Source organism: Opisthocomus hoazin, chromosome 2 (genome assembly GCF_030867145.1).
Source record: "Opisthocomus hoazin isolate bOpiHoa1 chromosome 2, bOpiHoa1.hap1, whole genome shotgun sequence".
NCBI lineage: Eukaryota > Metazoa > Chordata > Aves > Opisthocomiformes > Opisthocomidae > Opisthocomus > Opisthocomus hoazin.
Window position 1 is genome coordinate 46,913,035 of NC_134415.1, and position 255,731 is coordinate 47,168,765.

The following is a 255,731-nucleotide window of genomic DNA, read 5'->3' on the forward strand; positions in this document are numbered from 1 at the left end:
TCCAGTAAGGACCACTGCTCTCGCTGCCTTGTTGTGGAAACTTCTGAGGTCCCATTCCCCGTGGTGGGAGTATTTCTCCTCTTGTCCAGGCAGCCCAGACATCTGTAGAGCCTCGAGCCCTGCGAGTTCCTAACACAGCACCTGGATGTTGACAAAACAAGGCTTGCAAAATATACCTCAGGTGCAGGGAGAGGGCAAGACACTGTCACCCACAGAGAGGGTCCAGTCCCCAGACATCATGCTAGTGACTTAATCCCTGCCTTGGGCTCGGCGTGAACCCTTGGGGGTGAACCCCTGCCCTTGGCTTTCCCTCTGGACAACGTGGAGGACAGCCAAGTCCATCTGAAAGCTCCAGGGCTTGTAGGCTTTGGGGTTTTGCAGTTGTAGCGGCTTGTCACAAGGTGGCAGGGATGTGACGCTTCCTGGCGGGCTCCTGTTCAGCCCGGCACAGGCACCCTCTTCAAAGCCTCACTGCTTTCCTTCTGCTTATCTAGAAATATATTGGGTTATCAGTAATCGTCTGTCACTTTCTTTGAAAGGGTCCTTGGGATAGCTCAAAGGGAGGGTAATCAGTTATTTCAAAGCTTAAATATTTTACCTATTCGTACCAAAAAAAGAAAAGAAACTTTTGCATTCTGCTGCCTGAAAGCCATGGTGTTGTGGGAAGAGAGCAAGGGGCTGGCCTGGGTCAGTCTGTGCTGAGGCTCAGATCTGGCTACTGCTGCTTTCATGGCAAACCCAAAAGCTGTGATGACTAAATAGCAGGTGGCCCGTCTGTCCTGAATCACAGGGATGATTTCTCCCTAAATGACTGAAGATGGGAAATAACTCTTGTAACTTGAAAAGAAATATAGATATATACATACACATGCATTTGTGTGTGTATGTATACACTTCCTTTAATGCAAAAGAATGTCTCGGGAATATTGTGTTAGCTCTGGCTTCCTAGAGTGGATGCTTGTCTTTGGGCTTCTGCATGAAAATGTCTGTGCATGTGGGACCAATTCCCTTCTTTTCACGTTTCCCATGGTTATCTTTTACCCTTTCACATGCTGGGAGTTTTTGTGATTTTACTGCTATGTTCTCTCAAGGGCATTGCAGGTTGTCATGGCAGGGAGCGAAACCTTTGTCGCTGCTCTTCAAACATTTTCGTACAAATTCTAGCTGCAATGGTAAAATTAAATTTCTGTTAATAAGCTATTAATAACCATCAGGTAATTATTTAGTTTATCTCCAGAATTCAAGCTGGTTGCTGTCTCCTTATGGTTTCTTGCCTGGCAGTCATTAGAGACATGAGATTTTCAGGGTTTTCTTAATCTGAGGTACATGCAGTGAGAGATTACTCAGCTGTCACTCTGCAGAAAACATCCCTATCGTGCAGCAGGCGATAACACCAACAAATTGCTGACATCCAAATTCAGCTTTGCACAAATAGCTGTGCAAGATGCCCACTGTTCCCTGGGTAGTAACCAGACCACAGCAAAACAGAGGCATTGACGCAGTAGAAAGGAACGAGCAGAAAACGCACCCAAGTAGAGCAGGTAACATTATAAAATAATTATCTCTGAGCTGCTGTTCACTGGAAAATATTTCACTTTTTGAGCACAATGCAGTGTCCCAAGAAGAGTTTTCTGTGGGTCAGATGAATGTGCTTCCTGCTTCATACTGAGATTTTGAGATTTGTTTTCTCTTTGAGCTGAGGTTTAAATTTCAATTTATAGGAACAGCTATCTAAAGCACAGACCCGCAGAACCAAATGCGTTTGAGCTCCTACGTTCTTATTACGCACCTTGAGCTAAATCACGTATGCATATATTCCCTTACAAGATTGCAGTTTATTTAAGTACACTGAGGAAACCAGCTTTGAAGTTCAAGGCAGGCTCTTAGTTGGGAGGGAGGGAGGGAGGAAGGAGAATACTTTCTTAACATGTTCAATTCAACTGTGGAACTCATTGCTGCAGGATGGCATTAAGACTGAAAATCTAATAAGGTATAGAGAAATGGAGAAGCTTACAGATGAGTAGCGCATCCAGTGCAACAGTGCACAAATAGTTGTTTTTAGTTTGTTAGCTTTGGTTTAAACTCAAAGCTTATGGAATTTGGGAAGGAGATGGTGAAGGTCTTTCTATCTTTTGATATTAAAGCTAGGTGAGCTTCAATGTGAAATGGTTTCAGAACAGCAAGTCAGAGTGTTTCATTTCGAGAACATAAGGTCTCTCTCATTTAATTGTTGTGTGCTTTTTTCCTAACCAAGGAATTTGATGTGAGCTTGTGCATTGGTTCAACTGAAGTAAATCAACATTCACCAGTGAATACAATATCAGACTGAAAAGTTCTGTTTGTCTTCAGTACAGCTTTATCATATTTAAGGGAAAAATACAAAATAGCAAGGGCTGTTGGATCGCCTGAAGCTTTTACAATTGGGAGTGAAGTTAAACTGTCACAGGGATGTGTGTTCACTGTGCCTTAGGAAAATGTCTTTCATCATCCTCTGAAGTTGGCTACCTTCAGAAACAAGGAATTGGATGTAAAATACCCTTGCGTCCATTCCTGACTGCCAGTTCCCATGTCCCCTAAGGCTGTGCTGTAGCACTCCTTGAGGGCTAACAAGGCACCTCCTGGGTCGCTCTATCTTGTCTCTTCTCTCAGGAGCTTTTGGTCACAGCTCTCAAGCATTCTCAGGTTCAGTTTAGGTGTTTAACATCAAAATGAACTTCCCTGAGAGAATCCACCCCAGCCCTGAATCTGCTGCCAGGGAACAGCCTCCAGATCTCAGACAGGGCTTGTGAAGGTGATTTAAGTTCCTGGCAAATGTACATTTGGGCAGAATGGTCCACCACACCTCCTGGAAGAACATAAAAGAAACTGTCAGGAAAAAGCAAAGATCTGCTAACATTTCTATCTTCTGTGATATTTTGTTTTGTTTTTTAGTTTTGAGCATGATGAACTTCTTAAACTGACAGCAGATTTCTCACCAGCCTGGTCAGACTGAGGTAATCCTGGAAGAAAAACTGTCCTTTTACCAAATTCCAACTATTCGCAGCCAGGCGTGAAGTCCGAGAACTGAACTTTATGTCAGAGCCTGTGTGATCTATTAGTCAGAATAATTGATTTATTCCTTTGAAACACTGTGCTAAGCTATCACCAACTGCATTTTTCTCCAGTTCCTGGGAACCCTGCTTCTCTGGCTGTTCATGGCCATAGAAACTGGAAAACAGACTCTGTGGGAGAAAATGCGTCAAAGAATCCCCTCTGCCAGTAAAGGGAAAAAAATAAATATGTATATGATACAGAAAAGTGAGGAGCTATTTACCGTCAGGCCAAAATCTAGTTTTGAAGGAGAGATTTTCCACTAGAGGACAGAGATAGTCTAGAACAAGAGTAACAACAAAGTGATTTGCCTTAATGCTTTCTGCCATAAACTTTTTTTTTTCCCACTTATCTCCCACCCACAATTTTGCATGTCAGGTTTTTGCAGGTACAAGTGCAGCCGAGAATCCCACTGGGAAGTGCAGTGCGCTGGACAGACAGATGGCTGCACTGCATGTGTTTATTTCCACATAACATCTTGTCAGTTTAACAAAGACAGCACTGTAAAAGCAAAGAGAAAAATACGTCATATCCAGCCACCGCATGTATATATCACATTGAGGAGGAGTTCATTGCTCTTTTCCTTTGACAGTATAGGTTTAGCCCATAGCTCTATTTTCACACTCCTAAAGCTATGTTAAAATCATTAAGGGGTCAGCCACAAGTCTGCACTACTAAGACAGTTCATCTTTAAATAAAGGCTGTCAGCTCTTCTCCTTTACATAAGGATGGAAAAAGCGTCTCTAACAGCAGACCCTTATTTCTTTATGCATAATACAAAAATGGGCACCAAAAAACGGGTTCAGAAAACAAAAATGCACTTTTTGTCAGAGATCTTGTTACCAAGTTCCAGCCTACAGCTATTTGCATCTGAGAAATAAAGCTGTAACTATACAGTTTGTAATGAAACAAAGTGACAAACCTTCAGTTTCAGACACTTTTGTTCACCATATACCAAACGCCTTAATATGTCTAGTCCATTCAGAGAAAGCATTGCCTAAGCCATTTTCTTTCATATATTAAAAGAGAAAAATGGGAGTTTGCAGGGCCCAGCTCAGCAGACCCCAGGCTTTAAGCAGCTATAATTCAGCATTTCAGCAGATCAGAGCAGCACTGTGTTAAAACCCATCTGGATGGGGCTGGCGTTTGGGCTTCAGAATTCGGGGACAGACACAGAGAGAGGGGTGGATGGAGGGCTGTTGGGCAGCCTGATCAGGGCAGGTCTGCTGCTGTCACAGACCCTGGTTTAGAGTCATGGCTGACATACAATTGCCAATACTTTCTGTCCCTTTAAGGGTGCATACATTAAGGGTGGGCTGTATTGATCCCTGTTGAAATCTCCACATCACTTATGATCACCCTGGGCTAGCAGTTTGCTTTTCTTCTACCAGGCCCCCTCAATGCTTTTGTATTTGCCCTGGGTGCCTTCAGAAGATATGCATGCTCTATTCAGCCAAACAAGCTTCTGAAAGAGCTGTGGAGAACACAGGAATGTTACGAGTACAGGGAGAGCCACATGCAGCCAGTGCAGGAGGTGGCATAGCTATGGCAGACCCACTAGGCAGTGTTTTACAGCAAGCCATCATCTCCATCATCTTTGAGAGGTCCTGGAGGACAGGAGAGGTGCCCGAGGACTGGAGAAAGGCCAATGTCACTCCAATCTTCAAAAAGGGCAAGAAGGAGGACCCAGGGAACTACAGGCCGGTCAGCCTCACCTCCATCCCGGGAAAGGTGATGGAGCAGCTTATCCTGGAGGCCATCATGAAGCAAGTGGAAGAAAAGAAGGTTATCAGGAGTAGTCAGCATGGATTCACCAAGGGGAAATCATGCCTGACCAATCTGATAGCTTTCTACGATGACATGACTGGCTGGGTAGACGAAGGGAGAGCCGTGGATGTTATCTACCTTGACTTCAGCAAGGCTTTCGACACAGTCTCCCATGATATCCTCCTAGGGAAGCTGAGGAAGTGTGGGCTGGATGAGTGGTCGGTGAAGTGGATAGAGAACTGGCTGAATGGCAGAACTCAGAGGGTTGTCATCAGCGGCGCTGAGTCTAGTTGGAGGCTGGTAACAAGTGGTGTCCCTCAGGGGTCAGTACTGGGCCCAGTCTTGTTTAACTTCTTCATCAACGACCTGGATGAAGAGTTAGAATGTACCCTCAGCAAGTTTGCTGATGACACCAAACTGGGAGGTGTGGTAGATACACCAGAAGGCTGTGCTGCCATTCAGCGTGACCTGGATAGGCTGTAAAGCTGGGCAGAGAGGAACCTGATGAGGTTCAACAAGGGCAAGTGCAGGGTCCTGCACCTGGGGAGGAACAACCTCATGCACCAGTAGAGGCTTGGGGTGGACCTGCTGGAGAGCAGCTCTGTGGAGAGGGACCTGGGTGTCCTGGTGGACGACAGGTTAACCATGAGCCAGCAGTGTGCCCTGGCTGCCAAGAAAGCCAATGGGATCCTGGGGTGCATCAAGAAGAGTATGGCCAGCAGGACAAGGGAGGTTCTCCTTCCCCTCTACACTGCCCTGGTGAGGCCTCATCTGGAGTACTGTGTCCAGTTCTGGGCTCCCCAGTTCAAGAAGGATGAAGAGCTACTGGAGAGAGTCCAGCGGAGGGCTACAAGGATGGTGAGGGGACTGGAGCATCTCCACTACGAGGAGAGGTTGAGGGAACTGGGCTTGTTCAGCCTGAAGAAGAGAAGGCTGCGAGGGGACCTTATAAATGCCTACAAATATCTGAAGGGTGGGTGTCAGGAGGATGGGGCCAAGCTCTTTTCAGTGGTGCCCAGTGACAGGACAAGGGGCAATGGGCACAAACTGAGGCACAGGAAGTTCCGTCTGAACATGAGGAGGAACTTCTTCCCTCTGAGGGTGACGGAGCACTGGAACAGGCTGCCCAGGGAGGTTGTGGAGTCTCCTTCTCTGGAGATATTCAAGACCCGCCTGGACAAGATCCTGTGCAGCCTACTGTAGGTGACCCTGCTTCGGCAGGGGGGTTGGACTAGATGACCCACAGAGGTCCCTTCCAACCCCTTCTATTCTGTGATTCTGTGAAGCCTTTGGCCTTCAAGCAGCTGCTGTGCCCCATGGGGTGGTTCAGCAGCCGATTCACAAACATCTTGGGCCTCTGTGTGAGGAGCATGGTGGGAATTGGGCCAGTAATTTGAGTGATGCTTGGCTGTCCTTGCTAGTCAGGCAGGACCTCAGGCTTTTCAAAGGGGGTTACAGGAGCAGCAGCAGCTGCCTGGCTTCGTTAGGCTCCCGTCATTTGTAGCAAGGGGTGAGCCCAGCCAGGTCCAGGTTGCAGGACAAGCAGAGCAGGGATTTTGCCTCAGCATTTCTGGGTTGACTCTGTCATTGCAGGTGAGCACCTTTTCTCCTTTCCTGCTTAGTTCTTCACAGCCTTTATGGGAGAAATGTCACCTCTTTTTCACAGGTGGGGAAACCAAGGCATGGAGATTAACCTAATAGCTAAATCACCTAAGGACCTGATATCACAATGTCAGACCCACAAGCCAAGACAGGCCTTCAGCAGCATGACAAGCTCAGAGGCGTGTAAAGCCAGTGGCACAAACCTGTACTTAGCATCTCTTGTATGTGGTAAGCGTTTTGTCTGCAATGTTCTGCTTTTGTTGAATTAGTCTTCTTTTAATTTTAATTAGAAAGTCTGGTGGGCAAAGCTCTGCAGCAGCTTTGGTCACAGCTGGCTGGGGCACCTGGCTTGGTGGGCTTGTAGCTGGCTGGGGCACCTGGCTTGGTGGGCTTGTAGTTGGCTGAGGTCAGTGCCCACAGCGTGGAGCTGCAGCGTACCTACAAGAAGCTGCTGCTGAGATTTTGCTGAGAGGTGTTTTTTGGGGGCTCTTCTCTTTTCCAGACTGTATTTCAGCCGGTAAATGAAAGGTAAAATTTGTTATTTTAGTGCTTTGGGTGTTCTGTGTGATCGCTAGCCTTCAGATGAGAAAATCTGATTTCATATGTTTATTAAAAAAACTCAAAAACTAATGTAATACCACCCCCTATGTTAATGCGTGTAGGGCAGTTAGCAAAGGCTGCTCCGCTGCTTTTATCAGTGGGTTTACTGGTGAGTTGGGCAGTGATGCAAGTCAGGTGCTGGCTGTGCTCAGCACCACAGATAGCACAGCTCTGGTTGTTTGACAGCTCAAGCATGCAGAATTTGCATTGACCGACACCTGCACAGCTTCATCGTTGTCTATGTCTGTAAAGTTTGTCATGTGTCTTGTCCCAAACACCTCACTGCTATCACAGCTCAGCGTTTGCCATATGTCGCGGTCCAGTGCCTGAAGGTATGTGTTCCTTACGCTATGTTGAAACAAAGCTGGGCTTGACTCCGGGCTGGACACTGTGTTCAGATACTTGTGTGTCTCTCCCAGTGAGGGGCTTGGGTAGCTCTCTCCAAGTCACACAGACGAATTTAGGGTGCTTTTTTTCTGGGGAACATTCTGACACTTCACGTTTAGTGACGTGACAGCTATAGTGAAAGTATTTATTGACTATCTTTACACAGTAAAAAATTATTCACCCAAGGAACCCTAAATTACACTGAACCTATTATGTCATTTCATATCTGAGCAATATTCTTGTTGCTAACAGGACACTGGACCTAACCCAGTAAAAAAGGCTGCCAAGTGCTGCAGAGGTACCAGGGCAGCAGTAAAACAGCTATGGGCCTCCATGTCCTTCTCCTTCCCTGCAGCCACAATGTTTTTTTGCAAACTACTTCCTTCAAAAGAAATACATATTTCATGTAAGGAAAATTACTTCAGCCTCAGGTCAGCAAACTATTTATTTCATAAGTTGAAGTATACACAAAATCCAGTGAAGTTACATTCTTTTGTCCTTAATTTTGAAGCTACAGAATCAATGCAACACTTTGCAGAAGGACTTCAGGCTTTGCTCACCTTGTTTTAACACCAGGAGAAGTGCAGAGGTCAAGCAGCTTGCCCCAAAACCCTCTCACCACTCACAACATCCCTGTGGGTCTGAGACTGCCTCCCCTCTGTTCAGGTGCCCTTCATAGACTATCTTGTAGACTTTTTGAAAACTGTCTTGCAGTTAAAGGACACAAGGCTATGCCATGTCTTTCAACATAGGATTTGTGTTCAACATCAGTCTGCAAGAAGTGTTTGCAGCAGCATTTGAGACAATAGTTTGGACCCCAATGTGATTTGAGGTCTGTAACAATTTAGAAGCTCAGGTCTGTGCCTGCACAGCAGGTTTCATGGGAAAACTTTTATAAGTATCTTTGTTTCCCTTTAAAAAACTTCCTTAGGAAGAAGCTACTGCTAATTTTAGTAGGTGAATGGTGCTACATGGTGCATGGCCAAGACAATTTTAGTTTTTTGAATGGTACATCTTTCATTTTCCAAACTACGGTACTGAGTGGCAGAAAATCAATAAAACTAGTTCTTCAGGAAATGCTGATGTATGAAATCTGTTTGCAAAAGCAACTCTGTGCAGTCATTTGCTTTTTTAATGTTCATTTAAAAAAAAATAAAAAAATCAGACATGTATTTCCCAAGCAGATCTAAGCAAAGGAGAGTCATCTCCAGGTGTAGGCTACAGTTCACCAGCCTTCTGAGTACATCAGAGCTCCTGCATACCTCTGTCTCCATAATTATGTATGCTTTTGATATGGAAGTTGAAACCAAGCAGTGTCACTGAGTTCAGCTTGGAGATTTGGGATTTGTTTGAACTGCTCACACCAAGTTTAGCTCTGGAGCTTGCAAATCTTTGTGGATCTGGAACAAATGCAGGGTGGGGGATTAACAGGTAAACTCTGTGCGTATACCCTTGTGGTCAGCAGCTTGTCTGTGTATAATCTATGCAGATAGATCAAAAGCAAAATATTTTTAACAACAACTCTCGGGAGAATAAACGAGAGAAGAAATAGTGGAGCCATCATTCCAGTCCACGTGAATCTCGGTGTGGTTGCTGTACATGAAAAGATGTACGGTTTTCTTTGCACTGTGTAGTACATTCAGGAGAGTCACTCTGTTTCCTCATACCTTGGCACAGGGAAAGACGTCACATCGCTGTTTTGCTGTAAGAGGTACAGCTCTCTTCAGGAGATGGAATACTCACGATTTAATTTTTTCAAGAGCTTATTAAAAGTGACTGTGATTTACAGACATGGTTTCAATCTCGTGATGGACAAATACACTCTGAACGCACTTTGCCCTGTGACTCTCCATCCTCCAGCTGTCCCCAATCCAAGCTGCTTCACAGTCAGAGCAAAATCTGGCCAGGCTTATCTGGTAGCATGTGGAAAGACGTTTTGAAAGGAACAGGTTGGAGGGAGGTCAGAAGAAGCAGTCCTACCTGGCTAAGATGCTTTCTAATGCATCAGGGTATTTGGATGCTGTCATCAACATTGGTGGCAAAGTGAGCAAATGAGCATACAGAAAACAAGGACAAAGGTATTAATACTCATGTCAGAGTTCATTGCACAAATGAATCTGTCACTGGAATAAGGGTCTGGAAATGTTGTCCGAACCAAAGGAAATGTACACTTTGATGGGTTTTGGAGGGTATTTTTCCTTCAGAAAGCAGCATGGTGTAAGTGAGTTACTGACATGCCAGTAATTCAAAGGAGGGTTTTGCATCCTTGCTGTGAGGCTGAATGACAACATAATACAGTTATTGAGAGAAAAAAGGAAGCCTCAGTCCTGGGTGTTTTACACTTTATATTCTGTAACAACAAGCAACACAAAAAAAGACTGATACATCAGGCAACCTTGGATTTGTACTGCGGTTCTCAAAGTGGAATGAAAGTGAGTGAGTGAAAGACTTCTAGCTGCAAATTGGCTTGCTGGGTTTTGCCAGCCAAACTTTTGGAAATTTATTTATTCCAGAAGAGATTAAAATCAACTTCACATTTATTGCTTTTCAATTTTATGAAAAATAACCACTTGTAAATCGCTGGAAGAGTAGACTTTGAACCTCCTTACTCTTTTTTTTTTTCCCCCCCTACCTGTCTCAACCACCTTTTTCTAGGTAAGCAGAGGTGCAGCAGAATACTAAGTGGGGGGAGAAACCCACAAGCAGTTAAATAGTGTTTTTCACAAATTCAAAAAGCCTTTGAAAAGAATACTTTTTTTCCTAAACATTTCAACCGACTTTAATCAAGAAAAAATGAGGTGTGAATGCTTGAATATGAAAGCCAGACTCACAAGTAGCACAAGGATAAACTGCACCTAAAGGCATTGGGCCACACAGTCACCCAAGTGGTACAGCAGAGATGCATCGCAGTTTGCTCCAACCACTATGAAGGTGAAGTTCAGTCCATTGCTCATGATCTTAGTGACAACAGAGAATGTGCTGTTGGAGGAGGTGCAAGAAGAATTCACACACTTTGCCTAGGCACTTTGGAATAGCTCAGTAGCCCTGGTGTGAATTTATAATCCATCACTTGATTTTCAAAACACAATATGCAAAGAAAAGGGAGGGATGTGATGTGAACCTATTTACAGAGGTTCAAGTATGTTGGGTTATATTCTGCCATATACATGTGAGAACACAAAAATTAACAACAGTGTGGGTGCAGCTCTGCTTTCCTGCACTGCTTCTCCTTCTGCCACACAGAAATAACACAAAGAAGTGACAATGACTTTCCAGGGGAAAAAAAAATACAATTTTCTTCAACAATTGAAATTCATGCAAGTTTTGCCAAAATTTGACATCTTAAATATCAGTATCTCAGCTTTTGCTGTGATTGTCTCATTAATGGAGCGAGTTACCCTCCTTTTTTTTAATTTCTTTAAAATTAATTTCAAAAAAATCAAACACCAACCAAACCAGCAACTTTGAAAAAGCATCAACATTTATAAAATGGCAGCCAGCCCTACACCTATATGATTTCTCCTGACATATGGGTTAGGACGTTCAGATTTTCCCAGAGAACGTGTTGTCTCACGGTATTTCTTGCCTAACCAGTGAGAGTGATGGAAGCAGTGTGAGGATAAGCTGTTCAGATAAGTGTTTGCCAGCCATCTAGTTTTGTGGTTACTTGGAGCAATCTCTTACGTATTCTTTTTTGTGAATTATATTTGTCCCCATAAAGAGAGCTTGGTTAAGGCAAATAACTTTTTGTTGCACCATCAGCCATATTCACTCATGCCTGGAACAGATGTCAGCTGTCTTTGAACATGAGAGGCTCTAATTTCTTATCAGCTTTACTGAGATGATCTTTTTCTTTTATAGTTTTATCAGAGCTGAGTAATGACTGTGTGCTAACAGAAGTCCTAACCCAAATGATGACAGCATATAGGACTCCAAGCCACAAATATTTGTAGAAAATAATCCCAAATTACTAACTTCTGGAACCACGAATATGCATGTTCAGACACACTAATCTCATAGCTATGTGTAATAACACCAGCCAGCAGCAAATCACCTCCCAGAACTGAGCAGCCATGCAACCAAACTGAACATGGGAATCACAGGTTCAGATGTCTCTGATTACTAGAGACATAGACCTGGACTTTTGCCTTGGAAATCTGCTTCTCTCTCTGACCTCCAGTGCCTGGCTGGTGACCCAAGAGAAGACCAGAAAGATGAAATCCAATGGTCAGTGTTTGTCCCCCTTGCTCTGAAACAGTGCCCTGAGCGATTCATGGGCACATACAGCTCTTCCTGGTATCCTTTGCTATATTACTGCCAAGGATTACCTGGAATTTGTTTTTTCTCTTCTCAGCTCACAACAGTAATTTCGGGTCAATGGAAACACCTAAACTTTTGGATGGATTCCTGCATGTTTCTTTGCTTGGGGAAACAACAAAACCAAAGTAGCATTTCATGTTAACAAAATGAAATTTTCCATTTCCATTGAAGTTAAAAGTACTTTTATTTAAAAATGTGCTTCTGTTTTAATTTAGCTCCCCTCCTTCCAAAACAAAATATTTAGTTTGAACTCCAATTAAAAAAAAACCAAACAACTGCAGAAGCTTTTTAACACATTGCTTAGAGGTGAGCTGAAGGATTGGGCATCCCAGACTGTGGTTTTGGAGGGGAGTCGCTACTTGGGACTATTTGCTGCTGCAAAACTTCTCACTTTAAAGACTCTCTGAGGAGTGCTGATAGCATCAGCCAGCTGGGAGTCCTGGGCAATGTTATGTTAGTTCAGCATTTTGTTGGATTCCAGATGTTGCCAAGCCCTAGGAGGACATAATGGTGCAGAACGTATGAAATTCAGATTTAAACATGCTATATACTGAAAATGAACCAAGCAACTGCTGTTTCATTCCACCCCAGTAAGCAGTAAACGTCACACCATCACAAAAATAATAATTACCTGGTTGTGGCTGTCATGTGCACAGTAGTATTATCAAGAGATAGAAATGAGTCAAGAAGTATTTGGCAACTTCAAGCATGACTGACAGTGTTTAGCAAAATTCCCAGCATATTTATGTGGAATTCACCATGTAATACCAGTGAGGGCTACTTGTATGAGATACATGGTGGAGCTGCAGCATACAGATGTTAACATTTTAATTACAGTGACTCAAGGAAACATTATTCTTCTGACTTAGGGATGGATTGTTATTCTTATAAAACAGTATTTGCTGGGAAGGAAAATGGGAGTAGTACCTCCTCGTTTGAGAATCAGATCAGGAGAAACTGGACAGCAGGTTTGTGCTATGCTTTTCACACAGTCTTGAGCAATGGGCTTTGCAGCTTGGTCAAGGGAGAGCGTGGCATGGAGGTGAGGGAAAGTGTCGACTTGGTCTAAGGGCTGAGTCCTGAGCACTGCCCAAAGTGGTTAACTTTGGCCATCTCACCTCTGCGATCCTCAGAGCAGCGAGTGCCAGGCCTACCCATCTCCTGTCCTGAGAGCTGCAGAAATACCCCCAGAGCATCCAAACTGCGGGCAGGTGTGGTAGTGGGGTGCTAAGCTGACTGCTGTGTGCTCACACGTGTCGACTCTTGCTTCAAGGTCAGCCTCAGGAGATTTTTCCAGGTCTGTTGTCTCCAAAGCCAGTATCTGAGCTTGGGGCATCCCTCAAAACTGTCACATAGTGACTGTGACTGTAAAATTACGCACTTGTTTAAGTCTTGGGCTGCAGCTCCCTGGCTGAAGGGCTTGGCCTGTGCGGGGACACAGCTTAGCTGGTCTGCTGTGACTGTATTCTCCTTTTGTTTCTGAACACTACTTCAAACCCTAAGGGTGAATGCCATTATGTGAACTTGCAGCTTGCAGAATATTTTCTGTATGACTCCTTTCAAGAGTATTGACAAAATCTGGTACTCTTCAATGTAAACCACCATACGTGAATGGCATTGAGGTGTCTGAAGCAAGCAGGGCTGGTCTTTAACCTTTTTGTTTTTTCACAATTCTTATTTTATCCTGGCAATACAATGCCCATAATTACCAGCAATGTCATGGTTTTTGTGTATAACTAGAAGCTGTTAATTAGGCAGAAGAACAATAACGGAAAGCATAGCAGGGAAGCAAAAGGATCAGAATTCATGTTTTGTTGTATTTATGTACCTCTCAGTAAACAGGTAGAGAAAAAGAAAGAAGACTATCTGAAAAGGGTTTTCTTTCCAGTGGCTGTATTTGGATCTACTCAATAGACAAATTTATTTGTACCCTTATGAATGCTACAATAACAACTGCCCTTTTTTAAGCATGCTAATCATGCTAAAAAATGTTAATCTTGCTAAGTATTATAATGCCTAAAGGAAAAGAAGAATAAGGTGTCCTACTGTTAGGTACTGTATGGACCCTGCCCAGATGTGTAAGGCAGACAGTAAGTGTAGAAAATGGGTATGATAACATTCCTGCTGTTACGATGTAGTGGGAAAACTTCTGCTGCAGGATTGTAGCAGCTTTATTAGGACATTTTGGAGCAGGATGGGGGAAAAAAGTCAAACTGGAATAATTATTTTTACTTTTTTACACAAAAAGCCTTTTGGAGTGGACTGATACCAGTCAGAAATTCACATCAAAGCCTTTAGCCATTTTAAAGGGAGAAAAAAAATCTCTTGGAAAAATTGAAAAAGCCCATTCAGGCATTTTTAAGGCAGAACACTTACAACTTTTCATGTTGAAGCAGTATTTTCTTTAGACATGGGCCTAGATTGATTTTTGTTTAAGAGCTACAGTGAAGCCACTTATTTTTGGGTCAAAGAAGACATTTTGTTCAAACAACCTTTTCTACTGTTGTTTTGCTAAACCCCTCAGTCTTCCTTTGCCCCCACTTGCCCCGCTTCTTGCACTCATTTGGAGATGATTTAAAAATTTTTGTTTCAGGTTATTTGCTTCATTCAGGAAACTTAAGATAATTTACATAGTTTTGTTTCATGCAGGAGACCTAGTTCAGTCTCTGGATGAATGTCTGTTGAATTCTGAATTTCATATATCCCAATCCATTGTTTCAGCCATACCATGAAGACCCTACTGAGCCTAGAAGAGGCACATGCACCAGTACTTTCTGCCTTGATCTTGGTGGTGGGAGCTCCCAACTCCCCATGCCTGCACAGTTGTTTCAACCCTTTGTGTGTGCATGAATGAGTAAAATGTACCTTGGTTCAGATATAGGAGGAATGTTTCATTTTACCTCTAGTTTAGTATAATCTTTAGTTACAAACTGAAAAATGTCTCATGAGATTGATGATTCAGAATGAAAATAAAACCGCTGGCTTCAAATCACATGAGAGTAGTGTTAGAGAAAGATTTCTACCCATAACACAGTAATGGATGACACAGACTCTTCAAAGACAGTAACAGAATCAAATCCATTTTCTCTACTGTTTTTGCAGTGGATATTCAGAGACTCACTAATGAAGCATAACTGATGTGATCAAATATATGAAAAATTGCTCAATTGACAGGAATAAGGGCTTTGGAAATTGAGTTAATACTACTTGATTGCATTTAGGGGTGTTTTGAAAACCAACTTCTGTTTATAAAATGTTCTGCATTTTTAAGATGAAAGCATGGGATATTCTCAGTGAAAGAATATTGAGAAGATTGTCCCTTGGCAATCTGTCATCATAAGTATCTCAGCTGATGAGCTGGTGGTCCTTATCACCAAGACAAAGTCTGTCTTGTGATGGCAGGAGTAGGTACAAGTAGGAGTACATCCTGCCCCAGGCTAGCTGATAAGCTCCGTTCTTTCTTCTCCTATGTGGTTCACACAGCAGTTATGGCAGGTTTGGCTGGACCCTGTTTCAGTTGATCTCTGCAGCAGAGCAGGGGTAGGGTGGGTCTTGCCTTCCACAATGGCAAGTGGTAGGTACTTACTTTGCTTTGCATAGGAATGTTGGACCAATGTTCAAAACAGGGCCAAAGAAAGATAAGAAGATGGTTTCTCCCCATCAGGGATTTCTCCTGCAACAGAAGTAGTTTGGCTTCTCCCTGGAGATCCTGGCTGACCAGACATGTGTACCCTGAAATGCCCCTTTGCCCACGTGCACTACTAAGCCTTTTGTCTTTTGCTCACCCTTCCCCAGCAGTCTGCTTGCCGGTCACACTTTAAACAACCGCATCAGCAATAGCACACAGGCAACTTCACCAAATACCAGAACTAATCTGGTGTCCCAACCTTGGCTGAACCTCTTTACACACACAGTAGTGAACAGGTAGTAATCAGAACAGAGTTTGCATTGATGCAGACATATATATAACCACTCATGTAACAGCTCACTTTTCCCTGACACATTTGCATGGTGCTTTGCTTACATAGGCAAATCAAGCACCAAGTGAGGGATTAGGAAGATGTACAGTGGTATCTTCAGATTCAGCAGTAATTTCTATCATATTTTTCAGTTTGGTTTTCGTTTGCATGTTTTCCTTTTCAGAAAAAAAATTCATTACAATTGCTCTCAAGGAAGGTGAATTATATTCCTTAATGTGGCCAGTGGCTCCCTCTATACTTCTGTGGCTGATTTGTCAGATGGTGTGGCCACACCTGGCTGCCTGAGTTTGGATGTTTTTGTTGTTGTTTGCAGTGTGGGAACAAGTGTTCGTTCTTTGACATCTTTATTACTGTTTCTCTTACATAATCCTTGGAAAGAAGCTGTGGCAAATACTCTTCCCTCCGCTTCATTTCCTACACGTGGAACTGATTTGGGGGAACACAGTGTTTTGCTAGGACTTGATATCCTGCACTGCCTCATGTTCCTGGAAGAAGGACTCTCCTTCCTGCATGTGACTGCCTTTGTTCTGGGGTGGGCTTGTTGGCGTAACCAATGCTGCTTGCGGTGCGGGTATACTCAGGCTCTGTGCCACTGATCGATTTTCCCCTGAAATGTCTCTGGTTCATCTTTTCTCTTTTAAATTGAGCTCATACACGATATATAGAAATCTGCACTGTTGGTTCTATAAAATTTGTTACAGCATCGCTTAGAGGTTCCTGCCAGGTTTTGGACTCCACCAGTCTATGAGGACTTACAACTCTTATCAAGAGCAGCTGAGGGAACCGGGGTTGTTTAGCCTGGAGAAAAGGAGGCTCAGGGGAGATCTTATCACTCTCTACAACTACCTGAAAGGAGGTTGTAGTGAGGCAGGTTTTGGTCTCTTCTCCCAAGAAACACGTGATAGGTTGAGAGAAAACTGCCTCAAGTTGCATGAGGGGCGGTTTATATTGGATATTGGGAAATATTTCTTCAATGACTGTGTTATCAAGCACTGGAACAGGCTGCCCAGGGAAGTGGTGGAGTCACCATCCCTGGAGTTATTTGAAAGACATGTAGATGTGGCATTTAGGGACATGGCTTAGTGTGGACTTGGCAGTGTTAAGTTTATGGATGGACTCCATGATCTTACAGGTCTTTTCCAACGATTCTGTACTCTAAGCCAAAACTGGTGCCAGGCAGCTTCTAGGCAGCCCAAGCCCAAGAATAAAATCCTCAAAGTTTTGAAGGTCAATCCCTAAAGTCACTCAGCAAATGTTGGCATGTCAGCCAGCCGAAGAGGTACAAGACAAGCTCTTTTTTTCCTTTTTTTTTTTTTTTTTTACTTCTTCAGTTCTCAGAGATAATAATGGACATAGTGACTGACGCAGTCTATAACAGCAAGTAAATGTCCCATCAGAAAAGTATGAGCTGCACAGGGAATGGTGTGAGCAGTGGCAAGAAGGACGCACTGTTTTGGAGGTGATAGGATACCGTTTTGCTTCCCCTGACCATTTTAAAGGTGCTCTGCCTAGCTTTGCATCATAGCATAGTTACAGAAAGGAGCTGCCTTCCCCACACTTTGCTGGAAAAAAAGAGGGCAAAGCAGCCATGACCAGCAGCTCAAGTTTTGGTGCTATTCAGACAAAGCCTGTCAGTCCGACCTGCCTGCTCTGGAGTGGTTTGGGGAGTCAGCCAGGTCGAGCCCCTGTTCTCAAATTTATTCTCTATTGTAAATGTGCTCTGGCAGGACACCAAATGCCTTGTCTTCTTGTAAGGACAGAATCCCTTGAAGAGCCAGTCTCCGGGCCCAGCTAGGATTATGCTAACTTCTCCAGGCAAATGGAGCTAGCTGCAATTCTCAGCACAGTAGCTTTGCCCTTCTAAGTCTCTAGAGGTAGTGTGAGCAAGTTCAGGGGAGCAAATTAGCCAAAGGAAGTCTTGTTCTATCTGTCTTCATTAAGGATTAATAAAATCTGTCATTGACTCTCCCCTGCAGTTATCAGTCAGTCAATGGTATATAGTGTTTCAGTCAATCATCTTCCCTTCAGGGTCGCTGAAGGACTGTCCCAGTCACACCGAAGGCAGTGGGAGCCAGTTCATCGACGTCAGTTGGGCTCTGTTTGGTGCTGTCCTGTATGCAAAATGCCATGTGATTTACAGAGGCAGAAGCATTACCCAGCAGTCAGTTCCCCCATGTGCTAAGATCAATCGAAAGGTTTTCATGCATCTGTCCATCTGCACACCAAGGGGCAACAACGGCACCTCTGTCTATATATATAGACCTTGTACTTGGTTTGTTCTGCCTGTGCTTGCAAGATTGTTCTCCTCCCTTAGGGAAATAAGGCTAGGTAGGGATTAAATGAAATGTGAACATATGCCCACAAGAGCCAGAGGAAAGCTTCTGTCATGTCAGTTCTGGCACCAGACATTAAATGCAGACTTGAAGCTCAGGGTGGAGAGGGCAGATGGAGGGAAAAACAAAAGCAAAATGTCCACCTGCCTGGAGACTTCCAAGTCTTTAGAATGAGAGTATTCAGTCTGCAGCTCCAGATCCAAAGGTGGAAGCATGTGGCCTTTTCCATGGTAGGTTTCTTTGTGTTATAGACCTCAGCTCTGAGGCACAAACGTGCATGCGCAGAAAGAGCTGGAGGACTGTGATAGCACTATTCTGCCTGGGCAGATGCATATTAACAATTAAAAATATACTGGACATTTCTTGTTGGGCAACTCAGCCAATATATAGCCAAGTAATTAAATACAGAAAATAAAGCCCATATTTTTGGTGCTATGTGAAAACAGTTTTGTACATGATACATTTTATGCAAATGAATTTTTGCAGATCCTTTTACCGGTTAGATAAAGACATCGTGCGAGTTCTGGAAACAAGGAGATATTGGCATGTGAGTTTGCCACATATAGAACATTTGCAAGACAATAACTGGAACAAAATTTCTGGGTTTGCTTTCAAGAAACAATGAAAGCCTGAAGAAACGGAATCTTTTTAGTTTCCCACTCTATCTATGCTGTGAAATGCAGCCTGGTCTTAAGGCAAGAGCAGAAGCAGACAGGGGCTGAAGCTCATGTTTTAGCAGAGATTTTCAAACGCATACTCATTTCTTAGCCACGGGAGTGAGCAGATGAATCACCCACGCCTCTGGCTGCCTGTCCTTGCTTCCTGCAGCCTCCCTTTGAACTGCATCTTGGGTAGCCCGAGTGCTATCTATGATCAGCCTGCATGGGATTCTGCAGGATCAGCGTTCCTGGCAGATGACGGTACCGTAAGTGCCTTAACAGACCTTCTTTTATTTACACAGAAGGGAGGTTTCATCCAGCAACCCGATGTAATTTGCTTCAAAACTGAAGCTAAAACCTCTTCCACTACTCTGTTTGTTTAATTCTCCATATTACTTAATATTCTATTAAAAGTCTCTCTTCCTAAATGCTAACTGAAGCAAGCCAGAAGGGCATAAAACTCTTAATGTAATTAGAAATAAAAATAATTCCACAAGCCAATTTCTTCATTAATATGGAAAGAAGTGCAAATTGCATGGAAGCATCTTTGCTTGCAGGTACAAAGCTGGTGCAGCACCATTAATGATAATGGACTGTTATGACCAGAGACGGGGACTCTTCTTGCTCAAACAGGACCCACTTCACGAGAGGGACATTCAGCTTCTGGCAGCAGTTTTGTACTGTTGTTTATTGTTCTTTTTTATTTCATTTTTTTTGTTAGGGACTAGTGACATTCGTAAGGTGCAACTTTGTTTATTATTTTTTAACCAAATCTAGAACAGTGAAGTACCACTAATAACTTCCCTTGATGTTACTCCATCCTTCCCACCACATTATTGCTTTGCTTTGTACCGGCAGTGTCTTCACGAGATAATTCCTTTCCTCTCTCCTCCCCATGAAGAAGCAATTCCTTCTTGTCAACTCTGCAAGCAGCAGTTTTCAGCTATGGCAGCATTGGGTAGCTAAGCAACAAACAGCATTCCCAAACAAGAAATCAAGGTGTATGGGAGAAAAAAGCCCTGTTGTGCACATTATAATGCAATCCAGCGAAAATTGCTGCATCACGGTTACTTTTGCTTCGTGCTAAAAAGGAATCAGGCTGCCACATCTTGAAAACAACCCGTTCTCTGAGGTGTAAGGGCTTTTGCTATTTCGTTTTGTGTGGGCCATCAGGACAATTTTGGCCCTGTCTTGGTCCAGACTTCCAGAGGAGTCATCTGGGCATGCAGGTCTGAAAGCATTGCTCTCATTCCCATCTCCTGCAGGTAGCCGAGGAGAAAATTAGGACGTGAGTGAAAATCACACCCAGTGGCTCAGCCCCACCTCAGCAAAGCCAGGGAAGGGAGAGCAAGGCTGTGAGAGCACTGCACCTAGAGCCAGGATAGTGCTACAGCACTTTGCCTGGAAATACTGCGGGGCTATTTCTCCCAAATACTAAAATCTTCTATATCAGAAAAAAATTACTAGTGTACATACAGTCATGGGTCTCGCTGGGTGGTTTTTTTGGTTGCTCTTGTTTTTTGACCTATGCACTCAAAACATGCTCTTCACACTACTTAGTTAAAGCCATATGACAATGCCACTCTATGCAGCTGGGTCTTAAACATCCCCTTCCACTTGTTTCTTCATCCCGCTCCCATTTTCTTTTCCCTCTCCCACATAAACTGCCTTGAGTGAATGGACTGACGCACAATTTCCTTTTAATGGGCAAGTGACTTCTGGCTGGTGCCCGAGTTATGACCTAATGTGTATTTCATTATACAAGTCATAATAACCTTTCCATATATTCTACATTTTGTTTTTAATGCACTTCTTAATGAGAAAACAAAGTTCATAATGTTAACAGATGAACAGGTGTAAAAGCATCTAATGGGCAGAATCCCTTGCATAACTGGCTGGATTGATAGCTCTGCAAGGCTACTATTATACACAAATAATAAATCTATAATGAGCCGTTTCTGATTCTCAAATCAGGCTTGTTTGACTTATTCTAGAGAAGATATTCAGAATATCATTAGTATGAACTTGAGGCAAGACTGTGTAAGAAGATAATCAATGCTGAGTAGTTTTCTGAGGTGTTCTATTTAGAAATTTGCTAGAATTATATTATTGACTACAATCAATAATACAAGCAGGATGACCAATACATTTAAAAAGGATGCTCTGGATCAACAAATAAACTTTGTAGTCAGCCAGGGACTACTCGTACAGTTGTGAACCTGAGTCTGAGAACAAAAATTTTTGCTAAGAAATATGCTTGGGATGGAGTTTGGTCAATAGAGAATATTAAATACCAATCCTCACCCATAAACTGAATCAACACAAAACACCATTTAAAAAATTGCATCTAATGCAAATGTGCAGGGAATAGCAAGCATGTGACAACCACTAGCCCATTGAATGCAGCACAATTTTGTTGCGGAGTGCTTCTCCCTTTGGCAGCTTTGTGGGGAGAGGAGAAACAATCCAGAAAATGTAAAGCAGGAGAGCAAGGGTCGGTCTGGATGTCCATCCTACTCTGGCATGAAGATCCTAATGAATTTAGAGGCAGCAAATTTCCATTCCTTCAATTGCTAGAATCATCTCCACAGTCTCTCAGTGGGGACATCCATCCCAACACAACTGTTGCCTTCTTGAACCAATGGAGGAGATGTGCCCTCTGGGCACAATGAGGTGATAAAAAAGGTGGCAGAAAGCTTTTATTGACAGGAATACACATGCTCGTATCTTCTAAGATACTGATGATGATGATGATGATCCATGGCTGCATTCAAAAGCCACTAGGGTCATAGCAAAGGCAGGCTGGCCTTCAGGGATGGAGGTGATCTGCACAGCTGCATTGTCTATTGGATCTTTAAATTAACAATAATAATAATAATAATAATAATAGTAGTAGTAGTAGTAGTAGTAGAGAAATGCCTGGCAACCTTACTGTGAGACCCCTGAGCTGCCCTTCCTTCCCCAAGATAAGAGGTGCTGTGTTTGAAAGAATTCAAAGCATTTTGTTGCTGTAAGTTACAGGTAGAGGGGACTTCCACTCCTGTTTTGGGTTTAGACTCTGCCTGGCACCAGCCCATTCATCAGTGGAGCTGTGCTGAATTATGACAGTTTGTCCTTTGGCCCCTATGTAAGAAACTCTTCAGAAGCAGCTATTTTCACATTTTCTATCTTTACTTAAAGCTTTTTCCTTGCTCTGAGAACCTGCCATTCCTGACTTTCCCTGGTCTTCACCAGAGAAACAAGCTCATCCCTCACTGGCCAAGATGCTAAGTAGTTTCTTACAGCAATACTGTGGAAATCATAAATCCTCTTTGTCATCAGATCATTGGGAAGGCTAACAAGCTCCAACCTGCAGGTCTAAATTTAAAGAATTATGTATTTCTTGTTCAGAGAAGTGCCTGGACCTTCATGAGGGCTGCACTGGCAGATGGGCAGGTCTGGCATGACCAGCCATTGTGCCTTAGCGTGACCAAGGTGGAAAACAGGGAGACTTTCTGATGAGGGCAAAAGCAAAACTCTGTCTATCAAGAAACTTCAGCTGCTTGTGCTTGGAAAATCACTCTGCTGTTTCTAAACTTTTCCCCCAAACAAGCAGTTGGTTTCAACAACGGCTGCTTTGGAAATGGGCTTCCCTTGGGGGGATGTGGGAACACCGGGCTGCAAAGGACTGACCTCATTTCCAGCACACAGTGCTTCTCAGCCTGGCAGAGCTCTCTGGAGCTTTCTGTAATATATACAGCCATTTCCCTGACTTTTCTCAAAATAATAATAACAGCATAACTTGCCTCTAATAGCACCTGACACAGCTGCATATGCTGCTCGCCCCCAGGACTGCCCTGGCTCTCAAGAGCTGCTGTGGACAGGGTGACATATGGAGGAATGGTGCCAAGAACAGGGTTTTTTTTTCTCTCCAATCTCGTCTTGTTGATCATTTTGCTGTCTTCAGAGGAGTGTGTGCAAGGAGGAGGGGAGGGGGGATTGATGAGGCTGATCTGGCTGGGAGAGCCACCGCTTCTTCTTTCACCATGGTAACAAGGAGGAATTTGTATGCAATGGGGATGGGAAGGTGGGAAAGCTTGTAGTATTTTACCAAGAGGGGTTGGAGATTTTTTCTAATGGAAACTCTTTGGTCGAGGGGAGCAGAGGAGAAAATTGCCTTTTTGGTAGATCCCTGCAATTCCTTGCTTGGCAGAAGCAGGATTGTGTTCCCCTCAGCAGATGCAGTGTCCTGTCAGTGCTAAAATAATAACTCAGAGAAAGTAGGTGTCCCTGTGAGCCGGGGAAAATCCTCTCTCTCCTCTTAATTTGCTGTCTCCAGGTCTTCTGAAGGAGTGCACACCTGCATAGAACCAGAGTGGTCAGACCCTATTTACTGCCTAGCGGGGTTTTCACCTAGTTTCCAGTCTATTCATTCTTCTCATTTTATTATCTTTCACTATCCACTTCTCATTTTTCTTCATTACTCTGAGATCTATCCTCCAACAAGGCACCACACACCACTGGGGAAAAGTTGGCCATCTGGAAAGGCTGCCAGGGCTGCATGCCTGTGGCAGCAGCTGGGGTAGGAGGCTGCATGGTGGCCCAGCACCCTCTGTCCCAGGCACCTTCATTCTGAAGGAGAGAGGGAGGTTGCTCCCAGCACCCCTGGACTGGGATAACTGGGAGCCCTGGGCTTGGAGAGCTGCAGGTGGGGCCAGGGCTGAGGCAGCAGCCAAGTTTGCAGCCAGTCACTACTTCTTTGGTTTTGCTTTTGGTGCTAAGAAATGGAGTGATCTTGGGGACGGAGAGTTAAAAGCGACATAAGGAATGCTCTGTGATGATCACCCCACTGGACTCTCGCAGAAACAAATCACGCCAGAACCACCCCATAGTTGTCCTTCAAACTGGTGGCATCATCTGCGACCCTCACTGCCAAGGCTGGAGCGCTGCTCCCACTGGGTTCATGCCAGACGAGTAATCCCAGGTGAGTTTGTTGTGCAATAAATCACAGTTGCTTTTTCAAAGAATATTTTTTCCCTCACCTTTTCCTCCATTTTGCTTCCCTGAATTGCATCCTGCACTGCTCCCCTGCACTGGCAAAGAGTATCCAGGTGCAAAGATTTACTAGCCCAAACACCTTCCACCATTAAAAATGCTTCATTGACTGGGACAGGACTCTGTGCTCTGGGGGGAACACTGCCAAGCAGTTAGATACACTTTTATAAAAAAATCAGAGCTAAAACATGAAGCAGTTTAGGGTTTTACCACTCAGCTGTATCTCCACTTTACTCTATTTGTGCTTTGGAGCTGGATATAAATTGACTCTTTCTCTGGTCTGCAGCCATTCTTTTGTGTTGGCAGCAGCTCTAATTATGCACCAATTAACCTTAATTAAACCAATTCCTGTGTAACTGCACATGCAGACAATGCACTGAACAAATGGCCTGACAAATATTGTCACTTAAAAGGCATAAAAACATGTCAAATCCTTAATTGGAAAGTCAGATTGTAAATTGCTGTGGATTTGTAGGTCTTTGTTCTTAAAACTATCAAAGAGGAGCAATGGCCAAACACCCCGAACGCTCCGAAAACCTTGGCTGAATTAATTATCTCAAGCTGCTGAGCCTAAAATATGTTATTTGTGTAGGGAAAGGGGGTGATGGAGCATCCTTAATTGTAGCAGCTGGCACATTTGACTTGAGGGCATCAGGATGGCGACCAAGTAGAGAGCCACCAAGTTCCTCTTCTGCAGCCTGGGTGACTTTAGGCAAATTGCTGGATTATTTGGCGATCCCTGCTGACCTCTGCCTGGCTGCTTGTCCAGAAAATGCTCCCTAAAGCTGGGACTGTCCCTTGTGTCATGAAATGGAGCTGCAGTTTTGTTGGAAATGGAATGCAGTTTGCACCCTGTAAGTAGTAATGCAGCCAACAGATGGTGCTCCTACATACACTTACTCCAGGTTTCTTCTGAAAATGCCATGTAAGCTTTCTTCATTTTATGATGTAATTTTTTTTTTGAGAGCGAGCTGCTGCAAACAACACAGGTTTTACCTTAATTTCCCTGAGCAGAACCAGCCCCTGGGACTGCTGGTGTGTGGACAGAGTCCTTGCCAAAGGGGTTACATATCTCCAGTTTGGCCCTTTTTCAAAGTTTGATATAGAGGAAATAAATTAGACTGAGAGAAAGTCCAGGCTCTGCATTACTTCTTTATATTCCAGTGAAAATAAAAAAAGGAAATATTGCAAGACCCTGAGATTGGTTTGCAGCAGAGCAGCAAGGAAAAAAAAAAGTCATAACTAGTGCTGAATTCAGAATTTTGTCTTCCCTGCTGTTTGTAAAATGTGTTTAGTTGACAAAAAAACCAAAACCCTTCAAATCCTTTAATATATATTGACTTTCTGGTGGTTCAGTTTTATGCTGCTGAACATTTTCCTTTCTGTAGTTAATCAAACAGGCTGTAGGCATAGCACTTTGTGGTAAAATATTCTGCCTTGTGAATACTGCAATTAAAAGCAAAGATAATTAAACATGTAAATCATGCTCACATAAATTAGTTACTAACACGTTCGGTTGGCCACTGGCGCTGATTGCGGTGGGAAGGGGGATTCGCATGACCATGTTCCTGTGCAGAGAGCCTGTCCGAGGAACCGCTTGGGAAAGGAAGACACACGGCCGTGAACACATGTCAGGCAGTGGGATGATGGTGGTGTCTTGCAGTCGGACACAGCCCCGTTGATGGGGAGCTGAGGGTGGGATGGATACCCTGAGGTGCCCGGCAGAAGTGAGGGGGCACTTGAGAGTATTCAATGAAATTTTGCAGAGCGTTTCACAGCAGGCATGAAAGCAAGCTGCCTTGCAGCTAACCCTTTGCAGTCAAGACAAAACAACTGTGAGGTGGTGCGTCTGGGAGCAGAGATAGGGGCAAATGGCCTGGTGTGAAGAACAGAGAAAGAGGAACGAAAGACCTTTTGCAAACAAGGCAACAACAGAAAATGTGTTTTGGCAGCTGGGCAGGTGTGTGAAAGCCCAGGCAAAATATAGATGGGGGTAAAAATTCCTGCCAGCCTTGGAGACAGTGCTATTCCCAGATTTGCAGGCAGAACTAAGATGTTCCCTTCAGGACCCTCTTTTTTTTTTTTCTTCCAAACCACTTGTCAGCCTGCATTGGGTGCTGACAAATCCCTGCCATCTGCAGGAGGGCATGGAGGAGGTCTCATGAGCTCCTCTGCAGGTGGCTCTCCCTCTCCCCCACATTCAAGTGCACTCTGCACAGACACGGCAAGGTCTTGAAAAGCACCCGCAGGCATCGAACTCGCTTTTCATTAAAGAGAAAAGTATGGGCACTTCGATGGCACTCAGCAAGGCCAAATGGATCGGGGCAGATGGCTGAGCAGGCCCTGGGCATGAGGGCCAGAGGAAGCTGCTTTTGAAGAGCAAAGCAGAGAAGCTGCCAGGCTGAGTGGGAAGCCACAGACAGCTGGCTACAAAGTGCTGAGCGCTGAGCTATTCCTGATTTAATTTTTTTTTTAAAGTAAATACAAAATAAAAATTGTATGCACCTCTTGCAAGAGCTCAGGCTGTGAAATTAAACTGTACATTTTATCATTCCCGTCTGTTTGAAAGCAAGAGCCTGCAGGTAACTTCTGAAAGCAGGGTTCACTTTTCCAAATGTGCCAAACTGACCTTTGCTGGATCAGGCTGAGGAATCCCTTGCTCACCAGGACCTGAGCCCAGGCCAAGTTCTGCTCAAAAGCAGCCAGCACCACGTCCTGTTCTCCCTGGAAAGCACCTTTGTTGACTAGGGCAGCGACTTATCCTCCTGCTTGGAGCTGGACCAGTGGGCAACCACAAACAGGAGCAGCCACAAGATGAAGGAGGAGGAGGCTTGTAATCAAATGGTTGGGCTGTTCCCCTGGCTGGCTTCAGTCTGTGCTGCCCGGACACTTCATCTTTTGTTTTACACCCCAGTGGCAAGGGATGAAAACTAATGGTTCCTACCAGGACATCAGTATGAGCACTGGGGACAAACTGTGCACTGCTGCTGTGAGTCTAAAAATGAATTTTGTCTCTTGTGTGCCATCAGTGATGCATTTTTCTATGGCAGACTCCTGAGTACTAGTGGACTGTCTGGTAGCAGTGGAAGGAGTAGCAGTGTAATTTCTAGTAGCTCTGGGCAAATTCACTTACACTAAAACTAAATAGCCACAGGAGCTAGTTCATAATTTTTTGCCAGCTCAAGCTTGGAAGGCACAAGGAAGAGGCTCCACAGAAGCTTGTTTTAACCACAGACTCCGACAGGTGAGCATCCAGCTCTGCAGTGACAAGATCTGTGCCTCTGTGCGGGATTCAAATGGAGTCAACTTAATTGCAAATCAAGTTGTCAGGCAAGTCCCACAGTATCTCTTTCCCTCCCACAGCACAGTCTCAGCACTGTGATTACCTCAGGAGGCTCTGCCATTTGCATCTCCTGCTGCAGTCATTAAAGGAGTCACAAACATGCCAGCCCGAACGTGTCACCCTCACCCTGCACCTCTTGATGTTCCAAAAGAAATTCCTGGTGCCTTCAGCAGAAGTCTATGGATGAGAAGAGAAGAGGAGCCTGGGGAAGACACTGGCTCTGGCTATGGGTTGTTTAGTGTTGTGTCAAAGGCCAGGGATCTGCAGTCCACAATTACAAGCAGGAGGAAAAACATAAGGAGCAAAAGCCGCCCCCAAATGTACCCGCTGTTCACAGGCAGGTGGGAGTGATGGTCCCCTGGCTATGCCGAGACCTGAAATTCTGCTGCTATGGAACAGATATTTTGGGTCACCTTGAGGAAGATACTTAATCTCCCTGTGTTTCAATTCCCCAAGCAAAAGACAGAAATAGCAGCACTGCCTTCTTTCCAGGAGAGTAAGTGCATTAAAGATTGCGAGGTGATGGGTGCCCTGGAAGTGCCTCGATGGAAGAGATTCATTTGAATACATTTGTTGTGCATTACTCAGCCCCAAGTTTCAATCTTCTCCTCTCCATCACTGTAATCTAAATTTCCTTGAGCTCTCTCACTAGAGCTCAGTCCCAGTTTAATCCCTGCCTCGTTTGAGTGATTTCTCCAATTTCTCCTTTAGCAAATGGCGAGGCTTATGTTAGCCCTCATCTCTCCTTGAAGTCTATCACAGGAGAGCTGCTAACCCACCCTTTGCAGGGAGCACCAGCAGTTTATTTGGGAGCTTGCGCAACTTCTCTGAATAATTTCTCCTCTGTTTTTCCAGTCTAGTGACTTGCGTTTCACAGTCTTTTCCAGTCCTGCTGAACCATCTCATGCTTGGGGGGGTTGGAATTCCACTTTCCATCAAACTAGCAGCAACCTGCCCTTCCTCTTGCCTCCCGTGGAATGTTTTGTCCAGGCAGAGGTGCATGGGGTACCCCTTGCTCAGGCTGATAGAAGTGCTGTATTTTGCAGAGATACAGGTAGCAATCTCGGCGAGCAGCAGGACCGAACCCCCAGGCCTCACGTTGCACACCGTGTTGCACGTGATAGCCAAAGCTGTTCTGCTTTCCACGCCACTGGGCCTTCAGCAGGGACGAGTGCTCAGGATGCTTCTGGGGGCAGCAAGTCTACATGTTGTTTCTGGGGGTTTGTTACTACTGCTAGGGCTAGGGCAGAGGTTTTGCATTGCAGCCACCTTTGCAAAAGATAATTTTATTTTTTTTTAATACACCTTGTGTGTTGTTCTTGCAACACTGCAAAAGTCATTTTCCTCCACGGCAGGTGCTACATTTGGACTTTTTTTGGTTTGTTAGCTTCCAGCTTTCTTGACTGTTTTTCCAGCAGGATTATTTGTTACTCTATTAGCAAAAAAGTCCTGGCTCACATAGGCAGAAATGTGCAGGAGGCATGTAATTCCCAATTTGTTAGCTTGGTTCGCATGATGTTATCAATAATTGACTGTAATGCTTAGTGGCATTAGCAGTACCTTCCTATCACAACAACAGTATTTACTGCCAGGAACACTATTTGTGCACCAGTTGTGTTACACCACAAAAAATTATATTACTTACATTCAATTTGTATCATTACATATAACGCAGCTGTGCCTGCTGCATAGTATCATACTTTATTAATGCCTGAGGCAGAACAGCATCACATAAATACCCTTCTTGGCACTTTTCGTTTGAGATGGCATTCTACTAATTATTAAAATGTAGATCAAAAATGACACATCCTAGCTATTAAAAATATACAAAGAAAAATCTCCCCTGTATTAATAGAGAAAGAACACCAATTAAAATTCATTGCTCTGAAAATGATTGCTCTACAAATTTAGGGAGATGCTGTCAAATTTGGTGAACTCCAGAAATGACAAATCTTATTTTCCTGCATTTCTCTGCAAATTTCCCACAATTCTGCATGTCCTTGTCATGATAAAATGCTTTAATGAGTTTTAGAAAGCAGTGAAAATTCAGTTATTTGTATGCAATCCTGTAAGAGGACAGCAGTGTCCTGGCTTTGAGGGGCCAGTACCTCTGCTCCGTTGTTAGCGTGAATCTGACATGGTCTGTGAATAACGTTGCAGGAAGGGGACAGTTGGTGTCAGAGTAACATTGTCAATGGTCCACCCAGGAGGATCCTGGGTTCCACAGAAATCCCCCAGAAGCCTTTTGCATCCTGCAGTTCGTGGGAGGCTCCTGCCTCTGGGAACAACTGGCACATGGCTACAGTTGAAAGTCCATTTAGGGCTCCTCTAGCTATGTAGGGCTCCTCAAAATGGCTATTTAGGAAAGGACCTATGTAGCCTATCTCCATATGTGAGAAGAGGAGCAGACAGATAGTAACAAATAGTACTGATGTGCTGTGCTGATGACACAAAACTGGAAGGACTGGTGGATACACCAGAAGGCTGTGCTGCCATTCAGCGTGACCCGGACAGGCTGGAGAGTTGGGCAGAGAGGAACCTGATGAGGTTCAACAAAGCCAAATGCAGGGTCCTGCACCTGGGAAGGAATCACCCAATGCACCAGTACAGGCTCGGGGCTGACCTGCTGGAGTGCAGCTCTGTGGAGAGGGACCTGGGTGTCCTGGTGGACGACAGGTTGACCATGAGCCAGTAGTGTGCCCTTGTTGCCAAGACGGCCAGTGGGATCCTGGGGTGCATCAAGAAGAGTGTGGCCAGCAGGTCGAGGGAGGTTCTCCTTCCCCTCTACACTGCCCTAGTGAGGCCCCATCTGGAGTACTGTGTCCAGTTCTGGGCTCCCCACTTCAAGAAAGATGAGGAGCTACTGGAGAGTGTCCAGCGGAGGGCTACGAGGATGGTGAGGGGACTGGAGCAGCTCTCCTATGAGGAAAGGCTGAGGGAGCTGGGCTTGTTCAGCCTGAAGAAGAGAAGGCTGAGAGGGGACCTTAGAAATGCTTATAAATATCTTAAGGGTGGGTATCAGGAGGATGGGGCCAGGCTCTTTTCAGTGGTGCCCAGCGACAGGACACGAGGCAACAGGCACAAACTACAGCATAGGAAGTTCTGTCTGAACATGAGGAAGAACTTCTTCCCTCTGAGGGTGACGGAGCCCTGGAACAGGCTGCCCAGGGAGGTTGTGGAGTCTCCTTCTCTGGAGATATTCAAGACCCGCCTGGACGCAGTCCTGTGCAGCCTGCTGTAGGAGTCCCTGCTTTGGCAGGGGGGTTGGACCAGATGACCCATAGAGGTCCCTTCCAACCCTGAACATTCTGTGATTCTGTGTGATTCTGTAAATAGGGTTATGAGATATTTCACCATGTGAGCATTAAGTTTCTTTCACTTTTGAAAGTCTTCTGCATGGGATCTACTCTAGCAACAGAGCACAGTCCTTGCAACTTCATCTATACTACCAAGACACTCTAGAGAAACCTGCCAAAATCTCCTAAAAAAACCAACAACAAAAAGAAAACACACCTTGACACACACAGCCAAATCTTGTTTGAGGAGGTCTGGTTATTCTGAAAGCTGTTAGTTATAGATCAAATGGGGTTTGATCCCAAGAACACTGGGTAAATTGTGCGTAATTTCAGTAGAAGTTGTTTGTGACCTTCTTTGCCTATTACAGAGAGATTAAGGCTCTGGGATCTGGGTACCGGTTGTAAAGAACGGATGGTGAAGGCCAAGGTGAAAAGCCATGGGTGAGCTCCTGGCAGACGCAGAGACATGCTGTGTCTCGAGCACACTGCTCATAGGGCCACAGTATGTGATTGTTTTCTTATTCAAGGAACAGAAGAGCTTGCAAAAACTGCTATAATATTGTGAGATTTCTCTATCCACATGAAAATAAATCTATGAGGTGCCAAAGTTGAGTGAACTTTTTTTGGAAGCATTTAAGGGCACATTACATCACCTGTGCCATGATGTGGGGAGGAAGAGGTTTCAAAGAGGCTATCTTTAAAATAAGGTATCAGGAGCTCAGGTCAACTGTCACTCCATCTCATGGTGATGAACTCCTCTTTGTGTCAGCAAGGGAACATGGGTAGCAAAGTCTAACCCATGCCAAGGGTTGAGGGCTAAGTCCATTTAGTCTTGTGAGACAGCTGTATCTGTAAGGTTTAGGGCAATTCAGGGGGAGTTAGAGTAATTAAATCAAAGAACTTTTGAGCATTTCCAGGAAACAGGAGCATTTTCAGCTTTCAGTATAAGACAAGGTGAAGAGGGCAGAATGCAGATGGAAAAAATTGCATAGATAATATTAAAGAACATATGAATTCTCTGTTTTGTAAGACAGATACCAAGTGCATAGAGACATCTCTAACTTAGACAGGACATGGTTTAAAAATAATAGAGATTTTAACGTATTCCTTGAAGAACTCTCTGAAACTAATGGCAGTTGAAAATCAGAGGAAGTAGCTATTTTATCTGGCAAGCTTCCATGTAAGATTTTCTGCTGATGCTGGCTCAGACAGATGGAGATTTGGAGGGGGAAGAATGAAGTTCCATAGGGTGTTATTGGATGAGCCTTGAAAGGTTTCTGCACACTTCTGTCACAAGGTTTATGAACCTTGGGCTTGTTAACTTCAATGCAGTTTTGTTCAGTGTTTTAACCCTGCTTTATTTCCTGTGATCCAGATGACACATTTACACATCCTTAGAACATTTAGTGGGATGCTTTTCAAACAACGTGTGACTCTGCAAAAAGGAAGGGCAGAAACTTGCTGGTTTTACCTTAATATATAAAAGATTTTGAATACTACTATACACAGTGCTTTTCTCTTGAAGTGTCTTCTTTGGTTAGATCATGCAAATTTAGTGCTGGCTGTTGTGTCTGTAAGACGAAAAGTATGAACAACTCATGAATATTTCATCATTTGTTTTTGCACTGGTCAGAAATGGTAATTTGAGCTGCAGACTGTAGAAATTTAGCAAAAAAAGAGTCGGACACTCAAAAGAAAAAGATAGAAAAAACCACTTATGACAGGATTTCTCCTTGCCAGTGCTGGTGTGTTAGCAAGTCGCCTAAAGGATATGAAACTGGGATAATCTATTGAGGGCACATACTTGGGCTGTGCTACTGAAGCAATTCTTGACCTACAATGCATGTAACACTATAGTAATTTTTTTATTCACCTTTTTTTTTCCCCCCTCAGAGAACAACTGAAAGCACCATGTCACCCAAGATCACAGGCAAAGCATAATACAGAAGAGAGCCTTGGACAGGGTCTTCATTCACCTCCACACACCAATATCCCCCTCAGGACATAAGCACTGCCCTGGAAAGACTGTGAAGGGGAAAGTGTCCGCAAATGTGCTATAGCTAAAGGTGTATCAGCCTTGATTCTCCTCTTCTAAAGTCTTCTAAAGACTTCCTTTACCTTTTGCTGTAATGTCTGTAGCCAGCTACCTTGCTCTCTTTTACCCAACTGGCCACACTATGAGAGCCCCCAGGGGCTAGAAGTTGAAAGCAATGTTGTTCTTTGTAACCCGTATGCATTAATGGCGTACACCTTTCCTGAATATTAAGGGATCTGGGTTTGAGCCACATTTTTTTGGGAGTGGGAAATGCCATTGCCCCATGTTCTGGCCTAACACTAGCATTTGGTAGATTGCTTTTTTCCTGTACTGACAAGTTCAGTGTTTCTTCTCTTTTTCTTTCTTTTCTTTTGGTTTTTTTTTTTTTTTTTAGGAATACTGATGGAAGTCCTGTCCCACTCTTCACTCAACTTTGAAGCTTACAGAAATGTTTTAAGTTTCAAACAAAAGGAATGGTTACAGTTTTTAAAATGACAATTTCTCCAAATTTCCAACTGGCTTCCTTTCCATGGTGCATTCCTCTAGCAAGATGAGGGGGACAGATTCCGCCATAAGCAGATGAAGCCTTTTTTCAGTTGCTCAGATACCGAATCTCCATCTCTTCAGCATCCAGAGCAGGCTATCTGCAGTAGACTGAAAGTTGTCTCATCAGACTTGTGTTTCACTGTTGCCACCTGACACGTTATGACAAGCTTTTAACTTCTGAGCAGTGGTGGATGGAAACGTGTCACTGCTTTGGGAACAGCACAGCACAGGCTGCCAAATATAGTTCATGCTGCAGTGGTGTCAGCCCCTCCAAGGCAGACACCCATCTCATCCATGGCACTCAATGAGCAAAGAAGCCAGGACTCTTCAGGTGGGCTAAAGAAACCTGAGGCAAATAGTTTTCTACATGAAGTTCAACAAGTGAGGTGTTGGGCACTAAGGAGGGAAGATGGAAGGCATTTTCCAAGAAATATGTGTTTATGGGTTTGCAATACTAAGACCATGCATGCAAGGATCCTAAAAGCGGACGTTGGAACTGGAAACTTCCCATGGGGTTCAGTTGGTTAATAGGGGCCTGTACGTGCTCTCCTAGTTCATCTGTGCTTATTGCTCCTGGTGGTGGAGGGGAAATAAAACATCAGTCTAAAAAGTTCCCAGAGATGAGAGTCTGTACTTCAGAGGGCTCAGCTGGCAAGTGCTGCAGAGCAGGAACTGGTGCTGTTTTCATGATCTCTTCATGACTTGTTCTATGTTTTCTCCATTGCTCTTTATCCATGTGGACACACCTGAGTGACACAGCCAAGAAGGCTTTTCATGACAAATTGTCCCTTCTTTTCCAGCTGACCAGTGTATTGCTGTGGTTTTGTCTCTGCTATGGTGCTGCAATGGCTCTGTCATGTCTTCAGGAGATGGTCAGCTCTGAAAGCGCTGGTTCCTGACATAGCCAAGCACCCCTTGGGTGCTGAGCCCGTCCCACTCACTGTATTTGCCATTGCTTCACTGAAAGAAGTAATCATAGCAGGTAAGCAGTCCCTTAACCAGCTTTGAGAGTTCAGGATGCACTTGAGAGATGTCTTCAGTGTTGATAGCAGTTATGCAAGTGTTTAGATACTCAGGTTCTAGAGGCATTGAGCAGCTGAAGTTCTCACCAATTTTCTCTGGAGTAAAAGCACTCAGTGCTTCTGAAAATCTGGAATAATTAGCCTGTTTGACATTTTAGACAGCCTTTGCCTTGACCGGAGAGCACAGCTACACCAGTACATACAGCAGGAGAGCGCTGCCTGCTAGCCCTGAGGGCGAGCAGCGTGACCCAGCCTTTGTCTCTACAGCTGGGGCTTCTTCAGCCTTCAGCCAGGGTGGGGCCTTACCCACATCTGACCATAGTCCGAAAGTAAGTTGGCACAAGCCAAATCCATGCTAAGGGAGTGTGTTCAGCACAAAACCAGCATTGGACAGTCCCAGACAATGCTCAGGCTCTGGGTATGTTCAGCACAGACATGGTCTCAGAGATAAGGACAGGCCATGGGCAATCTGTATGCTGCAAATCCCTCTATCCATATGCAGCATGAGAAGGGCAGGTTGGTCATAGCCAAGTTTCAATGACAAACCACAGTAAAAGTTTCACTGCCTTGTTGCTTTCTGAATTTATGGGAAAGAAGAAATTGATCTCCCAGCTGTAGGAGTAAGGACTTGGCATGGGAGCTCCTCCTGGGGCAACTCAGAGAGCTACTACAATGGCACCAGCCCAGAGCACCCAGGGTTGATCCCAGCTTGCCAATTGTGGACTACTTCATGGGCACAGTGGGGGGATGAAATGCTCAAGAAATAGCAAGTGACTTAGCTACATCTCTTTGGCGCAGACTTGCTCCTTGCTGCTCCTTCCTTCAGGCCCTTAGGAGGAAGGGACAACTGATCTTGCTGGATGGCTCACATGCACGTGCATCAGGAGCAATGGCTGGTGTTACACAGGAGAAGAAGTCACGTAGATAAAAAAGGAAAAATTAATCCCTCGTCTCTCAGGGCTCCCAAAGCCAGCCTGCAGTAAGGGCTGCATCATTGCAACACTGCTGGCTTTCGTATAGCCAAATGCCAGCATCCGAGTTATCTTCATTTTCAACTGTGTGATCGGCTTTTCTGTGATTGTATTGTTTTGATTGAATATTCCTTGGGTCTGGTTCAATTTTCTACCAACATCTGTCCCAAGCCGGGCCTTGGAGTCTTCTAATGAGGTCAAGAAGCTACTGCAAAATTTATAGCAAATGGGAAAAAAGAAACATTGGTGACATGTTGCTTACAATTTTCAAGAGCAAGAGTCATCCTCCCTGACAGGCTGTGCTTTTCTATCTGTAATCTGTCCTACAAAGCGGATGTGAGATAATTCACTGGCAGATCCCTCCCCTGTACTAACAAAAGGGGGTTTAATTTACCAGTGTGCTAGCTTGGCACTGCAGAGCAACAGAATGATGACTGCCCTCACACTTAATGTACTTCCAAACCCTAATTGTAGACTTTAAAAAGAGGAGCTGAGGATTCATTGTCCTTTGTATGAAGAAGAAGAAGAAAAATGGTACATATGTCTTGAAGTTTCTCTCATTTAATAGCCACAAATATTTTGTTCGGATGTGCTAACCCCATCAAAAAACCTCCTGTGTAGTTTTCCTGAGCCAACCTCTTGTTTTTGTAAGAGAAAAGAAAAGGAAAATTATCATCTCTGTAGATAGCAAAGCAGAGCCACAAAGCGGGCAAGACACCGGCTATGCAGAGCTGGAAAAAGATCACATCACTAATGATTAGAGTAGTAATTTGATCACAAGTCCTTTAACTTTGAGGGCAGATTAGCTAATGATGCAATTAGCAATGAAAATACCCATATTGCCACTTGCAACGTGCTGGGCTAACCTGTCAGTTATTTTGTTATACATCTGTCTCCCCACAGAAGGAATCAACACAGTTTAGAAAATCCTTTTTGTCCACCCCTGTCCTTTGAAGTTAAAAAAGAAAAGTCATTGACTCTTTCCCGAGCCCCAGCATCCAGGGCAGGGCAGGATGGACTTTGTTCTCATCAGCATGGTAGTGTTTAATGCATACATTAGAAAAATAGACATTTTTTTAGCCTTATTTCCTGAAGAAAACAATTGGCTTTTTATATAAGGTTGTCCTGCCTTTCTGCTTGTCAGATCCTCCTTAAAAACTTCTGCATCCCTTGGCCAGTGCTGACCACACTTGCTGGGAAGCTTGAGCTCTGGGAAGTAATTACATTCATGTGACTTTTGTGTAGTTTAGCTACAAAGAGAGGAGAGGCAGAAGACAGCGCCTCCTGGAAGGAGACATAAGCAAGACTTTGCAAAAAGCCTTTTTGAAATCTGGAAAAGTTGGGAGGGACTGGGGGAAAAAAAAAATCAAACTTCAAAAACAGAAGACCCCAGAGTAGTGTCCATGGCTGGTTGTTGCCCTTGCATTTGGCTGAGAAGGGCCCACCAGCAACTCCTGAGGATGGACTGGTCTACTGGTGGGACATATCCATCTACCTTTCCAACCATACTAAATTTAAGAACCCATCAACGTCAGAAATGAGTAAAACTAAGGAAAAGACAAAAAAAAGTAAACCTTTAGTGTGATTCTGATAGCTCCAGTTTCAGAGTTAGAAAAGGAGGGGGTTTTTGTAGGTGTACAAACCTTCTCCAAAACTTCTGAGGCCAGATGGTTCCACCTCTCAGTCTCGGTCTGTCTCCTGCAGGACAGACAACAGAAGCAAGGAGTGATTTTATTCTTCATGTTTTGTATTTAAGCATAATGGGAGGTGGTACAAAGTGAGACCGGGAGGGTGCAGGCGCTTTGGTTTTGACTGAAGCTCTCTGAAGGCTGCTAAAAACCCCATAATTGGGGTTTCTAATTTGGCCAGGGAAACAAATGCCTGTGTGCTAATCTTATTAGAGTGAGGCTTAAGCGTTGGTATCTGTCAGCATGAACCTGTTCCCCCAGGCCTTGGTAGTGCTGACTTCTTAGCCAAAGTTTCCTGCTGTGTATAAGGTATTGTATCATTAAGCCTATGAGCAGAGCAAGGCTGTATCAGCTTTTCCCATGGTGCTGCCTAGACTGGCTCTGCGCTGCAGATGACATGATGGCAAACGCAGCACCAGCTCACTGAGCACACCGTCTCATTGCTGCCAGCCCAGGTATTAGTACAAGGAGGAGAGAGCTGCACCATGTCTTCACCACAACCCTGCCTTGGGACTGGCAGCCAAAATGGACCCGTACCATGCATGCCATCACCTGCACATCCTCACAGACAGGACATGAGGAAACTGCTATCTCCTGCCTAAACTTTTACCTGGCAGCAGGTGCACCGGCAGCCACTTTGGGAAGACTACATCTGATGTCTGTCAGCTGCACTTTATCTTCTGGGAATTTAAATACACTGGATTTGGGTTGATCTTGAGCAGATCACAGTAAAGGGAAAGGCAGAAGCCCGTGTTTCAGGCCAGATGGATCCAGGCAAAGCTGATTTTGAGAGCAGACATGTCTAACAACATTTTGTATTCAACTACTAGAACTGGTTGTCAACAGATTTCAAATATCTTTCTAAGTCCCAGTAGCCTGATTGAAAGTAGAATGTCTTTATCAGACTGGTTATGGCTCTTCTGAAATGTGAGTCTCACTAGCTGCATCCAAATCTTGTACTTTGAGTACACTCCTAATTAAAGCAGACTGGGCCTTTGGGGAAGCAGAGACTGCAAAGCATTTCCTAAAGCACTTTCTACCTCAATTTCATTTTGAGAAAATATACCTGAAGGATGAGGTAGCAACTAGGATTGAGACAAATCTGAGTTTGGTGGGTCAATTATACTTTCACAGCATGCTTCTGAGGGACAATGAGAAATGCAAGAAGCCCAAATGATATGCCCAAGGTAGCCTTAAGGGTTTGACACAAAGGTTTCACCCTTCAGAAACATAAGGCATGAACTTAGAGCTGCTGTTAAGTTGCTGACATATTCTTTTTGCTGACATACTCTTTATTTTAGAAATGCCTTAGAGTGGTTTTCTTCAACAATTTTGGAATGTGAGCTGAAAAAAAGCTGTTCAGACTAAACCTGACGTATAAACTGCCCATCTTCACAGTGTAACAAATACCAGTTCAAACACAAATTAAATCATCTCTCATCAGACAGGCCCTACAATGTCATGCCATAGACCTTCTGCTGCCACCTGCACAAGAAACCATCAGGCAAGAAACAAGGACATGAAAAACAGGTTTCTGCAGCAGTAAAGCAGAGCCAGTTTGATGGCTGACACAGGATGTCGCAAGCACGAAGTCTGAGGAGGGAAGCGTATGGTACATCTGAGTCACCTTCCTCCCAGCACCATCAGCCTTAGTTTAAACATAAAATAGTCATTTGTAGTTTCTAAGGATAAAATTCTTTGTCTGTGGAGATCTGGACATATCTCGTGTAAATGATATCAGCTGGGCTTGTGCTGCTGCTGGGTAAAGCACAGTCCTCACCTGCCTCCAGGTGGGGACTTTGGCTTGCCCAGGTGATGCTGCTGATGAATGTGGGGAGAGGGAATATAAAGAGGGGATAAAAATGCTTTCCTAGTAGCTGAGCTGGATAATATGGGTCATCTCATGTTTTCCTTACTGCCAAGAAAACTGCAGATAAGCTTCTTGATTTTCTTTTCCCCATCATATCCAGCCACCCTTCACAATGTTTCATGGTTTCTGAATGTAGCCCTAGAACTATGGGTCCAGCCTTGTCTCTGGGAGGATGGTGAAGTTCAAAGTGATGGCCTGTCCTAGCGAAGGCTGTGGGAGAACTCAGGCTCCACAGCCCACCAGCAGCATGGTCCTAGAGGAGCATCGCTTGCTGCCCCAGAGGGGAATTTCCCAAAGGATCCTCAGGCTCAGAAATCAAGAGTTGGTTGCTTATTTCATTGCCAGCTTCTTATGTGACTTTTTCTACCTCATTGTCACCTTGGGACATGACAGATTTGGAGAAGTGTGATGTGCTGGAGGAAAGGCTGTGGTATGCAGTAAATGGCTGGCTCAGTGCTTGCTTTCCCCTCTCTTCACCCTAAGCACACTTGACTTGGTCACTGTGACTTAAAATAAACGTGCAGTGCCAGTTCCAACCCTGAGCACCTCCTCCTGTGTAACAGCAGTCTCAAGAAACTGGCTCTACAATTACATTGGGCAAAAGCACGCCAGGAGGGTGGTTGCAGAGAGGAGGGTAAGGATGCAGATGGGCCATCGAGCACTCCTGTGTCTCTGTGCCACTATACCTGAGAAATGAGGGGGGCTTATACGGATTAGCTGCCCTGAGCAGTGATAAATTCTAGATCATCCTGAATGCAGAAGGCACTCCAGCAAGGGAAGCTGGAAGCCCTCTTGAATGGTCATTAGGATAAAACCTTAATTTGTTTGACTGTTTAAATGTGGAGAATTCACATTGTCAACATAAAATAACATGTTCATTAAGATTTTGGCTGAATTGAGTGACTAAAGTGCAAAGCAGGTGGTGTAACAAGGTGGAGGATCTCATGCATCTTTGCACCTGCTGTGGATTTGGCCCACTGCAGTAATAATGGAGAAGAGGAAATGTAGTTTACTACCCCCCTGGCTTCTGAATTCTTTAGCAGATGTACAGCAAACAGCTGCAAAGCATGTTTCTACCTGCCAGCAGCAAATTTGTGAAGTTAGTGTTTTATGAATGCCAAATTACCTTGAACTGGGAGAATCTGCGGCAGATACAGAGCAGCATAGAGCAGAAAGAAAAGACCATGAAGCTTGGGAGTGAACAAACAAGTCTAATAACTTTTGAAGGCAGCCTGAATCATTCTCCAGCTCGCTTCTTAAATCTTGGCTTTCCTGGTACTGCCTGTGCCGCTAGTGGCAGTGTAATAGGATGTACGCGGTGGGAAGGCTTGGCTTTATCCATCTGATCGAAAATAAAAAATTAATCTTAACCAGGGGCAAGCAAAAGTTAATTGGAACAAGACAGTTTGAGTGTGCTATTCTGCTTGCAGACTATAATTCACATCAAGGGCTATCTCCCGTGGTCACTTTAAGGCATATGCTGTGCTAAGCAGATTGGGTTATAGTACTTGCTCTGCAAGGGAAAGAGCTTGACAAAGGATTTTCATCATGAAATGAATTTTTCATCTCTGCTGAACATATCTGGTGGCAAGAGAAATATAATCATCTGAGGTATCCACTGTCCCTCTACTGCTGGCAATGTGACTCATACCTCTTGCATGTTATGTCTTCTCCATGCTTTTTCTATCAGGATGAAGAAAAATGTATGTAATGTTTTATTTTGGACATTATAGTTTCTCTTTAGGTTTGCAATGGCTATTCCTAGAACATGTCTTGTTGACTTCTCATTTAGATAGAAATGAGATAGAAATCTCATTAGAGATAGAAAGCTAAAAATATCACTGATACATCTGTGTTGCCTTGGGATCCCTAGTGCTTCTTGTATGGATGGAAGCATAGGCAGGTGGGGCATATTTCTACCACAGTACCTTGGAATTGCTCTTGCCACTCAAGCTTGCAGGGAATGGGGGAGCTTTGCAGTGCTTAACTAACTATAAAGCCTAGTGTTCCCCAAAATAGCACCTCTCTCTCTTTGGGCAGACTTGGGATGCCATAAAGTTGGCAGTGCCAACTCTAGCTCTCAGAAGTAGGTAACAGCAGAGTCTATAAATGACCTTTCCCTGCTGGGTCAGGAAGGTGAGCTACCATCTGATTGAAAAGCAGGGAATGGTCCAGAAACAAAAGGCTGCCAGCCTGCCAACATCCCTCCTTGGCCAGCTGTTTTCCAGAAATCAGTTGCTGGTATCTCTCATGTATGTGCTTTGGCTGATAACAAGGGTATATCTTTCCTTATGTTTTCTTTCTGGTGTCTTTTCAGACCCTTCTACTCCCTCTTCTGATTTCACTGTTTGTAGGTGAATTTCTAGCCCAGGGGTGATGGGGAAGCAGATTCGGACCCCCCCAGGATGGTACCTAATGATGCAGCCTCGCTCTAGCCAGGTCAAGCATACAAGTACCACAACTTCCTTCCGTCACCCAACCCTAAAATAACAGCCAGTATTCACCAGACCTAGAAAAAGCTTGTCTTGTATCAGCTCCCACTAGACGCCTAACTGAATTGACCTTTTTGGCAGTGTTATGCTCTGGGGATGCACTTCGGTCCAATTTCTTGAGCTCTGTTCCTCTCAGGCAGGCTGTTTGGTCTGGCAAATATTAAGCTAATCCTAAAAACCCTTGCCTCTTAACAAGCAAAGTATGTGGCATGTAGATGGAAATTTAATGAGGAGGCTGAGGAGCAAAGCTGACAAAGCAGTGGCCTTTCCTCTGTGGTGAGCCAGACTGAGTCCATCCTGAGGTGCTGAGATTAATGAATGTTGGGTCCAGCCAAAAGCAAATGGGCATTATTTATATCATAGGGCTGTTTTATTGGGATGCAAATTTCATAGCGCTGAACTCTTTGCTCAAGAGAAGACTTAAGCTGAATCAGCACAAAGAATTATTGAATTATCCACAATCCCCAATGCAAGCACGCTCCAGGGTCAGGGCTGGAGCAATCTATCTGAGTGTGGGGTCAGCCATCTGATATGATTTAGAAAAGAATTCATTTAAGAGGAGTACAGGTTTTCTGTATTTATTTCTGTTTGCAACATGAAGTAATCTGCATGCATTTTAGTCAAAAGAAAGACACAGCTATACTAATAAAGAAGCTGTTATTGCCAGGAATTCTGAGCCATCCATGCCCTGAACGCTAATGTCTTCCCATTGTAAGACCTCTTTGTCATTGTTTATAAAGTGTTAAAGTTTAGCCCTTTGGCCTGTTCTGTGTTTTAAAAAATGTATTTTCGTCTGCTAAACCTGATCTAGTTGAAGATGTCCCTGCTTACTGCAGGAGGGCTGGACGAGATGACCTTTAAAGGTCCCTTCCAACCCAAGCTATTCTATGATTCTAAATTATCTAACCAAAAATTATATAACCTAGTAAGTAAAAGATCTCGGTAAAGTTCATTCAATGCTCATGTTTATTGCAAAGTACTTCTGAGCTTGACACTGCGAAATGAGAATGGGGAATATCTCTGGTGCTTTCCCCCTGCAAGAGGAAGCAATGTGACTGGGAAACAACAGTTGGGTGGAGAGGGGCATTACACAACAAAAAATAATTAAAAAAAAATTATAAAATAATTTTAAAAAATCTCAGCCTGGGCCATGAATAGGGGTTGAAGGAGTAACACTGAAAACAAGAGGCAGCCTTGAGGTTAGAGGCAAGGAGACAAGCTGTGGTGGCAAAAATGGAATTGTGAAGAGGAAAAGCGATGTAGGAGCTGGTCTTCATGCACTGAGTTAGTATGGGAAACTAGTAAAGGGACAAAACTACCAGAGTGGCCAGGACATAAAGGTATGTGACAGATGGACTCAGCTATTATAAGTACAATCTGGTCTCAACTACAACTGCTCCATCAACAGTCTGGTCTTGGCCCCTGTTGTTCCCGCCTTCCTGTAGCCATTCAATGGTAGCTGGGATTAACTTTTAAAAAAATAAAAAATAATTGAAGCTATGAAGCTGAATTTGATGCATATCAAATGTTGGCCTTTCAAGCATACTAATATTTAAAAAAAATAAATAATGTAGAGACTGCTTGTCTGGCATTGACTCCCTTCCCTGGGACCTCCATACAAGAAAGGAGGTGACCTCTTGTTAAGGTCCTGTCTTTTTAGGGTCAGACGTTGTTAGGAGTTTGATTAGCTTTTATTTACTGCAGACTGCTCAGACCCTATTGGGAGATGGCAAGAGATCAGACAAGAGGATCAGAACAGTCCCCTTTAGCCTATTCATCTTCCTGTATGAGTAGAGATTAATTATCTTCTCCATAAGTCCTTCTTGGCTTTAGACTGGGTTTTAAAAAAACATAAATCCCCCAAACATCAAAGTTAATGAAATTACTAATGCATTTAAGAAATAAAATTGCTCGACATATAGGGTCAAGTGAGTCAGTAGTCCATGTCCTGGCAGATGGGGAAGGAGGGCATGGGGAGGCGATGCTGTGGCACACTCTCGTCTGGGCAATGCCCAGCCACAAAAATTGCTTCAGTATTTCTAAAAGGTACCAAAGTGTGTCATGTACATGGCTTCATGTTCTCAATGCCTAATTAAGCACAAGGTCCACGGTTTTGTGGAGATGATCTACGGGTCCATGTCTAAGATGTACAGCATGTCCATTTGCTTTAACAGGTTTTAGTTCCATAAATTAAGTCACTTTAGTTTTATACGTGGTAAAGGAAGTCACTTAGGTGCAGCAGGTCATTTCCAGAAACAGCGAATTCTGTGGCAGGAGTCAGGGGAGGTTTTCGGGTCTCACAAAGATTAATCTGCTCTTTTAAAGTGCTAATCCTTCCATCTAAGCTGACGTGAGAATCCTAACCACCTTTCTATTACACCCCATTACCCAGATACATAAATCTGGTCAGGAGAAATCGGCTTCCAGCAGCTAGAAGTGATTCATTTTTGATGCAAGCAGAGTCCATGCAGGTTTGACATGAGGTTTCAGCAAGGTAACATGAATTAAAGGGCACATCTTAAGCTGATGAGACATTTGGATGTCAGGATTCTTAATGTTACAGTGTAAATAATCTCTTACCACTCCATTAAATGAGAGGCTTTCAGGGCATGCAGCTACTTTAATGACTGCCTCCTAATCCTGCCTTTCACTGTGTGCTAATTCAAGGTCTCCTGGTGCTTTTTGCAGAACACCAGTATTTGCAATTTAGGACTGCACAGGAAAAGGGATGCTTTGAAATACGAAATGAGAGGCCAGCATGTACAATGAATCCTTGCTGCCATTGCTCAGTGATGCTTATTTACCCCCCTTGAAGATAACGCTGCTGTGGAGGGGGAAGAGGAAAAAATCATTTCCCGGCTTTAACCAGAAGGGAAGAGGAAAGTGTGTTGCTAACAGCTAGAAATGTCACTGTTACAGACACAAAGCTAATTCCAGAAGACTTGGGTTTTGGAAAGATGTTGACCTGCTCCTTTAAAAGCCTAATTTTGGACACTATCAGCACTCCCAGTAAGGTTTTTTCTGTGAAGAAATTAAATAATTATGTAAAAACTAGTTAAACCCAGCAAATATTTGCACTGCTGTAATTCCTTGGGAAGTGCCATGACTGAAAGCAGTGCAACACTGGAAGAAATCTGATAAATGGTATTCATTTAAAATTGCAATTAAAGAAAAAAAAAAATCTCTTCATCTGATGCTTGGAATGGTTTCACACAGATGGTCAAAACTGTCAGCGTATCTTGAGGGTTTTCTTTACCATACAGTGACAATTGCTGGCCCATTTCTGCTGAAGGAAGATGAGATAACTTTATCCCCTCATCATGCTAAGCTGTGGCACCACTTTTCACCTTTCAACAAATCCAGCTTTTGCTGATGAACGGTATTAGGGCTGCAAAGGTGACCTCCCTGGTGACAGCGGTGCCGGGTGGGATGCTTCTGGGCACTGGGCTTTGCAGGTTCATGTAAGAAACTGCTTGCTCCTGAGCCCGATGCATTACAGTTACTGGCTGAGAGGTTTTATCTGGATGTTTGTTAGTTAGTTTCTGCGCTTCATGTATTTTAATTACTCAGATCATAAAGCAAAGCTTTTATGATGTCTTAATAGGAAAGCTAAAAGCACTCTTAATGTGGAGGTAGTAGCAATTTACCAGTTCAGTTGCTGCGGTCCATCTCGGGGCTTGCATTAACGTGCCTGTGAGGTGTTTTGTTTGTTACTGCTGCGATGGTCTCACTGGCAGAGAGACCTTGTCCTTTGCTGGGGCATTTAAAGGTAGCAGAGGGAAAAGAGCTTAGAGTCTTTTTAGGATGAAGGTGCTCTTTCATGGATGCCAAATGAAAGGGAATCTCCTGGCTACGTCTGCAAAACCCCAGATTGCCAAGGATGAAAATGGATGATGATGAATGAATGATGACTATGCAAAACCCGTCTGTGTGCTCTGGACAACAAGGAGTATCCTGGTTGTACATGAAAAATGCTAGCTGATCAAGTACAGAAATTAAGCTTATTCAGGCAGTTGTCTTTCAAGTGCATCAGTCTGTGAGAGAAAGCTGTACCAAAGCTGACCACTCCCATTCAGTTATGCAATTTTGGGGGCAATTATAATCAGTGTTTCCATTAAAACATCAGCTCAGCCCAGCTTGCTGGAGCCTGCAATTCCTGATGGATATACAGCCTCCTCTTCAGCTATTCACTGGTTCCACCACTCTGACCAGGTCTTGCTTATTCCTCTTTAGTCATTCTGGGGAGACACAAAATCTACCTTTGTCTGTAGTGCAACACAGTGAGGATGGGTAGAGACTGCATTTGTGGCTTTTTACAGCATAAGATGCAGAAACATCCTCTCATGAATTCCATAAACAGCAAATAGTTGGAGGCTGGAAGAGTATTTAGAAGAAGCATAGCTGTATGTTTGCTATGGATCAGACCAGAGGCACAGAAGTTGTGTGCAATGCAGTCTTACGTTTCTATCCTGTGATTACAGTATATTTAGTCAAAACTGCAAAAAAATATCGCAGGGATAAACCACTGCTGACCAATTTCTCTGCCTTAGTGATGCTCATCTGGAGTGAACAGAAAGTCCAGAATCAATAAAAAGCTTTATTTAGAAAGCTGAGGCCAGAGGAGGAAGACCAAATGCTCTGCAAAAAGCAGAAAGGTTTAGAGAGCGCTATTACGAAATGCAGAAAATTACACACAACATTTAGAAACGTAAATGGGGTGCTATGTCAGCGTTTTAATCATCCATCCTATTTTCAGCACTGTGTTTGGGTTAAAAATGCCATCAACAGGTTGTCCTGGACAAATAAGGCTGGGTCAGGGGCATGTTTTCCGCTCAGTGAGTGAGTTAAATGTAGAAACATGTTTTTCAGCTTTTGAGGAGAGCTTTTCCGGAGGAGGAGGAGTTGGAGCTCCAACCCCACTCGCAGGTAGCACCTGTTGTGCACATCATTCCCTCTGCTTCTTTCTCTTTTTCTTCCAAAGGATTTTTGAGCTTTTCTGTGCCACGTACTCAGATGTGAGGTCTCCTTTCATTAGAGGCCGAGGCAGGGCCGTGCCGCAGCCTCCAGCTCTTGTGACAGACTGGATAACTCATGGCAGCGTACAGGAGGCAAAGGTCAGGCAAGGCCTGTGGGCTTCTAAAACCAGTGGTGAAGCACTTCTCCCCTCACCTTTGAAAGCACCCTCAGTGCTTCACTTTGATAAAAGAAGGCAAAAATGTTTTCCCGTAACAGGGTGCTGTACGTTGTAGTCAGAAAAAAACATGTAGTCTGGGAGAGGAGCTAGGCGTGAGGTACTGCAGGGTGAGGTACTTCAGGGTTTAATTGTGCTCTGTGATGTCACAGTACTAACGAACCGTTCAGCAGTCCCTGTGGAGGGCGAGCAGCACACCTCATTGCTGACTCAGGGAGAGCATCAGCAACGTCACCTCTTGAAAACCGCTTATTTCTTTCATCTTCCTTAAAGCTTGAGTATATCAGCTCTGCTTACGTGCAACACAGCTGATGCATGGGAATGCACTGAATAGAAAAACACAGCTTGCAGCTCACTGTGGAGGACTGTCCTTTTGTAGCCCTCACTAGGGCTCCATCCCTGGTTTATGCTCTGTTAAGGCCTAGTCTGGCACCCTTTGAATAGCAGAAGGTTTTATGTGAGCATTTATTGACTGGAGTGTAAATCCTTGCCAACTGCCATAGACATTTCTGAGATAAACAAAATGGAAGTAGTGGATTTTGTTTAAATCTCCCATGTGACTTAAGCTGTCAGTCAAATTGGGATCTGCTTTAATTGATTTAAAATAGCCGTGAAAAGTTTCAGGAAATGAGAGTGTAAGAAATGAAAAGCAGTTTGTTTTGAATACCCTGAACCCTGAGTTTCGAAATGAATGTCTTCCAGTTCTTGATAAGCAGCTGCTCAGTGCAATAAAACCACTGGGAGTCTGGACACACGCAGCTAGTCACTTCCTCAACATCATTCTCGCTGTACGTGACAGAAGAGCCTGGTACAGCCTCTCCCATTTCACAGAGGCACAAGTAGAGGTGCAGAGCTGGGAGGGTCCCCCAGCAGGGTGGCAGAGTCAGGGGCAGCGTTTGCCTTGTTATCCACGGTGCTGCTAAGCACAACATGATTCCCACAGGTGCACATAGTGCCAAAAAATGGAAAGGAAATATCTGAAAAAAAGTGTAGGGTTTTTTTTAAGCTAATCCATGTCAGGTTACGCTGCTCATCCTTTTTAAATACCATAGGATCTGACACCATATGAAGGCTGGCAAATTGTCCATGGACTTGATTGCTATTTTCTAGTCATCCTTACCTTCTCTCTGCTTTGTGTCACTCCAGATAAGACCCTCTAAGGGTTGTGGTATGTCCAAAGTGCATTTCAGGTGCTGTCAGTATTGGACAGTTGTGGAAAACAGTAGCTGAGTACGGAACTGCGGAGCGGTGCCAGTGAGCTCCAGCCTCTTGTCATTTCTGCTGCAGATTCCATGTAATATAGAAAAGCCTCGAATAGTTCCGAAGGAGGCAAGTTTGGCAGAAAATAGATAAGAATGAGTATACATAAAAAAATGAACATAAAATCCTTAATTTGAATAGATACAAGCTGGGCCAAGAGTGAGGCTGTGGACTCTCCAACAAAGTAATTTAGACTGTGTGGTGTTTGATGTTCCCAGCTTTTGCCATCTCATCCATGACATCTATTTGGCCTGCACCATTTTGGCTGCTGTTTTGCCTTGGATAAATACAAAAGAAAACTTTTAATGCATATGCATAGCCATTGTAGTCTAAGGATACAGGGTGCATGCGAAGGCTGAGCACCTGGGGAAATGCTTCCAGCCCCCTCCATGTGCCTGAGCAGCAACTGGGTAGCTCCGGGCTATTGTGTCTTGTTTGGTTTTTGTTGCAGCCTTGACAGCATATCCAGTAAGGAAATGATTGTATTATTTTATATTTTTTCCACTCTATTAATTATAATATCATTACAATTAAAGGAAATGTCAAAGAATCTTATAAATTCAAATCAAGCTTTTCTACTTTATTGTTGCAACTTAGTATTTTATACATTGAGCCCAAATTAGTTTGAGTATTAGAACTATTAGAACTTTGAGTATTAGAACCCAAATATCTCTCGTATACATTTCTACTACAATAATAATTTTTAAAAATCTAAGTCATTGTCTATAATTAACAGACCTTGTGTTTTGACCACGTTTTTTTGAGTCCTGATTTATAAGCTGTATAAGAGTTCAGTATATAGATGTCCTCCCTGTGCAAGTTCTGGCTGACTGCTCTCCTCCAACGGAGTCAGCACATTTTGTAGGTGCAACCACAGTTTGTTGGATGGTGGTTGTTTTTGGTTACAGACCTGGAGAACAGCAGGAACATGAACAAACATCAATACTCTCTTATCAAGAGCCTTTCAGACCAACCTTCTTGTCCAGCTCCTGAGGGTGAGTTGCATTGGCAGCTTAAGAGGTCTGGGACATCTAGCTGGGACAAGGAACCTCATATTTAGGCAGCAAAGGTTAGGCTGAGGGTGGTGGCTTGTTAGTTGTGAGACCTGTTTGCCACAGATGTAGTATAACTCTTAGAAAAGTATCTTCTTGTAACTAATTATAATTACAATGGAACAAGCTTGAAGTTCAACAAAACCAAGTGCAAGGTCCTGCATGTGGGTTGGGGCAATCCCAAACACAAGTACAGGCTGGGCAGAGAGTGGCTCAAGAACAGCCCTGAGGAGAAGGACTTGGGGGTACTGGTGGATGAGAAGCTCAACATGAGCCAACAATGTGCGCTTGCAGCCCAGAAGGCCAACCGTATCCTGGGCTGCATCAAGAGAAGTGTGGCCAGCAGGTCGATGCAGATGATTCTGCCACTCTACTCCGCTCTTGTGAGGCCCCACCTGGAGTACTGCATCCAGCTCTGGAGCCCCCAACATAAGAAGGACATGGATGTGTTGGAGTGGGTCCAGAGGAGGGCCACAAAGATAAGCAGAGGGCTGGAGTACCTCTCCTATGAGGACAGGCTGAGGGAGTTGGGGCTGTTCAGCCTGGAGAAGAGAAGGCTGCGGGGAGACCTTATAGCAGCCTTCCAGTACCTGAAGGGGGCCTACAGGAAGGCTGGAGATGGCCTTTTCACAAGTGTGTGTAGTGATAGGACAAGTGGGAACAGCTTTAAACTAAAAGAGGGCAGATTTAGATTAGATATTAGGAAGAAATTCTTCACCATGAGGGTGGTGAAACACTGGAACAAGTTGCCCAGAGAAGCTGTGGCTGCCTCCTCCCTGGAAGTATTCAAGGCCAGGTTGGATGGAGCTCTGAGCAACATGGTCTAGTGGAAGATGTCCCTGCTCCTGGCAGGGGGATTGGAACCAGATGATCTTTAAGGTCCCTTCCAACCTTTATCATTCTATGAGTCTGAGCTTGTCTGCTTTTTAAATTAGCTGGAGTTTCCAGGAGTTGCTTTGTGGGCACACACCTCCTTCTAGCTAGCAGTAAACCATGTGGCATTGAAATCTCAGTTACGAATCCTCCGGAACTTGGAGAAGAGTTTTGATTTGTCTTAGCTGAAGTACTCCAGTGTGAGGCTTTCTCTGTCTTCAGGATCCCTAGTTTCTCCTGCTATAGGAATATGTCCTTAAGCAAGTCACCTCAGAGAGGGTGAGGTGGGCTGAAGGACAGAGCAAAGCAAAAAGACAAGGTTGAGTCAGAGTCAGGGTCAGGAGCTAAAAGTCCATTTTCCTGTCAATGCTTTCCTGGCAGTGTAGCAAGTCCCAGAGCACCAGGACTACTTGTATGGAGCAGTGCTGAGACATCATGTGTCTGCTCATGGGCTGCTTTAATATCTGTATTCTTTCTTTCAGAGAGCATGTTCTAAATATTCAGCACACAAATTCTTGCAATGAAAGACAACCACAACAAAAAATATCGCAACAGCTGTTCCTTTGTTTTTCATACAACCAAAAAAGAAAACCAAACTGTAAAGCAGTGCTCCAAGGTCACGTTATTCATTTGCAGGGGAAAATGAAGAGGCATGAAGCCTTTTAGTAAGCTTGAGAATTTACTGTTGTGTATTTTGGGATGTGAGCTTTCATGCCCTGAGAGAAGGGTCTCGCTGAAGGACATGTAGCTGCACTATTGCTGCTTGAATTTCTCCTCCACAGGAGTCCAGGAACCTCAGCCTGACCTAACCAAACTGCAGAGCATCTGGCCTGCAGGAGGCCCCAGGAAAGGAGGGAATCCTCTCTGGAAACAGCAGTGAGGCTTGTCTTCATTTAACTCCTTTCAAAATCTGTCACAGACCATTCTTCATACAAAGCAATTGTGTGTCTGTATCCTATCTGTGCCAACAAGGAAATTCAGCCTCCAGATAACGGGAGCAATGCTCATCTAGACATGTCTTTGATCAAACAGATGAGAGGTCCAGAAATGTTTCCCAGGTGTTTTAAAAACTTCTCAGCCTTTCAGTACCAACTCTGAGAGCTATCGCAGGGAGAAACTGCTTCAAGCAGTAGATTACCAAGGTGACAACATGCACAGCTGTGGATTTATTCAACTCATCAGAAGACACTTCCTTGCAGCAAAGTGGGGAAACAGAAATCTGCTGCTTAAGAGGTGATGTGCAACCCTCCAATGTCATTTTGCCTTCCTACCAGTGGGGAGGTGCCCCAAGAGGTTCATTGCCCTTGGATAGCTCAGTTTGCTCTACCTGCACCTGCTTCCAGGAAGGAAAGATTTGAGTCTGCTGCTGCTTCTGCAGTGAACAAATGATGCTCTCCCTAGCTGATAATTTCCCTACTGCAGCTTATTATGTGGCTTGTGGCTTTGATTTTTCATGAAATTAGGGTATCAGGCTGCTTCTGAATCATTTTTATGCCGTGTATTTGCTGCCATCTTTTCTGGCTCATCAAGAAGTCATCCCTCCTAACATTCATCAGTTAACAGGGTAAAAATCTCTCTGTCCCCTTGGTCTTCTGTAGTTAACACAGTCAGACAAAAGCACTACTTGGTTTGGAGAAATCAGAAATTCCCTTTGACTGAGTAGCTGAGAATTTCAGTGGTTTATTGAGATCACAAAGTCAAGGTCACCTCTGGGGGGGTGTACTGGGTTTGTGTTGCAAGGCTTTGGTAGCGGAGGGGTGAGGAGTGGTGCTCCAGGGGTGGCTTCTGTGAGAAGCTGCTAGAAGCTTCCCCTATGTCCAATATAGCAAATGCCAGCCAGCTCCAACACAGACCCACCACTGGCCAGGGCCAAACAAATCACCGATGGTGGTAGCGCCTCTGTGATAACATATTTAAGAAGGGGAAAAAAACCCTGTGTAAATGCAATTGCAGCAGGATAGAGGAGTGAGAATACGTGAGAGAAACAACTCTGGAGACACCAAGGCCAGTGAAGAAGGAGAAGGAGGAGGTGCTCCAGGCGCCAGAGCAGAGATTTTCTGCTGCGGCCTGTGATGAAGACCAGGGTCAGCCAGGCTGTCCTCCTGCAGCCCATGGAGGTCCACGGTGGAGCAGATATCTACCTGCAGCCCATGGAGGACCCCACACCAGAGCAGGTGGATGCCTGAAGAAGGCTGTGACCCTGTGGGGAGCCTGCACTGGAGCAGGCTCCTGGCTGAACCTGTGGACCCATGGATAGAGGACCCCATGCTGGAGTAGGTTTGCTGGCAGGACTTGTGACCCCATAGTGGATCCACACTGGAGCAGCCCGTTCCTGAAGGACTGCACCCGGTGGAAGAAACCCATGCTGAGGCAGTTTGTGAAGAACTTCTGCCAGTGAGAGGGACTCACGGTTGAAGCAGTTCATGGAGAACTGTCTCCCATGTGAGAGAGCCCACGCTGGAGCAGGGGAGGCATATGAGGAGGAAGGAGCAGCAGAGACAACGTGTGATGAACTGAGCACAGCCCCTACTCCCCATCCCCCTGTGCCACTTGGGGCAGAGAGGAGATAAAGAACATGGGCATGAAGTTAAGCCCAGGAAGAAGGAAGGTGTGGGGGGAAGATTTTTGAAGATTTTGAGTTTTTTCTCATTATCCTACTTCATTTTGATTGGTGATAAACTAAATTGAGTCTGTTTTGCCCTGATGGTAATTGGCAAGTGATCTCTCCCTGTCCTTATCTTGACCCACAAGCCTTTTGTCATATTTTTTCTCCCCTGCCCAGTTGAGGAGGGGGAGTAATAGAGTGGCTTTTGTGGACATCTGGCATCCAGCCAGGTTAAACCGCGACAGGGTATAGGTATCTTTGAAGCTGCAATGAGCCAGTCTGCAAACCTCAATGTTTAAGAGACATGCTATGCAGTCCTTTAATACTTTTGGGTTTGAGGTGTTGCCCATCCAAGAAATGTTAAAGGCAAGTGATGAGTTGTTGTGGTTCAGTGCAGCAGAACCATGAGACACTGGTTCTCCTGCTTTTGTCCATGTGTTACTTGAGGATTTGCCATGTCAGAGGAAACCACGTAAAGCCACAGCTCACCTACATGTTCAGTGTTAGAATAGCTGAAACCATCTTCAGTACTACTCAAATCTGGGCTCTTGCCATTTCCAAAGTAATCCAGGCTTTTCTGGAACCTTTCTGGCACAGAGCAGAGCATACTTTGTTTTTCTCTTCTAGCTCCTGGATACCAGTACACATCATTTGAAAGCTTATGAAAATATATGATTGCAAATACAGCTTGTCATGTCAGCTTTGAGGGAACTCCTTAAAGCCTCCTAGTTCTCAAAAGCTTTCTGGGTAAACTAAATTAGTACTAGATGGGAAGGTGATCATCTTCTAATAAATGTAGCTGGATGGCTGTGAATTTGCAAGTTCTCCGTTGAGTTCTCCACTCAACTTTTCACTCCTATGGACTGGGATACATAAAAGACTTGTTTCTGCAGGGGACCTGAGTGCAAAGTTGTGGAAGGAAAGTTAAACTGCATTGATTAGTTAGGTTTCTGGATAGGTGGTTGGAACTGCTATTGCACCTGACATATTGCTATGAGTCAAATACTAGAGGGGCTTGGTGGGGAGAGTGAGAAATGCAGGTGCACAGGCTGGATCTTATTTTTCAGTCATTCTCCTATAACTGCACATCTGAGGAGACGTTTTGGTCTCTCTTGTTCTGCTCATGAGGTGGAACATCCTCTTCCCAAATCCCAATGTAAGTGTGCTATAAACCGAAATGAGGAGGAGAGAACTATTTGTGCTAATTTAGAGTTGTCTTATTTAGGGCTTCTGGACGAAAGAACAGCTTCTCACCTGTTTTCTGGGTGCAGATATTGCAGGAACAAACCGCATGCAGTAAGTGCAAGACGGCTGAAATTCAATCTGTGCACAGACCAACTGTGAAATGCCTCTGCAGTGAGTTTGACAATTCTCAGAAGCAAACCAACTTGTTTATCAGAGGCTATAGGTGAATCTTCACACAGACTTCTATTAATAATGTATTCCAAAATGTTTTTCATTGGCTTGCATATAATGTCTATATATATAGACATTATATATATGTAAAATACATATATTATCTACATGTCCAGCACATATGAATTTGTAAGAATTTCTGGGTAAGGATTATCCTTCTGAACCTGTGGGGTCCTTATGTGTGAGCATCACTCCTTCTGTTGACAAAATGGTGATGTTTTGGGCTGTGGAGATGCGATTTGTATGGAGATGGGGGCTCACTTCTGAATCCCCTTGGGCATACGGACTCTGGCTGGAGAGGGCCTAATTGCCTGAAAGATCGGGCGGGTTTACATTTGGAGCAGTGCCTCAGGAACTGATGGGGATCAGCAGAGCTTTACAGGAAAATCTGCCCCGTGCCCATTTGCATTTATCTGTGTTTAGCAAAAGCTATCAAGTTGATGATAATTTAAATTCTCACTTAGGCATCTGTAGGTATAATTGCATAAAGCACTGTGCATTAAATTGATTCCAAATCCATATTTGGATATAGAATCTTCTGAAAGACTACATATGTTAGCCTATTTCCAAAATACATCGGCTACTGGAGATCCAAAGCTATAATGTACCCCCTTTTTTTTGCTTGAAAACATAATGATCCAAGCTTTCACTGGGTTAGTAATACCCTGGTACAAGTTCAGTTCTCACAGATGTCTCATCAATGTCACTGGGAAGCAGATCCCTTAATATTTTTATGAACTATTTTGCTCATGGTTCCCAAGCCCATGGATTGCACAAGTTGATCATGCTGGATAAAAAAAAGTTCACAAATTCAAGAGAAGCTACTTAAATCTCAATTTTAACATGCTGTAATTAATCACTACTGCTGTGTAACGCCTGGAACTGGGCAGGAGCCTGAAGGAAAGCAGGTCAGCCAAAGCCACCCTGAAACCTGCATGGAAAGCAAAGACAGAGGGCAAGTCTCACCAGTGTATACTTTATTCTTATGGTGCCAGTTGTTTGTTTGTTTGTTTAATTTTATTATGCAAAGTGCAATCTTACAAGTGCTCCTTTAATGAGAAACAATTCCTGTCACTTGGAGCTCCCAAGGAGGACCCAGTGTGAGTGTGTCCCTTCATGGCACCAGCAGCTCTCCTATCACCTTGCCAAGGGGGTGAGGAACCCTGTCCTACAGCACGGTTGCATTGCAGGAGGACACAATCTGCACCTGCTGGGCCAATTTGCAAGAGGGAGATGGTAGCTGTCATTGCAGACTTCACAAGTTTATTCTTGAAAAATTAATACCCAGTTTTGGGTCTCACCACGACTTCAGTGGCATTCTGCAAATTTTGTTTTCCATTTGAAACCTTTTTTTCCCCAGGTTTTGTTGTGCTGAGCACAGGGCATGTACTTCTGGTGTTTCTGCAGACCCCCTCACCTGGGGCAGGAGACTGTGCTGCCAGCATCTCCTGCTGGGCTTCCTTCCTGGCTCCTCCACTAACTGATTTTTGAGACTTATCTGGCTTCACTGGCCGAAGGTCCTTCTGCTGAGACACCTGCTCCTTCAATTTTTTCCAGGTCCCATCAGGTTTCACTGCCTCATGTATTTTTAAATTGCTCCTTCGACATTTGAAGCTGTTCCCCTGCAAGGCTGCCACCTAAATCCCAGCTCATCAGAAAGCGCCAGGGGGGGTGATTTTTGCAAAGGGTGAAGCCATTCTGGGTTTGTGGGTGAAGTATCAGGTGTCAATGGCTTTTAGTGAATAGTGTGTTCAGAGACATGTTCTGCTGGTTCTGCCGATCACTTTTGCAGGGGAGGAGTGAATTGGGATATGATAAATCACTAAATCTTCACTTCCAGCTGCTGCTTGGGATGTAAACATTGTGCATAAATCCCCCTAAAAGGTATTAGCTTTGTCCCTCTGTATTTCTTCTCTCCCACCACATCACTGCTACTCTAGAGTATGATCTCTGTCTTAGTAGCTCAGTCTTTTTTATTTGGATATTTATGCTCACTTTTCCCTTACCTTTGGGGGTTCTTTTAAAATTTTTATATTGACTTCTTTCTTTTGTGTTTAATTCTTGCTTTAAAAATAACAAAAGGCAGATGGCCTTGTGCAGCTCAGCCCTGTGTGGTACAGGGAAGGCCGTGGCTTGTGTTGCACAAGGCCTGCTCCAAGGCTGAAAGAAGTATCCAGTCTCCACAGATGGCTTTTGGCTGCCCTTTCAAATTGATGTGTTTTGGTACTGTGAGGATCTGGAAAAAGAGCCAGTCCCTTGTCCCAGGTTGGATCTCTTGTTCTTCTTAAAAATTGCTCTTTCTACCTTTCAGAGTACAGTTTTAGATTTATCCTCATCTCCTCCTGTCTCAGTTCTTCTGCTGTTTCCTTATTCAACCCCTCTTTCTCCCCCCTTCTCCCCAGCCTTTCCCTGCTAACATCGCCCAGTTGGCATGAGGGCTGATAGCTGCAGGCAACGTGATTCAGGTGCTGTTCACTGAGATGTGACTCTGACATTAATGCGTTAAAACCAGCCACATCTTTTTCCCTTGTTTGGTAACGATGATGCAGAGCATCACGTGGGTGAAACACATGGCAGGGACAGGATTTTATCTGCTCTCGTGGTTTGATGTTTAATACATGAGGCAGAACCCCAAGCACTTGATCATGATGTCAGAGTAAGCCACAATGGAGCATGTTGATAGCAACACAGCAGCTACATGACAACCAGAATCAATCAGATATGTGGAAGAGCTTAATACCTCTTAGCAGTGATGCTGCAACTGAGCTGAGCCCCAGCCTGGACCTAACTTAATCCTTAATCCCTGATCTGTGTGAAACATTTATGTATGCTTTCCGGAGGCAGGGGTGGTGGGTGAGGCTGTTCTCGATGAGCACAGGATGGCAGCTGTGAGCTAAAACTTGCTGACCTGCCTCCCCAGTAAGCGACAGGTTGATGAGGCATTTAAAACAAAAACTATTACAACATCTTTGTTAGCCTTACTTCAATAAATCAGAAGAGAGGTTTGCCTAAACTGGCTGTTGGTGACTTGGCTTTTTTAATAAAAATGTTTTCACTTTATAAATAAATATGCTACGAAGCAGGCTCCAAAGGAAAGACAAATGACATTAATATTTGACTTTCTGTTGCTAAATTCACAGGTGGAAGGTCTTTATACTGCCTTGTTTAACATCACTTTTACCTGATACAGATCATTAATGAACCATTTGGTAATCCTTTAACAGCCATCTGAATTAGGAGTGTATTTGATCAAATGACACCCCCAAAAGCACGAATGAGAGAAAGGAGTTAAACTGTAGGCAGGAAGGGGAAGGCAGGAACCAAGCAGCAAACAATTGGCACCTGGGCTCCATTGAAGACTAAAAGTGGAAAGAAATGGCTTAACTGAAAAATCTGCCCATTGTGTGTGACTGCTAGCCTCCAAGGGAAACAAACAAACCCATTCAAAGGAAAAAAAAAAAGGCAAAGAATTGGAAACTCCTGTGCTGCTGTGCAGACCTGGGGTGTTTAACTCTTCCTATCCCAAGGCTACGGGTAGAAATATCTTTCATAACCAAAACACTGTGTCCCTTGTTAAAGCATTCAGTTGGATGAATACTTTCTTAACTCCATCTGGTATCTTCCGTCACCAGCTGCAGTTGCTGGGGTCTCCCCCCAGGGCAGCATTGGATGTATGGAAAACCCTGATCTCGGGGCGGGGGGGAGGATGAGCGGAGGGATGGTTGCAGATTTATTCTCTGTCTCACAGGTGTCATAAAAATATGGATCTCAGCTTTCCCACTCACTTCAGTGTTGCTTGGGAGGTCTTTATCTACAGTTTGCAGACTCCAGCAGGTTTCTGGTGTAGACCAGGGCAATGGGGGCTTTGTTTGCTTCCCTGCCGTCAAGCCCAACCTTCCTCAGCAATGAGTTGCTGAGACCCCCTTTAAGACAGTTTGGGAAACCTCATATATTATTGCTGAACCTGATCCATAGTGAGGATGGATCACAGCAACAAGTCTGGTGCTCTCTGGTATGTGGCACACATCTGCTAGGAATAACGTCTTATTTACACAGGGGTAACACCAGAATTGCTGCTTTAATAAATACTGGACAACCTAGGCCAGTCCCAGCTTCTCTGGAGAAGCAGCTTTTGTGTGAAAGCTCCTAATAGTGCTAGATGGCTTCAAGGTGTAATTTCACTGAATTATCATATCCAATTTTATATTGCAGAGCACATACATGCTTCAACCCAGTTGTCTACTGTATGAAATGCCATAGCCCTAACAGCACTGGCAAGTGCTACCTCCAGCTCAAAGTGCTCTGGGCTTCAGCAGGCAAAACGCTATTTGCAATGAGATATAGCCCTTGAGTCCTCAAACAGGTCAGTTCTTCCCACAACACTACAGATTTCGCTGGTGCGGTTTACTCTGTCTCTTAACTGTTCATTTATCTGACTCCTGAACTGCTTCTCATGCATTTTATAAAGTTATTTTTGAACATGACTGATTTGTAAGCTTATAAAATGTGTCTCTTTAGGGTGTCTTTCTGTGTTTAACCTTGCTGTTGAAAAGAAGTCTAACATGGACAGTGTCAAAGACTAAGGATGGAGCTAATTTTAGACTATTCATAGTTGAAAACAGAAGACTTTCCCTTCCCAATTTGGCAAAAGGAACATGAGGCAATTGGGTCTGTGTGCTATAAGATATCTCCAGCAATGACTTCATTAGGCAGTGAATTCCATTGTCCTTTATTTTCTGTAACTCTTTTGAAAGCACAGTATTGTTAAAAATATTTTAATATGCATTTTGGTATCATGACTTATTGTTTCAGAGACTTTGTGATACAAAATAGAAAAGATTTTTATTTTGGTTTTTCCTCTTTAATTTGTCCTTGGCTCTAAACAAGTTGTCCTAATTCTGGGGTGCATGAAACAGTGGTGGTGGAGGGTTCCTATTATATTAGATTGCTCTGATTGTGTTTGGAGCTGCTGCAGCATCTTTGTGATGTTAAAGCATTTGTCTTGATTTTGTGCTATTAAAAGCTTGCAAGCAGTGGTGTAATTTCAGAGGATCAGAAATCTCTGTTTGTGCATATGTCCTGCAGGGCTGCTGCCCTCGAGGCACTGAAAAGGGTCCAGCCCATGTGGAAGACCCAACAATATCTACACATTTCTGTCCAGGGGTGCTGCTCCTACATCCTATTTTAACTTGATGTTGCATGGTTTCAGCACTCCCCAGAAATGCAGAAGCCCTGGGTCTCAGGCTTGCTCCATGGAAAGCACCTTCATTTCACATTGTATCATTATATTTTAAACTTATCTCTGGTGCTCCAAAGATGCAATATCTTGTGCATGTTTTCCCTCTCTTTCTGGTCTAGCAAACCCTTAACTACGCTATAAAGAGTGCACAAGCTCTAACAGGAGAGTCTACTCCTACCCCGAATGTTCTGCACCTTGAGGTGGTGGATGCAAGTCCCCTGGGGGTTTCTGCTGGGGTCTCTCCCACTCTGGTTGATGCCCTAATGGCTGGGCTGGGTTGCTGGAGCTTTCTGTCCTCTAAACAGGCTTCCAAAGGTGTCCTGCTTATTAAGGGAGCCACCTTGGTCCCTTTGCCTGGAGATGTCCACGTTGTTGACATGCAGGTATGGGACCATGGAAAGAGCACAAAGGAGGTCTCTAGACAGAAAAAAGGCTTTTCCACAGAGGGGAGCTTGGCTAACTAGACGACTGCTCCATCAGAGAGCTAGCTGCTGACAGTCCTACTCTGAGGGGTCTTTTTCTCAGCTGTCTTTAATAGAAAGTGCATACGCCAGAAGTTCGACTCGCTGCATTACAGAGATAAGCCACCTGCAATTCACTGTAGTCTAGCTAGCCCCAGGCCTTGCTTTAACATTATCATCTTTCATATTGTTAACAAAAGTAATAGTGCCAGCATGTCAGGAGTTCAACCTTTTGGCTAAAAGCAGCCCACAGAGCCATGGTATACCTGCCTTTTTACTGTTATCTAAGACTTTTAGCAGTGCTGAATTATGAAAGTACTGCTGGCAGAGGCAGCAACATCAGGCTGTCACAGAGCTGAAAGCCCTGCTCTTGTTTTCCCGAGCCATGGATTTAACACCTGTTCATGTCACACATAAAGCAGCTTCAAAATCAGGTCCATAACTACATATCCTCATCACAGAGTTGCTCCACGTCTGGGAAAGCGTGGAGGAAGCCTTGGCATGGGAGAGAAGGAGTGGCATGGGCTGCAGTGCTTCGGCACAGCTGGGAAGGGGAGAGGGGTTTAGTTGTTTGCTGTAGCATCTGCCCATGCTATGCTTTTCTCTAGTTGGCACCATCAGTCCCTTATCAGGCAAGGTTTTACCTTGGACTTCCAGAAAGGCTGTGCTGCAGCACCTCATTGGAATGATAATGTTATTAAAAAAGTTTTTCAGTAATCATAATCAACTTTAAGACTCCACAAGGAAAAAAGGCCATAAATTCACATCTGGTTCGGTGTCAGATGGAGCTCACCCACCCCTGGTGCCACTTTATTAAGTTGCTCCGTCAGTCTTTGCAGAGTATTGCCACCTCCTTGAAGAGGGCAGGGCAGGAGGCAGCTACGGCATTTCCAGCACAGTAGCAGATTAACATTTTAGAGGACATGAGTGAGTGGTGATTTTGTGGCAGATTAAACCAGCTGATGTCCCCCGTGCTCCTGTAAAAGCTCCTGCATCTGCTTCCTTCGCATGCCAAAAAGGCAGCTCTAATCCGAATTCCTCCCAAAACCAAAACAAGCGGGAAAATGTATCAAATTGATATCATACTTTTTTGCATTAAAGGTAAACAATTCTCTGTTAGGAAGCGACAGCCACACACAGTGTGCAGCCTGAACATATATTATGAATGTCACCTGTTTGGCTACAGCACTAGAAAACAACATGAAGAGAGGGTTAATGTTGAGCTTACGGGTAAAGCACACCATGAGGATGCTCAAGCCCCAAGAAAATGCACTCCCAGGAATTTAAATTCAAACCTAAATTTAAGTTACTAACATTTTAAAGAGACGCACAAAGTTGCTAAGACATTGAAATGCAAAAACAAGCACCCAAGCCACCTTAACTGCCCTGAAGTAAGGTGAGGAGTGAAAATGTTGATTTGGGATTATTCTCTTCCATTATTTAGTCTCCAACTAAATTGACTTAGTCATGGTTATTTCTCTAATTTGTGATGAAGGAAGAATTAAGGCTGTTGGCTTCAACTATAAAATTAAAATTAAAGTTATTTCCAGCCTCAGCTATCTGAAAACAAGCTCACTTTCCAGGTCGTGGTTGCTTGCTTGCTATTGCCTGCAACCTCTGATCAGAGGGAAGCAGAGCTTGCACTAGAAGGGAGTGAAGAAGATGAGCAATCTTGATAGCAGAAATATATGCTGGATTATACAGGTAGACTGATGGGGCAAATTGATCCGTAGCCAGCCCAGAGGTAGGATCTGCTCTGCTGGGATCTCCTGCCGAGGTCTGGGCACACCCCACAGTGGAGGATCCTCCCCATGCTTTTCTTCTCCAGCTCCCAGGACAGCAACCAGGGCAATACGCAGGGTGCTTCAGTGTTACACTCATCTCACCAGCACTGGCTGGGCCCTAGTAAGAGAAGAGACAATTTGTTAGATTATTCCTCTCCTCAACATTATATTGCCCTTTAGACTCTTCTTCTCTTTTCCGGTGCTCTCTGGTGTGCCAGTACTTATTAAAGAAAAAATGAAAAATTCATACACAGAGGATTTTGAGACATAAAAATGTTATGGATAAAGGTGCAATAGTTGTCCCTCTTTTTTTCCTGCTTCTGTCATTTTTATAACATCTAAAGGTTTAGGGAGCTGTTTTGTCTTTAGAGCATACACTGGATGGTCAAAAGACTTGTTGCCTGCATTGCTTCACAGAGTTTTTCAGTTTGCTCTTTTGTCCCTTCAGTGTGAAACACAGGGCTTTTTTCCTCTGCAAGGCCACTAACTGAAGCATGTCACAGCAAAGTTACCAGCCATAACCCTCCCCAGGCACTCTGCCAGGTGCCCACTGCTGACGAGGAATCGGAGCTGAGGGCAAAAGATACTCATTTGGTAGGGCTTAGGAAGCAGACAAGAGTCTGCTGTTGGTCCTCACCCACTGGTGTGGTCCTGGAGTGAGGCAATCAAGCTTCAAGAGCCTTTTTCTTCCCATATTCATATTTATGATTCAAGCTGTTGTGTAGGTAGAAGAGCGCCTTGATAGGCACCTGATCAGGAATGGATGTGACCACCTTGCGGATGAGGCAGTGTCAATAAGACAATGTCAGTCTTCAAAATTTGCTTGGCACAAGTAGGTAGGAGTCTCCTCCCACCTTGCAGTTCATCCCTGCACTGGAGCCTGTGGACAGGAACAGAGATCTTTTCCCCCTACTCCTAAGAGGTTCATAGTCTGAAGCGTTTTGCCTGACCATTAACCCTCATGGGATTTCCAAGTGCTTGTGTAGTCCAAGTGCTGCTCTTAAATCTGCATGAGCACCTCCACCTCAGCATCTTTGGGCATGGAGGCCCCAGATATTCTTCTCACTGTGTGAAGAAACGTCTCTTCTTGCCTCATTTTGAATTTGACTCTTACTACTGTTATTCAAAGGCACCTCCTTCTTGTGTTGGAAGAGAGAGTGAATAACTGATGTCTCTTCACCTGCTCTGTGACACTCAGGGTTGTGCTCCCGTATTGTTGTTGATGGGGGCTGGAGGAAGGCTTAGGTCTTGGTGCAGGAAAATGGGCTGCCATTGCCTTTGACCCTTCATTGTTCTCTTCCAGGAGCTACAGCTGTGGAAATGAAGATTAACTACAGCTACAGCATTTCAACAGCTGCTGTTGATGGGGCTAATAAACATGATTTTTAACTGCCTCCTGGGAAAAGTAAAAATGTGTTTCATGCAGGATGTGATGCACAAAATGTGGTTTCCCTGAAAAAAACATGGCCGTAATCTGGAATTTTAAACTTACCAATGTGATTGTGAAACAGAAGAGCTTTATTCATGGTTTAAGTGCAAAACTTCAATACAGAATTAAGCAGGGCACTACTACAGTATCTCCCTGCAACTGGTTACTCACATAAAGACAACACCCATGAGCAAAGTGTGAAATTGATTTTTTTAGATATTTAATAACTTCTGAGCAAGAACATAGCATTTTAATTCTGAAATAAGGAGTTTAGTGTCAATTCGCATCTTTAAGGTACAAGCTGCTGGAACTACAGGTTTCATGAGAATCTCAGTTTACCTTTTTTCTTTTTTTCTTCTTTTTCCTTTTTCCTTTTCTTTTTTTTTTTTAATGAAAAAGAAACACAAGTTTCAAGACTTGTGGAGAAAAGCTGAAAATGTGACCCAAATGTACACTTGGAAGACTCAGGCGTGTCAGAACAAATAAAAGGCAGCTCTGTTGGTTATTTCTATTTAAGTTGCAGCAGTTTTGGAAGCTTGTTTCAGCACAATCAATTAGTTCCTCTGTGCTTTTTCACCTTCTGCAGAAGCAGTGGGAGTTTTACAAGTACTGTTTTATAATCCTCAACCAACCTACTAATGCTTTCATTTCCCATCAATTTGTTGCCAAGCACAAAGGAGTTTAATCACAAAATGATTGATAACTCTATTTAAACAGAACATTAGCCTAATGACGTATGAAACTATAGCAGAGTTGTTAGCTTATGTACAAATGTATTCCTTAAAGAGCAACTGAATTTGCCTTGTCTGACATCCAAATCAGTTCTCTAATCTCTCTGCAAATTTCTCCTTCGCATTAATCTTCTGCTGATGAACACTCATTAGGCACATTGCTCGGTGCCCATGGCCGTTCCTAGCATCCTGGGAGAGAGCTGGCAGCGTAAGAAGAGACCTAGCTGGTAGGTGACAACATGACACCCATGTTCAAGGATATGAAAAACTGCACGTGGCCCACACCGTCAGCACAGCTCTTGCTGCTCCATACTTTCTCTCCATATGAGGCGGCTCCATCTCAGAGGTCATGAGGCCATGTCTTTGAAGTCTTCCTGAACACTGTGATTATCTGAATTGTACTGTGGGGGTTTTTTCAGATGAAGTGAATCTTTTAGCTACCTTATCCAGTGGTTTTCTCCAAAACACCAGTAATTAAGAGCCAAAAGTACAGTGCAAGAACTTAGGAATCTGGCCGGCAGCGCAGTCTCCTGGATGCAATGCCAGCTCTGTATGACCCCTATGTTTCCAGTCAAACCAGCTCCCTGGGGACTGGGCTGAACTTGCTTGCTGCAGCTGGGGTCTGCTTGAGCCCTGCAGAGCATCCATGTTACATCTAGGACTCGCGTCCAAGATTTTTTTTTGCTCCCAAAGGCTCAAGCTGCCAAAACTTATGGAGGATGAGCAATACATATAAGTAATGCTGAGAGAGAAAGAATCTAATGCTGGTCTTACAGTAAGCAAAATGCAGTATGACATCCTCTACTTCAGAGCATGACATAATCATGTTGTAGTTGTGTTTTGCATAGTTGATGTCTGTTGATACAATGGATATTTGGCTCTCATAACTACAACCAGTCAGCATATGCCTTAAACCTCCATGAAGCTTTGGTTTCATTAGCAATCCCAGACATGCAGCCATTGCCTGGGAAGCAGCAGGATCTTGGTGCTACCTTTTACCCTTCCCAGAACTCCTAAAGTAGCAAGTTCTCTCACAAAAGTACTTGGCCAAAAGGACCATGCAATTTCTGCAGACGTATTAAGGGTTGTCTAAAGGAAACTAGGGTTAGCATTGTATGCCTGGGCTCATGTCCGAAGCAGCTGGGATTTTGAAGCTTCTGCTGAGCCCTGTGTTTGTCATGTTTAACGGGAGATGTTTCATGAATGACTCTCAGCTGTAATGGAGTTAGTCTTTGCAGGAACCAGAACTCACCTGACCTCCATTTGAAACCTCTGGTACTTTTCCATCATCACACACTTAGAGCAAATTAGTTTTTTTAGCCAGTGCATTTATAAGATTATGCAGGCCACATCACCATTTTGGAAAAGCTTTTCGCTGTGCATTTATTTTTATTCACTCCTTCTAATTAGCCTTTGGCCAAGGAAAGCTCCACCTCCACTTCTAATGCTACTTCTCCCTGGGTGACCAGCTAAGAAATACTTCAAATGTCATTATGTGGTTATCTTCACCCTAAATGTGTCTTTCACGGATGAAAGCATCCCTCCTGGTGACTGATCCCCATGCATCCTGACACGGCCAGCAATCCTGCTCTTCAGAGCATGTGTCCACCTGATACCTGATGATAAACAAATGATGACTGATATTTTCTTCATACCCTGCAACAGCAGCCATTAACCCTATTAGAGTTGTTCTGTCACACTGAAGGCTACCAGGAGGATGGTTTGCAAGTTTTTTATACCTAAAACACAGCTATTTTTATCCTAAATACTGTACAGTAATGATGGGAAGTCAATCATCAAAGATGTTTTGATTATCACAGAATCACAGAATGTTAGGGGTTGGAAGGGACCTCTGTGGGTCATCTAGTCCAACCCCCCTGCCGAAGCAGGGTCACCTACAGCAGGCTGCACAGGACTGCGTCCAGGCGGGTCTTGAATATCTCCAGAGAAGGAGACTCCACAACCTCCCTGGGCAGCCTGTTCCAGTGCTCCGTCACCCTCAGAGTGAAGAAGCTCTTCCTCATGTTCAGACAGAACTTCCTATGCTGCAGTTTGTGCCTGTTGCCTCGTGTCCTGTCGCTGGGCACCACTGAAAAGAGCCTGGCCCCATCCTCCTGATACCCACCCTTAAGATATTTATAAGCATTTCTAAGGTCCCCTCTCAGCCTTCTCTTCTTCAGGCTAAACAAGCCCAGCTCCCTCAGCCTTTCCTCACAGAAGAGATGCTCCAGTCCCCTCATCATCCTCATAGCCCTCCACTAGACTCCCTCCAGTAGCTCCTCATCTTTCTTGAAATGAGGAGCCCAGAACTGGACACAGTACTCCAGATGGGTCCTCACTAGGGCAGAGTAGAGGGGGAGGAGAATCTCCCTCGTCCTGCTGGCCACACTCTTCTTGATGCACCCCAGGATCCCACTGGCCGTCTTGGCAACAAGGGCACACTGCTGGCTCATGGTCAACCTGTCGTCCACCAGGACACCCAGGTCCCTCTCCACAGAGCTGCTCTCCAGCAGGTCCGCCCCAAGCCTGTACTGGTGCATGGGGTTATTCCTCCCCAGGTGCAGGACCCTGCACTTGCCCTTGTTGAACTTCATCAGGTTCCCCTCTGCCCAACTCATGCCTGTTCAGGTCATGCTGAATGGCAGCACAGCCTTCTGATGTATCCACCACTGCTCCCAACTTTGTGTCATCAGCAAACTTGCTGAGGGTACACTCTAACTCTTCATCCAGGTCGTTGATGAAGTTAAACAAGACTGGGACAAGTACTGACCCCTGGGGGACGCCACTATTTACAGGCCTCCAACTAGACTCAGTGCTGCTGATGACAACCCTCTGAGTTCGGCCATTCAGCCAGTTCTCAATCCACCTCACCAACCAGGTCAGTAACTTGGTGGGAGACCTCCAAGCCAAATTTGGCAGAAGGGAAAGAGTGGTCATTTTTACTCATTACATCACAGATTTTTCTATCTGAGTTTATACCAAACCTACAGACCACTCCATTTAGGAATGAAGGCAAGCCTCGGATGGCTGGAGCTGTCGCCCGTGGACAGAGGTGGCTTATGTTGGCAAGGCTTTAGCACTTCCTTCTGCCCTGCTTTCTGCCCTACTCCTGTTGTCTCTTATCATCTTCCACCTCGGTTTCCCACTTGCAAACCAGCAGCTGAGCAGCTGCAGACCAGCCTGGAAAGGAAAACCCATGGTGAAGAGCTTGGGATGTGGAGCCTGGGGCCACCCCAAGGAAAACGATGCTGCCTCCTGACTTGGGCACTGGAGATCTGGGTGGGTTTTCTGTGAGACAAAGCCTCCCAGCACTGATGCTCTGTTTTATGTTTTAAGCATTACTTTAGACAGGTATGTGCTGCCTCCCTGCAACAGGGCAAGATTTTTCTCCTCATATTGCAGCATTGCAGAAGCTCATGAGAAGCTGAGATGTTTCATCCTGGAGCTGCTGACTGCAAGCATGGCTCCTGTACAGCAGAAGCTAACTGATGGCATTCATTACTATTATTTATTACCCTATTTGCAATAAATTAATAAGACCCCACTATCAGAAAAGATCAAAAATAGGCTACTTCAACTTGCAGAAGAATCATAGAATCATAGAATGCTCTGAGTTGGAAGGGACCTTTAGAGGTCACCTAGTCCAACCCCCATGCAGTGAGCAGGGACATCTTAACTAGACCAGGTTGCTCAGAGCCCTGTCTGACCTGGTTTTGAACGTTTCTAGGGATGGAGCCTCCGCTACCTCTCTGGGCAACCTGTTCCAGTGTTTCACCACCCTCATTGTAAAAAATGTCTTCCTTATATCTAGTCTAAATCTACCCTCCCTTAGTTTAAAGCTATTATTCCTTGTCCTAGGATGAATACTTGTGGGGAAATCTTGAGGAAAGCAAAAGAGATGCAGAAGACTGCTAGAAGAGCTTCTCCTTCCCACATCATTTATAAATAGCCTCATGCTGGGAGCTTGAGGAGAGGTCTTCAATTAAACAGAATGGTTTATAACATTATCAGAAACATAAGTCCAGAAATGCTGATGCCCTCATCTGGTATTTCCTGCTATTGTCCTAGATCTCAGTCATCTTTAAGCCTTTAAATATTGAAAGTACTTCTGACAGAAACAAGCAATGGCAGGTAACTCTCATTTTCCGTGTGTTCGCAGATGGGGGCACAGCTATATCATGCATATATAGCAGGAAACTACCTTGAAATGCAGCCTCTGTCATGCAAGCAAAACACCTGTGATGAACCATTTCCCACCAGTCCTATGCTAGGTCCAAGATATAAGGAAACATTTGCATTGAATGTTTTCTTGGCTTTTCTCTTTTAGCTTCACTCCTTTTGTCAGCACACACCTATAGCAAATGCTTAACTTTATTCTTATAGTCACCACTGTTTTCAAGGGCAATGGATGATTCCTACAGCACAGCCATCTATTGCTTGTTGCAGGCTGGTAGAGACCCACTGGTTTTAAAAGTAACTACAGCTTTGAGGGTGTAACACCTGAAAGTGTGTTGACTAGCACCCCATCCCTTCATCTTTTCCTCTAGCAATTTTTGATATGCTTTTTCAAATGTATCTGCTTTTTTTTTCCCCACATCAGATCTTCCAATTTATGTCTCTTTGTAGATTAAGAAGTGTTGTCTCTAAATCTGTGCTGTGCTTGTGCAGAGGTTTCCTGGCAGCAAGCAAAGGTGTGAAGGATGCAGAGATGCAAGTGTGATGCTGAGGGGACAAAAACAGGAGTCTCCTGATTTGGAAGGAGAACTCTGAAACTGCCATAGGTGGTTTTATACCTATTTAGGACATTTGTTGTCCTTCACTGGGTGGTGTTGTGGTTTGTCCTTCTCCTACTACAAAGTTCTGATTGCAAATAATAATCTATTAAAGAACTACATAATTCATAGAATCATGGAATGGTTTGGGTTGGAAGGGACCTTATAGATCATCTAGTTCCAAACCCCCTGCCATGGGCAGGGACACCGTCCACTGTATCAGGTTGCTCAAAGTCCCATCCAACCTGGCCTTGAACACTTTCAGGGAGGGGGCAGCCCCAGCTTCTCTGGGCAACCTGTCCCAGTGACTCACCACCCTCATAGTAAAGAATTTCTTCCTTACATCTAATCCAAATCTACCCTCTTCATTATTTATTTTATTAGAACCAAAGCAAAATACTCATTTTCTGTGGAAGCATGTTCTTTACTATGCAGGCTGCTTGCAGGTCGATTAGCCCAGTTTCATGCTAAGAAAAACTGTGGTGGTGGTAACATTCTTCTGCCTGCCTTTGGAAAAAAAAAAAAAGTCTTTTTTTTTTTTTACTTGGAGAATCGAAAATGAATGTTAGTTTTACTGGTTGGAGCTCAGCTATAGCAAAACTTAGGCCAAAATCTCCACAGGTGTAAAGTGGTACAGCTGCTCTGGCTGGAGGGCACTCGCACCAGCTGAGCCAGACAGGTTTTATTGCTTATTTGATCAAATTAAAGGATATTCATGTCTCGTCAATTTTAACTGAGATTTGCAAGCAGGAGCATTTAGGATGGCAAAAAAACATGTATATGACCACTCATTCTTTTGTACAGTGAAAAAAAAAAGTCAGGCTTGCATTGCCAGCACAGCATCCATAGGCTGTTACAGACCTTAAGACCTGTCCTGTTCCCAGTGAGGTAAAACTGGGCTGTTATTCACATGGTTGAGCAGTGATCACCCTAAAAACTGAGAGTGACTCTGCTGTTTGCACTGGCAAAGAGCCTGTCCCATCGTCTCCAGTGGTTACCGGTCCTGTAAAATCCTGGGACCACATCACTCATGGGGACCAGGTAGTGTAAGTGATGGAATACGGTCCTGACCGATGAGGGCTGTCCCCTCTGGGTATCAGTCCAGTCAAAGACTGTAGGGATCTTTATTAATACAGTTTCTCATGCCTCTGCAGAAAACCAGCTTAATTTCTAAACCCAGATGAGCAAACTAGACTTTTCACTGTATCCTTGAAAAACCAAATAAAAATTGCAATATATCTGCCTGCAGGTGATGAGTACAATTATATCTCCTCCCTTTTCCCCCCCCCAAAGAAAAAGGCATCTTCCACTGCAGAAAAATCTGTCCTTCATTCACTGAAACCAGCAGCTGTCAGGAGAGGAAAGACGCAGATTGACAGGGGAAAGAAACAGTGAAAGAGATCCCAGAACATTGTACAAAAAAAATAAAGAAGTTGACCTCTCACGGAAGTATGTGTAATCAAAGGAAAAACAGCAAAATAATGTCCTGGTTATTTTCTAAATGGGAATACTCTATACACTGCAAGGTGTCCCACTCTGAGAGCCTGCAGTTATATTTTTCTTGTGATTTTTCTTCCGGAACAGGAAATCTGGCATGTTCAGGGGTTGGTCCCCTTATTTCTGAAACTCCTGCACTTTCTTCTTTTTTCCCATCTCCTTGATCACATTATGGTCTGATTTCACCAAATTACTTTGGGGTTGGTAATTTGCAAGAGCACCAGCACAGTCATGTGTAATTTGTGACTTGTGTGACAAATCACATCATTAAAACCCAAATCATTAAAAAAAAAAATTCTTCCATCTCCTCTCCTTGACTTCATGCAGTCTTTGAATTTATCCTCCACTTTAATATTCTTTCTGTCTATAATCCATTTCACTTCCAGACCCTGCTGTTCAGCTGTTACTGAAACATCGTCTTCAGAAACACCAAACAGGGAAATGTTGATTTGTTTTGATCTCAGGGGAAATAATATAAGTCAGTGACAAGCCCACCAACAGCAACTCTTTATATGCAGCTAAACAACTTGCAGAGAAATCACCTTGCTGTTGGACTGCGTAAATATATTTAATTGCATTTAAATCTTGGACTCTGACACAACTCGTTTCAGCTGTTTGAATAATGGGGTTTTTTTTGGTTCATTGGCTGAACCAAAGGAGACTGGAGAAAAAAAACTCCATAAACTGATTGGTTTCATTTTCATGTTCTTTAATCTTCTTTGCTACATTGCCTTTTAAAACTTTTTGTAGTTTTTATTATGAAATTAACAAAAAAAAAATGTAGTTTCCAAATCAAAAGCTGAAATGTTTCATGCAGATATTTCCTAAAGATAATTCAGATGGGGGCAAAAAGGTTAAAATGCAGCATTTGGACATACCTCCAATTAGGCTTTCGGATAACTTCTCCCCAAAGCTGCACTGTTTCAGCTGTGAATGTGCATTTTGCCAGGCAGAACTGGGTCAGGCACAGATGAGAGGCCAACGTGCCCCAAAATGACCTTTTTTTTTCCCGTAATCGCACTGCACTTCTCACACTGATATTCTTACAAATGCTGATTTTTCAGACTCTGTGGCCTCTCAGGGTACTAATGTGACCATGCTGGGAAGAGCTTTCCTATGAGCGATAACTTCCTCACACAACGGGACGATTCTTTCCAGTAGTGACTCCTAGAACTGCACAGGGTTTGGCCGGGACTGATGTGCGCTTTACCAGTTTACCAGGCTACCTGCTGGCCAGCCAGCTTTCCTAAAGCAAAGTATGCAGAACAAAAGCATTTCAGAGGAAAAATTATTAGAGCAGCGATGCTATGCCTGCCTTGCTCTGGAGGTGTTCACCCCTCTTCCCCCCGAGACCCAGCAGGCTGGTGACACCATCGTCTTCCATACACTGATGGTGCTATGATGGAAGCATCATGTCCAAAGCACTTGCCGTCCAGTGGCTTCCCAAATCAGGTCAAAGCATCCTCTGCCATAAGGGAATGGGTGGATTTGTTCCTGACACTATTTCTGCATTTGGGGAACTGTAGTCATTATCCTGGAGTATATTTAGTTCCCATTTGAAGCTTCTTCTAGACTACCTAATGAGCTTGAAAGTTAAGTTGCTCACCCAGACACCCCCAATGCCAGTTAATGCCAAGGGCTGAATGCCTCCTGCTTCCACTACACTTACAGTTGAAACATTCACACTTCAATATGACAGTCCTGAAGCACCCCACAGTGCCAAGGTCTTCCCTGTACCTCACTGTCCCCACGCCATTACTACTGCAGGCAACCACCAGCCCTCCGGTAAGGGTGTCAGGGAGGAGATGAAGGAGCAGAGATGAGTGGTGGAGACATGTTAGATTTGTACCAACGTCTTCCGTTCCACAACAGACTCGAGATGTTGTTCCTGGCAGGTCCTGATAATAAAAGCGTATTAATAATTACAGCAGTTTATTTAAGAAGCAGTGGATCAAACCTGTTGTGACCACTTGAGTGATACTTGAGAATTATTACAGGGTGCACCCATTTTAAGTCGGGATAATTAAGGCTGCTGTTATTAACACTCTGCCCTTCCCTATTACCGGTTTAATTTCCTCGAACAGTTTTACATCCTACATCCTGCCTTGGGGGTTTTTGGAAAATTCAATAGCCATTTTCCGTTCTAATTTTGCAGTTAAAGCACCCTCTTATTTCACCATCAGAGCTCAGAAGCGAGTTAAGCTTCCGTGCAAACTCATCTGCTGTTAGCGCTTCCCCCTGCTTGGGACTGAAGGCCCAGCCAGAAACCAGGGGAGCTTGTGCAACTCTTTCATCATGTCCCACAAGCAGCTGCTTTCAGAGACCCTCTCAGCTAATAAGAGTCTCTCCAAGGACTTTGAGGCAGGCTTTAACATTATTAACAGATTTTGGGAGGCTTGACTAGTCGAGCACTGGAGCAGACTTTTTGGAACCATCTGTTGGCTTATCAGTTTTGCTGGATATCTTCACACTGGTAAATGCAGTAGGCACTTGCATTCAGAAGATATACTGCCCATCCTATATGTTGCCCCTGTACAAAGCCAAGAGTCCTGGCTGAGGAGTGCACAAGGTAGAGGTGTGCAGCCTCTTGCCACACTATCAGCATGGCTTACTGGGATGTGGGCACTCATGTACTGGGCAGGGCTCTGCCCACAGCTGCATTGCACCCGTGTCCCATGCCAGTGCCAGTGCGTGGGCACGCATAGCCAAAAACCTGGGCAACACCTCCCCATTGGAGGAGGGTTTTTTAATTCTCTGTGTTCCCAAGGTTGGGAAGAAAACCACCGGTCTGCCATAGCTATTGTCACCACCAGCTACAGCTCACCTTTACTGGGTGGACTTCAGCTTTCCATCTTTCCTTTATTTGAAGGACAACCCTGTTAAGAAGAAAAAAACATGACCATGGACTGTGGTTCCTCGTCTTGGCTACAAAAAAAAAAAATGTGGCTCATTTTTTAATTTCTATTTTTTACTGATGCAAGCAGAAGCTTGTTCACCTGGCATTCAGGCAATGCTGTCCCTCTGTAATTTGAATGGTTGAGCCAAAGTTTCAAGTTAAGGGAGGCTTTCTTCCATACCTTTCAGTCTCTGGGGACATTAAGATTCCCTCTGAGATAACCCTTGAGCTCTGTCTCCAAAAGGCAATGTTGAAGAGCAGCTTTTTGGGGTTTTCGGATCCATTGGCTTGCATCAAATGCCTTATTCTGGTATGTTTCAGAAGGGCAGATGCTCCCGCAGACACTGCAGGGATTTCAGCTCTTAAGCTGTGGCTAAAGACAGCAGGAATCAATCTTCAGGCTGGTTAAAAGCAGCTATTGCCAGCAAGGTTGCAATGGGCTTTTCTGCGTTCAGGCTAGGCTGGCCATCTCAGTTAGCTGGCATTAGGAAGACCCCCGTCATGCTTTTTTTCCTTGTCTTAAACTGTTTTACAAATCACAGTGGCCCACACTTTCACATCCAGACACCAAAACAAGTGGCACTGCACTCACAAAATAGAGAGGCAGCACCTGTGCCCACCACTGATATCACTGCCCCTCCTGAGACAGGCAAGGAAGGGTTAAAAGACACTTGGGCTATGGCACCTGTGCCCACCACTGGTATCACTGCCCCTCCTGAGACAGGCAAGGAAGGGTTAAAAGACACTTGGGCTATGGCACCTGGGGCCTAACGATGATGAGCTCCATAAAAGGCTGTAGGAGGAGCACAAACTCTTGAACTGAGGACTAGGAGCTGGGTCCTGGTGTGGCCTTGATAGAGAAAATGCGTGTGTCCGGTGGGGAAAGGAGGTGTGAGAACTGACTGTGCTGCAGAAAGTAAGTGATTTTTTTGGGGAGAAAACGTTCAGCTGCTGGTGCCAGGGTGTAGTGCTCTGTATGGTGGAGAGGTGCTGATGCATGTGGTGAGAGGGGCTGGATAGTCCTTGATAGGAGGCATTAGCTGTCTGATGCACGAGTCTAAGATTCTTCTGCTAATGTAACATTTCCTCCTCCTTGCGAAGGATGCTGATATCCATTTGTCCATGTATTTTTATTTTGGAAAGGTTAACAGCCATTTGGTTAAGCCTGAAGGGGTTTCTGTCCCATCTCTTGGCAGGTGGGCAGAACTGGGAGAGATGAGGAAAATTGTCTGTGCCAATATACACCGAACTAGAAATCATAGTCTTCTAGCTGCAGTCTCATAGCCTGTGTGACCTGACCTTATGGGTAAAGGGGCAGACAAAATTCAAGACCATCTGCTATTAGTCAGTTAATACTTCACCCAAAAGTTGGGGTCGGCAGCCTCAATGAGCTACAGCTGTGCTGGAGACAACAGGTTTAGCTTTAGGAGGCATCTGATGCCTGAATGAACCCAGGGGATGTGGTAACCTCCTGGGGACACTTGGGATGGTGCTGAGATGACACCCCCAGCACTGCTTCATGCAGACCTTCCATGGCCTCCCTCTGTCTGCTCCCAGTTTGGATGCCTGCTTTCCAGCCTGTATAGCTGCAAAACACCTGGGTGTTTAACTGTATGTTACAAGGGTTTTGTCCTGCCTGCAAAAAGCTTTCAGCAGCTGCCCAGGCTAATTTTACAAGTCAGGTGTTTGTCTCTGACAGGCAACTCCTCATATCTTTACAACTAGACATTATTATATTGTTCTTTCATTTGATAACTGCTCCAGTAATGGCTTCCATTTGCAGTAAATCTCTTGTGCTGTCTTTCCCCCCCCCCTATTAAACATAAGATGATAACCTTTGCAGAAGGCTGTGTGCAGAAATTCAGCAAAGCTTTAAGAGGTTGGGGAGGAGGGGAGATGTGGAGGGAAAACGTGGTCAGCACTAGCAAAGTGCCTGGTGGGAAGATGCTTTTGGAGAAACTAATTATACCCTGGAGCGCTTGGAAGAATCTAGCCAGCATGCAAGTTGAACTGGAAAATTAATATCTAAATGGCTTTTCAAGTTAGTATGTCTTTGGGAAGTGCTGCTCAACACCTGGAAAATATGCCTTTGATACAAGAACAGATGAGTCTGAATGTGACTCAACACAAATATTTGGCTTCATTTTACTAATACCACAGAGCAGAACCTATCCCAGTCAAATGGCTTTGCAGATGCCAACAAAAATACTTTGATCAGCTCTCCCCAGAACACAGCTGGTTCAGCTTCACCTTCCCCAGTAGTGCAGCACTTGGTTTGCAGTATGCAGTGCTGGAGCTTGCCCAGAAATCTGGGCTGGGAGCAGGCAAGACCCAAAAGCTGTGAAGAAGCACCCCAAAAACCTTTTTTGCAGCTGCTTTTGGGCTATGACTCCTCTTCCTCATGAGCCTTTTATACATAATTATATATATGGTCACTCTGGAGGGTGACAGAACAAGGAAAGAGGACATGGATGCCCAGCAGCACTAGCAGCTTTGTGCTTTTCATCCGCTGTTGCAGGATGGCTTTGGTGGCCCAGTACTGCAGCTCTTGCCAGGTCTGGGTGATCTGGCAGCTTGTTTGCTCTGGAGTTGAGCTGAAACTTGTCAGCAAACTGCAGCACTAGGTAACTGTCCTGGGTTCGGCCAGGACAGGGTTAATTTTCACCAGCATCCAGGAAGGGACACAGCAGGGCTGGCTGACCCCATCTGGCCAAACAGAACAGGCTATTCCATACCATGGGCCTTCCGGTGGGGGGAACTCACTTGCAGCTCAGGAGTTCGCAGCAGCGGTGCGGGAGAGCGGCTCTATGGGTTGTGCGGTTTGTGTTGTGTTTTCTCCTTATCTGTATTGTTGTTGTTACTGTTCCCTTTGTTTGCTGTTCTGTTAAACTGCCCTTATCCCGACCCACCGGTTTCTGCCTGTTTCTTTCCATTCTCCTCTGGCGGGGGGGAGGGGCGGCCACGTGGTGCTTCTGTTGCCAGCCGCAGCCAAACCATAACATTAAATTGGCGCCCAACGTGGGGCAGGGATAACGGCAGGGCTGAGCAGCTGGTGTTAAAACTGCTTTCTTAGATTTTGTTAAATTTTGTTATACACATTTATTGTGTTAGTTAAATAGTTGCCGGTAAAAAATGTTGCTGACTTTAATCAAATGGCTGTGGTATTTGAATCCTTATTTGCAATATGTATTCACTGCTGTGCTGTTCATTACCTCGGGGAAAAGGATCAGGATGACAATTTTGCTGTACTGTATGACATCAACTTATGACATGATAATATCACTGTGCATGAAATTAGGCTTGTATTTGCATGCGGCACTGCAGTCATTTCCATATCTCAGATCCTATGTCTTAGATTTTGTTAATAATCAAACCCAGTCTGTGGGGAAAACCGGAGGGGATACCTTCCCCCACTCTTTCGCCCCCCCTCTCTCCCTCAGGCTTGTTCTAATGGCTCTTGAGAATTTCCAGTACCCATGGGATGCTCAGGCCAGCACTCTCCTATTGTTCTGCCTCCTGAATGGGTTTTGGGTATTGTTAAGGGTTAAACAAGTAGTTAAGAACATCATGCAGAGACTTGCCCCGGGGCTGGATAGCTGTGAGTGGTTGGGTGTGTGGGACAGCATGGGCAAGTACCTAGGGCAGTGGGCACCCTTGGTGTTTTTGAAACTCACCCCTGAACAAGTGCAGGATCCGGACAAACTAGTAAAATATCTGAAAAAAGTGTGCTGCCACGCTGGGAACTCCAGAGAGACACAAATCACTGCAATGTGCTGGGGTCTGGCCCATGCCTACCGAACCCTGTTCAACCTGATTCAGTGCCCTAAAGGGGAAGGGGGGGGAAGTGAAGCGGCAGGCACTGCGGCTGGTGTTGCCCCCCCAGCCAGCCCTGCAGCCCCTCCAGCCCAGCAGGCAGTCACAGCCCCCCCGACCGGCAACATGGCTGCCGCTGCAGGTTCTGCCTCGGTTTCCCTGGTGGGCACAGCAGCGGCTCCAGCCCCAGTTCCAGCAGCAGGCATCACGACTGAGCCCAATGACCAACCTGTGCCGGTAGCAGTCGCCCCTGTAAAACTAAAGAAAGACGCAAAGAGAGCAGATCGCTCCGGGAGGGATGACAATGAGCCAGGGTCATCACGGGAAACAGAGATCATCACCCGGTCCCTGTCCCTGAGCGAGCTGCGAGACATGTGGAAAGATTTCAGCCCCACCCAGGCAAGCACATTGTCACCTGGCTGCTGCAGTGCTGGGATAATGGGGCCAGCAGCTTGGAATTAGAGGGCAAGGAAGCCAAGCAGCTGGGATCCCTGGCCAGGAATGAGGGCATTGACAAGGCCATTGGGAAAAAGGAACAAGTCCTCAGCCTCTGGAGGAGAATTCTGTCAGGTATGAGGCAGAGGTACCCCTTCAGTGATGATTTTGTATGCTATCCTGGCAAGTGGACCAATATGGAAAGGGGTACTCAGTACTTGAGGGAATTAACTGTGCGGGAGCTGGTTTACTATGAACCAGAAGATGAGCAGGTACCCACAGACCCAGATGAAGTCCAGTGCACAGCATCTATGTGGAGGAAGTTTGTGCGGAGCGCATCATCCTCATATGCCAACTCACTAGCAGTGTTAAACTGGAAAGGTAAAAAGGCACCAACAGTGGATGAGGTGGCTGTCAGACTCCGCCAGTATGAGGAAAGCCTCTCTTCCTCCCTCGTTTCAGCCATGGAGAAATTGTCCCAGAAGGTCCAGCGACTCAAACAGAACATATCCTACTCCCCATCTGTACGGGACAGCATCTCAGCTATTAGGGGCAAGCATTCCTCTGCTCAGGAGAGACAATACAGAGGCTACACACCACGGGGCACCCTGTGGTTTTACCTGCGTGACCACGGAGAGGACATGAGGAAGTGGGATGGAAAACCCACCTCAAGTCTAGAGGCACGAGTATGTGAGTTGCAGGGTAAAGCAATCACCAAAGGGATTAGGAAAAATGCCACTCCAGTTTCCAGCAGCCAGCTCTTCAGACCAGGTAGGCAGTTTGATCTTGATTCCAGTCCTCTGGAGGGGACCTCCAAGTCATTTTTACAGCAGGTGAGCAGCAAATTCTCTGACCAGGATTAGAGGGGCCCTGCCTCCCGCCAGGTGGAGGAAAGGGACAACCACGTTTATTGGACAGTGTGGATTCGGTGGCCTGGCATGTCAGATCCCCAAGAGTATAAAGCTCTAGTGGACCCTGGTGCACAGTGTACTTTAATGCCATCAGAGTTCAAAGGGTCAGAGTCCATTTGCATTTCTGGAGTGACAGGGGGGTCCCAAGAGCTGAGTGTATTGGAGGCTGAAGTGAGCCTCACTGGGCAGGAGTGGCAGAAGCACCCCATTGTAACTGGCCCCGAGGCTCCGTGCATCCTTGGGATAGACTATCTTAGGAGAGGGTATTTCAAGGACCCAAAGGGATATCGGTGGGCTTTTGGCATAGCTGCTTTGGAGACGGAAGAAATTAAACAGCTGTCCATTTTGCCTGGTCTCTTGGAGGATCCTTCCATTGTGGGGTTGCTGAGGGTTGAAGAACAACAGGTGCCCATGGCAACCACAACGGTGCACTGGCGACAATATCGTACCAACCGAGACTCCCTTCTCCCCATTCATCAGCTGATCCGCCAGCTGGAGAGTCAAGGAGTGATCAGCAAAACTCGCTCACCCTTTAATAGTCCCATATGGCCAGTGAGAAAATCTACTGGAGAGTGGAGACTGACAATAGACTACCGTGGCCTGAATGAAGTCACACCACCGCTGAGTGCTGCTGTGCCAGACATGTTAGAACTTCAGTATCAGCTGGAGTCAAAGGCAGCCAAGTGGTATGCTACAATTGACATCGCTAATGCATTCTTCTCCATCCCTTTGGCAGCAGAGTGCAGGCCACAGTTTGCTTTCACCTGGAGGGGCACCCAGTACACCTGGAATCGACTGCCCCAGGGGTGGAAACACAGTCCCACCATTTGCCATGGACTAATCCAGACTGCACTGGAAAAAGGGTGAAGCTCCAGAAGATCTGCAGTACATCGATGACATCATTATATGGGGTGACACCGTGGAGGAAGTTTTTGAGAAAGGGGAGAAAATAGTTCAGATCCTTCTGAAAGCCGGTTTCGCCATTAAGCGAAGTAAAGTCAAGGGACCTGCACAAGACATCCAGTTTTTGGGAATAAAATGGCAGGATGGGCGCCATCAAATCCCAATGGATGTCATCAACAAAATAGCAGCTATGTCTCCACCAACCAGCAAAAAGGAAGCACAGGCTTTCCTGGGTGTTGTGAGTTTTTGGAGGATGCACATCCCAAATTACAGCCAAATTGTGAGTCCTCTGTACCACGTGACCCGGAAGAAGAATGATTTTGAATGGGGCCCTGAGCAACGACAGGCATTTGAACAAATTAAACAGGAGATAGTTCATGCCATAGCCCTTGGTCCAGTCCGGCCAGGGCAAGATGTTAAAAACGTGCTCTACACCACAGCCGGGGAGAATGGCCCAACCTGGAGTCTGTGGCAGAAAGCACCAGGGGAGACTCGAGGTCAACCCCTGGGGTTCTGGAGCCGGGGATACAAAGGATCTGAGGCCCGCTATACTCCCACTGAAAAAGAGATTCTGGCAGCATATGAAGGCGTTCGAGCTGCTTCAGAAGTGGTTGGCACTGAAGCACAGGTCCTAGCACCACGATTGCTGGTCCTGGGCTGGATGCTCAAAGAGAGGGTCCCCTCTACGCATCATGCTACCGATGCTACGTGGAGTAAGTGGGTCACGCTGATCACTCAGCGCACCCAAATGGGAAACCCCAGTCGCCCAGGAATTCTGGAGGTAATCATGGACTGGCCAGAAGGCAAAGATTTCGGAGCATTGCCAGAGGAGGAGGTGACACGTGCTGAAGAGGCCCCACTGTATAACCAGCTGCCACAAGATGAGAAACATTATGCCCTGTTCATGGATGGGTCCTGTCGCATTGTGGGGAAGCAGCGGAGGTGGAAGGCTGCTGTATGGAGCCCTACATGACAAGTTGCGGAAACTGCCAAGGGAGAAGGTGAGTCCAGCCAGTTTGCAGAGGTGAAAGCCATCCAGCTGGCTTTAGACATTGCCAGTCGAGAGAAGTGGCCAGTGCTCTACCTTTACACTGACTCCTGGATGGTGGCCAATGCCTTGTGGGGGTGGCTGCAGCAATGGAAGAGGAACAACTGGCAGTGCAGAGGCAAACCTATCTGGGCTGCCCCATTGTGGCAAGCTATTGCTGCCCGTCTGGAGCAGTTGGCTGTAAAAGTCCGTCACGTGGATGCCCACATCCCTAAGAGCTGGGCCACTGAGGAACATCAAAACAACCACCAGGCAGATCAGGCTGCTAAGATTGAAGTGGCTCAGGTGGATCTGGACTGGCAACATAAGGGTGAACTGCTTATAGCTCGGTGGGCCCATGACACCTCGGGCCACCAAGGAAGAGACGCGACATACCGATGGGCTCGTGACCGAGGGGTGGACTTGACCATGGACACCATCGCACAGGTTATCCATAAATGAGACATGCGCTGCAATCAAGCAAGCCAAGCGGGTAAAGCCTCAGTGGTATGGAGGACGATGGCTAAAATATAAATATGGGGAGGGTTGGCAGATTGACTACATCACACTGCCTCAAACCCGCCAAGGCAAGCACTATGTGCTCACAATGGTGGAGGCCACCACCGGATGGCTGGAAACCTACCCTGTGCCCCATGCCACTGCCCGGAATACCATCCTGGGCCTTGAAAAACAAGTCCTGTGGCGACATGGCACCCCCGAAAGAATTGAGTCGGACAATGGGGCTCATTTTCATAACAGCCTCATAGACACCTGGGCCAAAGAACACAATATTGAGTGGGTGTATCACATCCCCTACCATGCACCAGCCTCTGGAAAGATCGAATGTTACAATGGGCTGCTAAAAACCACTTTGAGAGCAATGGGGGGGTGGGACTTTCAAAAATTGGGATACCCATTTAGCAAAGGCCACCTGGTTGGTTAACACCAGAGGGTCCACCAACCGGGCTGGTCCTGCCCAGTCAAAACCTCAGCGCCCCGTAGAAGGAGATAAAGTCCCTGTAGTGCACATGCGGAACATGTTAGGGAAGACAGTTTGGGTTAGTCCTGCCTCGGGCAAAGGCAAGCCCGTCCGGGGGATTGCTTTTGCTCAAGGACCTGGGTGTACCTGGTGGGTAATGTGGAAGGATGGGGAAGTCCGATGTGTACCTCATGGGGATTTGATTTTGGGGGAGAATAGTCCATAAATAAATTGTATAAAGTTAATTGTTAAATAACCCTGTCACTGTCTGTTATCACTGTTATAATTGTTATATTTTGTACCAGTAGTAGCATAGTAAGAATCGTCCAGATTAAAGAAGAATGGACTTTTTGATGAACCCTAGCAGAGCACAGCAATGATGGAACTGGACCTGGTTTTCAACAACTGGCACCCAGCAACTTCATCAAGATCAACATCTCCTGCAGACTGTGGGCCCGGGCCACACCAGATACATCAGCCGTGAGCTCCAGATGCAGCAAGTGACCGCCCTTCACCACACATCACCTCCCCTGCCACGGAAGACCGTTACGACAGATGGAGCCCGAAGTCATGGATTAAATGAACTCAATGGACACTTTAGAGTGATGATCCATAGACTAAGGGAATGATATCTGGAGACAGGAGAAGTGGTGGTGATCAACTGGACAACAGGGGACCTGGGCATGACGTAGATGGTATGGAATAAGGGGTGGATAATGTCCTGTGTTTGGCCAGGACAGGGTTAATTTTCACCAGCATCCAGGAAGGGGCACAGCAGGGCTGGCTGACCCCACCTGGCCAAACAGAGCCCGGTATTCCATACCATGTGCCATCATGCTGGGTTCTGATGGGGGGGGAGCTGGGCAGGGGGAACTCACTCGTGGCTCGGGAGTTCGCGGCGGTGGTGTGGGAGAGCAGCTCTGTGGGTTGTGCTATTTGTGTTTTCTCCTTATCTGTATCGTCGTTGTTCCTGTTCCCTTTGTTTGCTGTTCTGTTAAACTGCCCTTATCCCGATCCACCGGTTTCTGCCTGTTTCTTTCCTTTCTCCTCTGCACTCTGGCGGGGGGAGGGGTGGCCGCGTGGTGCTTTTGTTGCCAGCCGCAGCCAAACCATAACATTAACTAAACACATCCCTGAGAAATGCATGGAGTTGCACAGAGGTCTGCTTAACTCTGATGGGTGACCACGCTTCTTTGTGGTTCAAAGCAGGTAACTAACACTGGGTATGCAATTGCAGGAGGAATAGGAGAGACTACAGCTCTCAATGTCAGTGCTTCGGTGCCAAGCAGCAGTGCTGTGAGAGTGCTTCTGAGCTGGACCATGCAGAGGAGGTGTAACCTGCCATCCTGTGTCTGTAAGTCCCCACCAGTGATGGGGGCTGAGGATGGGGTGGGACTGGTGTTCCAGCGTTGGGTACAGCCTCCTGCACCACTGGCTGTAGCCGAGCAACTTTGGCTCTTTGGGTGCACCAAGTCTGCTGCAGGGTGGTGGTGACTGCTTCAGTTTAATTGCTGATACTAGTATTAAACCAGAGCATGGAGCTCTTTGGAGGGTCCAAGCCCCTGTACACAGCTGAACGAGCTGGCCTGGAAATGCAGGAGAGCTCCAAGGAGTCAAAAAAAGTGAAACAAATGTTACTGAGTGGAGCCCCTAATTTGGACAGCCCCTGCTGCCTCTCAATCAGAAGTGCACGTGCAGAAAATATTGCAGGATTTGATCTTCTAACTCCTGGATGTGCTGGGGTTATGGCCAGAAGATGTTTTCCCACTATGGGCTTTCAAATTCAGGCTGCAAAATAACCTCCGTTAAGCTGGAGGAAAGGGCTTCCCCCCCCGCCCTTGCCCATCTAAATTATCCCAGTTGTAAAAGCGCCTTTTACCTTCCGTGTGAAAATAGGAAGGACAATTACAGTGGTTATCTACAGCATGTTTAAGTTCACTTCAGACAATGAATATTTTGTTGGCTTCCCAAGCCCCAATTAAATCATGGTTTACACACTACAATTTAAAACATGTACTCTGCTGGTAAAATATGAGAGCTATAAACTGTGTGTATATATAGTCATTATTGTTGCTATTTAATTTCTTATCTCTTTTAATAGCTAAAATATTAAAATGGGAAAAGCAAGTACTGATTATCTGCAGATGCCTGATTTCGCATTGCGAAGGTATCTGCTAAAATAGCATGTATATAATATGGGCAAACGAATGTTCATAGGAGACTAAAGCTGGAACACAGCAGCGATTCCAGAAATAATTGCTTCTTCAGGGGGTGGAAAAAAAAAAACCCCACAATCCACCCTAAAGCTCAAATAAAGCCTTTTGCTACGCTTTTAAAAATAAATGTTAGCAACACATTTTCATTTCCCTTGTGGTTAGACACACTGGTGTTATGAGAAATCCCTTATTTATGGAGCCCCTGGATAAACTCAGGTGCTGATGCTGGAAATGCCTCTATCCCTGATCATTATTTTTTCAGCAGCTCAAAAATTAAAAGCGTTTTGCCACTTTTTTTTTTTTTTTTTAAACCCGGCAATCCTATGAGCAGCAGGATGGGAACAGCTCATGCAAGGAAGCATGTAAGGCATTAATCTGTTATGATTAATCTGTGTGATTTGGAAAAAAACTAAAAAAATGTGAGGGGAAAGTATGGTCCATCCCTCAGGCTGCCTGTTGCTGGCCCTGGGATTGAAATGTGAGTGCTGTAGGGTTTCTTCTGCTCTTTTTTTGCTTAGAGGTGGGGGGAGTAAGAGTGGATGAACAAAAGCAATGTTTTATAAGGCAAAATATTTGGGTCATTGTGACTTTGCAAATTGAAACAAGCTGTTGTCCAAAGGGAAGGGTGAACTCTTCTCCTCCCAGATGTCAGCGCACATCAAAACCCTGCTTTTTCAGAGGGTGAATCCTCAAACAAGTTGGACATGATAAGCCAGGAACATGCTTCTATTTCAGGCACTAATGCGGTTTTTTAATTTAAAAAAAAAGGTGCTGTTGGGTTTGTCTCTTGCCTTTTCTGAACTTTTTTTGGTGCCAAAGTCACCTTTTTGGTGATGAAACCTTAAGTTTGTGCTGTTGCTGGCAGCCTGGGGGGCTGTGGGGCCAGGCCCTGGCTGGCCTCTGGAGGCGTCAGGGCCGGTGGGGCCTTGAGGGGAAAAACCCCGCCAGACTGAAGAAGTGCGTCTGGTGAGCGGGTCTTGACAGTGCTCCCACACGCGATGGCCCCACGGGAGGCGGGAACTCCGCGCTGGGGGAGGGGAGCCCCAGCCCGCCGCAGCTGCGGCCTTGCTGCAGGCCCGGGACCTGATCCGGCCCGCGCTGACGCCGTGCCGCTCTCGGCTGCACCCACGCGCGCCCCCGCCGCCCCACCCGGGTCTGCGCGCTCGCGCCCGCCAGGAAGGGGTGGGGGTGGGGGGGCCGTGCGCGGCGTGCGCGTGCGCCGAGCGGGCGCGTCCTCGAGGCCGGGCTGCGCGTGCTGCTGCGGGAGGCCGCGCCGCCCCGGGAGTGGGGTCGCCCTCAGGTCAGTGCAAGGCGGGGGTGCGGGCGCGCGAGGCGGTCGTTACGGCCCTTACCGGGTGCTCGCGCCGCCCTCGGGGCGGAGGAGCGGTGTGGGGGCCGGGGCGGTCCGGCTGGGCCTCGGGCGGCGCGGGGCTGGGGCCGACCTGCGGCGGGTGGGAGAGCTGCCGCCCGCCGCGGCGCCGGGTGTAGGGGCCCGTCGGAGCGCCGGGCGGGCCGGGCTGCAGTGGCGGCGGGGGGTCCGGGGCAGGCGGGTGGCCGCCCTGCGGGGACGCCTCCGTGAGGGGCGGGGCGGAGCGGCCGCACCTGGCGCTGCCCGCGCCCGCCGCGGAACTTTGGAAGGGGGAGCCGGGCCAGTTTGTGCGGGGAGCGATACCCGGGTGTCCGGTCCCCGGGTCGGCGCTGGAGCCGTCGGCTCACCCGGCACAACGAGCCCCTTGGAAAGCGGGCTTTGCCTGATCGAAGTGGTTATTTGTGCCTGCAGCTGTTTCGAGAGGTTTCGTTCATACTTTCTTTTCTTTTCTTCCCCCGGCTCCCCGCCCCGAGCGTATGCAGCTGCCTTTTGTGCCGAAGCGGGTTGGCTTCGTCGCGGAGCCAGGGGGAACCGGCAGTGACAAACTGCTCTGGCGGGAGGGTGGTTTGGGGTCAGACATGAAGTGCGAGGAGTACCCGTCTTGGGACCTGGCGGTGCCAGCACGTCTGACCGCCGGGGCAGGGGCTGCTCCGCGGGCCCATGGGTGTGTGTGTAGGCTCGCACTTCCACTTGGAAAAATTCCGAGTTGTGTAAACCTTAAAAGTTGGGGCTTGGGGTTTTTTCCCCTGCTTAAAGTAATGCTGCTTTAAAAGAAGTATTCTAAGTGTCAATCAAATAAAACTTCCGAGAGGAACAATGAATAATTGCACACGGTTTGACATAAATACCACCTCCTCTTCCCCACTTTGTTGGCCAAACTTCCGTATGTATATGTGTGAAGACTGGGTAGTTGGAGTCAAGGGCCCACATGCCTACAATTTACTATTTCCCTGTTTGTTTTGTTTCAAGAAAGTCCATCTTGGGTAACCTTCAGCTTAAGTTTATAAATTTATTTGCCTATAGTGTTTACTGAGTGGTAGTGCGTTTAAAAACAGAAGGGAGTAGTGCGTTGTTCTCACTTGAAGTGAGAAAAAGTTGGAATTGAAGTTATAATACTTAAGTGTTCCTAAAATGATGATTACTAACATACCTAATTAAAACAGCAGACTGACTGTGTCTCATCTGAAGAGTGCTGGTGCAAGTTTTCTGCGTTGTTGTTAGTCTTCACCATACTTTGTTTTCAGCATGTAATCTGTATGTCAGACTTTAATCCGTGTCCTAGGCTTTTTGATTGTTTTTTGTGTGGAGAGGTGATGTTGGGTGCTAGGTATACAATACTGTATTTGATTTTACTTTAACTGTTTGATGCTGCGGTCAAGCTCAAAATAACTTACTTTGGTGTGAAAGAACTGGTCGCGCCATTTCCTACAGAAAGTAAGTCTCATAACATACAGTGTCTTGGCTTCATTGAGTAATCAAACTTTGCGAATCAGATCTCTTGGGACCGTATTTGTTTGAATTAAGTTCTGGCACAGGATTGCAAGAGTTGAATTTAGAGTGCAGTACTTTTTAAAATCCCCCTCAGTAAGTGCACTGCAGCTAACTACGTATTAACTTTCTTTGCGTTTCCCTTCCAGTGATCCTCAGCTCTGTCCTGAGGAAACACCTTTCAGAAGCTTGCCCTTTAAGGCTGAGAAAAAAGGTGCAAGTTGCAACAGTAGTTGTTACTATTTGGACACTTGCTTGTTAGAGCACATGAGCAAATATTTTTTCTAAAGTTACCAAACAGTTGTTATGCTTATGATGAAGGCGTCAGTGCTAGGGTAGGCTCAGTTAAAACAGAGGTCTGATGAAGATAGGCTGTGCGTTATGTTGTCAGGAGAAATTTAGGTCTTCATCTGTTGTGTGAACTTGTGCAAATGACATTATTTTTGCAGCAAAATGTTGTTCATGCCTAGCATTAGCTTTCTTGGATGATTCAAGATAGTTCTCTGGTGATACTCTCTCTTCTAGCTCCTCAAACCTTGCAGGCTATTGTTTTGTTTTACATGAGCAAATGTTCAGATACTTGAGCTGCCATGGAAGCCCTTTTTTATGATGCACTATATCAACAAGTGATGGGCAACAGTTTCTGTCTCAGAGAGCTGATTGGTAAGGCAAAAGAAGGAAGTAAGAGATGGGAATCTTGGAAGGAAAAGATTAAAAACTTTATGTGGTGGAAGTTGTCTTCAATTCTGTTTTCTGCCATAAAGTTGAATTCCGATCACGTGTCTTAATTACAAAACCACATTATAGGTATGTATGTTAGAAAGCTGAAGAGGGGAAAGCTGAAGTAGAAGATCATTCGAATTTGTAAGCTTCCCATTTTCTGGGCCTGGCTTGTCTGTTTTCTGATCCTGCTACCCTGTCTGAGTTTGGTAACTTGACAAGCTAGAGTAAAAGAAAACCAAGCAAGTCCACTGCCTGGAAAGTGTTTACATGTTAAAACACTGGTGAACTGGTTGGTGATCTGTAAATCTCTGCTGAATGTCCTGGTGTAGAATCACAGAAAACACGTTTGGAAGGCATCTTGAGACGTCACCTTGTCCAGCCCTGTTACCTGTATCTGGAGGTTACCTGGTATCCCAAATAAATTTTTCAACAGAGGATCATGTATCACTGCAGTACAGGACTGAATGACTTATTGATAGCATAAAAACATAGACTACTTTGGGTTGGAAGGGAGCTTTAGAGGTCGTCTAGTCCAATCCCTCTGCAGTGAGCAGGGACATCTTCCACTAGACCAGGTTGCTCAGAGCCCCATCCAACCTGGCCTTGAATGTTTCCAGGGATGGGGCCCCCGCTACATCTCTGGGCAACCTGTTCCAGTGTTTCACCACCCTCATTGTAAAAAATTTCTTCCTTGTATCCAGTCTAAGTCTACCCTCCCTTAGTTTAAAACCATTACTCCTTGTCCTGTCACAACAGGCCTTGCTAAAAAGATTTTCTCCTTCTTTCCTACAGGACCCCTTCAGGTACTGGAAGGCTTCTATAAGGTCTCCCCACAGCCTTCTCTTCTCCAGGCTGAACAGCCCCAACTCTCTCAGCCTTTCCTTGTAGGAGAGGTGCTCCAGCCCTCTTACTGCCTTTTTACAGCCCCTTTACTGCCTCCCTGTTTGCTCAAAGTGTGCTTGGCTGCAAGGGTTTTCTGAGAGAAAGCAAGCAACTCTTCAGTCAGGTGTCATGTTTGCTTGTGCCTGATAGGCGTGAGATTTTATATGTAGGCTTGCAATAGTTGATGGAACAAAGTCTCTTTAAAATCTAATCCATAATATGCCACATGCTACTTAACAGCGCGTCACTTTGCCCACTTAGCGGAGGAGGAAAGTGCAAGCCATACTCTCTAACGCTGGGGAGGAGCTGAAGCTAGCTGCTTATTGTTTACAACAGGAATGTATGCAGTGGCTTACACTGTCTCTTTGTTGCAGTATTTTGCCTTCCTTTGGAGTCCTCAGCATACAGTTCAACTCAGAGATGAAAGAAATTGCTCCCTTGTTAGCTTGCTCAGTTTCTGTCGAGGGACGTAGCTCAAAGGAATACCATGTGACATTGTGGTAATATAAGGTGCTTAAACATGTACAAAGTGCACCTAGGTGCATTCGATTTCGTAGTGCTATTTGATTTTTGTCTTCAGTAATACTCCTATCGGACCAAGGTGATCCATGTATATCAAGAAGAAGTAAAAGCTTTCATACTGTATAAAACTTTATAATACATAAAACTAATGTGTATGTATGTTTACATCGCACAGTCCCTTAACTAAGCTCTTATGTTTGATTACTTGGTCCTTCCTTGATTTTTTTTCTTTTTCTCTACTAAAGTTCTGACGTGTTCTAGGGTCTCTGAAACAGAGTTGTTGCCAAGGAGAGCAGGCATTTTAGGATACCCTAGCATTGCTAGACAAATATGTCTTAATGCTTTTAAGTATATTCTGCAACCAGAGTTTGAGAAGTGTGTGGTTAGTGCAAAGTAGCTGCCATTCACTTGTGAAGAGGAGGAGAAACTAGTAGAAATACCAAAGCATAACTGGTCTAATAGGCAAGTGTGACTGAAATATTTGCAGCAAAGGACAGTAAATCTGATTTTCTAGAACAGTTAAGATAAAAATTTGGCAACGTCTTTATTCCCTTGTGGAACGGCCATTTAAACAGAAGCTGCATGTGCTGTGACTGCCTGGTGACAAGGGCAAGTAACAAGATCCACAGCTTCTAACATGTGGCAAAGGAAGATTAATTCAGTACAGTGCAGTTTAATGGATGTAATGTTTGGTTCCATTCCTTGAACTATTTGGATATAGCTCTGATGAGCTGAAATTGGTCTTTCATATCTAAAAGTTGGGGTTATTAAACAGTTGTCAAAAAATTGCAGGAGTTGCTGTTCGTGGGTTTTGGTTCTCACTTTTGAGAAGTTAGAGCCACCATGTTTGAGAATGCATTTCTTACCAAATGGGTGTTTTGCCAATGGACTGAACTGTTCCTCTTTCACTAACTGGGGTAATCTTCCTCTTTTGTCATTTAAAATGCAACAGAAACAAGAAGCTGTACCAGTTTTTCCTCTTTTTTAAGCTCATTTGAAATACTTTTACTGAATGGCTCCAGGTATGCACTTCTACTGTAAACACAAGTGTGCTAAATCACTGATCTGCTTTGCATTTTTAAGCCACATGTTTTACATCTAGTGAAGTTTAGGGAACTATAGATTCGCATGATGTAATTTTCCCATGACAGACCCTAATGACATTTACATTACAAGGCCTAACCAAGCTTTCCAAAAGTCCCCTCTGTTTTTCTTAACCTTGTTAGAAGGTGCTGGTAGCATGGCAGTCCCAGGAGACTGAAGTTTGCGGACCACAGAACAGGTATGGTGTGGGTCATAGCAATATCCTCTCCCCCTCTTTTTTTCCCTACAGGGTACTTCAACTCTATGGTTTGATGTGGTGAATGTAGGTTGTCTGCACATGAAACATGTAGTCCTTGAATTATATGTCAACATAATCAACTTCAGTGCAGTCCCTACGTGGATACACATGGGGTAGTTACTCTTCTAGTGCCATCGGCTCTCACAAGCAAGGACTCACTCAGCAAGTGTCTTCTCTTCATCTGTGTTAGCATTTGCGTTTTGCAGTCCTACTGTGTGTAGGAGGACAAAGAAATTTGGGAACCACTGATGTAAAGGAGTAGGACCAGTCACCTTCCAACCTGCTCTTTATCAGAGCCTATATTAATTTAACTGTTCAGTTTAAAAAGAACAGTTTCTGAGCCAAGTTATAATTAAATTAAAGGTTTGTCTACATAGGCCTGATCTATCTGTAAGATGGGAAGTTCTGTCTGTAGTCATCCAGTCCCGATCTCTCCCTTGAAAGAGGCAGCATGTGAGTGCTAATTGTAGTGGTGGTTTTTCTGAAGTGCACTAAGATCACTAGCTTCTTTCTCACAGGGCACTGAATGATCATTAAATGCTAATGACTTTTGATTACTGTTGACATCAGTCAATTTAGAATTAGTGACCTAGAGACAAAAGCCACTGTATCTCATTACCAATTTCCTGAGCTATCTGATCTTTCCTTTGTAAGTCAGTTTTGGTAAGAGGCAGAGTAGAGTTAAAGTTGACCTCTTAGAAAAGGATTGAATGCTTTTAGGTTTGCAATATCATGTTTAGGAAAAAAAAATAGCAGCCACTAAGAAAGAACTTATTTATTGACCCCACAGATTGTCAAGAGCAAAACTCAACATTAAATGAAACAGATAATCTAGAGAAGTAGTGATGGGGAAGAAATGCATAATTTATCACTGTTAAATTAGAAAAACAGATTATCTCCTGTAACCTTGAACTGAATTTCTGTAGTTGCAGGTTTTATCATCTTAGTTTTTACTTTGAACTATCAAGAAGTAAATTAATGTTTATAGAATGAATTGCAAATTGTGCTCTGGGATTTTTTCTACCTACAGTTTGCAAACTATGACATTGGGGAATATGTCTCAGCAGGCTGGTAAAATCATGTATTTCATGTTGCAATGAAGCATTTCACGCTATTTCTTTCCATATGTACGAAAGAGAATGTTTATGTGATAATTCACTGTAACGGGATCAAATATGTTGTTTGCTGTACGTTGTTTAAACATAACCATTTATGTGGTGGTGGTTTATATGGACTGCCATTTGTGCAGCAAGCATGGTATTGAAATCATAATGAAAATACAAAAGAATTTTAAATATTTTTTTCTTGCTTGCTTTAATACACTAGCTATATTTATTTTGACACAGCTGGGAAAAAAACCCTTTAAACGCAAAACTCAACTGTGTAGAGAAGTCTTTTGTGTTACATTGTGCTTGGGGTGTAAATATAAAGTTATTGAACCTCTCACTGGGGTTAAATTGCAAACTTTAAGCAGCTAAGCAAGAAAGTAACAGGAGAAAAATGAGAGCGGAAGATGTTGCTCTTGGTGTGGGAACAGGTTCATGGTGAGCCAATACAAATCCATGCAGAAGGAAAGGCTATATTTACTCACAGGTAAACAGGGGTAAATGTCATTCTTAAATATAATGGGGGTTTTTTTATTGCCTTGGCTCAAAAAGGATATTGCTGTAAAAAATCAAAAGAGAACAATGAAAATGATTGCAGATACAAAAAGGACAAATTAAAAAATTAAGGTTGCTTTGGCAGAGAGACCAATAAGAAGTGCTGTGCAGAGATACAGTTTATATGCTAGCAAATAATACAATTATGAAAGAGTTAAAAACATCTGGACACTCATTCTTTAAGCTTCTATTTTATGTAAGTTTGTGTTTACCTATTGACTGAGCTGCTCAGGTATTTCTGCTTTTGTTTTCTTCAAAGCATTAAGGACATTTAGGAAAAAAATGTTAAAATTATCTTAGTGGATAATGTTATACAAAATATTTAAATCTTCATACTTTAAATGGCAAGCAGAGTTAAGAACAATATTTGCCAACAAGTGTGTTGCTGGTATAGCATAAGAGCTATAGCAAAATACAACTCAGCTATTTTGTACTTTGGTTTAAAGCCTCTAGTATTGGGTCAAGATGCAACTCTGCTCTGATGCTATTCTACTCTTTCCCAGCTCTTGACAATTCCAGGAAAGAAATTCTATATTTTACCCTATTTGCTGGCACCTCTGAGAGTCTCTATAATTTTATCCATCTTTCTCTCTGCATTTAGTCATCTTTTTTTTTTTTTTTTTCAATAGAAGCCCTTACTGAGTAAGAGTTCAGGGCCAGCTTTTCCATGCAACAGTCAAAAGTGGGTGCCATCTTGGTTACTTCCAGTGCTGCCAATCAGAAACTTTTGAAAGAGGAGATTGGAAGATTTTTGTCAACTGTAATGTATTTTTTACTTGTGGGTATCAAGAGCAGAGCTATCGGTCCCCTTTCCAAATGAGTGTTTTTACAAACAGAAGAAGAGTTGGAATGGTCATTGGGAAAGATTCTTCCAAGTGACTTAAGTATTTTGTAGATAGGCAAACAGAACTAGGCTCCTCAGCTGTGTGGTTTGCTGAGTTTTTTGGTTTTGTTTTTTGAACTTGTACAGTCCATTTCTAAATGAGTGCTTAAAGTCAACTTAAATTCACTGAAAATTACTGGTGAACAGGTAGATTTGTTAAACAGTAACACTGTGTGTTTATTTTGGTTAATCAAGATATATCATCTGAAATTTGTTTCCTTGTCAGGGGAAATCCAGAATTTAAACAAAGAATGTTAATAATGCAGAGGCATAATAACTGCTGAGGGAGAGACTTGGCAACTTTACAAAAAAGAAATATATGTGTTTTCTCATTGCCTACTCGGAATTCATTCCTTTATTGATGATCTGGTTATAACAGACAATTGGGAATTTTGATGAAAGCTTGTTTTTTATAGAATTGTCCAGTTCATGCTACTACATGAAGAATGGACCTGTACATGAGAGGTATAGAAAAACAGAACTTATTAGAAGAAGGAAAATAAAAAGTAGAAAAACTTGTGTATACTTGGTATTGTGGCAGGAAAGACTGGTGTAATATGAGGAGGAGTACTGAAAATTAAACCTGGAAATTAAATGATTTGTCAGTTGGAAGTTACCTTTAGAAAGGTATAATTATATTAGTACCATACTATTAAAAGTTGTACCAAGGGTTGGGCTGCAGTATGACTCCTGTGCCAACCCTCACAATGGTGTCAAGGTATATTATGGTCTTAAGGGATAAGTGAAACTGGGATTGCAGGTATATTGCACACATTTGGATTTGAACAGCAAAATTGGTGCTGCAGTTGTTCACAATATTTAGTCAGGAGCTGACTTCCAAGGGCTTGTAACTTGCTCCTAATAATTTGAAAGGGATATGTAACTTAATATGTAGTATCTCAGCCTTAGAATATAGTCCTTTGCCTAATTCTTCACCTCTGGCATTTTGGGTTGTCGTTAGACCAGTGTTAAGATTTAAACATGGAATTTACTACACCCTTTAAGTTAAAATATTTCAGGTTTAACTGTTTATAAAATAATGATTAATGTGTCTTTGAAGAACTGTGTTTCCCTTTTTCCCAGTTGTATGTATCAAGTGTGGTTCTGTTAATATATAATTAATGAAGAAGGATGAGAATTGCTGAAGAAGATTAGGAACACGTTGTAATAAGCTTTCAGAAATTGATAGATCTTTGGGTGAAAGAAGGTCAATTTCCTTGGTCCTCTTTCCAGAATCAGACTGATTTGAACTTGGATTTTTGACTAGTCTTTCAACAGGGAGTAGTTCATAGGTTGCTTTTACTCACTGCTAACGTATTGATTTGTAAATTCATTAACAGTATGTGTATAGTAAAAGAAGAAAACTCTGTTGTAGGAAAACAGACAGAAGTTGCTGTCAAAATGGAAAGAATAGTGAGTGCAACTAGCACTGATTCTTTGGGGTTTTTTCCCCCTTCACATGGATCTAATGATTGGTTTAGGAGACTTAGTTTCAGAGCTAATGAAGTGTAGCAGAGGGCAGTATAGATAAAGCCTGTAACAGGTTCATTTTTTTTTGTAGGAACTTTTGGAGTCTGTTGTGGAATCAGCACTATTTTCCCGTTATAGCAGACCAGTAGGTGGCTTAAGAACAGACAAAGGTGGCAATTAGGCTTTTTATTTGCTGGGGTGGATTTTTATCCCATCATGTGGATGTTACCTTCTTGTTAACCGGGGGTCTGTCTGACTTCTGGCTGCAGGTGTAACATACTTCAGCTGCAGTCTCTCCCTCTCTTCCTTCCCCAAGGAAGCACAACATGCTACACATACATTGTGTTTTACGGAAGTCAAAGGTATGGTGGACTCCTGCTGGTTCACGTTTACGATTAGTCTTTTCCAGACTGAGTGGTCAGTCCATCTGGAAGGATAGGGAAGTCTGCTGCCTTCCTGGGGCCCGGGTTATGGATGTTGCTAAGAAACTCCCTAGTCTGGTGCGGCCTTCTGATTATTACCCCCTCTTGGTAATGCAGGTTGGTAGGGACGAGATAACAGAGAGAAGTCCTAAGGCCATCAAAAGGGACTTCAGGGCACTGGGGCAACTGTTTGAGGGATCGGGGCGCAGATGGTGTTTTCCTCCATCCCATCAGTGGCAGGGAACAGCACTGAAAGGGGCAGGGGAACTCACTTGGTTAACAGATGGCTCAGGGACTGGTGCCATTGGTCAAATTTTGGCTTCTTTCATCACGGGGAGGTGTACACAGCACCGGGCCTGCTGGTGACAAGCGGATCGCAGCTATCTCAAAGGGGGAAAAAGGATTCTTGGCCACAAGCTGGTGGGGCTCATTGAGAGGGCTTTAAACTAGGCTCGAAGGGGGAAGGGGACATCACCCAGCTCACTAGGGACGAGCCCAGGCTTGGCGTGCCAGGGTCAGGGGTGAGATTGATAGCCCAGCTCAAGTGTGTCTATACCAACGCACGTAGCATGGGCAATAAACAGGAGGAGCTGGAAGCCATTATACAGCAGGACGGCTACGACTTGGTCGCCATCACAGAAACGTGGTGGGACAACTCGCATGACTGGCATGCTGTCATGGATGGCTACAGACTCTTTAGGATAGACAGGCCAACAAGGAGAGGTGGGGGAGTTGCTCTATATGTGAGGGAGCAACTGGAATGCATTGAACTTGGCCTGGGGGCAAATGAGGAAGAGTTGAGAGCTTGTGGGTTAGAATTAAGGGACAGGCTCCTAAGGGTGACATTATGGTGGGTGTGTACTACAGGCCACCTGACCAGGACAAGGAAGTTGATGAGGCCTTCTACAGGCAGCTGCAAGCAGCCTCACAATCACAGGCCCTGGTTCTCATGGGGGACTTCAACCACCCTGACATCAGCTGGGAAGACCATACAGCTAGGCAGGCGCAATCCAGGAGGTTCCTACAGAGCATCAATGACAACTTTCTGATGCAAGTGGTGGAGGAACCAACAAGGAAAGGCACTCTGCTGGACCTTGTATTAACAAACAAGGAGGGACTGGTGGAGGATGTGAAGGTTGCAGGTAGACTCGGCTGCAGTGACCATGAAATGGCGGAGTTCAGGATCCTGTGTGGAGGAAGCAGGGCGATAAGTAGGATCAAAACCTTGGACCTCAGGAGGGCTGACTTTGCCCTCTTCAAGGAGCTACTGGGAGGAATCCCGTGGGCCAGGGCTCTTGAAGGCAGGGGGTCCAAGAGTGCTGGTTGCTGTTTAAACATCACTTCCTCTATGCTCAGGAGCGGTGCATCCCCCTCAGAAAGAAATCGAGCAAAGGAGGCAGGAGACCTGCATGGTTGAACAAAGAGCTTCCAGTGGAGCTCAGGTGGAAGAGAAAGGTCCATGGAATGTGGAAAGAGGGGCAGGCCACTTGGGAAGAGTACAGGAATGTGGTCAGAGCGTGCAGGGATGCGACGAGGAAGGCCAAGGCTCACCTGGAATTGAAGCTGGCAAGGGATGTCAAAAACAACAAGAAGGGCTTCTTCAACTACATCAGCAGCAAAAGGAAGGCTAAGGACAATGTGAGGCAGCTACTGAATGAGGCGGGTGTCCTGGTGACGGAGGATGCAGAGAAGGCAGAGCTACTGAATGCCTTCTTTGCTTCAGTCTTCAGTGCCAAGGCAGGCCCTCAGGAATCCCAGGCCCCGGAGGTAAGAGAAGAAGCCCACAGAGAGGATGATGACTTTCCCTTGGTCGAGGAGGACTGTGTGAGGGATCGCTTAAGTGATCTGGACACCCGCAAATCCATGGGCCCCGATGGAATGCACCCATGAGTGCTGTGGGAGCTGGCGGATGTCATTGCTGAGCCACTCCCATCATCTTTGAGAGGTCCTGGAGGACAGGAGAGGTGCCCGAGGACTGGAGAAAGGCCAATGTCACTCCAATCTTCAAAAAGGGCAAGAAGGAGGACCCAGGGAACTACAGACTGCTCAGCCTCACCTCCATCCTGGGAAAGGTGATGGAGCAGCTTATCCTGGAGGTCATCAACAAGCAAGTGGAGGAAAAGAAGGTTATCAGGAGTAGTCAGCATGGATCCACCAAGGGGAAATCATGCCTGACCAATCTGATAGCTTTCTACGATGACATGACTGGCTGGGTAGAAGAAGGGAGAGCCGTGGATGTTGTCCAGCTAGACTTCAGCAAGGCTTTCGACACAGTCTCCCATAACATCCTCCTAGGGAAGCTCAGGAAGTGTGGGCTGGATGAGTGGACAGTGAGGTGGATTGAGAACTGGCTGAATAGCAGAACTCAGAGGGTTGTCATCAGCAGCGCTGAGTCTAGTTGGAGGCCTGTAACTAGTGGTGTCCCCCAGGGGTCAGTACTTGTCCCAGTCTTGTTCAACTTCTTCATCAACAACCTGGATGAAGAGTTAGAGTGTACCCTCAGCAAGTTTGCTGATGACACCAAACTGGGAGGTGTGGTAGATATACCAGAAGGCTGTGCTGCCATTCAGCATGACCTGGACAGGCTGGAAAGTTGGGCAGAGAGGAACCTGATGAGGTTCAACAAAGGCAAATGCAGGGTCCTGCACTTGGGGAGGATCAACCCCATGCGCCAGTACAGGCTTAGGGTGGACCTGCTGGAAATCAGGTCTGTGGAGAGGGACCTGGGTGTCCTGGTGGATGACAAGTTGACCATGAGCCAGCAGTGTGCCCTGGCTGCCAAGAAGGCCAATGGGATCTTGGGGTGCATTAGGAGGAGTGTGGCCAGCAGGTCAAGGGAGGTTCTCCTTCCCCTCTACACTGCCCTAGTGAGGCCCCATCTGGATTACTGTGTCCAGTTCTGGGCTCCCCACTTCAAGAAAGATGAAGAGCTACTGGAGAGAGTCCAGCGGAGGGCTACGAGGATGGTGAGGGGACTGGAGCATCTCTCCTGTGAGGAAAGGCTGAGGGAGCTGGGCTTGTTCAGCCTGAAGAAGAGAAGGCTGAGAGGGGACCTTAGAAATGCTTACAAATATCTGAAGGGTGGGTGTCAGGAGAATGGGGCCAAGCTCTTTTCAGTGGTGCCCAGTGACAGGACAAGGGGCAATGGGCACAAACTGAAGCACAGGAAGTTCTGTTTGAACATGAGGAAGAACTTCTTCCCTCTGAGGTTGACGGAGCACTGGAACAGGCTGCCCAGGGAGGTTGTGGAGTCTCCTCTGGAGATATTCAAGACCTGCCTGGATGCAGTCCTGTGCAGCCCGCTGTAGGGGACCCTGCTTTGGCAGGAGGGTTGGACTAGATGACCCACAGAGGTCCCTTTCAACTCCTGCCATTCTGTGATTCTGTGATCTGTCATTCTCTTCTGTAGCCTCCCAGTGTCTTTATTTTGTGTGTGTATAATCTTTCAATTTCTACTGGTAAAATGATTTGAAAAAAAAGTGCAAGGACCTTGATTTTTATATACTTTGATAGTCTATAAAATGGATTTATGGAATGAAAATGAGATCTCCTATCTGAATCTCCTAACCCCTGCTGTCTTTTGCCTTCTGCCAGCTGCGATGCTGAGAACCAGATTTTTCTGAAGAGTGCATGGTTTATATCTTTAAGGATCTTGTTAAAACGTCTTCCTTTTGAAATGTCTGTCTTGTGCAGTGGCTAAAGGGTTATTTTCTTAACTAGAAGGGATGGAAATTTACAGAAGGAGGGGGGAAAAACGCAAACTCAACAAACTCAGATTTTGTGCGGAGAATAACTGCTGTGTCCCTGTTATAAACTCTCAGCTGTGAGCAGTTATAAACATCCCATCTGTGGAATGAGTTTCTTCTCCTTTACCCCTTCTTTTACCTCTACAATTCAATAAAGCTTAGATTGTTAGTTTCCCTTCCAAATCAGTCTGTTGCACCGAAGAGAAAGGTGGAAGAAAAGAAAGAAAAGCTTGCTGGAAAATACTCCTTTGGAAACTGCATGACTTGCCTTTCAATGTATTTGGGGACATACCTGATTTTCAGCCACACCAGGTGTAATCTACAATCTTCTTTAAATTACTGGTGAAGGTGATTTTGCACTAAGATGTTGGCTTGTGAAATGTAGCAGCTGAGGCATGGATGCATATACTTCTGTTTCCCCCTTCCATGAGCAGTGACTTCAGACGAAGAGGACAGCTGTGTGTCTGGAAATGGTATCATCTCAAACCACTGCAGCAAAGTCTCTAGATGGCCAGCTGCCAGGATGTTCAGTTAGTGCTTAACATGGAGCGTGTCCCAAGGAGATCTGATAATCTTGAAAATACCTGCACAGTTTCAGGTTTAAAGACATTTGGAGATTGTGTGTTTCAAAGCCCTAGCTGTGATTCAAGCAGTTGTGATGGTGTTTCAGTAAATAGCCTGAGTGACATTTCTATGCTTCAGTTTAAGTCAGTGGCAGATTTCTGTCAGGGATTTCAGCAAGGTCAGCCATTTCTCCACAAAACTTTGATCACTTTAATTTCACTGTTGTGCTCTCATCTGGCAAAACTAATTAAGGCTGAAAGTGGCTAAATTTGCTTTGAAAGCAAGGAGGATGTTTTTTCTTAAAAATAATTATGAAATTGTATTTTAATTATCCCCCACAATATTTTAAGGCATGAAATGTTGACACCTAGTGTTTTTTATTTCCCTGCTTTTGCATTTAAGTGGCTATGCTTGCTTTGGGGTTTTATTATACGCTGGACCTACTGTTAAGGAAATCTAATCTAAATTTAACTTCTGAGTAAACTAATGACTGAAAATTAGTTGTTGTTCCTATTTAAATAGTTTGTTTGGCATAGCTTGTATTCTGTTTATTTCAGAAAGTATTTGTGAACAAAATTGCAGTGTGTTTGCATCTCAAGGAGTGATTTCTGTCTGAGACTCTAAATCATTCAGATTTTTTTCATTTAGTGCTTTGAAATATTGATCAAATATATTCACTCTGGTTTGCTTTGATCTGATTGCATGTCTAGAAGTTTTCTTGTGATATGGTGCAGCCATGTCTCATCTAAGCTGGCTTAATTAGCACTGCTTGATGATTTGGGACCCCTGTCAAAGGCTATTACATTAGCCAGAAACATAAGGAGTTAAAGCTAAAGCTGTGACCTCATCTCTATTCATGTTACAATGGAGTAGAAGCTGTGCTGAAAGGGATTGTTTAACTGCATAGCTGTCTTTGCTGCTGCTAGTTGATTGCTTTAATTTGGTTCTGATAGCTATGGCTGTGCTTTTGCTGAACTGTTATGGTAGGAATTTCTGGGAATACTAGAGACACATGAAGTCATGCTAATATTAACTGAATGTAGAAATAGCTCCTACAGAAATGTTTAGACTCAAATATGTCTTTTTACCTGATTTCAACTTTTTATTGCTTCCCCTGTTAAAATTTAAGCAGCATCAGAGGGCTAAAACACAGATGCAAGCAGTCATGCACTTTTGCAACTGTGAATGCCATTTACTACTTTATTACTTAGTGCTACATCTGAAATGAAGAGTGCAACTGCTGTCGCTTTAATGTCAGAGCAAGATACGTTACAATAGGTGTCACTGTGCGGCTGGGTCCAATCGTTATCGGTGACTTCAGCTATTGGCTCCGAACGCTGGCTGACTCCATCTGCAAGGCTGCAATACCTACTCTGTTCCGATCTGTTCAGCACACAAGTTCAGCTCGGCGAGCAGGCTAGCAGTGCTACTGTGTGTGTCTTGCTAGCCCCCTTCAGAAAGCCAGTGCTACAGCCACGCATATACCCTCTTCGTAGGGTGTAGTGCTTTCAGGCAATTCCTGATCAGGAAATCTGGAAATAAATAAAACTGGCAGGAATGATGGGGATATATTTAACGATTCAAGTACTGGATCAAACTTAAAGCATGTTTCTTACTCGGTGTACTGGAAAGGTCACCTTGTCTTGCTGGAAAAGAGGCAAACTCTCAGCTCTGCTGCTCTTTGTTAACAGCTTCCACGTGCATTTCTTAATGTTCCTAACTAGTTAGGCTATCTAGCTTTACAGACAAGTATACTCATGGTAGATGAGAAAGGAAAGAACATGAAATGTCTCACCTTCTTCTTGATGCTTCCAGAGACAGTCAAGAACAGGTCCAAGAAGAGCTCTAAGAAGGGAAGTAGCAGCAGCAGTAGCAGCAGCAAATTGCCTCCAGTTTGCTATGAAATCATTACCTTGAAGACCAAAAAGAAGAAGAAGATGGCTGCTGATATTTTTCCCCGAAAGAAACCAGCCAGCACTAATACAACTGCTGTCCAGCAGTACCACCAGCAAAATCTCAATAACAACAACACTATTCCGGCACCTAATTGGCAAGGACTTTATCCAACCATCAGAGAGAGGTAAGGTCAGGGCAGTTTATTTTTGCTGTTTGAATGGAATGGTAAAAAGTAGAAAAATATTCATAATGCATATGTTTAGTTATTCATTTGTTTGCTGAAGAAAGCACAGCGCTCTATTTGTTTGTGTGTGTGAAATAAGTATTTTGGTAATGGAAAATATTTTAATATCTCTTTTCCAGACAGTGCAGCTGTTTGTCTTGAGTAAATAAAAATGTTTCTGGAAGCTGCAGCATACCCATAAAGATTTGCTTTTAGACCTTAGTGGGGATTTTTTGCTCTTGACATTCACTTCCACATTTTGAAAAGTTCTTACAAGTTTGGAGTTGTTTTTTCCTTATTGCGCACACATGCCCCTCTCCCCCCCACCCCCACTTACTTTTTTCTTTGGTGTATTTGTGTGAGGATGTGTAAAGTAGCTTAAAACACAGTGTGACCTGCTTCTGTTAACTAACATGCAACTTTAAGTTGTTAAAAAATTTAATTTCTTGGATCTGGGGCAAGCACGGAGTTACTGGGCACCATAAATTAACATGCTGCCTCTGTTTGTAGAAATGCAGTGATGTTCAACAATGACTTGATGGCAGATGTTCATTTTGTGGTCGGGCCACCAGGTGGGACCCAGCGGCTGCCAGGACACAAAGTAAGCAACAGCTGCATTATCAGCACGGGTGGGGATAGACAGAGAGAGCTCCCACGGTTACGCTGGGACATAGCGTGGGAGACTCAGCTCTTCTGGGACAGGCGTAATTCTGCATTTTAAAAGGCTACATGCAGTGGAATAGTCTATCCCTTATTTTTCTTCTGTTTTCAGTTAAACAGTACACTTGAGCTAAGGCAGTCATTGTAAAGTTAGGAATACTTTGTGCTGTTGATTAACATTACTCTTGAGATTTTCTAGAAATAGTTAACGTCTGTAGTGGCTATGGGCGTTTTCCAGTAGCTAATGCATATATGCTCATGAGAGGAAAATGTGTAATTCTGTTCTTAACTCTGACTTCATTTCTTATTGAAGTGTGTCTATAGAGTCTGTCAGTGAAGCCCAGTATGCTCAGAGTGGCTCTCCCACATTGTTTTTGTTGGCAGTGCTTTCAGTTTAAAGCATGAAATAAGATTTCCCTTTCTCAACAGTATGTCCTGGCTGTTGGGAGCTCTGTATTCCATGCGATGTTTTACGGAGAGCTTGCTGAGGACAAAGATGAAATCCGTATACCAGATGTTGAGCCTGCTGCTTTTCTCGCAATGCTGAAGTAAGCATCATTCATCTGCTGGATATGTTTTCCTTTCTGATATGTACATATACTGGTTATGTCATCATTAAAGTATTAGACTTGCGTATAAATCAAAAGAAAGCAGTTACTTAAAATATTCATCTCTGTGTGTTTCAGGTATTTTAAACTTTTACCGCATTTCGCTCTTCCCCTCTGCTTCCAGGCAGGCATATATTAGACTAATGTAGGGAGTTATAAATAGCGTCTTTGGCAGGGGATCTTTGAGCACATTGTGTACTGTAATGCCTATTGATCTGATTTGTCACTACACGTTGCACAAAGGAATGGAGTTACTAAAAAGAATTGTCAGCTGTAACAAAAAAAAAAAAACTCTTCTACTTTGCAAGCATAGTGAAAAGTTAAAAATACACAAAAAAACCCCCTCAAACCCAGAATTGCTGGGTTTGTATATTGACATCATTCTGTGATTTTATAAACTTGCTGTATACAGGTCTTGTCTTACAAAAAAACCCCTAAGTTATTGAATATTGTATCTGAAAATTAAATGTCTCCTCATGTACCATACTGATTTATTTGGAAAGTGATAAAAAGGCTGTTTACATGAATAGAGGTTTTTTTTGTACTAATAGGGGAAAAACAAGCAGTTTACATAATCATAATTTTTTTATTGCAAACTGCATAAGAAATGCTATCTTTTCCCAAGTGAGCATAATGAAGCAGCTTCCCTGCTGAATTGTCCTTGAATGTATCTATAAACTGATTATTAAGAGAAATGCCCTATCACAGGAATGCTGTGGCTTTGAGGTTTTTCTCACTTCAGCTTTAGTAACTGACATGGCTTTCTGATAAAGAATATACAGTCGTATCTGATAGTGAAACTTTTACTATGCTGCAGATTTTCTTGCCTGTGATGGTGTTATCACAAGCTAGGAATTTATTGTATTTCATAGATTGTTTTGACTAGCTTGTGATTACAGAATGGTTTCATTTTTCTTTTACATTTCAGTGGCACTGTAGATGAAGATTCAGAGTTACAGGTAGAATTTGTTACATAGAGTTTTTATAGGTTAAGATGAACATCAGAAATGTCCTGTGCGGATATCAGTAGCTGCCAGGAAAGCTGAAGTCACACAGATATGCTGTAGACCTGGAATATAAAGTAAAGATATGACATTATGTAAGTAGGTGCATTACGGATGCCTGCTTCGGGCCTTTCTGGTTTTGTGGGCGTTTTCTGCAGAGCTCAGACTTGCGCTTTACTTTCATGCAGAATTTTACAAGGCACAAATACAAATTATTTGGGTTCCTCTGGCCCCTCTTCCTTTTTGAACAGCAAATCTATTTCACTTCGGCTAAACATGATTTGTCATGTAAAACCTGAATGCTTTCTGAATTTAACATTAAGAAATGTGTTCAGAGAGCAAACCTAGTAAAGAGAGTATCAATGCTGAGATCTAGGTCTTGGCATATTACTTAGCCCTTGCCAATTTAGGGAACTCTTCGAGAGCATGGCCAGAACCATGGAATTCTTCACCTTCTCAGATTTTTTAAAAAATCAGAAGACCACAAAAAGTTTGCAATCTTTGTGGATGTTGAGCTAACCTTGCCAGTGCTAACTTTTGCTGATGCGGTGTGCCTGCACCTGCAGAGTGCTCCTGTGTCTGCAAACACCAGGGGTGTCTGCAGCTGTGATGGTGCAGGGAAAGGGAAGGGATGTCACTCAGCAGTGCAGCATTCCCCTCCTCACAGGGTCCAGTGCATCTGCTGCACTGGGCGGAGCCTGGGGCGAGCCACGGTCCCCTTCACTCCTCTCCCCCTGGGAAATTATCCCCATGAGTGCTGCTTGCAACTTCTGTGAGCAGTGGATGGCAGAAGGCTCGTGGTACTGTCGCTACAGAAGGAAAAGACTTTTTACCTATCCCAGAGTAGCCCGCTCCTTCATACGCATCTTCCTACAGTCAGGAGGGATGCATCACGATCTTTGTAAGAAAATACATGGAGTTTTGTTTATGTGATATTTTGTTGTTTTTGTTTGGGGGTTTTTGTTGGTTTTTTTTCCTTGGACAGTGAATTCTTACAGCGTATTTCTTGTCTTTTACTATGTAGTGGGCATTCTGACAACAAACATCAGACACGGTATTGCCAGATATAACATAGGAAAAAGTACCTCGACTGGTCGATACTAATTATTCTCCCAGTAAAATTGATTTGGCTGTTCTCTACAGTTTTAAAGATAGGGTTAAATTCGTAGTCAGCTGACACACTGAATTGGTGTTTTTAATGTATTGTATCTTATCTTAATCTTGACTATTCAAGTTAGAACCATGGTCTCATCTCATCCCAGGATGAATGGACCCTGTGGTCTAGCAGAATCCTCTGTTTAAGAACAGGGTGAAACTGGAATATTAGTAATTGTAGCCCAGAGTCGAGGTGCATTGGCAGTGTGAAGTGTGGAATATTGCTGACAGCCAATCTGTGCTGTGTCTGTTGTAAATCGGTGATATTAGTTCTTTGCTTATTCATGAATATTAAGCTAGCAACTTTTGTACTGTTACAATTTAAAACAGATGTCATCATTCTTTGCTGTAGTAGCAGGCAAAGAGAAGTAGTAGAAGGGAGAAAAGAGTTGGAGAGCAGTGAGGAGAATCATAAAAATGAATGAATCGATATTTTGAAAAACTTTTGGACAGTAAAGGAGCTAAGCCTGTAACCAGTGATATATAGATGCGCTCTTTGTTACAAATAGCCCAGCTGAAACCAAGTAATAAATGTTTAAAACAAAACAAAAAAAATATTTGGTCTATGTAAGTGTTCTTTTTCTCTGTAACCTCTTCGATTTTGTTGTATTGCATGAGCTGTATCTGCTCTGAGCATGTTTTCCAAGTGTGGTTTGGAAGATAGTACCCTACACCTGCAAAAATACAAATAGAGATACTTAGAGCTAGAATCAGATCAGTGTAGGTACTAATCCCACTTTATAAGCACATCTGTTCTGCAAAAAAATAGTTGTGTTGAGAAACCTAACTAGAAAATTTTAATTAGTAGAGGGTCGCGTACAACTTCAGCTTTGCTGGAGGAAGATGCTTTTATCAACTGTAACAATCGAGACTTGCTTATCCCTAGGAAGAGTAAAATTGCATTTGGCATGGTTTTAGCACATTGCATTCATCAGCTGCAAATGGGGCCCCAAAGCATGAGAATACCAAAAAGAACAAACTGTATAATGCTTCATTTCTCTGAGCAATGAATCCCAGCAGTTTAGTCACATAAATAGAATTTCACCTTCATCTCTTCCACCTCACTAGCGTAGCAGTACAGCTTTTTGCCTCCTTATGCAATGAGACTGAGAGAAAACACTCTGCTAGTGGAGCTAGGGTGTTGTATTAAGAAACCTGAAAATTAGAATTCTGTTCGTTTTGCTTTTCCTATATGTTTCATCATCCTGTTAAAAAAAAAAAAAAAAAAAAAAAAAAAAAAAAAAACCACCAACCAAACAGCAAACAAACAAGCCCCAAACCTGAAAAAACCACTCCCCCCTTTGGCGTTAGGCCAAAGCGTGTATGGAAGGAACACAGAGTTGGAGGGGTCATAGTTTGTAAACGTAACCGTTATCTACATAGCATGTATCCCAATGTGGTGTTTTATTCACCTTGTATTTAAGCTTGTTCTCTTCCATGATCTTACATGAGTGATGAATTTGGTTTGTACTTCCTTTCTGTATTTAATCAGAGCTCCCCAAAAGCACTGCTTAATTTTACTGTGGAGCTATTTAAATATTTTTTGTTTATAATTTTCAGATGTTGTTGACAAATTATGTTTTTGCATTAAGCAGCGGTGTTACATGCATGTGTTTTGTTTCAGATACATATATTGTGATGAAATTGATTTGGCTGCAGATACCGTACTGGCCACTCTTTATGCTGCCAAGAAGTATATCGTCCCTCATCTTGCCCGCGCCTGTGTCAACTTTCTAGAGACAAGTCTGAGTGCAAAGAATGCCTGTGTGCTGCTTTCCCAGAGCTGCTTATTCGAGGAACCTGATCTGACCCAACGCTGTTGGGAAGTGATTGATGCCCAAGCTGAGCTAGCTTTAAAGTCTGAGGGGTTCTGTGACATTGATTTTCAGACACTTGAAAGCATTCTCCGAAGGGAGACTCTCAATGCCAAAGAAATTGTTGTTTTCGAAGCAGCTCTGAACTGGGCTGAAGTGGAGTGTCAGCGACAAGAGCTAATGACTACCATAGAAAACAAGCGCAAAGTCCTGGGGAAGGCTCTGTACTTGATACGCATCCCTACCATGGCACTCGATGACTTTGCAAATGGCGCTGCTCAGTCTGGGATTCTGACTCTCAATGAAACCAATGATATCTTCCTGTGGTATACAGCTGCCAAGAAGCCAGAGTTACAGTTTGTAAGCAAGCCCCGGAAAGGCCTTGTTCCTCAGCGATGCCACCGTTTCCAGTCCTGCGCTTACCGCAGCAACCAGTGGCGCTACAGGGGCCGGTGTGACAGCATCCAGTTTGCTGTTGATAAGAGAGTGTTTATTGCTGGCTTTGGGCTGTACGGCTCCAGCTGTGGATCGGCAGAGTACAGTGCCAAGATTGAACTCAAACGACAAGGAGTTATCCTAGGCCAGAACTTGAGTAAATATTTCTCAGATGGCTCTAGTAACACTTTCCCCGTGTGGTTTGAATATCCAGTGCAGATTGAGCCTGACACTTTTTATACAGCTAGTGTGATTCTGGATGGTAATGAACTCAGCTATTTTGGACAAGAAGGAATGACTGAAGTTCAGTGTGGGAAGGTGACTGTTCAGTTTCAGTGCTCTTCAGACAGTACAAATGGCACTGGGGTACAGGGAGGGCAAATTCCCGAACTCATATTTTATGCTTGAATGAAAGTGTGTGGAAACGAAGCATTTTGCTGTGAAGAACCTATCTGGTTCAGGCCTGCTGATGCTTAGCTTCTTATCTGCAGACACGTGATCAGTACAGGTAATACATAACTAAATGCTGTGGGCAAGTTACTGGCTTGCTATACTTGTAGCATCCTTGGTGGTAAAGTTTAAGTGTAAAATTTAACTTTAAACTGGAAGCATTTAGGAACAAGCAAGTTTTAAAGGCTTTGTAAGAGAGGTGCCTGTTTGATTGCAATGCTGACCCTTTCTTTGATGCACCTGTGAATCACCAGAGCATCTCCCCCTCTTGTATCTCACTAAACACTGTCTTGATTGACCCATTTTCTCCATTTCCTGCTTGTAACTGTTTGGGGAGGTAGGGGCAGAAAAAGAAGAGCCTTGTTTTATAGTGCTCTCTTCTGTCTGCTCTTCAGACTGAAGAGATTCCAAGAATGAGCTGCTTTTGATTATGGGAGCTGAAAGAAGTTGTTCAGTTGTAAGCAGAAAAAGCATAGGTTTAAACCTTCATCCTGTGAGATTCTCCTGTGGCCAGCTGTTTGGTATGACTGCGGGGAAAGATGGAGAGAAACAAGCAGCTTTCAGGAAGCTACACAGCATGCTGACCATGTCCACCGTGCACGGACATGTTTACGGGGGGAGAGGGGGAGGGTGATGTGAGCTTGGCAGGTTACCCTCAGAGTTCATTTTCTAGGAATCCCACCTCGAAGGCAAGGAAGTCCTTGCACATGTTCAAATTGTGTATGCAGCTCTTGAAACTCTACTCCCATGACCTATTTTTTGCTACATTGAAGTTGATTTATTATTGAATATATATGACTTTTCTTTGAACCCTTGCTAAGTAAATGGGAATTAATGTCTATCATCTGATGCAGGAGAATTGTTTGGTTTGGGGTTTTTTTTTCCTTCCTCCTAAATGACATGGTAAAGGCAGATTATAGATGAACAAAAGAATGTACCAGTCTTGACTTGGACTTTTTTCTGTAATCTGCATTTGCTTTTTATTACCATACATTATCAGTGGAAATTTAGATGAAGACGGAAGATTGCAAACTGTGATCATATTACACTTTGTGTATGTTAGAGAACAGTGAGAGGAGCGAAGTCTTCTCTAGTGTGTTAATCTTGGGTCTCTTGCAACTGCTTATGGTTACACATCCATCAGAGGATTATGTGGTAGTGAACCTTTTGCTTCTCTGAATTTTTTTCTCAGACTCCTTGTTATGCGTCTGTATTGTTTTGGTAAAAGTATTAGGGATCATGACTCCTTTTATCAGGGAAGAAAACCAGTATAAATAAGAAATACAGGTACTATGTAAACATAAAAGAATCCTTCACCGTTGCATTGGGACAATTGCTTCTCAGAGGCACGCTACATATTGTAAAGCATCTCATTCTTATTTCACCTCTGAAGTGGGTTCTGTTTGTTGCATATGTTTTAACAAAATGAGAGGACCAAATGATTCTTTATATAGACTGAAGATTAATGTTATAGTATGTCAACATATGTAGCATAATCCTAAATTCACTTGTCAATTTTGTAATAAAAATGTTTTTCTCATATGATTTCTTACCGGTTTAATACTATTACTCTAAGTGTTTCTTGACAGTTGGAATCCTGGCCCCTGGCCATTGTAAAGTACCAATACATCTTTGCAGTGTCCAAAATACCATCTGAATTAAGGAAAAGTGGAGCATAGACATCTAACACTTTATGGCCAGAGCCCAGATCAGCTCTCTAGGTAATAAAAGGAGAGCCAGGTAAAAAACTGCCCTGCAAGATTTATACTTTTCACCCGTCTTAGTGTGTAAAGTTTTATATACATACAGACATACATACATGTGTGTGTGAGCAGTGTTATTTCTGAAATGTAAATACCCTCAAAATATGTAGAAAAATGTTTTGGTTTTTTTGTAACAGATGTACGTAATCCAGGCTGTTAGTGAAACCTAAGAAGAATGCTTCATGGAAATACCCCAGAGAGAGACTAAAAAAACTCCAGTTAATTGTATTTAGATCTGCAGCGTAAAATAGATGAGTATAAATTGTATGGACTGGAGGAAGAGTTACTGAAGAGACTGCAGAAAGGAGTCTAAGATTATGATGAGGTAATGGTCATCTACTTTTAGACAACATCTGAGCAGCAGTTCCATTTATTTAAATACATTTGAAAACAGGGAAAGATGATAATCAGGTGATTAAGTTTTCTTACAGCAAGCAGTTGATGTAGATGTAATTACTCTTTAAGTGATGATCAGATTGACAAGCGGCTTGCAGTAGCAAGCTGCATTCTGAGTTGTTTGGAAAAAAAAAATCAGGTGCCTCAGCTGGTGGGACAAATTAGAGAGTACTGCATTGGTATAACTAGACTTGGGTTCTCACTTTTAATTTATTTTTTCATTTTTCCGTATCTGCAAATAAAGGTGAGGTATCTACTACGTTCACTGGCGGGAACAGAAGTTAGGAGGTCAGAATACTGTGTAGATGTAATAAGTAGAAAATGAGCTGTTATTTAATGATTATTTTCATTTGCTACTTTTGTGAAAGTTTTTTGATGAAGTAGGGTGAAAGCTACCTCTAGCTTAACTCCTCTGAGTCCATTCCAGGTGTTAGGAGCTGGTGCATGTAAAGTTTTTCAGTATGGATGGGTAAACATAAGCACCCTAAAACACCTTTTGATGCTTACAGTGCAACTCGATTCTGAGCACTGCTTGATGCTAACGAGTAGCAGTATACGAGAAGGTGGCTAGTACTAGTCACCTTGGGACATCAGGGTACTTAAGTAGGTGTCTGAATGTGGATTTGGTTGGTTTAGCAGTAGCATCCAATCTTGAATACAATGACTGACATTTTGCAGACATCAGCCATATCAACCTGGAATGTAAGCATAATGTTGATAGAGATCCTTTCTCTAGATTATGTCTTAAACTGTACCTGGCCATCTTTGCTACTTGTATATTTGATTTTCCCAGTGAGGGGAATCTGTGATAAGAGAGTATAATGTGATATACTTTCTGCATATCTAAAATAGTATTTGATTAAGCATTTTAATTTCTACATGCTTATTGCACTGAACTGTTAAGGTTTTTTTTTTTTTAAGTTGTTGTGATAAACTCAGCTAACTTCAGGTCCCAGCACCAATTTGTGCTGGAGCAGTGTTTGACCGTATCAGGCTTACAGAATTATTTATAAAGGACAGATATATATAAAAATATGAAGTACCTCATGTTGAATGTTATTGTACTGTATCTTTAATGTCACAGTGCAGATTTTGTTGGACTCATGAATGTGTATAATCGCATTAAACATACAAATAAAAATGCTTCTTAAAGGGTTGTTTCCTGCAGTATCTTTGAAGCATGAGCTGTGAAAGCTTTTACTTAGTTATCTCTCAGTGATTTCTATTGTGCAGTTGTGCACAGATATTTGTTGAGCTTATGTATTCAGAGATCTTTTGATCCTCAAAGAATTAAGTCTAAGGAAAAAACAAGGAAGAACAATGAAAATGTTAATCAGTTACATTGTAAAAAGGTTGATGATTAAGCTAATGAGCTAGAGTGAATGAATTCATTTGTGCTTTATGAAAGACCTTGTCTACTAGCATTAATATTTTAATGTTCTATTAATATTATTAAGTATGTGGAGATGAAGGGAGGAGGGTCTCGTGTTTATTCAAAAGACAGTTGACACGGGAAAGGCCATGGTTTTCAGTCTGTGATGTATCAGAATAAAGGACATGGTTAGTGCCAAGAGGCTGTTCTCTGCTGAAAAGTTAATTATGTAATATTGTTCAGACTTCTGACTATTTTCTTACTTAATGATTTTCTTCCAGGAGATTTGGAACTTCATTTTAAATACTTTTATGGTCAGTGAAGCTGAAGCCTCAATTCATAATGTCGGTCTCTAAGACCTTTCAGGTATTACTAGCCAATGATAAGAAGTACTTCACAGTCTGATACAGACACAAGAAGATTTAATTGAGGAAGTCTTCCTCAGTAAAAACAGTACCTGCAGACTTCATCCAAAATTCTGATTAAAGCATGTTTACAGTCATCACATTTGTCAGTTCTGATAAGTTGTTTTTCTAAAACTATTACTGCGGTATTTGGTACCATACTGCTACATTCTTGATCAAAATTCCCTTATGTGTCCAGTGCTTCTCATCAGTTTGGAAATGGCTTCAAACTGGAACTGGCCTATGCCTTGGTTCTGTACCAGTGATACCAGTTCTTAAATGTGTAGTAGATGTCAGTGTGATTTGGTGCAGGAAGGACCACATTAGCAACAGCAGTCTAGCTAGGTATGTTATAGGAGATCAGTGCTGCTAGCAGCCTCAGTTTCTCTGGTAAACAGCTAAGAGCGAAGTGGACAAGACAAGTAATGATTTATCTCATCCAAAGTGACATTGCCCTCTATTTCTGGCTGAAATCTGACAGAAGTGCTAGGACACTTGCTTTAGAAATTGGTGTTAGGTAGAGTTGTGTCAGTCTCTTGTGCTTTGTTCAGTGATGCAGAGAAGCATGTGTGTATTCTCACAAGAAAAAAAGGAGTTTGAAATGGAAGGGAAAAGGTGATAGGATGTTTCTGGGTTTGGGAGGAGGAAGACTCCAAGATCTGAAATCATTTCTTTGTCTCACAAATAAAATCCTGCTTTGTGGAGGACTCTCTGTTCCCACTTAGTTGGAAACTCCTCAGGACCTGACAGCCACTGCCTCTCACGAAGGAAAGGTCACATCTAAAATGGGCTCCTTGCAAGTGCTCAGCTCTCAGGAATAGGAACCCAAGATTTCTTGGCCTCTGATAGGCAAGACTACTTATCCTACAGCCAGGACAAGTCTGTACCTCCTTAAAGAAGCCAGCTGGGACTACTGTAAACAGGAGGGTGTTGTGGGACATCCCAAGCTCTAATCTCAGTAGAAGCTGAGCTGCTGGAGCCAGTTCCTGGCACAGAGGTGAGACGGGGACTTCAGCCCATCACGAGTATTTGGCCACTATCTAAAGCAGCAGCTTTTAAGCCAGCGTATTCTGCCACGCTTGCAAGCAATCAGTGGGAGTAGGAGTACCTGCTGAGTTCCCGAGAGCAATAAAAGGAGCTGTTTTCACACATGGCAGTGTGACCACATTCAAAATAAAATTTAAAAAAGGCTTTTTGGCATGCTGCTCCATTTCCAGAAGACTGAATTCATTTTCTCCCCAAGACTTCTCCATAAAGTGAGGCCCTGGCCCAATTGAAATCATTAGGAGTTGCCCCAGTGACCTCAGTAAACCCAGGATTTTCATTTGCAGTGTTCAGTTTGTGTCATTATCCCCAAAACAACATAAAACTACCCAAGAAAGGGAAATTAATTTTGAAACCTCACAGTAATCTGATTATCTAAAATATAGTTAGAAACCTTTCGCTTAAATCTTACAAAATTCATGCTCATCAGATTTATATGCCTGCCCCCAGGCTTTTGTACTAGTATGCTTTATCTTCAGCCATGAATCTATAGGCAGAACAGTATAAGGCTTTATGTAAAATTTTACAATCTGTGTATGGAATTCATAGCACATCAGATGCATAGTATGGATAAAGTATTTTTAAGATTAGAAAGTGTGTGTAAATTGCCCATAGTCTGTTCAGCATGAAGGAAAAACAAAAACAGCCATTTTGCTTGAAGGCACTGATATTTTGAAAGAGCTTCTTGAAGTCTGCTGAGCTTGTTGATAGCATCAGAAATTCATTTATATTAAGTCTTTAATTGTAGCATTTTAATATTAGCTTTCTAATTGCTTTCTATAGACAGAGATAACGTAATTGGCCTTCAGGTATCCTCCATCTTTCTCCAATGGGTTTACATATGAACAGATACTAGCAATTGCAATTTTCTAGATCTCATTTTAAAGTTTCACAGTAACACTTAAGTGCAGCTTAGGAAGCATCAGCATTTAAAAAATAGCCATGGCTGTTTTTAGTCTAACAACAAACAAGGGCTTGCATAGGGAGATATCTTCAGTGGTGACACTGTGGGTAAGTACAGAGGAAGGGTTTCCATTTCACTGAGGGGGAAACACCTTGTGTTGCCTTGTGCTGACAGCAACCGCATGCTGAACATCATGTTTAACGGTTCAGCAGCCATGTGGAATTGGAAGGCATAAATTGCAATGGAGGACTATTGCATGAAGGCAGTATGAAAGCAGCAGTGGAAGCTCCCAGCTGCAGGGCTATAGTGAGTAAGAGTAAGCTGATTTCATGAGCCAAAGAATTGGGATCCTGTATCATAATGCTCTCAGTGATGGAAGCCTATAGCTACGCTGCTGAATGGCATGTGATTGTAATTTTTCACAACTGTGAATCCCATGTTGCATTTTATTGTTATTCTGGGAGGGTCTCCAGCTCTCCTCTACCTTGAGCTGCCTATTCCTGCTATATGCCAAAGGCTTCCATTCCTTCTCAGTGCAGTGTGCTGAGACTTAGAGGACTGGAAGCACCTGGTGGGACTGGGTGAGTGAGGGTGGCAAATCCCAATGCTGTGGTGAGGTGCTTGCAAGCTCTTCTGGATGTGCTGAATGCTGACCTAACATAGCAATAGATAGCAGGATAATTTTTATGCCTATGTGTGTGTGTATTTCAGTGTTCCCTAGCCTCACATTCTCCAGCCAATTGCTGGTTGTGCTTAAAAGGGAAAATGAGCATTAATTCACTTTTTTGTTCGGGTAGAATAATTGTGATTCTGCAAAGGCTAAATCATGCTTCTGTCTTTACAAAGTCAACAGTCCCAGTGGGCTCAGGGGAGGGGAGTGGAGTGGGGCAGGACTTACTTATATCTGCCTTAAAGGCATACATGGAAACATCTGCTTTCTGCACTAATGCCTTGTTCTTAGGAAGTTGTGATGCAATAAAATAAGTTCATAGCAAGCTGGAACTGGGCATGTCTGGCTTGTTTCTGTGGCAGGACTTCTTGTGAATAAAAGAACTAAGGAACCGTATTCAGCTTAGAAATACTAAATCCTGAAGAACTTCCAGAGCATGGAGATAGCACCATATAAAGGCACTTCTAGATGTGAGGATATTGCCCTTTTGTTGCAGTCTTAAGCTAAGGTGTGACATGTTCCTGATTTTCTTCCTACCCACCAGGGCATGCTAGTAGTGGTATTCACATCAGACACCATTAGTGCTGGGGGAAAGAAATGAAGGTCAGCAATCTGGAATATGGAGGAAAAGTATCTAATCAATAATAACAGCTCTCATCAGGCACAGACAATAAACTTGCTTCAGGAGAACTATTCAGGAGTCAAATCAACAAACATAAGGTAAGAATACAGTCATGACAGATATTTAAATGATTTTTAAAAGTTGCTTACACTTGAGACTTTCCTAGACCCTACAAAGGGAGATGTTGTTTTGCTGCCTTAGAATAAAGCCCATACATGTTTTTGCCTTTGTCCTCCATGATGCATATAGTAGTTTCTTTACAATATTGGCTTGGCTTCACCAAGGGCAAATGGCTTCACCAAGGGCAAATCGTGCCTGACCAACTCGATATCCTTCTATGACGGGGTTACAGTGTTGGTGGACAAAGGGCGGGCAACTGACATCATCTACCTGGACTTGTGCAAGGCATTCGACACTGTCCTGCATGATGTCCTTGTCTTTAAATTGGAAGGACATGGATTTGACAGATGGACTACTTGTTGGTTAAGGAACTGGCTCGATGGACGCACTCAAAGAGTTGCAGTCAATGGCTCGATGTCCAGGTGGAGACCAGTGACGAGTGGTGTGCCTCAGGGGTCGGTACTGGGGCCGGTGCTGTTTAATATCTTTGTCAGTGACATGGACAGTGGCACTGAGTGCACCCTCAGCAAGTTTGCTGATGACACCAAGCTGTGTGGTATGGTTGATACGCTGGAGGGAAGGGACGCCATTCAGAGGGACCTTGACAGGCTGGAGAGGTGGGCCTGCATGAACCGCATGAAGTTCAACCAGGCCAAGTGCAAGGTCCTGCACCTGGGTCGGGGCAATCCCAAACACAAGTACAGGATGGGCAGAGAGTGGCTCAAGAACAGCCCTGAGGAGAAGGACTTGGGGGTACTGGTGGATGAGAAGTTCACCATGAGCCAACAACGTGTGCTTGCAGCCCAGAAGGCAAACCGTATCCTGGGCTGCATCAAGAGAAGCGTGGCCAGCAGGTCGAGGGAGGTGATTCTGTCCGTTTACTCCACTCTTGTGAGACCCCACCTGGAGTACTGCATCCAGCTCTGGGGGAGGACACGGATGTGTTGGAGTGGGTCCGGAGGAGGGCCACAAAGATGAGCAGAGGGCTGGAGTACCTCTCCTATGAGGACAGGCTGAGAGAGTTGGGGCTGTTCAGCCTGGAGAAGAGAAGGCTGCGGGGAGACCTTATAGCAGCCTTCCAGTACCTGAAGGGGGCCTAGAGGAAGGATGGAGAGGGACTTTTCACAAGTGTGTGTAGTGATAGGACAAGGGGGAACGGCTTTAAACTAAAAGAGGGCAAATTTAGATTAGACATTAGGAAGAAATTCTTCACCATGAAGGTAGTGAAACACTGGAACAAGTTGCCCAGAGAAGCAGTGGCTGCCCCCTCCCTGGAAGTGTTCAAGGCCAGGCTGGATGGAGCTCTGAGCAACCTGGTCTGGTGGAAGATGTCCCTGCTCATGGCAGGGGGGTTGGAACCAGATGATCTTTAAAAGGTCCTTGTGAACCCAAACCATTCTGTGATTCTAATATATGCTACATAAGCTGTTTTTCCTCCTCAGTGCCAGGACATGAACAGGCTGGCTGACCCTGCTTAGGAAAACACTTTTCAAATATAACCTGTAATTGTCATGTCAAGCGCTTTCCTTCATCCCTCTATGCACAGTCTTTGTTGGCTTTTAATAAGATGGCAAAGAGCAGGAGTCCCGAAACACAGTTGAGAGAGGAATCTTTCCCTGCACCCCCACTGTGTTTCCAGGGATGGCAATAGCAGGGTGCTGTGTTCACTTACCAAATACTCATCCTGATTTGATGTGAATCAGGCATGGACTCAGTGTGATGCCTTTCTGGTGAATTAGCTGGGGCACACAGGATGGCCTTTGCAAGTTCTGTGATTTCTGTCACCTTTCTGGCAGCTGGGAGGTGGGGGAGGTGGATGATCCCAGATCTGGCATAAAGCCTGCCGGTGTTTTGAACAAATATGAACTGACAGAGTGAGTTCATATTGTGTCAACATTTCACGTCATTTCTGAGCTGGTGGTAGGAGCTTTAAAAATCATTCAAGTGCGACATGAGATATTGCAAAGATGGGGTTCATACCAGCTCATGGCAGTCATTTTTGTTCCCATTTTACAAACAGAACTCTCCAACAGAGCAGTCACAGTGATCATGGATATCACTAGCTCTAGAGTACTGAGGAAAGGCAGAGGCTTAGAACTGAAAACTGGAGCTCTCAAGGCGAGTTGTGGAGTGGTCAGTAAAATCAACTGAAAGATACTGTGGTCTGATTCCTTCTTAGCATTTTTCAGTAACGCAGTCTGCACTGGCAGGCTTGTTGTCACTGATTTAAGGTGGATTTTCATCTAATGAAATATGACTCTCAAGGACTGAGAGGAAACACCTACTGTTTCCCACTTAGGAAAGCTGGCATTCACCAGTCTGATGTCTGCCTTTGTAAGAAGGAGAGTTTCTTTTCAGCACTGCCAAAAAAGTGAAATTAATTGAACTAAAGCTTGCAATGAAATGTGAGTGTGACTTAATCTGGGAGGCAGGTTTACCGAATGAAACTTAAAAATACGTAACACAGGAAGGAACTAGGTGACAGTAGGACTGATGAATTAGTAAGGCGAGTCTATCTGTCATTTCAATGATCTGGGAGAGACAGGTAGGAGAAAGGAAGGTGCGCATAGAAAAAGCAATACCCGCGTATTCACGGTGGGATCGGGACATTAAAAGGAAACAAAGTCAGCCAAGTTAAGGGAAAAAATATCTCCTAGCCCTGGTTTCTGCCATTTGTCATGCTGCCCAAGTGATTGTGTAGATAACATGCTTTTGCTGAGCTCCTGTTAGGACACCATAGTTAGAGAAATGAATTACTCCAGGAGGCCAGAATGAGGTCTTTCAAAGGTCATTATCAGAACTGGTTTCTCGTCAGTATGCTACTTGATTGGAGGAAAAGACTCAAAATTGCAGGGCTTTGATTGCTGAGGGGGAAGCTTTTAACCGCTTCCTGCTGTTCTGTCATTTTGTGCTAACCCCAAATGGCCCTGTTAAATTGATGTCCTGTTTCCCATTCACTGCCCACAAATCACTCTTCTGTTAATATAGGAAACATTTTACATTATAGGAATTGGAGTGGCTAAACAGTAAATCTTAAAGCTAGTAAAGAACTCAAAAGCATTTACCTAGTGATCAAGGTGTTGATTCTTCCCCCCCAGCACTTCATAATATTCAGTTGTGAACTTTATTAACAAATACAGAATCTCATATCCGCCTGAAGAGAATCTTTGCACAAATACTGTTCCCAAACAATGCAATGTAAGTCAATCTGATTTCTGTGTGATAGTTAATTTCTTGTAGAAGCAGATAAAGTCTAGGAGTGATGCAGCTGTTCAGGCAATGGGGTATCATCGCTGGCACTGTGTAGCACTGAGTGTTGCTGCTGTGGGTTAGGTCAGCAATGAAAATAGCACAACAGCTCTGTTTTCTCAGGACAGTAATCCTGTGAGAGAGTGCTTGGAGCCTGGAAGGTCTTTGGCCTGAAGAAGAACTGGTGGCTGAGCCCCAGAAAGGTTTTTCTTCACTTTGAAGGATGTTTGAACTTAGATAATCTTACAGATTTGTGCATACATACACTCTTCTGTACAGAATTGAATCATGCCTCAGGTTCTTCCATTGACAGCACTTAAGTCCACTTTTACTGTCAGATTAAACTAAAAGATGGTGACTGTGCAACTGGGGTAACATGTTGTCCCCTTTTCTACCTACTCTGCTGCAGAGTTCCCCCAGAAGTGTAGGTAACTGCACAGTGAATCCTAAAACAAGACTAGGTAGCGCAGGAATACCCTAATAATGGTCTCAAAGTACTTTGACATAACTGGAGAGGACAGAGTGAGCAAGCACCTTGTAATCTATGGTGTTTGTTGTGAGCAAACAAGAAAAAAATTAAGCTGCTTTCTGCTGACCTGCAAACAATACTGTTCCCTTCACTCCTCCATATCTCTTTCCCACACTGCAAAAATGGGAGGATGAAATTGAGCACCACTGCAAAGTGCTTTGATATCTGCTAATCAAAACCACTCTATAGGCAGCAGGTATCAGGGCACGCACAGTAAAGCCCCGATTTCCTCAGGCAGCTGATTGGAATAATAACAGCAAATGTGCTCTGTCTGAAAGATTTCCAGTATCCTTAAATGTCACTAAACAGAGAAGTAGCATTACTGAAAATCAGGATGAAAGTGGCCTCAGATGTAAATCCTTTCTAAAATCTTTCTAATCCTCAGCTGCTTCCAACAGATCTTTCCATAGAATGAACTGTCAGCCAAAAGGTAAATATAAATGCAAAATATCCCCAAAGCAAACATGTTACTGGCTTTTAAAATAAGTCCATTTGAATGATGTGAAAATATATTAAAGAAACAGAATCTATTCCACTTTATGTATAAAGATGAATTAATGCAAACATCACAGGTTTATCCTGCATTACTCCCTTGAGAGGAGTCACTGGGGAAGCAATTTGTTTCTTGTTAGCTAAAAGACAGGGAGCTTTGAAGTTAGTGAGTCATCTGTCTGCAAGTAGCCCATTTAATCTAGAGGAAAAGCATCAAATCTAAATTGGAGTTGTGTGTGTGTGCATTACCTAAAGCTTTGGCAAGAAGAGGTCTCCAGCATGCCTCCAACCAGCACTATGAGGGATACTGAAAATGGCACAAAGGATTTCTGGAAGAAATTTTTTATTGGCTATTAATGATGGACATGCAGTCCTGAAGAGCGAGTGTTGTAAGGAAGGCCTCTATTCTGCCTTTAAAAAAAAAAAAAAAAAAATTACTACTAGGCTAAAAGCTCTTAACGATTGCTTTTTTGTGGTAGCAGATGAAGATGATTTCAGTGAGGACTGGTTGCTGGGAAAGCTACCAACAGTGGCTTTTTTCCCCCAAAGACAATCTCCGTAGTTTTAGGGATATTCACACACTCCTGCTCCCTTGGCTTGTGCCCATGAAATTGTTTCTGGAGCTGCACTGTAATTGGATTAGGTGAATGACCTAGATTTAACTTCTTCTAGTTTCATGTTGAAATAATTTGCTGATTTCATGTATAGAATCACCCTATGATCAGTTTGTTGGCACAACTGTGTAGGCAATGAGTTGTGACTGGTTAGGTGATAGAAGTACCTCTTACAAGTTGTTTCCCTGCACAGAAAATTCTAAAAGCTGTTGTCTAAAACTCCAGAGCCATCAAGTTCATAGCAGACTCCACCTTCGTCCCAGAACTGTTTTTCAGCAGCCAATTTTTCTACTCTGTAATTACAAATCATACCTTCAGCTATCAATCAACACAGCTCCACTGAGCTGGTATACATGAGCTCTACACAGTGTCAGCTTTTAGCCTGAAGATACCAGCCTTGGGGTATCAGCTGCAAAGAAAATTTGTGCAATGTGAATGGCCTATAAAGCGATTCTGAGAGGTCAGAATGCATCTGAAGACAGCTCAAAACAATTAGCTAGAGGGGGAATATAAACCGTTTACTACAATTGGATTTGCACTGAAATCTACTGATGCAAAATTCATAGCCAACGTGAATTAATTTGCTCCTGATCATTTATTACATAAACTGCAACTTCTCCCCCCTTCCCATAATGACTTCTGTTTGGCAGTTGTGGATTTGCAAAGCAAACTGCAGCAGCTGAGTAGACATTAACATTTTGAAATAGCACTAAAAAAACATGAATTGAATTGCCTTTGAAACTTTAAAGTTGCTGACAGTTTATATCGAATTTAGCTTGTCATGTTTCTCTGGACTATACTTAATCTTTGAGTATTTTTCATCTCATTATCACCTGTGTGTGAGGGATAAGTATTAGCCCTATTTTACAGGCACAGGACATTTGAGACCGTCTGGGAAATGACTCTGCTATGTGGCACAGTCTTACTCACGAGAAGGCACTCTTTCACTTTTACATGTTAGTTGGATCAGCTGCAAGATCTCAAATTGGTTTTCCCGGTGTGCCACAGAATTTAGGTCAAGATCTCATTGGGGACCAGGCAGTGAGTGAGATGTGCAATGTTTCTCCTGGTTCATATCAGGACCTCTGCAGGAAAGGAGAGTAGGGCATTACTGTTTCAGAAGATGTTGTCTCTGTTCCTCCTCTGAAGGGTGAGCAGAGGACTGTAGATAACGGTCTCTTCAAAATCCGCTATAAAGTCAGTTTATGTAATGACCTGGAATTTATGTCTTTTCTCATGAAACAGGAGCTTATGGCTGTTTTAATGACTAGTACATAGTGTAAATACTATACTGAGCTGAATTCTTTCCTCAAATAGTCCGTGTGTGCTGGTGAAGTCAAGGCGAACTGGGCTGGTATCCAAGGACAGAAACTGGTTGCTTGTCTACTTAGGATACGTTGAAAGCATTAGGTATGAGATAAATAAATAAGCCTGTTTACCATGTGGAAGAGAACTGCCTTACAGATAGTTAGCTGTCAATTGCCCCTCCCAAAATTTTGGGCTCACCTGCCTTCTCTTCCCTTATCAACCCAGGAGTGAGCCCTAGGAAATACCTTAAAAGGACAACTCTGCACTAAGGAAGTCTAGTCCAATGTACTGTGTTGAAAAGGTCCATTTTTTGTCTAGGGAGGTGAAGGTGTATGAATGGTGACATTCAAGCAAAAAAATACAGTAAGAAATAAAATGCTGTAAGAATATTCTGTAGCTGAAAAGAACCAGGATTAAATAATTCGTAATGTTTGCTGGAGAAATGTCTAAACCAAGTCAGAAGGAAATGAGGCAAAAAGATGTTTTACTGATACAACATGTTTTGGTTTTTTTTTTCTCTCCCCTTAAAGCCTGCCTTGCTGTACAAGTTTATGTAAGCAGTTGGTGTAGTAGAGCATCCTGGCTCCATACTGTGACTTTGGTACCATTAGCTTTCAGTGCTACTGCAAGAAGACCAGCTGGATTCACCATTGAATTCTGGTAAGCTAAAATGAAGTCTCATACCTGGCTGTGAAGCCTGCAAGGGTGGGGACAGGAAAGCAGGGAATATCAGTGGTTTCACGCTTGTGTGCAGAATGTGAGCAAAAATGGTGGCTGGCTTTTCTCCAGCCAATGGCAGTGAATCATTGCAGAGGAAGATCACCTGTCAACAGGATTAGAGTTGAAGAGGAGACGTGATATGCAAAATCTTGTATACCAGAAATAGAGTATCAGATGTGAAGTAAGTTATGGGACTGGTTCAGGACTGAAAGTGGTCTACAAAGCCTTGGACCATGGGATCTAATACAAATTGTCACTAGCAACTAAAGGCTAATCCAGGTTTAGAAATCTGTGCAGCATGAATTTTGTAGCTGCAGTTTATCCTTTAAAAGAGAGCTGTTATATTAATAGTATAAACCAAGCACTGTGCAAACTGGGTGGGAAAAGAGAGCTCATTTCTCATGTCTCAAAGAGTTCCCTCAAAAAGTGAGATTACGGTAGCTGTGAAGGGAAGAAAAGAGAGCAGTACAGGGCCACAGCTGGGTGGAAGGCCTTGTTAGCCAAAGCAGCATCTTTAAGTAAGGCCTTCACAGCAGAATTGAAAATCTATCAGGTCTAAGACCTTAATAAATGGTTTCCAAAGAAGACGTGGCAAAAAGAGCTCAACAGAACAGGCAGATCCTGCTGGCCCAAGTGGCTGCAAGCCAGGAGCGGGGGAAGTATGGATCTGCACTTCTGCTGGAGAATTATAAACGAAGAAACAGTGGGAAAGGGAAGGTGTAAGTAATGAAACGAAATTTGTTTAATGTTTCTCAGGATTTGAAGCTAATCACAAGCTAAGTTTACCCTCATGATTCCCCTTCCCACCCCACTCCTCCAGGATCTTCTAATTTATAGCCTACCAGATTCCTGTGCTTTTCATGAGCGTGATGTAGGTGAATGGAGCAGTCTAATATCTCAGTGGCTTCAGAAACCTGACACTGTTTTCACATCGCTCCTCACTCCAATAAATCAAAGCATTCAGAACTGTGGACTGCATATCCAATATAAGTCCTATAGTAGGAAAAGGCAGCTGTTTATGCTTTTTTGTCTGTGAATCTCCTGGATGTCATTCCTGCTGACTGGAGTGCCTTGCAGCAGTAATATAATTGCAAGTAAAAATTTCACTTGTTTGCCAAATTACTGAACCAGAAGGGTTTGCTTACTAAAGGACCAGAGGAAAGAAACTGGAAGGGACACATAAAGGCGAGAGGCTACATAAACTGTTAGGCTGTGATCAGCATTTTGATCATTTTGGGAATTTGTCAAAGCGGGGAGGGGGAAAGCTGTGTGGTGAGAGATGTGTGAGTAATTAATCACATATTATTTAATCAATGAATTTTGCTGATTGGGGATTGTCTACAAATGTATTTATTTGTGTGTCAAATGTTATTCAACAGCTTTTTTCAGTGAATATTTTTTGAATTGTAGCTTTATTCTAGGAGTTCATTTGGGTATTTGATAATTAAATACTGAGAAAGAAGTGAGAGTACTAGCACACCAAAAAGTAATTACATAAACGGTGCATGTATAGTCTCATTAACTTCTTAAGATGTAACACAGGGAAAGTTTGTTTGATTTGATCTTTCATCACTGTCTAGTCTCTGAAAAGGTCACTTAAAATCTGGAGAGCAATGAAATCTGAGACGTTTGGAACGAATTACCCCATCCTATCATTATAGGATAAGTCCAGCTTTTCTGGAGCTGCATACCTATCTGCCTGCACATGATTAAGTGTATGAAACACTCATCTGCAAATCTTGTGCAGACAACTAAGCCTATTTCTTTGACTTACTACTGCTGTTACTTCCCTCCCACTGCTTCATTAAACTGCTGTGCTCCTCCTAGATTGCATTAGAGCTTATTCAAACAGAGCAGTTTGCTGTAAAATATTTGCAATGGAGCCTAAGCATCATTCTCAAATTTCATTCTCATTCATTCATTCTCAAACATCTCAAAGATCTTAATAACTATCTTCAGTAATGATTTCCAAGGCTCTAGGGAAGATGCTGATGTTCTTTAACCTCCCCTCCTTGTGTAACCTTGGGCAAATGAATTGCGTAGAGAAGTTTTGTTATTCCAGTTTTACAGCTAAAACCTGTTTGGATGATAAAAATCACTTGTGATCATGAAGCAAAAATATGAGACCTGCATCCCAAAAACTCCAGTAGTAGTTAGGTGAATGCATTCTCCAAAGGTCTGCAGTACCTCTATCCACAGAACCAGTGCCATACCAAAATACAGAACACAGTGACGTGCAGATGCTGTTGATGAACTAAAACCGCAATTAAAAAAAAAAAAGAAGAATACACATTGTTTAAGTGAAAGAATTTAGTGGACAAAGTGTGTATTTTTAAGCACCAACTTTTGTCATGACAGGCAGTGGCATTTTACCTGTTTAATTTACATTGGCATCCGCAAGAAATCTCTGAATGGCCCCATGGAACTCAAGCCAGGGCAAAAAATTGTCCTGAATTCAGAGTACTTAGCTTTGCTTTGTTTTATCAATAGTGAAATAAATGGTACGTCCATTCATTAATGTGTAAATTTAAATAAAATAGAATTCTATATTCTAAGTCTATATTGCCGGGTGGCTTTCTCCTGCAGAGTTCACACTCCAAGTAGTACAACTGGCATTTCAGAAAAACATGTGCTCTGGTCAGCTTCTATGCATGTGTTTGCAGCTCATAAGCAGATTGCTAATGTTCTTTTTCTATTTGTTTCAGGGCTTTCGCTTAGTAGGCAATGCTCATGACAGTTCGCTTACTTGGAATTTGAGGTAAAAATGCCCATCCAAAGAGATCAAGTTGATAGAGAGAAAAATCAGCAGCACATTAAAATATGAAAACTAGGCTTTTTGTGAAGAACACAATTACTTGTTTGCATGTTGCTGAAATGTAAAAGTACTTTTAATAACTCTTTAAACCTCGGCTTTTTCTAAAAATCTTCATAATCCTCACCTAGCATTGCCAGAGTAATTTGTGGCTGCAGTGTGTATGACAGGGAGAAAAGCAAAGCTGCTTGACAGAACAGCAAAGGTTTCTGCCACTGAAGTTTTATGCAGCCATTGCTAAATCTTTCGTGCTTGAAACAATGATGAAAAATGATTATCAGCTATGAAACCATAATTACATCAACCTACTGCAGGGTTGTAGGGTTTTTTTTTTCTTCATTTGAAAACAACACACAGCCTAGCACAGTTCACTTACCAACCTCAAGTGTTCTGTCAGGACTGAAAAATAATAGAACTGAGTCAGGAAGGGTGAATGCGTTTCATGCTTCACAACTGCATGTTGGGGGTTGAAAGGAGAGAATGCTGAAAAATAAAAGCAAGCAGGTCAGTGCCCAAATACCTCATTCTGATTGTCTTTATCTAGCACATGTAACAGACAATGCACCTGCCCTCTGGATTTCAAAGGGGAATATTCAAAATAGAATAACCGAAATGGAAGCTAAAAGTTACTGTAGGCTTTAGTTCCCCAACAATGCAACTTCAGGTAATTCTTCTAGCTATAAATGTAGCAATCCTTGAAGCTGGATGCTGAGAAACAGAAGTTTGGGGATAATTTGGCTGCTCTCTATCAAAATCTCATCATAATGAATATTTTGTTAGCTACTTCTACACTTGCTTTTTCCTATGCAGAGACCTCCAGGATGTACCAAAGAAGAGGACCAAGTGGAGAGCAAGAAGAAATATGAAGCTTGAATTATCATTATTATCAACTCTGTTTACGTCAGGTAAGGTATGCACATGTGAGAGAGGCTGCATGTCGCTGCTGCCGCAAACAGTCCAGAAAGCGCACAGAGTGCACGCACCCGATCTGTGCGGCTGCATGCCTGTGGCACGATGGGCTGTAATACTGGGGTTGCTGGAGGAGTCCTGTGAAAGACAAGTCCTCAGGACTGGAGGGGGAGAAGACAGGCTGATGCCAGCCTGTGAGGACTGAAGCACATTGACCTGCTGTTGCTGTGCTGAAAAGCTGAATCACTCGGTACCTTGCTTATCTGCTCTGTGAGGCTACTTGTATGGTTCTTTCTGGGGGCTCGCAAGAAAAAAAAACTCCTCAGCAGTTGTGACAAAGAGATTTTATCTAGACAACATCCATCCTGTGTTGCAGGTATTTTTTTGCATTGATTATTGTAGGGAAACAGGAGAGATGCAGCCTAGCTACTACACTCCTTGGACATGAGGAAGAGGTCTCATTGGCCTACTGCCCTCAGCGGCTCCACTGTGAGGGCTCTTTCCCTCCCCAGGCTGTGCACTGATCACCCAGAAGCTGATGGCAATCAGCTTCTCCCCTCCAAAGCTCTGTATTCTTCTCACTGATGAGTATTTGCTGATCTCAGCTGTTTGCTTAACAAAGTTGTGTTCTAATATCCTGATTATAATTTGAAGCTGATTAGCATACACGCACACAGTCAGCCTCAAACATATGGGAACCTTTCAGAGATTATGTTAATTCTCAGGAGATGCTACTTGGCGATTAATCACAAAGTCTGCAGTATAAACTGATATCTCTCCCTGCCTCTGCTCTCTTTCCCATTGCTGCTGCATATTTTCTGTACCACCTCTGGGAGAGGAGTTGGAGGTCAGACAAAGAAAGAAATGAAATACAGTCTAGCGAGATAAGGTTATAAAGATAAATGGTACCATTCAAATGTGATGCACTTGTGAGTGTGCTGCAGAGTAAGAAGTGCTGCATGTTGATGAGCTGCATCACCTTACTTGTTTGCGATGCTTCTTCATCTTCCACTGTTTTGTTGTAGAGCCAACAACAAAGATTACATTAAGCTATTTCAGCCTGAAAATCCAAATGCTTAATTTAGACAAGGCTTGTTCTGCTTTTTGGCTAGAGAGGGCAGCCCTGTGCCAGAGCCTTGCAGAATTCTTCTTTGAGAAACAGAATCATTTCAAGCAGTTAAATAGGTGGCTATTGTCCTCTCAGTATTAACTTATCTGTTCACACACACACACACAAATCTTTACATTATCAGATAATCTTTTGCTCAGGAGGCTCCCTCAGTAAGATCTGGGCCTATGAAGCCCTGCATCTCTACTACTCCTTCAGGAACTCTGCATCTTGGATGTTAGGCAGAAAAAAATCAGCTTGTCCCTGCAGAGAGCATCCTTCAAAGGCAGTCCCTGTGCGGTAGGGGTGGGCTGTATAGCGTGGGGAGAAGTAAAGGGATAAAGCAACATGACAAGATTAAAAGCCAGCAGCTGGTATAATTTTACTTGTGCATCTGTATTATAAGATTTTATACAGTTAGATTGTTCCACAAAGTAACTGTAACAAAGTTATAAAAAGTCTCATTAATGTTCCAGCTGTTAGGTAGTAGAACGTGAGATGCAGCTGATGGTCAAATGTACTCTCTAATCAGTCACAAAAAATTAAATATAATTCACTGAATTTACTTGAGAGAGACTTTAAAGGTTTGGTTAAAATACCCTCCAGTTTTGAAACCTTTTTTGGCCTAATTCCTAAAATCTGAATACTCAAGAGCTTCACAGTTGACATTTCAAGCCAGAACATGGCTGATCATCATGGCTTAAACTTCTAATTATACAGATGAAGTAACAAAGTTATCTCTTCTACAATGATATTCCTTTTATCTCCATAGCTTTCCTTGGAAAGCACCATAACCTTAACTAAGAAGGGCCTCATTATAAGCTGCTGTTTTAAGTCTCAGGGTTTTGTGTTTTGTTTTTTCCTTTAGTAAGCTTTTACTGAAGATGTCTTTTTTTGTTTTTAAATCTTCATTACAAGAAAGCTTATTTTTAGAGATGTTCTACTTCTGTATAACCAAAGATTGGTGCTTTGGACACCACAGCCTGCTGAATTTACTCTTAATGAGAAATAGGTTGTCTTTATCAGCACCATCTCATATATGTTGTATGTGAATTTTGCCTAGGTTTTTTTCCTGTTTGCCCAGGTGGCAAAGGCGGCCAACAGCATCCTGGCTTGTATCAGGAATAGTGTGGCCCAGTAGGGAGGTGATTGTGCCCCTGTACTCGGCACTGGTGAGGCCGCACCTGGAGTATTGTGTTCAGTTTTGGGCCCCTCACTACAAGAAGGACATTGAGGTGCTGGAGTGTGTCCAGAAAAGGGCAATGAGGCTGGTGAGGGGTCTAGAGATCAAGTGTTATGAGGAGCAGCTGGGGAACTGGGGCTGTTTAGTCTGGAGAAGAGGAGGCTGAGGGGGACCTCATTGCTCCCTAGAACTACCTGAAAGGTGGTTGTAGTGAGGCAGGTGTTGATCTCTTCTCCCAGCTAACTAGCAGTAGGACAAGAGGCAATGGCCTCAAGTTGCATCAGGGGATGTTTAGATTAGAAATTAAGAAAAATTTCTTTACTGAAAGAGGGGTCAGACACTGGAATAGGCTGCCCAGTGAGGTGGTGGAGTCACCATCCCTGGAGCTGTTCAAAAAACGTATGGATGTGGCACTTCAGGATATGGTTTAGTAGGCATGGTGGTGTTGGGTGAATGGTTAGACTTGATGATCTTAGAGGTCTGTTGGGGTCGATGTAGCTTGAGAATTAGCACGACTAGGCCGTTTAAGTAAAACAGCATAACTGAACAGGCCGCTGGAAAGGACAGCTAAGAATTGCAATTGAGAAAGTTCTGAGAGTGTACATGATGTGGGTTAGCAAAAACAAGATGTGTTCAAGGACGTGGAGGCGGTCTGTTGCTATTGGCATTAGTGCATAGTTACCAATCTTAAGGGAATATGGGGTGCGTGAACAGCGCATGATTTATGTCTGTAGCCTATCCGAATAAGCGTGATCACGTGCACAGATATGAAAAATGTATATAACCACACAAGCAGACCAATAAATGGGATCGACTGTGCATTGTGTCAATGTGTGAGAGTCGTTCCTGTCCCTGCATGGATGCTGAAACTCGGCAGAGGTCTTTTCCAACCTATGATTCTATGAATCAACATTGCCTAAAAGGAGGTACCGGGTTTTTTTTGGTAGGGGGAAGCATGCATAGGAATAGCTGCCCTTCAGAATACAAGTTTACTGTATTTTAATTTGTTTGTTCTTCTCTCATGATGGTTTTTAAGGATCTTGCATCCTCCCATCCCTGAATACACTGCATCCCCTGATTGCTACCCCTTATTCTGAAGTTCAGTTCCTGGTATTCACAGTTGCCTTTATGCCAAATATATAAAGAAGGTGGAGCATCTTTTGGGGATGTGGGGGAAGCACTAGTCTCCACCTCATCCTTGGTGAAAGTACCAAACCATGGAGAAAGTGGGCTTCTCACTGTTGGTCTCCTCTTCATCTGGGTTTGCTTTTGCTGCAGTAAAAATCATGGTGAGGGCAGAAAAGTGCACCTAAAGATTTGATCCAACCTAACTTTGAGCCAAGATGTTTCTCTAAATATCCTAATATTATCTGGGTAACAATACAAGCCCTATAACACTGTGAATATCAAGCCATTCACCAGTAAGGAAAGAAAGGAGCCGGGGCGAAAAAAACCAACAAACCTACACTGAAAGAATAAGCCCAGGCTTGTGCTGCTGATTTTCTGCTTGTATTAAATTTGGCTGGGCTGATGTGGGAACTCCTGTCTTCAGCTTTCTCTCCTGTCTGCCCCTATCATGGAAAATTTGGCTGTGTCCATGTTAGCAAGTCCTGAGACACAGCAGAAGTAGTTCAGTGGAGGGACACTGCCAGTGCTGGGAACCCCATGTCAGTGCTATTGGGATTTTAAGTGGGTTACTGTAGACTGGCTGGTGTCTTATATTGAATGTCTATTCACAGCTGGGGCACGTTAGCCACTCTGATGGAGTGTGTCAGGAAAAAGTCCCATTTATTTATTTTTCACCAAAAGTTGTTTTCTTTATAATGCTTTTTATTTTTGGAAAGTGTTACATTTAAAAAAAGTTCAGGTTCACTGAGAAAATAAAATCTATTTTTTTTGTTTTCTCCTTTTTTTCAGCACTCTTCTGCAAAAAGTACATAATTTTCTCTGATAATAAAAATGCCAAAGCGAAATAACATAATAGAATATGTGCATAGTGCAGTATTCACTAGCACTGTCAGCATCCACAGTCATCAGGATGTTAAGATACTTTTCCACATTTAAAAGTGTTTTTTCTCTGGTACTTTCACAGGAATAAACTTCCAGATCTTAAATCTTCTCATACCACTAGACAACACAACATGCCGGAAGTGACTGTGTGGAACACTTCACAAAAGTTAAAAATGAGGTAATCTGTCCTAATCAGGTCTTGTCCTGAATGTGTTTTTATGTCAAGTCCTTAAATAAGAGAAGCTTTCTTTCCCTTCCATTATACTTCTTTTTGTCATAAGCTATTGTAACTGAAGGTTGTTACTTCTATAAAATCAAGTCCTTCAAATCTGGCTGAGTCTTTGGCCACAATTACACTGCAGCAATGAGATCAACTTAGAGTTTCTCCCTCCAGGTTTTTCTAATCACCAAAAATATTTTCTTTAAAAAAAAAAATATTTGTCTTCTAATACAATTTTTTCATTTAAAAAAATGAATAACGCGGATGGACTCTTCCTGTCCTATCTTTTCATTTAAATTCACATTGAGTAAAAGGCTTAGTTTGGAAGATGTCCTGCAGAAGGATTAAAACTTTGAAAAGCTATTGGAGTTTTTATTAGAATCATAGAATGCTTTGGGTTGGAAGGGACCTTTAGAGGTCATCTAGCCGAAACCCCTGCAGTGAACAGGGACATCTAGACCAGGTTGCCTAGAGCCCCATCCAACCTGGCCTTGCATGTTGCTAGGGACAGGGCCTCCACTACAGAATTACAGAATTGTAGGAGTTGGAAGGGACCTCTGTGGATCATCTGGTCCAACCACCATGCCAAAGCAGGGTCACCTAGAGCAGGCTGCCCAGGACCTTGTCCAGGCGAGTTTGAATATTTCCAGAGAAGGAGACTCCACAACCTCCCTGGGCAGCCTGTTCCAGTGCTCCGTCACCCTCAGAGTGAAGAAGTTCTTCCTCATGTTCAGATGGAACTTCCTATTCTTCAGTTTGTGCCCGTTGCCCCTTGTCCTGTTGCTGGGCACCACTGAAAAGAGCCTGACCACATCCTTTTGACACCTACCCTTAAGATATTTATAGGCATTTAGAAGATCCCCTCTCAGCCTTCTCTTCTTCAGACTAAGCGATCCCAGCTCCCTCAGCCTTTCCTCATAGGAGAGATGCTCCAGTCCCCTAATCATCTTCGTAACCTACCGCTGGACTCTCTCCAGTAGTTCCTCATCTTTCTTGAAGTGGGGATCCCAGAACTGGATGCAGTACTCCAGATGGGGCCTCACTAGGGCAGAGTAGAGGGGAAGGAGAACCTCCCTTGACCTGCTGGTCACACTCTTCTTGATGCACCCCAGAATGCCACTGGCCTTCTTGGCAGCCAGGGCACACTGCTGGCTCATGGTCAACTTGTCATCCACCAGGACACCCAGGTCCCTCTCCACAGACCTGCTTTCCAGCAGGTCAGCCCCGAGCCTGTACTGGTGCATTGGGTGATTCCTCCCCAGGTGCAGGACCCTGCATTTGCCTTTGTTGAGCCTCATCAGGTTCCTCTCTGCCCAACTCTCCAGCCTGTCCAGGTCATGCTGAATGGCAGCTCAGCCTTCTGGTGTATCCACCACTCCTCCCAGTTTTGTATCATCAGCAAACTTGCTGAGGGTACACTCTAGCTCTTCATCCAGGTCATTGATGCAGAAGTTGAACAAGAATGGGACAAGTACTGACCCCTGGGGGACGCCACTATTTACAGGCCTCCAACTATACTCAGTGCTGCTGATGACAACCCTCTGAGCTCTGCCATTTAGCCAGTTCTCAATCCACCTCACTGTCCACTCATCCAGCCCACACTTCCTGAGCTTTCCTGTGAGGACTTCATGGGAGACAGTGACAAAAGCCTTGCTGAGGTCAAGGTAGACAACATCCACTGCTCTCCCTTCATCTACCCAGCCAGTCATGCCATCATAGAAAGCTATCAGATTGGTCAAGCATGATTTCGCCTTGGTGAATCCATGTTGACTACTCCTGATAACCTTCTTTTCCTCCACTTGGTTGATGATGACATCCAGAATGAGCTGCTCCATCACCTTTCCCAGGATGGAGGTGAGGCTGAGCAGTCTGTAGTTTCCTGGGTCCTCCTTCTTGCCCTTTTTGAAGATTGGAGTGACATTGGCCTTTCTCCAGTCCTCGGGCACCTCTCCTGTCCTCCAGGATCTTTCAAAGATGATAGAGAGAGGCTCAGCAATGACATCTGCCAGCTCCCTCATACCTCTCTGGGCAACCTGTTCCAGTGTTTCACCACCCTAATTGTAAAAAATTTCTTCCTTATATCCAGTCTAAATCTACTCTCCTTTAGTTTAAAACCATTGTTCCTTGTCCTGTCACAACAGGCCTTGCTAAGAAGGTTGTCCCCATCTTTCCTATAGGGCCCCTTTAAGTACTGAAAGGCCACCATAAGGTCTCCCCACAGCCTTCTCTTCTCCAGGCTGAACAACCCCAACTCTCTCAGCCTGTGCTCATAGCCCAGGAGCCCTCAGATCATTTTTGTGGCCCTCCTCTGGACGCACTCCAAAAGTTCCATGTCTTTCTTGTGCTGAGGGCTCCAGAGCTGGACTCAGGACTCCAGGTGAGGTCTCACCAGAGCAGAATGGAGGGGCAGAATCATCTCCCTCGACCTCCTGGCCACATTTCTTTTGATGCAGCCCAGGATATGGCTGGCCTTCTGGGCTATGAGTACACATTGGTGGCTCACGCCCAGCTTTTCATCCACCAGTACCCCCAAGTCCTTCTCAGGAGGGCTCCTCTCAATCTCCTCGTCTCCCAGCCTGTATTGATAGCAGGGATTGCTCCGACCCAGTTGTAGGACCTTGCACTTGGCTGTGTTGAACCTCATGAGGTTCACACAGGCCCACCTCTCCAACTTGTCCAGGTCTCTTTGGATGGCGTCCCATCCTTCTGGTGTGTCAGCTGCACCACTCAGCTTGGTGTCATCTGTAAACTTGCTGAGGGTGCGCATCTCGCTGTCTAAGTCATTGAGGAAAATGTTAAATAGCACTGGTCCTAGTGCGGACCCCTGAGGGACAACACTTTTCACCGGCATCCATCTGGACATTGAGCCGTTCACCACTACCCTCTGGCTGTGACCTTCCAACCAATTCCTTATCCACCGAACAGTTCACCCATCAAATCCGTATCTCCCCAATTTAGACAGAAGGATGTTGTGGGAGACTGTGTCGAAGGCTTTACCCGAGGTCCAGATAGTTGACATCTGTTGCTTTTCCCTTGTCCATTGACCTAGTCACTCCACTACTTTTCATAGAAAACCGCGAGGTTGGTCAGGCAGGCCTTGCCCTGGATGAAGCTATGCTGGCTGTCTCAAATCACCTCCCTGTCCTCCATGTGCCTTAGCATAGCTTCTAGGAGGATCTGTTCCATAATCTTCCCAGGCACAGAGGTGAGGCTGACAGGTCGGTAGTTCCCAGGGTCCTCCTTTCTACCCTTTTTGAAAATGGGCATAAGGTTTCCCTTCTTCCAGTCACCGTGCACTTCACCTGACTGCCATGACCTTTCAAATATCATGGAGAGTGGCTTGGCAACTACATCAGCTAATTCTCTTAGGATCCTGGTATGCATCTCATCAGGTCCCATAGATCTATGTATGTTCAGGTTCCTCAGGTGATCATGAACCTGGTCTTCCCTTACAGTGGGAGGAGCTTTTCCTCCCTGATGCCCGTCTTGCAGTCTCCATCAACTCAGGAGGGGTGAGGAGAGAGATTGCCAGTGAAGACTGAGGCAAAAAAGTTGTGGAGTACCTCGGCCTTCTCCTTGTCTGTTGATAGGAGGTTACTGTGCTTGGTCATTGGGAGGTATGCTTTGTTTAACCTGGCTTTTCTGGTTGACGTACCTGTAGAAGCCCTTCTTGTTATTCTTTGCATCACTTGCCAAGTTCAGCTCCAGCTGTGCCTTGGCCCTCCTGACCTCATCCCTACACAATCAGGCAGTGTCTCTATACTCTTCCCAGGATACCTGTCCCTGCTTCCACTGCCTGTGCAGTTCCATTTTGCTCTTGAATTTGAGCAGCAGATCTTGACTCAGCCATGCTGGTCTCTTCCCTTCCTTGCCTGGTATCTTACACCTGAGGACTGAGAGCTCCTGTGCTCTATGGAAAGCATCCTTAAAGATCTGCCAGCTCTGGTTTGCCCCGCTGTCCCTGAGGACCATTTCCCAGAGGGTCCTTCTGACTAACTCCTGGAAGAGCTGGAATTTGGTTTTCCTCTAAAATTTAGAGTCCTGACTATACTCCTCACCTTTCCCATATCCCTCAGGAGTGTGAACTCCACCAATGCATGATCACTGCAGCCCAGGCTGCTTCCAGTCTTGACATCACCGATGAGCTCACTTGTACTGGTGAGCATCAGGTCCAGTACTGCATCCCCTCGGGTAGGGGTGTCGATTACCTGGCTTAAGAAGTTGTCCTTAATGGACTCTAGGAATCGCCTGGGTTGCCTACAGCTCGCCGTGCTACTTTTCCAGTAGATGTTGGTGTGGTTGAAGTCCCCCAGTAGGACAAGAGACTGTGAGCACGAAGCCTCCTATAGCTGGAGGAAGAAGGCTTTGTCAGTAGGCTCCCCTTGGTCAGGTGGCCTGTAGTAGACACTGATGACCAGGTTCCCTTTTTTGCCTCTGTCTCTGATTCTTACCCATAAGCTTTCAACCTACTCATGGCTAATCTTCAGGGACGGCTCTTCACACTCCATCCATTTCTTGATATAGAAGACAACACCTCTGCCTTTCCTTCCCCACCTGTCCCTTCTGAACAGCCTGTAGCCATCTGGTTGTTATACTTAGAGAACCAAGCAAAAAGAAGTGATCAAAGACAGAGCTTCCTTCTTGGAGACCTCATCATCTAAGGTGCAAAACTGGGGTAGGAAGAAAAAGTGTTGCCCCATCACTGTTGCATCGAATTCGAAGTTAATATTCTGCAAAGGAATTACAATAATAAGGAAAACTATCTCAAAGCAAGGAAACTAGGCAACAAAGGATGCAGAAAGACTGGAAGGTCCATACCAGGTAGACCTATGAATTTTCTAATTCAGTATCTTCTCTTTTAGCAGTGCCCATTCCAGCCATGTCAGAAGATGGTTCAAGAAAATTTATAGCAGGGCAATTTATAGAAAAATGTGCTTGCACAGAGTTTCTGGCCCTTATTATGTAGGACTTGCTTTCTACTGTTCCACATGTTATATTAAATACATACGCATGTGTGCACACATACAAAACCCCTCTAGGTGTTTTGGTTTGCAATACATTATGGTGTTTTTCACGCTTTTTTGGAACCCAGCTAAGCTGCTGACCTGTTTGCTACTTTGTGGCATAGAATCCCCAGGCTATTAATACACTGTTGAAAAGAGCCTCTCCTTCAGCCATCTCTAAATCAGTTGTCTTTCACTTTATTGAGTGCCTTCTAGTTATTGTAGCAGAGGATGACTAGACATGCTCATGTGATAGGCATGAAATTTTCATATTTTCTTCTATTTCCAAGCCATTTTAAGAAACCTTTTTTTACTTTAAGTTTTTCACTTTAAATTTTTCTGTCTTGTTAGTGTTTCAGCAACTGATTGAATTTTTATTGAGAGGCAGGCAGGGAACAAAACAAAACTAATTCAATCATATCGGGGGAAGCAAGTTCATTTTTTCGACCCATAGAACTGTCTTCAAGCTAAACCCTGGTGGAAGGTGCATGAGTTTCAGCACTGCAGATGAATGATTCTGGCCCAGAATTATTTCATCTATCTGAAAAAGAAGTTAAGTGTTTGTCAATTTTGTCTAAGCTACCAGGTTTTCCTAAAAATAGTGTTCCAGGTTTTCATAAGCCTGGAGACATTTTTGTCATTTCAACCTCGTTTAGCTTATTATATCCTGCCAGCCGTGTCTAGATAAACCGCAAGGAAAGCTGCTGCCTCCATTATAAGCCCACATCTACTCTATCGACAAGCCTTCAGTACCACGACCATTATACAAGCCCTAAAATTTTATCTGCCACTGATGATAGCCAAGTTTCAATTTGTGGTTGCTAGCCTGCAAAAATGATCTACAAATGGCATGTTGTAGGCTGTTAGTTTGTATCCTGCAGGATGGTGTTCAAGTCCTCTGTCTTCCCTTCAATGTGAAGGTCATTCCTCCAGATCAGAAATTACAATCACTCTAAGTGACATGGGGAACTATAGCAGAAGCTTAATTTAGAATAAAAATACAGGCAGTAGACTAATGCTTCATGTCAATTTCTCTTCTGTGATTTGACAAAACTGTTAATGTCGCCCTGAGCTGGAGATAGGACCAGCTCTTAAGAGAACAGCATATTTGGGAATATGTGTCTTTATTGTTCAAACTGGTGGATCAGTCCTCAAACGATTCTTGCTTTATTTTTAGTAGGAAATACTCTCTTATTCCCTCCTTTGCCTTTCCTGAAGCAGCAAAGTGCTTACCAACCATCTTTTTACAGCTTTTATTTTCACCGTGCTTTCTGGAGACTGTAACTGTTCAATATTACAAATCCATATTTCCTAGTATTGATGAATCTGGCTCTTGGAAAATGTGAGTTACAAAGATTAGCTATCTGATTAAACCAAGAAAAAAGAGTTGCTTTGAAGGTTTGAAACAAGTGCCCTTCGGAAGTTTTAATTTCTTGATCTCCCTAATCAGTGTTTTGTAAGTTCAGCGTACATCCTATGCACATCTTTGAAATCAGTGCAGCTTGCATATTGGTTTATATTGTTACCACAAATTAGCAGTACAGTATCAGTTTCTTTGGTGCGGGGAACTCTGAACAGGAATTGTTTGCATTTCTATTTGAGCGTCCTGGAGACAAGTGTAATGAAATTAATAGCCTTTTAATTTAATTGGCTTCCAATGTGAGCCTGAGAATAGAAAGCACAATACATCGCACAGTTACTGTAGAAACGGTTGAGGTCAAAAGCTCAGCATGCAGACCCTACATCAGTCACCGCTGCTGTTGTGCAGTGATTTTTTTTTTTAATTCTCACTGCATCTCCATCAGACTCCAGGAAGCCAGATAATTCAGCATTAGTATTCCAAATAGAACTGCTGGGTCATTTGTCACTGGTCGGATCATGCTATGGAATCCATTTAAAAACAACTGCCAAAGTGAAAAACTGCATTGTATCAGTGCTCTTATATATCAGCCACAAGAATAAGATCAGGCCAAAAAAAAAAAAAAGAACTAAAGAGAGGGGAAAAAAAGTCTCTGTTTCCTTCTCATAAGAGAAAAAAAGAGACAGAACAAAGCAAGAAAAAGTGGTACAAAATGGATAATAATCTGCCAAGAAACCGTTTTTCAAAAACATCTTTCTATTACAGATTACAGACAGTTAAGATTTATGTGCTATTTAGTGGAGCCAGCCTTGCTGAATGCAATGAAGGCAAAAAGGAAGATAATATCATGCTAATATTCAAAACTCCTTTTGACTGTAGAAATAAAGAGATACAGCTCTTATAAAACTTTAGTTAGCCTAGGAGCTCAGCAATGAACACATAAACCTTTCCACACAGTTCTAAATGTAGGAAAGGGATTTCTTTACTATTTTTGGACTGGCTAGTACAAGATCTGTGCTGCTGCTTCAGCTTGAATTCATTCATCTGTCTGCAGAAAAGTTCAGAACTCCTCATCTGTGTCTGGTCCCATATGCTTATGCTAGTACAAAAAACTGACACAAAGCGCTTGCATATGTTGCAGACTCAACTGCACAAAGGGGATCACATTAACCTCCCATTTAGTTTTTGGATTGTTGAGTTTTCAAAGCACAAAAGTTCTGTTTAGGAGATCTTGCATGAACAGTTATTGTCATTTTTAATATTTCCTATTACAACACTAAATTATTACATGTAAGTCTATTATTATTTGTTGAAGGAGATGGAGGAGGTAGTACTTTCCAACTAAAAATATCCGAGTGGTCAGTGTTCTTTCCAAGGAAGTAGAGAACTTGGGTTCATCTCCCCTCTTGTCTAGAGGAAATTCAGTCCCTTGCCTTACAGTCATGAGTCAGGTGTCCAGGCTGTGTGCAAGCTCTGGCTCTGTTCTCCTCTTGCGCAAGCCCAGCTACTGTACAGAAAAGCCAGATACACTAGGCCAAAAATGGGGCATAAGCTGGTGTGTGGTTTTGTAACCTGGCAGCGAAGACACTCATTTGGGAAGGACAGGATGCATAAGCAGTTTGCTCATTTTATCTGCATTGCTCAGCACTAGCAGGGAAGCAGTGCTGTAGCAGGAGTTAAAAGCCAAGTTCCCCAGGTATAGACACAATCTTTGGGCTGTTTGTAACAGGGTGGTCTGCAAAGAGCAGTTCCAGTTGGCAGGGCTGAGGCCTCTCCAGTAAAAGGAAAAAGGGGAGATGGTTGGAAGACACTTTATATGGTCATCTCTGGCACTGGAATGTCTCAGAAGCATAAGTGTGCAGAAGAGCTTTAGATAGTGCATGTTATTTAGGTTCCTGTGTGCAAATAATGAAGTGGTGTTTTGAAACAGTTTGGACATGGCAGTGAGGTTTTTTTGTGGGCAAGAAAAACAGCCCAGTAGCTTAAATCTGTCCTTTAAATCACACACACGTTTTCCTTGTTGGCCCTATCAATATGAGAGAGGACAGTGGAGTTTCAGATCAGTTTGCTGCACTCACAGCTGCTCAGGGATGCTTTGTCGGAACTAAGCTTTATACTGCTGTATGCTATGTCAGTGTTCCATAGAGGTGTTTATTGGGAACTAAACGAATTGCAGTTTGGTTTAGCTGTAGAAGTATTCGAAGTGCGTGCCTGCATTGAGTGCACAAACCAGTGCTTGGGGGGATTTCTGTGCTATCATGGGGAGGTTGTCCTGAGCAAAAAAGCTATTGTAGGTTTCATGAAAGTTGGACAGCTAATATGCCCAGACAAATTGGATGCATCCTACACACGTGGCCTACATTGTCCGCTGTGGAAACGACCTCTGCTTAATTGTGTCAGGCTGCTGTGAACAGGTATCCATAAGGTGGACTCATGCAGGTTGACTCCTCTATCTTGAACTTAAACCCTTAATTAGTTTTAATTGATTTATCTCAAAGTGTCCTCATGTAGACAAATCAAAGGGATTAGCCTCCAGTTTAACTCTATTGAAAAAGCTAATTGGGGAGAAAATGAAAAGAAAACACAAAAAAGTGGATTTTTAAGAGGAAATCTTGGTGAAAAAGAAATGTCATCTAAGGTGAATTCAACACAGATGGGGTGCTACTGTGCCTGCATGATGACATTGAATAGTGTCACCTACCTTTCAAATGGCTTCTGTACCTGCTATGTTTCACCAAGTCCAAAAAAATAAGTATTTGTCACTTTAAAACACATTATCACTTGTTGTAAAATTATGTATTTCTCCCTCTTTGATAACTAGTATTCCTCAGAAAATGCTGGAACTGGAAGCAAAGCTTTCGCTTTTCTCAATATTGAGCTCTAACTATTGAGACGTTCAAATCTTCTGTTGAAACCGAGCTTCACATAGGACAGTTTCCCCTAGCCTGGAGCAGTCCCCTATTTCTAAGTACTCTGCCTTTCAGAGGAAATCCTGGTGTAGTGACCTTTGAATATTTGTAAAGTGGCATAAGGTAACTGAGTTTTGTAGCCTATCTGTAGAGACACAATCTCTGTAGAAGCAGATTTGATGATTATACAGAAAAGAGATCTTGTTTTCTGCAATGTAAAATGATTCACACCTGGCCTGTCCTCACTCTGCAGTATGCTGAATAATGCATGTGTTTTGAAAGGAATTTAAAACATGTCTGTGAAAAAATGAAACTGAGAGGAGCTCATATAAGGCACTACATCAGGGAAAAAAATATTCAGCAAGTATAAATGGAGAAAATGGCTGTGTCAGCCCTCATGGAAATAACACATTTTCTTCATAATCTCCTGGTACATGGAACAGGCAGTTCCTGCTGCCCTGGTACTTGCATGGAAACAAAAGGAGGCTGAAAAACAGTAGAGCCTGTTAGCTGTAATCTGCACAATAGCTAAGCACTAGGAGATTATTTCAAAGTATGAAATACAGCAGTGTGTCCATGTTAGGGTACTGAAGCAGTCAGCAGGGGGACTATAGATGGCACCAAGCAGGCCTGGGAGACTGACAGTGTAGCAAGGGTTAAGAGCAGAGTGGGGCATTTCTACCAGGACCCACTGCAGGCTAATCAGTAATTGGCCAAGGTGTAAATCTCACTTGACCACCACCTGAGTGATTGAAAAACTCTTACCCACCCCTTCCTTTAAGTGAGGGTGGGTTTTTTTGTCTTGTGATATCAGACTCCTAAATCCAGTCAAACTACCTCTGTTGGAAAAAAGTAAGTACGAGCAGAGAAATACCTCCTTCTTCTAAAATCAGCTTTAAAATGGAAGACAGCATAACTACTTTATTGTAGTAAGTCTCAAGACAATGGCTGGCTTGGCAAGAAATACAGTGGGGTCTCTTTCAGGCAGTGTGGTGTATACCTCCAAAATCTTTGTTTTGCATGTAGATATTTATTTTTGCTTTTTCTTCTTCTTAGCATTCTCTTGGTTAAGTACCTTGTTCTCTTGGCTTATCAAACTGTGGTTTTTAGGATGCCTCTGCAGCTTCGTGAGCCTTGAGATGATTTGCCCCTCTCATTTCCCAGGGAGTAAGGGGAATTTCCCCATTTCCCTTGGTGTGCTCTTGTCTCTGCAACAAGTTTAATACAGGCTGATTGGCCTTACTAGGAGCTGTTGTGGTGGTAGTGCTTGATTGCTGAAGACTGGGTGGCAAGAGAAACAGCACAGGACTGTGATGGATACATGGGAGTGGGGTTGCAGCAGCAGGAGATATGAGGATTAGGGCTGAAGGGTAAGAAAGGTGGTGAATGCTGGCAAATAGGGCAATACATTGGTGGCTTTGTCAAGCATAGCTGTTGGTAGGGTCTTGGATCAATGAATGTACTGAATAGTTCCTCTCCATTTTTGATAAGCGATTCCTTCCAACCACTAGGTAGGTTTGTAGGCTACTGTTTCACTTTTTTAGGAAGCTCAGCTATCTTGTCAGGTATGTCCCTTTCATGAGCTGTTTTTCTTGCTTGCAGCTGTAAAAAATAATCGTACCAGCTCATCTGGTAAGAGTTTCTGGTCATGCTCTGTCTCGCAGTGGGAACATGTGAGGAGGGACAGTGAAAAGAGAAAGAGGACACCTCAGCCTCCAAACACACCGTCCTGTAACACTGAGGCTGGCTCTCAAAATTCCAACATAATTGTTTGCGAAGAGGAATAATTCTACCTTCCTGGTTTTGGTACCATTCCTGGGAACAGCTGTTGCTCTCCATTGAATGAATGCCTGTGTTCAAATTTGCAAAGTATCCCGTGTCCTGTAAGGCATATATGCATTCTGTAGATTTTATCCTGGAAGGGAAGTGAAAAATATAACAGGTCTAGTGTGTAGTGTAATCAAAGATTTATAAGTAGCCATGCATTTTTAATGCATATAAAGTAAGAAGAGCTGTGCAGTAAAAGCAGAAATGTGACGTTAAATGGTTGCTCTTGCCAATTTTCCACTAGGAATTATCAAAGCACTGTTTCAGCAGCAGGGTTGCAAGCCTGCATCCTCCAATAGGAAAAAAAATTATATAGTCAGGCTCTGGTTGAGGCCACAAGCATCCTGTGCTGGAGGGCTGCTCAGCTTCTCTTGCATAACTTTGAAAGAAGCTCAGCTGGTCAGACCAAATGTCTAATCAAGAGATGTTTTATAATGCATCCTTTTATTTCCTTCCCATAACGGACAACTTCAAAGCCAGTGTTTAAAATAAATAAAAAATAAATTTAGTTGTGATCAAAGTGGAAAGGAAGTGTTAGCACAGGAAGGATCTGTAACCCTCTGGCCCAGGGTACTGCTTGGCAGAGAAGAAGTCTTCCCCTTCTCTTCATATATATCTTCCAGTCTATGAATCTTTTTTCAATGTTTTCTTTTTTCCTGAGCATCCCATTTTCTCCTTTAGTAGTTAGCTTCCAGAGAGATGTATTTTCTCTCATTAGCTGCATCAGAATTTCCTAAATTTAGGGGAACTGGTGCTTCTGGGGAATTACTGAATTCAGGTTATTTGGTGATACTTCTTCCTTCTTCCGCAAGCTTTGCAGGACAGCTAACGGATATATCATTCATTTTTCTGGAATATTTAGGGCACTGATTTGTCTGCTAGCCTGACAGGGGTTTATCTTCAAATTGTATATGAACAAGTGTAAAGATCTGTGAGTGTAATAAAATCAGTGTGAAAAGAGACTAAGGTTCATCACAGGATTTCTTGCAAAATAATTGTTGGAAGCACTGGCATGCAGTCTGGCTTGCTTATCAAATTGATTAAAATGGTTGAAGAAAGAGGCAGCATTGTATCTAAATTCCATCAGATTTGTCTTAAGAAAAAGTTTGTCTTAGAGATGTCACAAGAAACGAGTAAATGTAAACAGCTGGTATCTTGCCATTTCATGACCTGCCTTAAAGGGTCTGTTTGGAGAATGCTGCTGATGGGAAAGGTCTGGTATATGCTGCTTGATGCATCACTTGTGGTGCCTCCTGTGACCTAAATGAACTTTTGGTTCAGCAGTTACAATTTGGGGAACAAATATTGATTATTCAGTGCACAAAACATGCTAGATATTTCCTAGTTTTGCACTGATTTCTCCTGTTCTATTCTTTACACCCTTATGTATTCAGTGATAGTGTTTTGGAGTAGCTGCAGTATCAAAATTATTCATTTTCTGCCACTCAGCACATGTGCTGATATGCCCTCCAGCTTTGCCTGTTTGTAGCCCTGGCATCCTTCTTCTCTCACATGTTTCCTGTGAGAGAACTAAGCCTGCCTGCATGGCCCTGGCTTATTTCTATTTGGCCTGAGAAGCAAATCTTCACAATTATTGTCACCAATTCAAGCCCATCCAAGTAGCTGGCTTTGAGAATATTTGAAATACTGCTGCCACTGTTTCAGAGACCCAGATGTACTAGCTTGAAACATTTCTGCTATTAAAAGAGCTGAGAGAAATTTTGGATGAGGCTCATGTTGACTTTACAGCCAAGATTTCACCCTTTCATTATATGACTAGCTTTCAAAGTTTTGATCAAACCATGGACAAACAGATTTATTTCCTCCACCCCTCAAAATCTAATTTGCAAATATAATCTTCAACCTGAGACTCAGACTGCAATTGCTGCTGATTGGAATAACATGAGGGAAGTCAGTCTGTATAATTCTTTATTTGATATCATTAAATGAAATGCCAGCATTAGTTAAAATATCCACCAAATGCCACAGGTTTATACCTTAAGTGCATTATTCATGAATTGTTCTTTGGTATTTCCCTACGGGTGGAAAGGACTTTAGTCAGAGGAGAAGAAACAATGGTCTGATCAGTCACAATTTCTTGAATTGCAAATAAGAATCAGCAACCAGCTCAGTGAACATGTTCCCACCAACCTCTAATGCTGGTCTGTTGAGCTTTCTGCAGCCCTCTAATATCATTCTCACATGATTCTTTACATTATGTACATGCTGAAATCTTTCTCACTGTTTTTTGTTTTGTTCTTTTTATATACTGCCAGTAAGCAAATGTAAAAAGGTGTGAAATTGTACATAATTTATCCCCAGTAGGAAGGTGCTTTTTGACTTGTAGGGGTTCTTGAAGCAGAGATGCTCTACTTTGCTATTGGCACGATGCCCATCATATCAGAGCCAAGGTGACACGTCACTGACAGGAGCCCTAACACAAAATCTCTGTTGCACCTGAGTACAAGCAGTTATTATCCTTTACGCTATGATCAAAAACTAGTAGTTTTGGAAAAAAAACAGTCTAAGAAGTAATGCTAAGCTGCTGATGTAGTGAAGTGCCTAGTGTTTTTACAACTATCTTGTAAGAATGTGAATATGCAGCTGGGTATTAACTCCCCTTCTCTGCAACTGGCGAACACCAGCGTAGCTCAACTGCCATCTTAATGCTTTAGTTTCATCGAGGCTTCTGTGACACAGCTGTCACGTTGGCAGCTGCCAGAAGCAACTGCCTTTGCTGCTGCACAGAGATACTGCTGAGAACATCTGCAGCTCCCCATGGTCTCCTCTTCCATTACAGGGAAGTCTCAGATGTTCCAGACACAGAACAACATATAATGACTTGATCCCCCAGGGTTTACTTTTTGCCATCTGAGAAATAATTTTACAAGTTTCTGCCATGCATTTGAAACAGAAACATTCAGTGAGTTGTGTGAATGTTCCCTGCTTTGCCTCACTCTTATCATCAGGTTGAGACTGAATGCCTCCTTTGGAAATATGCTTCAGACAAACCAAAGCCGTTGAAGTCCTACCTGGATTCCTGGTGGAAACGTGAAGGACTGGGAGAGATGCAGAGACACACAGGATAACCTAATCTTTTCTTCTGTCTGTGAGCTGAAAAACTTGATGTAACGCTGTGTGATCTACTGCTCCTGAGCAAGGCAAGCTTTATTCAGTGGCACTTTTTAGTTAGACATGTACTGCTGATGGTTTCAATTCTGTTGAGATCTGGCTGTTAGAAAGGGCTAAAATGTTTTATTACCCTGCTCTTGGATAAGGGCATGTCTAAATAGAAAGCCATTTGGGAAAGGACTATTCCCTGTCCTTTATTTTTTTGCTTAAAATACTTGGCAAAATTGGATTTTATTCTTGACTCAGCAATAGATAAAGAATATAATTAGATAGCAGCAAGCAAATTGTGTGTAAAGTGATTGTAGATGTGTAGTTTTAAGACTGTTTTCATACAGGTGTCTGTTATAACAATTTAGTTATGCTGTGCTTCCTGAGCATATTTTCCTAGAGATCTCTGCTGTATGCAAACATACAAGAACTTGGAAGCTGCTAAGCTTTCCAAAATGTTAATGTAAACATGTTACATATGTAGGACTAGTAAGTATTTTCTAGGCCAAATGCATATCAGAATATGATTAACTGATTAATTAGCTAATAATCAATTGCTGTTGGTCTTAGGGAAGCCTGTGACACAGGGTATGGTTTGCAGGGATCATTTAGTGTGGCACTTTGCTGCTGTGGAGGTGTCTCCTGAATTAGTAGCCAGTGCTCTACTTTCAGAAGTGGGCAACAAGCGCTTCTACAGAACAATTTCCTTGACTGATTGTAGGCAATTACCATAGAAAAATACATCATGATCTAGTAACACCTATCCCTATGTAAAGCAAACCCAGACTTCTCGTTCACATATCAAAACCTACGGGAATAAATTCTGCCTCTTGACATCTGGTGAGACTGCAAAAGTACAAGTAGCAGCAGAATGTACCCATCAGTAATGCAAATACTAGGAATGCTTTTCTCCTCTTTGGCCTGAGTGAATAACCTTCTGAGACGTAATTTTAATTTTTTGCCCAGTAGCATGGGAGATTGTGCCCAGGGAAGGCAGGAGTCAAGTTCCCAAGGAATGATTTTTTTAGATGGAAATAGCAACAATGCTGGTGCCAAGAGGCTTGTTTCAAGCTGAGTTAACTTGCTCTTCACCCTAGTTGATTCATGGCTGAGACTAAAACTAATCATATCTGGGATCGCTTTGTATAGTTTCAGCTCTGTCCCTCTTACCCATTTTGCTCAATTGTCGAACCGTGCGGCAGTTATCTCCTGGCTTCTAGCCGAGTAATGTAATCACTCATTGCAAGCAAAGCTGCATTGGTATGTACTTATTCATTCAGTTTGCTTCTGTGTTAGGTTGAAGAAGACATAAGGTAATATGGTATTAGAGAAATCATGTAAGCCAGCAATTAATAATATTGCTTATACAGACTATCTTGTGTCTTAAACTTATCACATCATTTAGATTATATGAATGGCCCCAATCTCTTACTTTGAGTTTTACTTTAATGATCCTTAACCTTCCTGTGAAAATACAGCTCTTAAATGAGCAAAATAAAAACATACTGGAAGAGGACTGAAACTTCTTCTTTAATATCCAACTTTGGTACAATACAGTGTGGTACTAACGTTGTCTATGACCATGTACTGTTTTCAGGGCCCTGCCATATCTGGACATAACACCATGACTTTTATAACCTTGTTACAAAAAGCAATTAGGGGCAACATCCAGCTCTGCAGTTACCTATCACATGGAGACGTAAGGAGCTTCCAACAGTGAATTTAATTAGCAGCAAGCAGAGAGTACTCAGTGACCTGCAGTGCAGATAACACAGTTCCCGTCCAGCAATATGGGTCTCTTCCTGTAAAATGGCACCTAAACTGCTCTAATGCCAGACCCATGCATAACTGACAGGCTTGCAAGGGACTGTAGTTGGAAACTTCTAATCTGGAAGTCTGAATCAGGAAATGCAATGCCAGGAAGTCCAATCTTGTACCAAGCAACAGCATGGGCAGCTTCACAATGCTGAGGAATAATCCAGGAGGAGTTATGTGCTAATGCCAGGAACTGCTGGACACTTCTCAAGAATGTTTAGAACAAATTTTGGTAATCAAATCTGCACTGCACAGAGTAATAAAATGAACTGATGCCTCATGTGCATTAGTGTGTAGGGGTAAGTAGAACCGTGACATAGAACTTTGTATGAAAGAGAGTCTGGAGGGCTTATGCATTGCCTGTGATGAAGGAATTCCTTATTTGACATTGAGGGTGTATTAAAAATTAATTAATCCAGACCTGGTTTTGTTAAGGCTTGTAGTGCTAAATTCCAGTCCTCTGAAGTGTCTGAGGTTATAGAAGAAAGCTTGTTAGTTACCCTGCACCTCTCTCAAACCAGAAGAGCTGATAATTGAAGCCATGCTCAGTTGGAATGTAAACGAGGAGGAGGTGAGACATGCTTTTGCAGGATGGGAAAACTGTGAGCACCAGTAATGTTGGGTGTTGTAGTAGCTGGCCTTTACTGCAGGCACACAGCTGGTGCTGATGCACTAAGCATAACATTCTTACCCAGCTGAGAGGGAAGAGCCCTGAGCTTTTCCCAGCTGAATGTCCCTAGCCAGCACAAACTTCATTGAGAACATCTGGAGACACAGACCAGGCAGCTGTCTGCTAACAGATGGGGTCTCAGGATGTGTAGGTTGTGTATCTATCCCCAATTGCTGAATGGCTCTGGGGCTGATTTGGAGAGCTTTGTGACATCTCCAGTGTAAAGCAGACCTAATGGTGTTTGCCCTGCTCTGTAAGGGGCTGGGCAGCCACAGAAGAAAATGTCGCTTGGTATTCCTGTGGAAGAATAATAAAGAATAATACCTACTGTGAGAAGAGCTGCTCTGATTTTGCTGCTCGTTTTCTCTCCTGCTCCATGCTGTATGTTTGCACTGAAGGCCTGTTGGGTTTCACAGCGTTGATACAGTCAGATTTTCTCCCTACTTATATCTGCTTATATCTATTTCTGAACATGACTGTGCCTAGTGCCTGACTTAGAGCTGTTTCTGCTGTGATGATCCTGTTGAGATGCTTGTAGGGTGTTACTTGCAGGTAGCTAACTTTAACTTGAGTTTGATCTAGAACAAGTGCAGAAATTTTTAGAATTATTCTTGAGTGTAACCTAAAATCTTCAAGCAAGAGGGGCAGAAGAAGCCGGAACTGAGCTATATGTGCATAGAAGCAAAAGGAACAGGATTTCAAATACTTTATTGTTTAATTATTATTTAATAAAGAAATTGGCATAAATGGGTTCCCTAATTCTCATCTAAGCTGACTTTTATCAGAATAACTACCAAGAATAACTATCTCTCAGAAATATAATTCAGCTCACTCACATTAGGATGTTCAGACTTTCTGAGGCTTGGATCTCTCCAGCAGCAGAGGCCATAGCTTAGTTTAGAATACTTCAGATCTATCAGTTCACCACCATTCTTTTTGCACCACCTCACGAAAATGGCAATTAAAACCTTCTCAGTGTAGTTTCTAGGTCTGCACAGCAGCCATCAAGTGAAAGGCATGAGACAGCCTTGCAGACTGCTTCCAGGTCCAAACTTTACACTTGGGAACTATCTATAGATAAATACAAGGAGAACGATAATAAGAGGTAAGATTTCTCTTCAAGTCTTTGTCCCTGTGTAGGTTTGTTCTGTGACGCTGAGTGAGTACCTTCATTCCTTTGGCTTTATATCCATCTGTAAAAGGACAGTCACAGGTCTTCATCTGCTTAGCATGGCTGGGGTGGATGTTGCCATTTTAAAGCTTGCTCTGTGCTCTGATCCACCCTTGGGAAGGACATGTGGGTGCTTGAACAGAGGAGGAATGGGCAGCAAGGCGTGTCTTGTTTGGTTTTAGTAGCACTTGGCTTGACTTAGCTGTCTCCCAGTGGCAGTAAGTGTTTGCAAATACATATGTTTGTGAGTGCTGGGATAAGGTGTGTCCTACACCATATGGTATGTGCAGATGTATGTTGGCAGGTGTGAACTGTGTAGCTATATTTATGTGCATTGAGGATGGTTTTGGAAGAATAAAAAGGCTGCTGAGAACTCTGGCTAGGTACTCTCTTTTCATGTAATGTATTACTTTAATTTAAATTCACTTTACAATCAGTGCACATGAGAATTATTTTGAAGGTTTAATTTGCTAGCTGCTGAAAGCAATAAGGTAGCTATCAACAGAGAAGAAATAGCTTGGCTGTTTGTTAATGCTCTTGGGCTGTACTGTAAGTACTCCAGACAGATGTAATGGTAGAGGAGCAAATAAAGCATTGTTGTTTTTAGAATCGTTTATTTTATTGTATCAATAGTTTTCTGTTTCTAGATATTTCCTGGAGCAGTTATCTGGGAGAATCTCTGTGGATTCTCAAAACATTCGGATGGAAAAGCTGTTAAACAATCTAGAAAACACAACGTTTGATCTCTTATTAGTAGCAAAAACTTCATTACATTTATTATGTTTGGATAGGTGCTAATTTTCTGGCCATTTTGGTCAGCAGAAACTACTGAATTGCCTATATTTGTACTGCGAATTTAATTTCTTAGGATGGCAAGATTTTATTTTATCTGCTATAAGCAACCATCTGGACTAAGTTTATTTGTGTTACGTGGCTTGTGTGTATTTATACTTCAGACTGAGATCCCTTAAATGGAATTCTCTGAATTTTTACATATATAAATGACACTTGCTTGCAATACAGTGGAGTGATTACAGTGAATACTAAAATGGCAACATTCTGCAGTAAAAAAAATTACAATGTAAAATGAACATTCATTTGCAACAGAGTGTAAATTTATACTATTTAATGAAATGCATTCACTGTGCAGTGAAATACTTGAGCCTATTGAAATATAATTACAAAGCACTGAAATTTATAATATTAAACAGAGACATTCTGTTATACAGTAAAAATTTTGTCATGTTTGTTAAAATTATATTTGACAGAGTGAAATAAACATGGTCTGTGCATATGTTTGTTTCTTTATATAGATAAAATCTAAAAATTGTATCATGACGTCAGTCTGCTATAGACCAGAAGTCTTATAACTGGGCATATTCAATATCAGCCATGTCCCACCATGCAGCAGTACGTCATTAACTGTTTCCTTCTGGTGGAGAAGATGCCTTCCTTGGGAGGGGTATGAAGGGACACGACTTGTCAGGGACCGTGACTGGGTATAGAAATTTCTGGAGCAGGTCTCCAGTGACAGATGAGCAAAGGATTTTAGCTGGTCGGTTAACCTTCTTATCCATCTTCAGGAGGTTGGTGGGGCCAGGAGATGTTGATACATCTCTTACGAGGAGAAAGAGAGCTTGACCAAGAGGTTGGCTTACAAGGAAAGTGACCCCATGTGAATGGTTATGTACAAGTTCTCTCTAAGCAGTAACAGAGATCTCTGGATAGACATTATTTTGCCAGTATCCAAATAGACTATATTTGTGGGACTTGTCAATAAAACCCTTTTGCCCACATGCTTGACTTGCTTCAGAGAGGGACTCTTCCAGCTCTTGCAGAAACTGCTGCAGCAAGGAATGGTTGCAGTGACATTGTAGGTCAGGCTTGTGTTACTCATACAGGTGCTGGAGATGATAGAAGCATAAAACAAAAATGCATTTGCTCCAAGCCCAGTACCATTCAGTGCTGTGAGAGAAGGCTAATGATGCAAATGCTTTTGTTCTCTTATAAAAGCTTTCCGTAGACGTATACTGAGAAAATGTGTATATTTTAGGACAGAGTCAGAAAAGTTTATAATAGTGTAGCCTTGGTACTTGCACTGATTCATTAGGCCATAATTGTGCTAGCAAGTGCAGGGTTTCGTTAGGCCATAGTTGTGCTGGTGAAGTGCAAGGCTTCTGGCTAGACCTTTTTGGGGTTGTTCTGGACAGGTGTCAGCCATGCTATCGACATCGTTTTTCATTTCTTTTCATGTAGTCTTCCATTTGACAGTCCTCAGCTGTCCTGTAAAGCTTAGGGAAAAACCTCCTGGAGGGTGTCCCAGCTGTCAGGCTGCACTGGCACCACAGCTCCAACATCCATTCCTTACTGGTGCTGGCACTGAAACTTCCTGGCGTGACCTACCCTGTGTGGGAGCTCCCTGGAGGAGGCATGAATTACTGCAATCCTCTGGCCACTCCAACTGACTGCAAAAATTTCAAAACCTGGTCATTGCATATTGCACCTCAGGCTCTGGAGAGCACCAGAGGATGATTTAAGATTGCATCAGCAGGTGGTGGTAGGCAGACATTCATTCATTGTTGGGGTGCAAGTCTGTGCATTGGAATCGCTGATGCTAAATTAACATATTTATTTGCTAATACCGGTGCCGCAATCCTTACCTTTCCACAGACCCCAAAGAACAGGCAGGTTCTCACTCCAAGAAAAAAGATTAAATACCCCAAATTATGGTGCTCCTCATCAAATAGCACAAGATGCCTTTTAGCTATGTAGATTCTGACCTGCTTTCTCTTTGCAGATGTTGTTAAATTGCTGGCTGAAGATAACCACTTATGGTTTACATGCCTGTTTCTATTCCGTAAATGTGAAGTGACTTGACTCTTTTGGGCTGACAACTGACCTGTCCATTTCTGTCTTCATCTCAGCTGAAGAAATCATTACATAAAATAAATGCAGTAAAGATGAAGCTGGCCATTCCCTCTCTCCTTTTCAAAGGCCATCAGCTCATTACGTTGCTGAATTAAATGTGAAGACTTGATATTCTGAAATAACAATCTGATTTTTAGTTTCCCTTTTTACTTCAAAAGAAGAAAACTTGCTAGTTATTCCAGCCAAAATGTTCTTTCAAATTGAATGGACAAGAGGTTCAAGAAGTTGCCTGGGTTAACTTGTGGACTTGCTGCTAAGATTTTCTGCAACCTGCCTGTACATTACATAGAGCAGCTTGCCAAGACTCCCTCGTGTAGTCTTTAGGCTCAGATGCACAAAGATACTTGCTTTCTGGTTTCAGTTAATTTTCCATTTCACCTCAGTCCCCAGCTTTTTTCCTGAGTGGTTCTAGCTATATATTCATTATATATTCTCAGTAATGCTGACCTTAAGGCTCAGTGACCTACTTGGCTGTCTCCTTGTATAGAACATGAGCAATGCATAGCAAGGGAGAAGTGGAGGACTCTGGGGAAGGCAACTGGGATAGGAATGGGAAGAGTCTGGGGGAAAGTGACAGAAGGTGGATGTGCGAATGAGCTGTGCCCAAGGAGGAGCAGGGTAGACGAAGGGAGAGGATGGACTGGGAGGAGGGCACAGAGTGCCAAAGGAGGATGAGAGACCCTGAGATGGCATGTGACATCCAGGGAACTGAGAGCTGGAAGGAGGAGTGGTGGATGCAAAAAAAAACCAACTGTAACAAAGCTAATTTGAAGAAAGGCATATTTGAGGAAAGTAGGGAGAAGGGAGGAAGAGAAAAAGATGTAGAGGTTGTGCATCGATGTGGCATTTCCAACCTAAATGTCTGCAGTTGGCAAAGACAAAGTTGCAGGATGAAATCTGCTTGCAGGCAACAGGAGAATAGCCACAACATTGCAGAGCCCCTCTCTACTTACACTCTGTGGCTCTGCCATCCCCCTCCCTGCCCCCATGCTGCCTTGTGGCTAAATTTATTCTGCTCCTAGTACTGTTTCTGTGCTGAACAAACCAGCACTGTACAAATGAAAAGGACAAGATGTTCAGAAGTGGAAAATTCACACTTTTCTTTTTTTGTTTTCCTAACACATAAAAGCAAATTTAGATTGGTGGTGGGGAGGGCAACTGCATAAAAAAGCATTTCAGTACTCAAAGAGCTGAGTGCAACATATCAAAGCAGCTTGTAAATGAATCTTTGAATTAACAAGGTGGGTTGCAGCAGCACTGATGATAATAATAAATGACAAGTTTCTTCCCGTAGAGACCTGAGCAAAAACATGCATTGTCCTGGACAAGTTCTTTTTTTAAGATTACTATTTCTACAATTACAGAACAAAATTTTCCAGCAATATGTGACCACTGTGTACTCAGTTGCTCTGGGTCAGGTGGCATTTGGCATCCTCTGTATCCCTGTTGTTTTGGTCCTCTTGAAACAGGTTTTGTGGCATGGGGTGCAATAGCTGCCGAACAGAAGCAATGCAGAGGATCAGCCTGGGAAAGATGACAGCAACTCAGGGCTTGATGGTTGCTTTTGAAACCAGGGACCTGCTCAGTGCAGTTAGGAGCTGCCTCTCATCCGTGAGCAATTCTATGGAAATCAAGAACAAACACAACTGGCTGTCTTCTGCAAGGCGCTCCCAGGGCCCAGATTTTTAAAGTTATGCAAGAGCCCAAAGATGCAGATTAGAAAATCCCCTCTAGGCTGAAAGTACCTAGTTTCCCAATTCCTAGAGGCAGAGGGACTTCTGCACCTAACTACTTCTGTAAATTCAGACTTAGAGATCAGACTCCTGCAGCTGTGCCATAGCAGTGGAGGGGTCTGCTACCCCCTTCCCTTCTCTGTGGCCCAGTAAGGATTACATTTTTTAGTGCAATGGTTAACAGTTCAAACAGAGGGGAAAGAAACCTGAATATGCTTCTGCCAGTTGCTAGGTTTAATAAAAAATTGCTTTTTACTTTATTTTTCCAAGGAAAGTGGATTTTCGGAGGAAATGGTTCAGAGTTCTTTTAGGAGGGTGGAAGGGAGGGGAAACCTAAACCCATTTACTGTGTCAAATCCAGTAAGGTTCACTGAAAAAACAAACAAACAAAAATTTTGAAACCTCAAAGTTTCACATTAAGAGTTAAATATTCAGTTTTTTTTAAACTGGCAACACTACCTTTTTTCCCCATGCCAAACATGCACAAGAGTTGGCATTGCACTGCCAGGGTGTTGGGCTCTTGACTTTCTCAGCCATCTCCAGTGACAAATTTCCTTTTATCAAAAAGGAGCTAAGAAGAAAGGGGACCTCTCAGAAATCTGGAATTGGAATTTAAAGTCCCCTGTCCTTCAAGCTTTTTGTTCCAAGGGAAGTGGTGTGCATTGGTACTCTCCCCATGATGAACAAAATCTTGTTGTAGTAGGAAGTGCAGAGATGCAATACATTGTCATAAATCCAGCCCAAGACTCTCTTGCAAAATAATTACACTTCAAGGAAATTTTAGTCTCATGTTAATGAGACCCCCTACAATCTTTTTGCTCTCAGTCATATTAGAAACTGATTTATAATTAATGACAACTGCAATGCCGCTACTTTTGAATGAGAGAGATCTTTAGCTATCTCCTCAGAAGGGTTTGAAAAAAAATGAAAAATATGAGAGAAAGGTTTAATGGCTGCTTTGCCATGTTAATAGTAACAAGTGGCTCTCACTCGTAAGGACCTGGAAGCATAGAATATATGAGAAAGAAAATAATCTTTGTGTATAGAGCATTCAAGCTACAATAGAAAAGATCTTATTTGTGTAAAACCAGGAGTGTGTTCTGGGTGGCGTAATATTTAATAACAGTATTTTGCCTTTAAAGAGGTATTAAAGTTAATACTTTGACCAGGATTTGACAGTTTACAGAGTTCATATTCAAGATAGGCATGTTTTCAGAATGGATGTTGTTAAGAAGCCTGTTAGATATAGGTTAGTTTAACACAGAAAGTTTTTGCTGTTATTCTTGTTGCCTCCTGCTCTTTTTTTTCTTTTCCTCTAAATGTACCATATAAAGAGGTCCCTGATGTATCTACATTCTTCAACAGCATTAAAAAATCTGGGTCTGATTAATTAAAATCTCATTATCCGTCATAATTGCAGTAGGTATGCAAAAATATAAGATTTATTATTCAAGGAATTAATGCATTTCTAGAACTCTTTTGGGTTCATATGAGAGTTGGAAATGAGCACTGTATAATAACTTGTTTCAGAAGAGCTAATTAAGTCAGTTCATTTATTCAGTTATCTAAGCCTGGTCTAATCCCATATACTGCTAAAACCTTGTGATGCTCCCAACTTCATTACTGATTTGAATTAATATGAGGAAACAAACAGAAAATGTTCCTTCCATTTTGTAACGCACGGGAGGTGCCAGGCCTGAGGCCCAAGGGGTATATCTGTAGCTTGCCAAACCGCCCTTTTCTGCCAATCAAAGATCTGGACTCCTTTAAGTAGGAAAATACCTTTGGCCCTGCTGGAGTCTCTTCAGATAAAACCAGCTAAAGCTACCTATGTTGCAGCTTGCCTTTGATCCCCAAGGGGTCTGGGAGGGAAGAAGGGGGTTTGAAAGCAAGCTGTGATCACAACTGTTGTTACAGTTATTACTTTGCACAAAGGTTCTGTGTTATCAGAAAATAAAAGAATGGTCATTGTGGTCATCTTCATCCCTTTCTGCTTCTCTGCCTCGTGCCAAATACAGTTGGGTATACACAAACAATAAAAGAGTCCACTTGTCAATAAACAAAGAGTATTTGTTTAAAATGAGGATTAATTTTGAGTCCATCTGACAGTTCTCTGAGGATGCTTACTGTGAGGGTGGAGAAGAGGCTATCACAGAATCACAGAATAGTAGGGGTTGGAAGGGACCTCTGTGGGTCATCTAGTCCAACCCCCCTGCCGAAGCAGGGTCACCTACAGTAGGCTGCACAGGACCTTGTCCAGGCGGGTCTTGAATATCTCCAGAGAAGGAGACTCCACAACCTCCCTGGGCAGCCTGTTCCAGTGCTCCGTCACCCTCAGAGGGAAGAAGTTCTTCCTCATGTTCAGACGGAACTTCCTGTGCCTCAGTTTGTGCCCATTGCCCCTTGTCCTGTCACTGGGCACCACTGAAAAGAGCTTGGCCCCATCTTCCTGACACCCACCCTTCAGATATTTGTAGGCATTTATAAGGTCCCCTCGCAGCCTTCTCTTCTTCAGGCTGAACAAGCCCAGTTCCCTCAACCTCTCCTCGTAGGGGAGATGCTCCAGTCCCCTCACCATCCTCGTAGCCCTCCACTGGACTCTCTCCAGTAGCTCTTCATCCTTCTTGAACTGGGGAGCCCAGAACTGGACACAGTACTCCAGATGAGGCCTCACTAGGGCAGTGTAGAGGGGAAGGAGAACCTCCCTCATCCTGCTGGCCACATTCTTCTTGATGCACCCCAGGATCCCATTGGCTTTCTTGGCAGCCAGGGCACACTGCTGGCTCATGGTTAACCTGTCATCCACCAGGACACCCAGGTCCCTCTCCGCAGAGCTATGATGTCTGTTGGCTGCTGTGTCTTGTTAAAAAGGTCATTGTTTACTTTCAAAGCATAAAACCAAACTACTTTTTAAAAAAGTGAAACAAATTATTCTGATTATCTCACTCTAATTCTGGGGACTCTTTTGCTTTGCAAATATCGTGAGACAATACATTAGTAAGGACAAGAACGCTACTACTTAGTGTTCTCAAGACATAATCAATGCTGTCCACCCAACTCTGGATGCCAAAATATAATTCAGAAACAGACTAAAAGGAACCATGGGCCACAATCTCATGCAGTGAGTGCAGTGGCTGGATTAATTTTTTGGGGCGGTCAGTTGTTTTGCAGTATTGGCCTAGTAGATTTGAGGTTTATGTACAACTTACCAGAGTTTTTATTCCTTCCATTATGGTTCTACTCTATTTTCCCCAAAAATGTTCTACTCCAATATAGGCAGTTGAATAAGGGCTAAGTTCTTGTAGCCTGGCAGTGCCACCAACAGACTGGCAGCTTCCCAGAAGACATAGGTACCTAAAAACTTCTTTAACTGCCCATTTGGAAACAGAGCTCTGCTGAAATTGAGGTCCAAGAAACCAGCCTTGGTATGTACCAGTTGGAGTTGATGTAGGTATCTGAGTCAAATGTGTATGGGGAAAACTTCTGGAGACTTCAGACCTCATGCAAACTGGCCATACTAGACACTCATTGGATTTCTTTTCATAAAACCATGCCATAAAACCAATACTTAGGTCTGAACCTTTTTGAGTATGTTGTGTGCTGTTCCTTAAGGAAATCAAAAGGGAAAACAAATGGCAGTTCTGAAGAATTATCACAAATATATTGCATTAGGCAAAATAGATCTACAATAAACTTCTATTTTGCCAAGGAGGACTGAAAAAGTATTACAGTCCTTACATTGCTGTACTAAAGGAATTATTTATTAGCCAGCTGGTATAATAGAGCAGTGGGTGTTCTGAGTAAACTGACTTAAAATTTGCTGTTTTGCAAACCTCCTTCCTGGTGAACTGAAGGAACAGCCGCATCAGATAGATGAAGTGATCATGGCCTTTTAAAAGGCATTAGCATTTGTTTGGCTGTGCACAACTTCTTCATAAATTCTACATCTAGTTAATTTTTTGTGGCCTTGGATGCTATAGCTTTTGATTAACCAGAGTTTGGATTTTCTCTTCCATTTTGTAAAGATTCTTCATTATTAGATGCTGACACCAATTGATTATCCTACTTTATTGCATCTTCTAAGAATACATAGCTAATTAAACCCCTCTGCCTTTCTAAGGGTGAACAAGCCATGTAGACTCCTATTAGTCCCACCACAGCATGTTGTTCCTTTGTTACTAAGGGAGCAATTAACAAGTTTTTAATGGAACAAAATCTCCCAGAGACAAGCACAGCATGATAATATGAAGGTGTCTGCTTTTTTTCTTCTCAGCATGGTTAAGATCTTGTATAAGACTTCCTCCCTTCCCCCACTTGGGTTGAACAGCCAAGTCAAGGTGCCCAGTGTGGGATTTTTATTCCTTTACTATCTGCCGCAGTGCATCTAAAAATAATGATATTTACACATGTTCAGTTATTAACGGGTTTAAAACATAAATCTGAACTGCAGTCCTGTTAAAAGCAAGAGGCGTTTTAATGTTAGTAAAGGGGAAAAATTATCTTTTCTTTTCTTACCAAGATGATCTCTGTGGTGCCATTGAATTCTGCACTGTCAGGTTTTCCTGATGAAGTAATTGTTTTTTAAAATGATTCTTTCAGTTTTTAATGTCATGTTTATGCAAATTAAAATACAGCAAGAGAAAGGGAGGCCAAGAAGGAGACTTGTCTTCTTTCCAAAATAATCTATATGATTTTTTTTTAAATAAAAGTCTCAGTTGGGAAATAATTGCTTCTGTGTATGAGATTATTAATAACTAAAAGTAATTTGTTATTGTTTTTCATAAAGAGAGTTGGTTTTCAGCTGGGCTATTTAAAAATCTAAAAAGGTACCTCCTGAAATTCTGGCTATTTTTAAAGTAAATGAGATTTTCTTGGATATGTTATGGAACGCAAAACACATCTTTTTCCCCAGTGAACTTCAACCCATCTGGGCTTAATTTTGTGCTTTGGTGCGTGCTAGATGTTTTTAGGTCTGCACGAGGCAAGACTGTTGCATCTGCATTACTGGTGAGCCCTTGCATCCCGGTCTACTCTTAAATGTCCTTTCTGCATGGGGTAAGGATGGGCTGGGCTGATGGGTGACTGGCTGGGAGAAAGGCTGGTACAGGGGTCAGTTCTCCAAGATGATGGAGGACCCCTGGGGTAGATCACAAAATTCCTGTTTACGCAGTGAAAAAGAACAGTGTTGTCCTTGATATGTTTTGAAAATGCACACTTAGAAAAGTGCATCTGTCTCCCACCAAGTGGCTGGACAGTGTCTGCCTTGGTCTCAGGAGGTAGGAGTAAGAACGAGGAGAGCTTGCCAGTCTGGAGCAAATGGACGTATTGATGGTGATTAACTTTCCCAGTGGAAAGTAATGTTTCTGTCTAGGAAAGTGTTGTGTTCTAATTTTGAAGGATAAGATGTCACAGGAGATGCATGTGGTGTTTGTGGTATAGCCCATAATCTACGCCCTTCGGAAAAGCGTGTAACTGTGAGAGATGTGCACTAAAACTGGAAACGTCAAACGTGAGTAATTTCAGGCTGTGCTGTGAACTTACGTCGTGTTGGGAGGTTATGAAGAGAATCTGTCCTGAGCTTTAGGAGCAGATTTCAGATTAAAGGTTTACATGAACGTGTGCTGAATTCATGCTACACAACCTATACTAGGACCTGAAAAAGTGCTGCTTTGGTGGTTTCTGGGTTATTTCTCAAGGAAATCCTGTAGGGAGCTGGTGCAGTTCCTCACCTCAGTACTGGAGTACTCACGGTTTCTTTTATTTTATTTTCCTTTTTTTTTTTTTTTCTTCCTAGAGAATGTGGCAAAAACTTTGCAAATTTTGGTAAAATTTAGATTTACTGTAGAAGGTTGTGGCTTGAAACTCATTTCTTGCAGTTTCTTAAAAATGTAATGGGTGAGCTGGTGTCTGTCAATGCAATTATCCTAGAGTGAGGGGAAAACAGGGACTCATTTCTTTTGGATAGTATGTCCTCTGTGTTGGACTCTTGTCTTTATAAGCAAGTGCTTTATCAGTATGTAGGAAAAAAGTCTTGCACTTCAGTGCTGTCACTTTGGAGTGATGCTTGAAATGTAGATGCAGCAAACAAAATGTTAGTACAGTCACAGACTAGAATCAAACATAAGGTGTAATCACACCCTTGTAAAATAACTGATGACACATCTTCACTGGGAACTCGAGCTATATTATCTCCAAAGTAGTACAGTACTACAGAATGAGAGAGGATTTGGAGATGTGAATTTTAAATGGAAATTTTCTGCTTGTCTTTAGCCTTTGTGATGGAAAAGTCAATTTTAAGCAGGAGATGTATCAGAGGATGTGTATAGAAATATGAGTGATGGAGAAGGTGCACTTCTGCCTACCCTTGCTCATAAGGTGTATAAGTGGGAGTCAATTATAGTGGAGGACAACAAATTGAAATTAAGAGGAACTGTCTGCACCATTAACCAGTGTGACTTTCCAGGACTGTGTATACAAGTCTTGAGAAACTCTGAATAGGAATAACCTTTTACATAGGTGAGCAGATTTATCTGGCAGTATCAGCCCCTGGTTCTATAGGACTGGGTATGGTGAATCAAGCACTCAGTGACATTGTACAGGAAGAAAATCCTGTATAAGCTGATTATTTTGTGACTCTGCATAGCCATGTTTCTCACCGCTAAGAACTCTGCCTCCCTGCAGTAATTGAGTCTTGTTGTTCCTGAGTTGGTTTGCAGCGTAAAGTGGCAGCATAACTGCAGACCATCTTGATGATCGAGTAGCGAGAGCCTGTGGTCAGGCTAGCCTTCTCCTAAAGCTTGTGTGGGATGTATGGAAGTCAGGCAAGCTGACCCACCATGAAACATGCATGCAAACGTGTTCTTTGCAGCTTAAAATATCTGCTTGAGCATCTCCTGTCATGGTTTTTCCGTAGTCTCCTGTGCAAGGAGAATTGCATTGGGTACCATATTCACAAAAACTGACGGACCTTTGCTCCTGAACAATGTGCTGGCCCACTTGAGTGCATGTAGGTGGGACGTGTGAGCCCACAGGTAATTTGTATCAGATATTTCCCTTGCAGTAGCAGCATATGAGGTCATTTCAATAACTTGATACCCCTGTGCTTTTCTTAATGGGTTGTTAAACCATTTCAAACTGTCCAAATCTCTCTGTCTGCAATGGGATATACAAAATCACGGTAATGCCATTTCTGAGAGGAACAAACTGCTGTCAGATTCCCCTCTATATTCTCAAAAAGCGAGTGTACAATTGCAAATCCATTGAACTACACTCCATTATCTCTTATTAATGGGAAATTGTCCATAAATTGCTGAGGCTTGACTGGTTTCTTTTCCCCAACACAGCTGCAGTCTCTTTATCCTGTGATATTCCAGCCTCTCAAAAATAAAAAGAGAAAATGGAGTGTGGGGGTGGGAAGCATGGGAGGAGGAGGGCTTGATACCACTCGTAGCAGTGTCTTCCAGCAGCCCCTGGCAAGAGAAGCTTCTTCCCTGCTGCTGAGCCTGCCCAGCATGGGACCATGGCTGGCGCTGGTTTCCCGGAAAAGGGAGATGGGCACCTAGCAGGGAGATACAAAAGCAGGAGCAGGTAAAAGGAAAGAATTTACCATGTCATGGTTATATGAAGAGAAACTGTTCTGTTCACAGCACTGTTGTGGACCACAAACATTGGCGGGATGCCCTTTCAATAACACTGTCTTCTCCTCCTCCTCCCAATAGCCCTTCTCTGCAGAGGAGTAACAAGTGTGCATGAGCTCAGACAGCGAGCTTGCCAAGGGCAGTGGAAAGTTCCCTCTTACCTTTTATAACAGATCTCTTAGCAGCTGGGAACGAGAAACCAGTTTGATGTTTGGATTTTTGAAAGGACTCAGTGCTCCTCAGTACAGAACAAAAATCTGCCACAAACATCACAGAAGGAGATGCTGAAAACTGAGAGTATCTAAATCTGGCCCAGGACTACTGCTGTCGGTGGCTCTTTGTTGCTTGAAAGGGGGGGATGGTGGAAGATATGGTAGAGGAGAGGCTGGGCTTTTAAATCGGGACTATGGCACCAAGGTGTTGATCAGCTTTGCAATTACAGTTCCTCCTTTTCATTTTAGAGCCCTGTAAGTTATCTGCCAAGACTTCGTGCACCTGTACGTGCAGCACAAATGCTTCTGAATAGATGGAGACGTGGGGCAGGGCAGAGGTCCGGGCGCATTTGGTAGTTGCCCTGTATGCATTGTCCCTTTCCTACTGTCACGTTAGGATGAGGAAATGAGCTACCTTGTGTGGCGAGGAACAAAAGACAATACAATTTTCTCTGTGTTAATTGTACTACAGACTGTTTAATTCCGTAAACGAGCTGCTTTGGCAGGATTTCAGAACAATTACACAACTCCCTCTGCTGCTCTCTGTGATAGAGTCAGGAGCAGCTCAGCTGTGAAGCTGATGTGCCTCAGCACCATCCACCTCGCGGTGAATGTCTGATGACAGCCTCTGTCCTGCCAGTGTACAAAGCAGGGGCACCGTCCAGGGCCCCTAAGCTTATGGTCCAGGTTGGTGGGACTGAATTGTGTGGAGGAGAGAGAAGACAGGGGAGCTGTGCAATGCAAGCCACAGTCAAGTTAGGGGAGAAATAAGGTCTGACGAGTGGGATGCACGGGCTAGAAATTTTTAAAGCAAGAGGTTTAATTAAAGGCGTGCTCACCAAAGCCATGGGAGAAAGTCCCTGTCATTGTCCCTATGGGCTTTGGGGTAGAGGTCTAAGTCTTTGAGCGACTTAAATTCTGCATCTCTCTTGGTCATCAGCATATGGCAGAGCATGGGCAAGTCACCTGTTTGTGACTCAGCCTCTTCACGTGTTGAAAGGAAATAATCATCCCAGCTTCCCTGCAGAGCGCTTTGGGATCAGCGACAGAGAAGGCCAGCAGGTATCAATAACATTAAGCAGGGTGAAAAGACAGCAGCCTCCAGGAATAACGTATAAAAGACCTCAAGTCTTTACCAGACTTGATAGGGAATGACCTCTCTTAAATAAAATATCTGTGCTGTGGAAAGGGTATGGCCAACACAGCAAATTAGCATTTTTGTAATTGCATAGTGAAATACAATCAGGGTATGAGCAGGACTGTTATCTCCAGATTCCCATGATGACTTTTCACTACAATAAAAGTTACAGAACACAAGGTACTGTAAGTGCAAGGTTGCTCACCTACTAATTACTGTGATTTGAACTTCTTGCCTGAGGTCTGCAATGCAAAACAAACTGGGAAAAATGTCTGTAATTTTTTTTTTTAAGTGTCAAATACAACTTTGTGTACACTGAGCACCAGCTCTTCTTTCTGCCAGAAAGGTCCAATGCAATTTGTAAGCTAGTAAAATGGATCCAGTCATCCAAAGTACAGTAGTAAATATTAGTCTTTTATGAAGATGTTCAATAGCAATGAAAGGATTCTAGAATTCATTGGAGAAAATTATGGCACTGAAGAGAGAAGTGGCTTTTAGTCCTTTGATACTTAAGGGTTTATAATGCAGTATAATAGAGGCGTTTTTCCCTAAAGGATATGGGAATTCCATTATCTCCTATTACTTGCCATAAATTTCATATAAAAAGTCATTTATTTAGAATGACATGTAGAGATGGATATTTATGAACCAGATTTTTAGCTGGTTTATATCAACATTGCATCAGTTGAAAGTTTGGCCCTTAAGTGCTACTTATTATTTGGTGGGGGTTTTTTTATTATTTCTCCCTTGTTGTCTGTTTTCTTTTGTTTTACATATGGACTTTCCCTGTGCCCTAAGTCTGTCTGGAGATTGATTGTGGGGAAATATTAAATAATTAATACTTGTGATTCTAGAAATTGGGGCTTGGGCTGAGCCCAGCCTTTCAAAGACAACTATCACTTCTTGCTAGCATTTTTTGACATATTATAGAATGCTACTTCTCTGTGCAGCAATTTTGTCATTATTCAAGACAGAAAGAAAATGGGAAATCCATTACAAGCCAGACTTTGTTATGACACAAGAGAAGAATCCCCTGGGAAGTTAGATTAAATTCTCTTTGAAAATAAAATAAAAATGCCACCGTGCTTGACAACATTAGATTTATTATGTATTTATATCAGAAACTCTAGGTATGCTCCTTGTCAAAGCTGCTTTAGATACTGAGATATGTGAGACAAAGCAAACCATTCCTTGAGTCATTAAAAGCTAAGTTTATTACTGAAGTGGAATTAAAAGATTTGAATAAGAACAAATTGGCAGTTTCATCACCTTGTTGGAGGCTGACTGCTAGCTGCCTATGTGAGCTATTTATAACCGCTCATCTGTGCAGTTGGTATGTACAGGCAGAGGTGCCTGCTATGAACTTGCTGTGGTTTACAGTGGTTTAAGCAAAGATGTTTTATTCCCCAACTGGAGACAACCCAAAGGGCAGCTCAGTTAGCACATATGGCTCATCTAACAGATGGTAACTTGCTACACCTTACTAACTGAATTGCTCTTGGTTGCATACCCATATCTTGAAACAGAAAAATGTCATGTTGTAGAATTAAACCCCAGGGACGTTGTGCATATTCAGAGATTTTTCTGCAGCTTGTCCCAGTCCTTCAAGGATCTGGGCATCCTTACCTCTGATTAACTCCTGCCATAGGTACTTGGCATATTTTATAATTATACTGCAGACCTGAGAAATTGAAATTAGTGGAGAGACTTTACTTTCCTCAACAGTTCATTAGCCTAGATTGTGTGTCTCTGAAGTACTGGCTGATTCATCTTCCGTGATCTGCTCGCAGAGGTTAGGTGTATGCATGTGAGGAAGCTGGAGTTCTTGTCATCATGAGTGACTGAATTTTATGCAGAAAAACTTTCAGCAGGAATGGGGAATGAATTGTGAATGGCATCAGGTTAGAAAGGGAAAAAACAGATAGCCAAAGAGGAGTAGACACCGTCTGGAGAAGATGGATTCGTGTTGGATACCTTGTCTTGGATCCTGGGCGTGGCAGGGATGGATGTGCAGAAAGTAGCTGCCTATGTAAAATATACCTATGTAAAATGAGATTGTATGTAACAAACATGCAAAAAACAGTGAACATTAAGAGCAGTATTAGAGCAGATTGTGTCTTTAGATCTGTAGGAAATCTTGATGAGATCATCAGTGTGACTTACTTCAAGGAAGCTAGTTGTGAGCCTCAGAAAGCAGAGGAGCAAGAGGTTTTTCTTGCTTTTGTGTTTCTTTCCACTGTTCAGGAACAATAATGCCAGAAAACAAGACCATGTTATTTTATGATTCCCAGATGTGTTGATAAAAAGCCTGTGGGGGAAAACAATACATGAAAACATACAAATGGTAAGCTCCAGAGAGACACTTCTGAAATAGGAGGGGAAGAAAACTGTATGCTCATTGTGGGAACTGGTATATTGGCCAGAAGGGAAAAGAAATGAGGGGAAAGGACGAGGAGAGTAAGGAGATTGAAGAGAAAGATGAGAAGGAAAGCCGAGGAGAGGTGAAAGAGGTTACCTGTGTAAATCAAAGAAGAAAGGAGACTTAAGGCTTGTTAAAATGAAATACTTCTATCCCCAAAGTTTTCCTTATCTACATTAAAAAGCTTATGAAATATTCTGGTTCTAGCTGTGAATTTAGCTTGAAGTCCCTGACTCTAGCACTTTGAGAGAGCATTCAAATTCATTTAAAATCTTCTATTCCTTTTGATGCAATAAAACCTATATAGTACTTTCCTAAATGAGTACCCATTAAAGGGACAAAGCTATGAAGGAGTTATTTGCCACAAAATAGGAAATCCCGTAAGGTATATTACCTACCATTTAACAAATGGCAGAAGCCTATGAAGTATATGAATAAGTTTTCAAACGCCAATTCATTTGTCTCTAGAAGATGTACAGCATGCTGTATATCTAGCTCTTCCCCTCCCTCGTAGGTCTGACATAGCACCAGGTTTGTTTATGCACCATTTAACTTTCTTATATCTTATACGACATTATAACTTTGTCTTTTATCTTCCCGCCACTACTGAAAGGATAAATTCAAAATACAGCTTGACCCTGTGATGCACTTGACAGCCAAGCCTCCCTACACGGTCTCTAGCTCCAAAGGCAATCCTGGAGGTCAGCAAGCCATTTTTCCTGTTGCTTCTATGTATTCAGCATCATTGATTAAAAAGCTGTTTCCTGTTTATATAGATCTGTGGGAAGTGGCAAATATGAAATACTAACACAGTCTCTACATACAGCATATCAAACAGGATGGGGCTGAGGGGTGCTGCCGTTTTTGATCATATGAAGGAAGGGAAGGAGGTGGCAGCCATGCCACAGCTTGGCAGATGGCAGACATGTTAGGGATGGGTGCTCAGAGGGCTGGATCAAAGGAAGGCCATAAACTTTTACAAGGGCCAGTTCTTCTCCTAGTCTTGCTCAGGTCAGAAAGGGTATCTGTAAGAAGACTGGTGCCGCTGAGGCCTGAGGAACGTGACACATGTCTGTTCCCCAGATCTGTGGCCAGGGCTGGTTGCAGGAGGAGGAGGTGGAGGGATAAGAGTGGTTGTGTGACCTCCTCGAGAGCCAAGCTCAGTCTCCAAACTGAGATTTCTGCTCTGATGGTGGAGGCCAGAGTTTTGAGAAGCAGAGGAACCTCTGCTTTTGGTGGCTAAATTCCTTGTAGCGTTTTTCAAAAGCATGAAGCAGGTAATTGCTGGTTCACCTCCCTTTCGTCTTTGTGAAATGGGGAGAATATCACTTCCCTGACTTGGAGTGCTGCAGTGAAGATGTACGCACCAGAGATATTGCAAGGTCTAACATACTGTAGTAGCAGCAAGATTTACACAAAACTTGCTTGGGGCAAGCCATTTTAAGAACAGCTTGTCAGTGCAATTAGTGAGATATTTCCCGTGGTGTTTGTAGGTTCACAAAAATCTTTGTAACCAATTATAATAGATTTTGGCACTTAACACTATTCCTGCAAACCAACCCCACTTTTTAGCTGCTTTTATGGTATGGAAAGTGGAGAGTAGTATAGTATTGATTCTTTCTGTCATCTTGAACAATGAGAACAAGTGAAATTAAAAGCTTCCTTCTTTAGACTGAAATCAGTCCGTTTTCTTTTGGGTCTCTCAAGTAGTAGCAGAGGATAGGAAAACTCTAAAACATGAAAAACTAATACTGACTTCTTTTGAAAAGTCAGAAGACCTCTAGGGTTGATGTTTTATGTAATATTTAAGTGATGGGGTTTAAAGTTGACAGGCATTCTTTACTTTGCTCTTAAAAAGGAAAGAAGTTATAAAGACTTCTAGATGGAAAGAGGGAGAAAAGACCGCAAATAGCCTATATCTCTGAAGTTATTTGGAGTTGACTGATTCTTATTTAAATACAGAGTTCAGAAGAAATCTGTTTTATGAAAGTTCGTACTGGAGGAAAGGATTTGAAATTTTTTCATCAGGAAATTACATTTTTGGAGAAATTCCATTTTCTATGAAGGACTATTAATAGAATTTTCTAATATTTTCCAGCATATTCCACTCACAAGTTGTGACTCTGTCCTGCTACCCAGATGTGGGCTGATGGGCACCTTCTGAGAGCTGCAGGCATAGAAATGTTAGGGGGGGGGGGGGCGAGGTTGTCTGACTAATTCAGGAGGCTGTCGAAAAGCAAGCAGATACATAATTCTACACCTTTATTTTATGGAACTGTACTGATTTTTGGGTTGTTGGGATTTTTTTACTGTCTATTATTCCTGGCTTCCTGCTTTGATCTCTCGGGGAAAAAGAATATATATGCAGCAATTCACAACTTAGTCTGCTGAGCAGGGTAGACGGGTGGGCAGTCCATTCTCACCTTGACAGGCCCCTGCAGAGAAACTCCTGCTACTGTTAATAGGAGCTGGTGATATGCACGAAAGAAAGAATTTATTTCCATGTTGTTAGGGTTTTTATTTTTTAAATTTTTATTTCAAATGCTGTTGTCAGACAATGCAATAAGAGGATTTGCATGATAATATGATGGCTGATAAATTTGTTGCAATAAAATCCAACAAGCTGGTTTATGAGGTACTTTATATATTTCTTATTTGCGTTATAGGAGCAGCAAGGAGCCCGGGGATATCTTGGTTGTATGAAGCTCTTTGCATGACTATGTTACAAATAGTCATGCTCTGTATATTTTCTGTCTGTTTGGGTTGGTTTTCTCTCTCTTCTCGCTTACTGTAAAGTAAGCATGTATACAGGCAACACATTTGTATGGATGTTATTCATCACTGTTTGTCCTAATAATAGGACAGTTTATAATTTGATAAATTAAATAATAATTTAATTATTATAAAATTTGAAAAATAAAACCGTATCAAAGATACATGTGAGCACGTTTCACTCCTGACAGGAAAGACTCACAAAAACGGATTTCATGTCATGAATTGACATGAAAAAGGAATCAGATTTGAATAATAAAACATGAGAGTTTTTTCCCAAAGCACTGGTTTTCACACTAATGCAAGTAAGCCACATGTGCAAGCATTCAGCCCTTGTTCTGCTTGCCAGTACCAGGGAAGGTGTGATAATTTTGTCATCTGTGCCACTTGGTTTTTCTGTGCATTAGCTTTGCTTCTAAATTAGACTCCACACTATTAATGGCTCAAAAAATAATGTGATAAGTCAGTTAGCCTCATAATTTTAAGAGAAAGAAAACCAAAAAAAACCCAACAGATTTAAAGATAATCCTGATTCTCAGCTGTGCTGTGTCTGCACAGCTCCTGTGATCTTTTTAAAAGTTGAGTTTTTGCTAGAAAGTGATGCATTTTCTCTGAAGACAATAGATCTATTCTGATTTACATCAGCTCACGATCTGGTTATAGCTAACTTACATTTTGCCATAAAGCAATGTCTGCTTTATTTTGCTTAGAAATGTCAGCCCTGTTGAATTAGATGAACAGTGTTTGGTTGTGGGAAGAGGGGGAAGTCTCCGTAAGAAGAGGGAAATGTAGGTTTGAAGCATGAACTGTTGTCTTCTACTTTCCTGCCCCAAATATGCATCTTTATGTGTATAATTCCCAGTAAGGAAAGAAAAACAACAGATGTAAAAAAACTCTACGGAAGGTTGTATGATTATCCCAGCAGGAAACAAATTCAGTTTATGGATGAATTATGCACATAGCACTACATTTAAGAAAGTAGATTTTAGAAAATTATAAGATTGAGTGGGCCAGGTCCACTGGGAGGAAGCAGTGAAAATGAAGGGGGTTGGAAGAAGGCTGGAGGATGCTAACTGGAGCAGTAATTAAAGCAGAACAGGTCTTAGTTCCTTTTGGAAAAATGGAAATTTGGAAAATGAAGAGAAAAAAAAGGGAAGTAAACCCTGAAGAAGACGACAATCTACGAGAAAAGAGAGTGACGTTTCACAGGGGAGTACTCAAGAGTTGAAAACAGAAAGGAAGTGCTGGGAATTGAGGAGACTTGGCAACGAAACAGGGGAAGAAAATAGAAAGCTTGAGGAGTCAAAAAGCAGAGTGAGATGAGGGCAAGCAAAATGGGGAATTTCATCACCATGCTCCGAGTGGCCGTCAGAGCTTTCAGGCTGTGCCTCAAGCACTGATACAGACTCTCCATGCCCATTCAAACTGCGTCCAAAAATCTTATTTTGCACTATCTCATTACTGGTTGAAGGAGATGGTAAAGGAGCTGAGGGGCATAAGTGATCTGCTGTTTGACATGAAATGTGGAGTGAAAGGAGAGGTTGCCGGCTAGGAAGGGGTACTGGTAAACCAGTATCAAGTGAGCATCTAATGAGAAGACAAGGACGTCTGTAGAAAACTGAAGCACTGAGGCTGCGTGCAGCAATGTTCCTCCTGAGGCTCTTTTTGAAGGCTTAAATTGGAAAGGCTTGTGAAATATTGTAGTTAAATCAAGTGAACCTTTCCTGAGGGATTGCCCAGCAAATTATTGTGCTGTTTCTCTCTGCGATGGAGACTTGTGCTGGACTGGGAAGTCTGGGCAGGAGAGAAGTAGCCTTTAGTGTTGGGGTTTTTTGTTTTGTTTTTTTTTTCCCCAAATAAAAAACCTTTGCTAATCAGGCCAAAAACTTACTAAGAAGCAAAATTATATTGATGTTGAATAACACAAACTGAAAAAAATAGAAAGAACAGAGAATATATGCAAATTATTAAGAAACTTAACCTGGAAAATGGGAAGTGATTAATTTTTTAGGGGCAATTCAGTGATGGAGAGAGAAGCCTAGAGAGACATGACATTTCCCTGTAGCCTAAGTCTGAATTTGCAATGCCAGAACCTTGCCCTAGCACATGTGAAAATGCCAGATGATAAAGAATGGCTGAATACTTGAGAGGCCCTAAGCCTCAGCAGTGAAGACAGCTTTTTCCAAGGAGCTGTGTGGAAGCAGGCACAGAGACCTTGGAAGTGCACTGCACTTCAGTCCCTGTGCTGGGAAATTGCTCAGTGCTGTCTGGAAGCACCTAATGTTTCTCTGGTTGGGACTTACTGTTTTGGTTTGGCCTGGATAAATGCCAGGTGCCCACCAAAACTGCACTGTCACTCCCCTCCTCAGCTGGACAGGGGAGAGGACTGCGGTTTCACCTCAGTTTTTTTTCTTCCCCTTCTTAAATATGTTATCACAGAGGCGCTACCACTGTCGCTGATTGGCTTGGCCTTGGCCAGCGGCGGGTTCATCTTAGAGCCGTCTGGCACTGGCTTTATAACACATGGGGGAAGCTTCTCACAGCTTCTCACAGAAACCACCCCTATAGCCCCCCTGCTACCAAAACCTTGCCACACATACCCATAACAGTTACACGTTTGTTTAGCAGCAGGATGTGGAGGAAAACTGATGGACAACAGAAACTGGAAGGACTTCAAAGATGAATGAAAAGGATTGAGGCTACAGATGAGGGCGTAACTAGATGTTATTGAGAGATAATCTGACCTTCAGGTAAGAATAAAGAAGTCGTAATTCTTTTAAGTGTTGTAAGTAGTAAGGACAGCATGATGTAAGGCAATAGAAGCACGCGTGGAAGCTATAAAATGGAGATGACCATATCATTCCAAATTAGTATGGGAAGAGCTCTTAAAAATATTCATGTGCTTCATGGGCCAGTGCTGGGCAGAAAAGGGACATGTTATGGTCTACCAGATGTCTGTTTATTTTCTTTATTATCTAAAGATATATCTTTACCTGCCACAGGCTTTATCTGTCTATATTAATGATAATTGTCAATGTGGGCGAGTGTCCTGAGCCCCTGGCCATCCTTCCCCTGCTCTCTGGTGGGCAGGGAGAGGAAAATGCCCTGCTGCATCCCCATGGTTGTACATGGCTGCACCCAACAGGGTGCATAGGGCTTCAGGGGGGCACATGTTAGATGTATCCTGAGCAGCACTGGTGGGGTGGAGAGGTGCTTGGCCAGCCCAACCAGTGCATCCTGTTGCCTGGGATATAGCTAAGGGGCTCTTGAGCTCTTGGGGAAAGCAGGAAAGGATGGCTTCAGGAATAGCGTACCTTGAAGGCAGATCAGACCAGCAGCCAAGTTATGCTGTGGTCCTGTTTTTGTCATGGCTGTGGGCAACAATTGGGTGCTCCAACTGAACAAGCTCTGGCAAGTGAAGCTGGGAAAATTAGAGAGATTTCCACTTCGAGCTGTGTGCTCCACTTTGCTGTCACATTGATTTCTGCAGAGTCCTTATGTGGGACTGTGAGCAGTGAGGGTTGAGGGCTCAGACATGCCACTAAACCAGCCTGAGGATTTAGCTGCAGCAACTAAAGAGGTTGGAGGTCCTCCCAGTAACCTTCTTATCCTTGCTGGTTAAGCTTTTAGGGACGGCAACTGTGTTTAATCCCTGGGCAGAAGATAAAGTGTTGGACATCACTAGCACTGCCCTTGCCCTCTCTCTGTATGCTCTCAGGCAGCCCTGGTTACCATCTCACCACTGCACTGAGTGCTGCAGTGCTGACTACCTGCTGGGAAACACCTACCTGATGACCTCCCTCTGTCCTGGGAAGCCTCAGGGATCTTTGTTTTGCTGAGTTGTTTGCCTCCTTCTTTTGACCTCCAAATGATATGAAATTGTTGCTGTTGGCAAATAGGATTGGATCCTACAGCTGGCCTTTAGAGACACTACCTGCCTCCTTTTCTTATCCAAGATGCCCTGCATTTCTGAGGCTTCCCCAGCTGAAAGTCGTAATTGTTCCCAAACTTCCCAAAGATTTTACTTTGTGAAATAAAGTTCTGTAATTCTGTGTTCTTCACTTTTATACTTATGTATTTCAGTAAGGTATGTTGGTTCTAGGGTATAATGAGTAGAAAGTATTGCTGTGCCCATATGAACATACAACATATATGTAACTGTACGTATGGATGTATATAGAGATAACTGACATTCATTAGGTCAAGATTTTAGAAGCCCTCAATATTTGGTATGAGTAGTGCCACTGACTAATCAAATCTTCCAAAATCAGTATTGAAAGTAAAAATATAGACCAGGTTTTAGTGTGTGCTTTGGATCTGACTGTGAGCTGTTCTGAACAAGATACATCAGAGTGAAAAGAATTTCTTTGGGAAAAAAGATTGATATGTATATATTATTTTTAAAATAATGCATATAGGTACAAGGGTATAAAAAAGCAGTTTTAAAACTTTTTTATAATTAAGTTAAAGCCCTAATAAGACAATGGCACGAGTAATTGTTCTTCAGCACATTCAAGTTTTGTGCTTCCTTTGATGTTTATCTCAATTTCTTCTTCATCTTTTATTTGTGTCTGCAATTAACACCTATAATGAAAAAGAAGGAAATGACCTGCTGTTGTAAAATTCTGGTGTTAATTAAAATTATTAACAATTAGAGAAAAATAAGCAAGGAAAAGGAGGAAATAAATAGTAAGCTTCACATTTTTTTGATAATTAAGGTGGACTGAAGCACAAAGACTGTGTTTCTAAAGAGCTTACTTCAAAACTAATCATGAAAATTTGCCAAAAGAAATTACAGTGAAATTCCTTCTTTTTAGGAGGTCTAGCATCCCCCATTCTCTCTTCAACAGCATTTAGGTTTGCCAAGGCCTTTGTATAGGGCTGAATTTCATTTCTGAATGAATTACCCTAATTTACCGAAGAACAATAGGGGAAATGAGCTCCGGCAACACTAGAGAAGGAATGGGAGTGTGATTCATCTTAGCAGAGTGAGCATTTGGGATTGTATGAAAGTCTTACTCAGAAAGGAATAATGCAAAATGGCCCTGGGTTTCTTTCCACCAAGCTGTGACACCGTGCTTGCTAAGAACATCGCAGTGACAGAGTTAGCCCACGTCAGTGATCCTTTGTGAGCCTTGTGAGCACTTGGGGCTGTCACTGCACTCACAGCCTCAGGCACTGAGATGCTTGCCTACAGCTTCAACCAGATGGGTGTTTGGCACCTAAATATCCCCTTGGATGCTGGCCCAAATCTGTTTTGAAAATGAGTGCTGGCCTCCTGACATCGGTGCAGTACTTCCAAAAGTTTTACCTGTGTTGCATAAAATTGATTTTGAGGTACTTTTCAAGAATATACTTGAAAAAGATCCAGCGGGCAGTGCTGAATAGAGCAGTAGCAGTGATGTGGGTGCATACAGAAAGTGGCAACCTCTACCATGTCCTTCTCAGTCCCATGGAGTGCTGTCAGCCGTACGATTAAGTAGCTGTCACTTGCTTGGTGGTATTTGTGAGTGGTTCATCCATTATGCACAGGGTAGGAATCTGAGAAACACCCGAAAGCCAGTTCAGTACCTTGAGATATTACAGGGAAATGCTTTAGAGCAATATTTCTATATTCAATTTCTTATCAAAGTTATTACATTTGGAATGTTGGACAGTATAATGAATTACTTCCCCTCTAGAGAAGTTGTTACGCGGGAAGGGTCATTAGTTTCTTGCTCAGTGTAGGTGCTGGCACATGATGTGGGAGAGAGGGGTATTTCTTGGTCTCAGACATCCTCCATGGCTTTCAAGATGTTACCTACAGTTAGACTTTCCACAGGAAATCCCATTAAACAAGCGTTCTCAAGATGAACAATGCCAGAGTTTGGGAGAGGCTGTCAAGAAACCCCTGAGAGGTTCCAGGTCTCTGATTTTAAGTAGTCTCTACAGATTCGGACCAGTCAAGCTAGTGCTGAAAACCATTTTGCTTTCCTAAAGAGGGCTCTTCTAACTGTGTTAATGCCTCCTGGGGGCTGAAGATTGTTACCCAGCCTTAGAACTTTAAGACTCTTGGGGATCAAGAGAAATAAACCTGATGCAAACCATCTGACCCAAAATAAATTGCAGTGGATGGAAGCAGAAAATCTATCAGAGAAATTGATCCAATTGGTCTGTGACTTTATTTTTTTCTTCCCCTTTCTTAGCTACCGGGTTTGTTTCTACTTTGTAACATACTGGCTTTTTCACCCAAGTTTTTAAGCTGTTCATTGTGACAAATTTTCAACTTGATTTCAATCTAAGTAACCAATTTCCTTCTTTTGGTGTCATGGCATCTTTCACTGAGGAATTAGACATGACTTTTGAGAATTTAAACCCTAAATGTCCTTCCCTTGAGACCTATAACTTGGTTTTGAATCAATCACTACTCAGCTGAAAAATTCCTCTTCAGTGAGAGTTCACGTAAGGACACGAAAAATCCACTGAACTTGAATATTTCTCACATCAGCAAGTAAATTAGTCACCTAATCTTGCCAGATCTTGTCGATGACGGAAGACATTACTGAAGAACTGAAAAACTCATAATCCATAGCTTCTTAATCCTCACAGTTTGCAAGGGAAGTAGAAAGTTACTTTTTTTCCTTTTATCTTCCCAGAGCCCAAGTAATGCGTTTCAGGTCTCTTAGAGAACTGGCATTTAAATTTAAGATAGTGTAAGCCTAGGATCAAGGTCAGTCCCACTGCTCCATTCTTCTTTTTAAGATAATATTTCAGCTTCAAATGTTTTATCTAGTAAGTATGGCTGTGGAAAAAAAAAAAGTTGTTGCCATGGCATTTTAGCGCTGAGTAATTAGAGAGGAGGATGGAAAAAGGCAGGAAAATGCAGGCTTTATTGTGTGGATTTTTCTCCCTACTCTTGAGGACTTAATTTTTATATTTTCATTTTCTTAAACTTGGAGGTAGAGGGAAGGACAAGTGTTTTCACTCCAGCTGTCCTTATAGGAGTATTTCTGAGCATCTCCTCTGAGCGTCCTCTCCGGGAAGGCCATGGGGATTGCAGGTGGTGTGTGCTGTGCTCTGTCTTCTTAGACTCACTTGGGGGTGAGTGATGCAAGGACACTAAGAGTATTGCCCAAGTAAAGGGTGACTGCTGGACCTGATGTACCTTCACACTGTTCTGTAGTATCTTACTGGACCAGCAGCTGCTCCTGGACCTCATGGTTCTGGTGGAGTATGTTGTGGTGATTAGCTGGAGGTTTCAGCCTTGTGGGTTTGGGGCACAAAGCACTGTGTAATGACTCCTTAACTAGCCCCAGTTCAAATACAACCCAAGACCAGCTCTGGTGGGGCCGCCTTGGATCGCTCTTGGTGAGAAATACAGTATTTTACATCTGTAACTGCGTGCCAGTCCAAGGCTCTGATCTGGCTGTGTGCCAATGTGCTTCATGTATATACTCATTTAACCCAATATAGATATATAGAAATAGTGGGAAGAAGATGTCAGTTGCGAAGAAAAGGGGAAGATTTAGTGGGGGTTGGTGGCACTGTTGACAGCCTAGCACCCCCTGCCCTGACTTAATACTATTTCCAAGCCCTGTCTCCAAAGGACTATTTCTGTTTCATCAAAGACAGAAGCAAGAGAGGCTTCAGCTTGTTTTGCATCGTACTCTGAGCCAAAAAAAAGGGGGGGGACACCTGTCAAGCTAATACCTTTGTGCATAATTAGGGATGATCTGGCAGATGCTGTGTGGGAAAACCACCTCAGATAATAGAATTTGGGTGGGCTCAGCTAAGGCTACAGGGAAGTGTGGGAGCCCAAACAGACTCAGTAAAACATAATAATAATAGTAATTAGAGATTTTCACAGACTATTCTGTGTTTGTAAAATAATAGCTTTTCCTACCTAGTCCGTCAGACAAGCAAGTTCAAATTCACATTGCTGCAGACACTGATAAATGAAATTCATCCTGACAACATATGTAAATTTATCTGTGATTTCTGGTCCTCATCTGACAGCCTTCCAGGGAAGTTGCTTGCAGTTGCCAATGAGCTGACAGAGTTGCCCAGTCCTGTGGTAACACTAATGTGCTGAAAGTGCCGCTGGCTCTCCTCCTGGGTGGACTCCAGGAAGCACACCTCTCTCGGAGCCCAGGAGGGTTTGTCACAGCAGCAAATTCTCTCCCAAGAAGCCCCAAGTTGTAGACTCTTCTTGCCCAAAAACAAAGAAGGAGTCCAGAAGGGAAGAAAGACTGTGACCCTGATTCTCCACATTAGCCAGTGTTACCCCAGAAAGCGGAGAAATAGGGTTAGCAAGGAAGGTCAGGCAGCTGGGATATACCATGTGTGATATGGTGTTTCCGCGAAACAGAGTGTATATGGCAGGTTATTGTGCTGAAATAAGTTATCCCACTGGCCTTTGTGTAGGCTGGATTCATGGGGAAACTCAGTCCCCATTGAAGCTGAAGGTAGGGTCAGTGGCTGAATGAATGTAGCTATGGGGTATGACTTGCATGTGTATAGACTGTAGCATATTTCCAAGCTCTGGAAAACAGCCAGTGCACACGCAACAGGTTTTATATATGTTCTACTTGTATTCAAGGACTGGATCATCCTTGATCAGTTTTGATTGAAATATCATTCAAGTAACAAATTGCTTTTCAAGAGACAGGAGAAACCCTTCAGAATCTGTCTCATTGCTTGAAAAGTGAATTTCTGATTTATTTATAAGAGTCCTGAAAACTCAAGAGGTTGTGAGAGAGCTAAGCGGAAAGTCCCCTAACTGACCTTGGCTCTTCCAAAGACATTGTAGACAAAATTGATATTGGCTCAAGGGAGCTGTACATTAGTGAAATGTAACATCAGTTCAGATTTCATCACGTCATGCAATAAAGAAAATCAATAAGTTACTCAGATCAAATAAAAACAAAAAAACCAATAGCAGAATGCAGTTCAGGCATGAGCCATCTGGAGGGGAGAGGACATAGCGCAGGTATTGTTTGCTTTAAATCTCCATAATAGCTTCTCTTTTATTTTTCTACAGTTGTAGTCTCTGCACTTTGCTCCTTGTGGAATAGCAATTACAGTATGTCTAGAAAGAATTCATGACAGCTTAAGACCTTGCTTAATGGTGGTTGTTTTTTTATCGGCAAGGCAAGAAAAAGACATTAATACAACTTTAGATCTCCTGCCAAATCCAGAAGAGATCCAAGCTATTAATACAGATACATGTATAAGACACGATACACTGGTCTGAATCTGTTGTTACTGGAAGGACTTGAGGGCTAGTAGTGATAACTGTAGCTGTTTTAACACTCTCCATCCCTTATTATTAATCTTGTAACAAGTCTAGTGGTCAAGCAGAAATTTCAGTTCCAAATGTTTTGTTCAGATTGTTGGGTCATTTTGGAGGAGGAAGGAGGTATAGGAGGGCTCCGCAAAAATAATCTGTTGGTTTACAAAAATAAAGAGGATACCCACTAGTGAGGCCATATTAAAGTCAGAGACCCTGCAGTGGTCCTGCTCGGTACTATCAGTATTTCTGCCTACTGTTAGTATTTCTGCCATCCCTGAGCACTAGGGATGAGTGGTACTAGTGCTGCAGGGTGCAACATCAGGAGCGTGTCCCATGTCGTCCCACCAGCCCCACTTCGCTGAAGCACACACCTCAGAAACACATGTTACACGTGAGCATCAGCTGGCAGACAAATCCCAGGGACCTCTCCTCTGCTCTGAGCTTGCACTTGGGTTCAGGTGCATGTTCACCATGCTGCTACGAAGCAGTTTGGGTAACAGCCTCCTCAATGTGAGGTGGCATCAGGTGCCTGGATGCAAATAGCCTGCTTACCCCACTTGGTTGTGTGGTAGGACATCTCCATGCATAGTCTTATCTCCCAGGCTAATGCACTGCCCAAGAAGAGTCATTGCTGTGGCAGAAGGCATCAGATGTGATGAAATCCCTGACATGTATTTTGTTTCCCATCATCTGGAGCCCAGAAGTCGAGGATTCTGTTGACAAATTAAATCTGAGAGTTGGAAGGGCAGTAAAAGGTGGGAAGGCAGGGGAAGGAGGGTAAGGCTTGCATCTTGCCATAGGAATATTTTATTATTTTGCTCATCTCAGATCTGTGGTCACTTTGTGTTGCTCACTTGGCTGAACTTCTGTGTAGAAAAATGGTAACACACTGATCACAATTTAGCACATGTGGCTAAAGGGGGTTTAATTGTTTTTCGTTTCCCCTCTATGTAATTTCAAGGTTGGACTGTTTTAACAAGCCCTGGAAGCTCTGAGCACTTACTTCTGTCAGCTTGCTTCAGTTTGAAGTCGCACCTGCAAAAAATCAGATGCCTTTTATGTATTGAGATGTAGACCTGCAAGTTCCTGGAACAGACCAGTGGTGCCCCAAACATCACCTTTTTCTGGATTCTGGACAGATCGTAAACCTATGTTCAGGGCCAAACCAGTTTTAATTAATAATAGAGTGACTTTTTCCATCAGAGGATCTGAAAATTGTTAACCTATGAGCTGGCTGAGTGTTACCTCCCACTTTCAGGCTGACATAGAAGGGACACACAGCCTGTGAAAAGTAGTCCCTCCAGAGCAGAGCACACAACACCACCACAGGATGGCTTGTGGCAGAGAGCAAGCAAAGGCTGTGCTCATACGCTATGGAAAACTCCATGTGAATTTGCAGGCACAGAACAGGCAACATAAATCCTTCAGCTGGCTGCATTTCAGCAGAATTATGTCAATGTTTCATAAACTGACAGACTTATTATCTGACTAGGGCACTGAGTCCCCGACCCCACTGTTTGCCATACCTTGCTGTTAATAGAGAAATCCCATCTCTGGACCAACACTGTAGAGCCTGGAAAGTCTTGGGAGCCCCTGAGAATAGCCTCAACAATTAGGAAAGTAGCAATGCTTAATTAAATTCCCTTGCACGTTTAAAAGATGTAGGGAACCAAGCCAAGATAATCCTCTTCCTCAGAAAAGCAGCTTTGGGTGGGATTCCTCTCTTCCAAGAGCCAACCTGATTTTCACGTTCCCCACAGCAGATTGTTTTACAAAAGGAGTCTTCCCCTACTGTTTGTCTGGCTTTCTCATCACTCTGTACTTTCTCCCTACTCCAGCATTCCTGACTCTGCCTCCTCTAGTTTCCATGGGGGAGGTTTTCCACTTTATTTTCTGGCAGTGGTGCTGATTTCTGAAAATACTTATTATCTCTGTAACTTCAGACAGCCAATTTCCTGGGAAATTTCTCGCTATCCTTTTGAGAAGCCGCTTATGCAATTACAGCACAGTCAGTTTTTCAGTGTGTTTCTGCCGTCACATGTGCTCCACAACCCGCCTCTCACATGCCAGCAGCCCCCCCTTAATTGCAGTCTCAACCATAGCTCAGCTAAATTATCTGCAATGCCTAAAAAATGTGGCCTTTCCAAGCCAATTTTTCCAGCTGTCCTTTGGAGGATGTAGGACTCCTTAGAATCTCCCTTTGAAAGGTTGGTGTTTACTTCTTTGCTGATAACAGAAGTTTTTCCAGAGCAGGGACACAGTGAGCCAACTTTGACCTGATACTGTCAGTGAAAAATCCAGTGTTAACTTCTGTCAGACTTATTATCAAGAAAGGCAATGACGTATTAAGGAGAGGGCCTAAGGTATCTAATTCCATTTGAAGGGGAAAAGAAAATCACCTACATCTCTATGTGATAAAAATCTGCTGCTCTTTTTCAAGAAGGCAAGTGCAGTGACTTCATGGGGGCTACCCTGGGGATCCACTTTCTGCCTTTTCAAACCTTTGCAGTTCCCAGAGCATAGCAGGGGCTTCCCCCCCATGCCCCAGTTGTTTTAAAGATACTGGGGATATAGATATGGGAAAAAGAGTCCCCAGACAGACTCATCTCTGCTGCTATGTTTCAGCATATGAAGGGCTGCAAGGACTGAACTGGCTGTTTCCCACGTGTTCATTTGGAGGGGGTGTTGGTTTTTCAGTGCTTTTTCCTCTGCTTGCCCTGTCTGGCAGCAGGGTGTCACCTGTCATGTCCATGACTCTCCATCACATTGTTTCTTTGTTACCTGATCTCCATGCATCTCATGGATATTGTAGGCAGCATAGAGCAGGGAGGTTTAGTAAAATTGCCAGATACCTGCCAAGAACAAAATCATCCTCTTTCCCATGTGCTTCTGAAGTTGACCTTGCTCCTGTCTGGAGTGAGTACTGAATGTGCACTTGCCCTTTCTCAATAGGCTGAGTGCTTTGAAGTTGTGGATCACTGAATAAACACTTTTCTCTTACCTGTAACTTGTCCAGGCTCTTTGTCACTGCAGCGCAGGACCCTAGTGAACCCCAGGCAGCTACAAATCCCTCTTTTGATTGGCAGGCAGATGCAGGAAAGCTCTTCTGTGAGATGTCATGAATCATCCCTGTCCCTCCCTGTAACAGTAAATGAACAGCAGGGAAAGAGAAGGAACATTGCTGTAGTGGCAGAGAGAATTACAGTCCTACCTGCCTGCACCCAAAGCCAAGTTGCTTTCCCACACAGTGTAGCCAAAAATGACATAATCTTTGTAAAACCAGCATTGAAGAGCTGGAGGCGGCTGACGCAGGCACATCAGTGCAGCTTTACTGCGTCAGAAGAGATGCATCAGCTGACACCCACAGCTCTTCTCCCTCAATCGGAGAAATTCATCAAATTTTGTCATTCTTTTTCATTTAGAGGGAGAAAATTGTGCAAACAACAGGCAGGGTGCCCTTTTTTTCCTCCCTTTTTCACTTAAGTAGCAATTACTGTTCTCTTTAAACTGCCAAGCAGCCTGCAGTGAGAAGAATCCGGGCATAAATAGTACTATGCAGAAAGTGAAGCATAACATGAAAAGGAAAGATCTACAGGTCATGGTTTGTCTTACTTCAAATGAGAGCAACTCTAGCACATGCTGACTATGCAAAATGTTATGTATGTGAGCACATTGCAATTTTTGAATAGTATTTACTCCTGAATGTAAGTGTTTGTATGGTGGTGGACTTCTTTGGGAAATTCATTTTAGTAGATTCACCACACTAGTAGTGTGTTTCAAACACATCTGATTCTCCGTTAACCAAGGGCAAACATTTCACCACCTTTTAAGGGAGCATGACCAGTTTCTCATTCTTTAGTTCATATGAATGGCTATATTTCCCACACATGGAGACTATTTTATCTCTCACACAGAAGCTCATTTTATTTCTGGTTTGAAAATCTGATGACATGCAGGAAGGGGAAGTCCTTGCCCTAACTGAAAAGATACTCACCAGAGTCTGTCTTCATGAGTGACATCACATAAGCGAAACAAGGGATTCAAAGGGAAGGGTAATACAACCACTGAAGTAAAATGCCTAAGTGTAACGAGGACAAAACACAGGGTTATAAGACATGAAGCCAGTCTTACATGCAGAAAACCAGAAGTCCTGCACGCAGGGAATACAGCAGCAACCCAGTGCTATCATTTACTTAATACAATTTTATTTGACAGAAGCTGGGGTTTTGTGAACAAAATGCTGCATGTGCTATTTGCTGTTGAATGTGTGTCAGCACACTGCACGTCATTGTGGCAGATGACAGGCCCCTCTGGGGTTGGGGGAGTTTGCTGATTAGCCTTCTACATGCCACGGAAATGAAATCCAGCAGCTCAGCATCAGGATTCACAGGACATTTAAAGTTGTGGTCTGTAAGCTACAAATAAGTGTTCAAGGTCTGTTGGACTTGATTTATGGCTTATAAACATGATCCTGCTAACCTAAATACTACTTCTTTGTATCTTTCCTTCATATGAGAATGGTAAGAAATAGGAAGCCAAATTCACTCCTGCTTTTGAGAAAGTAGGCTAAAAGCAACAATGGTGGCAATGACAGACATTGTTCACTGGCTAAGAGAAGTCCATTTTTCCCTGGCTCCCAAACACTAGAATAAAAGGCAGGGAAAGCCAATCTAGCCCAGTGTCACAGGGAGGTCATCCATCGCTCTGCCCCTTCCTGCCTTGGAGATAGGAAGAAGGGAGCCAGGGAAGCTATAAACCAACCCTCCATGGGAACCTGCTGGTGCCACCCATGGCTGAGCACTCCCAAAAGCTGTACCACACTGTCAACTACAGCCTGCTTGTCCTCCTGCTATAATAAATAAATATGTAAATAGCTCTGTGCTACATGTGAGCATAGCTGAAAACAGAGACTGATTCAGGCAAAATAATGGGATTTGAGATTTCTGCTAAGAAAGAGCCCACAATGAAGGGAGCTAATCTGTTCTCAGTGCCTCTGAAGTGCTTGTGTCTGAAAGGTCTGAGGAGCATTTTGTATTTATTTCTTTATTGCTGAATCAGGCTGTTAGGAATTAACCTCCCACCTGCAGATCCACAGCTTTCACAGGCTCCTGAACAAGCTGGATTCCTCCATGCAGCAGAAGTGCACCTATTCATCAGGCCACAACCCTTACTGAGCCTGAATTTATTTCAGGAAGGTCTGAACCAATTATCGTCACTTTGCAAGAAATAAGCATGGGCTTATTTGAGAAGGGTTTTACCTTTAAAGAAACCAACATAACAAAGGAGTGGTTGCTCTTTGATCTGTTCGTATATGCTGGAGGTTATGCATAAGTGCCTCGTTACAATTTTCCTGACTGTTTAAAGTTACAAGGAAGATCCTGTTTAGCACCATCCAAACAGCAATGCCTTTCAGCTTGATTGCAACAGTGAAATGAGGATGTCCAACTGCAAAAGTAAAAGCTGCACAGGAACAACCAACACGCTCAGTTAAGCTGCATGAAGTGGGTAGTGCAAGGGATGGCGAAGCCCAAACTAGCTAGGTGAAATGCAATGTGGTCTATACAGGTGATATGAAGGGAAACATAATATAGGAAGAAGGACTGTACATAAAAGTTGCTGATGCATACCTAATGCTCTGTCTGGGGAGAGCGTGGGGCTGGCAGGCTCTGCTCTGCTCTGCTCTCCTCAGGTGATCTTCCTACAAGCAGTGAAGCAGAAATGTGTTTGGCCAGGAACAGAAGGGTACATATGCAGTTAAAACCAACGGGTGTCAAAAAAATACTTCACTTAATAGGATCTGCTGATTGAACACAAATTCAGATATTTTTAAAAGCAAAGTTACTGAAGTGGTCAACTGAATAGACCTTTTTTTTTTTTTGCCAGGCATAGCACAATGAATGAAAATACAACTGATAAGTTCCTTATCTGTTATTATTACACGGTGCTCTTCCTTTCATCTGTGGATGAGGTCTCCATATTTCACCCTAACAACTCTCCTGAGCATTGATCTGCTGCTCTTAAATCCAGTCCTTAATGCAATGAAGTTTGCACAGAGAATGCATGTGGCTGCAAGTACCGAACACTGAGCAACTTTTAGCTGACCCAGCCTATGAAAGTGTAGCTTTAGCCTATTCAAGAAGAGAGGATCATCAGGAAATAGCAAAAAGTATCTCTGTAAGCAGAAGAGAAATGGCAAAAAAGGAAGAATTTTATAATGGCCATAATTAGGGTACATACGTCCTTACCTAGGTCGTTGTTTGCAAACAATTCCCCATTTCCTTGGTGACTGCTGTACTCACCAGGCTCCTCAGCTAATAGGCTCTCTCTGAGTTGTTATTAGCCATAACCACCTAGTTACATCCAGGAATGGGACTCCTGTCCCACTCTTCTCATCGGTGTTTCTTGCTGAGTAGCTTCCATAACTGCCATCTTTTGTGGTTTTCCCTGTATGTTCAATGAAGAGCTCCGACACCTGGGTCGGAGCTATGAAAATTATCAGGCACTAGAAATTATGTATTTCAGCACCTGCACCTCTTTGTGGATCCACTACTACATGTTTTCATGGACAATCTTTCATATTAAATGTATAGTAAACCTTAGCCAAAAAGGGTCTTCAGTGTAACACAAAGAAAACAGCAGGATTGGTTTCATGAGACCATTATATTAAAAGAAAAGAGGAAAAAAAAGAAGCCCCTTGAGCCACAATATCAATGACTAGTTATACTGATCAATATCTAATGTGACTAGTCTGCAATGGAAAGCTGTCCTAAATCAGGCTGGGGTTGTCTGCAGTTTGTGGTCAAATCTTTCCTGGCTCTAGTTGCTTTCCTGGGTCATCACTACTGGAACCAGAGCACATACCAGTTTGCAAGCATGTGGGGAAGTGTTATACACAGATGAAAAGTACAGCAATCTTTTGGTTAGAAGCCCAAGTTGCTCTGTCACCTACAATTACAGTAAGATAAAACTTCTGTCAAAAAAATGTTACACCGTAAGAATGAAAACCTGAAAAGTTTATTGTTTCTCTTGAAATTTCACTTTGAGGAAATGGAAGAAGAAATGGATTTTTTTTTTTATTGTTATCATCACAATGTGTTATTTTAACTAAGCACAAATATTATGGAGTTTTTTAAATGTTTGTTTGTTAGAAAATTTATTGCAGTTGGGCCTTGCCGTGGCAACATCCCATTGGTGTGTGGTAAAATGATGGAGATGATCCTACCCCAGTGCATGTCTGTAAAGATAACAACTGCACTAGCAAAGCAGCATTTTGTTCACACCTGTATTTAGTGTTTATCACAGTGAAAGTCATGATATTAGTGCCCTGTTTTGAGTGATTATTTTGTTACTATGTGGGTTAAACTGAAATAGGGCACTACTCATTTGAAAGAAATGTCCTTGTGGATACATGTACCACAGTAATGAGATGAGAACTCAAAGTAGCTGAGTTATTTTTCTCCCAGAGATGGCATAGCCAGGCATTATTCCTACACTACACATTATTCCTACTTCAAAAGAAGTGAACAAAATTTAGGGGTTGATATTTCTTCCGTAGAAACTAGTATCTATTTTGTAATTGGTTTAAATTTAAAGATATTTATGATTTAAAGAACAGTTCTTCGCTGGTTTTGGAGAGGAATTAAAGGACATTGAGGATCTTAAGTCCCTGATTCGTCTGTGCAGATATCACATATGTCTGGTTCTCTTCTGTTGTGGGTTGCAGATGTTTCTATATTTCTATAATATCCTGCTTTAACCTTACAAGAGCATGCTCTATTTCCAGTAGTAATGAACTAATTAAGAAACTAAAATTGGCCAGCTTTCCTTTAAAAGAAGTCAATTTAATTTAAAATTTTAAAATACACTAGTATTCTCCAGATATTGAAACTGCACTCTTTTGTGTTCTTAATACATTTCAACAAGATCAAGTAGCAGCAACAAAATGTTCCATTTCCATGGAAATCAGTGTAGTTTTCTTTGCCTCTAATCAGACTACTTTGCTGAAAGCTAAACTGTTTATTTTTAACCTCTCAGAAGATGAAAACTTGCTGTGCCTTTTATGTCAGGAGTGTAGCTGTTCTTCTCTGCTTCATTAGGTCTTCCGGCTTCAGCCTCACCTGGAACTGAGAGCTGGGCTATGGGACAGATGTGTAGAGGATGCTAATACCTCTGCCCTCCTTCCTTCACTTGGATAGTGGTTTCCAGCCCAGTGCAGTGGGAGTCAGCGTAAAAAAAAGGAGACCTGGATACAGGGCTGGCTTCTGTCTGGCTGCAGGCTGAGGTAGTGAGAAGCATCAGATCCAGGATCTAGGGGAAAAAAGGAGGGGATACTCAAGGAGCTGAGATATCTCGTGCACTTGCATGAGGAAAAATTACTTGTCATTGGCCCCGAAAGCAAAGAATGGGGTTAGGACAAAGACAGCACATCAGGTAGCCCATATGCCACTTTCCGATCTAGAGAATGTGGTGGGCAAAAGTTCCTCTGGGAGTACCCGTGTCCTGCACAACTCAGTTTAAAACAGAGTTATGTAACCCTCACTGTTGCAAAGGCAGCAGAGACATTGAGTAACAGGTGGGTTCTTGGAGCTGAACCTGCAGTCCAACAGTCTGGGCCTGAATCACCCCATGGTGCTTGTGGTCATACACCATAGTTAGTGATGAAGGTTCGGAGGCTGGATAACCTCCTGTGCAAATGCCATCCAATTCTGGCCTCACAATCAGCTACACCTAGAGGGACTCTGTGTGTCCTTCCGGGGTCTGGGAGAAAAATGGCGTAAGTAGGAAAGGCAGAGCCAATACACACTTTCAGCATTGTGAAAGCTCTCATTGTACAATGCTTGTAGGTCACTTATTTTTATTTTTTCCAAAAATGAGCTGAAACAGAAGCTTTATGCTGAAACAGAAGCTATTACAGTAGATTGCTTTGGTTTGTTGAAGAAGCCCAGTTGCTGTAACCAAGCTGGTGCTTATTTGCACTGAGGGAAGAGCACAGAGCAGCACGTAGTGTGCAGTCCCAGCAGTGCACCTGTGTGGTTAGGGAAGGACACTGTTTCTGTATCGTATCAGGAGTCACCTCGATGAGCGAAACAGCATGGCATGGTTAGTAAGGAAGTCTGAAAAACCCTGAGTGAGGTGAGAAACAGCTCCCAGCACCAGCAGGGAATTAAATCTCTGTTAAAGACCCTGAGGGCTGCTGTCTCTGGGGAGACTGAGCACTGCATTGGGGCACTTTCCAGGTGACTCATGTAGGAAGGAGCTAATACAAAAAAAAGAATTCAGGTGGGGAAAGAAGCCCTCAGGTGAGAGGAACAGCCAGAGGGAAGCAACAGGTAGACAAATGGCATAAACATGGCATAGGGCAAGGGAGCAGGAGGGTAAGAAAGTTGGCATGGCTTTCTAAAGTTAATTCTTTTCCTGTCTATGCCTGCCACCAAGGTGTCCTCTTTGTTGTGGGTATGTTATCTTGGTGCTTGTGAGCAGGACAGCAGTGCCTGGCTGGCATGTTTTGGGGAGAGAGTTTTGCTGTTTCAGGTTTCTTGGCAGGATACAAAGTTGGTGGTATTTGCAGATCTCCTGCCGACTGAGCCCTTGAGCTTTCCTGCCAGCAAAACCTGCCCAATGGACTGCATCAAGTTTGGGTGTATCAATCTGATGAGACTGATTTATTGCTTTTTTTTTTTCCTCTCTCTTTCATTCTTGGCCTCAACAGAGATTAACTTTTTGATGTATCTGTTTGTCCTTGATGTTGTTGAAAGCAGTGTACCTGAGCACAGTTTAAAATTAGCCACAGCGTTTTTGCTTTCTTTGTCTCATGTTCTTGTTGGCCTAACAGTATTAAAAGCCATAGCAGTAATCAAGTACAGCATGGGACCTGAACCTCTGAGGGTAGGAACAGAGATCAGTTTGTCAATTTAATGACCTCAGTAGCTCCCCCTAATTACTCGCTAGTTTGCACAGCAGAGATTATTTACCTCTGCTGATGACACACAAGAGAGAACTACCTCCTGCTCCCACTTTAATAGATGTAATGCTTCTGCGTAGATAACAAGAGCAACCAGCAGTAAAATTGCCTCCTTGCCAGTAAGGTCAGTAGCTGCAGCTCCAAATTCATGGGGGAAAACATGCAGGAAAAGACCACTTTTGTGCGGTCACTCTTCACCCTCGAAGTAGTATTGAACTGCCTGCCTGGGGTCTCTGCCAGGTGGGTAGGGAGAGAGGCTTTCTTATGACACCAAGTATTTACTCCAACTCTTCCACAGTGTACATAAATAGCACCAGGGTTGAACTGGGGAGAAAGCACGATGATAATCAGAATGACCTGATGTGGAATAATCTCTTCCACTTTATTTCATTATTTTTGTTAACATTCAGGTAAGATTTTAATGAAGGTTTTCATTTATTACCTACTGGTCTTTGATATTTACCCATGCTCTTTTTTTTTTTTTACTCTTTTTTGATTGATTGGATCTTGCTAGAAAGGAATTAAATACATAATTAGTTCTAGATTAGCTGAAACTGAATAGTTCAGTTTATAACTGATATTTATAACGTGTATGAAGCTGGCAGATGTTTAGGGAGAAGAAGCAGATAAGCTGGACTAGGGAATTTCAGAAAAAGTTAACCTTTTTGCTTTCTGGGCCACACAGGCCTTACCTGAGGCGTCATTGCTACAAAAATGAGGCCACTGTAAGATTTATTGGCTCAGTGCAGCGTTTGTTTAGTAACAGTCACAAAAGCTAATTGTGTGAGCATGTGCAGCCTGGAGTGTCTAATTGCCTCTGCGCCTGGGGTCCCATGCATGTATGGGGAAGTACTTCCCCAGATGTATTAAGCAGGGTCTTTCCCAGTACATAAAACACTGAGAGTATAGCGTTAGCAAGCCTGCAACATTGTTGCGGCAAAAGGATTGTGTGTGCAAGGAAGGTGCCGCAATGGGAAGCGGCAGCGGAGTCCCAGTTTGGTGCTCATTTTATCCCTACACAAAACATCTCCTGGCAGCATTTTTGCTGGTGACTTTGTCCTGTGGAGCAACAGCCCTCAGCAGCAAAAGAGGCATCTACGTGCCTGCCAGAAGGTACAAGTCAGCCAAGACCAGGAAGAAAAGTGGGTGAGGTGGATGTGTGTGTGTGAGAAGAGGATAATAATTTCAGTTATTTCAATCCCAGGTGATTTCCCCTTTTTTTTTAAGAAAAAAGAAAACACAACTTTGTTTCTATTGTCTTCTTCCTGCCTGTTTACCCTAGAGAGAGTTATCTTTTCTTTCCCAGTTTTCCTCCTTTACAAGCACAGTTTTTTCTTTTTGGCACTGAGAGAAGAGGAAGAAAAGAAATTACATAGCAGGAAATAAAGGACAAAAGGATAAGCACAACCTGAAAAAGCATTTACTATCTTTATCGCTACCTAAAAGCAGGAAATGGTTTTAAAATAATTTTTTTTAATATAGAGGTCATTCAAAGTAATTTTTCAAAAAATGCCTCCCAGCTCAAGCAATTGCTTGTGTGTCTGTCATATGAGTGAGTAAGAATGAGATGGTAAAAACTGGCTGTCCTCATAATTTTTTTAAAAAAAGTGATTCTCAGCTACATCACTTTTTGCCTTTGTATAGCTTCTTGATTACACATTATGATACTGAATAGTAGCTTTATTGATGCCTGCTGCACTTTGGATTTAGAAGTGTGTTACCAGATTAAGCTGTTTAGCCCTGAATGCAGAGCCAGGAAGCAGCAGGGGCTGCCTAACCTCAGGAGGCAGCAGCACTTGTTGATGGAGGCAAGGCAGACCATCACCCGGCATCCTTGCCCTGTGTCCTCGTTTCAGCTGGGATAGAGTGAATTTTCCTCTCAGTAGGTGCTATGTTTTGGATTTAGTACAAGAAGAATGTTAATAACACTGATGTTTTTAGCTGTTGTGAAGAAATCAAGGACTCTTTCCAATGTCCCATATTCAGCTAATCAGCAGGTCTGCAGGAGCTGGGAGGGAGCATAGCCGGACAGGTAGCCCAGGCTGGCCAGTGGAAATATTCCATACCATAGACATCAGGCTCAGTTTATGAATGGAGGTCGGCTGGGGGGCAGGAAGCTATTGGCTTGTCTTGCTTCCGTTTGAATCCTCTCTTGTCTGGGAGTTGGAACTTTTTCGGGGTTCTGTGGTTGCTGCTTGGGAGCTGACTGTCAATTGGTTGTCAGGTGGTGAGAAAATTTGTATTGTACGTAGTTTGTTTTGCGTGTTCATTGTTATCATTATTATTAGTAGTAGTATTTTTCCTCTGTTGTCTTATTAAACTGTCTTTCTCTCGACACACAAGTTTCCACTTTTGTCCATTTCTTCTCCCCATGCTGCTAGGGGGAAGGGGAGGTGTGACTGAGCGGCTGTCTAGTGCTTGGCTGCCAGGTTAAATTATGACACCCTGCAAGGGGAGGCTGGGAGGGGAAGTACCAGAAAAAGCCTGGGGTTTTCTGTGTTTTGGTTTGGGTTGTTTGGGGTTTTTTTTTTCCACAAGACTGTGGCAAGGATGGAGGAAGGGAGCAGTTCGGGATGCTAGGCCTGAGCTTGCTCTGCTGCAGCCTGACCAGGAGGACAACTTTGGACCATGCCCGAAGGAAAAGTGAAGCTTAGCCAAGGAGTTTTTAGAAGCCAGGAAGGCTTCTGAGGATAGCCATCTCCAAACCCTGTTCAGGGTGGAAATGGGAAAGCACAGCATACTGATAATCAGAAAGGATCTGGTTTAAGAGCTAAAATTAAAAGCTATGTATTGCTGTAAAATGCTGAGTCTCAATTTCCCTGTGACATGTAGGATTCATTTCTGGGCCTTGTGGTTTAAGAGATAATGGACTATGTAACTGTTCCTCATCTCTGTGACTAACGACTCCTTTTTGGCACACGTCCTGGAACTCAAAGCAGTGTAATTTTTAATTTTAGATATCACAACTAATTATACTGTTACAACTAACTGTAATATTACAACTAACATTATTCATTTTAGCTTTGGTTGTCCTTTCCCTCTTGTAAATCCTGCTTCTTCTGCACAGATTAAATTCTGAGGCTGTTAACAGTTTGATTATGGTTTAGTCATATTAAATTGTCCCTTGGTAGTAAGGCTGTCCTGTCAACCACTGTGATACTTACAATTAATTGAAAAGATAACTGGTAGTTTGATGCGAAGGCTGTGCATGGGTAGGATAGCAACTCCCGGGGCGCCTGGTGCAGGCTCAGGTGTACCCTTCCTGTTTCCATGCAACAAGGCTGGAGACAAAACAGAGTTAGGCTATAAATGGGAGCAGAATTTACACCCATAACAAGGTTGGGTGGCTGTATGCTGAAGCATGATTAGGTATTTAAGGCCTCTTGGGTGACACAGGAGGGAGAAATATGAGGAACAGGGGATAGAGTTACCATCAGATATTCTGCTGAAAAATGAGTCCACATCCCTGCATGTTCGAAGGGTCTAGGAAACCTCACAGCTCCAAGGAACAAAAATCATCACATTTCAGTGCTGCAGCCCTGATGTACAATACCACTGCCCATCCATGCATGTGGCCTTTCAGGATACTTCTTATCGGGGTGTTTAGGGGTCCCTGAGGGTTGTGTTTTGTGCCACAGATCCTCCTATTACCAGCAGAAAGGCTTTGGGGTAATTTCCAAATAGATGTGACCCCTGTATTGAACAGCCCCAGGGGAGCAGCCCCATGCATAATTGCTTTTTTGGCAGCTGTTGCCCACAGCTGGGAGATGCCATGGAAAGGCTGCTTGCCATAGGCACGGTGTGAACTGTGCCTGCATTGTTTGTTTCTCCCCCCAATGGAATAGACAATGAGCTACGATTTTTTTTGTCACAGAATCACAGAATGTTAGGGGTTGGAAGGGACCTCTGTGGGTCATCTAGTCCAACCCTCCTGCTGAAGCAGGATTACCTACAGTAGGCTGTAGAGGACCTTGTCCAGGTGGGTCTTGAATATCTCCAGAGAAGGAGACTCAGGTGCAGGACCCTGCATTTCCCCTTGTTGAACCTCATCAGGTTCCTCTCTGCCCAACTTTCCAGCCTATCCAGGTCACGCTGAATGGCAGCACAGCCTTCCAGTGTATCTACCACTCCTCCTAGTGTGGTGTCATCAGCAAACTTGCTGAGGGTACATTCTAACTCTTCATCCAGGTCGTTGATGAAGAAGTTGAACAAGGCTGGGCCCAGTACTGACCCCTGAGGGACACCACTTGTTACCAGCCTCTAGCTAGACTCAGCGCCACTGACGACAACCCTCTGAGTTCTGCCATTCAGCCAGTTCTCAATCCACTTCACGGACCACTCATCCAGCCCATACTTCCTGAGCTTCCCTAGGAGGATATTATGGGAGACTGTGTCGAAAGGCTTGCTGAAGTCTAGCTGGACAACATCCACGGCTCTCCCTTCGTCTACCCAGCCAGTCATGTCATCGTAGAAAGCTATTAGATTGGTCAGGCATGATTTCCCCTTGGTGAATCCATGCTGACTACTACTGATAACCTTCTTTTCCTCCACTTGCTTGATGATGGCCTCCAGGATAAGCTGCTCCATCACCTTTCCCGGGATGGAGGTGAGGCTGACCGGCCTGTAGTTCCCTGGGTCCTCCTTCTTGTCCTTTTTGAAGATTGGAGTGACATTTGCCTTTCTCCAGTCCTCAGGTACCTCTCCTGTCCTCCAGGACCTCTCAAAGATGATGGGAGTGGCTCAGCAATGACATCCGCCAGCTCCCTCAGCACTCGTGGGTGCATTCCATCGGGGCTCATGGATTTGTGGACGTCCAGATTGCTTAAGCGATCCCTCACACAGTCCTCCTTGACCAAGGGAAAATCATCCTCTTTGTAGGCTTCCTCTCTTACCTCCGGGGCCTGGGATTCCTGAGGGCCTGCCATAATTTTTGATACAGTGGCTGATAAATTCTTCTTTGTCTGCTCACCAGTCTCAAAGGTTAGCTTGTTAAATAGGAGGTTTTCAGATACTCAATACCAGTGTTCCCTTTGCAGGGGGAGCAGGGTGTCTTTTAACAGTTGTTTGATGCTGTTCACATGGGCAGGCAGCAAGATAACAAGGCAAATAATTGTCTGCTTCACTGATCAGAGTCTGTAATAATAGCTTGCTTGGTGCTACACATTCAATTCCTGACAAACCAAAAGGCATTTGCCATTTTGGCTGATGCTGTTTTTACCCCTGACACATACCAGTTGGGTATGGTTCTGTTGCATCTAATTGCAAATGATCTTTGATATTTTTTTCTTTTAAATCTCTAGAAGCATACCTTTTGGAATGCCGACAGCAGGCAATAGAATTTCAATACATTTGGGAATGCCAATTAAGGCTTATTTATGTGATGATTGTACTGCCTGAGAGTTCAGTGCCCACCAGCACACACTGTGGCCTTAGACGAAGGGAATTTTCTTCCCTTCCTACATCTGATGAGAAGGGAGGCTTTCATGATGACGGCTACTGTCCCTTGTAGTTAAATAACTCAATTTTTTGCACCTGCAAAAAGTAGTGTGTCCATCCTTACATGGAGGCTGATGCATTTTCATGTTGATTTTGTCTATATTATTTTATGTTATTGCACACAGAACACAAAAAAGAAATTGCAAGTATCTCCAAAAGCAGAAATGTTATTTTGTTTTATTAATAGCCAAATGTAATATCATTAACTTAGGTTTCAGCTGATCTATTTGTTAGTTTCACTAAACCAAACAGGGCAAAACTGATTTGTGATATGGGTGTTTTTTTGTTTGGTTGTTGCTGGTTTTTTACTATTTCAGCACTGGTGGAACTTTATTTGACTGTAAAAGGGTAGGACTTAGGGGCTGTGTTTCCAACATTAAGTATCCCGTATTTTGGATAGAGGCTTTGCTGTTCAGCCCTGGCATCTTCCAGCCCTCAAGCAAGGCAGGCATACATTGCACAGCTTTCCATATTGTGCAGTCCCTGTGGGTGGCTGAAGGATGGCTTCTGCTGCTGATGCACTGGGATCTTCCCTCTGCTCCCCTTCCTCTGCGGTGGGCCTGGAGCTCACAATCTGCTGATCAGCTTCTTCCCTCATACTCTTATTCTTGTTTAGTTGTTACTGTTCTCAGAAATATTCTTGAACTTGGGTTTAGCTGGGTTCTGTTGCCCTCTCCTGTGTGTCAAGTGAGCAGAGCAAGCCTTGGCTCTTGGAGGCTGGAAGAAACCATTGGCCTCACTGTGCAAAACCAAATGGGACTTTGTCCTGAGGGGTTCAGTCCGATGTATATGAAGCTCACACATTCTCTAAATAAGCAGACGGCATATGTTAGGGCACAAAAGTAGGAGGACAACGTCAGAAGATATTTACCGCTTGCCTGAGGAGCAGTCAGTTTAGATGAAAGCTTTGTGGCCAGACTTTTCCAAAGAGCTCTCTTGCATGATTGAGGTCAGCTCTCATTTTGCTGCTAAAGTTGGTGGCAGGGCTTCTAGGCAAACTGACTGTTTCAGGTGCTAAACAGCTTTGACAGTCTGTCCATAAATGTCACAGAAAGTGCTGCTGAATGCTAAAAATAAAATCTATTCTTTATAGAGTTTCTCCAACAAGAGTGGACCTCCTCTGGAAACATGCCCCTCACCCTGCCTGCTAAGGTCTTGAAAATGTACTTTTGCCTTGCACACAGGTAGTACAAACTTGGAGAGGAGAGGTGCCCGAGGACTGGAGAAAGGCAAATGTCACTCCAATCTTCAAAAAGGGCAAGAAGGAGGACCCAGGGAACTACAGGCCGGTCAGCCTTACCTCCATCCCGGGAAAGGTGATGGAGCAGCTTATCCTGGAGGCCATCATCAAGCAAGTGGAGGAAAAGAAGGTTATCAGTAGTAGTCAGCATGGATTCACCAAGGGGAAATCATGCCTGACCAATCTAATAGCTTTCTACGATGACCTGACTGGCTGGGTAGATGAAGGGAGAGCCGTGGATGTTGTCCAGCTAGACTTCAGCAAGCCTTTCGACACAGTCTCCCATAATATCCTCCTAGGGAAGCTCAGGAAGTATGGGCTGGATGAGTGGTCCGTGAAGTGGATTGAGAACTGGCTGAATGGCAGAACTCAGAGGGTTGTCGTCAGTGGCGCTGAGTCTAGCTAGAGGCTGGTAACAAGTGGTGTCCCTCAGGGGTCAGTACTGGGCCCAGCCTTGTTCAACTTCTTCATCAACGACCTGGATGAAGAGTTAGAATGTACCCTCAGCAAGTTTGCTGATGACACCACACTGGGAGGAGTGGTAGATACACTGGAAGGCTGTGCTGCCATTCAGCGTGACCTGGATAGGCTGGAAAGTTGGGCAGAGAGGAACCTGATGAGGTTCAACAAAGCCAAATGCAGGGTCCTGCACCTGGGGAGGAACAACCTCATGCACCAGTACAGGCTTGGGGTGGACCTGCTGGAGAGCAGCTCTGTGGAGAGGGACCTGGGCGTCCTGGTGGATGACAGGTTAACCATGAGCCAGCAGTGTGCGCTGGCTGCCAAGAAAGCCAATGGGATCCTGGAGTGCATCAAGAAGAGTGTGGCCAGCAGGACGAGGGACGTTCTCCTTCCCCTCTACACTGCCCTAGTGAGGCCTCATCTGGATTACTGTGTCCAGTTCTGGGCTCCCCACTTCAAGAAAGATGAGGAGCTACGGGAGAGAGTCCAGCGGAGGGCTACGAGGATGATGAGGGGACTGGAACATCTCCCCTACGAGGAGAGGCTGAGGGAGCTGGGCTTGTTCAGCCTGAAGAAGAGAAGGCTGCGAGGGGACCTTATAAATGCTTACAAATATCTGAAGGGTGGGTGTCAGGAGGATGGGGCCAAGCTCTTTTCAGTGGTGCCCAGTGACAGGACAAGGGGCAATGGGCACAAACTGAGGCACAGGAAGTTCCGTCTGAACATGAGGAAGAACTTCTTCCCTCTGAGGGTGACGGAGCACTGGAACAGGCTGCCCAGGGAGGTTGTGGAGTCTCCTTCTCTGGAGATATTCAAGACCCGCCTGGACGCGGTCCTGTGCAGCCTGCTGTAGGTGACCCTGCTTGGGCAGGAGGGTTGGACTAGATGACCCACAGAGGTCCCTTCCAACCCCTACTATTCTGTGATTCTGTGATTCTGTGATTCTGTGATTCTGTGATATATACCGACACATATAGATATGGATATATAATATACACACACAGCTGTAGAGCTCCTCAACTGAGTGGCTACTAGAGCTGTAGCTGTTGCAGCTACTGAGCACTCAAGTGATAGAAGATTGAATGCAAATAGTCAATGCTGTACACCAGTTCCCAGCCATAACACAAACAAATGCGGCTATAGCACTGCATCCCCTGGTTCTCCCCAGGAATGGCAAGGGTTTCATTTAAAAAAAAAAAAAAAAAAAAACCCCCAAAAAAACCAAACCCAAACAAACAGAAAGCAGAATAGCAAACTTTTTTTTTTCTTCTCACTGTTGTTTTTTGCTGTTGCTCTTTGTCTTCTGTTTTTCGCTTTAAAAGCCTGAAGTTTTCCCTACAATGAGTTGGGTGAGATGTATTTTTAGAAGACAATAGGGGTCTCGTAAGGCTAGAGCTGGAGCTAATGAGGAAAAGATTAATTGGAGCAGGGCAAGAACCAAAGGATAATGTTTCACTTATTATTATGAAATGTTCCCGTGAAGGGGAAGAGGAAACAGCTGGCATTAATATAAAGTTCTCACTCACATTTTGAAGTCTTGAAATCAAACAGAAGAAGAAATGTTCTTTGAAAAATGAAAAATGAAATACTTTTTTTGAGTTTTTCACATGAAACATTTTAATCCATTACATGAAATATCCAGACAATATTTTTCCATGTGTCCTGCAGAAAGTTGGGCCTTTAGAAAATACCAAATCCCTCTTTCTTTATCTGTTGGATACTTACCAAATTTTGTGACTTTTACATTAAAACTAATACAGGGTGCAGCAAATGAAACCAAAGACCTTCACTGACCCGTTCAGCAGTGAAGAATGCCCTGCCACATGATGCCTAGTTTGTTGAAACTCATGCACAGGTACACAGGACAGCACTGTGGATTTTTTTTAATAAAGTGAAAGGTTCACTATATGCACTAACCTGACCAAGTTTGCAATTGAGTGCATTTGTAGAGTGTAATTTATTATTTGATGAACGGAGTCAAATGTGTCAAGCCAGGATATGGGGTTTGATTCGCCTGACAGCTCAATGTATTTAAGCAAAATAGTACCAAATAAAGAGAGGTAAGTAGCTAATAGAGCTTTTGGGGGCTATAATAGGGAAAGCTGTAATTAATTCTTATTTCCTGTATCAGTGTTCAATAGAAAGGGAATTACGTGCGAACTTGATCCTTTAGTACATCCTCTTCCTTTTCTGGCCGGGGTGGGTGAAACAGTTCAGTGGACATGGAGCCCAGCTGATCCATCATATTCGTGTATTATGGGCATTTACAACAAAGGCTTTCTCGACAGCTTCCTCAGAGTGATGTCCTTATAGACCAATGTTGCAAGCCTGGGACTTGATGGTCTGCAGGCTAATTTAAGGTCTTGTTGTTATTTAGATGGAGAAGTTATCAAAGCAACCAAAGCTGTACCTAATTGCCAGCTCATGTAAATGTAATGTAAATAAGCAGTACTCAGAGCAGGACTTTCAGCAGAAAGGCCCCTGGAAGGCTATTGACTATAGATACAGGAGAATCTGCAGGTTCATTAATCACTTACAAAAAACAGTTTTCTTTTTTTCATGAGCTGGAAGATATATTTATAAGTAAGACAAACGAAGAAAGAGTGGTTCTAACAGCTTTCTTTATGACAGTAATTGAAAGTCAGAGCTTTATTTCAAGAGTGTACCCACAATCCATTGGGAGCCGAAGCAGGCACTGAGTGATAAGGCCGTGGCCTTTGATCATCTGTCAAAATTAAACCCTGCTGAACATCCTCACTGGGTGAAATTCACCCCTTGGATATACAGGTAGTTCTTATTAAAGACATGCGCCTGAGAGCTAAACATAGCTATAGGAGTCCTAGCCAAAAAATATCCGATCAGGGTATAAAAGCAAATTTTCACTATTACAGTTATATGGAGGGAGTGGTATTGTATCAATGAATGGAGTCCCACAGAGCTCTGATAAAAATGATCTTTATGGAAACTATTAAATTCTGTTTGGCTGTCTCGGATTATTTTATTGTTATTATATCTTTGTCACTGATCACCCTGAACAAAGTTTTCAGACTTTTCAGGAAATTAACTGAAGATCAGTTACTGTGCTGTCTTCCAAATTTATGGCTCTGCAACGATCTACAGACCCAGATGTACAGTGATAAATAATCTCTTGTGTCTTCTAGCCCATCAAATAGAAATCTGCTTCCTTGGGAGTAGGCAAAATGAAATTGGTGTATTACAAACAAATTTATTAAAAGATATGTTCAATCTTTCATGAAACATGAGGAGTCATCAATGCTTAGTAGGGAATGAGATTTTTTTTTTTTTTAGTATGAATGTATCTGAGAAACTAAATAAGAGGACCAGCACAGAGTAAGTTTGCCTTCTGAATGTCAAAAGCAAAGGCCATACTTGGAGCTGATTAATGGCTACATAATCTATCAGTTCAAAATGAAGGAGCTACAGGTTGTAGATAAATTATTTGTAAGATAATTTGGCTTGACCTTAACAAGGGCTAAGGTTCCACAGACCATGGAAACGTCTATCAGTCTCTCTGGGTCTGGAAGCACTTGGTGATTTCTCTTAATGTATCATTGCAAATGTATTTGTTGTTTGTGAAATCTCAAGGCAAACAAGATCTTTTAAAACTTCTTTATAAATAAGTCTATAACAGCAACGATGGAAAACATTCAGCCTGGGATCTGATTTCTCATTTTTGTACTGGGGGGGGGGGGGGGGGGTGTACCATGCACCTCCAAAGCTTTCTCAAGAGCAGGCAATGAAATGTGTGGCACTGGGGGGAGCTGAACTAGATGGTGTTGGCAGTGTTGCTGGATAGGGCCCTTCTGGCCACTGGAGTTCATGCTCCATGAAAAACCTCTAGTCATTCTGGCTGCTTTGGGCCTGCTATGCACTGACACACCCATGTTAAGTGGCATAATGGGTGCCAGGATATAGTGGTGAATTCCCCAGAGACAGATGCAGAAAATGTTTTCATCCTCTTTAGTCTGCAATATGAATGATCAAGTTTCTCCCTTTGCACAGACTTTTTGTTTAGCAAGTCCCTTTGTCGACCTTGGGCCTTTCTTGCTGCAGGTAAGGGTAGGTGCTGTGATGGGGTGAGAAAAAACTCCTGGTCACCTTAAACAGAAGGTACCTGAGGAAGGTTACTCATCTGAAAATTTTTGCTTATATGCAGTTAAACCAAAGCAGGGATGTTTTGCCAACTGGTGGCTGTGAATAATGACAGCACTTCCTTCACATTTCCAGCCCTCACCAATACAGTGCTGTATTGGTCCTTCATCTGCCCAAACTCTAAAATTTTATCAGTTGTTCCTGACCCTCCTGTCAGCAGTTGCAGAGTGGCTCATCTATCAGATGTCTGTTTAGTACAGATGTATACTGGAGATATAACGAAAGCAAAGTACCTCCCCTATCACTGCGGTGCCAGAAAGACACAGATACCTGGTTTTCTCTAAGGTTTTCCATCCCTGCAACAAGTCTAACTGTTTCTATAGGTGTTGTTTCCAACTCCTAACTTCCCGACTACAGCATAGGTTTGGGCCAGTTTTCTCTGTGTGAATAAATGTGATGATTATTAAGCATGAATGATGTATCTTAAATTCCACTTCATGGTTTATTTTTGCATTGCTAAAGATGGCATAACAGTATCCCACGGCTGTTTGCACACCTGGTTCATCCCACAATTATTTGCTCAAGGGCTGAGGATCTGATATAGTGTCTGTTTAAGATGATGCAAAAGCTTCCAGTGGTTTCAGTGAGCATTGCTCTCACTTGAAATTGGTTTTATCAACAGTCTTTGCTATTTTCCTTCAGCAAAAATCTTGTCATTTTTTAGTATGGGGAATCATCTGTTTTCTTTCACTGTTGCATTGCCTATGTTTACCCTTTTTCTTTGCTTACACTATTTTCTTACCAATATTTAGTTTGTGCACATTTCCAATAAATTCTTCCAGGCCCTGCTCTTTTGGGGCTAGTTTCCAGTCTACTCTCTTATTCCTTTCTCACCCAGAAAATCCGGCTGTTGTATTTTTTCCCAGTCAGTTACTCTGCCTCATGCTATTTCCGAGGTTTTCTTCCCCTTTCTACCCCTTCCTCCTCTCTCTGTGCAGAACAGTACAGGAGCTCAAAGCACGGGTATGATCTGTGCCATGCCTCTGCTTCTTCTCCCTTTCTGCTTTCTTCATTGCTTCCTCTTAAAATACCCCTGGAAAGGAAATAATAAACAGAGGAGGAGCCAGGGAAGGAGGCAGTATGGCCACATTTCTAGAAACAGGAAGGCAAAGGTACCGGATGATGAGTGGTAGTTTGACATACAGTGTCTGAGCTCTCATCTGTTTTGTTGCTTTGTGCTAAGCATAACTGCCACACTGTCTTGATTTTGGAGATGGACAAAGGGGTTCACACGCAAAACCAGACAGTTCTAGCTTTTATGTTCACAAAGCAAGCCTTCAAAATGTAAATTGAGCTGTAGAGACCTCTGGACAGTGCCGGCTAAATGAGACAGCAGTGGCAGCTCCCGGGCTTCCCTGCAATCGTACCAGACGAATTTGGGGCTCCTGTCCCAGAAACAAGAGGTTGAGAAACAGACTCAAAGTCAAGATTAGTATTCACTTATTCACTGTAATGGGTTGTGGTTCTAAAATAGCTTGGGCGTTTTTTTTTATTACATTGCTCTGAATTTTCTTTTAATGGTAGTGTTATTGCTTACTGTGGAAAGATTTTAGCTGTTTAGACACCTCAATATTTCAGGGAGATCTCTTATTTCAGAAGGAAACTAATTCAGTGTTTAACTCGTAGCAGTATCTTTTGCAGCCTGTTTTTAATGGTAAAAGCAAAGATAAATTCAATATAGTGCAAATCATAAGAATAATATACAGTGCCTTCTTTCATCCTTTTTTGGGGCAGACCTGCCAGCCAACGTTACATAGACCTCTCTGGTGGGAAAAGGAGATGCAGAAAGTGCTGCCATCAGTCTTCGCCTGCATTTAGCTAGACCCATTGACATTCACAGAGTGTAATGGCAGGAAAGCTTTCCAAAGCCATTTGACTCTAAAAATTTGAGTTATCATCATTGTCATATCTCAGTCTGGCAGGGAAAATGATTTATTGGTCAAAATGTCTTGTAAACATGCACATTCTATTCAATTTAATCAGAGGCAGTCCCTCTCTCTGAATTCAGAAGGCTCATCCACAAGTGAAGGAGGAATGAAATAGTGGGTAATTTACTTACTCCTTCAGCTGTCCTGTTGGCTCTGAATCAGCAGAGAAGGGGTCAGTCCAAATGCCAGTTGCTCTGGGAAAGAGAGACTCTCCCAGGCTTTGGGAGCAGGTCCCTGTTTTGGCACTGGGCAGCCATCCAAACATGGACTGGGCTTGGCTGGGTCCTGAGGTTTGTGTCTCTGCATGGGACTGCACCAGGGTAGTTGGTTTCAAGCTCACAGGGTGCCTTTACCATGGGGGTTGGTAAGAGAACCTGCTGGGAAGGGGAAAAATGCAGGTAGCCTTTTTGCCCGAATGACACTGGTAAGGGATGGGGCTGGCCCAGTGCCAGCTGGCTATAAATAGGATCTTATTCTGCAAGCACTTATGGGCCTAAGTAAATCTACTTGTGCTAATGGCCTTATTAAGCTCGAGCCTGTGTACATTACAAATCTACACAAAGAGAAATTAGACCCCAGATTAGATTAGTTGCTAAAGGCTGTGAATGTACAGCTGTTTGCAAAATCGCACACTGAATTTCATTTTTGTGTAGACTTTTACTGATAGCAATTTGAAGGCAGTCATTAGAGCCATCAGCCTTTGAATCAGAAATTTCAAGGGACACTTCAGTATAAATCTGCTCCTCTGCTATAAGAAATTATTCCTGATTTGCTTTGGGCTATGGAAACCAATTACATGAATTTTGCTCAATAACCTGTTCCTCCCAAACAGGGGTAGCACTTCTGGCCATAAACAGACATACTTTTATTTCCAGTTAACTGTGTGGGTGTGTAAACATAAAGAAAACTGTTTTTTAAACTTGAATTTAATAACCAGAAAATAGTTGGAAGACAGAATCATCGTTTACAGTTAGAATATAAGGCTCTGGCCATCCTTATTCCTTTCGTCTGCATGCCAGCTGGATTTGTGAAAACAGACATACCCCTTCTGATTCATTCTTCTTCACTCTTCTTCTGTAAAATTCTCCTCTATTAATCCATGTTCCTTTTAAAAAAAACCCAACTACATAAAATCATTAAAACTCGACATCTGGTACACCACACCTCACCAGTGGCGGGCGGTGTTATTTTCAATTTTTCTCTTTTTTTTTCTAAAAAAAAAAAAGTTTTGATATTTAAGTTGAACTCTTCCCCTCCCTGCCTCTGAAGTTCTATACTGAGTGAAGGAGGATCACCTCATGGTGAAAGGTGACTCAGGTTTTATCGCTTTGTGATAAATACTAAATACATAAATAATGCAGGCTCTATTCATTAATAGCTCCAAGGCTCCAAGATTTAGGAAAGTGTGTGATACTAATTTTCAAAGTGAAACTTGACATAACTCATGGTGCTCTAGTTTTCTTTTAAACTTCAGCTGTGCTTTTCTTCTATTCCAGATATGCCAGAGCTGCCTGTAATCCCTGAACCCTGCTGAATTCACATCCTGATGATATATAAATGTTAAAGGGATGGAACTGGTAATTCTGTCTGACTGGTAAACTGCCTTATGTCACCCTATTTCTAATGGCTGCTATCAATGTATGTATTTTACCTCTTCCAGCTACAGTGAAAATGCTTTAATCTCATTATTAGTATAAAAATAAGTCATTACTAACATTTAAAGCAATTGTTACCTTCCCTCCTTGCCAGCCCATTCTACTATGTTAATATTGGTATTTCTAAAATTAAGCTTTGTACATATGAGTCGGGCCTCCTGTGTCATTTGTTTGAAAATCCTGAGAGCAATTTCTTAAATAAAAATTGTGCAGGAGAGGAAGAGGGTCTTTTTATTTAACTTCAGATTTCCATCCTTTAGGACTTTCTTGCTGGGTGTTCTCAGGCTGCTGCTGCAATCAGAAGACTTAATCAGTTTTAAATGAAAGCTGAGATTCTTGCATTCCCCAGGAGCTGAAGTTTTCATTAAAACCACCACCCAGTATCATGAGACTTGCAATTAAATTCCTGAGCTGCCAACACAGTTGCAAAATGGTTTGTAAAGCCAGAGTGGGATAAATATGCTGGAAGAGCAGGCTCTCAGGTGGCATAAGCTGCTGCAACTGCTTCTGTTTTAGCTGAGCTCTGGATGTTTACTGAGAGGCGTAGCACTGCTCAAACCATATCTAGCCAAGTCTTTCATCAAGCTGGGGTCAGGACAGATGCAGCCACAGCGTATGTATTTTCATGTTGCCTGTGTGGAGGAAAGGCCGTATAATTGCTGCACGAGGATTTTTGTTAATCTGTGTGTGTAAAGGCCTGGCTGGGAGGTGGAAAACTGGACCATGAAAGCTTCAGTTGCATCTTCTGGGATTCTTGTCCCAGGGCTTCAGAGCCCGTGGCAGTGTGCAGTGCCGATAAGGAGATGAAAAAAGAGCTGTGACGCAGACAGCCTTCGCACAATTACGTGGTGAGGATGTTACAGAGTCAAGTGGTTTGTGCGTTTGCTGCATGGAGCAAATCTGCTCGCTCCTGAATGGTTAACTCTTCCTTTTCCTTTACTATGTAATTTAATGCGTAGCTTTTAAGGGCATCCAAATTTGTCAATGCTAAGGAAATAGCACTTGTGTTTCTTGTTACTTGCAATGGTTTATGTTTCCCTGCTTCCAGGGCCACTGTGAGACCTCTAAAGTACTGCAGTGTAGCCCAACCCCTAAGCCTGTGTGAAGATTTAGCAATGTACAAGCCACGCTCTGGCAGAGATGGGAAACCTGAGATATCCTTGCTTGAGATCCAGAAGTGGAACCAAGGAACCATTCCCAAACTTCTTGTATTATTGATGCCTCCTTTCCTCATTAATGCCACAAAGATTTGTGTGAAGGGACTTCCACAGTGCTAATGCAATTACCCACCTAAATCTCCCCTGTGCCAGGGGCAGGGAATGCTTTGGTTCTCTGCCCTCATGTTAGTGCTGGGTGAGTAATTGAATTATTTGTTAGGTAGCAAAAGTAAAAATCCTTTCCTTTTACGTTTGATTTTTGTTGGTAGTGTTGAGGTCTTTTCAATACGTTTTACTTAGGCTTGAGTTATAGTTTGAAATGCAAACTGAAAATATTTTTATTTTTTTTCCCATTCCAATGCCCATGACGGTCAGTGATTTCAAGTCAAGCAGCTCTGCATTTTTTTTCATGAAAAAGATGCTGTCCTGCAACATTTCACCTACCTCTATTTAATGCACTAAATCTGTCTAAAAGAGCATCTTTGAAATAGATACATTTCCCATTGGCACTAATAGCAATTACATGCTTGCACCGGTGAAGTCCTTAATCCATTGTTCCTCCATATGATGTGAGTCAATTTGAAGGCAAGGATATTTAGTCCAGTGCATAGGAAATGAGCTGCTCTCCTCTCAAAGTGCAAGCTGAGAGAAGCCCAGCAATCTCATCTTTTAGGGTCAGGCAGACACAGTGTTTCTTGAGGCTGTAGCAAAGACAGAGCATGAAAAGACCCTCCGAAGGGGACACGAGTGTCAAAATGTACAGAGGCCATGTAGTCAGAGGCTGTATCAGAAGGATCAGGCTGTTTTGGGGGCATCCTTCAAACAGATTGTGCAAGGTGCCATAGGCAGGTGTGGGTGGTCAGGCTGTGCTCTCCTTCCCTCCCTTGCCTGTGGTAACTCAGGCAGAGACTGTATAGAGTTAAACGAGCATGGCAGCAGCTGTGCAACTTCTGAGTGCCTGTACCTGCTGCTGCCGGGACCTTCACATCACTTCAAATCTGGTTATGCTGAAAATCCTTACCCGTAGCCTCACTGCTGCCACTTAATTTCCTAAAATCCCCTTGCATTTGGTATCTGTGACAGTACAGGCAACTGCACTGTTGAGCTTGAGGAGGATAAAAGGAGCATCACAATCGCTTGTGCGAAGCAGGACTGACTTCTGGTCTAGTGAAAATGACTGTGAAGGAGAAGGAATAAATCTGAAAGGACCCACTCTTAAACCAAGATGGTAGGATACAGCTGGGGCTGGGCAACCTATTGTGTGAAACTACTTCTACTAATCTTATTCGAGTGTGGACAGACAGCTGGGAGTGAGTTTATTCATTGTAATGGGCTTGATTCTGTGAAGCTGTGAGTGTTGCCAGCAAAGATGATCAGGTCAGCTGCTCCATGCAGTAGGAGGAGAGGTTGTATCTACAGAAAAGAGAAATGCAAGTTCAGGACACTGGAGATTCTGGTGATTAATGATAGAAAACTATTGTGTTTGGGGAGAGGAAAGTAAGCAGCAAACAGGAGCCTAAATTAGGCTGCAGCTCCCTGGGCAAAGCACTCAGGTTATAAATATTCTGGTAGCATTTAGAGCAGGGCTGGCTGTGCTCATTGCTCTTTGCTGTCCTTGACAGTACTGGTGTGTTGTTCGTGCTAGTATTCTGCTCTGCTGACAAAACCACCAGGAGTATCTCAGAAAAGTGGGAGGAGGCTGTGCGTAGGTTTGGCAGCAAGACTTCTGAATATGCTGGTGAGCGAGGAGGCTGCGTGCTGCTTGCCACTGCAGCGCTGCAGAACAGGAGCTGTGGGTTGGGTTGTGAGCGTTTAATCATTCAGCTGGTGCCAGTGATGCTGGTTTTAAAGAACATCTTTTCAAAGGAGCAAAACCTTTACACGAGATCACTGGCTCTTGACTGTTGTGATCAAGCTGGCACAAGGGCTTGAAAAGTCCTCCCCAGCCCCAAAGCTGACAGGCAAAGGATAGCAAGGCATGAAGAGGAAAATGGGGGGTACTGAGGCCCTAGCTGGATGGAAGAGCTGGGAGCAAAGCAACAAAATGCCATTGTCAGGCTTAAAGCACAGCAGATTTCAGCCTTCAAAATCTGGCAGCAGTTGCTTCATGGGAGAAAAATAGTTATTGCTCCAAGGAGTCGACACCTGTGGTGAGCTCTGCATTTCGCTCCGTGTCATGGTACTTTCCTCAGGAGGACTAGGTGGAAGTCATCAGCTCCTGCGGTTTGTGGCAAACAGGACCGAGCGTTGGCCGGTGTTTTCTAGGCTGCAGTTTATGGGGTCACTGGGAATTGCTGCATTGCTGAATACAGTCAGTCCACTTAACAGCACAGCATTGCTTCTAAAGGATCCCAGCTGGCTGCTCCTGTCTGCTGTGGCGTACAGAAATGAAAAGTGCAATCCAGCCTCTGGTTCAAATGAAAATTCTCTCTAATCTGGAACAGCTCTACCCTGGGAGGTGCCTTAAATATGATAGCAGGGCTGCTACACCATGGAATTTGCTTTTTTTATTTGTAATGAAAAGAACTTTATTCCTGTCACAAAAAAGTTTAGTGCAAAAAGTTAACTACAGTAATGTTTTTGGAAGCTGAAAATATCAAGAACTCAAATAAAAGGCAACAGTGCGGTTTTTTTGGTTTTTGGTTGGGTTTTTTTTTTCCCTTCCCCTTGTAAAGCCCCTGGGAATTCATTTCCTGGTGTCGCTGTTGTAACTCCAGAGCCAAGTAATTAATTTGTATTCGTGTCTGTCCCACATGTTTCCATTAAGTATTGCATGCAATTCAAATTAAATGGACAATTAAACTAAAGATGGTACTGAGCAAATAAGACTGCAAACCATACATATAGGCAGGAATATAGCCCTTCGCAAGAGTTCCATTCTGGCATCAGTTATTCTCTGCCTGGCTGCAATGTTTTTCTTGGATCACTTATACAAAGAGGCCACTTTGATTTTTGTTTCCATACATGACATGTTATGAGACCAGTGCTGATGTCCCCGTGGTGTTACTTTAAGTTTTGCCTCTTTCTTTAGCTGTTACAGTGGGCTGCTATATTTGCCCTGTAGGAAGGATACATGGGGCTAGGACATGCAGCACAGACTCCAGCCTGAAATTCAAGGGCACTTGCTCTGAGCTTAAATGTGGAGGGTGATGGTTACCAGAGATGGAGCATGGTTGGTCAGCCAAGTCTGATATTTTTCAGGTACCAGTCTCCTCCGGATGGGGAACATTTTGCAGACTTAAATTACGACCATTGCTGTGTCAGTAATTGTCATCTATTTGACCCCCTCACCTGCGCACATCCACCCGATCTGCGAGTTTGGTTGTTTTAGAACAATATGAAACAAAATGAGTTTTGAATCCTGGAATTGTGTGAGCTTGACTGCAAGGAGAAGGATGTGAAGAAGTTAACTGAGTGTACCTTAAACATTTGGAGTTAGCTTGGGATTTTTAGCTTCAGTAAATGAACTCACTGATGGAATGGAGCAGTGCTTTCTCCCACTATCTGATTTGCATCTCATTTATTAAGTTATCTTCTATTTTTATATTTACATTTCACTCTGTTAATGCTGTTGGACAAAACAGTCACTTCAACCAACAAGGCTGAGTAATTTAGGGAGAATGTTCTGGGACCTTCTGTCTGCTCATTCCCAGTTGTGCTGGTGTCACTGTTGTAGCTAAAGTCTATACTGAGCAGGTAGCCTTAATGGCATTCAAAAGTAAGACTGTTCATGTCAAACTCTGTCCTGGGTTTGGCCAGGACAGGGTTAATTTTCACTGGCATCCAGGAAGGGACACAGCCGGATGGGCTGACCCCACCTGGCCAAACAGAGCAGGGTATTCTATACCCTGTGCCATCATGCTGGGTTCCGGAGGGGGGGAGCTGGGTGGCGGGATCTCAGTCGCGGCTCGGGAGTTCGCGGCGGCGGTTCAGGAGAGCGGCTCTCTGGGTTGTGCAGTTTGTGTTGTGTTTTCTCTTTATCTGTATGGTTGTTGTTTCTGTTCCCTTTGTTTGCTGTTCTGTTAAACTGCCCTTATCCTGACCCCCCGGTTTCTGCCTGTTTCTTTCCATTCTCCTCCGCACCCTGGCGGGGGGAGGGGCAGCCGCATGGCGCTTTTGTTGCTGGCCGCAGCCAAACCATAACAAACTCTAGGTTTTGGCTTAATAAATCAAAAGCCTCTCAACTAATCACGTTGTTTAGCCAATCAGGACCTCAAACCTGTCTGTTTCTGTAAAGGAGACTGTTTTCTGGACATGTCTCTTTGCAAGATGATACAGGAATTACTGTATGGTTATGGTTATTTTTAGGGTTAGTGTTTGTGCTAGGAGAACAAGAAAGGGGTAATGGTTTTAAACGAAAAAGTGGTAGTTTTAGACTAGATATAAGGAAGAAATTTTTTACAATGAGGGTGGTGAAACACTGGAACAGGTTGTCCAGAGAGGTTATAGATGCCCCATCCCTGGAAACATTCAAGGCCAGGTTGGACGGAGCTCTGAGCAACCTGATCCAGTTGATGATGTTCCCGCTCACTGCAGGAGGCATTGGACTAGATGACCTTTAAAGGTCCCTTCCAACACAAACCGTTCTATGGTTCTATGGAAGCGGCTAAACCATGGTTGGACTGGGGCTGTGAAGAAGTTTCCAGGAGAAGCATGGGCTGCAAATGGACCTGGGCTGTGACAAACTTTCTGGTTGCTGTGTTATAGTTATCTTGGCCAGGGTTGGGGAAGAAAAACCCGAACGGATACCTTACTTGACTCCGACTCCCTCTTAATTGCAGTTGGTTTTGGGGGCAGGTGCATCCCTTTCCTGGTGCACAATTTCCAGCTCCAAGGAAACTATTAGCAATTTTACTTAGAGTATGCTTTAAAATATATCATCTATTCATTATTATCTTATTTTGAAGGAAATGGCCCATTCATGATTTTGATATCACAAGCTGTAATGATTTCTCTCTTCATGAGCATTCATTAGGCTTTATTTCATCAGCTACTTAATGCACACTATGATCTTTCCAAACAGCAATTGGCAAGAAAAACAGACTCCGTGGGCATGAGGAAAAACACCCTGGACAGCAGTCTTGACAGTTCAGTGCTGCAAAATCAAAAATCAGATATCAATAGTTCAGGTAAATTGAAGCTGAAAGAAAGCAAAATCACTTTGCAGACCCAGGATAAATGAAAAACCAATCTGAATATCAAACTGATGCTGCTCCAGGGGAGAATAATTTGGCAGCATGTATTTACCGTCTCTGAATATGTTGCTTACAGACAAATTAGGTGGTGTGCTTGGGAAAAAAAGAGCAAGAGATGAACATCAAGTCACAAGGAAGTAAGGGTCTTGATCCAAACACAACCCTGAGATCATTTTGGAGCTGATACACTGCTAAGGGAAAGCAGCGCTGTAAGCTGCAAGGTTTTCCTTGGTAGGAGTGTTCCTTTATGCAGAAATTATACAGCTGTTGATACCAATTTTAGTGTGGCAGCCCAGGGAAAGCATTAATGGTCACAGGACGAGTAGGAGTGAGTGTATAAGAAATGAAGAAAAAACACCCAGTAGAGGGACTGGGGCAGTCAGTAGTGAGAGGCATATCCTGGCCTCAGTGAAGTTACTGGAAATTTTGTCATTAATGTCCAAAATATAGGTGCTTTTTTTTCTTCTCTTTTTCTAATAGTGGTCTTGTTAAAGAGCTTCTGTAGCCAAGCAGCCTTCCTCAAATGCTTGGAGTGGCTGGATTCATCACTGAACCCACCATCCTGAGAACCAGAACAGGAGTGGTTTCACTCACGAAGTCTCGCTGCCAAGTCTCATTAGTGAAGAAAATAAGTGTTCTCTTTTCTCACGTGCAGACATCCCTAGTGCTGTTCACCTCCAGTTCATGGTCCCTTCAAGCTAAGTGCAGCATCATAAAAAGCCAGCCTGCTTTGTAAGATGTGCAGGCTAAGAAGGCACAGACCTGCTGGATGGGTACAGAGAGTAAATGTGAGGGCTAAATAGGAAGGCAGGCTGGCAGGAACAGGAGTGGGAGATTCTACCTGTTAGCTTCCATTGGGTCTCAGGGGAGTTTTTCCACCAAATTCCATTCAAATGGGAGTTTCGGCCTTTAAAAGTACAATTCAGTGTCTTGTTTCATTAAATAAGCTAGTAAAGCTTGTATATTAGTCTCTGATGGGGCTACATTTGGGTGAAAACCATGCTGAATTATTTATTTTGTCATTAATGTCACACAAACCACAGTAAGAAGAATTATATGGGCTGCAAAAGTGAGTAGCGCCAAGTCAGATTCAAACGAATGGAATTGCTGGTCTTCAATACCAGTCGCAGGCTGCAGCTGCGTAATGCATCCAGGAGAGGAGGAGAAGTGAATCAGTAAATCAATGGAAAGGTTCACACCTGACTGACAGCCTTTAAATAATGTAAAGGCTCCCTCAGCACACAGCAGGGTTATATAATATATTAGCATTTAAGACTGGTGCAAAGATATGCGGGGAAGTGTTTTAGAAGTTTTGTCCTTGCAGCTGCAAAACTCGAAGAGCTGGAGAGGTGCATACCTGGAAAATGGGGTGGAAAGCTCAAACCATGTATGGAGAACGAGCAAACAAAGAAATCTTAATTTGACCAGACAAAATTCTGTTGATATTGGCCTTTGCTATAGCCCAAAAGGTGTCTTGTGCTATGCAGTGCAGAGGGCTCGAGGATGCAGTGCTCTCTGTAGTACTCAAGGCAAGGAGGTGAACCAAAGGCCAGTTTGGGGGTCAGGGCTCAGTCTTCTGTTGTGTCACACAAGAGAACATCTCTGTAAGCCACACAGTAAGAGTTTCCAGGATTCAGACATTCTACCTACCTCTCAGCAGCTGCGGACATACCATTCAGGTTATCCTGCATGTCTACAGCTGTGTTCCTTCTTGTGTAAAACAGCCCCTGTTGCCCTGAATAAACATCCATGCAAACACAAACAAAAGCGTCAAGCAGTTGGATGAACAATAATGGAAGTTGTATCTAGCAAATATGGTTGCAGGTTGGAGTCATGTTCTCCGTCTGGTTCTGCAAGCATGTGCATTGTTGTATACTCTCTTCAGACATGTGCATATGCTGCCTTGCATGCACGCTTTCTCTTTCTGAATTATGAAAGGCCTAACTTTACATTTCTGATCCCAGAAATGGGTCATAAATTAGCCATTGCTTTGTAGTTGTTTGGTGTGCTCAGAAAAACAGTTGTGAGGGAAAGAGTATAAAAGTCTGTGAGCAGACAGATGGACATACCTTCTCCATGATGCCTGTGAGCATGCTTTTGAATTACATCTGCTAGATAATGACCAAGAATGTATGGAAATTCTTGATCTGGTTTTAACCCAGGTGATGATTTCGCAGGCTTGATTATTCAGAATTATAACTTTTCTATTTATAGAAAAGCTGTCCACAGAAAGTGACCCACGAAGATGCTTTACCCTGGTGGCTTTGCATTAAATACGAAAATCTAGACAAAGAGAAAGCTGCTGTGTGTGTGTGTGTGTATATATATACACATACAAAAAAAAGTGCATGGCTGATACTCTCTTCATTGCTCTGCTTTTGTATTGTTGTTGCGCACTGCTGAATGAACATGGCCTCCTGAGCACCACCGTCTGTCGACACCCTCTGCTTACCCAAAAGTGGTGAGGTTGAGACACATCAGCTGCAACCCCTGCCCTCCCTCTGGAAGTGTCTCCCCACCGCATATCAGGCTGGGAGAAATTGAGACTTGACAGGTATGGTATTTTATTTCTGATTCAGTGGCAGACTCTTTGTGGGACATTAGGTGTACAGTGATTTATGCAGCTATATAACCTTCTCAGTTTTCTGTTTTGTCATCTGTGAAATCAGGAGAAGTAACCTGAAAATTATGTAGTGATGATAAATACTTTAGTGACTGTATGGTGCTGAGGCACAACTGTAGTTCACAACTGTGAAACTTTGTTTTATTAAATTATTTTGTACTTTAACCAATTAAAAAAACCCAACTGTATCAGAAATTCTTCTGGTTTTTTAAGAAGCTGAGACATCATTTAAGCTGAGACATCATTTATTCTACAGTGAGAAACAATAGCCAGTAAGAAGACAAAATTAACTTTTCATGCAGCTTCGGTGAGGATGTGCCTGTCAGTTCATGAAGGTTGAGTGAGTCTGGTTTTTGCGTGTCAGATAGTCTGCGACAGACTCGGGGGGGGTTATATTGAAGATTTTATGGAATATGCTGTGTGCTGTAATGGTTGGATGAAGCCTTTAAACAGACACATCAATCAGAAGTGACTTCTGACAGCCAGGAATGAGGTAAAGAAATTAATTGCACAGATTTTTTTTTAACAATAGAACAAATTTTGATTTAGAAGTATGGTGGACAAAATCCTGCATTTTGGTCATGAATACTACTAAACAAACCACTAATCTGATAACACCGTTTGCTTTAGTATCTTTAGACATCCCTCTGACTTTCTGGTAGAGCTATGAAAAGTGTCTCCCATCTTCCCAGACTTTCTTCTATCTACCACCCATGGGTCTCCTAACTTGATCCTGTTCCCACAGCCTGATGGTCTGAAATTCACACTGGTTTCTGGTGCCTCCAGGCCATGGGATAGAAGGTAAACTCAGCACCAGCAGTGGAGAGCAGAGTCTCTTGACCAGCGCCATGTTTGATGAGAAGAGCCAACAGACAGGAGAAGCAGGAGGGTCTCTTTGCAGCTACCTAACTGGAAATCCTGACTAGCTCCCTTTAACTACGAATTCAATGCGACAACTTAAAAAGCATCTCCACTAACTGCTGCCTTTCACTGGATTTACTTGACTGGGCTTCATTGTTATTTACTGTCCTACTAATTTCTGTGTCACTGTATGCATGTGTGTCATACATCACGTGTGACACGTCACTGGTAGTTATGCTGACGTGTTCTTTTTTCCCATAAATTGTGGACAGAGATACTGAGCAGCGTGAGGCCAAGATACAGCCCACAGAGACCTCTCAGAAATACTCTAGGGGATGAGGATTTCACAATTTGCCATTCTATTTGAACAGCTGTCATTTAGTCATCTTTTGTTGAGAAATACATCACACAGTGATTTGATTCTGCCCTGTGAACACACAGGTAGTTGCATGATGTATAGTTACTCAGCTCAGAAAAAGTGTGATGAAGGAAGAACCCCCCAACTATGGAGCAGAAAGTTGACTCCACTCAATACTCTCAAATCTGCCACACTGTTACAAGCGTCTTATTTGAATAAAGATTTCTGGAAGGTCATGTAAGATGTTGGCTGGAAGGTTTGGTGTCTTGAAAATGCTGGAGTGGCTTTATTACATTCAGGTGTCATGAATGAGTGGTTAGGTTGCTTAAATGATCACAAGGTTTTGTAAAAGAAGTGGTGGTGCAGCCCCCCACGCTTCACACCTGGTGACTGATCCCAAAAGTCAATCATCTTGAGACCCTATAAACAGAGGTACCAAGAGAGGCCCTTTGAGCTCTTCTGGCCTCCATCAGGCTATGCTCAGTACCTTCCTCTGAGTGCGATGTTTCTCAGAGTAACTTGTGAACTGCCTGGGTTGATCTCCTTAAGGCTCAACCTTTGTCCATTGAGAAATCATTTGATTTGAAGTATTTCACTGAACTCAAGGGGAATTTTTGTGTATGTGTGTGTGAATCGATTCAACATAATATTCTATTAGTGTGGTTGTAATAGCAATTTCTCCTTAATCATTTAGTAAATGTTAACTAATAACTGCTAACTTCCTGTGACTTTCTCTCTCTCTTGAAACTGTGAACACACAAACATATTCCTTAGACATTAACTGTTGTGGTCTAAGGTTGGTTCTGAGTCCAGCCGCACCTAGGCTCCTCTCTGGGAAGGAGTTTAGAAAGCAAGGGGGTCCAGTCTGAACCTGGTGACTCATCCTCCCCCCAAAACATTCTCATCAGCTTTTACCAAGAAGCATCACAAAATCGCACCTCGCTTGTAGACCATTCCGTGGAAAATATTCTTCGCAGCTTAACTACCCCCTTACACATTTTTTCTTACGCTCTGTATAAATCATTTCTATATAAAACTCCTTTAATTTTGTATTATGTTCATTTGATAAGTAATAGAGTGAACCTTGCCAATGAACTCTGTAAGATCACATTCTCTACATTTTCAGTAAAATCTTTTCTTGCAGAACCTTTGAGTAATCTTTTAAGCAACTGAACCGCTCATTTGCGACATCAGGTAAAAAGACTATTTAGCCAAAAAACTTTAAAAATAGGTGGAAATGGCTTTTAGATCCTGGGTTCTTCAGACACAACCCCCTGAGTTGGAACAAACCTGGATGTGAAGGTGTAAGGCACGTGTTTGGGTCTGGTAATAACCAGGAAAGTTGTGCAAGCGTGCAGCTGTGGTGGAGTAGCATGCACTCCAAGAGAATGATTACAGTCCAAATTAAGGCTGTCAGGATAATATCGCTGAAGTCACTCAAATTAGTTTGTATTTACACCAATGTGAGTGAAAGCACAGTTTGCGTTTTAGCATGGAAGAGCAGCCCATAGAAAAAAACAATTAGTATGCTACACTCAAGGATCTCCATTAACTGTAGAGAGGGGGTTTAGCTGCATTACACTGGGTGAAGCTACTACAGGTTTCGATCTTACTTCCCTGAGTAATTACTCAGTATTTATACAGCACTTTATTTCCCTGACTGATAGAAAAGCTTGTTTGCCATAGCAACCCTAGTGGTGACTTTGCTTCTCAGGTACAAAGCACCTGCTAACAGATACACACAGGCACATAACATGAACTTTGGAATTTGTTGGTGTTTTAGAGCAAGAAGGAGCTGCTGTATAAAAAGATGCCAAACAGAAAATACAGTATGCTACAAGCTCATTAAATAAGATTCCTTTATAATCATCTTCAGTAATGCTTTTGTTTCCCCTGTTGATTTTGCTTTCTTTTGTCTATGCATGCACTTTAAAAAAAAAAAAAATCTTGAAACAGAAAAAATACAGCTGTAAGTGGGTAGATGTTGAAGGATATTTTTAGGCTAGTGTTTGACAAAGACTTTGTTAGCACTGTCAAAAACAGCCAAAGGTGAGCATGGATCATCTGTGTTTCCCTTAAAGGAAGTTGCTCTGGGGCGGTGGTGATCCAGACTAAAAGGCTGCTGGAGGCTTGCCTGGGCTGTCTGCAGAATTTGTAGTCAGTGACTTAGTTCCCTTCTCAAGCTGAGTGTGCTCAGAGGAAGGCAAGGAATCCCTCATCTTTTGTCTTTCACAGAAATGTTACTGCTGTTGCAGAAGTCACAAAGGTTGCCATTTCCTGATGTGTCAGCGCACAGTGATGGGCTCAGAGCAACCTCTGCTTCATAAGCGGATCCCAAATGCGTTGTCCTGGCTTGGAATTAGCCTAGCTGTTGAAGGATATGTTGGAGTGATTTACTTGCTCTGAGAAAACAGACCTGTCTCTTGCAGGTGTCTGACTTCTCTGGCTGGAGCTGCCACGTAGGCTTCAGCAGTGGGCAGGTCTGCCACTGCTTTGTAGTTTCAGTGAGGCAAGAGGAGAACATGGAATATTTTTTCAGCTTTACAATTTAATAGCCAGCTTGTAAGTGATGGGGGGGAGCAGTTCTAAAAATCAAGAAGACGCAGGAAATCACGTATCACTTCACGCAACTATCCTCAGGTCTGATTATGCTCCCTTTGAAATTAGCTGAGGTTTCCCATTGTTTATGCAGGAACCCCCCAATGTGCTTATTTATTTTCCTGGCAAGCTTTTGAGCTCTTCCTAGGCTGTATGCAGCTGTGTGGATGGATTTGCAACAGTCTTTTGGGGCAAAGCGTGGCGGATCCAAAAGCTCATGAGTTTGGTAACAACTACCATGGTGCTCGGAGCTCTGGACCGAGCCTTAGAAATACTGATAACCAGCTGAAACTGGAAGCAAACCCAGCTCATAAAAATGACTGCTAAAACAGTCTCGATGCATTTTGCTTAAAATTTGACCAATTGTCAATGTTTCGACTGGAGAAAGTTCTTCATAATATTATCAGTCTCATCATTCCTTTGGTGTTAACTAAAGGCAAAAGGACATGATTCCTTTAAATAAAGTTTCAGATGAGAAAATAGGAGACAGGACTGTATGACCTTTTTATAAACAAACAACCAACCAAACCACTCAAAAGAGAAAAGCCTGAGTATCAATGCCTCTTTGGAGGGATTGGCCAGCAAAGCTCCAAAGCAAATCATAATCCAGTAATTGGTGGCTTTCTGCACCACCAGTTCTTTTTCTTGAAGCAGTAAATTCATCTTTGCATCTCTGTTTAGAGAAAACCTCAGGGTCCCGCCTGCCTTTACTAAAGCACGAGTAACAGCAACAGGGGATGGCAGTGCAATGGCAACTCCTTGGGCAGCATGGGCAGTGGACCTTGTGCAAGGTCTTCTGGGATGCTCCACTGAAAAAAGAAAAAAAAAAAACAAACAAACAAAAAGAAATCCATTATTTCTGCTTCATTTGTTGTTGGCACATAAAGATAAGTTGGCGTAAGGCAGAGTTCAGAAGGAGTTAGCTTGCCAGTGTGAGCACATTGCAGTTACCCTTGACGTACTGAAGCAAAGGTCAGGGTGAATTTTAAGTGGGGATTGAGAGGAAAGTAGAAGCAGGTAAGCCCTGCTTAGTGGACAGCCTTCTTCCCTCTATGGGTGATTGGCAGTGATCCATTTCATTTTACAGGTATTGGGAGTCATAAGAGTGAAGGCAGGGCTTGGGAGAAGGTATCAGCCTGACCTTAATATCGAATTCATGTGGACCAGTGGTCTGGGTTAGGGCTTACTCTTAGAAGTGTATGTTGGCTTTAGCATGACCTGTGCTGGTAGAGTAGATCTAGACATATTTGATATTACGAGTATTTGAGATTGCAGGGATGAGGTTAAGAATAGTTTCAGAGTTAGTGTTGGGCTGAAGGCTGGATAACACTTCTGCAGCCTTTGTTCTTTTGGTAAAGAGCAAGACAGAGCAGCATGTGAGAGAACTTTAGAAGTATTTTTTAAAATAAGGTATTAGAAAACAAAGAAACAAAATGCAGGCACAGTATTTCTTTTGCACACTGAATGCTCAAAATCAATTTCTGACTGAATTGAACAACTTCATCTTGTAGTTGAAACTATTTTGAAATCTACTCTTTTTCTCTGTGCTACTGCTAGGGACGCAACTGTGTAATGATGGCTGGGTTTTATCTGCATGATTTTGGGAGCCGAAGGGATTGTATTCTTCACAGCTTGTTACTGGCAGGACACCTACATAAAGTGCTCTTCATTTGTATTCTAAAATTGGCTTCCTCAGCTGCGATATTCTGCTCTGGAGTTGGCACTTGTAAAAGAAAAAGAAATTGAAGCTTTTGATTTATCCATTGATTTAATAATTCTTTGTGTAATGGTGATCCCTGGAAGAGATGCAAAGTGTTTGGTCTTTCCTGCCTGTCCAATAGGTTATATTTTAAAGGGGAAATTGTAAGAAGTGAGAGATGCCCACGCTTCCATGCTCCTGCTGCAAATCTCCAGGAAAACTGAGATGCTGAATAGGTGTTGGCTTGTGCTGGATTTCCCTGCAGCATTTTGTAAAGCCTGCTTTCCTCAAGAGAGAGATCTTTACTATTTTGCCTACTGAAAACCCTCCCTTTCCTTCTCCCCAACTATGGCAATATCTACTCTGTGGAGGTGGCAGAACCCCGAAACCTTTTCAGATTTTCTGCTTGTCTGTTGCCCGGTATCTTTATCCATGGGGGCAAGCTGGGTTAGTGCTGGGGTTAGGATCAGGTCCCCTGGCTCCACAGGAGTGGCTGCAGGCACCACTTCCCCAGGACAGAGTCGGAGATAGAGCTGGGGTTGGGGTTTGAAGATGCCCTGCACTTGCATATGATGTGCTGTATATCATACCAGACACCCTGGGGCTGTAGATTTTCTTGTCTCCCTGCTTGGGGTTACAAGAAATGCAATGAAGAGATCTGCCTGCTGAGGAGGCTGTAGCTAATATTAGACCTGCCCTGATAAAAACCACGCTTCCCTGCTCCTGCAGCAACTCAGAGGCCATGCTGCAGTCCAGCATCCCCTGATGCTTTCCCCACACAGGCAAAAGTGCACAGCCCCATTGACAGCCAAGCTGGGGCTGCAGCACCCTTTTCTGGTTCTGCGCTGAGCTGGAAGGTGCTGTGCCACTGCTCTGGGCAAAGCGGGGCTGCTGCACCCATCGTTGCCTGCATTTCCACGGTTCCTCCTCACACTGCTGCACCATTTGTTTTCTTGATGGGAAGAGTAGCATTTTGTGACAAAGGTAGAGCTTTGTGACAGCAGCAGTAGAAATTGCTGTCCTTTCTGCCTAGTCCTTCAAGGAAAATCTTTCAGATCTGACTCTCTGGGGGCTGAAATCAATGCGGGTGTTAAGCAATGTGGTTTGGCTATTTGGATAAAATAACCTAGTTTTGATTAGGTAGGGAGGCGGAGGATAAAGGGATTTCTTTTTCTCAGAATTGGGCATAGAATAGCAATGTAAAAAGCTGGATCAAATAGCTAAAACCAATATCTTCCCCTTGAGGCTTTCATTCAGTTCCTTTGTAGCGCATCAACTTAAAAGAGACTTAAACTCCAGTTTCTGAAGGTTGCGGAGCGGGAGGGTGAAAAATAAAAGAAAAAGAGACTTCACAGCTGCAGCCTCTTAGAAAATTGTGGTAACAACCTGTCATTGTTGGAGTGGTGGCTGATAATGCTTCTGTGTGTCCTTGTGCCTGTTGGTCTTTATCTAAATTATCTGTTGTCACATCTGATATTTAATGATGCCACATGACTCTTGGTACAATACAGTCTCTTTAGCATGTTCCCCCTCTCTTGATACTCAGGAAGACAGCACAGACAGGAAGGGGAAAAAAAATGCTTTTTTGCTATGTTTTGCTCCTGATGTGTTAATCCTCTCCAGCCCGCTGAGCTGCTCAGTCTGTTGGCTACGTTTGGGCATTGCAGACTGAGAGGCTGATGCATACACTTTCACACGCCTGCAGATATACATGCCTTTATTGTGTAATCTTGTAATTTAAAATGTATTTGGTGTCAAAAGGAGAGAACAGATACAAAAATGCCTTTTTTTTTTTTTAACATATCCCATGTTAAGGAGCCATTCCCACTGAACTGGAGTAGGGATGTGTGCTGCCGTTTCATCCAATAAGGTGATTTTCCCATGAAATACCTGCAGTTTCCTTCCCAGAGCGGGATGCAGCCATTCACAAGAATCACAGACAGGGCAAGATTCCCACAGCCCCTTCCTCTGCACTATTGCACTGCTCACAGTGCCCTTTGCTGCTTTTATTCCTTATTTTTCATTTTAGCAATCAGCTGGACCCAGAGTCTCTGGAGGGATGATGGGATGAGTAGACAGAGCTGCTCATGACACGGGGGGTGACAAACCTGACATCATGCAAGGTAGGGGACTGTCAAAGACCGCACCGTGCACCCAAGAGCTGTTCCCAGGCACCAGCTCGGTGTCCAGCTTCTCTCTTACTTCCCTGATTTGCGGTAACTTTTTTAGCCCTGTATGTCACCTGCTTGGATCTTAATTTGATTTATAGAACACATGCTGCCAGGCTACCTGAAATATATTGAAAGAAACAACACAAATATCCTCACAGATGTGACAACAAAAGAATAGGGAAAAAAAAAAAAAAGAATTCCCTGAAAGAGGAGAAAAGAAATAAATAAAGGCAAGGAAAGGAGGAAAATTTCGATATTTTGTCAGGTATATTCGGTGAGGATTTTTTCAAAGATCTCCTTGTTTTAATAATGTTTGGTTAAAAGGAGAAACTGTTTTATTAAGAGTACTTCTTCTACTTCTTTTCTGTAAAATTAATATTTGCCCATGAAAAAACACAGCTTCCACTTTCATGCTAATTTTAACTGCCTATTTAGACACCCTTTGATTTTTTTAATGAAATTATACCTGGGTCCCTGTAATCCCAAGTTCAACATGAAGAAGGAACCTGAATGCTACTGCAAATCTTCTTGCTGATTTCCAGAATATCTTATGCAATATATGACATGGAAAGAAGCCACACTTCCTTCAGTAAAAGAAAGGAAAAAGTAAAAAAGGGCAAGTTTTCTTGCCTTGCTGCTTCTAAAGAAAAGCTGGAACATGCAAAATCTAAAGGTTCCAGTAAGGGAAGATAAATAATAAGCTAATTTTAAAAAGTCTTATTGTATCTAAATAAAATCCTGGACTTTGACATCTTGTTTCATTATGTTTTGGGTTTTGTTATTTTCATTTTTTTTGAACATCAGCAGCTGGTGGCACTGAATTTCATCTATTCTGGAATTGCACTTTGGTGTGGGGAGTATTGCTACAACAGGAGAAGGATTTCAGGGTGATGTGGGCTTGCTCCTTTGGGAATATTTTCCCACAGTAGTTCACAGAAGATGGGGCTTATTGTATGAAAGCTCTTGGCAAGCCCAGGGGACACCCACTCCAATCATGCCACCCGCTGTCCCTGGTGCAGTTTCAGGATATTCCCATTACAGGTTAGGTATAGCTCCACATTTGCCAGGGATATTGTTGGTCTGTTTATCTACTAGCAGGGCACTGTGCAAGAGGCACCGGGCAACCGCTGCCTGCCTCCCAGGGTACAATTGCTCTCCCTCAGGACATAACAGCCCTGGCTGGGAAGAGCAGTCGGATGTACATCGGTTGTGACATTGTGCTTGAATCAAAGCCATAAGTCAAGAAGTATAAAGCAGTCTCTATCACTGCTTTCCCTAGGAGGGAATTTCTCTCATTTAATGGCCCCACACCTTTGCAAGCCTTTTCTGCGTAGGCAGGCTATTGTTAGCATAATACATTTTTAATGAGCTTTTCTACAAAAATCACAAGGTAGCTCTGAAGCTTTAAGCAGAGACCATGAAATTTTTTATTATAGCTGTAATTTTTTTTTTCTTTTACTCTACATAGAGAAATGCACCGCAGCTCTGAGCAATAGTGACAGGATGATCCTGGGTGAATGGAAGATGAATCAATGGGTAAGCAATTTCTTTAAGAGTACAAAAGGTGTTAAATTAGTCAAGTCTTGTGCTGCTTTGAAGCTCACAGGCATGGCATTTTCAGTGGTTTTATTACTTTTTTTTTGTTTGAGCTACTGCTTAGTCAAGTAGATAGTGTCAAATCTTGATAAAGTGAACTCCAAAATCCTTAAGTCAAATGATGATATAAGCACAGGCATAAACTGTAAGCTGGTTTTTTTTTTAAATCTATTCTTGCCTAAATTATTTTTGTGCCACATCACCTTGAAGTACTTAAAAACAGGACAACATGTAAAGCTCATCTTGTAGTGTTTGACTTTTACATTATAGAATTCTGAGCTCTAATCGCTATAGGAGCTGAATATCTTCAAGTGGCACGTTAAAAACCACAACTTACATCTACCTGTTTCGTTTGCCTTCACATCCTCTGGGTGAAATGCATGTGCAGTGGCATGCCCAGTTTTGGTCAGATTTCTCTGTATGCGACTTTAAGAAAGATGCATTCTGCTGAGTTCCAGTGAGAAAAGCCAACATGGAAGAAACACGTGTAGCACATGGAGTGGCATGCAGAACTGTTTGTAGAGGTCCTTATGTGTCTGTGAGGGGTTTTGTTTCATCTTTCTCAGACTAATCTGAAGGAATTGCTGAGCACACCAGGATTTTTCTGTGGGAGAGAAGCAGAGCTGGACTTTCCTGAAAGCCAAGAGCAGGTGTGCTCAGTGCTAGATCGCAGCAAGTGAAGCTGCAGTTTGCTGGAGTCCAGACAGAATCTGGGGACTGCGCCTCAGGACAAAGCAGCATGCCCTTCCTATAGCAGAAGATGAATGGCAGGGTCACTTGTAAAAACTGCTGTGTGAGAGCTTTGGGCTTGGATTCACTCTCACTTGCACAGATTTGTGCTTGTCCAAAGAGACATTTTTCTAGCTGAGATGTGGCAAACATGACACTGTTTTGGGGCTGCTTGTCCTTCTGCAGGAAGGGGCTGGCTTCAATTTTCAGGAAGCCTGAAACTTCAACTCTGATGTGCAAAGCCCTTCCCCTTCTGCTAGCTCAGATGTCAGTAGTTAGGCTTTATCTGTGTTGCTAACTAATGTGATTGCTCACGGTTAACTCATCAAGGGAGGTGAGAGGATCTTATTACAAGGAGCTGCACTATCTATTACCAATGCTGCTGAGACTCATTTTGCATTGAAATTTAACAGCACCGAACAGACTAGATGGAGGCACAAGTAGTTTAATTGTCCTGAAAGTCAACTCGATTTGCCAGAGGAATGAGGAGCTTTAATAGGGTCAATATTAAACCACTGTGACTATTTGTCTTTGTTCCGCGTGAGAGGTGGCCAGTCCTCCAACCACTGGCAAATGGATGCATGGCTGCTTTCACCTCCAACAGCAACATCATTGCTCTCTTGTACAGAAGTCACGGCTCAGTCCCTCGAAGGTAACAGTCAGACACTGGCATTGCTGTCTTGTAAAAAGCCATAACAAATTAATCTGGGCTCATTCCTAAATCCATTGCTGCCTTACTAAATAAACTGAACACAAATTACAAATGTCTTTTGTCCTTTTTGAAAATCTCTGGCACGGCTGCCGGTACTCACTAGTTCTTGAATAACTAGTTCAGAGCTCAGGTCAGCATTTTCTGATCAGTTCTGCAAAACAGGCAGAGTACAAGGTAAAACAGTTCCCTGGTTCCTAAAACTGGGAGATCCCAGCTTCCTAAGTTCTCTGTGCAATATCCAAAGCAAATATTTTCTCAGGATCACAAGTAAGTTTACTTATTTTATTTCTCAAAAAGCATGTAATGAATGAATAGCTAGAGATGGTGGGACAGAAGACTATATCAGCATAGTTATGAGGAAGAATATGAACGTTTTTGGATAGATAGTGAAAGGAGGAAGAGACTGCCAAGGGCAAGCAATCCTTAAAGACAGAGACAAGAGGAGAGACAGAAGTGAATATAAAGGCTGTGCAGCCAAAGGCAGAATTTGGGGTCAAACTTACCATAGGATTAGCAAGAACAGGTGCATTTACAGTGCATGTAATGCACAGATCAATGCTGACTGTTGGCAGCCTCCTCCATAGGGAGCAGGACATGTGCCCTCTTTGTTTTCTATCTTCCATCTCAGGGGTCAGCTAAATGTTTCCAGGGATGCTTTATGATTTCCAGCTGAAGAGCACATGCTAACCTTTAACTTATTCCCTTGGAGTGACTTCTGCTGCCTCTCCTAAATGCTTTAGTGTCTATTGTGGATCTTCCTAGCCTTCACTATAAACAAAGAATTGTTAAAAGCCAGTGAGGAAGGAAATTGCTGGTTAACTAATCCTAATCAAAATTACCCCTAAAGGGTGTGCAAAATCTGTGCCACCTGTAATGGGCACCAAACTGTCTTTCAAACTTAGCTTTAAACGTTTTTTATGTGCCCTTCTCTTCAGCATTTTCACATGCCTATTATTTCTACTGCTGTTTGCTACTGCAGAGTCTGATTCTTCAGGTCAGGGGATGTTTTGTCACAGACTGCTGCATGGACAGGCACAGGCTTCAAAAAGTGGGGTTTTTTTGTTGTTTTGTTGGGGTTTTTTTAAAGAATCCATATTAGCAGAAAAAGAAACTAAATTTGCAAACAGAAAATTGTATGAGGAGAGGCATGTGTATTCTGATCATGATTATGCTATCAGAAGCACTCTGGCATAATGAAGGGATAATTACTAACTATGCTGGGTTCTGTTTTCACACATTTAGGACGATTAGGCGTGGGAGCGGGCAGGTTGTCACTGATTTTAGGCAAAGCACTTTAGCAGGCACAAAGGAGCTTAAAGGTAGATATGAAGCAATTCACCCTTTAGCCCACCTCTGCATTTCCAGCAGGATTAAATTCACTGATCAGCAGCAAATACACAGCATGGAGTTGCACAAGCAATGCTCAGTCATTTTAATTCTTTATGGTAGCAAAAGAGGCAAGGTGATGAGTATAAAAATATTGGGAACCTCAAACACAACAGCTGCAATATCAGAAGGCTGTGTATGAATTTAGCTGCCATCTTGCACATGCACACATAGAATATTAAGTCTTCTGTCCAAATTTAATTTTGCTTTGGTTCCTGTACAATAGTCTCATGTAGATCTGCAGTTCTCCTTCACAAAACCTCCAGTCCATGACCTGTTGGCAAGTAACTTTGAGAGGACAATGCTGGGCAGTGATGCTTCCATGGGATATGAGACTTCCAGCACTTGCTCTGGTTCCAACTATTTAATATGATACCGAAAGGCACATCCTCATGCTGCTACTGAGCAGACTCTAAGGCCAGGGACCTCAAGCCCACACCTCCCTGCACAATTGGAGCCTGATTTTTCAAACCTGTCATTAGCACTGGACAGCCTCTTGACACTCAACTTGAAATGCATCTTTCCCCCTTATGTGGGTTAAAACTGACTATTTTCAGTGATTCAAGCATGTACATCTCACGATCTGTCTTATGGATTTGTTGCAGATTTTGTTGTGCTAGTTACCATTCTAGGTGACTATGAGTTAATTAGTAAGCTATGTGTTTCAGGGTGCACCATAACCATGTATAAATAAATCATTACTGAATAAAGAGTGCACAGATATAACGTATTTGATGTGGCAGAAGTTCTTTGGCTTGCACAGGACAACGGAAATGTATGTATTATTAGTGACCATATGTGGCTCTCTACATTAATTGGCTTTGTCTGGGTTTGGGGTTTGGAGGTCTGGGGATAAGGGGGTTGATCTGAAGACATTGGCTATTATTTATAATGACCTGATTTTCATTTCCATAGTTTCCAGGCCAGCCTGTGCTTCGTGCGATATGATGATCTCCTCTCAGATGCTAAAAAGGAACCTCTTTGGGTTTGGACATCTGGGGAAGACAATACAAAGCCAGCAAGATCTCCCGTTGGTAAGGTGCCACCAATATCTTCTGGTCTTGAGCAGCAGTCCAGGGTCTCAAGTGCTTTATTCCTATTTGTCACCCTTGAAGGTTGCCTTAGCACACAGATGGCCCCTGTTCAATGAAGCATGGAGGAAGGTAGCCAGAATGCGGGTGGAAGCCGTCCTGGCGGTGTGTGACAGAATGAGATTTTTTGTGTCACCACTAAGCAGGAAGCAAAGCATGTGCTCTTTGCTCCCACCACCAAACCTGCAAGTCCCTTCACTCTGGAGTGCCTGTCCCCTCTATGGGCATGTCTGGGCCTGAATCTATTGGCTTTTCCATTCATGTCCTCTGTCCCCATGAGGCCAAGTTGCAGGGCTGCATCCTTCCCTTGCAGAGCAGAGCTGGTGCCAGGGAAGAAAAGCGGGATGAAAAAGGCAGAGAGGATCGGCGGGGTGTGTGCAGTGACTCTTACAGAGGCAACCTGGCATGTCACTACCCGTGCACACCCACTTCAGTGGGTTCAGGAGCTCCCTGTAGATGGGCAGGACCATACCACATCAGTAGCATCCATCTCTTCCTTGCAGCCAGGTCTCTGTGACCACAGTGGTGTGTTTATGAAGAGCTGCAGAGGGCTTTCCGGTGTTAAATTCTGTCTTGCTGATGTATTTATTGAGTCAATGTCCCACTCAGCATCCTAAAACGTAGCCTGGGACTATTAGCACAGTTCATAATTTCAGCAGTGCTTATGAGCCTTCAGATCGAGTCTGTTCTTTCACCAGAGTCACTGTTTACTTCAGCATAGTTTGGTTTTTTTTTAAATTCGTGCCCTCCCCCCACACACATGCACAGACCTCACAGATTTTCATGCATTCAAATCAAAAAGCTGAACAGTTCCCTTTACTTGTTCACATTATGCAGCGTTGCCCTTCTCTGTACTTCATCCTATTTCAGAGCTGTCATGCAAACAAACCCAACTTAAAAAAAAAAAAATCATTAAAGAAGTGTGCATCCTATCAGACTTCTGTCTCAGCTCCTTTTCTCACTGTACGCGCAGGGAGAAGTCCCGTCTCCTGCTTGCCCTCCTCTTTCAGGTGTTTTCACTTCTTTCCTAGCTGTGATACAATACCTCTGTGGGTCCCCAGAGTGCTCTGGTCTGCTCCAGTTGCCCAGTAAACTTCTGCTCCCTTTCTCCCACACAGATGTAGTGTTTACTATTCCAGGGCCATGGAGCTACTGTTTTCTAAAACATTTTTATGTTTTCTTCCTCAATTACTCCAGAAGTAGGAATTTTCTTTTTTTCTGTAAAATCCATCCTGCCAAACACACTATACTGCTAGGACACCCCTTTTCTTTATCCACCTGAGCATATCTGGATGAAGTAGTCATTGCATCTCTTCCATCACTGGAATATCTGATTGCTTTTAATATTATTTCTTAGTCTCCTTTATATCATCTGAGTCACCTTTTGAGGAAGACTTCACCATAGACTTTCAACATGCATAGATTTTTTTTTTTAAATAATGATTATTATTATTCAAGTATGATTGCCAGTCTAGCTTACCTTGGCCTTCATAGTGCCAAAAAGTTATGCTCTGGTAAGCCTCCCCTTTTCATGTCCCAGCCTTTTGATCATCTGGCTATTCTTCTGCAAGGTAAACAACATGGGCTTCTGTAGGTTTGTCATGTTTCCCACAGAAAAGAAGTCCTCTTTAACAGAGACTAAACATGGAGAAAGTGCATCCAGCTCTGGGGTTTACTAGTAGACCGTTGCAGGTTGTTAGGGGGCTGTCAGCAGGAAGCATTGTGTGTTCTTGCTCTCAGCATGAGCTCATGGCACTTCTTATTGGCTCTCCTGGGCAACAACCATAAATCCATATCAAATACACTTAAAAGAACTCCCCAAAAGGGGAAAACCACAGGAAAATTAGCAAAACCTAATGAATATCCCAGGAAATGGAAATATGATGGGGTAGGACTCAAAAGAGCAAAACGCAGATTTTTTTTTGTGGAATGAGTATCTTGTTCTTGCTGCAGCTGAAGCTCTTCATGAGATGTGATGTTGGCATAGCTCTGGCAGGGAGTTTGCACCAATCACAGATGGAGACAGCGAGAGACTCTGGAGCAAGGAAGGGACAATAGATCAAGGCTTTCACCTGTAATACTCTGGTCTCTGATATCCCACAGAGACCCCTGATGGCCAAGGCACTGCCTTTTCTGAAGAGGAATATGTCCTGGTAGCAATACTTACTTCCAAGGCCCATGGAAAAGCACCTACCTGGACAGCAGGACACCAGCAAATCACAGGTATGAAAGTGGTCTGCCAGCTTCTATGCAGAACATCCATCAGTGAATTTAGGCTGGCCCATCTTCACATTTCCCTGGAAAAACTTCGGATTATCTTGATTTTTATCTACACATGGAAGGTGAAATGGTCTAAATGGTTCGTTGGATGGAGCTGCTTCTCATTTTCAGTAAATACATTAGCCTCTTTGTCAGTGAGAAGTAAGGAGCTGTTTTGAATTCACAGTGTGTTTTTAAAGTTTCTTTCAAAGATTACTTCTTTTCTCTTCCTCTCTTTTCTCATGTACCTCAGAAGAAACTAGCCTGCCAAACTGCTCCGGGAAGCTCTTCTGAGACAGACACATCCATCTCTGTGTACGGTCTGTACTTGTGAAGCAGAGCACAAAGCCCTTTTTCCATTTAATCCATATTAATTATCTCTCTGCAGCTCCTCTGTAGTTTCCACTCAGCCCAGGCACCAAAACATGTGCGACTGCATCTTGAAAAAACTGGAGGCTTTTGCTGCACACCTGGTAAGTCAACACTCCAAAAATAAAAATAAATAAAAACGTTTACTGTTGAAGAATAGAGGCGCTTCATGCTTGAAAACTGAATGCCTTGGGACTGTGGACTAAGGCAGATATTTTTAGTGCCATCAATATCTCCTGGAGTTGGTATCTCTCAAGACAGATGGTTGTTTCCCACAGAACGTTGTCAAATGTTTGCTCAGCCAAGATCAATTTTGTTCCAAGTCCTTTCCCACCTTCTGGTGAAATATATTTCACTTGCCAGACAAAAAATTAAAGAAACAGCATGATACCTTGTCACTCTAAAGTGACATTCCAATAGCTCTCCTCTGTCCTTTACCCCTGTGACTGACATCTCTTTTGGTGCCCATGGAAGAATAAGTGCACTCACAGTGGAAGCACAATGCCAAAAAATGAGTGCTCAGGTCTCACATCAGAGGCTGATTTCCTCCGAGACCTACGAGAAGTCACTTCTCAGTATGTCAAAGGGTCTTGCTGCCACACTTTGGTGTTAGATCTCCTAAACCCAGAGAAATCTTGAGCTCTTATCCAGAGCACCTTGAATCGATCTCTTCAGAAAATGAGGTGCAAGGTGGAAGGAGGAAGTGAAGTGGTCCTGAGGAGGAGGTACTGGGAGGAGGCACAGAGAGGCTGAGTTGTGTCCATTGCTCAGCAACAACGGCAGCGTTTGTTTTAATTACAAGCCCGCATAAGTCTGGAGACACGGAGCCCATTTGTGCTGTCTGGCAACAGGCTAGTCTGAGTGGATTTTTAGCTGAAATTGGAGGTGGGGTGGAGAGGGCAAAGGACATTTTGAAGAGTGGCATGGAATGTATTTCCAGTGATGCCCTATTAGAAAAACTGACACCATAAAAAAAAAGCGTTTAATTTCTTTTCCTCACTGGTTGCTATTTTTAGCAAAGCCTGACTTGTCACAGTATAAGGGACACAGAGTTCGTACTTTCCAAAGTACAAGCTCCCTAGTAATGCCCAATTGTTAAAAGTGAGAAATTGCAGCAGCCAGTGCCAGTAGCAGTTTCTGAAATCTCATGATGATACCTTCCTGTTACACTTTTGCTTGTTGTGGCTATTTAGGCTGAAAGTTGGTAGTACATGGTTGTTCTCTGGCTAGGACACTGGCAGTCCAGGATCAGTAGGGTATCTCTTGTCTTTATCATCCCATACATAGTAATAATTCTGATTTTGTTTTGTAATTCTAAATTCTTTTGAAAATGCGACAAAATCAAATTCTTTCTTCTGAACCTTGAAAGGTAAATTACAGGTAGATTACAACATCTCTTTGAATATCCATAAATGTTCTCTGTCATGCATGGAACATAGGTAGAACATTGTCATCATTAAGATCCTGTAAAGGATCCCCCTGCCTGAAACAAAACAGAACTGTTAATGCATTTTTTATAAACAATGCTGTTAATGAAGTATGAAAGATGTGTTATAAACATTAAAGCAGAACTACCACTATTTTTTTTCTTTCTCCATAAAACATAGCACAAAGATCTCCACGACAAATTCCTTCTGATGCAAATTAAGCCAGAACCTTTGATTTCAAGAGTTTTTCCCATTAGCTTTACCATATAGTATTACAATTTCTGCAAGAGCTCTGAAACAGTCCTGTTAGGACATTTGCAAATGCGGCAGACTCAGTTATGGAATTATGTAATAGTCGAGTTATGAAAACACTTGGGTGTGGACAGGACAATTACAGAGCACACTTGTGAATACTCAGAGCGATGTTGCAGCCTGCTGAGCCTGCTCCCGGCGGAGGCTGGGGTGGGTTTAATGCTACTTGCCTGCCCAGGGCTGGGCGCTGGCTCTCGCCAGGCTGTCGTCCCACCCTGTGGCTGCGGTCTGCCTGCTCTCCCTTCGCAAGAGATGCTTTTTTTTCTGTGACGTTGGTGAAACAAGTCAAAGTTTGACCTGTTAGTTCAGGGAGCAGTGAACATGCCTTCAAACTGCTTAGTCAGATGGTCAAATGCATGCCCTTGTCTTAACTGCATTACACTGAGGACGGGTTTCGCACTCAGATGGGTATTCGCATCATCTAAATTCATACATCAAATATCGATGCCTGTCTAATACAGTCAGCTTTCCACTGTAAGTACTCTGTATTGTTCTTATGTTTGTACTTGGGCCTAAGTTCCTAATGGCAGTCACAGGAGTGAATTTGATCTTCTCTACTCTCCACACACAGATGTCCACAGTACACTATTGTGAACACAAGTGAACAAACGCTGTCCGTTCACTTCACCAGCCCAGCTCTGCTCTGACCAAAGCCAAAAGTAAAAATGCCATTGCCCTCCAAATAAGCAGGGTTCAGGCCAAAATTTTTAGTTTAATGGAAATGTTTTATTAAAATCAGATGCTTCTAAAAAAATTTTCTGCTACTAATCTGGAATCACATGAAAAAATTCCATTGAAACATATTTTGGCAAGTCCTTCCTTGTTGTCATCAAAGCACTGCAAGAAACTTCCTACAACTGGACAGGAATTACAGTTTTAGTAAGCCTTCGAGACGGAGTTCACCTGTGGAACCCTTTATTGCTTCCTGCCAACCTTGCTCTTCATCTCTCTATTTCTATGCCACATTTTTCTCTGTTACAACTTTCCAAAAGTTGCTCTATTGTCAAAAGAAGTGCTATCTCTCCCCTCTTAAAGCATGCATGACTCGCATTGACTGGATGGTCCAACTATTCAGGTTGTCTTCTGTACTCAGAAAAACCTCTTGATTCCTTTTATGATCTTTTTTCACTTGTTTTGATGTCAGTCTTGCTTTGTGGGACTGAAAAAGAACTCAAGTGTAAAGGCAGCTGAAGTTCCCAGCATGTGCCTGAAGAGTGTCTATCGCTCGCTGTAGAGCAGAGATTTAATAATGAAAGTCACCCCAGTAAATTAATGCTGAATCTGTATCTTTTTATGCAGAATAAGTGCTTCCTCTTCAAAATGCAGAACCATAAGACTTGTTTTCATGTGTATCCAAAAAAAGTACCACATTGGTAGAAAACAAAAACATTGTGCTGACCATCATATTTACTAAAGAAGTCTCAGTATTTAATTTCTTTTTCATTGAAGGAAATATAAGAAAAGGAATTGCTTCAGCCGACTGATATCTATTAAAGAGAAAGGAAGCCCACCTGTGCTGTCTTTCTCTGTGTACTGGAAGAAAATTTTCCCTACAAAAGTGAAAAAAGGCTCAAAAAGCTTGACACATACGTTGGGATTTTTTTTTTCTCTACTGTATTTTTTTTTGTATAATTTGGTGATTAAATGCATTTACCAGCAATACCATACTCAATTTAACAGTCAGCTTCTTTATGCAGAAAACCTATATAGCTCCTTTCTCCATGAGCTTCTTGCTGCGTGCAGCCTGGGAAGCTGTTTCCCTAGGCTCCCAATTAGTTGCCTACCCAAGCTATCTCTTCGAACCGGATCAGATATCCATGATTCCCTTCATATGTCTCCCTGCTGCCTGCTAGGCTTTAATTTACATTTTCAGCATCCTTTACAAGTGATGTGCCTTGCTGGTTACACCATGGAAAATTTTGCCAGGCTGGTGAGCCCATCACGGGGTTCAGGCGCTAAAGCTTCTGCAGCCTCCAACCACTGCAACTTTTTGTCTCCAATTTTCCTAGGGCTGTGGGATGCTCACTCAGTCTGTTGATGAGAAGGATTTCCCATGGCATGATGGTACCTGGCTGCAGTGGTGGGGCCAGAGCAGAGCTGAGTGTGGTGTTGCCTTCCCACTGGGCTGCAGGTCAGTCTCAGGGCACAGGCATCCCTGGGCAAAAAATTAAAGGAAGTAATTTCTCAAATTTCTACTACTGTATTTCATAATTTTTGTTATTTAAGTCTTGTGGGCATCCACTAACTGTCTAAAAATTATTTCTAGACAAATTATTGTAATGAACTCCCACGTAGCTGATGATCAGCTTATAAAAATAATTGCTCTGGAATTAGTGATGCAGGGTGGGTTTTTTGTTTAATCACACTATTTATATACTTTGGTACACCAGACTTATCAGATCATCTCTAACAGGATCATTTGCTGCCTCCCAATAATACTTTAGTCTGAGATCATAAACCTCAGCCTAAAAATAAAGTATCACCTTAAACCTGCAGCAAAGAACAGCTTCATGCCTGTTGCAGTTGATACTCCCTGTGTAACAGCATATTTGGCCATGTATTTTGAAACCTGTGAACTGTTACATGTACCTGAAATGCAAAGAAATAGGAAGGAGGAGTAACTTTCATCCCTGTGCTCAGCCTGGAAGGCAGAGGGGAATTTCTCTTTGGACTCAGGATTTTCCTGTGCTGTAAATTGTTCATTGATGTAGCTTCTGTCTAGTGTAACTGGACTATAAAAAATTTTTTTGGTGCGTTTAGTGTGCTTTCCTTAAGGAAAAAGAATTTGCAGGCTGATCCACCTTCAAGTTCGAATCAATGCAGGGTCCAGGCACACGAGTTGAGCACTCACATAATCAAGCTATCTGCATTTGCATCAACAGACTAAAAAAAACATTACAGTTCTAAAGCACTCTACTTTCATCCTTTGCATAGACCATATAGCTGGAGATAACTAGGGAGATGCCTGAGAAAAGGAGCAATTACAGTTAATCAATAATCCTCAAATGGTAGCAATTAAAATTCTGAAAAAAAATACTAAAAAGAAAATAGGCAAGGTAATGGCAAATCATCCATCAGCCATTCGGGGCGTTTTTTGCAGGTCTCAGCTTGAAGAAAGGAGTAGGTGTTAATTAAATCATCATCTGAAGACACCATTGATTCTTCATGTCAGGCAATTTAGAGTGCAAGAAACAGCTTTGAATGGCCATAATCATAAAAGATGTGTTTGTTTTCCCCCAAACTCAGCCCTTTGCCTGGCTATGTAAAAAAGATGATTCTGCTGAAACAATATGGGAAAGCTCTCTGCTTGTAAATGATCTAATTTTCATCTTCTTAGCTCAGTTAATTTAGTGCAGTAACATATGTATTTGTTTCCAAATAAAGACGTTTGTAGATAGCATTTTCTATATAACTTTCTTCGCTGCCCCAAGAAGATGAAAACAGTGAATTGTGGTTCGGCAGGGATTGTGTTTCTATGACACAAGAAACCTGAGCAGCTTGACTTGCGAAGTGCTTTTCCTCATCTCCAGCCAGGGCACAAATTTCAGATTTAGTGATTCTCAACAGCATTTTGGAGGTTCAGCCCTGGGGGTCCCCTGTGACCCCACACATCTTCAAGGAGCATCCATCTGGAGACCCCATCTGGACTACTGCATCCAGTTTGTCTCCCCAGTTCAAAAAAGATTAGGAACTACTGGAGAGAGTTCAGAGGAGGGCTTCAAAGATGATTAAGGGGACTGGAGCATCTCTCCTATGAGGAAAGGCTGAGGGAGCTGGGCTTGTTTAGCCTGGAGAAGAGAAGGCTGAGAGGGGACCTTATAAATGCCTGTAAATATCTTCATGGTGGGTGTCAAGAGGATGGGGCCAGACTCTTTTCAGTGGTGCCCAGTGACAGGACAAGGGGCAATGGGCACAAATGGAAGCACAGGAAGTTCCGTCTGAACATGAGGAAGAACTTCTTCCCTCTGAGGGTGATGGTGCACTGGAACAGGCTGCCCAGGGAGGTTGTGGAGTCTCCTTCTCTGGAGATATTCAAGACCTGCCTGGACGCGGTCCTGTGCGGCCTGCTGTAGGTGACCCTGCTTCGGCAGGAGGGTTGGACTAGATGACCCACAGAGGTCCCTTCCAACCCCTACAATTCTGTGATTGTGAGCAGCACAGCTTAATGCATCCTTAAAGAGGTCACCTATTGTTTTCCGAAATGATGGCTCATTTGTGGTTTTACCTTTCAAGGCTGCACAAGTGTCTGCTCCTACTCACTGATGGTGAGGAGGGGCTCCCAAATCACCCAGCAGCTGGCCAAGGCTGGGGGGAGGTAGAGCTGGGGATGGACTCAGGGCTGCCCAATCTGCCTGATTAGGAGACTCAAGTGGCCTCAGGTGGTGGGCTGGAGTGTCTGCAGATTTTTCCCTGGATGGGAGGAGTGTAGTGTCTCAGCAGAGGCTAGAAACCTGTCCATGTTGCAGGGAGACAGACAGAAAGGGGTAAGATTTTTGGTGGGTTTTTATTGTGTGGTTGTTTTGGATTGGGGTTTTTTTGAGCATCTTGCCCTTTATGGTAGTAGGGCTGATGATGGTTTACTGGATTGGTCAGTGTTCACTGCTGTGTCTGGGACCTGAAAAAAATGGAGTAATTTGCCTGGAAATGTGAGCATAATCTTCTGTGCATTAAAACCAGAGGAACTTGGCTCTGGCAGAGCTTTGTACAACTAAAGGTTTTGTGGTGGAGATATTCATGTCAGGCTTGGTACTGGAGTCCAGCTGCAGGAGACTGGCACTAAGTGGGGATTTGCCTCAGGTAGGGGGCTGGGATTTCTGTCTCTCACACCCCCTGATCATCTTGGAGACAGACTGGGTTAGATATGTTTCCTCTTCTTTATATAATATCTACCTTCATATTGACACTGGTGACACTGCTCACAGGAGAGAGATTAAGCATTCATACAAGTATTTGCAAGGTGAGGCATTTGACCTTTTTCTGCCTAACTTCCCTGCCCAGCTGTACAGTGGAGCAGTTAAAATGACCTGCTTGTGTCCAAAGGGAAGGATATTTGCAGTATCTACCTCTGGGATATCAGAGATGGGTACCTTTTGGGACATATATACTTCTTTTTCTTGTAATCTACAGCTGCATTAGGTGCCTGGGGCAGCCTGAAGGAGACATTATGAATTGCCACATTTGCCCCCTTCCTCCCCAGTGACCTAAACTCATAGCTCCCAAGCTATGGCCAGGTGTCAGGGGGCAGGAGGGATTACAACCAAGCACATACCTTTGCTTTCCTTGTCTAGCTGTGAAATAGCTCCAACAGCTCTTCCTGCAGTATCCCTTGGGGTCAGGGCTTGTGCCATGGGAGCTTTGGCACTGCCTCAAGGTGCAGCCTTCACGTAGAAATCAGCACACCTGAAACTCATTTGACCAGCCCAAAATCTTTACATTCAATATATGCACTGGGATGGGTCCAAACACTGCTTTGCTGTTCATTCTCTACTCCTTTCAAGGGAAATCTGTGAATAATTTCTTTGTCTGAGAGAATAAAATGTGTTATTATCTAGCTGGGAGAGGTGGGAGATCTACTTAAGTTTAGTCTTCTTTTTCTGTAGTGTATTGTGCCACTGCAGTGGATGGTGTCTACATCAGTCCCTTGACAACCGAGCAATAAACAGAACTTCATGGCACAATGGTGATTACTTAATAAGGGTTGATAAAAAGGAATCATCTTGTCTCAGAATAATAGCCCTGTAATGGATATCACATCTCAGCCAGTGCTTAGTCTCCTGCAAGACATTGGAGTAAGGGCAAGCTCTGTAACAAAGCCAGGCTGGTTGATGGCACGGAGGTGTTGGAGAGGAGCATTCACCAATGTGCAGATCATTCCCCTTAAAGAAAAACATCCTCATCCTCCCTCAAGTATCCAGCACTGCTGATGTACAAATTATGAACCATGTGTTTGTGCTCTACTTCTTGCTTGGCCGGAGCACACAACTCTTGACATTGACAGCCTACCTTCATCCAAAACACTAAACTTTAATCTAATTAGATGAGCTTTTTTCTCCTTTGAGTTTCATCTGCCTGAAGTCCCATGAAATTTTGCTGTTGGCTGCCTTGGGTCTTTTCCAAGGCTGATGAGGATTGAGGAGCAAGATTCAACTGATACTGAGTCCTGTATCTCTGAAGATCATGACCAGCAATACTTCAGAAAAAGACAGAAGATACTATCCCTGGGTTTTGGTGGTTTTTTCTGTTTTTTTCCTCAAGGTTTCTGTTGGACTCTCTCTAGTAACCAACTACTAAATGTTCCCCTGTGCTCTTTGATGTTTTTCGATTCCTGTATGTTTGCAGGAAGGAGAAACCAAACCACTTACAAAGACAAACTGAGAAAAAGAAGGACCTCTCTGCTGATGTCCTCATTATCTGAGCTAAGCCACACTAGCAACTAGAGGACAGTTTTCTTTGTCCTCTTTTTGCCCAGAAAGGTAGTGCCAATGTCTACATCCTGAAGAAGTAACAAGAGCAACTTGGTCCTCGTTGGCTCTGAGATCCCAAAACGTGGAAGCATGTGTTTATCCTTAAGAAAAAACAGAATAAAATCCCTCAGATTTGGGATTTTAGATAAATTTAAGTGACTTGCTTGATCATGAATCGCTAACAGCAGTGAAGCAGGAAGGATGTGTAAGGGCTGTCTGTAACACATCTGTGGAATTAGACATGTTGGAGGAGCCAAGTCTGGACTAGAAACTTGTAGGCTGTGGCTGTATGCAAGGACAAATCCCAAACAGAGGTGAATTAAGCCAAGAAAGCTCTGCTCTGCAAGTCTGGTCCAGGAAATCTCTGGCGCTAACATCTTTTTGGAGTCCTTTAAATGCTAGCTGCTTCGGCCCTGAAGCAGCTAACTGGAGAAAAAAATCAGACCCAGGAAGCATCAACAGTAGCAGCATACAGAGTGTGTATGTGCATTTAACGCTTCCCACAACTTAGTCTTGCTGGTATAAAATTGAAATATGGGAGGTTTTATGTCTTCTAATTTAGCACTGAACAGATGTGGAACTGTTGAAAGTAAAATGCCCATTCAAATTACTATATTTCTCTTGATTCACCATGACAAGATTTCTTCCCTTGCAGAGTGCAAGGGAAGCAAAGCCACTGTAATAACCGGACTATAGCAAAGCAATTCACGTTTTTTTCCTCAGTGCAGGCAAAATAGCATTTCAAGATCTGCCTTAAGTTTCTGCACTCCTTCCCCTGCAGCAGGACAGAGTCAGGCTGCTGATGAGCTGCTAAATCTATGCATAGCTGCTTCTTCAGTTCAACCTTCCCTCCATTGGTGGAAAAAGGACATTTGGCTTAAAGATCACCCAGAGTCTCCAGCCTGAATCTCATGCAGAGGGAGAGAAACTCCCAGCATATATAAATCTCTCCCTGCTTGTGCACATTAGCATTTGCTGCTCCAACATGCTGGCCCAGCTCCCCTCTGGTTTCTCCAGAGAAGCTCGCAAAGACCTGAAAGGCATCAAAAGAATGATGACTCTTTCCACTGCGTCAGGGGTTGGTTTTCATAATCTCTGGATGAAGCCTGTAATGTGTTCTCAAAACAACATCAGAGATACTCCTGGGTTTCTCCTCTTCCTTTCTGCTTTGGTGCAAAGGTTAAAGCAAGTGCTAGTTTTGCTTATAACAGGTTTAAAAAGGAGCAAAACTCAAAGGCAGCTTTGCCAGAAAGCTTTGCTTTCCCACCCAGCAGGGATGAGCCATGTGGCAAATTGTTTGTTAAATTGAATCTCACGTTCTGCGCTCCAGCAGAAGCAAAACAAGAGGTGCCACAATTACAGCTTCATTCCCTGATTACCTGCCTCAGCGTGGCAGCAGTAAGCATTCACAATTTGTCGCTGCATGGCAAATTCATCTTTAAACTGAAACGGCATCTTAATTGTATCCACTAATAGTCAGCTTCAATCAGAAATGACTGTGAGTCGCTCCAGCTAGAGTAGCTGGGGCTCCTGGCACTCGATTTTGCTGGTTAAGGGACTTAAATGAGATCACTGTGTTTTTATTTATGTATACAATCAGCAAAGGGAGAGCACCTGCAGCCATATAAACTCTGGGACATCTTTATCACTTGGTATTAAGCTGGGGAGACAGGACAACTGGGATTTATATTTTGGTGTGTGCAGCTCCTTTTTATGGTTTTTGCATGATTTAGGCAGAGCTAGGCTTGTGGATGGCAAAATGGATGGGGAGAGGGTAGTTCCTGTTGATGACAATAGTCATAAATTTCAAGGTGTTTTGTGGTGGAGCTTCAGCTTTCATTTATTGGTGTATAGAATGCAAATGTCAGCAAGCAGAGTAACAGCAAACTCTTTTTCCAAGGCAAATGTTTGGGCGTGAGAGTCTGCAAAAATTGCCTGATGGATCTTAGACCTCCTCCAATTTTGTGGCAGACTGAGATTAAATCTGCAGACTTTCGGGTTCAGCAGCTGGGCACAGAATTGCACAATTTCCCATTCTCCCAATTCCCAGGGACTTTCCCCTCTCATGAGCAGTGCTGGATCCCGGAGGCAGCCAACCTCCCCAGGGCACTGGGAGGTGAAATGCGTGTGCAGGGCCTGAGCTGAAGACCCACAACGGTGATGTGGTGGAAGCAGGATAGGGCCAGCAGAGCCCGTAAGGATGAGGTGAGATTTCAACAAGGGCTTCCCTAACCTGGAGAGGGACAAAACGTTTCTGCTGTACCTGCTTTTCCACCCCATTAAATCACACCACAGATCAATAGCAGATAAATGGCTCCAGTGGCCAATGGCTAGTTTATGAGATTTTTCTTTATTACCACTTCAGCTCAAGTGCTACCACAGAGTGAGAAGGATGAGACTAATTTAATTTCTCTCCTGGACAATAATTATCTGGGTATGTAAACCCTGCTGTCAGATGTACATCTCCAAGTGCACCAGTGTGAAAAGCACAGCTTTTTGCTTAAGCTTGTCCTGTCAAAGCACTTCAGCTCCCCTTGCAAACTCCTAACTGTAAGTACAGCTCAAAGGCTTCAAAATTACTACAGTGGTGAAGAACTTAACACAGGAATTAGAGAGGGTTTTCTGAGGGACATGTGTTGGTGACTCAGAAAACTGCTTTGTGGTGCTATAAGGCATAGAAGAAAATGGCAAGTGCTGGGGGCCGCAGGAAGCTGTTTGGCAGGAGGCAGACAAAACTTGGCTACTAATTCCTGTCAAAACCTTGATGTCCTTTCATGTCACAAATAAGGTTTTGAGACCTGCTGAAGAGTGTTTTTCTTGCTTCTCAGCACACTGGAAGCTTTTCCCTAGCTGCTCTGCTGACCTCTAGAAGAAGGAAAGAAAAACCTTTCCGTTCTGCCCTGAAGGCTCAGGACAAGCTGCTTTGCTTTAACTCGGGTGTGCAAATAGCAGCATGCGCTGCACAGCCTCTCCCCAGCTGGTTGTTCCTGCTGCAGCTCTTGCACGGCTTTGAAGTCAAAAGCATTTCCACCAAATAAATAAAGCTGCTCTGAGACTTCCTCCTGCCTCTGTCTGCCAGCATCTCCCAAGGACAGATGATATTGAATAGCTCTGTTCTCTGCTGTTAATGTCACTCCTCCTTTTTGTGTGTTCATATTGGTGTGCGCTCCATTTTTGCTGTAGGAAACTCCTTTCCTTGCTCCTGCATGTGATGCCCTTTGCAGCTCTGCTTCCTTAGCACTGACCAGCTGTATCTTCCCTCTCTGCTTTTTCTTCTTTTCCCTGTACTCATGAATTACCTCATACAGCACCCAGCTCCCCACTCTCTGACCAGCCCATGGCCACAGACCTTCAGCCTGTGATTCTTGCTCCTTGTCTCCTGTTGCCTCCTATGTCTAAAACCTGGCCTTTTATCCGTGTTAATGAGAACTGCCATGCACCAAGCCAGTGAAATATGATAGGTAGGTTTTCTGTTAGGTGATTGCAAATACTAATATTGGCACAGATTCTGATCTTTTCCCCAACAGCGATGTCACTCTAGTACCCTGAGGCAGTATCAATGGCTTCTCCATTCTTAGGACGTGATTTAGGTTCCGGCATAACAAGTACCTCGTTTAAGCTGATCACAAGATTAAATCGATCTCTTCAGTGAATGTGTTTCAGGGTGGGAGCCTGAACTGCACAATGCTGCCTTAGCAGAGTCAGGAGCCAGGACTGCTGAGCTACTGCCCTGTGTACAGTGCAGCAGCCTGGTCTGTCTTTCCCTGCTCAGAGGCAGCACCGAGCACCTCGGGGATCCAGCCCAGCAGGGGAAATGCAATAGTCCTCCCACGACTGTCAGACCCAGTGCACTTGGCTCAGCAGGATTTTACTTGCAACACGCACAGGCTTGCAGACTTGGGGCTGAGGTTCAACTGCTGCTGCTTTTTGAAAGCAGACTAGATGAAGGTCTGATGATACGCAAAAGGTGAAAGGATTCAGTCACCTTGTTTGCATGTTTCTGATGCCAGACACACCAACAAACAGAAGAAATGTTGGATAAAGACCAGAGGAGTTTGTAATTAACACATTAAACAGATCTACCAACTGTAGGATCAAAAGCAAAGTAGGAAAAGAGACACCCATGGAGTGTGACCATGGCTCTGTATCAATGCTTTGGTTTACACTAACACTAAAGGCCCATAGGAAGCTGATGTTGCCTTGTAAACTCCCTCTTTCATGTAAACTACTTCCCACAGTCTGGCACCAAACAGATAATTTCTTTCTCCTTCTTGTCTTTTTATAACTGCATAATCTTCAGGATCTGATTCCTGCCTTTTACTCAGTACTCACTTGCTGCTACGCAAACTTTAGTATGTGTGCCAGGCAGTATTTTGTTGACAAAAATCATTTTGTCACCAGAATTATGTGTATGCGCCTGATGAAATGCCTATAACTGACAGAATGCTTTCAGTTACATGAATTTACTTGACTAGATGATATTAGGTGGATTAAACCAAGAAATTCATCAGACTCTTTCCTCTAAGGAAAAAATTTCATTTATGCTTTCTGAAGTTGGAGACACCCATGCAGTCAAATGTATTTGTTTGATAAACAAGTCCTCCACAGTATTAAAATTGCTGTGGCAGCACACAAAAATGTAGGGGTGTCATAGTTCGGCCCTGGCCAGCAAGAAAGGGCCATGCGGCCACTCTGCCGCCCCTCTCCCTGCTGGGGTGGGGAGAATGGAAAGAAAAAGGCAAAACTTGTGGGTCGGGATAAGGGCAGTTTCACAGAACAGCAAAGGAAGCAAACAGTAACAACAACAATACTGATATATAAAATAAACACAGAAATGCACAGAGCAACTCTCACCGCCTGGTGCCCTGTGCGCTCCCAAGCAGCTGATAACTGTAAATGTAACAAATGTAACATGTGGGGGATGTTATCACTTCAGGTTGTCAGAAACAAGTCTTGGTTCTTTGTGAATATTAGGACGGTTGCAAGACAAGGGACTCCTGAATAATCCCTTTAGGCACCTGGGCCTTGGGAGAACAGGTATGCAAACTACAGAGATAAGGATGCTGCAGGATAATCTGAAGACCCCTGCCGAGAGACGCCAAACAAACATGTGCGATGGACATTACCATATATTAATGAATTCTCGGAAAAGCCATTACTATGATTAACATTTCTTGGAAATGTAATGAATATGTATGTTAACATAGCATAAATACCTAGTAACTGTGTCTCTTCGGTGCACACGTTTGGAGGAGAGATCCCCCGTGTGCCCGGCGCTGCAATAAAGAATACCTGCTTAATAGTCTGCCGACTATTGAGTCTTCAATTCCGGCTTTTCACGGCATCATTTCTGGCACCCCAGATGGGACCCGCTCTGCTCGGCTGCAGGACCCGCTGAGAACAGGACTCCCTAGGGTACCCCCGGGATTTCCCGGAGGGACTCCTCGCCTCACTCGGATCACTGCGGGAGCAGACAAGGACCATCTAAACAAGTAAAGGTATTCTTTTTTTTTCCTTTCTTTCTCTGTTTTGGTATGTGAGACCGGTCATTTGGAGAGTTCTCATAAGTCGTAGGAGACGTCCTACGCTGAGCGCTGTACACCAGGCTACTAGTGCCTGAGGGTGTACGTCTTGGTACGTTGGTGCAGGCACGGGTTAAGGTTTGCACTTCTGTAATAACGTGCTTTTGGTAATTGTGCGTTGGTACAAGCATGGGTTAAGCTTTGTACTTCTGTAATAACGTACATTCGGTATGGTACGCTTAGGAAACCCGCTTAAGTTGTACTTCTGGCGATACGGATTTGTTGGTATTGAACTCGGATATCGGATATCTCGGATACTGGCTTGTTAACATACCCATCAGGCATCGTAAAACCAAAAAAAAAACCCACCAAAAAAAAAAACACCTTGCACGGTGAACCTCTTTTCTTGTGACCAGAATATTAATTGTGACATTTTTGGAACGTGGTCAGAGCGGGACAGAAGGGGACGACAGATTAAAATTGTTAAGATAAAGACTAACAGAGGTACAGAATCAACAAAGTAAAATGGGGGACAGCAAAGCAGTGGTATTTTAAAGAAAAGCCCCTTAGGATGTATTCTAGCACATTGGAAAGCTTGTGTGACTGTATGAAGCCTCTGTGTGAAAGACAAATAAGTCAAAAAGAAAAAAAAAAGAGAAAAAAGAAAAAAAAAAGAAAAAAAAAGAGAGGAAAAAAAAATGGTGAAGAAAAAAAAAGAAAAAAACACCACGTACGTTTGGTATGTTCTGCTGATTTCCGGTTTTTGACTTGGGACTGTTGTATTTGAACTCTGAGTCTTCGGGGCTGTGGTTTATGATTTCTTAAGTATCAGTGCAGGGTCTTCCCGTGGGGGGGATTTTGAGAGCCTCTCCCAGGATCTAGACGGCAACATTGGGAAAAGTAGGGGGAGACCCCTCACTCAACAACGTCTTAATAATGTATGGGGTTTGGTTTGCTTAAAGAAAATCGGCATGATTTAGGAATTGAGTTGGGAATTTGGGGACTGGTTTTAAAATACAAGTTGGTATATATTGTGGGGTTACAAGTTCTCTAGTTATTTGGCGTTGATCGATCATTTAGGGACTCTGGTTTTGGGGTATGTATTGAATATACTGTATATATTGTTTTGAAAGAGCTCTATGTATATAAACATGTTAACTGAAGTGGTTTGCATGTATATATTGTTCTACTTAGGTGATACAGTATGTAAACAGAAGGATTTTAAAAGATCGCTTCTAGGTTGTGTGTGTGTGTGTGTGTGTGTTGTGTTAACCGATTGGTGGAGAAGTTGAGAAATTATTTTATTGTAACATGAGCTTCGGAGGGAGGTGATCCCCTCATAAGGAAACAATTAATTGAATTATGATATGTTGTTAGAATTGATGCGGTTTTGTGGACAATTAAAAAGTATAGGAGATGAAAAGTTTAACGCGGTATTGAAAAAAAAAAAAAAAAAACAACCAAAAAAAACCCAAAAGGAAAACCCCTCTGGATTTTCCGAAGGGCTGTGTAAAGTCATTAGAACAGAAAGGTATCAAGTTACAAGCTGCTTTGCTAGCTGCTGCTCTAAATGAAGAGAAAAAAAAAAGGCAAAGTTCTTAGAAGTTAAGCAACAGAAAAACAAAATGAAAAAGAGGGGAAGCAAGGTAACTTTTTACAGTATGGACTACTAGTGGAGTGTGAATCAGAATACAATACTCCTGTGTTACCAGTAAAAAAAAAAACAAAACAACACAAACAGGTGGAACTTACTGGGTAGTACAGGATTTAAGAGAAGTGAATAAGATTGTTAGGGACGTACACCCTGTGGTAGCAAGTATGGTTTACGGTATTGGATTTAAATGATGCATTCTTCTGTTTGCCTTTAGCCAAAGAGAGTCTGAATTTATTTGCATTTGAGAGGGAAAATCCTACCACGGGTAAAAACCCCCAGCTTGCCTGGACAGTGTTACCCCAAGGTTTTAAGCATAGCCCAACGATCTTTGGAAATCAACTAGCACGAGAACTTGAAGCATGGAACGCGCCCTCCAGAGATGGAACCCTTTTACAGCATGTAGATGACATTAATAGCAACTGAAACAAAACCTGACTGTATACAGTAGACTATCAGTTTGTTAAAGTTTTTGAGATTAAATGGGTATCAAGTCTCTCAACAGAAAACTCAGATGGTGCGGCGACGGATAACCTACCTTGGATGCAAGCTGTCTGGACAAAGAGAACTAGGAACAGAACAGAATGAAGCCATCTGCAGGACTCCCCTCCATCAGACGGTGAAAGAGCTCAGGACCTTTCTGGGACTGACAGGTTGGTGCTGGTTATGAATTTATAATTACGGAATAATAGTGAGACCCTTATGTGAACTTTTGAAAAACAACCCCACCCGATTGATCTGGTCCAAAGAAGCTCAAAACGCATTTCAGACACTTAAGCAAGATCTAATGAAGGCCCCGGCTCTGGGCCTGCCTGATGTTACTAAACCCTTTTGGCTGTTTTCTTATGAGAGACAAGGCATAGCTCGGGATCCTAGCTCAGCGGCTGGGACCCTACAAAAGAGCTGTGGCCTACTTTTCTAAACAACTGGATGAAGTAAGCAAAGGATGGCCAGGATGTCTACGAGCTGTGGCGGCGGTGGTCTTGAATATTCAGGAAGCCCGAAAATTTACCTTGGGCCAAAAGATCACAGTGCTGGTCTCACACACAGTATCAGCTGTACTGGAACAAAAAGGGAACCACTGGCTTTCCCCATCCCGATTTCTACAATACCAGGCCATTCTGATTGAATCAGATGATATTGATATTGTAGTAACTAATATTACAAACCCAGCTTCTTTTCTCAGCGGGTCAATCTCTGAACTATCGGTACATGATTGCTTAGAAACCATAGAGACTGTGTACTCCAGCAGACCAGATCTGAAAGAGGAACCCCTGGAAGATGCACAGGACTCCTGGTTCACGGATGGAAGCAGCATTGTCGGACAAGGTATTCGAAAGGCCAGGTATGCGGTGACAACAGCAGCCGAAGTAGTTTGTTCTCAATCACTACCTGCTAGAACATCAGCTCAAAAGGCTGAAACTATTGCCCTAACTAGGCCTCTGGAGTTAACAAAAGGAAAAAGATAAATATATGGACAGATTCCAAATATGCCTTTGGAGTTGTCCACGCTCATGGGACAATTTGGAAGGAGCAAGGACTACTAACTGCACAAGGGAAGCAGATTAAATACGCTGAGGAAATCCTTCGACTATTAGAAGCTGTTCAACTACCAGCAAAACTTGCCATCGTGTACTGCCGAGGACACCTGAAGGGTAACACTGACCAGGAAAGAGGTAACAGGTTGGCTGACTCTGAAGCTAAACAGGCAGCAGAGAGAATGTAAGAGATTTTAGCCTTAATTCCAGATTATAGAAATAGAAACCTGAGTGACCAAGAAAATGTTGAGTATTCTAAAGCTGATGAAGAATTAATAGAGGGATTAGGGGGCCAAGTTCCATCCCAGGGGTGGGCCTACTTAAGTGATGGCAGAATTATAATCCCTGCTAAACAGATCTGGGGGGTGGTTAAAGAAGAACACAATAGGACACACTGGAGAGCGGACTCCCTGTACAAATTTTTAAATCAGAAATTAATAGGGAAAAATTTGTATACTACAGTCCGACAAGTAACCCAACAGTGTGAAACGTGTTTAAAAATAACCCAAATACAGGTAACCGGGTACAATTAGGAGGTATTGGGAAGGGAAGTATACCGGGACAACATTGGCAAATTGATTTCTCTGAACTTCCAGGAAAAGGAGGGTACAAGTACTTATTAGTACTTACGGATACCTTTTCAGGTTGGCCAGAAGCATTCCCTTGTAGAACAAATAAAGCAAGGGAAGTAACTAAGGTATTATTAAATGAAATAATACCTCGATTTGGGGTACCGACAATTATCTCCTCAGATAGGGGGACGCATTTTTGTGCAGAAGTAGTGCAACAGGTCAGCAAACTGTTAGGAATCAATTGGCAGTTACATACGCCCTACAGACCACAAGCCAGTGGGCAAGTAGAAAAGATGCAAAAATATGCCAAGAAGCAAATCTATATTGGTACCAAGCATTGCCTATTGCACTACTTCGGATACGTGTAAAACCTAGGGCCAAAGAAAATTTGAGCCCTTTTGAGATACTATATGGGAGACCATATCAGGCTAAATATCAGGGGGAAGATTTGAACCAGTTGGGAAATCAGTATCTACAGAATTATGTTATATCCTTAGGAAAACAATTAGAAAGGATTAGTAAAAATGTTTTGGGTACCAGGGCTAAAGGGGTAGATCACTCGATCCATCCATTTAGCCCTGGAGATTGGGTTTATGTTAAGAATTTTTCAGAAGTGGAATGGACCTTACCAGGTATTGCTGACCACCTTCACTGCAATCAAGATTAGAGAACAACCGGCCTGGATCCATTATTCCCGAGTGAAGAAGGCTCCTAAACCAGGATGGATGGTCGAAAAGGCTGGCGGTTTGAAACTATGATTGCGGCGGTAACTTTGTTAAACCTAGGCTTTTTAGGATACCGCGATCATGACAACTCAAGCTACATGACTGGACCAAGATGTGACCTACAGATATTAGATAAAAACACCCAGATATAGGTCAGCAATAATAGCTGCCTATGGAAAGCAAGATCCAACACTTGTTCGTGCTGACCCCCTTCCATACACACAAAAATTGTACTTGCAGAGATGGGTGGAATGATTATTTGATCAACAAAACTACAGTAGAAGTAGGAATTTGGGATTTGAAAGGGACAGGCGCGATATATATAGATTTTTGTAACAGAACCCAATTAGAAACCTATAGCCCCTCGAACTGGGATTATTTTAGGAATGCACCAATTGGCTGGGTAAACCGCGGAGCATTTTGCAGAGCTAATCTCACAGCCACTGACGGGGCCCTGTAAATTACACAACACGTATTGGTGGCTATGTGGGGATGGCATTAGCAGAAAGCGACTCCCTGCGGGTTGGAAGGGAATGTGTACCATAGGTCATCTAGTCAGCCAGGACCGAATATATAATCAGTCCCAAATACCTAAAGGCATATTAAGAACATCATGGAGACAAGCCAAACGGGAAAACAACCCACTTGTAAGTAGGGGAACAAAATTTAACCTCTTGGCTCCCCAATTTAGAGTGGTTGAAACAATTGTTCATGGGAATGATCACACTGGTCGTTTTAGGAATACTTGTTTGCATGTCTCTCAAATGTCTCCTTTGGTGTTGTCAGGATTCAGTTGAGACACACAGTGATTGGAAAAAGGAATAAGATTAGGCACCAAATAGAATTATTTGAAAATAATACCTACAAAATAGAATAGTGAGGATTCATAGCTTTCTAGCTACAAATCCTCAAAAGAAAAGGAGGGATTGATAACTGTAAATGTAACAAATGTAACATGTAGGGGATGTTATCACTTCAGGTTGTCAGAAACAAGTCTTGGTTCTTTGTGAATATTAGGACGGTTGCAAGACAAGGGACTCCTGAATAATCCCTTTAGGCGCCTGGGCCTTGGGAGAACAGGTATGCAAACTACAGAGATAAGGATGCTGCAGGATAATCTGAAGACCCCTGCCGAGAGACGCCAAACAAACATGTGCGATGGACATTACCATATATTAATGAATTCTCGGAAAAGCCATTACTATGATTAACATTTCTTGGAAATGTAATGAATATGTATGTTAACATAGCATAAATACCTAGTAACTGTGTCTCTTCGGTGCACACGTTTGGAGGAGAGATCCCCCGTGTGCCCGGCGCCGCAATAAAGAATACCTGCTTAATAGTCTGCCGACTATTGAGTCTTCAATTCCGGCTTTTCACGGCATCACAGCGATTCACCTCCTCCAGGCCTGCCCCCCTCCTCAGCACCAAGCATGATGGCACATGGTATCAAATACCCTGTTTGTTGGGCCAGTTTGGGTCAGCCGGGTAGGCCCACCCGGCTGTGTCCCCTCCTGGCTTCCTGTGAAAATTAAGCCTGACCTGGCCAAACCCAGGACAAGGGGGAACTTGTATTAGGGCTCGATGAACTCACTAACACGGTGGGGTCAGGACTGAAGTTTCTCTGTGAGAAGTAGAACTACGTGCGACTTGGTTTTTGGACGCTGTGTCTGTGATCATTACTGCAAGGGGGGGGCGGAATCAGACACTGAGAGGAGGGTGTCAACAAAATGCAAAAACCAGAGTAACCAAACATTGCAAATACATCGGGTTTTTCAGCTTTTCTTTGAGATTTTTCTGTTTCATGATCAGGTCTCCTGAATGTTTTCATAGGGCAAGACTTGGCTCCTGTTCTGTGGGTAGCAATGCTAAAGCTGGTACGTGCTCTGCTTGTCTCTTCTGCAGCACCTTTTGCCTTCTGTGCTTGATGGTAGAAGGAATTTGGTTTGGGGGAAGGAAAGGAAAGGAGAGGAGGAAGGAAGGAAGGAATTTCTCCAGCATGAGTCCTTCCCAAGGGCTGCAGCTCTTCACAAGCTGCTCCAGCGTGGGTCCCCCACAGGGTCACAAATCCTGCCAGCAAACCTGCTCTGGTGTGGGCTCCTCTCTCCATGGGTCCGCAGGTCCTGGCAGGAGCTTGCTCCAGCATGGGATCCCCACAGGGTCAGAGCTTCCTTCAGGCATCCACCTGCTCCAGTGTGGGGTCCCTTCCACGGGCTACAGAAGGATATCTACTCCACTGTGTACCTCCATGGGCTGCAGGGGGACAACCAGCCTCACCATGGTCTTCATCATGAGTTGCAAGGGAAGGCTCTCTGCTCTGACATTTTGGGCACCTCCTCCCCCCCCTCCTTCTTCACTGACCTTGGTGTCTGCAGAGTTGTTTCTTTCACATCGTCTCACTCTGCTCTCCAACTGCTGTCTCGCCACCGAGTTTTTTTCTTCACTTTCTTAAATATGTTATCACAGAGGCGCCACCACCATCGCTGATTGGCTTGGCCTTGGTCAGCGGTGGGTCCATCTTAGAGCCAGCTGGCACTGGCTTTATAACACATGGGGGAAGCTTCTTGCAGCTTCTCACAGAAGCCACCCCTATAGCCCCCCTGCTACCAAAACTTTGCCATGCATACCCATAACAGGCTGTGTTCAGGTGAGGGTCTGAAAGCCTTTTAGGCAGAGGGATAAGCACTGATCCCCTGTTCAGCCTGAGTCTTTCTCATGCCAGTGTAAGGCTGCTGATTTGAAGCATTAATCTGCTTTTTCCCCAGGGCGCCAAGTCCAGAAAAATCGAGGCACAAGGGTTATGTGCCCATAATTCCTTGTGTGGCTGCAGAGCCAGGGCAAAACCACCCATGAATTCATCTAGGCAATTATGCCTCTTGCTTTAACACACTTGGAATAAAGTGCATTAAATTCTGGCTTGTGACTCGCTGTCACTATCTCTAACAAGCTGTTATTTTTCTGCTTGCTTTTGTTTGGCGTTTTGGGTTAGGATTTGTTTGCAGCTCCCCCTGGGTTCTCGGTGTGGCTTCTTACAGAGACCCTGCTTCCATGCTTGGGGTCCTGCCTGTTTCGCCTGTGTCCTTCCATCTGGGACACATGCAGGGGCTTCACCCCATCTCTCTTCTCCTCAGTGGCAGAGCAAGGGGTGCAATTCCAAGGCCAGGGGGTGGACAAGGAATTAATGCTGCCTTAGTTAGCTATTCTCCCTCTGACCCGCAAGTTGGCATTTTTATAATTAAAACATGGAAAATGCCACCAAGTATGTTTGTTAAGTAAAAAACCTATTCCTTTCAAGTCTACTATTAATGACAAATATATATATAAGGTGTTAGAGCTGGTGGTGCTTTCTGTTAGGTTGGGTTTTCCTTTTGCCAGCTAATTTATCTGTGAAATAAACAACCAGTGTTGAAATTAAAGCACATTAATATAGCTGATTTGTAAATATAAAGGAGAGTTAGCCAGACAAAGCGGAAACATAAATAGAGACCAAATGTTACAATATAATGAGAGATGATGCTGCTGTTTAGAAAAGGACTATTGTCCCGCTTCATGCTGATGGTAACAGAGCAGTAGCACATGGGCTGGTGATATAGCAGAAATGCCATTGCCTAAAGCTGCAGATGTTGAGATAAATATAGTATTTGGATACTCATCAATTATAAAAAACATTCTGAAGGTCCGCAGCAATTAGCTAGTCAAAGGTTTTCCTGGAAACACTTCTCAGAAAAGTTTATTTTGTCAAATGGACCTGGAAATCTCCTGCCAAGCCCTGGGAGGGGAGAGAAGGGAGTCAAAGCCTCCACTGCTTCCCCTGAAAAATATCCGAGTGTTTGGAGGCGTTGTGGGGTTTTAATAACACGCAATACAGAAATGGAGAAGTTACCGTCACAGTCACGTAATTTAGGGGATGTGGCTGAGCATTGCTGCTCTGCTATAAGAAAAGCTTGTGGATAGATATTAAGATAGTGATTATTCAGTACGATGCACCTGAGCCACACAGGGAAGAATTAATTGACGCCTAGATGTATTGGGGGTAGGGATGGTGACAACATATGATAAATGAAACACACAGCAATAAGAACAGATGTATGCTGGAAGGACAGCATGACAAATGTGCATCTTGATATTTTCAGCCTGAGAAAACACTCCCGATCTGATACAGGTTCAGGAACTGCAGTCATGTTTGAGTATGGTGGTGACTTGATTGATTTAATTAGCTCTTATTAATGGCATTGAAGATAGTTCAACACCAAGCAACAGAGAGTCTCACTGAAGTGTTGCATGTTAATTGCTTGATGATTTGTGTTATGGGACGGCTTTTTTGCATAAGTACAAATTAGTGTTTCCAAACAACTCACCATCTGATGTCTATCTTTGCTGGGAGAGATGAGACTGCTTTCTGGGCTGGCTGCGTCATGCACCTTCCCCATGCGATCACGGGCTCTCTGTGCCTGTCCTGGGTTCGGCCAGGACAGGGTTAATTCTCACCGAAATCCAGGAAGGGGCACAGCCCGGGGTGGGGGGGGGCTGACCCAACCTGGCCAAACAGAGCCTGGTATTCCATACCCTGTGCCGTCACGCTGGGTTCCGGTGGGGGAGGGGGGCGGCGCGGCGGGGACTCACTCGTGGCTGGGGAGCGCGCGGCGCCGGTCCTGTCCGAGAGAGCGGGTCTGTTGTGTGAGTTTGTGTCGTATTTTCTCCTGATCTGTATCGTTGTTGTTACTGTTCCCTTTGTCTGCTGTTCTGTTAAACTGCCCTTATCCCGACCCACCAGTTTCTGCCTCTTTCTTTTCATTCTCCTCCGCACCCTGGCGGGGGGAGGGGCGGCCGCGTGGTGCTTTTGTTGCCGGCCGCTGCCAAACCAGAACAGTGCCCCACAAAGGTTTACACCCTCAAGCAAGGCTCTGGCCGCAGCCCTCAAAGCTCCTTCCCTGGTGACCACCCTCACTGCTCACATGAATATAAGCAACATTGCAAATCAATATCCTCATTAAAGCTTATAAATTATTCTTTTGATCTACATTGACTTAGTGAGAGAGCTGGCCCAAGGAGAATTAAAATCACCCCTACAGCTAGATCTACTCTTTGGGTTTTTTTAACCTTTCTCATAACAGCATTTTAAAATTCAATTTGGTGCTCTCAAATCAACTGCAATATGACAACGTTTGGTCAAACAAGCGAATTTCCTTCCCACATTTTGTATTTCATGTAAGAAGTAACTAAACTTGATATTGCCTGACTTAAGCGGAAGTCACCCTCCTCTACCCTGGACTTCACCACTGTTTATAGCGCTCTGTATCTGACCCGGCATTTTCCATGCCCAAAATCTGCCTCAGACTGAGCTCTATGGAGATCTCCTTGCTGTCTTGAGGAGCAAGATACAGGTGAGGGAGCATAATCTGTCTGTGTCATAAGGTCGTTGTAAGAAGTATTTTTTTTCCCCTTGCCTGGGTGAGAAGGGGGAAGCAGGCTGACAGTGAACACAAAAGATAAAAACATGGGATAGCCCAGTGGGACAGCACTGCAGCGGTGGACATTATGGTGGGTGTGTACTACAGGCCACCTGACCAGGACAAGGAAGTTGATGAGGCCTTCTACAGGCAGCTGCAAGCAGCCTCACAGTCACAGGCCCTGGTTCCCATGGGGGACTTCAACCACCCTGACATCAGCTGGGAAGACCATACAGCTAGGCAGGCGCAATCCAGGAGGTTCCTACAGAGCATCGATGACAACTTTCTGATGCAAGTGGTGGAGGAACCAACAAGGAAAGGCACTCTGCTGGACCTTGTATTAACAAACAAGGAGGGACTGGTGGAGGATGTGAAGGCTGGAGGTGGACTCGACTGCAGTGACCGTGAAATGGCGGAGTTCAGGATCCTGTGTGGAGGAAGCAGGGCGATAAGTAGCATCAAAACCTTGGACCTCAGGAGGGCTAACTTTGGCCTCTGCAAGGAGCTACTGGGAGGAATCCCGTGGGCCAGGACTCTCAAAGGCAGGGGGCTCCAAGAGTGCTGGTTGCTGTTTAAACATCACTTCCTCCATGCTCAGGAGCGGTGCATCCCCCTCAGAAAGAAATCGAGCAAAGGAGGCAGGAGACCTGCATGGTTGAACAAAGAGCTTCCAGTGGAGATCAGGTGGAAGAGAAAGGTACATGGAATGTGGAAAGAGGGGCAGGCCACTTGGGAAGAGTACAGGAATGTGGTCAGAGCATGCAGGGATGCGACGAGGAAGGCCAAAGCCACCTGGAATTGAAACTGGCAAGGGATGTCAAAAACAACAAGAAGGGCTTCTTCAACTACATCAGCAGCAAAAGGAAGGCTAGGGACAATGTGGGGCCGCTGCTGAATGAGGCAGGTGTCCTGGTGACGGAGGATGCAGAGAAGGCAGAGCTACTGAATACCTTCTTTGCTTCAGTCTTCAGTGTCAAGGCAGGCCCTCAGGAATCCCAGGCCCCGGAGATAAAGAGAAGAAGCCCACAGAGAGGATGACTTTCCCTTGGTCGAGGAGGACTGTGTGAAGGATCGCTTAAGTGATCTGAACGCCCATAAATCCATGGACCCCGACGGAATGCACCCACGAGTGCTGTGGGAGCTGGCGGATGTCATTGCTGAGCCACTCTCCATCATCTTTGAGAGGTTCTGGAGGACAGGAGAGGTGCCCGAGGACTGGAGAAAGGCCAATGTCACTCCAATCTTCAAAAAGGGCAAGAAGGAGGACCCAGGAAACTACAGGCCGGTCAGCCTCACCTCCATCCTGGGAAAGGTGATGGAGCAGCTTATCCTGTAGGTCACCAACAAGCAAGTGGAGGAAAAGAAGGTTATCAGGAGTAGTCAGCATGGATCCACCAACGCGAAATCATGCTTGACCAATGTGATAGCTTTCTACGATGGCATGACTGGCTGGGTAGACGAAGGGAGAGCCGTGGATGTTGTCTACCTAGACTTCAGCAAGGCTTTCGACACAGTCTCCCATGATATCCTCCTAGGGAAGCTCAGGAAGTGTGGGCTGGATGAGTGGTCAGTGAGGTGGATTGAGAACTGGTTGAATGGCAGAACTCAGAGGGTTGTCATCAGCGGCGCTGAGTCTAGTTGGAGGCTGGTAACTAGTGGTGTCCCTCAGGGGTCAGTACTGGGCCCAGCCTTGTTTAACTTCTTCATCAACGACCTGGATGAAGAGTTAGAATGTACCCTCAGCAAGTTTGCTGATGACACCAAACTGGGAGGAGTGGTAGATACACTGGAAGGCTGTGCTGCCATTCAGCGTGACCTGGATAGGCTGGAAAGTTGTGCACAGAGGAACCTGATGAGGTTCAACAAGGACAAGTGCAGGGTCCTGCACCTGGGGAGGAACAACCCCATTCACCAGTACAGGCTTGGGGCGCACCTGCTGGAGACCAGCTCTGTGGAGAGGGACCTGGGTGTCCTGGTGGACGACAGGGTGACCATGAGCCAGCAGCGTGCCCTGGCTGCCAAGAAGGCCAATGGCATTCTGGGGTGCATTAGGAAGAGTGTGGCCAGCAGGTCGAGAGAGGTTCTCCTTCCCCTCTACGCTGCCCTAGTGAGGCCTCATCTGGAGTACTGTGTCCAGTTCTGGGCTCCCCACTTCAAGAAAGATGAAGAGCTACTGGAGAGAGTCCAGTGGAGGGCTAGGAGAATGATGAGGAGACTGGAGCATCTCTCCTATGAGGAGAGGCTGAGGGAGCTGGGCTTGTTCAGCCTGAAGAAGAGAAGGCTGCGAGGGGACCTAATATATGCTTACAAATATCTGAAGGGTGGGTGTCAGGAGGATGGGGCCAAGCTCTTTTCAGTGGTGCCCAGCGACAGGGCAAGGGGCAATGGGCACAAACTGAAGCACAGGAAGTTCCGTCTGAACATGAGGAAGAACTTTTTCCCTCTGAGGTTGACGGAGCACTGGAACAGGCTGCCCAGGGAGGTTGTGGAGTCTCCTTCTCTGGAGATATTCAAGACCTGCCTGGACGCGGTCCTGTGCAGCCTGCTGTAGGTGACCCTGCCTCGGCAGGAGGGTTGGACTAGATGACCCACAGAAGTCCCTTCCATCCCCTACCATTCTGTGATTCTGTGAAAGGCCAGAAGGGACCCAAAACTGCCTTCATAGATAATGATTCAATCCCAGCTGTGAGCTTATTGGCTGCATGTTGCAAGGACAGAAATGCACAGTCTGGCTGGATCCATCTTTCATGACTGGATGAAGACCAGAGATGCTGTATGCTGGATTTCTGGATTGAGTGGGATCTTCCCACTTTCTTTTGGAAGCAGTTTAAGATACCATTCTCCGCAACTGAGATTTCAAGTTGTCGAGCCTCGGCGCGCTTTGGTTTGCTGGCTGGGCTCAGTGTCCTTCAGCTGTATCAGATGCAATGGCGGTTCCCTTCACCCACACCAGCCTCTGCCCTCTATGGGACATTAGGAAATCGCATGTGGTTACTTGCCTCTGACTGCAAGGCAGCTTCATACACATGTACCTGGGAATGATTAATGCAGAAAAATTAACTGTACAGCTGTCCTGACTGATGACGGGTCTTTCAGAAATGCAAAGCAACGTTTAGGAGCTGGCTCAACTGTCTCCTGGTAAAGCCACTCCCCATGAATGGTGCATGCTACTGAAGGACCCTAGGCAAAATGCAAGCTGTGCTTCCCAAAATAACTGCTTTTCCTCACCTTTTTTATTTTTTCCACACCTGATGCTGTGCTCAAAAACTGTGGGAGAAGTGGGATGTGCATACTGGTGTGTGCTCTCCACACTCCTGGCAAGCTGGGGCTTTCTGGACTGGAGGTTGCATCATGTTCAAGACTTTTTTGTGCTTTCAACACTGCGTCTTTCTACATATATCATGGGAAGTATTTCTGCACTGTGAGAAACTGGTTTGTGTAGTTGCTTTGTCCAAGTTATTAGCACCAAGCCAAGAAACTTGGGCTACAGTGACAGAGCTGGTATGTGCTGTGAAGGGTGTTTCAGAGTTGTACCTCTCCAGACCCAAGGGGATGATGCCTCCACCTTTACTTAAGGTTTGGGAGGAAGACTGGCCTGCTGCCTCTGTGGGGCTGAGAAAACGTAGCTATTTCTACGGGTGAGAAGAGACATGAAATGGCACTTGTCTTGGTGGCAAAGTCAGGTTCTGCATTTATGGATGCAGTGTGGAATAGTCGTGTCTTCTGTAAGTTATACCTTCTGATTACACAGGTCACTGAACTTCATTTAACCTGTAGCTTTGGGAATGTGATGGCATTTAGAGAGGGCTGAGAAAAGAGTTTCTCTCCTTGAAGAAATTCATAGATGTTGACCTTCTATTTTACCCTGAAGTAAAGCAAACAAAGATGAAAATGATGAGTTTTTGCAAAGGCAAAACCCACTTTGCTTTCGATTTGTAGCTTTTTTTACTCCATCAGGTTTTTTGATATGAAGATTAGCGTGGCTCCAATAAAATAAATTCCACAATTATTTCCCAGAGGTTATTTCTGTTGAGTGCACTTTTTCAGAGGAGAAACCCATATCAGTGGGAAACATCCCATGAGATCTAAAGACCACCAGGTTATTTGCATTGGGAAGGACAAGAAGGCCCCAGCACTCCCTCACAGTGCTTTGATCCCCTTGGTTGCCCTTACAGCAAGGCTTGGCAGCATATACATAGGCATGAGCCCAGGTCAGCTGAGGCTTGGGACAGTGAGGACAACCAACTAGCAGGAACTAGGAATCTCTCCCCTTCTACTGTTTCAAAGACTAAACGCTTGGGTATTGTTTGGAGATTTTTGTAGGTTTTTACCAATGTGCCCTTTCTTGTGCAAAACAACAGGATTTCTGTGCAAAATCCACTCTGGGAAAAAAAAACGGACCTTTATGATAATCCCGCTGAGTTTCCTGAGGTGTAACCCTTTCTCAAACAATTCTTTTCTAAAATACAGTCTTTTAGTTTATAGATTTGGTGAGGAGATAAAGTAGTGTAAATGGCTGCTTTGCATGCTGTGCCCTTTCTGCACCCAACATGAATGCTGTGCTTTTCCTGAAATTGTCTCCAGTCCTGTTCAAATTCTATGGGGAACTTGTTTTAATAATAACTTGTCTAAAGAAACAAATTTCATTATATAAGAACAAAAGGGACGCTGGCTTTTAAAATATACAACCTGCCCATATGGCATACAGGAGCAGGAAGGGTATGAATGCTGCGGCTCCTGACTTCGGGAAGATGTAGAGAAAGACCTTGGCCTTTAACACTGTTCAAATACTGGTATTTAAAGCCCTGGCCTGATGTTTGCAGCTTAGCAAAATTCTTTCTTACTCTTGTGGAGAGAGGTGTTGCTCATCACTTTGTCAGCTGTATCTGGGGAGTTACTAGTAGTTTTCATTAAACAAGAACTTAGGATAAGCAAGTTGCAGTATTTGATAAATATCAAATAGAGGTTGTTTGAGAGCTGATACCATGTGTTTTTTTTTAATTGGATAGCTGCAATAACTTCATTTCTGAAAGGAGTGTGTTATAACTTGATAGAAACTCAGTGCATGAACTAGCATGGTTGAACGGTGCTTTTTCACTGAATTAGTAAAGTCCATCTGTATGCAGATGAAAACCATAAAAGAAGCCTGTCTCAATAAAAACCCTTAATTTCCATTGTTATGCAGAAAAACATCAGAGGACCAAAGGCATATATATCTGCCTTGGACTGCTCTCTACTATAAATAGGAAGATTGTATCTGCATGATGCTCTGTCTTTCAAAAGATGTCAAGACTTTCTCTCCCTTTGGAGAAAGAAGGTTCCTGTCCTTGTGAATGAATGTGACTTCTTCTAGGCTGTCAGTGACCTAGTTGCTAAGGCTTACCATATTATTATATGTAATTTTGTGGGATAACAAAAATACAAAATTTAAATTTTCAGTAAGCTATCTCTTGGTTTGGTGTGTGTGAATCTGGTTACAGTGAGGCCTTTGTCCTCTAGGTATGTCTGCATTTTTTTCAGACACTCTTATTTGGACACATTTTGTTGGGTTTTGGTTGTTTTGGCTTTTTTTCAAGTTCCTAAATTTAAATTTAAATTTACATTTTTTAATCTCGTAAATTTAAATTTAAATTAAGATGATGTCACCATTTCCCGTGTGAATGGGCTCCTAACAGCTTTACAGAATTAATAATGGCTGACCATGGAGGCATACATTCAGAGCAGCAGGAAGACCAACTGAAAAGGAAAGTGTTTTGGTTTCAGCTGCCGCCGGCAACAAAAGCGCCACGCAGCCGCCCCTCCCCCCGCCGGCGTGCGGAGGAGAATGAAAAGAAACAGGCAGCAACTGGTGGGTCCGGATAAGGGCAGTTTAACAGAACAGCAAACAGAGGGAAAACAGGAACAACAACAGTACAAATAAGGAGAAAACACAACAACGAACCGCACGACCCAGACAGCCGCTCTCCCAGACAGGACCGGCGCCGCGCGCTCCCCAGCTGCGAGTGAGTTCCCGCCGCGCCGCCCCCCCCACTGGAACCCAGCATGATGGCACATGGTATGGAATACCGGGCTCTGTTTGGCCAGGTGGGGTCAGCCCCGACCCCCCGGCTGTGCCCCTTCCTGGAGTCCGGTGAAAATTAACCCTGTCCTGGCCAAACCCAGGACATTATCCACCCCTTATTCCATACCATCTACATCATGCCCAGGTCCCCCATTGTCCAGTTGATCAACACCACTTCTTCTGTCTCCAGATATCATTCCTTTAGTCTAAGGATCATCACTCTAAAGTGTCCATTGAGTTCATTTAATCCATGACTTCAGGCTCCATCTGTCGTAATGGTCTTCCATGGCAGGGGAGGTGATGTGTGGTGATGGGCGGTCACTTGCTGCATCCGGAGCTCACGGCTGATGTATCTGGTGCAGCCCATGCCCACAGTCTGCAGGAGATGTTGATCTTGATGAAGTTGCTGGATGCCAGTTGTTGAAAACCAGGTCCAGTTCCATCATTGCTGTGCTCTGCTAGATTTTCATCGAAAAAGTCCATTCTTCTTTAATCTGGACGATTCTTACTATGCTACTACTGGTACAAAATAGAACAATTATAACACTGATAACAGACAGTGACAGGGTTATTTAACAATTAACTTTATACAATATATTTATGGACTATTCTCCCCCAAAATTAAATCCCCATGAGGTACACGTCGGACTTCCCCATCCTTCCGCATTACCCACCAGGTACACCCAGGTCCTTGAGCAAAAGCAATCCCGCGGACGGGCTTGCCTTTGCCCGAGGCAGGACTAACCCAAACTGTCTTCCCTAACATGTTCTGCATGTGCACTACAGGGACTTTATCTCCTTCTACGGGGCGCTGAGGTTTTGACTGGGCAGGACCAGCCCAGTTGGTGGACCCTCTGGTGTTAACCAACCAGGTGGCCTTTGCTAAATGGGTATCCTAATTTTTGAAAGTCCCACCCCCCATTGCCCTCAAAGTGGTTTTTAGCAGCCCATTGTAACATTCGATCTTTCCAGAGGCTGGTGCATGGTAGGGGATGTGATACACCCACTCAATACCGTGTTCTTTGGCCCAGGTGTCTATGAGGCTGTTGCGAAAGTGAGTCCCGTTGTCTGACTCGATTCTTTCGGGGGTGCCATGTCGCCACAGGACTTGTTTTTCAAGGCCCAGGATGATATTCCGGGCAGTGGCATGGGGCACAGGGTAGGTTTCCAGCGATCCGGTGGTGGCCTCCACCATTGTGAGTACATAGCGCTTGCCTTGACGAGTTTGTGGCAGTGTGATGTAGTCAATCTGCCAAGCCTCCCCATATTTATATTTTAGCCATCGTCCTCCAGACCACTGAGGCTTTACCCGCTTGGCTTGCTTGATTGCAGCACATGTCTCACATTCATGGATAACCTGTGCGATGGTATCCATGGTCAAGTCCACCCCTCGGTCACGAGCCCATCGGTATGTCGCGTCTCTTCCTTGGTGGCCTGAGATGTCATGGGCCCACCGAGCCATAAGCAGTTCACCCTTATGTTGCCAGTCCAGATCCACCTGAGCCACTTCAATCTTAGCAGCCTGATCTACCTGGTGGTTGTTTTGATGTTCTTCAGTGGCCCGACTCTTAGGGATGTGGGCGTCCACATGACGGACTTTTACAGCCAACTGCTCCAGACGGGCAGCAATATGTTGCCACAATGGGGCAGCCCAGATAGGTTTGCCTCTGCGCTGCCAGTTGTTCCTCTTCCATTGCTGCAGCCACCCCCACAAGGCATTGGCCACCATCCAAGAGTCGGTTTAAAGACAGAGCACTGGCCACTTCACTCGACTGGCAATGTCTAAAGCCAGCTGGATGGCTTTCACCTCTGCAAACTGGCTGGACTCACCTTCTCCCTCGGCCATTTCCGCGACTGGTCGTGTAGGGCTCCATACAGCAGCCTTCCACCTCCGCTGCTTCCCCACAATGTGACAGGACCCATCCATGAACAGGGCATAATGTTTCTTATCTTGTGGCAGCTTGTTATACAGTGGGGCTTCTTCAGCACGTGTCACCTCCTCCTCTGGCGA

The 255,731-nt window shown here is 43.5% G+C and overlaps 1 protein-coding gene and 2 long non-coding RNA genes across 6 annotated transcripts; 2 read left to right on the forward strand and 1 right to left on the reverse strand.

The window, feature by feature from the left end:
- Nucleotides 1-70,139: 70,139 nt before the first annotated feature.
- Nucleotides 70,140-83,981, reverse strand: LOC142360529 (uncharacterized). Its single transcript, XR_012763127.1, has 3 exons — nt 83,878-83,981; nt 72,170-72,221; nt 70,140-71,243 (listed from the first exon to the last, which is right to left on the reverse strand). It is a non-coding gene; the product is annotated as an uncharacterized LOC142360529 (long non-coding RNA).
- BTBD3 (BTB domain containing 3) lies at nt 83,744-109,153 on the forward strand. Of its 2 annotated transcripts, XM_075413495.1 has the most exons (5): nt 83,744-83,825; nt 99,413-99,677; nt 100,227-100,317; nt 100,806-100,924; nt 104,768-109,153. In XM_075413495.1, exons 2-5 carry the CDS (start codon nt 99,535-99,537, stop codon nt 105,798-105,800), a joined length of 1,386 nt encoding a protein of 461 aa, XP_075269610.1. In that variant the 5' UTR covers nt 83,744-83,825; nt 99,413-99,534; the 3' UTR covers nt 105,801-109,153. The 2 variants fall into 2 exon arrangements, with proteins under 2 accessions (XP_075269610.1, XP_009934257.1); XM_009935955.2 differs by lacking the exon at nt 83,744-83,825 and having other exon boundaries at nt 98,965-99,677.
- Nucleotides 109,154-119,865: 10,712 nt separating this feature from the next.
- LOC142360528 (uncharacterized) lies at nt 119,866-243,554 on the forward strand. Of its 3 annotated transcripts, none has more exons than XR_012763124.1 (11): nt 119,866-119,989; nt 122,755-122,807; nt 123,672-123,766; nt 128,154-128,249; nt 199,033-208,097; nt 215,712-215,805; nt 217,322-217,389; nt 221,192-221,310; nt 223,471-223,590; nt 224,015-224,099; nt 237,173-243,554. It is a non-coding gene; the product is annotated as an uncharacterized LOC142360528 (long non-coding RNA). The 3 variants fall into 3 exon arrangements; XR_012763126.1 differs by having other exon boundaries at nt 239,589-243,554; XR_012763125.1 differs by lacking the exon at nt 122,755-122,807.
- Nucleotides 243,555-255,731: the final 12,177 nt, after the last annotated feature.

What these genes read in the sequence shown, in the direction of transcription:
- BTBD3 (XM_009935955.2), top strand. Translation starts at nt 99,355, where the DNA reads ATGGTAGATGAGAAAGGAAAGAACATGAAATGTCTCACCTTCTTCTTG. An exon ending in TATCCAACCATCAGAGAGAG is followed by an intron (nt 99,678 to 100,226) that starts GTAAGGTCAGGG and finishes CTCTGTTTGTAG; the next exon opens with AAATGCAGTGATGTTCAACA. An exon ending in AGCGGCTGCCAGGACACAAA is followed by an intron (nt 100,318 to 100,805) that starts GTAAGCAACAGC and finishes CTTTCTCAACAG; the next exon opens with TATGTCCTGGCTGTTGGGAG.